Raw genomic sequence first — 287,639 nt, 5'->3', positions numbered from 1 at the left:
CATTTTATTACCTAGACTTGGGTATCACACATGGTTACCTCCGCCATATTTTTTTGGTAGCACGAGCCAGTCCTGATTCAGTGTAGAAAAGGATTATACAGGATGTGGATACCAGAGGTGGGGCTGCGGCAGGGGCCGGCTACCATGGAAGCTAACCCGCTGGGGATCATTTCTGGGGGTAGCCAGGGCCCTTTCCTGTCTCTCTGTCCCTCTGTCCCTCTGTCTCTCTGTCTCTCTCTGTCTCTCTGTCTCTGTGTCTCTCTGTCTGTCTCTCTCTGTCCCTCTGTCTCTCTCTGTCTTTCTCTCTCTATCTCTCTCTGTCTCTGTCTCTCTGTCTCTGTCTCTGTTTCTCTGTCTCTCTGTCTCTCTCTATCTCTCTGTCTCTCTCTGTGTCTCTGTCTGTCTCTCATTGTCCTTGCTCTCTTCTTCTTTATTTCTTCTTCAGTCAGTTGTGTCTCCTCCACTAGTTTTTAATCTGTCTACATATTTTCAGAACAGTAATACCCACAAACGGAACATAGTGAAGGCTATTAGCTCAAAATACCTCTGAGAAGGTATTTTGAGAAGAACAGACTCTGAATCTACCAAGTCCAGACACGTTTGTAGGGATCCTCTAGCAAAAACACCCCAGTGGTCACTATATAGCAGCTGTAATGACCAGGACAGGATGACAGAAAGTCCACCCCTGCTCCCCCAGAGACCCCAATAGCTCCACACTTTCTTGTTGAGAGCCTTCCCTTGCCAGACTGAAGCCTGGTATTGCTCACTTCTGATTCCAGGTCTCAGACAAGTTCATCTGACTCTCAGGACCTAGGTCCTCTGCTATTATCCTGGCTGTAAGCAAGCCTCAGGATGAAAACTTTTCTGGATTCTGCCTTGAGAAGGCAGGAGTCACAATGCGAAAAATAATTCAAAAACACAGAGGCTATTCAAAAGACACCAGAGAGCTGCAAATGACATATGTCAACTGCAGAGACGACAAGAGCACAAAGAATCTACGTTAACAAGGAGGGGAAGGAAAAGGGAAGGTGTTTTCTATCAAGGGCTGCCCACCCACGCCCTCCAGAAAAACACCAAGTCAGTTATTGGTATTGTTGACGACGCTGTTAATTGTTACAGGAAACATGAGTACACTTAGAGTTGTAACTATTGGAATCCATTATCTCATTTGATCTCACAAAATCCCAATGCAGTCAACCAGCTTGGGGTTGTGTGGCTCAGAGAGATGGAGAGAACAGACAAGGCAATTCACTGGCACTTCCGCTAAACAGCTAGGGATACAGAAGGTGAGTCTCCCCTGGGGCCTGCACCTGCCTCTCTGCAGGGGACTCCACGTTACGCGTCTTAGTAGAAAGTCTCATCTTTGTAGGCTGGAAGCATCCACAAACATCCTGTTATAATTTCTTTCACACGGAGTCCAGGAACATAGGTGTTTTTCTACATCAAAATACATGTGTCAGTTTGTGTTCCCACCTGCTTTCACCAAAGCCACCCCAAAACTACTGAGCAGAGCTCCAGGTAAGCGCGGCAGGACCAGAGGAACAGGTGCAGTGGCCCTTTGTCATTTTTTGGGCTACCCAGAACTCAAATTTCCTTCCTGTTTGGCAGAAATTCCCAAACTGTGATAGTCTCGGTGGGGGACAATGTCTGTGGAAACCTGACAAAGCCAAACAACTCCCCCCACCCCCCGGGCAACTGGGCAGTCACGTGGCCTCAGCTCATCCAGCTGGACCTCCCATCTTCCACACGGAATCGCACCTGTGTTCCCGAATGCCTTGGCTCCTGAGGGGCCCATCATTTTTCTCCAGTCTGGTTTCCAGCCTTTTTATACGTCCTTTATCTCTGGCTAGCGCCCTTTGCAAAGATTCCTTTCCTGCTAAAGTGACACAGAGTCAGTTATGCAGAGACATCGTTAATGCAATGCTAATTACTAAAGAAACAAAGGTTTTTGTTAGTCTGCCCAGCTCCATCAGGGCCAAAGAATAATTTTTGTTGGACTTTCTGAAAAGCCCTCATATTTCAACAAACATTCATTGCTGGCACTTCTGTAGCCCACACCCCTAGATGACGGAGACGCAAAGCTGAACAGGCAGCAATCTCTTCTAAGACTTTGCAACTAAAGGGAGTCCAGAGCGGTCCGAAAGCCCCCACTCCCCACCATGCCCGTCACTACCTTTTCAGACATTGAGAAATCAGCTTGGAAACCATCGATCTAACCAAAATTTCTTCTGTTGTATTTAAAAAAAAACAAAACTAAGAACCAGAAAGGTAAAAGATGTCTCCGAAGTCATAACAGCAATTTCCCAGCGCATCTAGGAGCAGAACTCAACTTCCCCGAATCCCAGGTCAGAGCTCATCCTGCTCCAGCATTTCACCCACAGGGGATTTAAACAGCAGACATCATCTGCTCGTTGGTTGATTTTTGCCAACTGGTCAACCCTGAGATGCGGGCAGACAGATGAGTGAATGCCCAGTTAAGCCCAGCCGGGGTCACCTGCCAAACAGAACCTGACCTGAGGAGGAAAGCAGTCTCCTGAGGCCCTGGGGAGACATGCTGGGGGATGGGTTTGGAACTAGCAAGCCCAAAAGAGAAGTGGGAACACGACACAGACGTTGGAGCACATCAATCTGCCTTTCCAGCCCACCAGCCCCAGGAGCATATGGTCCACAATTAGTCACCTGGGAGGATGGTTATTGAGCCACAAATGGAGAATTATGGCTTCAGGTGGGAATCAGCAGCAGGAAGCCAAGCCCTCGGAGAACGGAGAACGGAGAAAACCCCGTTTTCATGCAAAAGCCTTCAGTAGTCAGAAGCAGAAGGAGACAGACGGGGCCTCAGGATGATAAAGGCCAGGGCGGCTGCTGCATTTCTGGAAGGTCTCTGAGACCCAGCGGAATCTTCCGGGCATTCCTCATGGGCCCTGGGAGCCCCACCTGGTATGTTGCAGGACGGCAACCTGGGAGCAGCCCCTCAGGGGCACGGCTGACCTGGGGGTTCTAATGGCACGTTTCTCCCAGTTGGGAGATCCCCTTCCCACCTGAGAACTGGCCCAAGTCCCTCTGAACAGGACTCCTTTTGACTCTTTGCTTCCTAGACTCTCCGCTCCCTTCCAGAACACTCCAGAGGCAACAGAGCAGAACAGTCAAGAACACAGGCCTACGGGTTTGACCCCGGAGGCACCACGCCTGGCTGTATAGCCCTCGGCTCTTACTTTACCTCTCTGTAAAATGGGGGTAGTGTTGCATGGAAAACACAAGTTATTAGAATGAAAGCTCTTAGAAGCAGGTTTGGCACATTCTGCATGTTCAGTAAGGGGTAGAGGTCCCTATCAATGGTCCTGGCTCACAGCCCTCAGCCGTGTCTCAGTAATCATAAGAAACACTAAGGTAGGGCGGGGAGGCGCTAACACTGAGTGTCTAGCCCGTGCTGGGCTGTAAGCACTTCACATGTGCCGCAGACACAACTGCCCAAAGATTTAGAGGCTCAGGAAATGTCAGTCTCTTCTAGTCTTTGCAGTCGACCTAATTTCTACTTTGTGCCCCCATCCCATGTGGGCAGGCAGGCAACTCCCTCTTGATCGTGTGGTTGAGGCCCCTTCACTTTCCGAGGGGCAGCAATCCCAGGGGTCCCCCGTGGCTCCACTCAGTCCTGGTTGCTGACGTCATCCGCATCCTCCAAGAGCACGTGGCCCCTGATGGTCTGGGGGCTGCACCCACACAGCCTGGGCACTGGGGAGCCTCTGACAGCACCTGCACCCCGAGACCCAGGGCCCCTCTTCCTGCCCTCTTCCTTGGCGTTCTGCTCTACTCTGTCTGCAAGCCCTGCCATGGAACAGGGCCAGCGTTCAAAACTCCTGGACCCATAGGTCTCTCCTGTCCCCGCCCCACCCTGCCCAGGGGAATGCCCTTTGGGTTGGCAGACATCCCCTCCACACCGCCTACTGCTCCAAAACCTGTTATCCTCCCTCACGCCCCAGTCTCCCTCTTAGTTTTTCATGATGGATTTTGATCACGCGCTATACCTAGAGCCTAAACCTTTTACAGGAAAAGAAAAATTTTCTCCTTCCTAGAGGGTGAGGAGCACGTCATCTCCACCCCTGCTAGGAGGTGAGGGAACTCTGTGTGGCCCCGCTGTCCAGCACGTGGAGGAAGGGCAGGGGAGGACCACGTGCCGACCGTCTGAGAATGGAGCCCTGACGCTCAAGCACTCCACCCTGCCGTGCGCATGGTCCTCCCTCCATCCTTCAGAAGTGGGGCCGAGTTCAGATCACCAAGCCCTGGTGGGGCCAAGTGGAACCCTGCAGGTGTAGGGACAAAGCTTTCCCCAAACTCTCTTCACCTGGACTTAACACCTTCATCTCCAGCCTTTTCTCCTCCACCCCCTTGAAGAGTATAGTATAATGCCTGCTCCCTAACCCCATCACTCACCCGAATCAGACTCTTGGGCTGGACCTGCTCCAGTCTGGTGCTCCTGCTGGACCAAAGCACCTCTTCCAAACTGCCTCTTCCTCAACTCCTGCAATACATCCACCTGCAAGCTCCTCTCACCGCCCCCCTGCCTTGTTTCTTACCTCGAGCTGGCTGCTGAGTCCCCAGGCACCTGAATCCGGGCGTTCCCCATGCACTGAGCCCTGCTGGCAACCCCAAGCTGGCCCACCTGGGCTCCCTAATGCAGCTTCTCTGGGGGACGACCCTGCCCTGCACCATCAGCAGAGAAGGCCAAGCTCCCCAGGCCTGGCCCTGCTTCCCCAAGGCCAGACACCTTCCTCTCTGAATTCAGTGGCTCCCGGCAGGATACTGTACAGCAGGGGAAAGCAAAGTTTTCTGTAAAGACTCAGAGAGTAAACATCTTAGGCTTCATGGGCCACACACTCTCTGCCACGATGACTCAATATGGCCACTGGCATTTAAAAGCAGCTGCAGACAATAACGAAACAATAGACATGGGCGTGTTTCAATAAAACTTTATTTATAGACACTGAAATTTTAATTCATAAGAGTAATTTCCACATGTCACAAAATAGTATGCCTGTTTTGATTTTTTTCAACCATTTCAAATGTAAAAACATTTTTTTTAAAAAGAAGAAAGGAAGGAAGGAAAGAAGAAAAGGAAATTAAAAAACTGGGCTCACAGGCCATACAAAAAAAGACAGGCAGCCAGGTTTGGCCCTGGGGTGGGAGTTTGCCGACCCCTGGTGCTGAGGAACGAGCGCTGAGTTTGGGGCCACACAGCCACATTCCAGTCTGGCCTCTCCGCTTCTTGGCCCCAAGACCGTGACCAGCCATTCAAGGTCTCTGGGTTTGTTTCCTCCTCAAAAAACTGGAATAATCAAGAGTGTGCTTCCCATAGGACTGTTATAAGCCTTAACTAAGATATAAGACGGGTACAAATACCCTAAATGACAAATTCTAAGTTAGAACAGCAGTGTTTTCTGGAAATAGTCTGGAAAATCTGGAAGCTGGGGAGTGAAATAGTGGGGGAGAAGTCAGCTGTGGAATCAGAAAAGTCCTTTACTCCTGACTCAAACACAGAGCTGTGTGACCCCGATCAGGTCACTCAAGCTCTCTGAGCCTCTGTTTCCTCATCTATAAAAAATCGGTAATACACTCACCTCACGGGGTTATCTCAAGGGTCTAAAAAGTAAATAAAGTACCTGGCATAGAGCAGACCAAAAATAATGGTCGTGATTTTCTACCCCAATGCCATCTTGATCTTTTTTTCTATTCCAGATTTCTCTTTTCAGAAAAGAAGCCAACGTTCTTTCTCAAAGGCCTGCCTCCTCTCTGTCTCCAGAACATCTCTTTTGATCATTCCCCTGTGCTCCATCAACGCAGCAGGCTCCTACCTCCCCAGGGGAAACCTTGTTGCTGGAAACTGGGGCAGCCCTTTGAACCGGCGTTTTTTTTTTCTCTTCCCCCCAAGCTGAGAAACATCAGGAGGCATGCTGGGAGTTGTTTGTCTCCTCCTCCTCCTCCCTGGACTCGCCCTGTCTGGGTCTGAGGCCAACAAGGGACTGACACGGGGAGAGGCTGCCCACTGGTGCATGAGGCCCTGGGATGGGCATTCTCTGCCCAGGCCTGGGGTGCAGCCGCAGGGGCCCCGGGTCCCTGTCAGCTTTGCAGGTCAGGCTCGTGGTCTGTTCCCAGCCCGTGTGTCTCTTGTCTAACACAGACAGCCCTGACATGGGCCAGCTTGTCTTCTTGCTGAGAAAGTTTCCAGACATGTCATTTCAAGTGGGGGGCCTGTTCGAGACTGGAAGGCTGGCGTGGCTAAAGGATTCAAGGCGGCTTGAGGGGCAGGGCAGGAGGAAGGCGTTCCTTCTGTCCCTGTGGTCCTCCTGCCCCTTGCAGGAGATGGGTGGGCAGAGGTTTGTGGCCAAGAGACCAGGGCCAGGATGGAAGCCAGAAACAGGAAAAGCCAGGAACAGAAGCCCAGAGAAGGGGGTGGGGGACAGAAATCTGGGTTTAGTCACTGAGTCTGATGAGCGAGGACAGAGCCCGAAGTCAGGACAAAGTACAGAGTCACGGTTCCATGCCCTCAACCCTTACACGTCAAGTACCTTCCCTACAGCAGACACTGAGCCAGGCCCTCGGCCACGGGGCACATGTGACCCAGCCCCAGCCTCCTAAAGAACATGCTTTCCAGGCAAAGAGGTGTCCACACTCGGTTCTGCCACATGTCCCCAGACCCACTTACGTCATTCACAGCACAGAGCTGATCTGTTTCCTGGCTTCTTTGCAGTGTGAACTGGATGAGTGAGTTCTGGCCAGTGGATATTTGTGATGGGGGCCACTGCCAGGCCTGGCCACAAATGTTCCCCTAGCCTCATCCTGCGGTGCCAGCTGACTGCCATGTCCAACGGAGGGCTCGCGGGCCCTGGGGAAGGGCAGAGCCACAACACAGGAGGAGCCAGGGCCTCTGAGTGGCTCTGTAGAAGACCGATGGCCGGCCAAGAGCATCTGCGCCACACTCAGCGTGAGTGAGAAATAAACACTTAGCATGCTAAGACACTGAGATTCAGGGATTGGCTTGTTACAGCAGTCAACCTACCCTGACTACCATCTTCAAAAAATATATAAAAATCACAAAAGCTGTGACACTATAAAACAAGATGACTGAACAGAATGGAATCCAATCTCCCCTCCAGGCGGAGAGCTGTAATATCTGAGCATTCTCTGAGCCCTGATCAGATATGCTCCAAGGCAAAGCTGAACCATTGCCTGAGTTATCTCTGGGCCTCCCGATCAGCTCTGCCTTCCGTCCACTCCTCCCACATGCCTGCTGCCCCAGCAGCTCTTGGCTGTCCCTGGTCCGTTTCTCCGGGGTTTCTGAAAGCTTCCCTAGCGTGAGTTGGGCCTCCCTCACTGGGCTAGAGCTCCTTAGGGCAATGGGCATCTCTGCATTGACTGTGCTTGGCAGAGAGCAGAGAATAAAGCGAGGTCTGGATCTCTGCTTGATAAACAAAGAGACGCATGCTGCCCTGTCCTCTGCAGTTGACCAGATTGGTGGCTGTCACCTTGTCCTGCTCCCCACATCCTTCCAACTGCCCTGTCTATCCAGGCTACGGTAGATTGCGAAGTGGCCGCAGGTTCCCCGCACTGTGCACGTGCCCCTTTGCAGTGGACTTGGCCACTCTTCCTGGCAAACGCTGGGGTTCATATCTCCACCCTTGTAGCTGAGTATGGCCACGTGCCTCGCTTTGCCAGTAAGACGTTAGTAAATGTGATGCAAGCTGAGACTGAAAGACATGTGCGTTGGGACCTGCTCTTTCTTGACCCTGAGGAACCTTCTGCCAATCTAGTGAAGCAGGCCAGGCCAGGCTATTGGAGGATGAGACACGACCATCATGTGCCTGATTTCCGAGACCAGGACGTAGACAGGATGGCTCCCACCCGGCTCACTCACTCGGGATGCTATGATGTTCAAGGCTTGGTGAATGACTGGGATTAAGAGTTGAAAAGTGCTCCTACATTCCCGACCTAGGCAGCTCCCGACGCCATGCCCTGGAGGAGACCAGGCGGATAACCTGATGTGGGGCTGGGGCAGCTCACCCAGCGCTGGACTCCGGACCTTGGCCACGGACCCTGCTAGGCCCTGGCAAACAGGTCAGACAAGGCTTCTGTGCTCCCAGTGTACACTCTAAGAGCAGGGGGGCAGCAACAACAACAAAAAGAGCATGGCCAAAAATATCAAAATGACTTGATTGTGCGAAGTGCTACACAGGAAATAAAGCAGGTGACGAGATGGAGCTTCTCAATAGGAGGGTCAGGGGAGGTCTCTCAGGGACAAGGCCATTAATTAAGTTGAAACTTGAAGGGCTGGGGAAAAGCATTCCAGGCTGAGAGACCAGAGTTTGCAAAACCCAGAGCCACGGATGTGGATGGGGCCGTCCAGGGAGGGTACCTGGGATGAGAAGAGTGGAGGCTTATGGGGGACCTGGCAACCCCAAAGATGGCAACATCACAAGAGGACTGAGGAAGAGGAATCCAACAAAGACTGAGTTGAGCAGCCAGAGTGGCAGGATGGGAAGTTACACTGCAGAGTTACAGGCGTCAAGGGAAGAACGCATCTCGAGATAGACATGGGTGGCCGTGTCTGTTGGGTTTGTCCACAAGCAGGGCGTGGGGGACCTTGGTTGGGCCATCTCAGTGGAGTGGTAAAGAAAACAATGGACAGGAAGCTGGACTCTTGGTTCTATTCCTGGCCCTGCCCCTAAGGGGTCTCTTTTCCTCTCCTGGGGCCATTTGGGAGGTCCATCCTAACCGTGGCAGTCCAGGGTTCTCAAGAATTTGACTCCAGGTTTTTCACTTGCATTTCAAATCACTCACATAATGATTCTACTCATATGCTTGGAAACTTGCTGTGCACCTGGCACCACGATCAGTATTTTCACAGACGTGTTTTAGTGCTTGTGACAACACGGCGAGGCAGGCAGCATTATCCCCACTTTGCAAAAGTACTAGAGATAGAGCAGGAGGATTTACAGCCAGGTCCTCCCAACTGAAGAGTTCCTAAGTCTTTTCACTAGTAACTCCGCAGCTCTGAATCTCGGCTGGTTCTTTCTGTTTTCTGAAAACGCCCCAGTTATGTGGCCTGGTGGAATCAGCTCTAGGTTGGCTTGAAGGCCAGGGATTAAGACTCGGATCTGCCCTGAAGTGACCGTGACCCCCTGTGAGACAATTTAATCACCAGGAGGAGCCACAAGCCTGGCTCTGAAACCTTACAGAGTGGGAGGGGGGATCAGGTGTGTTTCCAGATATAAAAATGCTTTCAAGGGAGAAACTGTCCAACCAATATAAGGTGGTGCTTCTCCTGTGTGAGTCAGACCTCGCTGGGAGCAGAATTCTGAAAGCAGCTGATCCTCTAAGCATTCAGAACTTGTGGAGAAGAAATAGGTGTGCAATTTTTTGTTGTTGCTTCAGAAGCTCAAAGAGGGATTGGGAAATCGTGACTTGCAGAGCTCACAGTTTTGAGTTTCTGTGGACAGCTGGGCCTGGAGATGATGTCATCTGGCATGAGGGAGAAAGCCTCCTTTTAACAAAAAGTGATTTGCAGGAAGGGAATTTCTGTCCTCTGCGTGTGGGCAACAGACAACCAAATGTTCCCTGGCATTCATGCTTCATTACCGGTTAAAATGGGGTCCCATTCTCAACTGTCCACAGGGAAGAAAAAGAATATGAAACCCCACAAAACCATATCCACTCGAACCCCAAACTGAGATCCTCCATGGGAACAGCCTTTATAAAACAGAACACAAGGAAATAATTTGACATGTACACAAAGATGCGTAGACATGCTTATCACAACACTACTGACAGTATAAAAAGCAGACAGCCTAACACTTCACGAGAGTGAATTGGTTAAATCAAGTTGATGGCACCCATGTATTAGAATCCTGAGACGCTATTAAAAGAGATGTTTTCAAAGACTTCTGAACAAACTGAGGAAATGTCAATGCGTGAATGTAACGTCAGGGTACGAAGCTGTCCTTGCGCCATGGCTGATCTCCAGAGGGCACGGGGCGGCTGGTGACAACAGTGCTCGAAGGAAAGAAAGTGCGGGGCCAGCAGACAGGGTGAGGAAGGAGACTGACTTCTCATCATTTGTCGCCTCATAACTTTCGAATCTTCAGATGGAAAAGGGCCATGAATGCCCAGCACGGGAAAGGAAATAAGACCCACACGAAGACACTATTATGAGATCCTATCAACTTCCAGATAGAAAGGAAAAAAAAGAGACCCCATACAAAGAAATTGGAATGAGAACACCGTCAGGCCATCCAACCAAAGGCGCTAAATAAAGACGGTCACAGATGTTGGCAGAATAAGAAAGTTGCCGTGTGGGTGCCCTTTCTTGGGAGGGTTGTGCTTCGGCGATACAAGGAAGTAAGTCAAGAGGAAGATGGGAAATCTAACACAGGGCAAAGGGAAATCTAGACAGAGCAGCGTCCAGGCCCGAGGACGCCCACTCCAGGCTGGGAAGGGACCAGAGGGCACCTGGAGGGAGGTCTTCAGGAAAACAAAATAGACTGAGGACATGTGTGATGGTGGGTTCCTTGGGGAAAAGTAAGTCATAGCTCCTTATAAAGGTAAACAAATGAAATACATGAAATGGTTTTTTTATTATAGGAAAATACAGTGCATTACTTAATTCAAGGTTTTAAATTATCTACAAAGTCATCATGGTGTCTGTGTTAGTTCGGGTCCTCTGAGCAGGAAATGCTATAAGATGTTCCCATTACTTACTGGGGGAAGCACTTGTAAAGGGTAAAGGAAGGGAGAAAGAGACAGAAGGGAGAGCCACCATGCCACTCTGACACTTGAAAAGGAGAGAAAGTTAACTTAAGAAAATTGTGGCCAGGCTGATGGGGAGCCCTCCAGCCGAAATTCCCCGTTAAAGGAGGATCTAGTACACTCGGCTCCCTCCCACTGTTCCCCAGCTCAAGGTCCTGCTGCCTTGGCAACACCCTCACCCCTCTTCTTGGTGGCCCAGGAATTTCCCTCTTCCTTCTCTGGGGTTCTGCCCCTGTTCCTTTATGCTCTGGAATGTCAGCCTCCAGCTCCAGCCCCACCCTGAAGGGACTGTGCCTTCATCCACTGGTCAGTTCCTCCCTGGGGCAAGGGAGGTCCATCCTCTCAGACATGAAATCTTCCACTCTCTCTTAGGAAGGGGAAACTGCTTCACCACCACCATCACCCCCCGAAAGAGGTCCAGGGCCACCGGGAACTGTGTGCATGTTGTCCACTGTGTTAGTCTAAGAGGTGCTGTTCATCGCAATGGGCACCATAAATTTCAGTATTTATTGAGACCACTGCTGGGAGACTGAAATAAAATATCTTAAGGAAGGGGAGGACTTTCTCTTGGGCTAGAGGCAGGGCTGAGAGGAACCTGCCACAAAGCAAAGGGGGAAAAGTCAAAACACCATGAATGCCTCAATACCTCATCCTGGGAACACTGACTGAGCACCTACTATGTCCAGACACGTCTCTAAGTACTTCGTATTCATCATGTCACATAATTTCAAAACGATCCTATGAACTAGACAACATCATCATCCCCAAGATTTAGTTAAGTCATTTTTCCAAAATTACATGAGTTAAGTGGAAGAGCTGGGATTTGAAACTGTCCCTGCCTGACTGCCCAGCCCTGACTCTGAATCTCTGTGGATGATAAAAACACACCAGGACTCCGCCGTGGGCAAGGAGGGACTGGAAGTTGCCTACAGCCGCAAGGTGAACTCAGTTTTTGCATAAAAATCCCGCCAACGTCTCTTTTCACAGAGTTTCACGACAGCGATGTCAGACAGTGTGAGGGTGGGATCTGCACGTCCAGGAATCTGACTGGAGGTCAGTACCACCAGCTGGCGTGTGCATCTTTGGACAATTTGCTTAAGATATCAGAGCCTCAGATTCCCTCCCGTGCAAAACTAGGGCTGATGCTGACTGTTCTCCAGTGGGGAGGATTCAGCAGTGTCTCCTACACAAATAGGACTTTCCCTTCCCACCACCGACTGTCCTCGTTCCTAAATGCCCCACCACTGCGTCTCCAAGGAACCTCCCTTTTCAGTTAAGTTCCTGGAGTGATGTTGTAAAGAGAGACATGAGCTGGGTTTTATTATCCGGGGCAGATAACTTTTCTGATGTATATCAATCATTTTCATTTGTAAGGTGGGTGGATTTTATAGATCTGTATCTAGCTGCTGCGAGAAAAAAAAATCTTTAAAGCTTCAAGATGGGATTTTAAAACATCTTTATAGAAGAAAAAAAGCAAAAGTTTAACCTTCAAGGAAAATAAAAGAGAACATGACGTCTATACTTGAACACACACAATACAAAAAAAAAAAAGACTGAGCCTGGGATTGCAAATGTATGACCTTGACATCCTCTGTTCAGGCAGCGTAAAAAGGATTATTCTCATCTGTGTTCTTCAAAATCCATCCTCATCCAGGGAGCCTGAAACCTGTTATTAGAGACACAGGTCATTCATTTATTTGTTTATCCATTCTGTCTCCCATCCACTCTCTTCACTCATTCATTCATCTAAAAATCTCTTCTCAGGTGATTACCATGTGCCAAGCACTGCATCACCTGTTGAGAGTACGGAAATTATTGACCGCCCCACCACAGATACCTGCTTTACAGATACAGAGGTGAGCACGTGCGTATCATCACAAGACGAAGTAAGTTTTATCTGTACCATGCTATCAAAAGCAGTAAGAATAGGGTAAAAAATAAGACTCAATTCAAAGACATACACATGAACAATATAATTTGGGGGTTTTGAGGTCCGCTGTGCAAGAACAGCATCAGAAAGCCTTGACATCACCTGGGGATGTTAGAGACGGCTTCGGGGGCAGGGGAGTCATCTCTGAGCTGCAACAGTAACACCAGCAGACCAGGAAAAGAGAGTATTGGACATTTCCGTCCCCTGGTAAAAAGTGAATCACGCAAGAGGAATACACCAGGTCATCCTGATTGCCCATTCATGTATTTGCTTCCGTAACTCTTTATAATTTACCCGATCGCTTTCCAGGTCAAGGCTGTGACGGTGTAGAACACAGGATAGGTACATTTTATAAAAGATTGGAATAGAAAAGACTTTAAGCATCAGCTGTTCCAACCTTGTCTGTTGCAGATCAGTAATTTCAGGCCCAGAGAGATTTGCCCAGGACCACACAACAAATCAAGACCTGGAACCTGGCGTTTTCTAATTCTCTAAATGCCTCCCACTGAGAGAGCATATCCCAGTAAATGGAGATCCCTCACATACTCCGATAAAGCAGGTATTAACATCTTCATTTTGCAGACGAGGAAACAAGGCTGCACATAGGACAGGAAGCAACTTGCCCAGAATCACACAGCCGAAGTTCTAGGCAAAGCCAGCCCTGGCCAGAACCCCGCTGCCCTGACCCGGGCTCCAGGGCTTTGCGTTATGGGGTGCTGCCGCCTGGAGGCAAGAGCTTAGAGCAAGGGGGCCTGAGGAAGGCAGGAGGGCAGGACCACAGCAGGGAAGAAGGGATGCTGGGAGCAGCCTCCAACTTTCGTCTACTGCCCAGCCTAGCTGGGGGCTGCCACACTTCCTCCTCCCACTGCTGCCCACACGCTTAGAACTTCCAGCACATCCCTCGGGGTGGGAGCGGACTTCTGTAAGGTATACAGTTTAATGTCGCTAAACTAAAGTTGAGGCTGGAAATAGGTGCAGGCGAGAGTAGAGGAATCATTTCCCACCCTCCTCATGGAGCGAGGAAGGCACATCCCTTTGAAATAATTGGCAGCAACCTGTGGGTTTTCACAACGAAACCAGTGAACCTTTGAGCGTGTAGGCAAGGTGGTGTTGGTCCCGCAGGTACCATCCGCGCAAAAGCAGGTACCAGGGAGTCGGATGTAGCTAATCATCCGCCCCACCCCGTTCGTTATGGATCGCTTTTATGTGCCGTTACACACGGTAAGTCTAACAGTCGGTAGCAATCATCCTTTTGAATAATGCGTGGTCACCGCGCAGGCGGAGACAATGGAGAAACTCAAGGGCGGGCCAATAGCGCCGCCTAGTGGTAAATTAAAAGACGGCAACCTCATCTCCCCATAGTCACAGTCTGAACTCACAAAGAGACCCACCTCGTCTTAGGCGGGAAATCAAATTCCAGAGAAAGACCCATTGCTCCCCAGGCCTCACAGTTCCACTGACATCTTCATAGTCGTGCTGTGTGCCAGACACCAAGCCACTCTTCATAGACTCGGTGCTGAGTAGACCGTGTCTCTTGGGGAAGAGTCGTGAAGGATTCAGCAGGATCCGACAGAAGCTCACAGACAGAGCCGCGCTGCCCGAAGGTTCGGAATCCGGTTGATACCCCTTTACCAGTTCTGCCTCCCCTTTATGCCACGTCCTCAAAAGGACTTCCTCTCTCTGGCAGTTCTGAAGAGTAAGTCATATCCATCAGGATAATTCTTGATAGAGACCGTTTTAATTGCCTAAAGCAGTTGTTCTTAGCTTTTCGGAGTCCACATACTGAGAGTCTGGTTGAAATCAGTGGACTCTGCTCTCTGCACGCCACCCACCGCACAGGGTCCGTCTGGGGAGGGGACAACCACACTAACGACGATTTGTTTTTTAAGTGCAAATTCAGTACTAAAAAGAAAGACAATTAGCATTTTCTGGGACACTCGGGAGGAAACCTAGTTTGACATGGAGACACCAGAGGAACCGCCTGTCTTTGAACCAGGCTTTGCAGAACGTGTGGTCAAGGGAGGCGGTGCAGACAGTACAGAGTGGGCCTTACATGCCGGGCAGCTTGCTGCAGCTGACGCTTGAGAGCGACTGAATCTGAGGCCTCAGATGCAGAGTAAGGCCAGATCCCGGGGGGCTTGGGGACCGTCCCCAGAGCTTGAAGTTAGGTGGTGACCATGGAAGGCAGCTGCAACTTTTGAAGAGGAGCCGTACTTTCATTTGTTTTTGTTGTTTTTTTTCGAAGTCTTTTTAAATCTATGTATTTATTTTATGACCTCATAGTTGATGTACAGTATTACATGTTGCAGGCACACAATATAGTGATTCACGAAATTTTAAAGGTTATGCTCCATTTATAGTTATTATAAAATATGGGCTCCATTCCCCATGTTGTACAGCACATCCTTGTAGCTTATTTTATACCCGATAGTTTATAGCTCTTAATCCCCCACCTCCATCTTGCCCCTCCCCCTCCCCCCTCCCCACTGGTAAGCACTAGTTCCTTCTCTACATCTGTGAGTCTGTTTCTTTTCCGTGATATTCACTAGTTTGTTGTATTTTTTTAGATTCCACATGGAAATGACGTCTTACAGTGTTTGTCTTTCTCTGACTCATTGCACTTAGCATCATGCCCTCCAAGCCCAGCCACGCTGTGCACCAGAAACTAATGCAATATTTTAAATCAACTGTACTTCAATTAAAAAGCGAACAAACAACCCATTTAACGTATGAGCAGAAGAACTGAACAGACATATTTCCAAAAGAAGAAATGCAGATGGCCACAGGACGCTCTTTGTTTTAGAATGATCCCCTGGGGACCACAGGGAAGCCGGTTTGAGGGAAGAGAGATTAGAGAGGCAGGAGACCCATCTAGAGGATGTCCCCAGGGCCCAACGTGGACTGTGAGGAGGAAGAGAAACTCTAGGGAGGCATTTTGGAGAGAAAATGCAAGCCTTAGTGACTCGCTGGAGAAGAGAAAGGAAAGAGAGGGAAATGAATGTGCCTTGTTTCAAATCTCCTCGGTTCTGAAGCCAGTGGAGGAGAGCGGCTGGAAGGGAAGGGGAAAGCCCTGGGGGCTGGCAGCCCCTCCACACCCGGCCTGGTGGCTGGTCCTGGCACCGTGGGGCTCTGTCTCCTCTTACCTGGCATTCATCTTGCAGCCCAGCAGGAAAATATGTGAAAACCTAGACAATGCCCAGGAAGATCTGAGAGCAGACAGAGCCTGGTTAGCCTACGGCGCCTGGATATTGGGCAGCTGAGGTCGGATGTACAGGCACCGGCTGAGCCCCCGGTGAATGCCCTGGGCACCAGGGCTCAGATGAGCTTCTCTGATTTGCAACAGTTCCTGTGTGTTGTCACACATCACATGTTGTCCGGGGGAATGAAATGCTGACCATGGGACGCCCCGGGAAGAGGACCATTGGAAGCTTGTGCCTGGCATCTCCTGGACTCTGCCCTCCACCCCTTCCTGTGCTGATTCTTCCTTTCACTGTCGTAAACATAACTGCGACGCTAACAGCTTTTCTGAGTTTCATCAAACCCAAGGCTGGCCTCGGGAACCCCCAGCACACCCACTGCATTCTCTTAGCCCGCCTTCTGACTCCCGTAGCAAACAGCAGCACACAGGTGCGTCTGGACAGTGCATTGCCTCCACCGTACCATGTGACTCCCACCTCCTGTATCAGCACCGACGTGTGAATTTCTTGTCGGACACGTGTGAGGACTAACTCAGCCGTTCTGATGCAGGCGCACACCTGGAAGATGCACGTGGACATCCCCTGTGTCCACTCTCCGTGCACAGGAGTGAGAGCCAAGGAGGGAGACCCTCATTCTCATCTCTCAGGTGGAAAGTTCCAGAGTGCATTCAACACAGTTGTCTTGAGGGTCCTCAGCCAAACTGAGCTCTGATTACCTGCAGCATCGACCGGCTCGCTCCCTCCTTGCTTTGGTTTCCTCTCCTTCGCTGGTTTACTCTTCTCACTTCCACATTCCGCTTCCTCAAGACCACTTTCCTAAGTAAACTGCATGTACGCAAGGTCGGGCTCTGCACTGGGAGGAAGTCAAAGAGAACTTTCAGCTGACGATGAACACATGCTCCTGAATCTATGTAACAGCTTTTATTTCAGCAGAACGATCTTCTGGGGTAAATGTCATCATCCAGAGGCCTGATTATTGCTGGAGATTTCTATGCAGGATTCCAAGGTGCCTCTGTTTCCCCAGTACAGTCAGTCTGCAGAGGACCGCGAGCAGACACGTCCAATGAGAAGACACAGATGAAAAACAATGCATGTTAATTCTGCTCCCTCTGCACAGGCAGGTCTGCAAGCCCTGGCCTTTCCCTGCATGACTAGCCTGGGACAGCCCTCAGCCCCTGCCTGTGCCAAACCCATCCTCGTAATCAACACAGCAGCATCTCCTCAGCTAGCCTCTCTCCTGAGTCCCCTATGCAGTGTAGTGCTGTGTACTGTGCCAAACCTGGATGGGTCCAAGTGGAAAAGAATGTCATTTTATGTTGCCGTAATGGTACAAGCGAATCTGATCAAACCTCTAGACCTAAGTAACCCAGAAGTTCACACCACACAGGGCTGTGCCCACACCCAGAAAAGCCACAGGAAAGCCCTGAGCAGTCCCCTCGGGCCGCCTGTGTGGTCTGTGCAAGCAGGAAGAAGGGCCCAGGCAGAGCTGTGACCGTGTGAGCGGGGGTTGAAGGCAGGCGCCAACACACAGCCCTTTGGCGTCGTCTGGGCGACTCACTGGACCCGGCATTTCAGGAAATCTGTCGGATTGTCAGCACCGCACCAAGCGAACCGAGCGAGACTTCAGTGGCTGCAAATGACCAAGAACAGATCACGACAACATCCAGGCCAGGCCGGGCGCACCAGGCCAGCTCCCGGGCGTCACGGGCTGCTTTCCTCTCCCCCCGTGTCATCTCACAGCCAGTCTGCAGTCTGTTAACCCCAAACGTCTCCAAGTGCGTTTCGACCGTCGTTACGTCCAAGTCAGAGTCCAGGACCCCCATCCAGGCGGACGGACACCTCTCTTAGGTCTCTGACTCTGTAACTGCTCTCCCTCCCTCTCTCCCCCCAACACTGGCCTGGGCTGACTGTCCTCCTGACGTCAGGCCGGGTGCCAGGACTTCTCAGGCATTGTCAGACTTCATCTTCACAACAAACCAATATGGTGGCCACCATCCTGCGGCATGCCCACGAGCCGGTCTCTGTCAGAGCCGCTCGGCCCACAGTGTGCAGGGGCCTCAGGAGAGCTCAGAGCTAGCTGCCTCCCCAGAAACTGGAAATGAAAAGACCTTGCAGACCACCGGGCCCAGTAAAGAAAACCAAAACCAAAAGCAAGCTTCTTGCGTATCATATGCAGGAACTCAGCTAATGCTCACTGCGCTGTCTGCACGGTAAGCACCATCACCTCCACCGGACAGAGGATGGAATTGAGATGCAGAAAGATTAAGCATGCAGGTCTCCCATGCACTCGGTACCTGTTAGCTGGCTTTGCATCAGCAGCGGGGGCTCCACTCATGACGTTTTCTTCTTCGCTCACGAAGCTCAGCAAAGGAAACAGATGAATAGAAATGTATGTCCCTTTTTGTGTGAACTGTGTCCCACACACTCCTCTCGAAGGTACAAGTGGCCACCATCGGCTTTGTCCTAATTAATGCTCTTTCCCTCTGTTAAACCCAGAAGGGGATCAGTCTGATTCTCTGCCTTCTGGAAGCTTGTGGCGTGCCTGGGAAGACAGGGAAACACTCACAGATACCTCGAATGCAAGGCAGGTGTTGAAAAGCCCAGCAGATATAATAGCAGTTTCTCAAGAGATAAATGAAAAACACGTGGGTGAGGAATAACTACTAAGGAGGCAGAAGCTATTTGCGGATGGAAATACAGGGTGACGTTTGCCAGGTCTCTGAATGGTAGGTACACGGAGTGAAGCACAGTAAATACATTTATTTCCAAGTAAACACAGAGTGGAGAACAACGGAACGTTTGTTTGGGACTGGATGGAGTGTCATTTCACACTGAGCCACCAGATGGCGGTTTAACAGGCGTTGGGATTTAGGGGGAAGAAAGTAGGTTGTGGTTTTGGTGGTTTTGGTTTTGGTTTTGGTTTTTCTTTGCCAGGCCCAGTGGTCTGCAAGGTCTTGTGAGTTTCTAGCTTCTGGGGACTTGGCTAGTTCTGAGCTTTCCCAAGGCCCCTCCCTGCACGTGAAAGGATGTTGGCTGAAATGAGAAGCCACTGGAAGGAGAGATGACAAGGGTTTTCCCCCCCGAGTTTGACCTCGTGGCCCTTGTGCTCCCAGGAGGAGGATCTGGAACACGGGGGGCCAAGCAACCTGGTCCCTCTGCCGAGCATCCCCCCACCCTTTCTCCTGCTGACAAGCGCCTACGCCCCTGCAAGGACCACCCACTCCGTGAGTCGCCGTGACCAGACAAACGGTGTTTCCGTTAATATTTTATCCTATTGCTTTGTAAGTATTTGTGTTCTTTTAATTAAGACTTCTTAAGAGTCAGAAAATTACTCTTAGTTTCTCACTTGTCTCAGGTGCATCTTGCAAAGGACCAGAGGGCTGTTTCCTGAGTCCTGTCGCAGCTGGGAGGCTGACTCTGCCCCCACGCAGGAGATGCTGGAGGCCGGGCATACGCCCCAGGCCCCTCTGTATCCTCAGTGCCACGCAAAGCGCCGGGCCGTGGTCAGTGCCCAGGGAACGTCTGCCAGAGGAAGAACAAGTGTGCGTGTGAAATGGCGGCTCTCATCCCGAGGGCGTAGCTCTGACCGTCAGGCCACACTACTGGCCTCGGAGGCTTATTCGTGCTAAAATGACGAGCACCTGGCAGCAAAGTGACTGTGTCTCTTCCGATCATGTCCCTCCCCTGCTCACAGCCTCCAGGGCTTCCTAACACACCTCAATGAAATCCTAACCCCTCACCATGACCCGCGAGGCCCGCATCCCAGCCCCTCACCGTCCCCGACCCACCTCGCCCACACTGCCGGCCCAGCACACTCCAGCGACACAGCCTCTGCCCACGCGGCAGCCCCCCCCCCCCCGGCCCCTGCAGGTCCCTCCCCCTGGAATGCCCCTCCTTTTGTCCTCCTGTGGCAGCTCCACTTTGAGGTTAAAATCTCAGTTTCAATGTCATTTCTCCGAGAGGCCTCATCTGGTCATCTAGCTCAAAATAGACACTTCATCTCACGAGCTGGTTATAATGCTCTGCATGGCATTCACCCGGGTTTCTAGTGTCGATCTGTTAATGTCTGGTTCCCTGGGTAGACAGCAAGATCCCGAAGGCACAGCAGGCGCACCCCCGGTGCCCAGCACAGAGCAAGCTCACAGGTGCCAAGCAGAGGCTTCAGGGATGAAGACTGCAGCTCCCCGGGGCCCAGACCCTCTGCTTTCCCATCCTGCCCCCTGCAGGCTCCAGACTCTGCCCTTCAGCTGCAAGGAGGTGAGTCACACAAGAAGAAGCAGGAAGGCCAAGGTTCAAGAAGTGAATCTGGAGAAAAGCACACTGAGCTGACCAAATCGGGACCTGGGATTTAAGAGCCAGCAAACGCACCGCTTAAAACTCTCGGATTTGTCTGTATTTCCTGGGGTGGGCAAGAGACAGAAAGGAGGGGCGGTGAGGAGCGTGGGCGTGGGTTCTGGAGAGGCAAGATCTGAATCCCAGCTCCTCCCCTTATCAGACATGACCTTGGACCAGTCACCTCACTGCCCGGTGCCTCAGTTTTCTCATCTGGAAAGTGGAGATGATCATCATAACAGCTATATCACAAGGTTTGGGTGAACTTAAATTACTGGATGCTTCTGAAGCACCAGCAAACAGCAAGCACGTATCAGGAATGCTAGCGCTCTTGTATCAAGAGGGCTATTTTTGTGTGTGTCTCCCTGGCAGAGCTGTCAGCTCTGAGAGGGTGAGGATGCTGATTCGCCCCCCTCTTCCTGGGTACCCAGCACTTTCCACGCTGTGCGGCACGTCCTGTGACGATTAGCGCGCTCTCTCTGGTCTCCACTGAAAACCAAGGGTCCTTGGATCCAGTGGGTCGGTCTGTCGGTCCAGCCGGAGACGCTGGTTCTCCTCACACAGGCTTCTCTTTCCTCTCCTCTTCATTCCCTTACCTTTAACAAGCCGTTTGCCAGTCCCCTTGTTTTCCGAAAGGAGCTGCTTCTCAGGAGTGGGCTGGACCCACATGCAGGAGGCGCAGCTCTGCAAAAAATTTAAATAGATGCCTTTCCTTTTAGGTTATTTCTGCTTCCCCACCCCCTCGTGAAGAGCATCGCTCCATCGTGCCGCCCCCTGGAAAATCTCTCTCCGGGAGGAGAGTAACGGATGTCCCATGGAACTGCCAATACCGCAGCGATTTTCCAAGGAAAATTGCCTCTATCCATCAAAGCAGCCCTGAGCCAGACGTGCATTTGGGAGGAAGACCCCGAGCCAGCCTCTCCCAAGGGTCTTCTTGGAGGCAGCACAAAGAAAGCCATTGCTGGAGCAAAATAAGAGCAACAAGACAGGAAAAGAAGAGCCACCGAATCAACAGATAGCCCCTCGTGCGGGCCCCTTGCTACCTTCTCTGAACCCAGGACCAGACAGTGTCCTGGAGTCCAGGCAAATGAGTTTTCCAACCACCTCCTCCGGTGAGGGTGACGGGAGTCGTGAGCAGGGTAGGAGACTGGAAGGCTGTGTGGCCGCAGCTGCGTGGGTGGCTGTCCCCAGGGCCAGGCTCCTTCCTGCGGGGAGACCCATTGGGCCGGTCTGCCCTCCTCCTCTCATCCATCAGTCCCAAGCCTGCCAGGCAGGCAAGGCAGACATCCGTTGAGGGAGGCTAATAAGGAAGAACACAGCCTCTAAACCGATTCCTATGGGATCCACGCAGGCATTTCCTCTGGGGTGACAGGACCCGTGTACTCTTGAAATTAGGAGACAGCTGGAGAGAGCACCTGTGCTCTGCCCCCCCACCCTGGGGAGCACTGAGGATGCCAGCACTGAGACTGCGGTTCACACTGAGCCTCCTGGACTTTGCATTTACACGACCTTGCATTTACAGACGACCAAACAGAGGCTCAGAGAAGCTGGGGAAAGCCCCCAAGGTCACAGTAGTAGGAGGTGGCGGGACTGGTTGGAAACCAGGTCCTGGGGAACCTGCCACCTCCCGTGGTCTGGCCGCTGTCTGAGCCTCAATCTGTCTGCAGAGGGGTGAACAGCAAGGACGGTGTAGATAACAAGGGAGGCACCTGACCTGGGGCCCCAGTGTGAGTTCCTCCAGGACACATTTTCTTCTTCCCTTTGGGAACAAGAGCAGCAATTTAGGGTTTGGTTGGAATCAGGGGCTTCTCCACTTATGTGCTTGCTTGGAGGGAAAATTTGGAGCAAAGCTGCGAGACCCCTGCAGCCTACATCTTGAGCCAGTTGAGCAGGTAAGTGATTCACTTCCAGAGGTGAATATCCCCAGTCAGCAAATGATGGGATCAGGTGCTTCCTGCAACCACCCAGCAGAACCCCTGGAAGACAAAGAGAGGCCCCAGTTCGCTCTGTCGTGCACGACGTCAGCGTCATCCAGGAAGCACTCCAGGGCTCCTCGGACATGTGGCACCAGGCTGAGCGCGGCAGGGAGAGCAGAGGCTGAGATAAAGCCAGACCCGTGAGTGTCGGAGCCTGGAGTCTGGATGTGAATCCCAGCCCTGCCACCTGACAGTTGCACGACCTTGGGCAGGTCACCCCAACCGTCAGGGCCAGTTCTCTTTTTGACCCAGTGAATCAGGAGGACCCAGGGAGTGGTGGTCACATGTTCCAGGTCATATGGACCCACTGGAGCAGAGCGTGGTCAAATGACATCTGTTCTCAACTCTGCTCTGCAGACCAACCATATTCCTGGAGGCACGGGGGAAATCAGATGGATTTGCTGGTGCTGGTTTTATATCTCTGAGCTTTCCACCACGGGATTTATGTTAAAAAAGGAGGCCCTCAGCTGTACAGGACGTTGGGCTCCTTGTCGGTTCCTCTGACCGTCCGTCAGCTGCCTTCCCTGCGTGCAGGGCAGCCACTCCTGCTTCAGGTTGAACATTCCTGGCTGAGGTTAACTATGAGAGTGCTTTCACCCAGAAATACTTAAGACAGAAATAATAAGAATAATTCAGAGTAACAGAACACATAGTGAGATGAACCATATATAGTGGGTAAAACAGTTAACAAACAGGGAGGGTTCAGAAGTATACAGGCAACATTTTGCAAATAATTGAGAATGTGTATGGGTTGCACTCCAGCCCCTTCTCCCTACAGATTAGTAAAAGCTCCAGTTGAGCATCAAGGCAGGAACACTCGCTCTCCCGCTTCCATCCAGCTCCGGCTCTCACGGGGCGTGACCAGATGGACTGTTCTCCGTGAGATGGAGCTTCTGGGACAGCACTGCCGTGAGGCACAAGCACTGAGACACCCAGACGGGAGTTCGAGGTTTGCAGATACTAACTACAATATGTAAAACAGATAAACAACAAGTTCCTACTGTACAGCACAGGGAACTATGTTCAGTATCTTGTAGTACCCTACAATGAAAAAGAGTATGAAAAGGAATATATGTGTATACACGTATGACTGAAACATTATGCTGGACACCAGAAATTGATACATTACTACTGACTATACTTCAATAAAAAATTCATTCACTCATTCATTAAAATTTTAAAAATAAGCAGATAAATAAATTTCTTCTGTATAGCACAGGGAACTATATTCAGTATCTGTAGTAACCTATAATGAAAAAGAATATGAAAAGGCATATATGCATGTATATAGTATGACTGAAATACTGTGCTGTACACCAGAAATTGATGCAACATTGTAAACTGACTATACTCAATCAATCAATCAATCAATGACAGAGACACCCAGATGGGATGTAAATCCAGAAGAATCGGTTTGGTACAGCTTGGGCCACAGTCACCTCATCTACAAAATGGACATTAGCATACCTAGCTCACAGGGCTGGGGAGAGAATGCTAGGAAATGCACGTAAAGCACTCAACACAAGGACATTCTCAACATACGGAAATTCTTACTGACTGTTAGTGGAGACGCCTTCCAGGAGCAGAGTCGGCTTAGCTTTGCAGTCAGAAATCTGATTTTTGTCAGCCCATGGAGAGTTGAAACCACATACCCTGAAACGGAAACGTAAATCAAAATGCCAATTTGTTCATTTGCATTGAGAGATCACTGCCAGGCTGTATTAGTTTCCTGTGGCTGCTGTAACAAATCATCACAAACTTAGTGGCTTAAAACAACAGAAATTTATTATCCCATAGTTCAGTAGGCCAGAAGTCTGGCACCGGTCTCGCTGGGCTAACATCAAGCTGTCGGCAGGCCGGGCTCCCATGGTGGCTCTAAGAGAGAATCTGTTCCCTTGCCGTTTCCAGCTCCTAGCGGTGGCTGCATTCCTTGGCTCTCTGCCCTCTTCCTCCATCTGCAAAGCCAGCAGCATGGGTTGAATCCTCATAGCTCATCACTCTGACCTCACTCTGCTGCCGCCTGCCTCTTCCACGTTTAAGGACCCTTGTGATTACATGCAGCCCACCCAGATAATCCAGGATAATCTCCCTGTTTTAAGAGCAACTGATTAGCAACCTTAATACCATTTGCAACCTGAATTTGCCTTTGCCATGTAACATGACATAGTCACAGGTTCTAAGAATTAGGACATGGACATATTTGTGGGGTGGAGGATTATCCTGCCCCCCATACAGGAACAAGAATATCTGGGTCCCTATACCCAGCACATTATTTCCCTGTAGACAGGTCTATGCAGCACGCTCAGCGGGACCACAATGGCTTACACAGCCCAGCGTGCCCACCTCCACCGTGGACACGGCTTACCCAGTGCACCCAGGTATGACTCCTTCCCTGATGAGAGCTGGGCTGGTCCTGCTGATATTTGCCTCTGTGACTCCCTTTTCCATTCCTCCAAGGCTGCGTGACCACCGCCACCACCAGGCACCAAGGTCACCTTCTCATGGACATGAGACGGGAGGGAAAGGGGCAGGGTACAAGCATCAGAAGAATGGCACAGCAACTGAAGATCGGATATAAACTGGTTAAAATCTGACTAGGCCCAAGATGACGGGAGATTTGACCTCCAGGGGACCTGGAGCCTCGTTATGTACATATTATAATTAACATATTAGCATGTTAATTGGCACTCCCACAGGTGCCAGGACAGTTCTGAGGCTGACCATAAGACGTCGAAAAGTGGGCAACGGCCCAATTCTTGGGAATCCCAGCCCCTTCCCCAGAGTAGTTGGAATAATCCTTCCACTTGTTAGCACGTGAAGTTACCGAGCCCACAAAAACTAACAACGCTGAACCTCGCGATCCCTCCCTCTGGCCTTCTGAGCCAGCCCGCACTCTGTCTGTGGAATGTGTATCTCCCTGAATAAATCTGCTTTCACTCCACTATGGCTCACTCTTGAATTCTTTCCTGCATGAAACCAAGGACTCTCACTTGACAGGGCACGTCACAGGGACTCGCCTGGGACCTGGGACACAGCCATCCTCTCACACCCTATTTTCCTGCCATAGACACACTTTTTCTTTAGGGGATAATACTGAGTTCTTAGGTGGCCTGGGTGTCTTCATGCTTAAATTTTGCCTCTCTTTTGTGATCCATTATGTGCGAGCTTTCAAGTTGAACTTTCCAAGTGTAAATTTACCTCTAAGTTCTTAGGGAACATCAAACTATGTCCCTGAGTGCTCACAACAACATGGACCCAATCATCTGGGTGCTCAGAAAGGCCTTTTTTGTGTCAGCAGCACAGTGATGCACTGGAGGGTTAATCAGATGCAACCTCAACCCTCAAAGAGCCCACCAGTTTTGAGCTAGCAAGGCCTGAGACAGCACATACCAAGACCTTCAAGAGGGGCTCAGGGCCTCAGAGGGGAGAAGGGTCTGTAAGCTGGAGAGATCAGGGAAGGGAATCCAGTGCTGTGGCTAGGCCGTTTCAACACTAATTGAATCATTTGACTCTGAAAGCCTTTATACTGTGACCCATTTTCATCATGCCCAGACTTGATTGTGGGCAATTTTCCCTTAATTTTGAATACTAACCCAAAGGGAAAAGAACAAGTTTGTTCTTGGGATCACACAGTAGGTATGAAACCATACACTGTTTTTCAGTTGCCAAGATTTTTAATTATGTTCTTTATGTTCTGCATTGTGATGAGTGTCTATTGTGTTGTTGTTTTTTTTTTTTTCAGGATAACTGGGGTAGGTGTTATCTTTTATCAGGTACCAAAAACAGCTGCATTTACTGAGCGCTTCCTTCTTTCCAGGGACTGTGCTCAGCACCTTCCTTGTGTCCCATCACTCAATCCTCCCAGCAACGCTGGGGTCGAGGTACTATTATTATCTTGATTTTTGCAAGTGAGGTAACTGCCGATCGGGTGGTTAAGTAGCATCACCGAGATCATACCTCTGTGTCATACAGCTAGGGTCCAGACCTGAACCCAGCTAGCCTCCCATCAGAGCCCACGAGCTTAAGGACTTGGCGGCTTCCATGCATTGTTTACCCTTGACAGGAGGATCTGCACTGCAAGTAGATGACAGAGTCATCATAATCTTTTCTTAAATTTTGGTAAAATACACATAATGTAAAATTTACCATCTTAGCCATTTTAAGTGTACAATTCAGTGCTGCTAAGTACATTCACATTGTTGTGCAGCCATCACCACCTTCCATCTCCAGAACTCTCTTCATCTTCCAGAACTGAAACTCTGTCTCCATTAAACACTAACTCCCCATTTCCTTCTCTCCCCAGCCCCTGGCAGCCATCATTCTATCTTCTGTCTCTATGAATTTGACCCCTCTAGGGGTCATACAAGTGGAATCATACAGTATACATCCTTTTGTAACTGGCTTACTTGACCCAGCATAATGTCCTCAAGGTCCATCCAGGTCATAGCATGTGTCAGAATGCGCGAGTCTACATAAGCAGAATTTGGCATGTGTCAGAATGTCCCTCCATTTTAAGGCTGGATACCTATCATGTGTGTATATATATGTATATTTTTAATTTTGTTTATCTATTCATCCGTTGATGAGCACTTGTGTTGTTTTCACCTTTTCGCTCTTGTGAATATTGCTGCTGTGAACACGGGTGTGCAAATAGCTCTTTGAGACCCTGCTTTCAATTCTTTTTGGTACACACCCAGAAGTGGAATTGCTGGATCTTACGGTAATTCTATGTTTAATATTTTGAGGAATTGCCGCCCTGTTTTACATAACAGCTGCACCATTTTGTATTCCCACCAAGAGTGCACAAGGGTTCCAATTTCTTCCTATCCTTGCCAATATTTGTTATTTTCTGTTTGTTTGGGGTTTGTTTTAACAGTAGCCATCCTCTGGGGTGTGAGGTGGTATCTCAATGTATCCATATGCATTTCCCTAATGACTAGAGATGTTGAGCATCTTCTCATGTGCGTGTTGGCCATCAGTACTCATCATCTTGATATCCTCACCTACATCAATAATGAAAATACTGAATAGATCCAAATTCTCCTGCAGGGCTGTTTTGAGGCTTAAATGAGAAAACAGGCATGGAAAAACTAACACAGCATCTGGCAAGGAGTGGATATGCAGTAAATGGTGATTCTGTATCGGTTAGCCATTGATACAACAGGGCTGTGTAACAAATTGCCTGTGTTCAGCAGCTGAAACCACAACTGTTTATTATTGTTTATGAATTTATCAGCCAGCTGATGGTTCTGGTCTTAACTAGGCTCATTCATGCATCTACAGTCAGCTACAGTTTGACAGGCAACTCTACTGATTTTGGCTGGGATCTTGGAGTGGGACTGGTTCTAAATTGGTCTAAGCTCCAATTGGGATGTCTCAGCATTTCTTCACACATCTCTTCCTTCCAATAGATTAGCCAGGCATGAACTCAGAGTAATGCCAGGGGCCCAGCAGAAACATGCAAGCACATTTCCAAGCTTCTGCTTGTGTCAAGATTGCTACTGTCCCATTGGGCAAAACAATTGTGCTAGACAGAATTTTAGGATGAGCCCCAGTGAGTCATACCCTGTATAAGCCCCTGCTCCTGGATACAGACAGAACCAGTGACTTGCTTCTGGTCAATAGATTATGGCATAGGTACAATAGTCATACTCATGATTTTATTATGTGATACAAGATTACATGTTAGCCAGCTGGAATAAGAGTTTCTCCCTCTGACCTTGAAGAAGCGGGTTGTCATGTTGTAAGAGGACCACATGGCAGGGAACCATGAGCGACTTCTCAGAGCTGAGAGTAGCCCCCAGCTGATAGCCAGCAAGAGAACAGAGACTTCAGTCCTACAACCTCAAGGAACTGAATTCTGCCAATAGCCTTGGGAATGTGGAAGAGAATCTGAGCTACAGGAAGGAAGACAGCCCAGCCAATACCTTGATTGCAGACATTAAGTAAAGGGCACATCCAAGCCATGCCCCGATTCTTGGCCCACAGACACTGTGAGGTAATAAACGTATGTTGTTTGGGGCTGCTAAGGTTATGGCCACTTGTTATGCAACATGGGAATTGAATACAAGTCACAGAGCCAGCCCAGAGTCAGCAAGGCAGAGCGCTTCCAAAGGGTGGGGCACAGAGAGGCACGAACAGTCGGGATGATGAACACAGTCAGTCCGGCACCCTCCCCAGCACCGAGGGGTCTGGCCAACACTGGCAGCTCTGTGTCAAAGTAACATTACACCACCCTACTGCACACCCTACAAGCTTGGGTCAGCCTTTCTATTTTTTTTTTTTTTTTTTTTTTTGAGATCATATAACCTGCCTCTGCTGGCAACTAGAAATGTCAAAAAGAAAAAAGAAAAAAAGGAGTGAGCTCAGGAATAGGATCAGTGTCTTGGATTAGACCAAGAATTCTGGAACCAGATATCATGGGTTCAAGTCCCAGCTCTAATATCTGCCAGCTGTGTAGCCCTGGACAAGTTCCTTAACCTCCCTATGCCATAATGACATCAATGAAAAAGACAGAACAGTCCTGTCTTAGGGTTATTGTGGAAAGTATGTCAGTTAATATACAGAAAGCACTTAGAACAGCACCTGGGACCTTGTAAATACCACGTAAGTGTTTGCCACCTTATTCTGTTTTCAAATGGTCAGTCAAAGTAAGGATTATGGTCACTCCAACAGAATACCCCAGTAAGGGGAAACCCTAATCCCTGATACTATGGATAAACACACATTTTCTTCACATGCTCCAAAACTCCCATAAATACAAGACCCACAGAAAAACGTGCGACTAAAATGCTTGTGGTAAAACGTGCAGCCAGTATAATGTCACGGAGAGAAGAACGAGAACTAAGCAAGAACGTACGTCATTTTCACAGTATCTTCCTTTCAGAATGCATAAGCCTCATACAATAAGCCGATTTTATTGAGATGCCTTCTTCCTTCTGGAATTTATCATGGGCACTCACTAACAAGTCCTAGTTCCTGCCTCCTTATTTCCAAGGACTGTAGTCCCTAAAGCACAGGGTTTATAACGCTTGTAACAGAGTGCATAGTAACCTCAGCTTTAACAGCCAAGGTGGGGATCTTGGATTCTTCCCTCGTAACCAGAACAAGCAGCCAGGCTTTGGAAGGACGCGCATGCCCTTGGTGGCAGGGGGACCCGGAGTCGAGTTGGGCCCCACCACTTATGACTTGAGGGGCCTTGGAAGCGTGGCCTGAGCTACCCAGGCCTCAGTTTCCCTAATAACATGAATAAGCCCTGCTTCACAAGAAGGAAATGAGGGCCAGAGGAGAAAAAGGATGCGATGGAGCTTTTTAAATTATACTTGAAATGAAGGAGTAGTGCGTCAGTCAGGGTCCCATCAGGAGATAGAAACTCCGCCAGTCACTTGAACAGAGAAAAGCTAGTAAAAAAAAAAAAAAAAAACCATCTACCAGGTGGGCGAGAACTGGAAAGAAAAAAAAGTAGGGGGAGATGCTAGGAAATTACAGAGTAGCAACTGCAGAAGCAGCCCCCAGCCCAGGGAAACGGAAGGAGATGCTGGGATTACTGACGTTTAGAACCTCTGAGGAGGGGCCCCCAGGAAGTTGGAACACAGACGTCTAAGGAAGGGATTGAAGTTGTCTGGGAGGGGTCTTTCTTTGTTGGGGGCATAATAAGGCTGATCCTGGGGAGTGGAAACTGTCACCTGAACCCATAGGACTGCCGGGGTCCACTGTAGTGAACAGTGGGAGGAGCTGTGGGGTCATGCTCCGAAGCAGGAACAGAGTGAGCGCTCCCCCGTGTCTTCACAGACTCCCTCTGACACCTGCTGCTGGAGAAATCAATGCAGAGTTCGTTGGGGGAATGGAAATGTGGTTTCAGAGTATCAGTCCAAGCATCTCAGAGCAGGGTAGAAAAGGTGGGTTTAGGGCTGATGGACACAAGTTAGTGCCCAGCACTAGAAGGTGGAGAAAGGGCATTAAACCGATAGTCAGGGGCAGCCCCTTCTAGGGGGTGGTGAGCCCCGTCTGCTCCCTGCACCACAGTTTCACCTGTAAAATTGGATGCTAGACTGAGTTACTGGGTAATTCATCTCTGACACTGGAGTTTCTGAGTGTGTGACCCTTGTAAAGACTTCAGCAAGCTCCTAGTGTCCTCTTCTGGAAGGGGACCTCCCCTGGTTCATTTTCCTTTGAGAAAAAGAGAAAGGCAGACAGACAGGTGCCTGGGTTTCCAGGAGGCTGCACCGGAACTGAGGAATCCACAGGTTCCTGTATCTCAGGGTCAATAACAGACCCCACGATTTCCAATCGCTGGGATCACAGATAGACCCAGACAGCCCGGGGAGAATCCCTCAGCCTGGTGTGGACCTGCCAGGCCCTGCCAGGGGCTGGCATCTGAAGGCCTGTTGTTCTCACGGCCGGATGCCTGAGCACTTATCAAGGACCTACTGTATAGCACGGAGAACTATACTCAATTCCTTGAAATAACATATAATGGAAAAGAATCTGAAAAGAAAATACATGTATATGCATATGTGTAACTGAACACCTTGCTGTACACCTGAAACTAACACTGCAAATCAGCTACACCAACTGTGATCTCCTTGTGGGCACGGACTGTCTTATTCAACCCATAGAAGAAATGAAGGGCCGTCACTGATGAGAGGATTCGCTTATCCTTTCGCAGAGAGTAAAAATCGAAAGGGTGGTTGTTACTGGGGGAGATTCTAAGAAGGGCCATGTCCAGCAAGCCTCCTGTCCCAAGACCTGAGTGGTCTTTTCCCTCTTGGCCTTGCCTCAAAGGGACCCCTGGGGACAAGTGTCCAGTTTGGAGCCGTGAGGTGGGCGTGGCTCTGTTCTCAGCCAGAACCTACGGCCCTCCTTTCCTTCTCACTCCCTTCATCACATTGTTTATTTACACATCTCCTCTCCTAGATTGTGGGCCCTGTTCAGAGCTATTCAGATCACGTTATCCACCCTTGCAACTATGTGACACATAGAAATGAAACCAAAATCGGTACAAGAAATGAGTAAGTGTCGGTACCTAATTCAGTGTAAGGAAAAGCTTGCAAATTGCTAAGGCTTTCAGGAGAGTGAAGGGCTGCTGTGGGAGGCAGTGAGCCCCTCCTGGGAGGTTTGCAAACAGGAGCTGCAGCTGCGTTTCCCACAGTGATAGTTGAACTCGGCATTGGTAGGGGCTGCGTGGCTTCCCTGGGCTCTTCCAAGAAAAATGTCCTGGATACCACAGTGTCTAAATCCTGCACTGATACTTCCGTCCGTAACTGCACAGAGAGAGGGAGAGAGCCTGGGCAGAAGTCATCCCAAGTCAGAGGGTCCCCAGCCTGGCCACTCCGTGGTCACTGAACCTTGCCCTCCTTGAGCCTGGCTGACCCGTTCTCTGGACACACTCCCAAGGCCAGCTCCACAGAAATGCCAGGTATGCAATTCTTAATTGGATACTTGGCAAAGGACGAGGACAGTTCATTGGGTCCACTGCCCAAGCCTGCATGGACGCAGGCAGGGGAGAGAGAGTCCCCGGCCAGAGCAAAGGATGCCAATTTCTACTTGGCAAAGGGGCAGGCGTTTCAGAGAGGATTACCGGGCAGTTCTAACCAGCTGTCACAAGGGCCGAGTATTGTTCTAACCAGCTGCCCCTGTGTGAACCCTCCTCTCCAGCCAGGTCAGCCTGCCCTGTCCCCTGAACACGCAGTGCTGGCTCCTGACCCCACCCCGTGCGCACACTGTGCCCTCCCCGGGTGACTCCACCCTGCTGACTGCCCACCCGCCTCCTCCCTAGCCTGCAAGGCCCAGCGGAAGCCCATCTCTTTTCTGAACCCTCCTCCAGACCATGGGGATCTCAGCAACTCCAGAACAACCAATTGGCTATTAGAACAATAACAACCACAGTTGCATTAATTGAGCTCTTACTGTGTGCCACAAGTAAGCACTTTACATGCATCGTGTTAACCCTCAAAACAATTCTGCAAGGAAGAAGCTGTCCCTGTCTTAGAGGTGGTGAAACTGAGACTTTATTCTATTTGCTAAGCTAGTGGACAACAAAGCTGGGCTTCCTGGCTCCAAATACCATGTGCTTTCCAGGCAGAAATCACGCTATTATCTTTCTTATGGGCTCCCCTAGCCCTTGGGAAAGAGCCTGCATTCCTTCAGATCAAGGGCTGTTTTATAATCCCGTGTCCCCCAAAGTTCTTCCTGCGGGATATTAGCAAAACTCTTTCCAATAAATTTTCCCTGTGCCTGATCCATTTTAAATTGGCTTTCTGTCGCTTGTCACCAAAAGAATCCTAGACAATGCCGTTTGGACATGTACTTCTCACTGAGCAAGTATAGATGCTTGAGGGCAGGGCTCAAAAAGCCACGGCTACACCCTGGGCATCCCCCAGGGGGGAATGAGTAACTGTGACTAAGCGGGCAAATTTCCTGTACAGATTCCCCAAATTTGGATCATTTGGGGAAATAACTAAAATTTTCCCAAACTCTTTAAGGTATCAAGATGTGGATTTAAAAATCATTTTGAGGTGGGGCGGGTATACTCAGTGGTCGAGTTGCATGCCTAGCATGCACGAGGTCTCAGGTTCAAGCCCCAGTACTTCCATTAAATAAGCCGATGAATAAACATAATTACCTACCCCCCAAATGAATTAAAAAAAAATTTTAAATCATTTTGTGCAGGATTAACAGATACACATTACCGTATATAAAACAGATAAACAAGGGCCTACCGTATAGCATAGGGAACTATATTCAACTTCTCGTAATGAGCTTTAATGGAAAAGAATCTGAAAATATACGTATATGTATGTATATGTATAACTGAATCACTCTGCTGTATACCTGAAACTAACATTGTAAATCAACTACCCTTTAATTAAAAAATAAGAATTAAAAAAAATTTAAATAAAAATCACGTTATGTAAGAACTCCCAGAGCAGTCAGAAAATGAGAGAAAATTATTTCAGCGCTGTCCCAGCTGTGAGCCATCCAACTGGCCAGAGAAGGTCCGTCCCACTGCTTGCTCCCAATCCCGTGCCAGCCCCACCCCATGCTCCTCTATACCCAGCCTGCTCAACTTTTGTTTAGCATCTTGGAGTGTTGCCTCTGAGACGCACACAGACTGCCTCGCTCCTTGCCTGACGCGCAGTGGGGCCAGTCAGCAGGTGCACCGGCACGAGTGTAGAAAGACCTCAGGGGCATGTAGAGCAAGGATCATAACCTCCAAGGCCTGCAGACGCCTGGTGGGTAATGCAGAAGCACCGGCAACAGCCATGCAGGCTCAGTGCCGACTAGCGGCTGCCTGCAGCCTCTGTGTCGGGGAGACCCTGGAGGGAATGCGGGTCTAGGAGGGGGGAGCCCGAGAGCTTTGTCCAGAGGCAGCAGCTGCCCTGTCTACCCGGTAATGTCAGGCCCAGAGGAGTCAGCCCTTTGCAATGCTTCAGAGAAGCCATAGGTCCTTACTTTTCTGTGAAATCTATTCGGTTGTTTGTTTGTTTGGTATTTTGAGGAGATGGGTGGTAAATTCGGTTTTGGGTGTTTTTTAAATGGAGGTACTGGGGATTGAACCCAGGACCTTGCACATGCTAAGCATGTACTCTACCACTGATCTATACCCTCCCCCCACCCATTTTTTAACATTGGCAGTTTATTTAAACTGCTTTTTAAAAGTCACTTGCATCTGTAAAACCCATTGGAGCATGGATCCTGCCTATAGCTGGCCAGTTTATGACCAAACCATGGGAGCAAGACTTGAATCCAGAGAGGTGAGGCAACCCACCAAGGGCACACAGCTTGTTGGTCGCAGAGAGGCACAGAGACTGGACCTCCAGACGGCCAGGCTCCAGTCCAGCCCTTGCTCTGCAGGTCTCAGCAGGCATGGATCCTTGCCAAGGCTGCTCTGATGACATACATCTGCAAGGTCACAGCAAAGCCACGCCTTTACCCAGGTCCCTGCACGTCACTGCCACGTACACCTCCCTAACCCACAACCCTCCAGTGATTCCCCATTGCTTCATGGACTCATGTCCGATCTTCTGGGATGAGCACAATGTTCTTTCTCTGATCTTACTTCCTCCAAGGTCATTCTGGGAGTTTTCCTCTAAGGTCATTCATGCACCTATCCGTCCAGAGTGTACAGGGCACAGTGTTCAGCCCTGGGGAGACAGAGTCAGATGAGACCCAGGCTCTGCTTTGAAGAGCTGCGAAGATCAATTTCACATGTCAACTTGGCTGGGCCATAGTGCCCAGGTGTTTGGCGAAACATCAATCCAGATGTTGCTGTGAAGGTAGTTTTTTAGATGTGCTTACTATTCAGATCTGTCAACTTTGAATAAGGCAGATGACCCTCCATAAAGTGGGTGGGCTCCATCCAATCAGTTGAAGAGTTTGAGAGAAAAGACTGAGATCCCTGGAAGAAGAAAATATTCTCCCTCTAGACTGCCTTTGGACTCAAGCTACAATATCGACCCTTTCCTGGGTCTCTAGCCTGCCAGCCTGTCCCACAGACTTTGGACTTGTCAGCCTCCACAATCACAAATGCCAATTCATTAAAATAACTCTCTTCCCTCTAGATAGATAGATGATAGATAGATAGATAGATAGATGGATAGATAGATAGATGGATAGATAGATGGATAGACTGATAAACATACACACCTTATTGGTTCTGTTTCTCTCGAGAACCGTGACTAATACAAGAACTCATGGTCTAGTGTGAAATATACTATAGCTTCCTTTCTTCATACTAAATTCACATTTGATGTGAAGGCACAAGAAAATGAAGGAAACGGTCATTTTTTCCCCAGATTTTAACCAAGAGTTTGTGTATCTGTGCTAGTGCATTTTTTGGAGAAAAGTGTCAAAGAATTTTGGAACTCTCCCTCACCAAAACTCAAGGACCACTGCATTTCCTGGCTCTGGACAGCCCTTCCACTGAAATTCAGTGGGATATAAAGCATCTCTGTGGTTTGTTTTGCTCTCACTAACCAGGGACCTAGAAGTTTTTTGGTGCTGATTCCAAATGAAACCACTGAAGAATGATAGAAAGTGTCCTCAATCCAGAATCGGACGTTTGTGGATCCAAACTCTGTCTCTGCCATTACAGTGACCCAGGACATGTCACAACCTCTCTGAGCCTCAATCTCCTCATCTGTAAAATGGAACTAATACCATCTCATGGAGTTGCTGTGAGTTCTAACTGAGGTGCAAATGTGCCTGATCAGCACAGGGCCTCACCCCGGGGCGTGCTCAGTACATGTTCATTTATTAATTATGCACACGGTTACACTCATGCCGGAGGAGCCACCGTACTCAGCTTGCAGGATCCCAGCGTAAGCCAACCAAGGTCAAGTTGCTTTCCTTTTAGTCACAGACACTGTCTGGGTTTGGACCCAAACCATAAGGAAAAAATAAATAAATAAGGCACCTGTTCCTTTAAATCCCAGCTCCTAGGGTGAGACAAATACTTTTCTTTTGCAGAGGCAGCTTCGCTTTTCTCAGCTGCCAATCAGGGATAATTATATCTCCCTCAAAACCTGTCATAATGCCAGGACACAAACACTTTACACATGCCTGTCTCTCCTTCCTCAAACCCAGAAGGCAGCAGAGTGTGGAGGCCTGGAGCCTGGGGTCTGGAGTCAGAGAGTCCAGCCTTGCAACTCTGCCTGATGGCTTCCTGGTCTTTAAGCCTTGGTCTGCCCCCCGCCCCATCAGCATGTCAAACAAGGCTGGTAAAATGAGGCACCTCATAGTTTGCAAGGATTTAGTAAGTCATACAAGGCTTGGACTTCCTGTCCAGTCAGGATTGTAAGCAAGGCCTATTATTATTATGACCCTAACTTTGTCAGGGAAAGGTGATCGCTGCTGGCACCAAGCTCTTGCTGTAAATTTCCCTTTCCTAACCTCTGCCTAACCTCTTTCGGACTGGCGTTCTATCGCCTGCCAGCAAATGCCTTTTGGAAATGTACTCTCAATTTACCTCTTGGATCACTGAGCTGGGCGGGCAATTAGCGCTCATCCCCCTTTTCAGATGGGACATCTGAGGTCCGAGAGATGAAGCCACCAGCCCAGCGGAGCCCGGAGAGGAGGCAGTGGAGGAGCTGTCCACTCTCGATTGTCTTGGCTTCATCTCGCTGACTGCATGAGGGTCAGAAAGCGGATACAGCAGCCAAGAAATTTGGCAAGAGCTGCTTAGTCGGGGGGTCACAGAGCAAGAGAAAGCATGGGATTTTGTCCCTAATTATGTCCTGTTTAACTTGGCCTTCCCTGTGGCCAGCAAAGCCAAACTGCCCGCAGAGTTCTCGCCCTCGGGCGGACATCAGGAATTCTGACTTCTAATTTGGGCTGATCACTTTGGACAAGTTGCCCAGCCTTCCTATTCTCATCTTCCCATTTATAAGTCTGGGATAATAATAGCTTCTTCTCTTTGGAGAACATTTCAATGGCTTTTTTTAAACAGGGTTACATCATTTGTTCCCCTTAATTTGCTTTGTTTGGGTAGGCAGGAAATTATTTGCAGCCAGCAGCCAGTAATTACTAATCACACTGATAATTTGTAAAAAAAAAAAAAAAAAAGAAAAAGAAAGAACTGCAAAATGTATTTCAAGACTAGATCTCTATTTGCTAATGAAACATTCCCCTGGGAGTGGGTTTTAGGGGATGTTCAGCCATCACATGGATAGAAGTTGGCCTAGGATAGAAAGGGTACTGAACTGAGTGTTAGGGAGCCCCACGTGAGGCTAGGAGACCCTGGTGAGGTCATTTGACCTGTCTGAGTCTCCGATTGATTCTTCAACCATAAAAGGAGGGAGTTGAACTAAAAGACCTTTAAAGTCCTCTTCAGCAATGCTGCTCTGACTCCACTTTCAATAATCATTTAATGAAACTACTTCTCAAAAAATAAATAAATTTTAAAAATTAAAAAAGTAGGTCTATATTATTTTGAGGGGGTGAATATAGTTACATTGTACATGTTAACCAGATGAGTAACTGGTCCCTTTTGGTTGAACATCAAGACATCGATATATATAAATATTTTTGCATGTGGAAAAAAAAAACTACTTCTCAGTTACCCTGGTCCCTCTCAATCAATGCCCTTCCCCAGCTGCCCTCCAGAGAGCTACCAGCATAAATCTAATCATGTCGCTCCCTGTGTGAAACTCCTGGTAACAGAGGAAGGGACATGTACACACACACGTACAATAAGTGGTCATTTAAAATAAAACATAAAGAGAAGCTTTCAATAACATGAGGAAATGAACAGCTTAACTTACGTGAGAAAGGCAGGATGCAAAATTATGCAATAATATCTGAATAATTAAAAATGTAGGAGACGAGGAGGGGTGGGTACAGCTCAAGTGGCAGAGTGCATGCTTAGCATGCACAAGGTCCTGGGTTCAATCCCCAGTACCTCCTCTAAAAATAAATAAATAAATAAATCTAACTTCCTCCTCCCCTCGCCAAAAAAAAACTTAAAAAAAAAAGCAAAATGTATAAGACAAAGACTAGAAGGAACCATCGCAAGATGTTAACAGCGGTTAATTGACTCAGCCTACTAAGTGCCGGAGCTGGGACTCAAACGCAGGTCCCTGATGGAGAGAATGTGTGTGAGCTGTTATGGAAAGAGCAGGAATAGTAAATATCCAGAACTCTGAAGACCTCGAAGACAAAAGAGTATCAGAATTGTGACATGGACGGTATTTTCATCAGGCAGTATTTTCATGGAAACAGCATTGTGCTTGGACCTGGGAGGCCAGGATTCAAATCCCAAGCTCTTGTACTTCTTCCACGGGTTTTTTGTGACTTCCCAACCCTCCTTAAGCTTCATCATTGCCATCTGAAAACACAGGGCTAACAGATCCAGCACCCCAGAAAATGGCACTCTGGAAAATAAGTGAAATGTGAAATTAAACACAGATGGAAAAAAATCAATAGCTTTTATTAGATACAGATTTTTTTTTCACAAAAATAGGACTCTAAGAGCACCATGTTGTCTACCATTATAGATTGTTAGTGCTGAGAGGGACCTCAGGGCTCATTAGTCTGGACGTGTTCAACTTGGAGCAGTGCACCCCTAGGGTTCCACAGATATACAGCCTTCAAATGTGAGATGGTTGTATGTGGTCTGCCTTCCCAGACCACATCATCTCATGGTAACAATACCCTAATTTGTAGTGTAGGGGGTGGGGGAGACCACACCATTGCACTCCCTGCATGGTTCAAGTGGAGCCCGTCCACCCCATGTTACAGTGGTAGGCAAGTGGCTGATACAGCAGCCATCCGTTTATCCACGGGGAAGGCATCAGGCCTGGGCTGGACTTTTGACAGAACTATGAGAAAAAGATGTGCTCTTTATGTTGGCATGGCTCAACTGGTGGAACGTCAACCTGCGTTGCTGACAGACATAGTTGCTGTCACTTGGGGAGACCCTTCCTGAACAGAAAGCCAACAACTCAAAAAGTAGTGTGAAAACAAACTGATTAGCACAGTGTCTGGTACGTGGGAAGCAGCTGATAAATGTTACCAGAAAGTGATATGTGGAAGGCTGGTCACCAAAATGGTTATCTCTAGACAGTGGGGTTATTTCATTCTTTATATTCCTCTGTATTGCTCGACTTTTTTTACCTCAAGCATATGTAATTTTCATAAAAGTGATAATAAAGTCTTATTAAAATTTACCTTCTGAAAAAGAAAAGTAGTGCCAAATGATAGAGCCAACCCTCTAAGAGCACCTTTTGGGATCCTGGATCCAGCCATGCCTAACACTATAGCTTCTTCAAAACTTTTGAGGACTATAAACCATGACATTGCCTTTTGGAATATTCCATTTTCAGCTGGGTCCCTGTCACTTGTGACCAAAAGAACCCTGACAAATACAAGAGACTTCATGAATTCCTTGAAATAGTATGCAAACTTTCTGCAAATGTGCATAGGCATCTTAGAGACAGGATCAGTATTCATACTGAGTTCCTGAACTAAAAAGATTAAAACTTACCACTCTATTCCAATGCTCACATTTTACAGATAAGAAGGAAGACACAAGTCGAAAGAGTAAATTGCTTCAGGTTACACATCAAGTTGGAGACAGAACACAGACCAGAATTCAGTTCTGCTGACTCATTGTAACCTTACATCTTCCTCCTTCCAATGGAGCTCACCTATGGCCACTCAGAATCATTAGGGAGCTGATAACCATCACCACATGCAGGCTCTCCCTTAGAACAGGTAAGTCAGCACATCTAGAGATGCAGATTTGAGCACCAGTATTTTAGAAAGCTCCCTGGAAGATTCTAACGTGCAGTTAGGATGAGAACTCCTGCCTTGAAAACAGTGAAAACAGTGAAACTTACAGAACCCAATATGTCCAATACTTATTAATAAACTTAAATAAATACCTTACTAACATAAAGTTAAACATCTTACTCTACCCATGAATTTCACTTGGTGTTGATGCAAAATTGAAAGACATAGGTCTTGCCCTGAAAAACACTTCATCTCTTTGCAAAAGGAAGTAAATACATCCATCAAAAATTAGGAGGGGGGGGCTAATTTTATCTGCAACAGAATGGAATTCTTGGCAGCTCTGCCTTCAAACGCTCAGTCACCTAGTTCTCTCTTGGTCTCTCAAATTAAGTAAACAGTCCCTTTAGACATTATAATTAAGTGTTTGAATCTGTTTGAAACAGTCTCATGTAGGAAATGTAAAGCATTTGAGTATATGTACAAAAATTCCCTTTAAGTGTAGAGTTTTTGTGTGAACGAAGTTAAGTTGCTATCTGCATAAAATAGACTATTGTAACTGTTAGAAGTTTTATGTAAGCCTCAAGGTAACCACACAGCAAAAATCTACAGTAGATTCACAAAAGATAAAGAAAAGAATGAAAGCGTATCACTACAGAAAATCATCAATTCACAAAGGAAGGCAGCAAGAAGAACAAGCAAACTACAAAATAGCCAGAAAGCAATTAAAAAGGTAGCATTAATTAGTAAGTCCTTCCCTATAAATAATTACTCTAAATGTAAACAGATTGAATTATCCAATCAAAAGACATAGAGTGGATGGGTGTATTAAAAAAAAAAAAAAAAGACCTAACTATATGCTACCTACAAGAGATTTAATCAAAATTCTAATGGAATTTTTCACAGAAGAAGAAAAAAATCCTAAAATGTGTGTGGAACTGTAAAAGACCTCAAATAGCCAAAGCAATCCTGAGAAAGAAGACCAAAGCTGGAGGCATCACACGTCCTAATTTCAAACTATACTACAAAGCTATTGTAATCAAAACAGTATGGATCCTATCATATCAGGGCCCCACTCTATGACCTCATTTAACCTTTATTACTTCCCTAAGGGCTCCATCTTCAAATACAGCCCACTGGATGTTAGGGCTTCAACATGAATTCTGTGCATATCAAGCTCCATGGCCCAAGCTCTATGTGGGTGTTTAGGGATGGAAAGAATGAAGAAAGCTATCAGAAAGAAAAACTGACAACAGTTCAATGTCAAAACAAACAACCCAACTAAAAAATGGGCAGAAGATCTGAACAGACATTTTTCCAAAGAAGACATACAGATGGCCAACAGGCACATGAAAAGATGCTCAACATCACTAATCACCAGGGAAATGTAAATCAAAACCACAATGAGATATCGCCTCACCCCTGTCAGAATGACCAGCATCAAAATGACCACAAATAACAAGTACTTTGGTGGTGGGAATGTAAATTGTGCACTGAGTTGCAGTGCACACAGCCCCTCCTCGGGTAAGGCGTAAAGTAGATGGAGCACTTTGGAGGGCATGCAGGGGGCAATAACATCTTCTTAGTAAGAATGTGTTATCGGCAGGGACTTGGAACTCTACTCTGCTGTCATCATACACAGTTGATGGGGGTGTGAACTGATGGAAAAATTATATGGGGAAATTTGTCATTGCCTCTCACAATTAGTAAATGCACATGCCCTTTGATCCAGCAGTCCCACTGCTGAGGACGTGCTCTATGGCTACAACCTGAAAGGTACACAGATTATACCCATGTGTTTGTTATAGCAAAAAAAAAATTAAAAATAAAAATAAACAAAAGTGGAAAAGACAGAAAACAAATGGAGTATCCACCTCTAAAGGTCTGGTTATGTGAATTGTGATACAGCCCCATGGCGTGTGATAAAGCTATTAAAAAGAATAAGTGAAGTCTATACATGCTAATTCGTTTATTAAAAAATAAACTATTGTGTGTCTACCATGTGCCAAGTCCTGTTCTTGGCACTGGAAATGCAGCAGAAAATGAGTAGGATCTCTCTTCTCAAGGAGAAAGAGTAGTGGGGACAATTAACAAGCCAACAAATAACTAAGATAATCTCAGGAAGGGATAAATACTATGTGAAAATATAGTAGGATGATGTGCTCAAAGGGCGACTGGGAGAGGGACCACCTTTGATGGGTGTCTATGGAAGGCTTCTTTGAGCAAGCGACGTTTGAGCTGAGACCTGAAAGACCGGACGGAGACATCCCCTTCTTAAAGAACGGAAGATTAGGGGAAGAGCATTCTAGGGAGAGACAACAGCAAGGGTAAAGGCCCTGAGGTGGGAACGAGCTTGGTTTATTCAAAAAAAGGACCAAATGCCAATGTAATCGGAGCAGAGTGAGTGGGAAGAACAGTGGTACAGGATGAAGTTGGAGAAATGCTAGGAGACCCACGTTTCTTCTGTTCCATCTCTTGCATTTTTGTCCCCTGTTTTTCCATCTGTAAAATGGAGTTACTAATCACTGACAGCTTTTATGTCCTATGATCTCTGCAAGAAGTCTGTGTAACAGGCAGGACAGGCCTTAACACTCCCCACTTTACAGGGGAGGAAACTGAGATGCAAGAAGTGACTTTGCCTCAAATCACACGTTTTTATTCAGCAGAATCAGGACTCAGATTCAGCTCCCTAATTGCTATTACCACACTCTTCCCACTGCATCATAACCTCCTCCATCCCATTTGTGTATTTCAAAAACAGCAACCATACATTCCGAGGCAAGTCTTATAACCTCCAATTCTTTTAATTCTTATTTTTTTTTATTATAGTAGAGTTGATTTACAATGTTGTGTTAATTTCTGGTGTACCGCATATTGATTCAATTTTATATATGTGTGTGTGTGTATATATATAATATATATATATATATTGGAATATATATATATTCTTTCTAAGAGAGGTTCAGCCCCAGTGTTGTAGATAAATTGAGTTTTTCAGCTTGCAGCATAGAGCCATCCATGGGTCCAACAGTTTTATTTTCAATGTAATTCACTGTTTACATATTTTTCTCTCCTAGCAAAGTGTCAACACGCTGAAACTATGCATGCTGTAGACCTAGGGTAGGCAGAGAACCTGAGGGTGGAAGATATGGTGAGCGGCAAAAGCCATGCCCACGCTGCACCCCCAAGGTTACTCAGCTTGTACACTGTGAGACCAGAATTTGAACTCATAGCCATCCAAGTCAAAGGGTGTGCTCCTTCCAATAACTGGGACAGTGCGTGTGAAGGACCGAACAGAGTACCTGACACGTGGTAGTGGCTCAATTAACTGTCACTGCTGCTGTTGTCTTGCGCCCTGTGCTGGTAGAAGGGCCTCTCCCTAGTCGGCAGTCATCCTCTCTAATGGCAAACATCCACCCAAAGACGCAAGGGATTTAGAAGATCACGTTGTGAGGATTCCAGATGATTCCCGTGCCACGAATCCTCCCTCCATAATTCACACAGAAAGCCTGACAGTCTCGCTTCATTTCTCAGAACAGAGTCTTCTGGGGACTGAAAGATTAATCAGACTTCATTAATTCTGCAGAATAAACCCTGGCGTGTTTACCCGCGCACTCAGAGGCATTATCATAAATCACCAAAATTAAAGCTCACCTGTCTGAGCAGAGGCTCAGCCTGCGCTGGGGCCCTGGGAGCAGAAGGTCACGGTGTCACTGGCTTCCCAATGGCTTCATTTCTTTCTGAACCTTCATGTGACCAGCGGGACCAGCTGCCCGATGCTCCAGTTTGATCATTAACAGAATCATGACCATTAGCCCCATGGTTTTTTCGCTCAGAATAAGTAAAGACTAAGCTACACTGAGAGGAGATTAGAAGTTTGAGAGGCAGTGATTTGTTTTTTCAAGCTGTAGCTTCTTACAGCCAAAGCCTGAATAGGCCTTAGAGATTTGGAAAGGATTAGCAATGTGTCCAAGGTCACACAAGCCACGGGCAGCAGACCTGGGACCAGACCTCGGGACTCCTGATTCTCTGTCTCGTGCTCTTTCCACTCCAGTGCATCCGCCTATGGGCTTGGGCTAGATTAGAAAACATTCAAAAATATTTACTACCTCCTGGGACAAATATCTTGCTTACTTTTGTCTTGCTCATATGATTTTCTTTGGCCCTCAAACAGAAGCAGACCTACTGCAAGCCCGGGTTGAAATGTGCTTGAATGGTTGAGCATGAGAAGGCTATGGTCTCACAAACTCACAAGTCCAAGGAAGATAAGAGGCTGGTGGGGCAGACCCTGACCCAGCTTACAGGCACCCAGTCTTGCGCAGCCTAGATCAGCCGGTCCCCAGACGATGCACAGACACAGGAGTGAAATAGATGCTTATCCCTGAGATTTTTTTATTTGTAGCTGCGTATTACACACTAGTAGTTGGCTGAGTCAAGGCTCATCCTACAAACAGATGTATAGGATGTCTAATTCCTGTGATGCAGAATGATGCATTAGAAGGATCCTGAACTTTGACTTTCATTTGAATCTTAGTTTAGGCATTTGGTTACTTTGAGAACTCAGGAAAATCATTAAAACTCTCTGAGACTTGATTTCCTGAACTCTAAAATTAAAGTAATAATACTTACCCATAAGGGGATGCTATATGGATTGAATTGTGACCCCCTCCCCAAATTTACATACTGAAGCCCTAATCCCCACCATGTGACTATATTTGGATACGAGGCCTACAAGGAGGTAATCAAGGTTAAATGAAGTCGTAAGGGTGGGGCCCTGATCTGATAGGATTAGTGTCCTTGTAAGAAGAGAAACCAAAGCGTGCTCTATCTATCTTCTCTCTCTCTCTTCTCTCCTCTCTTCCTCCCCCCCACTCCCTCTCCCTACTCTCCCTCCATCTCTCTCCCTCTCTCTCCCTCTCTCCCCCTTCGTTCCCTCCCTCCCTCCCCCTCTCTTTATCTCTTTCTGCCATATGAGGACAGTGAAAAGCCAGGAACAGATTCTCACCTGGAACTGAATGCTGCTGCTTTTGGATTTTTAACCTCGGGAACTGTGAGAAATTAATTTCTATTGTTTAAGCCACCCAGTCTGTGGTGTTTTGTTATGCAGCCTAAGCAGACTAAAACAGTGGATGATCAGAACTAGAAATTCAGAATTTGATGTTAACTGCCTAGCACATAGTGGGGTTTAGATCACAAACCACTAGCTGGAGAGTTGGGAAGAGGTAGGCTGGGACTACATTGAAAATCAATAATGTCAGAAGTGCATTCTCCTCTAATATCATAAAACCCTGATTTTTAGCTGGGCACGTGACACCCAAAATAGAGCTGAGTTTCCCAGATTTTTTTTTTTTTTTGCCACCTAGTGTGATTTGGCTATATGACCAAGTTCTTCCCAAGAAGATATAAAGGGAAGTGCTACATACAACTTCTGAGACATGTTCTTTAAAAGAGGGACAGCCTACCCTCTTACTCATTCTTACTGGCTTGAATGTGGACATGATGGCTGGTGCTCAAGCAACCATTTTGGAATAGGAAATCACCTGCCATGTACAGCAGAAAGAAGGCAGAAGGAGCCTAGGTTCTGCTACCTTGGTACCAGCCGGGGACCACCTGCCATTGAATTTCTTTAACATAAGAGAAAATAAACTACTAACTTGATTAAGTCACTGTTTAGGGCAGCCCTATTCAGCACCATTTCTATGCAAATTCTCAGTCCCCACTACAGAGCTACTCTGGGGCCCAGGAATCTGTGTTTCAACAAGCTCTCTAGGTGATTCTTATACTCACTAAAGCTTGAGAGGCACTGATTTAGAGATTTCCACCACATACACCTAACCTGATAACTGAGAGAGTAGTCCTAAATTGCAGGCTTTGTCAAGGACTTGGTGAAAGCTTAAAAGGCAGCTGATACAAAGCCAGGAAAGATGGAAAAGGCAATAACTGACAGTGTCAAGATTTAAAGTGATTTTGACAGAGTAGAACCCTGGACCAAAGCCAAGTAGATGAATGTAATAGGGATATAAAAAAAGCAAACCAAAATGTTCTTTTTTATTGAAGGAAATATAAAATGTTCTATCTTTGACTCCCTAAATTAAAAAGAAGAAATGTAAAATTGCATATTTTAAAATACAGCAAATAATGTTATAAATCAATGCCACTTATGGCTAGTGAAAGAAACAGGGGAAGGAGAGAAGATCAGGAAAAGGAATAAGAACAAAACCCAAAGTAATGAAGATATGCCAAGTCAAGGACAGAGAGGGAGAGAAGTGAGGCTCCAGTTCAAGGTCACTCCGTAAATCCTTGGATGATCTTTGCATCTGGAGGTAATCTTGATAATGCATCAGATTATATTAAAACTTACTACGTGCCAGGCACTGTATTGTGTGTGTTATGCAAATATATCTCCTCAGGAACTCTGTGAGGTAAGAGCTATTATTATCATTGTTTCTCAGATGCAGAAATGGAAGCAAAGAGAGGCTGAGTAATTCTCCCAAGGCCACACAGCTAGCACAAGGTGGAAGCAGGGGAGGAACCCAGGTGACTAGACTCCAGGGCTGTGACCCTCAGCCTCCCTGGAATACTTGACCTTTTGGTGCTGCCCCATTGTCAGTACCAATCAGTTTCTATGGATGGATAGCCTGGCATGAAAATAGGGAAATCCATTACCTCCTATAACTGTAAGTCCAGAGGTTGAGTGGGGCTCAAGGCGCAGCATGATTATCAGCTCAAAGATGGCATCACAGCTACACACAGTTTCCCCTCCCATGTGCTACTGTCCTCAGCATCTGGATTCATCCTAAGGCGGGTTCCTCTCATAGTTCCAAGATGGCGGTCAACAGTCCTGAAGCTTGGTGCTTTCCTTTTCACGGCCAGCAAGAGAAAGAAATCTTCACCCCAAGCATGGAATATACTGGAATATATACACTTTAGCTCAGTTTTATTGTACCCACGTAGGCAAATGACCATCCTTAGACAACCAAGGTCATCAGACAACTAAGGTCATCAGTGAGAATGCTGTAAGTCGATTGGGATGGATTACTCCAGACCTAAGCTAACCCTGCAGTGAGAGGTGGGCTCAGCAAACCAGGCTGTGTTCCCCCCAGGACAAATGGGCTCCATGATTAGTTGTTGTGATTCTCTCTCCTTTTTCTTCTAAAGCAAATCAAGTTCCTTTATTTGTTTGGATCCTGGCAAAATAATAAATACTAAGAAAATCATAAAATATTCCTTAGAAAGCACCTTGGGTATAAACAATAAATCCCTCTTTCCAACTCTTCAATAGCCTTCTTGTTCTTCAGAGGCGTCACAGGGGAGGATGCTTTGGGGCAGTAACCCTCATGCTTTCCTTTGGCAGGTAAAATTATAATTTGTCAGGAAGGGTCAGCATGTGCTGGTGGTGGTAGCAGGTGCTTTAGAAGGAGAGAGGTAGCTAGCATTTATTTAATGTCTAGACACCAAAAATGATGCATCATGCTTTATTACTTATTTAATCACTACAAAGAGATAATAGTATCCCCATTTTATAGATGAGAGAACCAAGGCCCAGAATTTTTTTGTATGCAATTTGTTCAATGCCATTCAGCTGTCAAGTAGAAGAGGTGGATTTCAGACTCAACTCTATGAGATTCTACATGTCCACGTTCTTTTCATCACACCACACTGATCCAGTACAGGATCATTTCTACTTGCTAAAATTATTAGAATTAAAATTTTTAACTGAGATTTCTTGATTTTAACTGCTCTCTGGCCCATGTTGGTCGAAAGAACTACTCTCAGCTCATAAGACTTCATAATTTTTTCTATTTATTAGAACACTTACTATGTGCCAAGAACTTTTACTAAATGCTTTACATATACAATCTCAGTTTAGCTTGTCAATAACCCTGCGATGTAGTTTATTCTGGAGAATGTTCTAAGTTACAAGTGATAGAATCTCAAATCAAATGTCATGAGCCAATGGTCACATCCACAATTCTTTTCTAGTTATGATTCTCTCTAGACTTAATTGCAGATATTTTGAGGTTATTTTTCTTGAGTAGGAGAACCACACTTAATAATCTCTTTTCCCAGAGCCATTTCATCCAGTTGAAAAGATTTAACTGATGCCACCTTAATCAATTCAGAGTTTTTCATAGAAGGACCATACCTTCTATTGGTTCTTGGTACAAGGTTGAATTTTAATCAGCCTTTGTCACTTAAAGACCTCAATGCTATCCTTTATTGTTTGGAAATCAGAATCAATTACATCCTCTAGTCATGTGAGTCCTCAAATTTCTGGACGTTTCTACTCCCTTCAATCTCTCCAAAATGAACAATTCTTTCCTAAACTCAACATTTTCATATAGTACCTCATTATGTGTAGACCATAGCTTCTTAGGCATGTGAGTAACATTCTGTTTCATAACCTCTTTGTCTAAAGTCACAGGGTCATTCAGTACATCTGTCTTCCCACTGATCATAGGAGACAGTTTTACAAATATGTTGCTACTAGATAACATGAGTTGCTGTTTTTCCATCCTTCAATGCATATTTTTTGCTTCTCACTCCCAAGCCCCAGAGTTAATGCCCAACAATTTAGGTTCTGCTCTGGCAGCCTCAATGATAAGTCCCATCTGCTATATCAGTCAGCTTAACCTCAGTAATGCTAAAGTAACAAAAAGCTCCCAATTTTTATAACAGGAAAGATTTATTCCTTGCTTATGTCCACATCCTTTACAGGTTGGTTGTAATTTTTCTCCAAGTCCTCTTTATTCCAGGGCTCAGATCAAAGATGCAGGCACTATATGGGGCTTGCCAGCTTGTGGCAGAAGAAAAGAAAAAAATGGGCACATGTTTCTCTATTTAGAAATGGCACCTGTACTTCTGGTCACAGTCCATCAACCAAAGCAAGTCATATAGTCAAGCCTGACTTCAATGCGTGAAAAATATCATCCTCCCACAGGGAAGGGAAGCTTACAGACCCACAGAGAAGACGGTGGATATTTTTGAACAAATAATACAATCTACCCAATAGTGTGGTGGTAAATGTTTAACTGCCTCTTGGGGAATAAAAGCCCTGATTTGCAACATTTCCCATTTACATGGGGTAAATACTGCCACAATGGCTGATTTCAAGATACCAATGAGATGGTACTAAATGCAGAATTAGGAAGTGTTGAGTGCAGCCAGCTCTTGTGAGCGAGTAGGAGCAGGCTACAGCACAGCAATGGATCTACCCCGTTTTAATCAAATCAGTTACAGTTAGCCCTCCAGATCTCCATATCCACAGATTCCAAATCCATGGATTCAACCAACCACAGATTGAAAATATATTTTTTAATTCCAGAAAGTTCCAAAAGGCGAAAGTTGAATTTGCTGTGCACTGCACTATATACATAGCATTTACATTGTATTTGCAACTATTTACATAGCATTTACATTGTATTAGATATTATAAGTAATCTAGAGATGATTTAAAGTATGTGGGAGGATTGGTGTAGGTCATAAGCAAATGATACACCATTTTTTATAAGGGACTTGCGCATTCTCGGATCTTGGCATCCATGAAAGTCCTGTAATCAATCCCCTGGGGTAATGCAGGACCACTATATGAGACATAAATTAGCTAAACTTGTTCCACAGCATGAACATGAAATTTTGCTATGGACTAGAGCAAGGGAGATGCATATTACACAACTCAGCAAAAACCTGCCGTTAAGCCTAAACTAAAGATCTGCAGTACGGATGAGTAGGACCTAGACAACTCAGGCTTAAGTCTTCACATTATTTGCTATTCCTGTATTAACTGGCAAATTCAAGAGGAGAGTAAGAATGTGAGACTGAAATAAAAATAATCTTCTGCCTCTATATATAAGATTCAGCCCTAGGTCCCTCTTTTGCAGAAACTCTTTTTAAGAACTTGACTCTCCTCCAAGGAAAATAACATAGAGATCACTTAAAACCCTTTAATTCCAAATTATTCATGATAGGAGTTGCTTGATGAGTACATCTCTCTATTTTTAATATTTACCCTATTAACTTTTTTCCAGTAAAAAATTGTTTAAAGTGTCCCAGAGCTTGGAATTAGCTCTTTCATGCCTAAGTCTTAAGTTATTCTTTTTCAAAGAACACACTTTAATCACATTGACATCACCGTCATGGTGACATTGAGCAAGTTGCTCACATGCCCTGAATTTCTGTTTCCCCATCAATAAGATGAGATAACAACTCCTATTTCTTGCTGCTCCTCATAACCTTGCAAGGCTGTGATGAGACTTAAACATCTGGTGTACATAAAGCACCTAGAAGAGTACCTTGCAAGTGGTAGTCAATCAATCAGTACTCACTACCATGCATTGCTGAGGTACTGGTTGGAATCTTCATGATTATTGCAGAGGCATGGGACTAGCAGGTTTGAGTTACTACTAAAATAGCGCAGGGCTCTACTCAGTAGCCTCAGAGCATTTGGCTGGAATAATTTGGCTGTTGGTTTTGAGTACATCTAACAGGAATGACTTTTGCAGCTTCCCTGGAAGCGTGGGTGTTACTGTAATTTAACAAAACTCACCTCCCTCATTTTCAGTCCATTTTGTCTACCGGTCCCCAGCCTGGTTCAAATTGCCCGTCCAACAGAAAGACTGAACGGTTTGCCCCGGGGTAAAATTGTGGCCTGCAGGGGGTGGATCCTGAGCCCCATCCTCAGGGAGAATGCAGTGCTCACTCCACCGTGCCGCAGGCTTTCAGATGGATGGCCACATAAAACATCAGGAGGAAATTCTACCTCCAGCTCCACAGTGATTCCGGAGGAGCTGGTGGGCCATTCAGACACAGACGCCTGGCATAGTGCTGCGTGCCACACGAGGTCACAGGACAAACAGCACAGAGACTGTGATGATGACTCACACGTTCACTCATTCACTCTTCCTGAGCTGCTGAGAACATTCAAGATTATTATTTCAGACTTGAATCTCTTGATTAAAAAAATTATAATAATAAGGAAGATGCCGGTGCTAACAATGATAATAGTGAAAATGGTAAAAGTGGCCTGAAAGTCTGCACAGTACTGTCCTGTGTTGTGTGTGTGTGTGTTTGTGACTCTATGTATATATATATGTGTGCTGGTCCCTTCTAAGTGGCTTTTTTAAAACTAATTATCAGCTTCTGGAACTGCACATAATTTTCCAGCAGTGATGATCACACATAGCTAGGCCATCAAAACCTGGAAGCAATTTCATAAAGACTGAAGACAGAGCCACACTTAATTGGGTTCCAAAATTAAGAATGTAATGTTACTCATACGAGCAGCTCAACATATTTGGGGTGCAAATATGGCCATATTGTTTACTTTTCCAATTATGCCATTGAGTAAAGCTTGCTGCTTAAACAAATGAACCCCCCACCCCAAGTTTTCATTTATTTCTTGTTCATCTAAGAGTCCAAATGAAATGTATCTAGGTGGAGATCAGCATTCTTCCACAGAGTGATCCAGGCATCCAAGCCTGATTACACGCTCCTTCCCAGACAGTGGAGTCATGGACCTGCTCTACTAAAGGTGGTTTCCCTAACACTCCCAGGAGATCTTTACAGCAGCCAACTTGACTTTCTGGCACTTCTCTTGATAGAGCTAGGAGGAGAAAAAATTTATATAAAAGCTTTATATTCACTGGGGCATCCTTGTATATTGTACTGTTTGAAATGCAAGAACCAGCTGTCATCTCTAGGTTTTAGCGTATGAGTCTCTATGAAATAAAGGTGATTTGGAGACCACCTTCATATGTGAAGTGGCATAAATCTATTTTTCTAACCCAACCTTTTAAAGATTGCTTTTTAAATACCAAGATTCACTTAAGTTTTTCATGAACTGACAGTGTCACTAATCCAAAACCATTTTTTGCAGGGGTGGGTATAGCTTAGTGGTAGAGTGCATGCTTAGCATACATGAGGTCCTGGGTTCAATCCCCAGTACTTCCATTAAAAAAATAGTAATAATACATTTTTTAAGCTTTCAAGAAAGAATATGAAAACAAATATATGTATTATGTTGTACACCAGAAATGGACACATTATAAACTGACTACACTTCGGTTAAAAAAATATTTTTTTTTAAGTTTTCATTTTCTAGCCTCCACAAAGGCCTCAACTGAGCCCTTCATCCCAAAGGCCAATATTAAACATTTTACCCTTATTTTTGTATCCTCAAGCTAAGTAATCTTTATTTCAGTTATGGAAAAATAATTCTGAAAAAAAAAAGTAAAAGAAAAATGCGACCTCTCCATTTAGCCTGACTTGTGTGTGTTCACTGTATGCGAGGCAATCACATTCCTTCCTGTTGGAGCAAAGGAGCACTGATTTCTCTGATAAGAAGTAGGAACCCTTGGTTATGACAAAACAGGGAAGACAAGAGGAAATGTAAAAGTCAGCCTCACCAGCAGCACCCCTGCCATCACAATATGGTCCGTAATAGTATGCTTCCAATTTAGAGGAACTTGAAATCAAATCCCGGCTTGGTCAACAACTGTGTGACCTTGGCACACTCTTGTCCCCTCCTTAAGCTTCCATTTCCTTATCTGCAGACTGTAGATACCAATATCTACTGGATATGGTTATTGGGAGATTAACTGAGCTAGTGAATGGAAAGTATTAAGTTTAGTCCCTGAGATATAGTAGGTTTTGAATACTTCATTACTACCCTTTCATTCATTTGTTGTTATTTTAAGTAACTACTTACTACTTCCATAATACTGGGCACAGCTTTGTGAAGAATCCAAGACATGTAATAGCTGCTTTTCCTTCATGGAGCTTAATACATTCATTCATTCAATAAACAACTATTTGAGTGTTATTATGTGCTGTAGGTGTTAGAGTTACATACAGGAACAAAATATGCCAAGACCCCGGCCCTCAAGGAGCTCACATTCTAGTGAAGGAAAGATACGTAAACACACAGAGCATACTCGCAGCACAGAATATAAAGAGCTATGCCAGAGGTATAAAGTGTAGCTGTCCTCATAGAGCTGGAAAGCAGAGATGAACCTTACCTGGCAGAGGGGGCCTGAGCAGGGAATTCTCGGTAGGGGAAACTGTGTGCACAGAGAACATGATATGTACAAGAAGGTGCAAGTTTTCAACATCCACAGAGCGAGAGTTCTTACAAAAGGAGTGGGAGACATGACTGAAGAAGTTGGTTGAGGATGACGCATAAAAAAATCATTGAGGAAGTTTGGTCTTTTTCCAGGGGAGGCAAGGAGGAGCCACAGGAGACTTTTAAGCTGTTTGCAGACGTTCAATTTTCTGCCTTTCAGAAAGGTCCCTCTGGAGTCTGGGGTGTGGTGGAAGTTGGGTTGGGCCAGTCAAGATGGGATAAATGACTACTTAGGAGGGTTTCGTCCCGATGAGAGATGTGAGAGCTCATACGAAGGCAGTGGCTGAGGGCACGGGGAGCCGTCCGTGGCTGCCGCCATTTAATAGGGAGACTTTATGGGACTCAAAGACTGACCAAACGGAGATGGGGATAAACTGAGAACAACTCCTGCTGCTGGGTGTTCAGCCGTGCCATTAATGTGAGCAGGAATAAGAGGACTAGGTTTGGTAAGAATTAACTCACACACACACACAGGGCATTAAATGGCATATTAAAGGGAGAACAATACCACACACAAGGTCTAGATTATTGAGCCATTCGGGCAAAGGAACAAATGCTACCAGTTCAGAGTAAGCAAACACTGCTTGATCTGTTTTTCAAGACTCCTCTTTGCATAATTTTCCCCCTTTTCTGGGAGAAACATCACTGATACACCTTGGAGGAACCTGCCTGTTATCCTTAACAGCATCTGAAAATCTTTCATTCCAGGTCCACAGCAGTAGTTATTATGAAATCTCAACCTCTTCTCCACTGGATTTCCTACTTCTTGCTCTGATCAGTATCTTGTTCTACTGTCAAAGTCTTCTTTCATTGCATGAGTGTGACCATGTAATTTCTGGTGCATTTCAGAGTAGTCCAAGATTTATAACTTCCCAGAAAATCTTTGGCTCTGAGACATAAATACAAATAAGGTAAAGTCTGCCCCAGGAACTTTATGAAATAGGCAGGGAGCCTATTCAGTCATTCAGTAGCTAGTTGTTCAATATGTCGCGGTACTGAAGTTGATGCTGGAATGCATAGTGCAATTAAACATGTCTCCTGCCATTAGAGTTTTACATCTGATGGAGAAGGCAAATAAATCTAATCTTAAAGAAATGGGTAGTAAGTGATATATTAGATCATAAGATGCTATGGGAACAAGGAATAGGAACAGCCAACCCATACATGGATGCTTCAGAGAAGTTTCCTCTAGGTGATGTGCATAAATCACAGAACACAAAGTCTACTAGGAAGGTGTGTACCACGTGCTCAGGACAAATTCATTCTGAGTAGATCCAGCAAGACTTTTTGAAAGAGACTGTATTTTAGTTGGAATTTGAAAGGCTCAAGTGAATTTATTCCTGGAAACAAAGTGGGAACTATAAGGGCATGTTTGAGGAGCTGGGTGATGTCCTTTACCAACAACAGATTTAGGTATTCGGGGGCAGGGAGACCAAAATACAGGGAGGGAAACCGACATTTATTTTTTAAAAAGTTGACAGCAAATCTAGAGTTAAATACTACTACAGCATTCAAGAAATATCACAAGACAGTAAGTGATTAAGAGCTAAGTCAGAGGAAAGGACTAGAAGCACAAATTTGAAGAATGATGAGGTCATCGCTGTGTCTGAATCATAAGATGTCTGCACAGCCCTGAGGTCACAGGCCCCTTGTGCGCTGGAAAGGCATTCTTACCTACTCAGTGGACACTGGGTAAATGTTGGTTAACCGAGTTAATCTTTCCTCAGGTAGCTAGAAATTATGGAGGACGTGGAGCTCCCTGCTACTGGGTTTACACTTTAAACAAAACTTTGGGAGAAACTTAGGCTCCCCAAGGAAACTGAGGAAAGCTCCATTCTGTTGCTTGTTTAGGAGCAAATCAAGAGCCAAATAACTGTCCAGCCCTTCTGTCTCAAGTTCAAAACCTTTTGGGGGATGCGAAAAGGATGGGTGTAGATTAAGAAGGGACCCATAGATAACAAAGGAAACTCTTTACAAGTTTTTCGGCCGTGTTTTTCCCTCTCCCTGAGGTAAGGCCATGTAGGAGGGAGTACTGAATTGAAGCCCAAGTCTCTGCCACTACCTGACATTGAACACGTCCCCTAATCTCTCAATCTGCATCCGGTGTCCCCATTAGTAAAAGAAGGAGGTTGTGGGCTTCATACTAAATATTTAGGGTCTATGTTAGGTGAAGAGTTTTCCACGTTCTCTTTTAATCCTCACAACCACCATGATAGCTGTTACTAACCCCATTTTACTCAAGACACTCAGTTCAGAGTGTTTAAGTAACTCGTCCAAGGTCACACAGCAACAGCGGCGGGGCCAGACTGCAATACCGGGTTGCCCGATTCTAACGCTACACGGTCCCAATTCCATACCAGTTAACCTCCCCTATATTGGGACCCCGGGTTCCCTTCCTTTGACTACTGGACCGCCTCCCCCTCCTCCTCCCTAAACTCCCGGACAAAGCGCCCCTTTCAACACCGGGCATGCTCAGTCACGCAGGACGGCTTTTCGTCCTGCCTTGGGAAATTTTTCACGCTGTTCTGGCTGCCGAGCCCGCTCCGCCCACAGTTTCTCCCCACTGGATTGGTCGAACTCAGGGAGGCAACGAGCAGGCCCAGACGACCTCCCAACCCCGCAACGCTCTGGGCGCGCGCGCTCCGAGCGTGCGTGCGTGCGTGCGTGCGTGTGAGTGAGCACGTGAGGCCCCGGAACGTGCTCAGAGGCGGGGCAGGAAACGGGAGGAGAGGGGCGGGGCCGCCGTTGCCATGGCAGTGACGTCAGGCGTCGTGGAGCGAACCCGGCCCCTTCCCCACGCGCGCGCGCGCACACTCACAGAGACATGCACACGCGCGCGCACCGCCGCTCTCCCTCAGACACACTGGAGGGAAAGGTCAAACTAAAGGCGAGGGAGCCGGGAGGCCGGACGGAGCCGCCGCCGTCCCCGCCGCGCGCCATGACGGACGCGGCTGAGGCTGCTTTCTCTCCGCCGACGCCGCCGAGCCGCTGCTCTCGCCGCGCCCCCTGCCCCCGCCCCTCGCGCCCCCTCCCCCCGCCCCTCGCGCCCCCTCCCCCTGGCGCTCGCGCGTCCCCGCGCCCCCTCCCCACGGCGCTCCAGGCGCGCGCCGGGCCCGGGGCGCGCGCCGGCCGGAGCGGGCGCGGGAGGGTGGGGGCTGCGGCGGGCGGCCTCCTCAGCGACCCCCGACCCCCTGGCCCGGCCCGTCGGTGAGAGCCCGCCAGGTGAGTGCGGTGGTGGGGAGAGGGTGTCAGGAGAAGCCAGGGTACCCGGCGAGCTCATCCCCCTGGCTGACCCCTTCCGGGGGCGCTGACAGGCGCGCGGGACCCGGCCTCTGGGGGGCGTCGCGGGGTCAGCCTGTCGGGGGGCATTTTTTGGCGTCCCTGCCCCTCAGAGTCGACCCCCAGTGTGGTGGGGGGCTCGGGGCTCGGGACTCGGGTGGGTGCTGACGCCGGGCAGGAGTTGGCCGGACGACCCGGGCGTCGGACCGGCAACGGGAGGCAGGTGGGCCCCTCTCTGGGGCTTGGTAAAGTGCGGGGAGGGGGCGAGGGGCCGGGCCAGGTGCGCACGGGGGGCCCGCGGGAATCTCTCTGGAAGTGTTTATTGGGCAGTTGGGAGAAACTCTGCCCAGGGGATGAGGTGCCTTGCTTTTGCCCGGGCCAGTGAAAGTGGCGGATTTTACAGCAAAACTCGGGGCAATTCTGGCTGGACCGGACGGAAGGAGGAGAGACCGGGAGGACCCGCCTGGTGGGACCAGAGATGAACAGATCTGCCCGTGGGTAGCACTAGGGCATGATGTGTGGATGTTGCCATGCCAATGTTAGATGTTTGTTGCTTTTGGTTATTTTAGGACCAAATGATTGAAAAAAAAAAAGTTACTTGGGAGAGAGGGAACTGCTTGGATGGTCATGCGTTCTTCCCTGTGAATGCAGGAAATGGGTTAATCTTTACACTACCACCCCCAACTGAATCTATGCCCAGTGGACTTTAAAAATAATAAATACAAAACTCTAAAGCCCGGAATCTAGGGAATGTTTGTCTGCTGAGTTTCAGGTGGCAGGCTCCTGGTTCTGTGAGAAGCAGGGCACCGAAGTATTTGATATGCTCAAGCAGTCTTCTTTTTGCAGTAAGCTTTGGAGCCCATCAAAGTGAGTTTAGTTCTAACTGCCAGGGTTAAGTAATCACATTGACTCAGTGCCACCTACCAATCAGGAGCTTCCCGGAAAGTAACTTGGAAGACGGCTGTCAGCCTAGAACGCTGCTGATGTGAATAACCAGTGCTTCTGCTGATTTTTCCCCCTCTTTAATTTCTCACTGTTACAATACTTGCAACCTATTTATCAAACGTTAGAATGAATTTATCCACAGTTAAACTTCTTTTCACCAAGTCACTTTTAAGTTACCAGGTGCTAGCTCTGACTTACTAGTCTTTTTTCATATTTGAAAATTGGAAATTTCAAATATAGTCATTTCAAATGATAAGGATTTTTTGAGTATAAGTCTAGCTTAAACAGATTATACCAAGTGGGTAATGTGTTTTAAAGTTTAAATCTCATCCAAGAAAACTTCCCATTTGTGAAAGGTGCAGGGTTGTGACAGCTGAGGTATTGTCTGAAAGAGTCTTTGATAAAAGGAGAGAACAAACACTAGGACACCTGGTGAACTTCATGTTACCTGCCAGGCTCAGCATATACAAACTTACCACTTGCCTAAGCCTTTCTGAAAAGTGGGTGCTTCTTCAGTTGTTTACGGATCTTTGGTTATTTTCAAAAAGTTTTGTCAACAGAGAACTCCTCACTTTGAAAGTGAGTCATTGTAGCATGTAGCCAGGGTACCACAGGTTTTCAGTACAACATGTAAGGGAGAATTACTCAGTTTGGCGTCTTGCTAATTCTTTCTGTGCAGCAGTTTTGTACCTCGTTCTGTGCTCTGATGGCCCTTTTACATTTTGCTCCTATGGCTGTTACTGGCATGTGTCTATATATAATCCTGTAATGGGGTACTTGAATGTTACAACCTAAAACATCATTTCTTGTACTATAGAAATGCATTTTTTGTTTTTATTGTTTTTTCCTTCTCTCTTTTTAAAGGGAACTGTAGAACTGGGCAAATCAGCACTTACTCAGCGTATCCCCCTCCTGTATGTCTCGTTGACCTTGGTGCCATCATGGAGGTCATGTGTTCATGGAGATAAACAGTCTGAACAGTTTCCTCCAGCTGATAAAGGCTCATGGGAAAGTGATTTGAAATATGCATCTCTTGATTTTTTTTTTTTAACAAAATCATTTTTATTGGGCATTTATTGTAATCTTTGCCAAGAATAATTCATTGACCTGTTTTTGGAAGCACATGCATTTCTATTTTACAGTTTTAAGAAAGCACTTAATTTTTTTTCCCAACTTTTCTAGTATTGTATATTTTACTGCAGATGGACAGCTGGTTTTTCCGGTGATGCTTTTAAAACTTGAGAAATGGAAGGACAGTGATGTTGGCATGAATTTGGCCTGTGAAAGTAGTTGTGCTCTACTTCAAGAAATTTGATATTTACAAGTATAAGCTTACAAAACAAGTAGTGGTTGGTTATGTTATATGAGAATTCTGTATTTTACAAAAAGTATTCGCTGAAAGTACCTTCAAATAGTCCCTTTTATATACTTCTCAAATATGATTTGATATGTAAGAAGTCAGTTGTCATATGACAAGTTAGGAACAGATTTTTGGCATAATAAGATTTATCGGTGTGTTCCTTGAGTTATCTCTTTCCCCAAAGTGTTTGGGGGTAGAGTTAATATTTATGGGTTTCCTAAATTCAAAGTTGTGCCACTTATCTGCTACCTGTTAGTGTTTTAACTCAATGGAAAAATTGCCATCTGATTTGTGCTGTACCATTTACAGGGTTCATTGAAACCTAATTAAAATGCCAATTATGGTCAGGTTTGTCTGGATCCCCATCCAGGGTAGTTACTAAGGTATCAAAAGCAGCTTGTTCTAAGATGCTCTCACTAGGACAGAGGTCCTGCAGTGTAGGCCAACAAGTGGTTATACCTAGACTTCAGCAAAATTAGAATAAATGGATTTGGTATAAAGTCCACATGCAGTGAAAAGCATTACCTTGAATTCTTCTGTAGGTGCAAATTATTCTTCATAATTAAAGGCTTGATTTTCCTAAGCTATAATTCTATTTGGGTCACTTGTGAAAAATCTGTTTTGAGAAAAGAATATCTGCGTATTCTTTAAGCTTCCAAGGGAGATCTCTTCTCTTCTTGTTAGTGCAGTTGGGTTTATTTGGCATCACTGGAGATATTGAATGAAGGACTTGGGAAGTTTTCATTCTGATTTTGCTCTGATGATGTGAAAAAAAAAAAGAATTTGAGTTAGTATGAGTAGAACTTGCTTATGGCTTAGCTCAAACTTTATGTTGGGATAAGGGGGAAGGGAGGAATTGGGCACAAACTTAAGAATAAGTAATCAGATGTACTTTGTGTTATGCTGTTTATGCCTGGCTTTGTAAGGATGACACCCCTTCTCCCCACTTTTAAGGAAGGAATTTAAAGGAGAAAAACTAAGTGTGCACGTATTTGAGTGTTCAGAGTATCTTTTGAGGACTTTAATAGTTTTTTTGTTTTGTTCTCGTGCGTTAGAGAGAAAGCAAGAAAATATTTTCCTGCTTTATGTGGGTTGAGTGCCCAACTTTGGGATAATAGGCAGTTTTAGTCCTCTTAGCATAATTGAATATTATAAAAATTGAGGGAACAGCTTGAATGATGCCATTGATTTTTTTTAGTATAGGCTCTTACTCTATTGAACAAATGAGTAAAAATGAAGATTGAAGTTATGATATTAAAAGAAATGTTTTCAGTTTTCTTTTTTCTTTAATCTCAAGGAACTGTCTCAAAGGATTGCTAATTTGGAGCATGGTGAGGTGAAAAAAGTTCATTACTTGGATTTATCATTATTGAGGGCACATAATTTTAAAAAATTTAAATATATACAAAGAAAGTAGACTACTGCATTTAAAAAATACTCGTGCCAAGATCTGTGAGAATAAAGGAAATGATTAGAAATTTTAATTGGAACTTAAGGCTGATTTATGTTCTCAATTTCATTGTTTAACTCAATGACACTTTTAAAATGTCATTTAATTTTTCTTTTCTGTAAAATGCAATCAGTAGTGCAACATACTTTATGTAAAATTGGGTTTTTAAATAATGTTTGCTAGACTTCTTAAGCATAAAATATTATGAAATAGTTTCAGTATGTTTAAGTCCACTATATAGAATTTTTAAAAGTTTTTAGACCTTGTAATCTGCAGAAATTTGGGCAAAAACTTTAGAAATAAGAAAGGCTGAGTTCAGAATTTTAGTCATAGATGATCCTGTAGGTTGCATTTTCCTCATTCTCCTTAAAGGGTTTTCTTTCACTGTTACATGTTTATATTTTGCAGACTCTAGTCATGCTGGTTTTTAATGTTGGATCATCTTATCTATAGCATCAAACTTCATTTGTAAAAACTGCCCTCTTTATTTTCTCCCAGCTATTTAAGCTGGGAGATTGTTTGAATTTCAGTTATTGAATGTGGTTTAAACGGAAGTTATTCTAAATAGAAAGGTTATTGCAGTTTTCATAAACCAGGAAAAAAATATAAATTTATCTTAAGATAATTTATGAACTTTTTTGTATTACTGCAGAGCAGTTAAACACTATATAATTTAATATTTCTAATTAGCGTTCTAAGTTAACTTTATTTGATATATTGTTAAAAAAATCAATGTAGCAGCTATACAGTCTTTTTAAAAAATATCTATTTGTGGAATATTTTTCAAAAACCTTGCCCTTAAGTGGGAAAGAGATGGAAATTTTACTCTGAAACCTTCTAATTGAGTATTTAGCTAAATGTATTACAGTTAAATTTTTGATATTGGGTATCATTTTGATTGTTAGTTACATATGAGGTTTTTTTGTATGTTTTTGTAGGATTACATTTAAATACGTATTTATAAAAAGCTTTCGTTTTAAAAAAAGTCATTTTTTTCTTAATGATTATTTGGGAATCCTCAGACTTATATCTGAAGGAAATATAAATGAGTAATTTATTAAGCTATTTCTCTAAAATGCACTAATTTAGTTGGAGCATGTGATAAAGTTTGTTTTACTGTAATGAAGAGAGTTATCTATCCCTTGCAAGTTTATAGCAGAATACTTGGCTGTTTTGCAAATTTAGGGAGTGTAGTGTGTGCCCAGAAATGATCCATTGAATGCTAAGTGTTGGACTGAGTTTACAATATCATATGGAGAGGTTATTTTCCTTATAAGGACATTTATATTGTTTCTGTTTAAGGATGATTTCTTAAACATGCCTGTAATGAATATATTGTACATGTTGGTCAAATGATACATTGAAGGATTTAATTTATATCCTGTGCCTCTGTCCCCTCTTCCTCTTTTTAATAATTGTCCCTAGTTGACCTTGAGCCACATACTATGTGAGAACTTTTCATGCATGACAGAGTGGCCCAAGATGATTGTTGGTTTCTTCCCAGTGTCTTATTTGATAAAGTGAGATGGTTCTTTAACTTTTAATATGTGTTAAACACTCTTCTCAGCATTGTTTTTAGTCAGTCTTTTCATAAAGGGGGTGATAGTTTAAAATTCTTGAGACTACTGAAGTGGTTTTATTCCCCATAACAGGGAAAGGTTAGGGTAGAAAGAAGGATTGTAGGGATTAGATTAAATCATATAAGGTGAATGTAATGGTTTTGATATAAAGCATGTTAAATTAATCATATACCTTTTCGTAGAATCGTTATCTTGCTTTTTTATTAGCACTTCTCACTGTGAAGATTAAAGAGTAGTGATTTGGCAGGAGAGATAAATGCATATCTTTAATCAGTTTCACATGTTATTGCTGGGAACATATTAGTGGACTATGAGGAAGATAAACAGTTTCACACTGATGATCGTTTTCACAGAACTCATTTAGAGCTCCAAATTTTGTAAGGTGAGAGGAGATTCTCAAGTGATGGGGAAGCATTTTCAGATATGAAGTCATTGTTAAGAAAACAAGTATACCAATCTTTAAAAAATTACATTTTACCAATTATAATCATATATCCTAGATTTTCCAACACTACCAATTTTGAATATTCTGTGGCCATAAACATATTAGTATTTGTCCAACCATAATTCCTGACTTTTAGGTTAGAAAATGTAGTCTCCTAAATTATAGTTTAACTCATAAGTGAAAAAGCTGATAATCTTTTATCTTCTTTTTTCTTTTCTTTTTTTTTTAAATTATATTGCTTTTATCTTTTTTCCTTTTTTGGGGGGGGGTAATTAAGTTTGTTAATTTTTTTAAGAGCAAAACTGGGGATTGAACCCCGGACCTCGTGCATGCTAAGCATGTACTCTGCCACTGAGCTACACCCTCCCACCATCTTCCCTTTTCTTTATTACAACTTTTGTCATTAATTTTGAAGGCCTAGTACTATTTGCTTAGTTCTTTATATGCCTAGTTCTAGAACTTTGAGAATGAATCCCGGCACCTGAGAAGTTAGGATCAGGTTAAGAGAGGCATGAAGTAAATAACACAATTGTGTGACTATACTAATTCTTTCTAAAAGCAGTGGTTTTGAAACTATATTCTGTATTCTGGAGGAATTCAAGCACATTCATTCCAGTTTCAGGCAGTGCAGTTTTTCTTTGATCAGTTTTAAGTGTGGAAGTTTGCCCAAGATTTCATGAGAGCAGGATCCTATTGTTTAAAACAAAATGTGTGATAACCACTATTGTTAGCATATTTTAATCTTATCGGTGTCCTGCTTAAATCCTTGCTATGCTTGAGTCTTTTTTATTATGACTTCTAAGGCTTTTTAAATCTAGCTCCAGCCTCATCCTTCATCTCTTATCACTGTTTCCCTAGCTTTCCATGTAGACCTCACGTTCTAGTCCTACTCAGATTGCCTGACATTCCCTCAGAGGAAAGTGTTCTTTTACATCTCTATGCCTTTGCCCATGGGACTGCCGTCATTCTTGTCGTGCTTGGGGAACTCTGTTCCCCTGGAACCTTGGTCACAGCTTCATAAAAGCATTTATTTCATTGTTTTGTAACCATGCCCTCCCTTGAGAGGAGAAACTATCTGATTTATCTCCGCATCCGTACTACTTGGTGTTCATTAAGTATTCAAATGTCTGTTGAATAATTGCACTTAGAACTTGAGAAGTAGACGAATTACTTTAATGCACACTCATGTGAATAAAACATCACAGATCCAGTCTATGCAAAGTACTTTTAGTGACATATTGTCAGGCACTATGCTAAGTACACAAGAGACACCCTGCACTTACCAGGAAGTATAATAAAGCTGAAAGGTATATTATATGGAAAGTTAGATTAGGTGTTAGTGGTGTAAATGAAGTAATGTATTGGATTCCCTCATCTAATCCCAAAAGTTAGTTGTGGAACCATTTTAGTAATAATTCTATACAGTCTTGAGTGCCTGTGAAAAAATGTCTTCATATGTGATTAATGCCGATAGACTGAAAAAGACAGACAGACCTTCAGATGCCAAAGTATATAACACAGAGCTGCCTGCCTACCTGAGGTTAAAGAGAGAGCCCTGGAGCTGTCATGCCTAAATTCCAATCCCTTTCCTTCCTATCAATAGCTGTGTGATCTTGTGCAAGTTACTTAACCATTCTGTGCCTCCTTTTTCTTATCTGTAAAATGAGGATATTGATAATACTGTCTTACATGGCTGTGTTGAAGGGTAAACATGAGTTAACTTCTGTTGAGCAATTAGAAGAATTCCCAATGCACAGAAAACACTTAATACATGTTAGCTGTAATTAATTTCTAGTGATTTTTTCATTTAAACAGTTTTTTATTGTACATCATTTACATCTAAGAATACTTGCTTTAATACATGACTATCTAATTTAAAAGAAAATTAAAACTTGTAGTTAGTTACTATATCTTTAAACCAGCAACTGTTTTATCTCCTTACTGACTCATTCTCCCATCTCCCAGTGGAATATGGACTGTTTCTGTCAGTTGGATTGACATGGGAGATTTGAAACTATGTTCTCCTGATTTCTGCAGCAGGGCATTGTGTTCCCATGACCTGTGCGATTCTTGATAGTGCCCACAAGAGAGGAGGGAGAGAAATAACAAGAATAGGAATCCAGTGACATGTTCCCAGACAAGCCTTAACCTGTCCCAAGTAAGTGCTGAGCTTTCAGACTTCTTGGTAGAGGATAGGTGTTGAGCTTTTTTTCTTTACACTTTCCTTTACTTTTTTGGCTCAGAAGAGGTTTTTTAAAAATCTGAATTTACATTTACTCCAGAAAGGCACATACAAATTTACTTTAATAAGTCAGTGAACTTTTTTTTTAAGCTCATTTTCTACCCAGGTACCTGCAGTGAGGAAAGTAAGTAGGGCATTGTCAGCTTGTGTCAGTACTGTGAAAATCCTGTGTGCCATGAAGTCCTGCTCAGTGTGCCTGTTTAGGACGCCAACAAAAATTTAAGGGAAGAAGAAATTTGTATTCCAAGATACTTTGTAAAGAGTGGGTATTCACTTATAACAAATGTGTAATATCCAGTGTATTTTTACAGTCTACTTTGACTTTCTCATGTAACAATGAAAATGTAATGAAAAGCTCATTAGATTACTTTTTAAAAATATTCCATTAAAGGAAGGAATTTAGAAAACAGTTTTGACTGTTTACTATGCTGTGAGAGGTATGAAGATGAGGGCCAGGATATAAAGATACATCAGACATTTATCTTTTACTAGTTATGATCTGTTAGAGAGACCAGAGTATACAGAGAGTACTTGGGAATTGAAAGCTGGGAATGAGACTGGAAAAGTTCTGGATTTTGAATAGAATAAGGAAACAAGATATTAATGAGGGACCACTTAAACGCCAGTGGCATACTGCATAATAGTCTTTCATGGGAAGTTTGAATGCCTGTACAAGTTGATCCATAACACTGGTATTGTCTTGTAACTAGGACACAAGTTTAATTTTAGCAAGTTTTTACTTAAGTGCCACTGTAAGAACTTTTAAAAATCTTTTGCACCTCCCTGAAAAATTACAGGAGTTAGGTCATAGAAGGAAAACCAGCTTCTAGAATGAATACAATTTTGATTAAGCCTGTTTCCTCTGTACAGGCCTAGACACTGTGTCTATGTTTAATGTTATCTAGTCTTGAAATTTCATTTCCCTTCAACAGCATGCCTTTCTGTGCTTGTTAAGCCAACGACTTCTTGTTTTACTTCTGACCTCAGTTCTTATTCTTTGTTGTTGTTATTAATAGTATTCATAATATTATTTAATCAGAAGAGACAAATACAAATACTGTTTGGATGTTTTCAAATGCCTTAAAAATGTTTGGTTACATAGAGGAGTTAGATTTGTACAACTCACACCCCATTTGGTCTCCTTAATAGCGTCTCTTACCATGTTGTCATCCACCCTTCCTTGTTTTCATTGTTAAAAATAACTTCTCATTGAGCTGGATCTATTTCCCCTTTTAACTTTCACTTACTGGTCCTTGGCAGTCTAAGGCCAGGTATATGAAACTTACTCGTACACATAGTCACTCTTAAAGTATTTGAAAATGACTATTAAATCCTACTTGAGTCTTCTTTTTGCCACACTAAGGGGAAAAAAGCCCTAATTCTCAAACCATATGCACATGACGTGGTTTACAGACCTTTCTCCATGCATGTTGCTATACTTATGACAAAGTCTGTTTGTCAGTATACCTCTTAAAATACGGTGGCCAAAACTGACTGACTGCCTCAGATGTGGACTGCCCATGCCGAGTACAATGAAGCTATTGTCTGGATACTGTACCTCTATTAATGCAGCCTGAAATTTGCGTTACATTTTTTGGCAGCAGCATTACCCTTTGATCAGATTTAGCTTATGGTCCACTAAAACACTGTCTCTTTTTCATGTGAACTGCTTTAAGTCTAATCTTTCTCATTCTTTACTTGCTAGTTGATGCTTTGAAAAAAAATGCAGGGTATTATGTATTGCATTACTATAAAAGTTTAAATGAATTTATCTTTATCAAATTTCATCCCATTTGACTATCTGGAGATACTATATTTATATAAAAGAGCACAGTTTTCATGCCATTTTCTCATGTATTTGTTTTTAATCTTTACAACAGCCGTCCCAGAAGCAGAAGAGAAAAATGACTTTCCACAAAGTCAGGAATTGGCAGACGGGGCACTTTGTTGCAGGTTTTTTGATTCCAGATCCCATGCTCATCTTATCAGTGTTCACTGAGTAAGCATCTAGCATGTCCTTTAGCATGTGGCCGGCACCGTGTGGTCCTGGTGCGTCAGTAAGCAAGGCAGATGACAGTCTCTGCCCTGGGTATTTATGTCCTGGCACATGAATAATTACTGCCAGTTCCTGAGCTCTTTCTGTTAGGAAGGCACTGCAGTAGATTGTATTATTGTCCACAATATATGTTGCCTCTCTACCAGGATCCTCTCTGCAGGAAGATTGTGTATCCTACTCTGTTGACAACAGATTTGGACACTTGGCTTTCCTGCATCAATAAAATGTTAGAGGAGGTGACATGTCCCATGTTCGAGCAGATGTTTTAAATTCCATCTTGTGGTTCTGCCGATGACTGTTTTATTTGTGTCATGGAACCAGCATGCCTTAGCTGGGGCTGGTCCCAGAATGGAGCCTTCACACTGGGTCCCAGAATGATGGAGCAGAGCTGAAGCAAATCCACAGTTGACACTCAATGTAAGTAAGAAATAAACCTTTATGTTGTAGGCACCATGATTTTGGAGCCATTTGTTACCATAGCATAATATAGCCCAAACAGAGCAATACTGACATTATTCAAGGTGCTCTATGAAGATAAATAAGACTGGTTTTGTCCTCAAGGAGTGTGCATCTTGGTGGATGCATTAAATTTCCATCAGTTATTGGTAGTTGGGGAAGAGGAGAGTATATGTATGAAAAGATCCTTGCATTCTGAGCCTGTGGTCCTCCCTGTCACAACTTCTTATCATCCAAAATTTGATTAGCATGTTTTCTATGTACTCTTGTTCAAATTGCCTTTTTTAAATCAAATATTTAAGAGCATGGGCTTCTACAAAGTAGCTATTAGAAACTTCCTTCATAAGTTTTATTAAGTAGCATTCACTAGGTAACCTAACAATCTGCCTACTTGAACTGTTTCTCCAACATAGTCAGAAAAATATCATGTAATCCTAGGTCCTGTGTGAATTTTATTGTCAGTATTCAGATTTTCCATTGCCACAGTGTATGTGCACCTTGCTTTGCATGGAGTTTTTAGAGTCAAAGCCTAGGCTGGGATTCGGCAAGGAATTTTCTGTAGGGTAATAAAATTCCTGAGAAGCTAAGAAATGCATGGCCAGGATTCAGGGGAGCTCTTGAAATCTTTGAAATAATTACATGTAAAATTTTCTGTAAAGATAAATTGTTCTGAGCTGTAGCTTTCATCAAATTATCAAAGAGAATCATGACTCCCCTGGGAGGTTACAGACCCTGCGTGGAGTAAGAATAGAAGTAGAACGAGGACCTGGAGAGTACCAGTGTTTAAGGGACAGGTGGAACGAGAACCCAGAAAGAAATCCAAGAAGGAATAATTAGAGTTGAGGACCAGGAGCAGATACAATGTTGTAGAAGCCAGTTCCTTATTAGTTAGGTTTTTAAGAATACTAGAATTTTACATGGATTCAGTATCCATTCTCATGACACTTCATGATTCCTTGGAAATTAACCCAATTTTCGGATACGTTTAATGTTTTAGGATGTAATTTTTCTTAATCTATAAATATGAATTTAAAGCAATTCCTTCTTCTGTTGCTGTCTCCTTCCTATCTTGGGCTTCATTTTTCCCCCCTCTTAATCCTTATTTACCCTTCCCAGATTAAAGGTCATTCTTCTTGTTTAAAAAGGCTGAATCAAGATACTAGAGAAACAGTTCTTTAGGTTATCTGCTAACAATTGATCCCAAGTAAGGAGATGACCTTTGTTGTTCTTTTTGTTGAGAAGGCACTTTTAAGTTTTAAAATTTTTCCTTAACACTTCTGACAAATGACTACCTTTTTTTTAAACAACTGTATTGAGATACAATAGTAAACTGAACATATCAAAGGTGTATTATCTGATAAGCTTTGACATATGTGTATACCCATAAAACCATCTCTGTCAAGATACTGGGCTTATCTGTCACCCCCAAAAGTTTCTAGTCCCTTTTGGTGATCCCCCCCCCCTTTATTACCTGGGCAACCACTATTTATTCTTTTACTTTACATTAGTCAGCATGTCTTCGAATACAGTATGTACTCTTTTTTCGGTTTGGCTTCTTTCACTCAGCATGATTATTTTGAGATTTACCCATGTTGTAATGTGTATAAGTAGTTTGTTCCTTTTTATGGCTAAGTAGTATTCCATTGCATGGATATACTGTAATTTGTTTATCCATTCACCTCTTGATAGGGGTTTTTTCTTTTTACAAATAAAGCTGCCGTGATAATCCATGTACACGTTTTTGTATGGACATATGCCCTCATTTCTCTTGGGTAAATACCTAGGAGTGGAGTGACTGAATCATATGGTAGGGATGGGTGTGTATGAGAGAGAGAGAGACTGAGAGAAAAAGAAAGATTTATTCTGAGAAATCAGCTCACATGATTGTGGGGGCTGGCAGGTGCACAGCAGGCTGGATCAGGCAAGAAGACAGTTGCTGTTGGAGTCCTGAGACTGATGTCTGTAGGGCAGGCCAGCAGGCTGGAAACTCAGACAGGATTTCTGTTCCTGTCTTGAGGCAGAATTCCTTCTCCAGGAAACCTCAGACTTTTGCTCTGAAGGTCTTCAACTGATTGGATGTGGCCCATCCACACTGTGGCAAGTAATCTCCTTTACATAACATCAACTGATTATAAATGTTAACCACATCAATGAATTACTTTCACAGCAATATCTAGACTAGTGTTTAACCAAGCAACTGGGCACAAAACCTACCTAAGTTGATACATAAATTTAACCACCACAATCCCTAAATATTTCATATTTTTAATGCTATTATAAATGATATATATTGTTTTAAGTTCCATTTCTGATTATTGCTAGTTCACTTAGTTGTTGTTTCTTAACTGTGGCCACCTTTTTCACTGTTCTTAAACAGATGAATGGCAGTCTTTTCATTCTAGTGTAGGATTACCTGCCATCTTTTTAGACATAGCTTTTAAAAATGGGAATTGTTTTAGACACTTAATAATGTCATTACTTCTCACTTCTGTTTATTGGGATCATCTAACAGGAATGGCGATTTCACTTTAATATTGTCTTACCTCATTTGAGCCATCTTTTTTTTTTAATCATAGGGTTATAACAGTTCTTAAATATCTTAGAGATTAAAGATGTAGGTGGATTTAGAGACTAGAACCTAGATCATTTCAGAGCTGAGGTGCTGATACCCAAAAAGGAAGCAAAATTTGGAAGAAAAGATTCAAGTTCATATTTTAGGCATCACCTTTATGCCGTCCTTTTTCTTTGATCAACTTTTGTGAGCCTCAGTTCCTTGTCTGTAAAATGGAGCAGTAACATCCATTTCACAGAGCCATCCTGAAGTTAAGTGAGATGCTTTGTGTAGAGACCTGGAATAGTGCTTTTAACCATAGTTCCCATTACTATTATTTTATTCAAAAAATGTTCGCATTTTTAAATTATTTTTAGAAGAAGTTTGTCAAATTCTCCCAAAAAAGCCTACAGACATTGTTCCAAGCTCTAGAATTAGCAGAGTGAAAAAGATAGGCAAGGTTCCTGCTCGCATAAAGCTTCTGTCCTGGCAGGTTATGACAGGAGAGGCAGGCAGTAAACAAGTAAAGGAATAAGCAAAGTCCATAAGAACTGTGAAGAAAATCAAAGAGGGAGCTGTGATAAAGTGGGGAACCCCCTTCGGAGTGGGTAGGCAGGGAAGACCTCTTTGAGGACGTGATGTTTGAATGGAGACCCCAGAAGGATATGAAGGGGCCGGGCACGTGAAGATCTGTGTGAAATGGTCTGGCAGAGAGAAGAGAGAGTGCAAAGCCTCTGAAGTGGGAAAGACTTGGCAGAGTGGAGGCATTGAGAGAAGCCGGAATGTTGGGGAAGAAGGGTGGGAACGTCAGAGAGCACCACAGGAAGGAGACGGGATTCTACTCCAACTTTAAGAAAGAAAGTGACCTGGTCATAAGATGGCATTGTTGCTGTGGGCCTTTGGAAACCTGAGCCCAGCTCTGAGACATCAGCAAGCTACATGCTTTGGTGTGACTTGGATTTCTGGTTGCCCAAGAAACATTTAACTACTTATTTTCCCTGATGCAAAATCCTAGTCAGACTCTGTCAAAGCCAGGTCTGGGTTATCTAAAGCTAGTACTATCTCGTATCTTTTAAACTTTACTAAGACTTGTTATGCATTTGTATGTATTTTCAAAAATAGCGTTTGGTGGATTTTTTTTTCCTTTTATCATTATCTGTGACAGTTGACTAGCATAGCAGTAAAGGCACAACTTTGGTTTCAGATATGAGCATAATTATTGACCACATGGAAGCATTCAGTAATTATTAACAGATCTTTTTTATTAGAATGTGATTCCATCATAGAACCATGAAATTATTGAGGTGAATGGATCTTGAGAATTTGTTGGTCTTCATTTCTTCCTTTTATAGAAGAGGTAGCTCAGATCCAGAGGTTAAGTGGTTCACATTACATAAACATAAATAAAGCCTGGTGTTTATTATCCTCCCAGTTGCAAGATGAGAGAGATTGAGGCAAAATATGGAAGCAAGAAAAAGACAGTGACGTCAGTTTGCTTTATATTGGTTGCCTTCTTTTTTGCTCATTTATCTTACAACTATGCTATTTTTACACTTATCCCTGGACTGAGGATATCGGAATGAATCAGACAAGTCCCTCCCTTAGTGTGAAAACGGACAAGTAAACAAAGTTTCCATACAAGTTAAATGCCACAATAAAGGCAAGCTGAGCCTGTTGTGGGAGCTGAGCCTGTTACAGTGGGAGTGTCTTTTGAGTTCAGACTGTTTACCTGCAGAGTTGGATGTGCTTAGCCCCTTATTTTAGTGTCATATGTGTTATATTGCTCTAGCTGTTTGGCCTTCCTTGTGCTTTCTTGCCTCTCAGCCATAGCCCTGGGCTAGATGTAAATAAATGCAAAGGTCAGGCTATATCTGATCAGTCCGTATCTGACCAGAAAGACTTCTCTTGACAGCCCTGTCTGCTCCTGGTGCTTGAAAGCCCTGAGGCCTCAGTATGGACCCACTGCCAGTGATAAGCCACCAGTGACAGCATGTCTTATTTTAATAATAGAAACCCATTTAGAGACTAATTTAAGAATAGTTGAACTTGATGTAGTCCTCCTCTCAAGTGGTGCAGATTTTATTAATTTTTAATTTTGAAAATTCTTAGGAAACAGAAACAATGATTTTTTTTTTTTTTGGCTCATTTGCCTTTTTACTGTATTTTGTTTTGGAGGAGTGGCCATTCCTAAGAAAACTAGCACATGAAGTTCATTGTGATGTTACAACATGTCTTTGATCTTAAAATAAGGCACCCAAAATGCATTTCAAGAATAGGCAGATAAAGTAGCACTGCTATAATTATGGAGAAACAGTAGTTTCCTTTTAAGCCTTTCTCTTTCAAGAACTTACAATTTTCTAAATAACCCAAACATTATCCCTTGGGCAGGTATGTTCTATTCTTGCTCTGATTCTGTGTTATAAAGTTTGATTTAAAAGGGAAGATACTAACTTTTTGTCTGCCACACAAAAAATGTTTATATATGTATTTATTTTTCTTGTAAAACTCAATATCATACCCCTGAGCTTGCCTTTTTGAAGAGTAATATCAACATTTTTTATGTACAAGGAGAATCTTTTCCACTGTGTGTGTGTGTCTGTGTGTATGTGTATGTATGTATGTGTAAAATCAAAACCTGTAAATATGGCATACATTGTTGAGGATATTAGATAATAAATTCCTGGTGACTAGATCTGCACAGAGTGTCAGATGACAAGCAGTTTTGACAGTCTCATGTAGGTGATCTGACATTCTCCATCTTTTGGGTCATAATGGGGATAAAATGATCCATTTCCATTATCCATCTCCTGGGCCTCATGAGAGAAGGGAACTAGAATTTTAGAAGTATAAACTGAGAAAATTGGACTCAAGTTAGCAGCCTAAAAAAATGATAAAACCAAATTGTGTATGAATAACTTTCCCCCTTTATTTTGTGCAAATTGAAGAACTGAGATCTAGGGGTATTTTCAATGAAAGGTGAATAAGCTATCCATAGTGAATGATTTTAGCTTGTATGGAAAAATCTCCAGCTATACTAACTATAAAACTGTCAGCTCTCTGAAGGTCTCTGCAATAATTACTCACCCTTCTCAGTTGACAGCGACAGCGTGGAGCACAGGTGAGAGCAGTCTGGAGCCCGGCTGCGCGGTTCAGAGCCCAGCCCACATCTGCGGTGCTACTTTGGGCAGGCTGCTGTCTGTCTCACACTCCTCGTTTACAAAGAGGATAAGACTAGCACCTCCCTAACAGGGCTGCTGTGAGGACTAAATGACTTAATATACGTGAAGCACTTAGAACACTAGATAAGTGTTAACTATTTCTAATATTGATGCATATCTATAATACATTTTAAGTGGCTGGTTTTATTGGTGAAGTTTTCATTGAGAGTTTGGCATTTGAACTGGGCCTTGAAGGATAAATAGGATTTCTAAAAATGAAATATAAAGAACTGAAAATGGAGAAAGCTGTGTGAAAAAAGTTGCACAGAGGAATTAAGAAACTTTTTCCCCCTCTTTTCTCCTTCCATTAATTGCCTACTGGCTTTGTGCCCGCCACAGAGCTCAGCATTGATGAATGTTACATAATCTTATTCAGTCCTCACGATAACACCCCAAGATAGGCATTTTAAAGTCTCATTTTACAGATGGGAAAGTAGCCATAGAAAAGTAAAGTCACTTTCCCAGTCGCCAAGTTAAATGCTTGACCTAGTTCTGACTGTAAAGCTCAGGTTCTTAATTATTACCTAGTGCTTTGTTCCTAAGAGTAGACCATCGGAAAGTGATTCCAAAAAATATTTAACAGGATGACTGCTGTGTGGTTGGAGTTCTAAAGAGTAATAGAGTTATGATATCAGGGATTCATGTGATCCCTTTGTCACAGTGAGAGACTCTGGGTCCTGTGTATGCCAACATTTCCAAAGATTGAAGAGAAACGTGCATGCCAGCACTTGCTGAATACACCGTTGTTCCCCATCAACTGAGCAGCATGGAAATACTTTTTTTCAAACTGGGAATGGCAGCACTTGGTTGTTGAAGTTTTTTATTGTTTTTCTTATTAGAAGTTACACAGTTTCCCCAGTGGCATCCTGATTGACCCTTTGGGCTTCAGTGCTTTTCACACACTTCTGTTGCCTAGAATTGACTGCTGTTTGAGTACCCTTTCCAGTTCCCTACATCAAAGGAGTGTTCTACAGTTCTGCCTCACAGTTGTCAGCATTTATGGTTTCATGTGCGGAGGTCTGTTTGGAATGAGGGAGATTGTAATTCTATTGCTATGTAATCCTTCTGTCCTCTTAACTGCTTTGTCATACTGCCTTTTTTGTCTCAAATATCTCCCTGGCCTTGACTTGAATTTTAAGTTGTTCTGTCTTCGAGTTCTACTTCCTTCCATTAATTAGCTGATGGCTGTTTTTCCCCCTCTTTAATTTTAATGCCTTTTCTTTACTGTCTAAAACTCCTCTTTCCAGAAGATGCAGCCAACAACTCAGGTGCTAGTCTTTGAAAAACTAGAATTGGACTAAAAAGAACTAGAATCTTGGTAACTAGGATCTTTCCCTAGAATTTATACCTTTCTCTCTTCTTTTAGGGAAAAAAAAGGAAAAGAGCATTATATGGAAGCAAAAAAAATACCAGAGATTTAGCCAAAAATTTAAAAATCAAAAGCAAAAACATTCAGGATTTTTCAACAAACCATTACGCCTGCTATGTTGACTGTATGAAGATTTGAAACTATGAAGATTTTTACCTTTAAATCTCATGTCAGTACCTTTTCTGTCTTTCTCTCGTCACCCGGCATTGTGAGTCAGACCCCAGTGATCTGTCTGGACGGTTGCTGCGATCTTACAGCTCGTTGCTTATCCTTCCCACCTCCCCCTTTCAGATCATCATCTGTATCAGCAGCAATCTGATCTTTCTTAAACGGGGATCTGATCCTGTGTCTTAAAAATCTTTCGCTCTTCATTGCTGTAGTATTATCTAAATCCTGAACATGCTTCATTCAACCTTGTAGCCTCCTTTAGGTGGTAGGCTCCATGAGAACAGACATCTTATTCACCACTCCCCCCGCACCTAGATCAGTGCCTGAAACAGCTCTTCATTCCATAAATACTCTAGGCCTGTTCTTCCAGGAAACAGATCCTAGATTTGCCTCTAATAGATTACAGATTTGCAGATGGGTGCCGTCCACCTTTGGGGTGGCCAAATGGAGCCTGGCTCATCCAGGACTCCACTGAGAGGAATTGCATCTGAGGTTTCTGCATGATGACTGGTGATGTGCTGAGCACAGGCAGGAAGATGCTCTGCAGCTTGCACGCCTGCTTCAGCAGACACCTCAGTGCGCAGCTGCCCACCAGGGTGAGGCCCACCGGGCTGCTGGGGAGTTTGTGCTCCTCGTGCCTGAGGGGCTGGCACAGCCAAAGGTGTGCCACTCAGAAGTGGAGGTGGGACCCGGGAGGCCAGTCGGGGGCTGTCAGCTCCAGGTAGAAGGCCCCTATAAAGAAGGCTGTTGGATACGCGTGGTACTTTTGTGGCTGAAACTCCCATTTAGTGGCATTCAGGCTAGCTACAGGCTGACCAATCCGTGAACTGTGAAAAATATAATTAAAACCAAGTTTATCTTGTATAACTTTAGATTTTAAAGCTTTTCTTAACGTAAGAGTGAAGTGAAAACAAAGAATAGTGTTTCTAATATTATTGTCCTTATATCATTACTGATGGATGGGCCCAGTTAGCCTGTTTGGTGTGAAAGAGGGCAGTGTTGACAGTGCTTTGGGGGATTTTTCCCAGGTCAGTTAATGCCCCATCATCAGAGGGCATTCTGAAGAACTCTGTTGTGTTCACCAGACCATGACCCTCATGGTTGTCCGGACTTTCAGATGAACATGCTTACTTTCAGGGGGAAGATTTTCAAGAAAGTGTGGGTACAAACCTGTAAACACTGTAAACATTTATATAGCACTTTATGTTTCAAATATGCTTTTATACTTGCATACTTTTATTTATTTAAACTTCACAACCACTCTGTGAGGGATACTTTTAATTTCATGTTACAGAGTTTTCTTATTTTACAGATTGGGAACTGATTGTGTGTAGTTGAGTGACTTAAAGTCACAGCCAGTATGTATCAGTGGAAGTGCAAGGGTTTGTTTACACAGATGTGACTTCAAGGAAACAATGTAAGCAGACTTTATGGAAGATAAGTTAGTAGGAGAGTTGTTTATACCTCTTGCCTTTAGAAAAGGATTGTGTTTCTGTTTTTTTTTTTTAACTGAAGTATGGTCAGTTTACAATATTGTGTCAATTTCTGGTGCACAGCATAATGTTTCAGTCATACATACACATACATATATTCCTTTTCATGTTCTTTTTCATTATAGGTTACTACAGGATACTAAATACAGTTCCCTGTGCTATGAAGAAGAAACTTGTATATCTACTTTATATATAGTAGTTAGTATCTGCAAATCTCAAATTCTCAATTTATCCCTTCCCACCTCCTTCCTCCCAGGTAACCATAAGAAATTCTGTTTCTCATGTATAGCAATAAGTAGATTTCTTACTAGAAAAGCTTGAAAATGGTATTTAATACTGAGTAGATATAAGTGGATAATTTCTGAAGTTTAAAACATTTGAAATTAGAAAGTGCATAGTGAGAAACATGACATCCATTTGAGGTCTCCTATTAGAGATACATGTAATATATACACGTGTGCATGTATATTCTCTGTCACTCAGGTTCACAGTTAGGGTTTCTTAGATCGTTATTTGCTGAAATCTCCTTTTGCCTCTATATTGAGGCCAAAGTTGGCAATTTTCCTCGAGATGTGGATTTTGAAAATGAAGTACACTTGTTGCAGAGTGAGTTGCATTATCATGATGCATATCTGTGGTGCTACCCTTCAGGGTTATGGGGAATTTTCAGTGTTGTAGTTTGGCTTGTGGTGTATATGAATCATGGAAAGCACTCTGGGGCTATACGACTTAACCAGTTTTGTTTGGGGTGGAGTTCATGGTGTTTACTTAAGTCTATAAAGCAGAGTTTGGAGCCTCACACAACCTGTGGGCTAAAGAGACCCTGCCTTTCAGTTTCCTGAATGCTGTGGGACCACAGACCTGCCCATTTTATCCTGGTTTCAGTGGTCTTAACACTCAGAGTCAACTCTGTGTCTCACTGGTGACTGATTTTACCCCACTTAAGACGCAGGACTGTCAGTGGGCAGTATTTTAAGAATCTAAGAAGATTCTTAAAAATCTAAAAATCTGGCTATCATTCAGCTCTATCAGTTTTGATTATGGTCAGAGAATTTTATTTTTAAAAAATACAAATTTCTGATTGCCCTGTAGTTTAATAAAAAGTATTAAATCATTTGTCCAAAGTGCTGCCCTATCCCACTTCCCCTCCAGGTTTGAAGCATTCCTGTGCAATCTTTTTTTTTTGGTAAGTACATAACGAATCAGTGCTTATATATAAATATATCGTACCCATATCATATCATGGAAAGCTACACTTTCTTTGTTCAGAACAGTAATGGAGCCAATGCATAATTATACCGAAATGGTAAACTATCCATTAACACTTCCTGAGGTTTTAATGTAACCTCTCTCCGCCCAAAAGGCAGCAGGCATTTAGTCCATAATACCACTGCTCCATTTTAAGTGAATAGTTTTTTCAGCTTTGATCTGTAATGATGATTAGGGTGACCAGTCAGTTCTTGTTTTAAAACAAGGACTGTCCTGGTTTTAAAACTGAAAGTCCCTTTCAGTCTCAGACAAACCCTAACGCAGGGCTACGCTGTCAGTGGGCTTCTGGCATGTTACTGGCACTATGGGACGGCTAGATCAGTGGTTATAAGAATTTAGTGTACATCGGCATCACCTGGAAGGCTTGTAAAACACTGGTTTCTGGGTCTCATTTCCCCCTACTTCCTGATCCAGTAGGTTTGGGGCAGGAGACTGAGAATTACTTTTCTAACAGTTTTGTAGGAAGTGCTGCTGCTGCTAGTTTGGGGACCACACTTTGAGGACCACTGGCTTAGGTCAGGCCGTGTGTGGTGTGAGTGTATGATAATCTGTTCAGACTTGCAGAGAAAAGGAGCTGTCTCTGCCTCACAGGCCTCAGCACTAACTACCGCCGAGGGTCTTTGTGTGTCTGAGCGGTGGCTGTGCCGCCCAGAAACACCTGACCCTGTCAGAGGTGATGGAAGTGGGGAGGAGGTTAACAAAAATCAAATTGAAACAAGTCGTTTGTTTTATACACAGACACATACACACACACATTTTTTAAAAATAAAATAAGGTTAACTTTCATTTGGTAATCAGCTTGAATCTCACATAAAGTATCTGAAGTGGGTAGTTACTTTCAGGGAACACGTATTCATTGTCATAGCAGCACTGACTTAAGCTGGGTGTGGTAGGGATGATGGTGCCCACCTTGCTCTGCTTCTCGGAGTCATCACTACGAAAAGCCGTCTGAAAGGCGTGGACACGCTGTGCAGACGTAATCAGTGATGATTAGCCTGTACTTTACAGCTGGGCAGCACTTCTCAGCGCTTTCATCTTCATCATCTCATTGATTATTTTCAGGTATTCTGAGAATCCAGGTGAGTAGGTAGGGCTGCTTCATTATGTAATAATTATTATATCATAATTATTCCTTGTGACTTTTGTCACAGCCTCACACTTCAGTTTGCCGGGCTTATGTGTCCTCAGAGGAGTCGCCTTGTAGATTTCTAGGTAGTGGCTCATGGTCCTTTATGGCTGAGCTGTGTCAAATCTCCAGTTTGTGCCTTCCTCATCTATAAAGTGGAATTAACACCTGCTATACTGCTAATCTTAGAACTAGTTATAAGGCTAAGTTGAGAAGTTGTATGAAGACATCTTGAAGTCTTTATTACAAATGGCAGTTATAATGAGTAAATTGTAAATAAGCCTCAAAAGAACAGGAAGCTTGTAGTTTCCATCTTTCTGTCCTAAGCACCTCACTACTTTATAAATTTTTCAAATGGATTGAGTTTATTAATTTAGTTTATTAATTTAGATATAATTTTCTTTTCCTTTTTTTTGGATCTCTGCTTTTTTTACATGGAGTATATGGAAGATGGTAAGTATTATTGAATATGTTGAAAATGACAATAGAATATCTTTAGGGGTGTCCGTTTGTTTGTTTTCTTTTAATGTGGACGTTTTCTGCTCGTACTACCTTTTTTACTGGTCTGTGAATTCTTGCCTTTTAACAACTTTTTCTCCCAGTCACCACCTTGTTTCCCTTAAGACTTGGCATAGCCCCCCTGCTACTGCTCCTTCCAGCTTCCCTGCCTGCTTCAAGTTCAGGATCAGAATTGTGGCATACCGTTTGTAAGTGACTCCCCAGGCACCACTGAATTTCAGCAAATTAATAGGTTTCTCTTAGAAGATGCAAAATCTAGGCCAGTTGAGAATTTTACTTTATTTGGGTTTTTCCCCCAGCATGTTTATCTTATTAAGTTACAAAATGATATTTCTTGTTAGCTGTTTTCTTATTCTATGTATTCTAATAAAATTTCCTAAACCCAGTAACACTTCCTTATAATAATACAATTGTCCCTTGGTATCTGAGGGGGATTTGTTCCAGGACCCCCTCCAGACATCAAAATCCTCAGGTGTTCAGGTCTTCATAGTCAGTATCCGTGGTTCTGCATCTGCAGATTCAACCACGGATCCTGTAGTACTGTAGGTATGTATTTATTGGGAGAAAAATCCACATTTAAGTGGACCTGCACAGTTTGAACTCCTGTTGTTCAAGGGTCAGCTGTACTTTTGAAGAATAATGTCTTCATTATGGGTTGCAGGATTGAAAGAAATGTATTAGGTATCTAACTTGTTTTCATCGTTGTACTTGAGAGATCTGTGATACTGTGGAATCTGTGGCAAAATGTGGCATGGCATATGCAGTGTATGGATACTTATAAACTATCATTGACAGGTGACAAATGTTTCCAGTTTCTGCACAGTAGCACTGTTTAGCTACCAGTTCGGTAATAGCCATTTTTGTCTGGACAGTAGATTTTTGCTATGAATGTGATGTGTGTTTTGTCTGTTTTTATTAAAATTTGTAAATGAAAAAGTTGTGTTAACACTAGTAGTAAGAAGGATAACTCTCCCATTATGCGTAATACATTTGTGACAAATATGGAAATCACTGAGCATACCAAAAATGGTAAGTTTTTAGCCCTAGTTGTACCTTAATTCAATTTGACCTCTTACTCTGTCTTTGATTGTGAATAAAAGAACAAAAAGAACATTTATGAAATATAGATTATATGTTATAATTAAATATTGTGTCTAGAAGAGACCTTGTAATTATAGAAGGTATTTCTGATTGATTTTCTTATAGCATACTTAATTATTCAACTTTCTGTACATTTAATTTTCAGCTGTCTTCAGGAATACATCATATATAAATGTACAGCATTTGTCAGAATTCCCTGATAACTCTGAAGAAAAGAGTCTATGTGAATTAAATATAGTAGGTATGATAAAAATTTCTGTCTTTTGATCAACCTTTAAAAAAATTTAACTGAGAATAGAGGGGGAAATTGTTTGAAGGAGAGAGCTATGATAACTGGTTCATTGCAGCTTAATGTGCAGCATCCTAATTAGTCAAGTATCATGTGCCTACCTAAGCATGAAATAACTGTGTTTTCCTAATTTAAATCTGGAAATTTTCAGTTGTAAAACAGCTTGAATAGCCTTTGTTGGAAATAGCCACTGAGGTTTTTTTTTTGTTTTTTTTTTTTTTAAGTATTTGTCTTTAGAAACAATGAAGGTCATCTTGTATCCATAGAGACCACATGCACTTTCCTCATTATTTTCAGCATTATTTCTGTAGTGGGTAGAGTTATTTCTGATATTTAAGCAAAGCAAACAAAATTTCAGAAAGCAACTTTAAATATTATCACATGATAAATACTAGTGACTGAAATCACTTACTCCACAATTTCTCAAAAAAAATTAATTAATATTGGAAAATTAGTAGCCTTTCAAAAGGTGTTTATTGTGTATATTGGTGTTTTATTAGTTATCCTGTAGGCCGTATGTATGCTCATGTATGTATATATGTATGTTCATTTCTTAGAAGTCACTTAAACTTAATTGTAGACTAATTGTTTTAATAGTTTTTTTTTAATTTAAAGAAATAGTAATTTCATATGTTTTAGATTAAAGCAAATCTCCGTTTTGGTGGAGTGTAGATTTATATTTTTACCTAGTCTTCCTTCTCTCAGGAAAGTGGTATGGGAAACAAAATGATTTCAGTGTATTACTGCTTTATAAACAAAGCCAAGGTCATGAGTTTGTTCACTTATTATCTACTTTGCTTTGTTCATTTCATTGGACTGTACATTCGGGAAAAGAATATTAGACTCTTAGCACAGATCCACTACTGGTAAAACCCACTCACTGTATTAGCATTCTAAATTAGGACACTTTTGTTAATTAAGGGGGTCACTTTTAATGATAATAGCAGGACAACAGACATAAATTGGGACTGTTTTGGGCAGATGTATGGTCACTCTTATCATTAGGGTTGTCATCCTAGTGTGTTGTTTATTATTAATTCTGAAACTCTGGGTTTAGGAAGAGAAAACCTCATTTTTGCATATATCAAATAAAAAATACATCTTCATGTAGGATGACTGGGTAGTATCTTGAATGTTACACGTTTGCCAAGATACGTTTATAATGTGTATTTTCTTTTGTAATTAGTTTATTTAGGAAAGGTTGCTGTTGATGAATTGCTTATTCTCTTGTTAATGAATGGCATTAACTTTATCATTTTTGTCCCGAGATGTCACAGATAATTGCTCAGGACTAGAAAGCCTATCAATCCTTAGATAAAGATGGTGAGCGGCAACATTTGTGTTTATTCCTTCTGTTAATTTGTTCTCCAGAAAGTCTGTTGTTGTAAACATCCCCGACTGGAAGCTGTAAGACGTGGCTCAGCTTTCAGTCAGATGTTTGCTGCTACCGGCTGTTCACAGACATCGTTTCAGTATAATTATATCCAAGAAGGGGAATTGGGGAGGCTGTAAAATGTGGGGAGGAAGCACCGAAAATCTTTAGCTGTCTTCGTGTCCTGCTGTCTGTGCGAGGGCCTGCACCGTGGCAGGGCCAAGTGTGGGATGCTGTCCTGGTAACAGGATATCCTGCAGCAGATGCCATCCAAGCCTCCTAGACTTACGGCGCTGCTGTGGGCCTCAGAGAATTTAGCTGAAAAAAATTTTTTTCCACTATGAGTTCTTATTTCTGTTTTTGCCCTGTCAGTGAACTTTTGCTCTTTATTGCCTTTCCAAGTAGGCTAGAGTTTTAACTTCCCAACAGTTCAGAAGACTGATTTCCTCCTTTAGAAATTCTGTGGAAGTTCTGGAGAATAAATTTATCACTACCACCTCATCGCACCGCCCAGAAGTATACAACCCGGAATTTTCAGTTGACTCTGTAGTGAAGTGATGTGTGCATGAACCTTGTCTCTCGCCTCCCAACCCCACACCCCCCTCCGGCTTCCTGTTCTCCTCACCCTGAGTGACATCATGGCTCCTAATCAGAACTCTCCTCTAAGAAACTGCAGAACTGCAAACCGCGGGGCCTATTTACAACATTCACTCTTGGTTATATTTGTCTTAGTTTCTTGAATATATTTTCCTGAGTGTTTTTAGGTTATCACTTGCCTTTTCTCTTCCTCATTGGAATATTGACACGTTGTGAGCAGGTGCCCTGAATCTATATTTTGTGTAAGAAATAGAGGGCTTTTCTCCTAGGTGACATTCAGTGCAGACTATTGATAATGTATAATTTTGTAACAGCTTTTATTCTGAGTTTTGAAAATTTGTTTTCTTATTCCTGTTTGTCTTTCAGACACTGGGAGACATTTCTGTTTTATTGAAATCTTCCTCTTCAATAAAACATTGGTATTTTTATCGTTTATTAGTATTAAATTACTAAACATCATCCTTTTTTAAGTTCGGTGCATAATAAAACCGAAAGGCAAAGTTGTTGCTAATTTCTTACATACGTATTCCCTTGATTAGATCATAAGCTTTCTGAGAGTGAGGACTTCGTGTCTTTTTAATTCTGTGTGTTCCGCCGTCAGCGTCAAGTAGAGCACCTTGTGTATAGGACCCCACTAGCAATTTGTTTCACTGCGGCAGTGCTTACTGTTTCCTTTTATATTTTATGCAGGTGAGCAAATGGCAGTTGGGGTCATAATGTCACTACCCAAATACATTCATGCCGCAGTGTTGATTCTTAAATGCTCCTTTGTTAGAGTGCTGGTTTAAAAGACTTACATGGCCAGGAGTGGAGGAAGGGAAGGGTAGTTAGTTGCTTTACACACAGGTAGCTTTGCAACTTGAAGTATAATTTTCAAGCTTGATGATTGGCGTGCATCAAGCATCCCTTCCTACTGAACTCTTAATAAATCAGATTTATTGTACATTCTTTGACCTTCTGATTTAGCACATTGGAAGCCTTAGATTACAGATAGTAAGAAATGAGTAGAGCCATTTCTGAGAGCCCAAGAACTATTCCCTGGAAAGACAAAAAGTCCTCTGTTAACAAGATTATTTTGTTAGTCCAGATGATGTTTTCCTATGAAAAATTTTCTTATATAGCTTTGAAATTCGGTAGAATGGAGAGACTGCCTAGTTAAAAATTTTGCATAGCTGAATTTGAAAAACTTTTCAAAATGATAGCCTACATCTGCACTAAAAGAAGGGTGGGTGTTCTGCACAAAGCTGTTAGACTCTGCCCAGCCCATCCACGCATCCGTGGATGCTCAGGATTAATGTACAATCTGTGTTACGTAACGTTTGTTCCATATTGTTCTGCCCTAATGAGGTGAATCAGAGATCATGTCGGCTTTAATTCTGGATGCCCTTGCTTCAGTATACTTGAGTACAACCTTTTAGTTGTTTGCAGATGACTTCTTTATGTTTTCATTTGGAAGACCCACAGACTTCCCAATGGCATGCAAATTTAGCAATTGATTACAGAGCAAATGCTTTAAAATGTTAGAGCACTAGATTTTCCAGTAAACCTGTAACAGCTTGCTTCCCCATCCTTTAACTTAGTATTTAGGAAGAAAGGTGTGGTCTTTATTGACAGAAAGCTCAGAAATTCTTTACTATTTAAAGATTTTTTGATCTATTTAATATTAAAAGTAAAACATTTTTAGTTACTAAATACCATTCTGAAAATGACAGATTTTTTCCTTAGCATTTGCTTTGAGATTCTTAGGGGTTACAAAAGCATGTCTTCAGGTTCATTTCCAATTAGATGTGCTTCTGTACAAATATTTCTGGTTAAAATACATGTTGTTGGATGGGTCCTTACTGAGTCCCTTTTACGTAGAATCAAAGGCTTGGGGTGACACAGAAGTGGAGAATGAACTTTAAATCCCAGCATGCTTTTCTCATTACATGTAGTACGTTTTGACTGTGGCTCCCTTCCACTCCTCTGGTTGAAACTTCCCTTCATTCATTGTGCCTCTATTTGCTGTGTATATTCAGGAAAAAAATTTTTAAGTTTGGCTATCAGTCAGTTACTTTCCAAAATTATGCTGTTTCAGGTAGTCTGCCAGTTTCCCTAACCTGGTTAAATATTGGTAGACATATGATAGGTGATTTGAAATTGCTTTTTTTTTTTTTTTTTTTTGATCTGTAGCATATTAAAAACTTCATGACAATTTGACATTCATTGCTATCTTTGCTCTGGCTTTCTAGCATATTTGGTGAAGCAGTTAGTCCCCTGGTTTCACATATTAGCACGTATCAGAATTACTTGGAGGGATTATTCATTAAAATACAGATTGTTGGGCCTTGCAAGAATTTCTGATTCAGTAGCTCTGGAGTGGTGCTTGAGAATGGGCATTGTTTTTCCTAAATTCCCAAGTGCTGCTGATGCAGCTGTCTGGGGTCCCTGCTCTCGGAACCATGGAGCTCATCTTACGTTCTTCTCCCTGTTCGGTATTATGCCCAGTCAGTGACTGAAGAAAAATGCACGTAAAATCCCCACCTTAAAATGTGTAATCCGAAAGTTTGTTTTGAAAAGTTTTGTTGGAAAGCTGGGACCCATTTTTTTTTTTTTGTCCCAGAGAAAGCATTATATTAATTGTCTAGCCCACAGAACCCATTTGAATACATTTGCAAAGAAAAGCAGAAGGAAAAAATAATGTTTCAGTGGAGTACTTGAAACAGAAAAACACTATACTAGAGGAAAAAAAAAAGGTTGTGCGTGTTGAATCTTGAGAACTGGTGCTTCAGGAAGAGTAGCCTGAAGGGGACAAGAGGCCAGGTAGAGACTTAGGTTTCAGAAAGTCCTGGGATGCCTGTGAAATTCCAGAGATTTTTAGAGTTTGCTGGCAATGGTTCTTATATTTAATTTGACTTCCAAATTTGAGGATTCCTCTTCTTTGATGCCAGTGTGTTGGTCGGGCCACTTAATGCTTAGGAGAGGTGTCTGTGGTATTATTTTCTTAATCAGAGGAATGCAGAGAGAAGAGGGATTTCTGAGAAGCAACTTAGCAACACTTGGGACAGAAGATGGAAGGAGATCAGAGTGTGGGCAAATGTTCCTGAGGTGAAATTATCTGAATTAATGAGTGTAGGGGAGGAGATGGAGAGAGGCTCGAAGAGGAGAAGAGAAATAAGAAATGAGGAAAAGGAAGGCTATGGCTAAACTTTGAGGTCCTCAGAGGTGGTTTGTTAACTTTGTCTTTTACCCAAGACAGGAATCCTTTTCCTGGGGAAGAATGGGTGATTGATGCATCCTGCAGGCCATCAGCGGGTTCCTATAAATGCAAGTTCATTTGTTTTGAAGAGAGAGATCTAGGAAGAGGAGAGGCTGTAAAATCAGCCACATTTAGATCTGGAGCATTTACAAGATGTCTGTTTATATTGCCATAAATTATTTCAGTGAAAAGAACGTCACTACGTTTTTCTCTTGGATTCTAAGGTTTGTCTCAAAATACCTTCTGATTTTACTGTTGCCTCTTTTATGTCAATCACTGTACCTCTTATTCTTTTTTTCAACAGATTATAAACAGTTAACTTTAAAAAATAATAATAATGTTTCATCGTATGTACCATAATATACGTTTGAGTCTCAGGTAAAGGACCAATATAAGTACAACAAAGGATTTTGTAGTTCCTGCTTTAAACCAAGTTTTCAGTTCATGTAAACATCCTACACTCAGCTGTGATTCGTGAATTGGCTGGGAGGTGGATGTTTACTTCAGCTGACTTGGAATATCAACCATTAACACTGATACAGGGTTTGGCAAAAATAGTACATAGAAGCTTAATTTTTAATTGATTACTGTAAATTTAAATTACTGTCGTATCTTTTTAATTGTGTTATCATGTCTCTGACACGACATCAGACTCTGGGGTTGGGATAAAAGCATGCCCTTACGTGGTCGGCAGGTCAGATTGGCAGCATTTGCGGTGCTCTCCGGCAGGCCAGGGCTCTGACGCCTGACGTTTGTAGACATCTGGGCTCTACTAGACAGGTCAGTTTGGAGAAGAGAAAGGCACTGTTTCACACTCGGTGCTTTTCTTACCTACAAAATGGGTATGGTACCCACTTCACAGGACTGTTGTAAGGCGCGACCTCTGTGATGAATGTAGAGTGCTTGGCTAGTCAGTACCTGTCACGTGAAGTGCTCAGTGAATGCTGAAGCGCTTGCTGTTACTAATGCTAGCTGCAGTGTCCAGTAATAGTACATAGCATATTTTAGGTGTTCAACAAATGCTGCTATGTTTAAAGTAGACATAGCTCATTTTTATTTTAGCAATAAACATGATACCAACTTTCTGATTTAATGGAAATACTTTGAATCTTTGAAATTACTGCAATTTAATGGTAGAGTTTTGAAGCCCAGCTTCTTGAACTCATATCCTGGTTCTTCCACTTCTGGCTGTGTGCTTTGGGGAAGTTATTGCTTTCCCTGTGCCTCAGTTTCCTCAGTCTGCTAAATCAGGGTTATGAAAGTACCTACCCAATAGGATTGTTATGAAATTAAATGAGTTAACATATTATAAGTGAGTGAATATCAGTAAAGTGTTATAAAAATTCCTGGTACAAACTAAGCTCTTGACAAGTGGTAGATATGATTATTTTTTTAAAACATATTGTCATCTGTTATTTTTTTCAGAGTATAGTTGTGCCATACATTTGTAAATAATTTAAAGATAACCTAATACCTGATAGTTAGTTCTACATATATATTGTTTGGTTTAAATGACACTTTCATATTTTATGCTTTCATTGAAAATACTCTACTTAAAATTAATTTTCTGTGCCTCTGTTTTTCAGTTGCGTGAAATCAGCTTTACTTTTCATTTTATGGTGACACATCCACATTCTGTATAGATAAAAAAAAAAAAATCAAACAACAATTACAAAACCAAAGTTACTTAAGAAGTATGGCTCTTGCCACCATCTTTCCGTGCCGCCATAATGGTGCGCATGAACGTCCTGGCTGATGCCCTTAAGAGCATCAACAATGCCGAAAAGAGAGGCAAACGCCAGGTTCTTATTAGGACGTGCTCCAAAGTCATTGTCCGGTTTCTAACTGTGGTGATGAAGCATGGTTACATTGGCGAATTTGCAATCATCGATGATCACAGAGCTGGGAAAAGTGTCGTGAACCTCACAGGCAGGCTAAATAAGTGTGGAGAGATCAGCCCCAGATTTGATGTGCACCTCAAAGATCTAGAAAAATGGCAGAATAGCCTGCTCCCATCCCGTCAGTGTGGTTCATTGTACTGACAACCTCAGCTGGTGTCATGGACCGTGAAGAAGCAAGGCGAAAACACACAGGAGGGAAAGTCCTTGGATTCTTTTTCTAGGGATGTGATACATACGTGCAAATAAAATTCCTCAGTGGACTCTGGTGCTTCCCTCAGTCGTTTTGAACTTTGTGCAGCAGAGTAGCAGGAGCGTCTGCGGCAGCATATAAAGCCTTTGTGTTAATTGGTGAATGCTGTTTCCCTGAAGTAAACAGGAAAAATTGACTTGGGATAACTTACCCCATCACTCTCCTGGCTCACCAGAGGAGGGTGTCTGACCCTGGGTGGTTGACTCTGGCTTGAGGTCCAGGTGGTGAAGCTGTCCCTTTCTGGAGTCTTATTTAACCCTGGAAGTAGTTGTGCCTTTCCTGTTTTTAGCTTGACACAGTACACATGTCATGCCCTAAATACATGACACGGCTGCAGTTGACTATGTAAGTGCTCATAAGGCAAGGGAGCAGATAATGAGAGCCTTACCTCACTCAGACTTACCTCAAAGTAAATTTAGATGGCGTATCAGTGACTTTTTAGCAACATGTGATTATAAAATGTCATTTTAAAAGAATGAGACATCTTTTAAAAACTAGTTTTACTGTAAACCTGTTAAAAAAAAAAAAAAAGGAAGTATGCATTAGCCTAGCAGCTTGGCATACATCTATGAACTCTTATCTGTGCCTCAGTCCAGAGTGAATACATGTTTGATTCTTCTCTGGAAGATGTGTATGTGTTATGAGAAATTCACAATTAAATAAAAATATGAAATGATAGCAGGGGGACTTGTTCTTGAAAAGGTAAGTGCTGTCTTTCTAATTGTATTTTATTTTTTCTATGAACTGAAGTTTTTGTTTTATTTCTTTTCTTATTTTCTTTGTTACTAAGTGGGAGCTGTTCCGTTATGTACTTGGATGCAGAACATTTCAGTGAGTTTCACATGTTCATTTGAAACTTGTTAAATGCTTATGATGTTATTTTATAATTTATAATACTTCAAGAGACATATCACAATACATTATGGAAGCAGCATGTAACCCTAGGGTAGTTTTATGAAATGTATTTTTTCAGATTAAACATATTTGAGAGTTCCACATCAGTGTACCTTTGAACTTCAGTAAGCAAAATACAAAATTTTTCTTTCATATTCTCCAATAGGAAAAAGATATTTAGCATATTGTGTGGTTTAGGGTCCAAAATGACCTATAGATTAAATTCCTAACTATAGTGTTTTTTCATTTATTGCTCTTTTTCCTCTTGTTTAATGGTCCTGTGTTTTATATCTTTATATTACATACTTTCCTGATTATATAATGGAGTCTTTGATCATTTGGGCGATCAGCTTTGCCTTACTTTATCACTTAGAAAATGCTCCACGTGAAAGTTCAGTTGTAGGTAAGTGAAAAAATTTTTTTTCACTTTATCTTGTTTTAGTTAATATAGTAAAGCATTGTTATACTGAGCTGTCCCCCACCATTTAGGAAAATATATGCCTTGATTTCTTCAAAAGTTATATACTTACTAGAAATGTACGAGGAATTTTTTTTCTGATGAACGTGTGCTTATCAGTTTTAAATGTTACCGAATCTGGTTAAATGTTAAAATGTCCCCATTTCCCCCCCTTATTTTCTAGTTGTCATTTGTTATTTAATTGACTGATAGAGAACATACTATAAAGTTGGATTTTTTTGATAATATTTGAATATTTTCTGAAATTAACCTCCAACTATTTTCTATCAAATTTGAAGGTTTGATACCTCTCATAATTATTTGCTAAGCATTTGGCATAAGTTATTTAACTTTTCCTGTTTCATTTTATTTGTTTCATCTCATCAGTTCCCAGTAGTACAATTTTATGATTCCAAACAAATGTCTCTTATGGACTTCAGTGATCGAAAAATGTCAATTAAAATGGGGAATCTGACATATGAGAGTTTACCTGTTAGTTCTTTTCATCTCAGTTTTTTTAAAAAAAGAGGTTCTACTTTTTGATAATGGTCAAAGTGTTAACTCAGTACAAAAAATATGCAAAGTTATAATAAGCCATCATATGATGTTTTCATTGTTAATAGCTTGATGTTGAGGGGTTTTTTTAAACAAGAAATATGATAGTATCAAATTCTGGATTAAAATGAAAGGTGGGCTTTTGGGTTTGTTTGGTGGTTTTTTTGTTTGTTTTAAGCTTTTAATTCTTCACAAAGCTACCAGTATATTATGAAACCATTCTCACATTTAGGATTTTTATATGTATATAAATTATATTATATGTTACATTAGCCTTAACTTTCTTTAATTTTATGGAAAAGAACCAGTCCTGAGGGTATTTTTATAATTTAATACACATTATTCCTGTGAGGCTAAGTAAAATCGGTCCATGAATCAAAATCTTAGCAGTAGAACCTGTTCAGCTACTTAACTGTCTGTCTTGGGACTAACCAGATGCAATTATAACTGGCTTAAAAGTTCTGACCTTTTCCTTGCTTATTTCAAAATGATTCTTTAAAGACTATTAAGCTGTGTGTTCAATATTTGTCCTACTGTCTAAAAATATTTTAAAACAGGGTTTGGGCTGTTTGTTCTGTTTTGTTTTTAAGTAGTTTGAGAAAGTTTCTCTGCTACTTGTTCCTCCTGCAAATTTTATAGGAGTTCAAATTCTCCAGGAAAATAAGGGTTTTTGTAGGGTTTCTTTGATTGAAAAAGTATCAAAAAGGTCCCTAAAGGTATACAATTGCCTTAATTTTGATTTAAGTTTTCCTTATTGTATAAATTATCTGAAAATTTTTGTTTGGGTATCCTGTTTATATTTAATAATCATTGTTTAAAATTATCTTCTGTGTATAGTCAGTAGCACAAAAAGATTCCACATTACCCAGAATACTGAATTATTTTCAAATAAAGTTCTGAGTATGAATGAGAAACAGTTTTTGGGAATTGGGCACTGGTAAATCCATCATTTTCAGATAACTTTCTAAGTGGTCATTCATTCTGTGATATTTAGAGTAAAATGTGAAGAATATGTAAAAATATCCTGTTGCTCATTCATATACTGCAGCCTTTCTTTCTCTTACACTCTGAGTTACTGACAGCGGTGATCCTTCCAAGCTCTTGTTGTGTTTTTATACACATAAAGCCTACAGATAAGAGTGGGATTTATAGTATCATGAAATCATACCATATATATATACACCTTACACTTTCTTCATGCATTTCAGGGAACTTTCCATATCTCTGCATCACATTTGTTTTTTAGTTCCATATATAAATGTACCATAGTTTCAATATTGTAGGCGGTCCTGCAAAATACAAAATATTTTGATATATATATGGTGTGACGGTGTGACTCTTTCTGCAGGACCGTATGTAAGTTATAATTGCTGTGTCAGGGAACATGTCTATTTAAAGTACTTATACATACTGCTAAAATTATTCTCTGCAGAGTCTTTGCCAGCTCATACTTTCATTAGCAGTGTAGGAAAGTGCCTGTTTCCTCACATAATGGCCCCAGGGCATTACCATTCAGTTGCATTTTTGCTGATCTGATGGTTGCAAAGAAGTATCTTTTTTTAATTTTTATTCCCTTGTCTAAGAGTGAAAATATCTTTTCACATTTTCATTGCTTTTCTTTCTTTCACTTTTATTTTTTTGATTGCATGTTCGTATCATTTGCCTGTATTTCTTTTGGTTTGTTAATTTGTTCTTACTGTTTTCTAGGGACTTATATATATTTTGGATTTTTGTTCTTTCTACCTTATTATGTGTGTTGCAAATATTTCCTCCTATCTGTCATGTGTTTTTAAATTTTATTTAAAACCATTATGTAATCTTTTGTAACTTAGTGGGTTTGTTCTTTCTTAGGAAGGCCTATTCCAGCAGTGGGTTTGTTCTTTCTTAGGAAGGCCTATTCCAGCCTCAGTATTATAAATACATTATACTAAATACATTATCTTTTAATCTTTTAAAACTATATTTTATTGGGGGGAGGGTATAGCTCACTGGTAAAGCACATGCTTAGCATGCACGAGGCCCTGGATTCAATCCCCAATACCTCTGTTAAATAAAATCATAATAAATAAATAAACAAACCTAATTACCCCCCCAAAAAGATTTTTAAAAATGACAAAAAAAGCCTCTGAATTTTATCAAAGCTAAGAAATGCCACTGATTATACAACACCAGGATTTTATATACTAGAAGGAAGAAAAAAACCTTGAAAAATGCACAGAGTAACTACTCATCATTTCAAATTTTACTTGTAGTTACCTAAAGATCTCTTTTAAGACATTTATTCTGATCATTTTCTTTAATTCATAAAACTTATACAAAAAGGAAAGTCTGTTCTATCAGTTCTTTATCTTTATATTAACAATCAGATCTTGGGTGTTCCCCTGAATTTGTCACTCATTTTAATACATCTTTCATTATTACTGTCTGAGTATTCATAAATATCACAGTGTATATGGAACACCTGTTATGGTACGAGTACTTACCTAGATACTTTCATGTTCTCTCTCATCCTTGCAGCAACCCTTTAGAATAAGTGTTATTAGTGCATTTTACAATTGAAGAAACTGAGACTCAGAAAAGTTAAGTTGCTTATAATCACAGAGCAGTTAAAGTGATGGAGAGTCCTGACTTCAGAGCAGTTGCCCTGGGTACCTTAAGTTGTTCATAATATGCAGGATGAGGGGCTGAGACTTGTGGAGATTAAAAAAAATAAATACATGGGAGAGACCTACCTCAGATACACAGTCAATCTAGAGTGGAACATCTATAATTTTTTTAAAACATGATATTAAATGTGAGATTCTAATGTTCATCCTTTCGGAACCAGTGTGCGCTATGCTGCCAAGTAAATGTTCCTTTTTCCTTTTCTTATTGATAAATTTGCTGATATTCTTTGGCTCCTGTCAAGTTTCATATTGTTATAGTTTTAGAATCAATAGGATTTATAATTGGGCCTTCACTCTAAGGTGGGAAATAAATGCAGAGGTACTAAGAATTTTGCATAACCATTCTCTACATCTGTATGTTAAACCTAAACCACAGAGATTATAGTTGCACAGTAACCTTGGGCAGAGTCATCTACATTAGAATCCCAGTCAGTCTTAATAGCTGTCCACCTTGAACCTTCATGTTTTTTAAAACTGCACATATAATAAGAATGATAGAGTTTTGAAGAGTCTCAGGGCTGACATTAGACAGACTAGTCCAAGTGCTGAGAAGGCTTAATGTAGCCATACTGTACAGGGATGTGTAACTGTAAGGGCTGGAGGTAGAGCTCTGGGTAGACCAGAGTACAAGTCTTTTCTAAAGTTGTGTGGCTGTCCTGGTATTTGAATTCATGCCTTGTGTCTATTTTTAGATGTAATAGGTTGAGTATGTAAGAAGCAGTGTTCATAAAAGTTGGCAAACCTGTTTTACTTGTTTCTCAATCTTTTCAGATCATTGCTTATAAAACACTGATATTTACAGTAAATATCTCATTTTAAATACAGGCTAACCCTATCAGATCGTGTGTCCTTGTGCTGCGCTCATTTAATGACTTCGCCCTTTGGTAAGTTGACATATGATTCAAGGTAGCTTCCAGTGATGGAGAGTTTTAAGGAGCTAAAGGGAAAAGCAGGAAGAGAATAACATTTTCAGGGAAAAGTGCTCATACAACTGACAGGCCCTCAGGAGAATAAAGGATCTCTGTCTTGGTTATGTGACCTTTTGCTAATTCCTGAAGCATACTGACTTGATATTCCTTGCATGTGAATGAAAGTATTATAGTCTTATAAGCCCCTTTACCTCTGTGACTCCATCCAGTGATCTCTTTTATTGTGTGTTTGTGTGTGTCAGTAGCTCACAATATTTAGCAGATTAAGTTCTAGGTTAAACCACCTGGATTCATCTGTAAAATGGGATTACCTATCTCCTAATTTGTAAGATAATTTAATTAGATGATCCAGAGACTCAGTACACCACCTGGCACATACTAAGCCCTCAGGAAATAACTCGCTCCGCAAAACTCAGTTCATTTGTCGAGTCTTAATATTATCTGGATCTTGGGCCTCCTAGGTAAAATTGGTCTTCTCTTTGTGCCATAAATGTGTCTTCTACAAACTTCTAGTTCAGCACTATCACTAGTGCTAAAATTATCACTAATTTATCTTCATGTATAGTTCTCAGATTATAAGCTCCTTGAGGACGGAAACAGATTTATTTATCTTCATAAATTCAGTATCTGATATGATAAATTTTGTTGAAAGAATAAAATTTTATTCTTGTGTTTACATAGAGTCCCCTCCCTCTCTCAGTGGAAGATGATTCTGGAGCAAAGGTGAGCAGTAGAAATGTTCTCAAAAATCATGCTCGTGTTCTCAAATCACTTAAAAAAATAAAAAATTAAGCAGCTATTTAATTGCCACTGTACTCCCAAGGATTAGGTCAGTTTACTTCTTCACAGTGTTTTTCTTATAAAAAATTAAAGTAAGAAAGTGACTACCAGGTGGGGAAAACTGTCCACTAAATATGAATAACAGTGCTGTGATCAGAACTGTAGAATGGCGGTGTGAAAGAGTTGCTCTTGGAACTGAAGCAGGCTCTGCTGCTTTCTAGCCGTGTGACAGTGATCCAGTTCTTTTCTCTCCGACTCTCCAGAGTGGGCATGCTTCACGTCACGTGTTGTAACAGTAAGAAAAATAGACTACAGGGTGTGCAGGGTTGCGCTCAGGTCTTTTCTAAAGTTGTTAGAACGATTAATAGATAATATTCATATAGAACTAGCACTGCCTGCTTAATAGAAGACAGTTATTTCTTGAACGGAGTTAGTTTCAGTTGCTACTGTACCCTTTAAATTTGAGAAAAGTCAACTTGTTTTACCATATACACAATTATCTGCTGTTAGAAATGTTTAAATTAGTTGTACCCTTGTTTGTATGTGAAAAACAGAACTGAAATGTTAAGTAGTGACCAAGCCATTATACTTCCATCATGCTGGTGGTGTAGGGAAGAGTAAACAGGTCAAACAGCAAAGGCATACCCAAGAATTAAGCTGCATCATTAAAGGTTAATATCTTCTCAACATAGAAATGCAGGTCTCTACTTTGTCCTACTCTCTACAGTTAATTTTTGATAACTTGAGTCGCACTGAAAACATTAGAGCTGTCTAGGTCTTCATCGATTGCATTTTCCTTATAAAAGGTAGAAGTGTACAGAGAATTATTCTTAGCACTACTAGAATACAAATAAAATTGGCTGGATATTAGATGCCTTTCAATCTAGTGGTTATGGTATGTGGACCTTTGTTGCCTGTGAAAGCTTGTCCAAATCATTTCCGAGTTAGCATGTTTTAAAGGAACCCCTCAAAATCTCCCACTTACAATTTCTCCTTTTCCTACTACTGGCTTTCTACCTTCATATCTTTGTACTAAGTAAACATATTTTTCCAGCTCTCAGTTTGTATTTTCCTCACTTGTTCTACTTTTCATAGTGTATCAGTGATTGAGTTTTACTCTTAGAGTGTAATAAAAAACTGTAACAGTAGTTAAGATGGTGGGGTTTTTTTGTTTTTGTTAGTTTGTTTTTGTTTTTAACCTTCTCACACAGTTTGTTTCCAGGAATCTTGGTGGCATGGCAGGCTTAACTAACATAAATCTTGCTACCACCACCATCCCATAGCTCCAGACACATAAAGATGTCAAATAAAACAACAGATACACAGCTGACTGCAAACGAAAGAAAATCTCAACTGCCAGAAATGAAGAGAAAACAAAGTCAGGGTGGTAAACCTGTGGAATTGTCATTGACTAGGACCCTCACCAGTGAACTCTGAGACTTTTAACAGCAACAGACATGACGTGACAACTCAGGGAAGGTGGGACTGAGTCCTCTGCAGGGAGCGAGGACCCTAGGTGGTATTGCTGCCTCAAGAAGCAGGAGCAGAGCTCTGCATAGCAGCCTGGGGGCTCCAAAGGTGCTTTTGAACCTGTGACTGGGTGGAGGAAAAGAAAATGTCCCAAAAAAAAGAAAATGTCCCTAAGAAAGAGTTGAAATGTACATTACGGTCTTGCTCTCAGAGTATTCAAGGTTAGCTTGAAAATTGTGAGCACCTCCTTAATGTGCTGGGCACAGTAAGGTGCTGGTGGTAAAGCAATGCATAAAACAAATTTCTGCCCTCTTGGGGCCTCTTCTAATACTGAGAAAAAATTTACTAATGTGTATATCAGACACACTTAAAGATAATTTTTGAAATGACAAGGAATAAGCTAGAATACAGCATAAAAGATGGAAAAAATGAAAAATTAACACATGGAAGATCCAATATACATACATATATTTTAAGAGTTTTAAACAGGAGAAAACAGATTGGGGTGGGGGTAGGGGGCGGTGAGGCAGTTGTGAATTGACCTAAGCTAATATATTCATGTACAAACCTTTGTTAGTGTACCCACTGAACACCCATCCCCCGCCTCCTCCCAAAGTCTACACACTTCTTCCCCCAGATCACCCTCTAACAGCCAGGTTATACGGAAGCCAGTTTCACACCAACAACTTCTGTCACCAATACGTTTATAAACTAAGCACGAAAACAGTTCTTAACGCCTGTTCTGCAGGCTCAAGGAATTTGTTCTCTGCCCTTTGATATACGCTAGCCACCACCTTGCCTGAAAGTTTCCTTCATGAAGCGGAATTCTGTTACCCTAAATGAAACCTGTGCTCATGGCTGGACAGATGAGCTTTTAGGGAATTGTATTAGGGCATCTTCCCAAAGGGTAAAGGTACAGACCAAAATGGATTCTTTGACCTGTTCTTGCAAGGGTGGAGTGGGAAGTGCCATATAGTCTTGAAAACCTTTAATTTCATCATCAGGGACTAATTTTTGAAGTTCATCATTCTAGTTAACAGGCCATAGTTTTCACCAGTAAAAATTTCTGACATTTAGTATGTATATTAGCAAAGCATTATCTGTTGGTTAAGAGACAGACAACAGTACCTAGAAAAGCTTCCTTTGGATTATGACTCCTTTGATTAAGAGTGTGAGCTGATTGTCCTGGACTACTCTCTTCATCAGAATTCTAGCAGGACCGAAGGTGATGACTGTGTCATGTGCCACAAATGCTGGAGTATTTAAATGTAAATTACAGCCATCAACAGCTATATTGGAAGAGACAAGTGGCTAAGAAGTTTCTAGAATTGATAAAAGGCGTATCAGGAATGATATTTGTCTTGTAATGGAACCAAAGTAAGAATGGTGCTTAAACTGTTGAGGTTTACTTTTCTTTCAGGTGTAGGCTGTCCAGGTGTCCGGTACAGTAGCTCAACGAGGTCAGTGGGGCCCCGGCCTTTTCTGTTCTTTATGATCCACCGTCTTCAGCATCAAAAGATAGTTTCAGTGCTTCTGTCCTCATCGAAAGATGGTTTCAGTGCTTACATTCCAGACAAGAAAGTAGGGGCAAGAGCAAGGTATACTCCAAATATGATGGCAAAATGAAGACTTTCCAGGAAAAACTAGAATTTGTTACCAGTAGGCATTCACTGGAGAGTGTGGTAAAGGCTGTTCTTGAAGCATAAGCAAAATGATCCCAGATGAAATCCAGAAATAGATGAAAGACAATGGAAATGGTCAATATGTGTGTGGTTATTAATTAAATGTGGGATTTAAACTATCTGTAGAATTTAAATGCATCATATAATAAAGACAAGGAGAGTAAACGGAGTCAGTGCTCTAAGGTTCTAGCAATCAGTAAGTGGTAAAATTAATACTGTTACTAGACTACAGTCAAGGATGCAAGTTATAATCTCTGAGTTAAACACTGAAAGAAGAACAGTAGAATGTGTATCCATTTTACAGAGGGTAAAGTGTAAGAAGGCAAGAATAAAGGAACATAGAACAGGTGGGTCATATTTTTAATTGCAAAATATAAACACTAAGTGATTCATTACTTGAATTAAAGTTGAAAAAGTATTAGCTGAACCAAGAACACCCTAGGACACACTTCTTACAAGAGACCCAACTGTAAGACCACAGAAAGGTTGAAAATAAATGCATGGGAAAAGAGACATCAGGCAAACAGCCAGTGAAAACGGTGTGACTATAGTTTTATCAGACAAATTTAAGGCAAGAAGCATCACTTGAGATAAAGAAGGACATTTTATAATGATAAAGGAATTAATCCACACAAACCACATAATCCTAAATATGTTTGCGCCTAGAACAAATGTAAAATATATAAAGCAAGAATTACACAAGAGAGGAATTAAGTAAATCTGTAATCATAGTTGGAAACTTTTTCACAGCTTTTGCAATATAGAGATTTTGCAGCTAATAGAACATTCAGACCAAAAGCAAAAAGGAAAAAAAAAAAATCAGAATACAGACGAACTGAACAATACAATCACTAAACTTCAGCTGATTTACATATGTTGAACACTTTATCAAAAAGGGCTAATTCACGTTTTCTTCAAGTAAACATGAGTCGTTTACCAAAGCCTTCATTCTGGACTCTCTAACACTGGAATTAAGCCAGAAACTAGTAAAAGATGGCTAAAGAAACCCCCAACAGCTTGGAAATTATGTAATACATTTCTGAACAGTCCCTGGGTCAAAAAAAGTGAAATTTAAAATATCTTGAATAAGAATGACGATACCAAAACTTGTTTCAGCTAAAGCAGTGCATGTAGGGAAATTTATAGCATTAAGTGTGTATATGAGAAAAGAAGCAAGGCTGAAAGTCAGTGACTTAAACGCTTATTTTCAGGAAACTAGAAAAAGAAGAACAAGGGAAAATAAAAGTTTAAAAGTCAATGAAATATACAACAGTGAAAGTCAACAGCTAAATGGTCCATTCTTTGAAGTTTAATAACAGTGACCACTACTGTTTAACATTACATTTAAGATCCTAGCCAGTGAAATAATGCCTGAAACAAAAGCATAGGTTTTGAAAGCAGGAAATAATACTGTTTATAGATAACTAGTTAATGTGCGTAGAAAATTCAAAATCTGTGAACAAAATAATTTATCAAGGTCCCTGGAAACAAAGTCAGTATAGAAAAACCAATTTATGTTAGAAACAAATAGAAATTGTTAAAATGATAAAATTTACCCTAGCATAAAGCATCAAATACCTAAGAATAAATTTTTGAAAGAAAATTACAATATTGAGAGAAATTTGAAAAGATATAATTAAATGTATGGATATGTCATGTTCATAACTTGGAAGGCAATTTTATAAATTGTTACCTAGCTTCACTGTTACGCTGTCAAAATCCCAGCAGTATGTTGGGGAAATTAACCAGCTGACAGAAGCGCAGAAGACCAAGACTATCCAAGATAAATGAGCAACAACAAAACAAAATCTTTCACCAACATATACTAAGACCTGTTACAAAGCTGTAGTTACAATTATGACTGTAATTATATGGTTGACATAAGAATAGACAAATAGATCAGTGTAACAGAAAGCCTGGCACAAATCCACAAATACAAATCTTCTGATTTATGACCAAAGGACACCCTTGTGATGGGTGAAAGGAAAGGTTATTACTATCCTGACAAATTATTTTTTCAATAGAAAAGACATGTCGGAAAGAAAATATGAATAAGGACAGAGTTAAGTTTTTTTCAAGACAAATTTATGTGGATAATGTAAATTTATGTGGATAAATTTGAAATTTTGAATATTTTTTAAATGTGGGTCATTGTGTACATATAAAAATAGGTAAGTCTCAATCTGTTTTTTAAAATCTACTCCAATGATCCATCAGCTCTAGATGATTTATAGTGTGATGTGTTAAACCTTCAGGAAACAATCTAAAATACTGTAAATGTTAAAGAGAAATTAAGGAAGTAAGGGAAGAAGAAGGAAAAGGGAACAGCTAATTAAAATGTTAATCATTAATATTCATTGAACCCTAATGACAAGCCAGACATTCTGCTAAGTGCTTTATATGGACTGTATCATTTAGTACTACACAATTCCACAAGGAGGGTGGCACAAAATTATCTTTATTGCTTCGATGAGGAAACTGAAATGAAAGCTGAAGGTCTGTTTGAAGATTCCACTGTCAGGGAACTGCAGAGCTGCAACAGACACCCAGGTATGTGATCCAGAAGGAAGAAGATTGAGCTGGAGATGACGAAGAGAGGACAGACACTTTCTCTCACCCACTCCCAGTCATACCAGGCTGTGGGCAGTCCCCGCGCGTGGTTACTACACTCTTTTCTCTGTTCTCCAATTAGTGCTTTTAATGAAGGGAAAAAAGGAATAAAAATAACTTTACTATAAAAAGAAAGTGTAACTGTGAGGTTATATGTTAATTACCTTGATCAGAGTAATTATTTATGTATACGTATATCAAATAACCATGTTGTACGCCTTAAGTGTATACAGCTTTTATTTAAAAAGAAAACAGTTTTGCACAGTGGCAGTATCATAGCCAAGGACGTTTATCTGAGGTGTGATTATTGCTGACTGAAAATTTTCCCAATCCCCCGCCATGATGACTTGAAATACAGTCGGCATTGGGAATTTTTCACAGTCTCTACGGAGACTAGAAAGCAAACAAACAAAAACAGCACCAAGGCTGGAGACACAAGTCGGTGCCTAGGAGTTTCCAAAATCTGGAAAATCACATTGATGTTTTTACTATAAAACTAAGTTTTAGCTCTAGTTTTTTTTTTAATGTCTAATTAAAAAAAATTCAGCTATATTTGAAGATGTTAACAATACAGTTTATGAACTACCACTGCTCCTACATTGGGTCATACTTCGACTTTTCACAGTTACCTGACTTACGTCATAACTTTGACATTCATTCGCACAAAGGTTATATAGTTCAGATGAAGAAAAAGTGTGTATAATAAAATAATTTGACAGAAATTTCCTTTATATGTAATAGCAGAAAAACAACAGAGCAAGTTCCTTCTTGTGATAAAATACATATCCTCAAATTTAATCTCTTTAAGACCTTTGCTTTAATCTGTTAGTATCCAACACAGGTTTTATATTTAGTTTGCTAGATTGTAAATTCACTTTCCTTATTAAGAAAGGCTGAGGTTTTATAGTCCTGCTTTTAAATACATAATTTTTAAGTCTCAGTGGTTAGCATTATAGATTGATTTCCTTTTTAAAGAGAGTCACATATTTTACATATTTCTAATTACGTATTTTTATTTCTGAAAGAAGTTACCTATGTCATTGTCCCCCTTATGTATTGTGTATGTGTACAATAACATCGAAGGGATGCTTCCTTCAGCAGTGTTTGAAGTAACAGAGAAAAGTAATTTACACGAGCTTATCATGAGAGCCTCTAGGCGAACCCAGCCTACGGCCCAGGAACTAAGAGTGGTTTTCGGTGCATGCAGGCTTGACTTGGCAGCTCTGGCTTACTCAAGTCCTGCACATTCCAAAGATAAGTCTGTCCCTTGACCAGCTCCTGGGAGATAACCTTTCAGCCCTTGGAATATCCTGCCTCATGTGAGTGCCTGTGTTTACTTGGCGCCGTGAGTCACATCAGATGATTTATGCTAACGGGTTTCTGGTGTGGGCCTGGCACCCCGCAGGGGCGGTTTGATCTTTGGAGGAGCTGGAAACAGTAACCAAGGTCAGCCAGTGAGTGCTCCATACCTGTAGAGCTGACCTTCAGAGAAAGCCCTGGACATGAAGTCTCAGGTGAGTTTCCCTGGCTGACAGTACCCTATAAGTATTGCCCCACATCATTTCTGGGAGAATTAGAGGCTGCGCGTTCAACTTCCCTAGAGAAGACACCTGGAAGTTTGTACCTGGTCTCCTGGACCCTTTCCTAGGTGCCTTTCGCATTTGCTGATTTTACACTGTATCTTCTTGCTATAATAGATTATAACTGTCAGCATAGCCACTTTTTCAAGTTCTGTGAGTCATTGGACTAGAGTGGTCTTGGGGACCCTGACAACATTTAAAGGATTATTTTGGAAAAAAAAAAAAAAGAATATGCAATACAGACCATGTGTCCTGTGAAGCTTGAAGTATTTGCTGTCTGGTCCTTTGCAGAAAACTTTTGCCGTCTCATGCAGAAAGGTAGCAAATAACCTGTGTTATTTTCATACATTGGAATCTTAACAGTTAAAATGGATGAATAGCAATATAAATCTCAAACTGCTTTAAGTGAAAAGAGCAACAAGAATGAAACAGTATGATACTATTTATGTAACTTAACTATTACTATGAGTAACTGTGTGTAAATCATGAAAGAATTACTAAGGAGGACATCCACAAACTTCAGAATAGTCGTGAGCTCCGGGGAAAAAGTGGGATGGAAGCTAAGACTTTTGTCAGATTTTCATTCTTAAAAAGAGATTCAAGGAAAAAAATTGATCTCGTAAAACAAATGAAAAAAGGTTTTATTTTACTAATATTTTTAAATTATTTCCCTAAATCGGCTTAGCTTGGAATTATAGAATGATTGTGCTAAAGACCTCAACTGCTTCAAATTCCTCAAGTTCTCTGTTAAGAAACAGGTCTGGGTAGGTGAATTGCCCAAGGTCATGCTGAATTATTAACCAAGAGGTTGTTCTATAAGGAAGTGTGTTAGTGCTGGCAGGGTCAGTTATTTTGAAGTGTGGAAATTTGAAAGTTGATTCTTTAGAGAAGAAGGGCTATGCTATACAAAGTGTAGAGCACTGAGAGATTAGATGAGTAAGGAAGAAAGAAATGTTCTGACAGTTCATACAGCCAGCTCTTTTACTAACAGTAAAGCATTGCTGGGGGGTTAATTTTCTTTATGTTGAGGGCAGGCTGCTAAATCCACCTTAGCATTTTTTAAATGCTTTCTAAACTCTAAATTAGGGTAAAGGGTTACTAATACGAATCACACTGAATTCAGGTTTCTAGTATATAAAATTTAATGATACCTTCCCTGCCAACATTCAGGGATTACTGGGAGAATCGAATGAGATAATAAACATTTTTTTAAGAAGAAGAAACCTTTTATAAATGTTAAAATACTATGTAAATGAGACTTACAAAAAGTATTAACATCACCCTGACTGTGATGACACTCATGTGGGCTAATTATAATTGTGAAGGGAGAAAAAAAGATGCTTTCTTGGTTTCCTGAGACCAGAGGCAAGCTCTGTCAGCTATGAGGGCAAGTGATTAACATTCATTTAGCTTTTTCTTTGTAGCCTGTGCCAGGTTACAGGAGAGATAAGAGAAGAATAAGACATAGCTCCTGCCCTTTGTTTCCAATTCACATTTATTGAGCCTCTACTCTGTCTTAGGTGGAGAGGAGCTAAGAACTTAATATATTAAATGTCCTCATATTTGCCTGACAAGGTATTACCCTTTTTTCTCATATGGAAACAGGCCCAAAGATGTTAACAGAATCTAGTATCTCCAGAGCTTGCATTTGAACCCATTATTTCTGACTTCAAAACACCTGCTTCAAAAAACAATCTACGATACAAGAAGGCTAGGATGCAAATGCTATTAAATAGTCTGGTGAAGAGAAACAGTATTAGAGGAGACAAGTGAAAGCAGACACTAGGGTGGGCAGGAGCAGTTAGGGGAGGCTTCTCGAAACAGGTGGGACTTTTAGGAGGCCCTGGAGGATAGCTGGAATTGGATAGGTGAAGAAGAATGGATGCTGTCAACAAGGGAACGTGGTAACTATGGTTATCATTTACTGGGTTCCCTACCTTGTTGGGCCAGTGTGTGTCTTGGAGATGAGAATACTTGCTGGCTGTGCTGCCTCTGCAGTTGGTCCCAGGACAAGAAATCAGAGTGACTGAACCTCACTTGTTGGGGGTGGTTACGGAGACAGCAGCGAGAAATGATGGGAGATTCTTCTCACATCCAGAACCCGAGAACAAGGCCCAGCCTCAGGGTCAGCAAAGAGCCTATGCTGTAACACCCATAATTTTGTAAACATACCACGTCAAAGAACTATTGAAATGTTTTGTGAATGGCAACCGACTTTTTTAAGTCTGTCATTTTATAATTCTTTTTTATTTTGAGGGGGAGGTAATTAGACTTATTTCTTTTCTTTCTTTCTTTCTTCCTTTTTTTTTTAATGGAGGTACTGGGGATTGAACCCAGGACCTCGTGCATGCTAAGCATGCACTCTCCCACTTGAGCTATCCCCTCCTCCTTAAAATTTATTTTTTCTTCCATCTTTATTAAGGTATAATTGACATATGGCACTGTGTAAGTTTGAGACATGCAGCATAATGACAAATAATTACAGATACTGGGAAATGATAGCCACAGTAAGTTTAGTTAACATCCATCATATCATATAGATTTTAAAAATGTTTTTTCCTTGTGATGAGAACTTTTAGGATCTACAGTCTTAACAACTTTCAAGTATACCGCATAGCAGTGTTGACTGTAGTCAGTATGCTGTGCACACATCCCCAGGACTTACAACAGGAAGTATGTACCTTTAAAAAAATAAAAAGCCTTTATAAAGTAGCTATTGAGGTGGGGTGGACAGAGGTTGCTGGGATTCCGAAACACTTGGGTAAGAATCCAGGAGACCTGGATACTATTCCTTTTCCCTTAACACAATTCACTGATTATATGTATTTATACATGTGAGTATCTTGAACCTCAGTCACATTTGTCCTACCTTTTGTGTTGTAGGTATAAAATAATCGATACAAGAATCCTTTGAAAAAGATAAAGGTTGACATAGATGATAAGTTTCATGTTCCAACAGCACTGGCATCATTAATATTGCAGAAGTGATAATAAGGAGTTATTGTAACATGTGCTCTAATACGGTTTTAAAGGCTTTTCCCCTAACTTTAAAAGGCTTATAAAATAGGTATCTGTGTATTTTTCATTTCTTTCGGCAGTGATTTTTAAAGAGAACTAAGTCATGTCCTGGTAGCCCAACTTTCCAAATAAAAGTGGTCACCGGAGCCAAGGGAAACCTCATTCTGGAACTAAGGCACTGTGAGTGTTGTAACTGCTCATTCTTCATGGTTTTAATAAGAGTGTCGATGGTAACTTCCCCCGCCCTGTGTGTTTTCTGCTGGTTACCAGCGTCAGGAGGGGATGTGAGCTACCAAAGGAGCGGATCCCTGCACCTTCAGTGTATCCCACACTGCATTTACCTGTCCAGCAGTGCTTTGAACACTTTAACCCATATTCCACCAGCCAGTTTTGTCAGACTTCACTTCTTGTATTGTTAAAGCAGTACACAGGTTTTTGATGATCTAAAAGAAACTTTCACCAAAGTTCAAACATAAGGCACATGTGTGTGAACTCACCTGCTAAGCTGCTTCCCCGGCTGCCCTCTTAGTGTGGGAGGGGCACAACTAGACAGCTGCTAAAGTGAGCCCACCTTCCTGACTGTCCCCCTCTATCGCCACTAGCCTCAGCCAACTCTCCAGTCCAGCCATTCTTCACCACTTTTGGTTCTCCAGACAGTCCTTCTGTTTTGTCATCCTGTGCCTTTGCATATGCTGCTTTTCTGTTGGGAATGCTCCCCCACCCTCCTGAATCTTTACTGTGATGGCATTTAATTGTCCTTGATATGATCTTTTCCTAGATACCATCCCTGCTACCCTTGTCTGGGCATCCAGACCACAGAACTTAGTACACTATAATGGTTAATTTATTTGTCCAATTCTCCCAAGTTGCAGGTGTGTTCTTTTTGAGGGCAGGAACACATTCTTATTTGATTACATGGTTGGTAATCACTAATATTTACTAAATGGATAGATGGACAGACAGAAGGATGGACAGACAGCAGAAGGAATTTACCAACAGACCAAGTGAACAAAGTGTCTCAATACCTTGAACCGAGAAGAGGAGTAGAAGGAACTGACAGAAAAAGAGAATTCTCTTTGTATTGCCTGTAGGTTAAGAGTGAACCTGACACCACTTCCCAGAAAAGTCATCACTGGGTTAGTTAGCCCGAGGGAACAGTCCAGTGTGAGTCATGCCTTCTCCCCATATCTAGTGCCGTGTATTTATAGCTAATGCTGGTAGTTTGTCACTTGTTAAACAGCAAATGAAAGTGATTGCATAAAGGCCAAGCAAAAGACTAATGGAAATGGTTTTAATAATTAATTTTTAAAAGGCTTATGAATCACAGTTCAGCGAGGAAGCTATAGAAACATTTAAGCTGAAACTCAGCTAAAGGGTACTGCTCTTTGAGTTGTTCTTCTGGGGTTAAATGGGGGTAATTTGAAAGCTGGCAGGAAGAAGGCCAGTGATACATCGTTTTGCTTGCTTTTTTTTTTTCCTTTTAAACAGCAAACCATATCCTTGAAAGGAAAAGTGTTTTACATTTGAGTGCTGCAAGACAATGCGAGTCAATGAAACGTGCAATGCAATGAATTGGAAATCTGTGTTACTTAATATGTATTATTTTACTGTACAGCACAGTTTTCAAAGTCATTCAGATGATATTTAAGCTTCCCTTTCCTTTTAGCCTAATCGGCACATTACTTCTCCAGACAATTATCACAGAGAAAAAGTTCTATGGAGGTTTTCAACTTATGTTTTCCCCTTCCATATATGATTCCATCGGTGGGTCTCAATGAACTCTCAGTAAAAGGTTAACAACATTAAAGTCATCCATGCAGCAATTCCCCTCTGTGAAAGAGAGACGGGGAGTTGCATTTATTGACTGTCTACAATGTCCAAAAGACCATTAGGCGCTTTTTCATGAGGTGTCAGGAAATCTTCACAGTTACCCTGAAAGGCTCTCCTCATTTTATAGATACAGAGACAGTCTTGGAGAGAGAGGACAGGCAGTTTTCCCACTCACACAGCATGTGGCACAGATAGGGGTGGGGCCAGGTCCATCTGGCTTAAATCTCCCATTTTTTTCCCAGTGTTTTACTATGTTCCAATGACCACGCAGTCAGAAACCTTGTCATCAGATGTAAGTATGTTACAGGAAGCAGAAGAAGGGCCCTAAGATGTTAATTTCCTTTCTCCAGCTCTTTCTTTCCTTCCTTTGGAGAGGATGAGCACCCCGCAGCCCTGGCTCCCCTGTCACTGATCTATTCAGGGCACAGACTGATGCTATAAAAAGATGATAATTTACATTTCAATAGTAATTCAAGAGTTTACAAAGAATCTGCAACATCTCATTTCACCCTCATTTTACAATGGAGAAAATTAAAATCCAAATAGATTTGTGACTTAAAATCAATAGCTAATGAATAGCAGAGGACTTTTAACTCAGTCCAGAATTCCTGTTCCGGATACTCTTTCCACTACCTTCTCAAGTGAGAACGTGTGTTTTCTATAAGGGTGACGAGGACGTTACTCTCCAGAGCTGCATTTGTTTCTTCTCTTATCCTGCAAAAAGCTTATCCTTCCAAGTTGTGGAATTTATGAGCTTCATACTTGGCCTCACTCACAAATCTCCCGTAGCCTGCTGTAATTATCTGGGTGTGCAGATGCCATTCTCCGTCAAGAAACGTCAAAACGATTCTCCAAATGGGCGTAGTGGAACACGCGCAATGGTTAAATCATCCTTCTTTCTTCCAAATAATAGGAAGGTGGTCCTCAGCAGAGCAAAGAGGAGGCTTAGATTATTACACCCACAAAAAGAGAGCTTCCAGCCCACTTTTCGCCCTGTGACTTTTTACATCACTGCTGCCGAAGTCCATCAGCTCAGGAAGCCCAAGTCTTCTCCAGAAGGTGTCGGGAGAGGGGGCTGTAGCGGTTGTACGATCTCACCTTTACATTTTACTTTAAGAAAATGAAGAGGAGGGATGGCCTTGACATGGTTTGCCCAAAGTGAACAGCTAACGACAGAATGGGAAACACTGGATTTAAATCACAGGAGCTGGTGTTAGAGCAGCCTGCTTCTTTGGACCTCCTTTTCCATATCTATAAAATGAGCATTGTAATGCCACACAACGTTGGTGAGCATGTTAAGTCAGATGATATGCGGACAGAGTAACTTGTGTTTGTATATAAGTAGACTCAGGGGTAGCAATTTAAAAAAGAGCTGGAAACGTGTATAATAAATAAGATCCAGAAGTGTGATCTATCCACAGCCAAGAAGGTGGGTAGGTAGTGTTAATAAAGACCAGGGGTTGGTTTAAAGATTGCCATTTTTATTGGAAAATATTTGCTGAATATTTGGAACATTGGAATTTGGAACAAATATTGGAAAATATGTTTTAATCATAATGCTTTATTCAAGTTACAGCTTCTGCTACTTTGATGATAAAGAGGGTAACGCAAGGTAAGTCTAAAATCTCCCATCTCTTTGTACCTCTCAATATTGAAGATGCATACTTTGATGTATTATTAGAATAGAATAGACAACAGTTCTTTATTCTATCAAATAATTTTAACCATTAGGGGCTCTGGGAGGAAATAATAATAAGAGGAATTTTCTCCTTCTGGTATTGGAAGACTCAACCATTTTATATCCCAGGTAAACAACAAAAAATCTGGACCAAAATAAATTCTTAAAGAGAACTAAAAAGATGATGAGGAACTGTCAACTGAGATCGGGGGAAAAGTAGAAACTTCGGATGATAAACGCAAACATTTCGGTGCTCTTCTGCCACAACCATAATAACTGCCATCACTCATTTTGTACGTTAAGCCATTTAATCTTCCAACAGTCCTATGAGGTAGATACAGCCATTTAGCAGGTGAAGGAACTAAGGCACATCCCCCAGTGGGTTAAGCACCAGAACTGGGATTCAAACCCAGGCGGTCTGGTTGCAGAAGCTATGTCTTTAGCCACAACACCACAATGTATCGCACAGGAATTCACCTACGTCTCTGAATGACCTCAAGGAGCAGAGTTACCCTGCAGCTCGATTGGCAGACTATTACTGGAGAGAGAAATAAATATCCATTTTCTTAAAGATTCTGTACCTTTGTTATAACAACCCAGCCTTCACTTAACCCGTATGTGAGAGGAGTTTGAGTCCCAGATAGGAGAAATTTCTTCTTATTTCAGGGTCGCATAGTAAGGAAGCAACAGAGTCAGGACTTGAACCAGTGTCTTCTGATATTCTATGCATCATACACCTTCCCTTGCTTAATTCATGAACATGTAGTATCATCTCTGCCAGAGTAATCACTCAAGCTAGATGTTTCTACACGCATTTCTTTGGTACAAGGCCCAAGTTACCATTTCCATGGCCACAGAGACACAATACTGTCCTTACTTTCAGTTTATACTATGAAAATTAGTTATCCTCTGCTGTGGTCTGAATGTTTGTGCCTCCCCCACCAATTCATATGTTGAAATCCTAACCCTAAGGTGATAGTAATAGAAGGGGACTTTGGGAGGTGATCGGGTCATGAGAGCAGAGCCCTCATAAATGGGATTCGTGCCTTATAAAAGAGGCCCAGAGAGCTTGCTTGTCCCTCCCACCACGTGAAGACATACTGAGAAGTCTGCAGTCAGCCACCAGGAAGAGGGCCTTCACCAGAACCCAGCTATACCGGCACCTTGATCTTAGACTTCCCAACCTGCGGAACTGTGAGAAACACATTTCTGTTGTGTGTAAGCAGTCCGTGGTACCCAGTCTGGTATTTTGTTATAGCAACCCGGACAGATGAAGACGTTCCCCTAGACTTTATGTATATGCCTTTGCTGTGGGCCTTAATCAGAGACCCACATATAAAATGTACGTTCTAATCCTGGACTGTTAGCTTCTGAAACTCGGGGACATGTTTTATTGACTTGTTTCCCCTGTGTCTTGTATGTAATAGAGACTTTATAAATATTCACTGAGGGCTAGCTGAATGACTGAATGAGGGAGGAAAGAGCATGAGAACAAAAGGTGGCTCAATTTCAGGTCACTCTCCAAGGAAAATTTAGGAAGTGACTTCCATGTATGTAAACTCACACTGCACAGCCAGGGTCAAGGTCTCCGGTGTGCAGATCGTATTACTTAACAAATATTATAAAGTTAAACAGTAGCTAAAATAGCTTAGCTGTAGTGTGGAATGATTGGTTTCCGCAGCCTTGCAGCACAGGGCGTCTGTTTCCCACGTGAGCTGTGAGCAGTAGCACCTGCGTCTCAGGACAGCGCTCTCCCGTGCGCGGTTAATGACGCTCACTTGGTAAGCAGGTGTTTCTAAAAACTCTGTTTTTCTTGATCTCACACTGCATCCAGGTGCTGGCAGCCATTAGATTTCAAAAACAAAACAAAAAAAAGTGTACTGGTGGTGGTGAGGTAAGTTTTATAGTCTAAATGGTATAACTCCTCGTTTTCATCAGAGTACAAGGTCTGTGACAGACCTGGGTTTGAATCCAGTTTCTCCTGCTCAAAAGTCGTATGATTTGGGGCAAGTGTCATAACCTGGCTGAGCCTCATTTTCCTCGTCTGTAAAGGAGAGAGAACACCACAGTCTCCAGTGAGCTGGTAAATGTTTAACAATTGGTTCTCAGGGAGAAAAAACAATGATTTGTAGTGTTTGCTGATTTTCATGGTGTAACTTCCCACCATGGCCTGTTTCAGGCTGCCAGTGTGATGGCCCTGAACACAGAATGGGAAACAGATACACAGTGGAGTGCGCCATTAAATAATGTTTCCACCATAGTAGATGCAGTGACCTCTAGGGCCGAGATGACGGTAAAATATAGTGAAAAAATTAGGAAGTGATGAGTTTTAAGTAATTATTACTTTTGGTTTTAATATATATATATATTTAGATACCATATATATATATGTAATATAATGTATAGTTTGATTTTTAGTAATGGCTGAATGTAGAAACCAGTCACCAAATTCCTAACAGTTCAACAGTTGTCCCTCATGAGCTGCATACCAGTTGCCGGCACCCAGCTGCCCATCTCCAGCTCTTGGATTTCATAAACAGGACCGCAATGAACAGATTTCTCCGTGGTATCTACCCACATCATAGGATGTATGACTGGAATGTGACCAAGGATTGTGCCAGATGGTTTTCCAGAGTGGCCATACCAGCTTATTTTCCTTCCCACAAGCAGTGCCCATGGGTTTCCACATCCCCTTCACAAGAGGCATCGTTCCAGATGAGTGAGATGTGGGTGGACGCTGCAGTACTACGCAGCACTGGAAGCAACAGGTAGGCATCCATCCTGGAACGTGGACTCGTCATAAGCATAGTACTTAGTGATAAAAAGTAAAAGCAGAATGAGATTTATAACACAATACTATTCATTTAAATGCATACAAAGCAATAGGCTTTTTAAAAATACAAATAAAGAATGTGCATCAGATATATTTGGATGGTGGCCCACAGAGGACAGGGTTCATTGTCTCAGCGATATTCACCAAGCATTATAGGGGATAGTATGTCTGCAAGCATCCAACATGGTATTTGCCACTTGATCTTTTCCTTTGCCCTGGCCAGGCAAAAGCTATGCTGATTTTATTAGCCACATTCAAGGCTGTACTCTTAACTGCCTTCAATGATCTGTGCAAGTTTGCATATTTAAATGATTTATTTTCCGGAAAAAAATACATGGATCCTTTGTTTACTCTATCTCCATGGTTAAGCAGCATTTCTAATATAGGAGCTACACACAGCGGTCATCGAAGCTAAACCCGTCATGGCCAGTTGGCCTGTGTGTTGCCAGTATTCGCTGTAACAATTGCCAAGCAACAAGCAATTTCAGCTCTGTCTTATGTATATTATCCCACTTAATCTTCACAGAAAGGGTTTGAAGCTTAGAGAAGCCACATGTTTTGCCCACGATGAGAGAACTAGTAAGGTAGGGGCTGTAGCTGCCCAGCAAGTCCAGGAGTGGCCGGGTGCTCTGCCAGGGAGAGAAACTGAGGCTGACGGGGACTTAGCTGGTCAGTGTGAGGCCGCTGGGCTACACATCTGCATCTCAGTTACTCTCTCCTGCAGTCTTTGTTCCAAGGCAGGAAGCAAATATGACCACAGTGATTACCCTGTAAGTGTGAATTGTTTGGTATTTAAATAAAGGTAAAGCTGGTGAGGACCTTGGAGATTTCAGACACCCCCTTGCCTTTATTCACACGATTTGAATAACAAGTCATAGAAAATTCAGGTTTTCTAATTCGCCCAAGGTCATACAGAAGATTGTCCACAGAGCCAGGGCAGGAAGCCCAATTTCCTACCTCTTAGACTAGGTGTGGTTTAATAGATGCAGACAGACGGGAAATCCTAGAAACAGACAGGGTGATTAGCTAGCTGTAAAGCTTAGACAGGCCACTGGACATTCCCAGGACACTGTTTCCTCAGTCAGAAAAGGGCTACTACCTCGTAGGGCTCACATGGCCCCTACGGCTTTTGAAGAGGTCTTTTCGTCCACCCATTTATGTATTCATTGAACAAATGTTCATAGAGGCAGCTTCTGTGTTCCAAGCACTGTTCTAGACACAAGGATGCCGTAGTGAGTATCGCAAAAATCCCGACACGTGTGGAGCTTTCATCCTAGTAAATGTATATTCAAGTAGCTAAATAAATAAATGTGTCAATCAAGCAATTAATCAGTGACCACCATAAAAAAAAATAGTAAGTCGGAGTAAGGATATGGAGAGTGATGGAGAAGGTTAGGGAAGGCAAACATAGGATACGGGCAGAGATCTATGTGAAACGAGGGAGCAAACCATTCCAAAGTCAGGAGGAAGAACTCTTTAAGGAGAGAGACTAGTAAGAAAGAGGCTCTAAGATAGTAATAAACTTGGCCTGTTTCTAGCCTCCCATGCAACTGAGGGTGACAAACCAGGTAACCCAGTCCTGACCAGTGAGACTTGAGAACACATTTGCTAAAGAGTATCTGGAGAACAGTTGCCTCCAAGTTAGAGAGGAGCCTCTTTTCCACTGAGTCTCGTTCCTTTCTTCCTGTCTTAAACATGGTTATGTGAGAGCTGTGAAAAGCCATTTGTAAACATGAGACAATGAGCCTGGGGATGACAAGCAACTTTTCTGCTCTTCTCCAAACAGAACCAAAGATTGGAGCCAGGAGAACGAGATGCTTAGAGCTCACTCCTAAACCAAGCACAGAGAGGTTAAGTAACTTGCTCAACATCACACAGCTAGCATGATGTAGAGCAAGGACTTGAACCCAGGAATTTTATTCCCAAATGGCTGCCTTTTTTTTTCTTTCCTGCATCTTTTTCCTGAACCACAGTCCTCTTCTCAGACTTCTTCCCTTCCTATGCTCTTCCTAGGCAGTCGGACCCAGGACCATGCTTTCAACCATCATTTTTAGGAGGGAACTCAAAATCTACATTTTTAGTCCCAGGTTCTCTGATGGGAGCCAGTCATTCACCCTCAAATTTCCACTCGATGGTCTCATCAGCTGTCTTACTAGAACCTTGTGCCTAAAACTGAATACACTTCTCCCTCCAGCTCCTCCAACTATGTGTCCTTCCCTTGATTTAGTTCATTTAGGTAGTGAAAGCTCAGTCCTCCAAGTCACCACATGGTGTTGAGGACAGAACGTGGATTTTGAAATCAGACAGACTTGGGTTGGAATTGATAAGCAGCATCACTGTGGGGGCTGAAGAAATAGATCTGGGATGAGCTTCCAGGAAAAAACCCAAGTCACACTGCTGACCCGAGCTGCCACGGTTGCTGCTGGTTCTAGAGCGTCAGTGCCACTGTCCTGGGCGACGGGAACCAGCATAATCAGGAAGCAGCCACCGCAGCTCCAGCCCCGTGGTGTACCTGCTACGGTTCACCCCGCAGAATAGGAGCCCTGCTCCTTAACTCGCCCTGAGCCTGTTTTCTCTTTCCATCAGATCAGTGGTGCTCTGCCACAGCCATCAATTCCACTGTCTTTCCAGTTACCATTTTAGCGTTTCTAGCTAGCATTCACCCTTCTCTAGTGCCAGAAATGTTATACCAGGAGTATGTCCACGTCTCTGGTATCCCATCCCAACTTACTGCCTGTGACATGTTTACAGCTTCCTCCGCCCATTCCTGCCATCCTTACTTCCTTACAGGTGTCTCCTGAAAACCCTCCCCGACAAACTCTCAACATAACAACCCTCTATGTCAGAGTCTGCACGCACGGGTCTCAGTCTCAGGCAGTTGGCACTGGAAGTGGTCCTAGGAAGCTGACTCTAAAATGGGATTTTAATGGTTACCAGAGGGGAAAGGTGGGGAGGGATAAATTAGGAGTTTGGGATTAGCAGATACAAGCAACTATATATAAAACAGATAAACAACAAGGTCCTACTGTATAGCATAGGAAACTATATTCAAAACCTTGTAATAACTTATAATGAAAAAGAATATGAAAAAACATATATGTGTAACTGAATCACTGTGCTGTACACCTGAAACAAACACATTGTAAATCAACTATACTTTAATTATATTTTTTAAAATTTAAATATAAAAAAGTGGGATTTTAGAAATGGACCACTTGCTGGTCAGCTGGCAGTGAGGACCCCAATGAGGTGGTGCAGGGAATACTGACTGACCTTGGCATATGGTGGTGGAGTAGTCATTTGAGGGAAGGCGTGATTCAGGCGTACCCCGAAAGTGGCGGTTCTGGAGTTGGGTACTCGGTCCCTGTGGCTCTGAAGCCTGTGTTTCTACTTCAGTGCTGTATTCCAGCTGTGTGGCCTTGGCTGAACACCTACCCCTTTCCTAGCTCTAAAATTCTACAGCTCTGCCTTGAGGGGACATATTACCTGACAGGCTATAATGGCAAAACCCAGTAATGTCGTAACTATTGCCAAGTAGCTGGTTCTCTTTCTTTCCAGTGTTTGTTTCCCGGGAGGATAAGCACAGGTGTGCTCAGCCATCGTCATACTGTTCAGGCTCCCTTTGGCTTACTTATACACGAGAGCCCTGTTTCTCCTCCTGCACGTGGGAGATAATGGATGCTTTGGCCTGAAGCGTGTAGTTCACTTAACAGTTCAGAGCCTCTTCCTCCTCCACCCTGCTTCCCCCGGTTACCAGATTGCTCTGTGCCTCATTATAAAACACACACTTCTTTCCACTCTACTGACCCCAAATATTTCATCAATTCACTTGTGTCACTGAAGGCAAGTGTTTATTCAGGCTGGCGACAGACAAAGGCTACTTTGTGAGGCTGTGACTGCAGACAAGCTGACCAGATTACCTTTTATAAGACAGGATGGTTTTTATTTGCAAAAAGGCAGTATCTTTTGTAGACATGCTATGTCGGTGACACAGTTACACCAACCTAACATGCAGTCTGTTGTCATCTTTACCTGTATTTACTCCAGTTTTGTCCATCTGTTGTCACTGTATTTACAGAGTTGTACTATCGTGCAGTTATAATTTTGTATTTTGTTTATTTGACTTACTTCATAGATTTTTCCATTCTCTTCACTATTTTAATTGTCGCTTTATATTCAGCAAGCATTTGTTGCTTCACTCAACAAACACATACTTACTAACTACTCAAATATTCCTTTGTGGGTTTCTCCCAGTTTTTATTATTGTGAATAATGTAATAAATATCTCTGTGTACATACCTCTCTTAATCTTTTGGATTATTTTCTTAGGATAAATTCCCCAATGTGGGATCACTAGGATGAACATTTTTAATAGCTCTTAAAGCTAACAAACAGCCAACCATGTGTGACTGTATCATTGAATCTATTTTTTCATGACCCCAGTCATTCAGGAGATAAAACCCATAATTTCTCGTAAACGCAGGACCCTTCTGTGAACTGGCTTTTTCCTGTCTCTCCCCCTCATGTCTCAACACTCCCCATCTTTCCTTTTCCCTCATTCCCACCCGAACAAAGTGTAGATAGGTTTTTCTGTGCAGGATACCTTGTTTCAGAGATGACATTCCTGCTCCCACAGGCACTGTGCTGAAGGAGAATGCCAGACAGAGGCCAGTCATCATAAACCGTTAGCCTCTTTGCTCAGAGCTATGGGCTGAGCAATGTGATGGTATTTGGAGATGGGGCCTGTGGGAGGTGATTATTTTTGGATGAGGTCATGAGGATGGGGTCCTCATGACGGGATAGTGTCCTTATAAGGAGAGAACAAAGATCGATCTCTCTCTCTCTGTCATGTGAGGATGCGGCAAGAACATGGCCATCTGCAAGCCAGGGAGAAGTCCCTCACAGGAACCCAACTGACCGGCACCTTGAACTTGGACTTCCCAGCCTCCAAAACTGTGAGAAATCAATGTCTGTTGTGTAAGCCACCCAGTTCATGAGATTTTGTTATAGCAGCCCAAGCAGACCGATACACTCAGGATCCATCAATCTTACATGTGTAATGTTAACAGATAATTAAATAGCTGCCTAAATAGATCATTTAGAATTGATTATATTCCCACATCTCCTCATGACAGCCCTGTAAATATGCCCATTTTACATCAAATAAAGGGCAACAGGGCCATTTGGGGAACTTTAAGTAGTTCAAGATGGCTTAAGGGAGAGGGTGCCATGTGAGGGAAGTCACCAGGTGGGAGGACTCCAGCGGTGGAGAGGGGCCAGAGCATGAAGGGCCTTCTCTGCCAGGCTCAGGCATTTGGTGTTTGGCCAACAGAGGCTGGTATGTGGAAGGTTTCAGCAGAAGAGGAACATGGTCAGATTAACATGTCAGAGTGAGGTCTCAAGGCAGTGTGGGGGTGGACCAGGCTGGAAGCAGGGATTCCAGCCAGCAGACTTGCAAGAAGTAGGGGGTGGTGAAGGCCTTCCAGAAAACAAAGCACAAGGAATGAAGGATGGCAATGTTAGGGAGACCTCAAAGATAATTTAGTCTAACCCCCTCATTTTATAGATGAAGAAATGAAGGACAGAGGGAAAAACTTCTCCGGAGGACCCCAGCCAATTCAATAATGAATTCAACAAACATTGAGTCCACCAGGAGCCACGCGCCGTGTGAGGCAGAATGGACAGATTTGCTCAAATGCAGCAGACAGACTCTCAGTTCATTCACTGAGGGAGATGGATACTTACAAATTAAGCCGTTACAGCCGTGTAAGTGCTGCAGAGGAGAGGCGTGGCAGTCAAGGTGCTAGTAATTGGTGGCCCATGGCTCAGGAGTGGTGAGGGGTAGCCCTGACCCACAGACTAGTGCTCCCTGCGTCCAGCGGGGCTGCCTCAGGTGCCTCCCTTCGTGCGCATGTCAGTGATCATCTGTGTCTACTGATTTGCCTATCAGAGTGGAAACTCCCAAGTGGCCAGCTAGCCATCTGTAACTCTTCTGAACACAATCTGACAGTGTTAGGTGATAATATTAAGATAGCCGAATGACATACCAATAAATATTCACTTCCCTTGCAAAAGTCTTTTACCACCATAGCCAGCTTAATTAATTACAGTATTTCTGAAGGTATAAAGGTGAATTATTCTATCCCAGTGTATGTCTTCCTGGTGAGAATACAGGCTGAGCCGTGCATGCCGTAACTAGTTGTCTTTCCCTGCAGCCAAATTTTTTTCCTCCATCCTTTAGTTGAGGATCTTGGTTATTCCACATGGCCCCCATTTTGCTGTCTCTAGTCAAATTTCTAAAAAAAAGAAGAAGCATTTGTTGTGATCCTGCAGGGATCGTGCAGAACAACTGCATTCGTGTTATCTCATTTAATTTTTACTGAAACCTATGGGTGGGTGTTTTGGTTCCGGAAGAGAAAGCCACAGTCACATGGGTATCACAAGGTGGAGCTGAGATTTGAATTTGGGAGCCTAATTCTGGATAATCAGCATGGATCAGCGCCACTGATTGACCTGGTATTGTGTCACTGCAGAAGAGACACGAGGCCAACATCAAAGGAGAATCCAAAAGAGTTTAAATCAAAGGGGCATGGATTCCTAAGAGAGACCTTACTCCCAACCTTCTTTCCCCATTTCTATGTCATTTTTTAGCACAGTATGGCAGGTGCGCTTAAGATCCCTTTCTGTCTTATTTCTCCAAACTCCCCCAAACTCCCCTCTCAAATCCTTCCCATTGGCTCGGGCCTTTCTCCCTGGCTCAGTTCACCTTTTACTTCTGCTCACTTCTCTCTGGCAGCAATTTTCAGCCCCTACCAATGTAAGCAGGTCTAGGTTCCTGGACTTCTTCAGTTCTGCTGCTCTACCAGCCCAGCACAAGCCCAGGGTCCCAAGAAGCCACCAGTGAGTTCTCCCTAGAATAAGCAGAGAGTAGGATTGCGTATATGGTCATTTCCCACCCCCACCCCCACCTTGTAGTATCTGTTACCTTGTGTGTTCTCTCAAGAATGAGGGAGGGTGAACATGGCTGTCAACTACCCTTGCAAAACAATCGTCTATAACAGAAAATAGAGAGGACTGTCACTGGAGGGAAGCAGGAGGCTTTCTAAAAACTTAATGCTCAGCTTTGTACAGGCTGACACTGTAATAGGCACTTAATATATTTTAAGATTCCTTAATTAAAGAAAGCAGGAAAGGGTACAGTTATGTTATGTAAATGCCAGAAGGACGGCGACAAGGCCAAGTTTTATTACTGGATATGCTCATAAAACTAACCAGCCCGAGATTTCTGGATGTATCCCTCTGGGCCAATGTCCACTCTAGTGCCAGGCTTTAACTGACTGCAGCTTCTTCTGGAAGAAGTTGGCATAGACTGATGGGACCAAACTGAACCCGCTTCCCATGGCTTTTCCCCAAATATGAGCTCAAAACCATGCCCAGGTCTCTTCTAAGGATTTTAGGTTATCCAGGTTTAATTTGATAAAACATAGTAACATACAATCTACAGCAAACTTTATGACAAATAATAAGACATTAAAATATTTCCCTTGGAGGGTAGGAGCAAGCCTGTACTTCTAGGCAACATTGTACTAGAGGTCCTAGCCAGGGCAATAAGGAAAACAAAGAACTATAAGGACAAGGATTGGAAGAAAAAAAACTGTCATTTTTTTCAGATACCATTATGTATATATAAAAAATCCTAAAGAATCTATACTTATAACATTACTATTACTTACAACAAATAAGTCAATACATAAAAATCTCTGTTTCTCTATTCCAGCAAAAAAAACCAAAAAACAAAAAACAAAAAAACAGTTAAAATGGATTTTTAAAAGATGATAATTAGAGTATAATTTTAAAAGTATCAGTCACTAAGGACTAAATACACGAACGATGTGCAAGGCTTCTAAAGGTAAGAAATCTAAATTTACTGAGCAATATTAAGGGTATCTAAAGGACAGATATACCATGTTCATGGATAAGAAAAAATCAATATTTTTTAAATGTCAGTTCCTCCCAACGAATCTATAGGTTCAGTGCAATCCCAATCAAAATGTTAGTAAATTTATTTTGTAGAATTTGACAAGCTGCTTTTTGAAGAAAAGGAAAAATGTGGGAGGATTTAAAAATCAAATATCAAGACATTACAGTATTTTAGTTATCAAGACGGTGTGATACTTATGCAAAGATTAAAACATAATGAAACAGAATAGAGAGCTTAGAAACAGACCTCACATATATGGGCTTGATCTATAACAGCAGTAACAGTAAGTACAGGACAGCATTTTCAATAAATAGTGATGGGACAATAAGACATCCTTACTGAAAAAATTGTATGTAAAATCAGCTCCAGGTGGACTGGAGAACTAATATGCAAAGCCAAAACCTAAGTTTTAGCAGGTACTATAAGAGAATATCTTAATAATTTTGATGTCTTAAATAGGACAGAAAAAAACACTGGATGTAAAGGAAAAGTGATAAACTGGGTTATACCAAAAATGAAAAGTCCTGTTCATCAAAAGATACTATACAAAGAATTAAAATACAGATCACAGAGTGAAAGAACATATTTGTAACATACGTAATTTTTTAAAAGGGGTGGCTAGTATCCAGAATATATGAGAAATCATAAACATAAATAAGAAAAGGCAAATAATCTGATTAAGAAAAAGGTGGGCACAGTTGTGAACATGTACTCACGGGGAACCTCATCCCGATGGCTAACGTATAAAACATATAAAAACGCTTAACCTCACTGTTCATCAGGGAAATGCAAATTAAAACCGCAAGACACAGCTACCATCCATGTGATTGATAAAAATGAAAAAGCCTGTGATGTAGAGATTCAGAAACTTGGACTCCTGACGACAAGAATGTGGGCCGGCACACCTGCTTTGGAAAACAGTGTCTCATTACCTAGGAAATTTGAATATTCCATATCCCCTAGCGATAGGCAGCCTTATGTGCACTAAAATAAACATTTTTAAAAATCCATGCAACATTTTTCATAATCACCAAAACCCAAAAAAAACAAAATGCCTGCTATATGGTATATTCACACGGTGCGCCCCTTAGTACAGCAAGAAAAGGAATGTTTCAGATCTACGCAACAAAATAATGAATCTTGCAATGCTGAGCAAAAAAAAAAAAAAAAAAAAGCAAATCACAAAGAATAATACAATATACCTTCATTTTCAAACAGTTCAGAAACAGGTAAAACAAATATGTATCATTTAGGGGTGCATCCACAGGCAATAAACTACAAAGAAAAGCGAGGAGATTACTACTATCAAAGGACAGTGGTTACATCTGGAGAACAGGGAGGGGGGCTGTTGCTGGTGGATAATGTGGGGGAAGTCCTAGGGGTGTAGAAGGGTCTGCTTCTTGGCCCAGAGGTGATTGCATGGGTGTTCACTTTACAATAATTTGTTCAACTCTGTATGTACATTTTATGCATTTGTCTACATAATATATTTTAAATTTTAAAATGCTTTTTAAAAAACCACCCCAATTTCTAAGATGCAATGAATATTTGATATTATAGTAAAGTGAACAAATCTTACTATCCAAACACACTATGCATATTCAGAGCTTACAGAAATAAGCTTTGATCATTGTTACCCACCTCTCATTAATTCCGGACTTCATCAAGACTGAAGCCCAAGAGGCTTTCGACTGGCACCAAGAGACCAGAAATGCTTCAGACTAATTTACATCTCCTTTGGTCTACTCAGACCATAATATAACGATGATGCCTTCATCACAATAAAATAAAGGAGTAAGAAACACAAAATTCCAGGGCCTCAGAGAGTGAGGAAAAGATCATCTCAAAATAAGAACAGCAACAACAACAAAACATGGCCTAGATTCCACCCCTGCTGACCTGGAGGCCATGATTTGCCTGATGCAGTTCTTCACAGTTACAAGTTCCGTAAATGTATTTCACAAGCTTGCTATATTTAGCGGTCTTTTGGAGGTATTTGACTTATAAATAAATAACACTAATCGGAAACATTGCTAGGACTTTGCTGATTTGGTGTTTTGGAGAAGTGTTGAATTTTTTAGAAAATCTGTCAGGAAAAATACTCAATTAAGCCAATTATTTACGTAAATGAGATTTCAGAAGGGTTGCTTAAACAAGGCTTCCAAACAGTGTAAAGATCTTTAGAAAGTCAAGAAGGCAATTCCAGGAACAAGTTGTAACAGCATCAATCCCCGGAAACCAGTGGGCTGTGAGTTTTGGCAGGACGGCTTGCGATCACTGGTACTGACCGAGCACCAGCATGGTGTTTCTAGGGAAAGTGCATTTCTCATTAATCTCATTTCCATTTTTAAGGGAGTTACTAAGTTCATGATTAAAGAGCATGTCATGGACATACTGCATCTCAGGTTTCACAAGGTGTGGGTGCTGGTTCAATTAAGAAGTTAATAAGTTTTTTAAAAGCTTAGATTAGTAAAATTGTTGTGCCAACCTCAAAGAACTCAATTCTTCAGCCTGCCTCTTATAACACTTGATTAATATCTGGATTAAGAGGAGGAAAACATACTTAACAACTGCACAGGTGGCCCAGGGGTGGAAGAAGAGTTTATACATTTCATTACAGACTCACGTGTAGAAGGATTTAAATATGTTTATATATGCTCTTTAAATAAAAGAGCACTGAAACAAGATGAAAAACAGTAGGTCAAAAAAAGTTCAGCAGAAGTTGAAGATTGAGACGATCTGACCTGACATCAGTATCGTTGAAAAAAAAACAAAGTTTTAGCTAAGAGCAATCTAAATTTGAGCCAACAATGCGATGTGGCCATTTTAAAAGCTCATGTGACTTTAGGGCTCATTAATACAAGTGTGGGGCCCATATCAAGTGGGTGACGGTCTCATGGTGTTCTAGACTCACTGGACATAGCAGAAATGCTCTTCAGTTTGGGTGTCTCCTTTTGAGCAGGAAATGACAAACCGAAGAATGGCCAGAGGGCAAGCGGAATTGTGAATGAACTAGAAATCAAGCCACATGAGAAGACTTGGGAAGATTTCATCTTATAGGGAACGTGGGAACTGTCTTTAAATATTTGAATGGCTATCAGAAGGAAGAACTTTTCATTGATTGACTGGTTGGTTGGTTTTCCAATGTACTGTGAAGGGTAGAATTCAGATGAAATTTGTAGAATGGTAGATTTCAAATTAAGAAAGAATTTCTACAGTCTGGGTCAGTGCAACATGGAAGGGGCTGCCCTGTGAAACATTAGGCACAACCCACCCAGAAGAGCCCGTGCAAAGGGGCCGAGGTGAGAAGGAGGGAATAATACCTCATGGATAGTAACCAGCAAGGACTTGGGAGTCAGACAGACCTGCTATCAATCCTTTTTCTATACATAATAGCTCTGTGACTTTGAGCAAGTTGCTTAACCTCTCTGAGCTTTCCTTACTTATAAAATGGGAATGATAATGGTGACATACTCGTCGCAATGAGTATTTTGATGATTAAATAAAATAATGCTTTTATTGGTAACCCATGAAGAAATTCCTTCAGTGAAATCTTAGATCTCAAACCTGCAAGGCAGAAGGATTCTTATCCCCTGATAAAATCTCCTTTGCCTAGAAATTGCATGTGCCCATGTTGAATTTTTCTATAAAAATTGGGAAGATGTGGCCCTTTGACTGTCCAAATCAGGCAAAGGAAAGTTGTGATTTTATGTTGTCATCATTCCCCATTCTCACCATTTCTGTTATGGAGACAGTAATAAGGTTGAAAGCCATCTTTCAACCTACCTCTCTCCTCTCCTTGCTGCAATATTTGCCCAGCTGAAAACTCAGGGCAGAATATTTCTGCATCCATCTCCATTGCCAAGGAAGCTTGGCAGATTGCACAATCCCCCGCAGCAGAATGCAAGAGCAGGGCCGGTGACACCCGGCTGTGACAGGCATCATAAGGAATTAAAACAGGGAGATGGGGTAGGCCGAATTCCAAGGTGGCTCCCAAGACTCTTGACCCCTGGTGTATATCCTTGCATAGTCCCCTTCCCTTGAGTGTGGCTGGGACCACGAATATGATGGATTTCATTCTGGTAAGTAGGTAAAAGGAGGAAGAGATTTTGCAGACACAGTGAAGATCCCAAATCAGTTGACTTTTAGTTAATTCACAGGGAGTATATTCTGGGTGGGCCTGACCAAATCAGGTGAGCTGTAAAAGGGACGAGGCCCTTCCTAAAGGAAGAGATTTGAAGCACAAGAGATTCTTTTTCTGCTGGCTTTGAAGAAATAAGCTCCCACATGAACCAGCCTGGAGAACCGTAGGCCTCTGAGTCAGCCTTGGCAAACAGCCAGTGAGAAAATGGGTGTATCAGTTATATAATCACAAGAAAGTGAATTCTGCCAACCACCAGTGAGCTTAGCATAAGACCCCAAGCCTCAGATGAGAACCCAGCCTGGATAACACCTTGATTTTAGTCTGGTGACACCCTGACCAGAGGACCAAGTTAACCCATGCCCAGACTTCTGACCCATGGGAAGTGCGAGTTCATAAATGTGTACTGCTTTGAGTCACTAAGTTTGTGGCAATACGTTTTGCAATAACTACACATGACGGAAAACAAATGCAGGAGCCCATCTGACCCGTCTCTGTCACTTTCTCTTGGTAGCCTGCATTTTTCTATTGTGCTGCAACTAAAACCAAACAAAAGAAAACAAAAAACAATGTCCCTCTTTGCCCAGAAAGGAAAGGCCATTTAAATTTTGGCAGGCCCTGGTGGAGCCATACCTCCCCAGGGGCCTGGCGAGTAGAAAGACATGGATAAATGGGTTCCATTACCTTCTCCATCCTATGAAGGCCAAGAAAGAGAAGCAGGCTCTGAGGCCCCACACACCCCACCTACTAGTCTAGACCTGGCAGCTTCCAGACCAGGATACGGTTTTAGGAGCCGTTGCATATGGATGATAATTGAATCCATAGTAAATGTTTCCATCGCCCAGGAAGAGTGTGTACAGTGAGAGCAGAAGACGTGTGAGAGACTCCTGGAAAACAGCTGTATTTAAGAAACAGCCAGCTAAGAGCAGACTGGCAGAGCTGACTGAGATGGAGTGGCCCCTGGGCAGGAAGGAGTTGGGGAAGGTGTACTGTCATGGGAGTCAGAGGAGAGAAGGAAGGGTCAGTGGTACTAGACAAGGTGGAGAGGCAAGGAGCATGCAGAACAAGAAGGGCTCGTTCCATTTAATACGAAGGTTGTTGGAGAGCTTGGCCAGAGCGTTTCAGAGGATTATTGGGGCAGAAGCCAGAGTGAGGTGACCTCAGGGATAAACACAATACCCAGTAAGGATGGAGGATCATTCTTTCAAGAACGTTGTCTGTGAGAGGTGGGAAGAGACAGGAGGAGGAGGATAGTGAGTGTTTTGGGGGAGTGAGAACTTGGTTTGAATTCTGATGGGCAGAAGTCAACGTAGGTGGAGAGGCCCTGGGTTCAAAATAGAAATCGTAACATATTTTTCTCTTAGGCATTTAAAAGTGTTCTCGAGCACTTCCTATGTTGGTTACCGTAGAGGAGGAGGGGTGGGGAAAGGTTGCACGTTGCTTTTAATCACTTTCCAGCCTATTCTTAGGAGCATCTGAGAAGCTGTGCTAACAAGTTGTCTCTGGAAGATAAGGTGCATCACCCCTTGCCTCTGCTTTACCTGGTACTCAGTCTTCTAGGCATTGTTCCACTAATTGGCTTCCCGGAGCTGCTTGCTTGGCGGTGCCAAGGGTGATTAACAGGCTGTGCTGATGTGGCTCCCAGCCCTCCCGAGGGGCAGCGTGTGACCTAGAGGCCTTGGAAAGCTGGAGGTCTGAGAGGGTCCTTCCAAAGTCCAGAGCATCCCATGGTTCTGGAAGCCTGAGGCTAAATTCCCTGCGAGGGGCCCTTCTGCTTTATTTTTCCTTTGGGTTGACCTCTCCTGGGAAGGACTTGGGACAAAGCACCTTTGTTTAGCTTGTGGACACAAGAAACAGAAAAAAGACATGGTTAAGAAGGGAATGAGGCGTTCTAAACTTGGGCTTCTCAACCACCTGTAATAAAGGGTTGTTTTGTTTAATTTCTTGGTGTAGACTAATGCTTACTTGCACTTCCTGTCATTGGACCTGGAACGCGTTGTCCATAGACCTGCCCTGGTTCAAAACCATGCTTTGGTCAATTTCTTCTTTTAATAACGGTGCTAATTTGGACTCCTTGCTCGTGCCCAGGGGTCAGTGTTGGTCAGCCATGTTTACCTTCAGGGCCTCACTAGCTCAGGTCAGAGGCTTCTTTCCAGAGACCCTGTCTTACCCCTCTTCCTTGCAGGATGGGTGCCTACCCTCCTCTACCCAGAAGCAGGCCCCCAGTCTAGGATTTGAGTGCTAGGACATTATTAGGAAATGATCCCAGAAAGTATTGATAATTGGGGAAGTGAAATGAGGTGAGGAAAGAGTCATTAGTGGGAGTATGATAAGCAAGTCACCATGGGGTGACTGGCCTTGGTCCTGCTGGGGGAGGTTCTGAGAAATCCAGAGACACACTTCAAAGTCAGCCTGCTCAGGGTACAAGGGGGTTCAGCATCAATGCGCCGCTGCCACACATAGGTTGAAAGCTGCTGGGGAAGATGGTAATCCCATCTGCTCCAGTGGCAGGGAGGGCCTCCAGGCAAGGACCTACAGGGAGCTCTGGCTGGAACGGTTGGAACAGCTGGACAAGGGCAGGAAGTCAGCAGCCTCTGCTACACGTGCAGCCTCCGTGTACAGTCCCACGATGCCTGTGTTTTCCTTTTGCTCCATGCCCATCACACTGTTTACTATTATCTATTTCCTTGTTTCTCTCTCCTCCTAGAGTCTAGGACCTAGACTGTGAGCTCCCTAAAGGCAGAGGCTGTTCCCTTGATCTCTGAACCTCATTGTAGGGTGTGGTCTTTAGCACCCAGAAGATGAAGGCGGCGGGACTCTGACCCTCACAACACCCCTGGGTGGGATTGCTCTTGGCACAGCAGGACGCTGTGGGGTCGTCTTTGGCACAAACCTTTTCTGTGTCCCCTGTTTCTTACTTGTTACAAAATTGAATGGCTTTGGATATTCTGACTGCTCCCGGGGGGAGGGGGGGAACCTGTGCAGTAATTCACGCTCAGTGTTGTACTTTCATCTGGGATGTGGGTAACACCACATCATTCCTCCGAGATGAGAATTCAGATTCATACGGTAGCTGACTCTAGTGCCCACACTGCTGAGGTCATGTCGAGAGGCTCCAACTGGTTCTCCAGTCTTTCCTGGATTCCCCAGAGACTGAGATTTGTTTATCAGGGCTATTTTAGTTCCTTCTCTCCCCGTTGTTTATAATTATAGGAACTTATTTACTTTTTTTGAATTATACTTTGTTGTATTCCTCTACTCTGTAGAAGAGTCACTGAGACTCTTCTCAAACCCCCTAAGAATGATCATTTTCATTTCTTCCATCAAAAGAATCCTCGGGTGATACCCCAATTCAGCAAGAAGCAGCCAGAGGAGACTGGCATTCCCTTTTTTCATAGAAATGGAAGGAATGAACTAACAGTGGGGATTTGAAAGAGTAGAAAACTAACAAGATGGCTACTGAGTGGTTTGGGTCTCTACATCCAGCTGAGCTGAACTTATGACTGACACGCTCCCACACACGTAGAACAATTTATCCTTTTACCCAAGAGGTCTTAAAGAAAGTCATGGACTGAACCTCAAGAAAATGGGCAGACCCCCCTAAATTCCTCCATAACCATGGCAAGTTCTTATCAAGGTGAAAGGGATGTGTCCCTGCTCACACCCTGACCGTCATCGCCCTCCTGCTTCCATTTTTCTATAAAACCCCAGGACCCTTACCCCAAGGTGAGTGCCCGGTCTTCAGGGCGCTAGCCTGCTGTGACTCGCTTTGCCTGGCAAAGCAATAGAGCTGCTCTTCTCTAATTCTCCCAAAACTCTGCCTCCGACTCTCAATTTGGCTATGGGGTTCAGAGGCCGGTTTTTCGGCAACACTCTTGACCTCATTTTATAGATGAAGAAACCAAGGCTTTTGAGAGGATTGTGACCTGTGCTAGATTGTGTAGCTACCCAGTGGCAGACTCAGCTCTCCCAATTTCAAATCCTGGTTCTTCTTGTCTGACGACGGCTACCTAGAATTTTCATCTCTATTCCTCACCCACCCTGCTACCCTAACATGCACACACACACGCACACACATCTACACACACCACTGATGCCCAGTCTGTACATGCTGGATATCTTTCTTTTCTGACTGACGGCCAAGTGAGATGATGAAAAGGTGAGTGTGTAGGCAAATAGGGGAGAGGTCCCCAGAGAAGGAGAACCAGGCATGGCTTTCTTGACAGAAGAGGAGTCATTTTTGGCCTAAGCCGTTTTGTGCTCTAAGCCTGGCCACAATGCTTTTCCTTGAACAGGTCTCAGTAATTAACGATCTTGAGGAAACAAAAAAAATGCAGAAACGAACAACTATTCTCAGGCAAGGGAATTAACAATAGCAAAGACCATAGACCGGTTTTAAAGATTCCCAGTTCTGTCTCAGTGGTGAAGATTAGCCCTAAGTGCTCAACCACCAGATCAGCTGGACCTTTTCTGACCTTCCTGACTCAATCAACTAAAGCTTGAAATCTGTCAGCTGCCCAAGCCCCTTCATGAATATGCTTGTACCCTTAGCTTAAAGCTTCCTCAACTTTGCTATTCAGAGAGACACTGCTTTGGGAAAGATCTCTGGCGTTCTCCATATTTGCTGCAAATAATACATCCTTCTCCAGCTCTTCAGCTTGTGTCTTGGCTCAACACCAACCGAGAGGCGAACCTAGTTTTCAGGTAACAAGAGTATTCTTCTAATAAATATGTACAAGTTGCAAATCCAGCCATGTAGTTGTCTATCCTGAGGCCGTTCAGAATGGCCCCAGATGGGTTTCACAATATAAAAGGAAGGGAAGGAGAGTGGCTTCAGCTCTGTCCTCCTCAAGCTCACCATGAGCTCTGTCACTCAAAGTCGTACCCACCGTGCATTTCCTAAAGGTATTGCTAATTTTGGTGGCTCTTGGCAGGCTAGGCTGTGTCCCCTTGGCAGGTTTTGTGGAAGGACTTCTGAAGCTTCCAGGCCCTGTGTCTCATGCTACCACTGTTTCCATGACTGTCTGCTCTCCTGCTGCACTGAGCTTCTGGGAATTCCTCCACCAAGGTATTGCTGTCCCTACCTCGGGGCCTTTGCACAAGTTATTCCTTCTGCCTGGAAAGCAGTCCCCCTGCTTCTGACTAATTACCCACTCCTCCTCCTCATTCATCAGCTCTGGTGTCTCTTCCTGAGGGAAGACTTCTTTCTGCACCACTGCCTCTCCTAACCTCAACACCTGAGTCCTGGGAATATGCTACTTTCTTCTTGGCAATTATTCCAGCTTTAAGTGGACAGTATTTTTGGAGTCATTTGTGGGCAGGAAAACTTCCCCCTTTAGAATCTAAATTCCCTGAGAAGAAGGAACCATGTCTGGTTTTGCTCAGCATTTCATCTCCAGCACAGACTTGGTGCTCAAATATTTGGAATACATGAATGGATTAATGATCAAATTAAAAGCTAATCCTCACCAGCTCCTCCCAAGACAACCATTAGTAATCTTACTGTATAGATAAGGAGACCAAAATACAGAAGGCTCAGGCTTGCCCAAGGCCAAACAGCTCAGCATTCAGATTTAGAGCTGCCTGATTTCAACACCTTGCTCAGGGACCTTGGGGAAGAAGCTGAGCGGAGTCATTTAGGGAAATTTGAGTCCTACTTATCTGTTTTCTTTGTTGATGCTTGTAAAATGATTTAGTTCTCTCGGTTGATAGGAAACTGAGATAAAAGCAGCACTAGGCTGGAGGAATGAGATCATGATGATGCTCAGCCTTGGAATGTCCTGGGCATGAACGAAGCGGGCACCATGTGTCTACAGTAACAGATCAGCCAGGAAACTGGAACAGCAAGACAACGCAGAGCGATTTCCTTGCACAAAAATGGGGTTTGTGTGTGTGTGTGTGTGTGTGTGTGTGTGTCTTTATCTTGAGGGAACTGCATTCATTACTTGAATAATTGGTGGGATGGGAAACCCATGGATCTCGTAGACAGTTACTAGGATAGGAGCTGAGAGACGGAGAGGTTCTCACTGTAGCAGTGTCAGACCCTTCGTGTATCCACGACCCACCGCCCTGCCCCCGGCGTATCAGCGGCCCCATCCCAGACCCAGTCTGACTTGAAACTAAAATGAACTAAATCAGCCTTGGCCCCTTGCTCTCCTGCTCAGATTCACCCCCAGTTCAGCTGCTGCCCCAGCTGGACAGTCCCAACCTGCATATGCAAGAAGAAACTGAAGGCGAGTCCTAAGAATTAAAGAGGGGGCTGTTTCCTTACTTACTCATTATTTTGTAGACACAGTCTTCGAGACCCCTGCCCCTCCGTGTTTTGCATCTATTTACCTTCATTTATCCCCGTGACTGAACACACAGAGCCCCGGCTGAAGTCTGAAGAGTGTCCCTACTTGTCTGAACAAGCCGCTGCTTTTGACCAGCTCACTATGAGTGCCTCTGCATTCACTGCCCCACTCTGCTCATCTTTATGGAATAATAATTACGGGAATTACAGAAGACCTAGGTTTTTAAACTAAAAAAAGTTGTTCTAACAGCAAAGTATTAGAATCTTTTTTCAAGTGAAATCTTACAGGGCACCTCAATGTAGAGGTCAGATCATCTTGTATTGGGGGGTTTTAGGGGACCTGGAGGCCAGTGCGTGCCAGCCCATCTCCAGGGAGCCGTGGGGAAGCCATCCCTCTCAAGTAACCACTCAATTCCACATGCAGCAAGGTTTGTGTAACTCAAGTGTCGACTCTGTTGAGAGTGAGCTCTCAGAGGACTGGCAGGACCACCGTGTCCTCCTCTGAAGTGTTCGTTTGTGGTCCCCAAAACTCCTGATATGTGGACATGTCTACTTTTGCACATGGACAGAGATGGTGATGTTCAGTGTAGAACTCATGAGAAAGGACCCTTCAATGCTGGAAAGAATACACAAGCAAGTCCACCCGCCATCGGTGGCTGGAGTGTGGTCATTTTAAATCCTTTTTAACTCATATCACCTCTTCTCTCCCTCCCTACCATGTTCCCACTTTAATGACTGGGGTTCCATGACCATGGTCTTCACTCTCAGCCCCATGACCCTGTTAATGAACTTCAGTTCTAACATCTCGAGTCAGCAGAGCCTTGGTCCCTGCTCCCCAGCCTGCCTTTGACCCCAGCTTCCACCTGGAACTGGAGGCTGGGCCTTGTTCCCCCCCACTCCGCTCCCTGAAGCCGATGCCCTGCCTACTGAGATGGCTACACGGTGCGACCGTCAGGGGCGGGCTTACGCGGCCGGCGTTCAACAGCATTCGACATTCTGTTGTTATTTTCACTTTTTAAAAATTGTGACTCATGTTTGTTTTGCACAACCCTGGAACCAGTTTTAAAAAAAAGAAAACCATGTTTTAATCCTCTCAGGATTATGAGATCAGCTTTCCTTTCATGGCAATGGCATGATATGTCATAGTGAACTCTGAGTTCATCGAATGTGCTTAATCTCTATTACAGGCCTCATGAGGGATTTATTGATTTTATTTTATAGCAAACAAACAAACAAAAAGCCGCCCCCTCAGGTTGCACTGCTCCCTCAGTATTTCATCTGCAGATGAGGGTATCACAGGAAACCCCCTAATAAGTAAAAAGGTAACAAACTATGAAAACACACCCAAATACAAAAAAGCCAATTAGAACTGCTATTATAATGGTTACACTAAGTAGTCAAGTGTTGTCAAAGATCCCAGTGTTAGTTCCATCTTGAATTTTAGAACAGAGTGCTTTCTGAAGAACATACTCATCTGATTGGACATGGTTCAGCCACACCCACTGTCCAGCTACAGTGCTGGTCTCACTGCTGCTCCCCACTGCACGTAGGCTCTCGGGGAAGCGTGCATGGCTCTTAGGAGGTTTTGTTTGGTTGTTCCTCCGATGTAAAGGGCCTCAGAACCCTTTAAGGCTCTGATAAAAGCTTGAGAGCCTTTCCTGAGGAAAAATGCCCATGCTAACAAAATTCTGTGGGTCATTTCAGGATGCTCCTATATCCCCCTCAAGCCATGGACCCGGATAAAAAGTCCCACTCAAGCATTTCTCCAGACCCGAAATGGGACGATGACGATGAAGTTGATACATGAGGAAGCACAAATTGGACAGCCGATCCCGATAAATCATGGAGCAGGAACAGGTGAGAAGCACCCAGTTGCACCCATGTGACTTCACTTCTGCAGCTCGCTCTGCACAGGACACACAGCAGGTGTGGCTTGCCCGCCCCCAGGGGGAGCTGCAGCGGTGGGAGGGGAGGCAGGACTGGGCTAGGCTGATCTGATAAGAGGATTAAGTTTCGGCTTCCCTCCCCCCACCCCTGATGCCTTCGGACAAGCAGCTGCGCCAGCTCTGCTCTTTCTCAGATGGAAAATGTCTCTCTTTGCAGGCAGCAGCCGCGTGCGGCGCCCCAGAGCCACCCGTCTCCCCAAAGCCGCGCGGTGCTTACACCTTTGCCCAGGCGGTGCCCCCTGTCGGCGGTGCCCCGCCCCTCCGGGCCGGTACCCACTTGCTCTTCAAGACTGGCTGAGGTTTCACCTCTGAGCTGTGGCCCTAACTGGCGATGGGTTTAACTGCTCCCTCCTGTGCGCTCCTGGCCCCACGCCCACCCCTCTCTTCCTGTGCTCGCTACGCAGTAAGTGGGGAACCCTTACTGCAGTTATTTTGTCATTCCATTATCTTCTCCATCAAGAGAGCAAGCTTCTGGGGTGGGGTGGGGTGCGTATAGCTCAGTGGTAGAGCGCATGCTTAGCCTGCACGAGGTCCTGAGTTCAATCCCCAGTACCTCCGTTGAACAGAAAAAAAAAGACAAACTTCCTGAGGACAAAGACCAGCTTCCTATACGGTGTCTGGCATATAACGATTACTTTATAAATGTTTCTGGGAGGCTAGAACTGGATTATTTGTGTGTGTGTGTGTGTGTGTGTGTGTGTGTGTGTGTGTGTGTATATATATATAGTCAACCTATATAAAGATAGGGCACATGGAGGAGACAGACACCCTGAAGAGGCAACAAGTTCCTGAAAACTCCTTTCCTAAAAGTAAAGACTAGTCACAAGGGTACACGAGAGCAGCCTGAAGTGGAGGGGGCAGTGTGACACGGGGGCAGCTCGGAGCAGGGCACAGTTGGTGCACCTGGCAGGCCAGAGGCCCAGAACCTGGAGCCTGGACCCGGAGAGCAGCTTGGTGGCAGAGTCCTGGAGTGACTTCCTGGAGCAGGAAGGCGCTGTGGGGCTCCATCTGCCTTCCCCACATTCTGTAACAAGAGCTAGCACCTTGAAAGTTTAAGGTTTCCGTGCAGGGGTCTCATTTTCCAAATGCATCTCATAGACCTAATGTTTCTTAGGCTTTCGTTTTCTTTCCATTAAACCTCTGGGCCTTAACCCTGGATTGAGACAGTCTGAGAGGAGGGGTGTGACAGGAGGAGGAACTTGACCAACACACGAGGCAGTTCTGGACAGACGAGAAGGGGATGTTCCATCAGCAGGAAACAGTCCTCAAAATGACTTCATGTTGTTGGAACCATACAGTATGTACCCTTTTCAGACTGGCCGCTTTCCCTTTAGCCATATGCATTTAAGTTTCATCCACATAACTCCCGGTTTTTAACTGTTGAGAATGAATTGAAATTGTCACGAAGTACTGAAAGGTAGACCTTCATCCTACAGGTGTCTTAGTTGTATGGGGGCATAACTCTCTCTGGCTTTTGACAGACAGTATTGGAGGCAGGGGTTGGGGGAGAGGGAGAGATTCTTCTCAGAAGTGGACGCAAGCATGGGGGACAGATGGCTCCTGAAGGAGTCATGGCTTCCTGTTTCCAGTTTCCAGTTTCTGGTTCAAGCTCGTTCAAGCCCCTTCACCTTTAGTGTTCCTGCCTCACCCAGCATCCCACCTTGTTCTCACTCAGTCCTCTCTCCCCGACTCCCACCCACCCCACTTGCTTCAGAGAGAGAAAGCACAGTGAAAAATGCCCTGAATAGGCCCCATCTATGTCCTCCCTCTCGGCTGTGCCAGTGGCCAGTGTTTGTTTGCCCAGAAGCAGCCAGCGTAGCCATCCTGTAATAAGATTTAGCAGCCCTGGCTGCCGACAGCCCAAGCCAGTGATAACTGGATAGTATTTCTTAGCACGGGGCTTACAGTTTATTTTTATACTCATGCAGCGTTCCTGTAAGAAGTACCATGTTTGCATTTAACACCGTGGAGCAGCTTAAGAACATGGGGTCGGAATCAGACAGTCCAGGGCTCAGATGGCATTGCTGCTGCCACTAACCAGCAGCATGATCCCAGCTAAATCCGTGCCGTCTCTGGGCCCCGGTTTTCTCATCTGCAAAAATAAGGCACAGTAATTCCTTCTCTGAGAGTTATCATGAAGACTGAATGTTGTATGTGGCTTGCACGGAAGTGTTCACTAAGGATTGATTCCTTGTCCTCACGGGGAGCTGGAGGCTGGGGTTTCAGTCTCAGTTTTGTTACCATCCAACTTTGTGACCAGGGACTAGTCATAAATCAGAGACCACAAGCCAACAGCTCCTCTGCTCCTACTTGTTTTAAAAGTTTTTATTGAAAACCTCTTTTTTAATCGAAAATCTTTTTATATACACTCAGAAAGTACACATATCATAACTCTGTACCTTGATAAATTTTCAAAAACCAAACACACTACGTACTCAGGGCCCAGATGAGAGCTAACATCCCCCAAACCTCCTCATTTCCCCTTCCAGCCACCCACCCTGCAAGGGCACAGCTGTCATGCTGACTTCCAACACCCTCGACAGAGCTCTGCCTGTGTTTGTACCTTATATAAACGGAATCCTGAAGGATGCACTCGGGTCTGGCTTCTTTTGACCGACACTTTTTGAGATTCATCCATATTGTTGGATGTGGCTGTAGGTTGTCCATTTTTGTTACCATATGGTAGGGTTGGCATTCTAGAGCTGGCAAGCCAAATTCAACCTTCCAGCTCTTTTCAGAAATAAAGTTAAAAAAACCCCAAAACCCAGGACCATGCCGATTCTGTTCTGTACATGTTTAGGGCTGCATTGCACTACAGTGACAAAAGTTGAGAGGATCATAGGATCCACAAAGCTGAAAACACTATCTGGCCCTTTTCAGAAAAAGGTTTTGGATTCCTTCTGTGTAGTATTCCATTGTGTGAGTACACTGTAATGTATGTATTCATTCTACTGTTAATGAGCAGTTACGTAGTTTCCAAGTTGGGGCTGTGACGAGTCAACTGCTACGAACACCTCACATCCGTCTTTGGCTGAAGCATGTGTTTGCATTTCTGTTGAGTCTATTCCTGGGAGTGAATCTGTTAGATCATAGGGCAGAAGTAAGTTTAACCTTATTGAAAACCATCAACCAGTTTTCCAAAGTGGCTGTGCCGTTACGTCTCCCACAAGCAGTGTCGGAGAGATCCAGTTGCTCCTTGTGCCCTCAGCACTGGTATTTCCTGTCTTTATCACTGTAGCCGTTTCCCTGCCCCGATTCGGAGGCTTCTCTTCCCTCTGTAAGTCATTTCTAGGGTTATGGTTGGACATGTCCAGGGATAGAACAGCCACTGCATCTAGGGGCAACTGTTTCATCTTTGGACACTTTGTTTTCCTAAGAAGCTCTTCTCCATATAGTCCCCTTTGGGATATTTAAAGATCAACACACGTGTCCCCACTTAATGCTGTCTTCTCCAGGGAAAGAAAACTAGACATTTCCAGCTTTTAAAAAAATTTTTTTTGGAGGGAGTAATTAGGTTTATTCATTTATGTTTTAGAGGAGGTTCTGGGGATTGAACGACCTTGTGTGTGCTAAGCATGTGCTCTGCCACTTGAGCTTTACTTCCCCCTCGCTTCTTTAACGTCGCTTGAAAAACATGGATTTACATGCTCCCATCATATTGGTTGCCTGATGAAAATAAGTAGGCTTAGCATCTCTGGGATTCAGTTTCCCCATCCATAAAATAAGGAAGTTTGATTAAAAGATCTTTAAAGTCATTTTACCTCCAACATTCTGTTAAACCTGGGAACCTTTGCAGAGGTGCCCACATACATTTCTCAGCAGGGGACCCCCTCCCTCAAATGTTCCCATTAACATTTATCTGCTGACAGTAGAAACTAGAGATATTTATTCATTCAATTTCTCTTCCTTCCAACAAATAGCTTCTGAGTGCCAAGGATGGTCCCAGTGCAGCAGAAGGATTCAGAACAGCGAGACTGATCTAGGTTTCTCCTGTTAAACACCACAGCTCCGGCAGGAAGCCGGAGGGGAAAGTGGACTGTGTGCCTGGGGGACCCGTATCATCCACGGGAGGTTGTAACTGTGCCAAATGCATTTTAAAAAGGCTAGAGTCATGGGAAATGTCAACACTGATGAAGATCACCCGAGGCTGGAGGGTGACTGGGGGAGGGAGGAGGGGATGCTTGCCTAAGCCTGGTCACTGGGGGAGTGTGGCCGGAGGCATTAGTCCCTCTGAAAATGGGAGAATGCAGGTTTCACCCTCAGCCTTCTCAGGATTTATCTTGTTTGCAGCAAATGATTCCCAGGCCAGGCTGCTCTCTGCTTTTTCCCTGACCTAACTGTCAGTGGTGTGTAAGGACCAGAGAACAGGTCAGCAAGTCTGGGTCATAGGCCCCTCTGATATTTGAATTTTGCAGAGACCAGCCCTAATTTAAATGACCCGAAAGCTGTCAAAATGTGAAGGCAGAAGAGAGGAAATGAAAATACTAATTAGATTGGCAAGATATCAAATTCCACAGGGTCTAATAGGAACACTGCTTTGAATTTTTTTAAAGAAAACCTATCTGTTGTGTGTTCATTCATCTAAGCCTCATAATTTAAGCCCATGACGTAGAGATGATCACCTTTGTTTTACGAATGGGGCAACTGAGACACTGAAAGTTTTAGAACTTGACTGGGGCCCCAGTTTCTAAGTGGGGAGCCAGGATTACGAGCTCAGGCTGCCTGGCTTTACAGGCATTGCTCTTAATCACGATGCTTCTACGAACACAGTCACAGGGCTTCATGTTTGCAAGGAAACCTTCACCTGCAGGTCAGAACTGGAGGCCTGGCAGCTTGGCTGACTCTGGTGTTGCAGTGTGAGCTGTATGAAATCCCAGGGGGAGCTTCCTCACCTAACTCTCCCCAGTTTTGCTAAAGGGCCAAAGAATGGTGCCTCAGGGTCACAGGGCTCGCTAGTGTCAATTACACTGTCAATGATAGTGACGTAAAAAGATCACCCCATGGAGGCAAGGAAGTTCCCAGAGGAGACGCCGGATGCTGTCATAAGAAGGGGTCCAGAGGAGTGGACATTCTCCACGGAGTCAGCATGACTTGCCCAAGGTCGCACAGCCAACAAATGGCAGAATCAAACTTGAACTTAAATCTGTCTTATATCAAAGCTCAAGATAAAAAAAAAATGACCTTTTTATGCCACACCTGAAATGACAGGATCTTCTGTCTTTTCTCTTCAGCTAAGCACGCAGTCGGCTAGTTGTTTAGAAAGTGAATTCTTGAGTACACTTTTCCAGAGTTTTTCTGTGGCTTCACGATGGAATGAGTGGTAGATTGTATTAATGGTCCTGATTCTTCACTCTCCCCTGTGGGAACACCTTTGTCCTGGGAATGGACCGTCTCTCACCAGAAAGCTGAGTGTATTTCCCTTCCTGTTGGTCCTGAGCTTGGCTGTGTAGTACTTGCTTTGGTCAGTGAAATGGGAGGAGAGACTTGAAAAGGCACTTGACATTTCTCCTTCTCTTTTTGGCTTTTGCCATCATCATGAGAAGGACATACCTAGGCTAACTCATGTCCCAGCCATGCTCAGCAGGGTCCCCATCCAACCTGCACAAAATAAAAAATGATCGTTGCATTATGCCTCCAGCCGTGGGGCTGTTTGTACGCAGCCAAGTCTAACTGGCGCGCTTGTTCTTTGATGCATCTTTCCCCGAGTGCTATAAATACACGTCCAGTTAGATAAATTAATGTCACTGTCTTGACTGTTTCTTTTGCTAAAAGTAAGTTGTCCACCCACCAGTTTGTGAGCCAGCCCGCACAAATCCTTCCCCCAAACTGTCAATGAACGTTGCGTTTGCATGCAAACAAGCTCTGAAACATGACAAACTTTTCCTTTTCTTTTTCTTGTTGTTCACGTGGCCTGCGTGCTAGTTAAGCGCATGTCCTGATTTTGCTGTAATAGGAAGGCTGTGCGAGGTCAGCTCATCTGCATCTCTATTTGTAAATGTCTGTAAATGACTGACCATCATTTTTTTTAATGTATTTTCTTTCATTTATTTTTTTTTTTTTTGATGTGGGGAGGTAATTAGGTTTAATTATTTTTAGAGGAGGTACTGGGGATTGAACCCAGGACCTCGGGCATGCTAAACTTGCCCTCTACTGCTTGAGCTATACCCTCCCCTGGCCATCACTCTTTATTTATAAAGGAATTAGTTGAGATGGAGTAGTTCAATGGAATAGATGTGTGTTCTTTCCTTACAACACAATTTTCCTGAGAAGAATGTTTAAGGATTGTTTTCAGCTTGTAAATATGATAATTGGTGTATGAAAATTTAGGAATTGCCACAATTTCAAAACTGAAAATTAAAGTCATATATCTTATTTGACCTCCCACTTAAAAAAAAATCCAAAGCAAGTCACTTGGGGAAAATACAGAATTAATTTTTAAAAATCACAAATTCAATAAAAAGAGAAAGGATGTGATATTACATGTAATTTATTTTCAGATATTTCAGCATAAACACTGTGATATGTCTGTGTGCAAGCAGATTTTAATATAGCCTCTAAAAGTTTCCTTTTGAAAGCCTTGCTCAGGAATGCAGATGTCAGGAGTGCTGCTACGAGCTGTGGAAACCTTCAGGTAGATCACTGGCTCCGCTTTTACAGGTAAGAGGGGCGGCTCCAGATCTTGTTTGGGCAGGTCTCCTGCGCAGGCGTACCTGTGTGGCATGGGTGGGGTGTGCACCCTGTCCAGGGTGCTGCTCCGGACTAGAATGTGTCCTGCTTCAGAGCTGGGGGTCTCACTTCCAGTCTACCAGAATGTTTACTGAACCTTGCCTCTTGATTATTGGTGTACCTACTTCACATGACTCTTCTAAGATCTGTCAGAGGCTGTGGGGCAGAGTGGGACCTCACAGACTTTTAGGAAGCGTTTACCTGCCTGCTTCTGGGTCTGCTTGCTTATAAGCGTTTGCCCCGTGCTTCTAAATGCTTTGCACAATTGCGTTTGAGACTTGCTTTCAATGTACAGGCCACATGGCAGTGATTTCCAGAGAGCCTCACAGACAGACCACCCCCTTCCTACCTATGATTGCAGGAGGCTGCCCGTATCTACCAAAGAGAACCAAGTAGTTTCAAAAGGCCATTAGCCTTAGGGAAAATATTTAAAAATTAAAGAACATTTTAATACTGGAAATCTCAAAAAATGTTAACAGAATTGTGCACTAATAGTATATACAGATGAGGTACATTTCAGATGCCCCCATGTTCAGGACTCATTGCCGCACCGGGTACAGCCTGTCTTCTCAGTCCCAGGAGACGGGAGTACCCAAAAGCCTGCTCATAGTAAAGCTAAAAGAACAAAAATGTATTTTTGATAATGATACTTATCATCATGAAGTAGATTGGGGGAGCAAACTGCAGCCCCGGGACCACATCCCACCTGCAGCCTGTTTTTGTAAACAGTCTTATTGGACCGTGAAGCAGTTACTTGTGCTATAAAGAAGCAAATGGACTAGAACATTCATTCCCTCCATTCTAGGTCCTCCTCCTCCACCAGGTTTGATTTGGGCTGGAAAGGTATGTATGATTTTTTTTTTTTAATGGAGGTACTAGGGATTGAACCCAAGACCTTGTGCACATCTCCGAGGGGGCCGTGACTCCCAGAAGGATGCTCACAGGATGCTCAGAGGAACCCCCAGGGACACACGGAATGCCCTGGGCTCAAACACAAGCCAGCAGTCAGTGGAAGATGGCATCTCCCAGCAAAGACCTGGGCCAGGCGGCTCAGCACATAACCTTTTCCAACAGGCTCTCCTGCACGCCACACTTCAGGCTAAACACACACCACAGGGCTGTGCTTCGCCCCGCCCCGCTGCCTCTCTGCACGCTCCCCAGGGACTCAAGTGAGAAACGGCTTCTCCCCACCGTACAGCCCTTGGCACTTATTCCGGGGACAATTCTTTAGAGCCTGAGGTGGATGACAGAGGGGTCGTGCAGAGAGAGGCCTGGGCTAATTGCCATGAGGCCCTGTTTCCAGTCCCGAGGGGCCTGTTGTCTGTGTGCCATCAGGAAAGTCACCCCTTCTGTTTGCTGTGCTGCCTCTGCACGCCCTCCCTGCCCTCCAGGACGGTGGTGACGGTTATGTGAAATGAATGAGCGTGGAAGGGCTGGGAAGACTCTAGAAGTCTGCGCCTGTGTTGTCAAGCAGCAGGGAAATGCCTGCTCACTTGCCACCTCCAGGGCTTCCTGCACGCCGCCGCCTGCGGCCAGGCCCTCCCTGGGCGCGCCTTCTCGGAGCTGCTTGCTCCCCAGCACCTGCAGCCTCCTTTCTTCTTCAGCATACCTCCTGTGATTGGAGGACAGCTTGGAGTCCACCCAGAGGTCTGTTTATCTCAGTCCCTGGTTGCTTCTGGGGAAACCAGCTAACGACGCTGCCTTCCTCCAAACTGACACAAAATCCTCCCTGAAACTTAAGTTCCAGCTTCTCACAGGTGATGTACCATGTTGGAGATCTATTCCTGCCACACTTAGTGTGTTAAATCAGCAACATTTTATATATAATTTCTCACAACTCTGTGGGTTGATTAGGCTCAGCTGGGTAGTGCCACGTGGAGTAGCCAGTGTCACTCATGTGGCTGCGTCGTCTGGGGAGAAGCTGGGACTCGAGTGGCCGGGGGAGAGTCCCTTATTCTCTGGGTTCTCTTGTCACGTGGCCTCGGTGTTTGATAGTCTAGCATGAACTTCCCTCCAGCTTGATGGCTGGCTTCCAAGGGTAGCGTTCCAAGAGGCCCAGACCCAAAGTGCCAGTGCTGGTCCGGCGTCTGCTTGTGTCCCATTGGCCAAAGAAAGTCACATGGCCAACCCCAAAGTCAGCGCGGGAGGGGCTCCTGAAGGCTGTGATGGCAGGGAGGCATGGTTATCGGAGTCACTGGGGGCTGCCATTGTAGGACTGCCCGCAGACACCTCTCCTTTCTGTCTGCCTTTACCAGAGCAATGAAGACCCTGTGTGGTGCAGGGTCTACTTGGCTCAGGTGAAGACATGTCCAGCTGCTCTACAATTTCCTCTTCCCTTCTCCCTCCAAAACAAGACCCTGCACAAACCACCAGCCTCTCTCTGAAGATTTCTTGCACATTCGCATCCTGCTGGGTTCACTCCAGTGTTCGTCCCTCGATCCAGCCTCCAGCTCTCCAGCCCTCTCCCTTCCGTCCATGACTGTGCCTGGGCCCCTGCGATGGCACTCCGCTGGGCTCTGGCAGGGCTCCGTTTTATCCTCCTTGGTGCTGATCTAAGGCCACCCTCCCCCTTTTTTCACATGGCCCAGTTACTACTGCTTGTGGTCGGTTTACACAACATTTATTATACTTATAAATCTGTTAACTTTTTAAAGGGTAAACTATTTAAACACAATTGATAAACTTAAAACCTCACAGAACAAATTTCCTTAAACATTTACACACTTAGTCCAATTACCCTGTTTCAACACAACTATGAGTCTAATATAACTTCTCCTGAATGCTTCAAATGCCTTCACAACACAGACGTTTTTACTGCACCCATATTAAGCTTCTTTGTAAAAATCATAACTACTGATTTGACCAGCTTCTTTGTTCGCGATGTAAAACTTTATTTTTGTACTTTTCCAGGATTGTCATATCAGACCCAAAAGAGAAACAGTATCTCCTTCCCTGGGCACATGGAAATCACAGCCTCTGGATCACTGATTGATGGATTCTTAGTGGGAATACTGAATCCTTCAAGGTGACTCAAATGGCAGGAGACAATTGCTGGTCTCGGATCAGGTTAAACTTGCTAAGTCAAAAGGACTTATAAACAAGTTCTTGCAATCTTTACTTCCATGTCCATTTAATTTTGGGTACATGATATTTTGCCTCAGTTTACAATTAACTTCAGTATGCCTTATTAGCATTCATTATAATTAGCCGGGCCATAGAGCAGTTTAATCTGTCAGCCATTCTCCTAGGACATCTGGCGAATCCATTAACTGGCAACATCAATTATTGAACCCTCTTCTACCTGGTTACTTATGAGACCACTGGTTTTGACCTGCCCTTTCTGATTTTGGTACAGTTCCTACCCTTTCTGGAAATCTTTGACTTACAGTAAGTTTATCTGCTCTTCTCAAGTTGTACAAATATACCATTTCATAAACAGGTATACAGAACTTCAAGTAAGAAACACAATCCTCTAGATTCCAAAGTTACCTACCTCATAAAATATCCTGTTTTCATCCTTTCTTTAGGAATTATTATAACTAGCTTTGTCATTGCCCATAATATTAATTTTTCCTTTGTGATCATTAAAGACTCATGGCTATTCACAGATTCAACTTGTTCTTGTAAATCAACAACTGCACAGCTAGTTACTCTTTGTGACATCCAAGTTGTCACAACCTGACCACAGGAGCCCTCTTTTCTTTTCAGCTGCCTCCTTTGTCCTTTCAGCAACAGCCCAGGGTTTTAGGCAGCAGCCTAGTTTTCTAGCAACAGCAAGATGTCTCGGGCCACCCTGATTTCCCCTTGCTCCCAGACGTGGACTCAGCTTCTTTGAAGGAGCCCTAGACACCACTAGCGAAAAGTGCTACTGTGAGATCAATGTGTGGGTGCTGAGGGCACAGGCGGGCTGGTGACGGGAGGGCACTCAGCAGCCACAGAAAAGAAAGAGCTGGAAAAGACGTTGCTTCCTAAGGTCATAATTATGTTCTCAAACTGCTCTAACATTACAACACCCCTTTCTTTTATACAATTTTAAATGGATTTTCTCTACTACGTGCCTGTTCAGCTTTGATGACGTTTCACTCAGACTGTGAGCATCCCAGCCTCTGATTGTATCGTTGCGGTGTGCAAGGCCCATTATTTTGAGGTCCCTCATATGTATCCTTTACCAAAATCTGCTTTCAAGAAAGCATCTTATAAAATTATTGCATATATATTGTTTTCATGTAAATGCATATTTTTCATATACCTATTAGACATAATTATACAATTATTTACACAAATGTATTCAATTATGTAAATATATTATTATATAACCAAATACCATTTCATGTTGATACATTTATTGGCACAAATTCACTCCCGTGCTAGCCTTGAGAGGCTGATGGCCACCAGAGGGCCATCTGGGAAGCTGACTGCCTCTAGGAACTGTTGCTGAAGCAGGATACCATTAATTACACAATTTTGAACAATTTATATTTAATTCTACAAACCCACCTTCATTAATTGAAGGCAGTTTGAAATAGTACACAAATGGAAAGAGTAAAGGTGTCTGCCAACTGAAATGTGCAAATTAGTCAGCAAGCCAGGGACGCTCTCATCCCAGCATTTGCAAATCTGGTTTCCATAGACAGGGACTCTTCCTCTTTTCTGAATGCCTGTGGCCAGGACAGTTTTCCGTAACAAGAGATGCTCAGTGACTCTTCTCTGAGAAGGAAGAAAACGCCGTGGGAATAATGGAGAAAACCATAGCCATCTGAATAATTAATCCAGGGCTGCCATTCATAATCCACAATTTCTTTTTTAATTTGACTCTATTAACATTCTGAGGCAATTGGGTTTTGAGATAAACTTTAACTGCTTCATTTCCAAAATTCATTTTGTTCACAACATCCAGGAGCAATCCATCTGCTAATCAATAACTAACACTCAAATGCTGCTGCCAGAAAAGCAAGCCAGCACAAAACCAATACTGTCGGCAACTCAGAACAACTAATTTCCTGACAGAAATCGATTCACAGCAAAATAGTGGTTATTGCAAATATTTATTGTTCTAAAAGGGAAAGCTTATCAATGAAGCTTTTTGAGCAGTTCATTTCCAAATGAAAGGTGGTGATGGGCTTCACCCAGCCATCCAACTTTGGGACATAGGATGTGATGGATGTGCAGCAATCACCCTACCATTGCCTTGGAATCGGCTCTTTCTGGGGTGTGGTGGGTAGTGTGGGTACATCCCAGGTGGCCCTGTGGTAAAGTGGGGAGAATTCTGGCCATGGAGATACCAGTTCCACACCTGGGTCTTCATCGGCTTGCTGTGTGATCTCAGAAAGCCACATAACCTCTCTGAACATTCCTTTTCTTTTAGGAAAGAAGGATAATCCTATCTGTCCAATTTCACTTCCCCTCCTCAGTTGTTGTGAGGATTAAATGAAGGTGTCAGGGGAGGAGCTATCTCTGAACATATATCTGATGGACTGGGTAAAACTGGGGTCTTAACAATGACTCATTTCCCAAGAACAGGATTAAGGCGCAAGACAGAAGTCTGACAGACTATCCTAAAGCTCAGTGTTCAAGGGAGTTTTACTAACTGGAAAACAAGTGACAACAGGAACAGAAGGGATGACTGAGTAGCACAAGTGTGCAGAAAGGAGCTGGGAACAGGATGGAAGAGACCTGCACGGCTTCTCTGCTCAAGAAGCACACGGTCCAGCTCACGGGGTGAGGGCTGCGCAAACGGATAAACACAACGGGCGCGGGGACGATGTGCAGGAAGGACTAATGGGGACGTGGGAACGCACAGACATGCGCTGAAGGAGGATTTCTCAAGTTGGGCAGCAAAGTAGGGAGGTTACTCCAGGAAAAGACAACAGGCAGATTAGCATTTCAGGAGAACCGTAAAAGTAAATCAGAATTTCCCAGGTTTCTCACTTGAAGTTCACGTTTACATTTTTTTGCCTTGTCTCTGTACCACATCGCATGTACCATTTTAAGTTGACGAATTTTTAAAGTAAATAAACTGGGTTTAAAAAGAAAACTCTATACAATTACTACCATAAATGAAAACCTGTATCATTTGTTACAAACTAATTGTGACAGCTAAACTTAAAAATAGAAGCAACACCAACTCATTAATTAGTCCAACAGATAACTGTCAGGTTCTTCCAGTTTCTGAGGCCAAGGAGGTGACCAAGACGAGATCGAGATAAATTAATGTTACACAGTAATAGATACGATGCAGAAAATAGAAAGTGATTTAGGAGGGTTACTTTGGATGGGGTGGTCCAGGAGGGCCGGCTAGATGTCATTTGAGCAGAGATCTGAAGGAAGTGGTAGACTAACCACCTTAACACCAAAAAGGAAAATGAGGTCATTACGTCTCAACCAGATACTGTTGCCTGCAGAAGGAAGGCTGTGAGCCAGGTTCAGGGAGATGAGCAAGTGCTAGGGACGCGTGCTCACACCCAAATGAGACTTTCTGCAAGACGATCAGGAGGACGGAGCGCAGGCAGTTGCTCTGTCAAGGTGGTTCCAGGTTGTCTAATTCTGTCTATGGCTAAATCAAGTCGGGTACTCCCAGCGGAAAGCATCCCAGTTCAGGAAAAACTGCAACATTTGAGAAGGGGGCAGGCTGTGACCATTCCAACCGACAAGTTAGTAAACCGAGGTCAAGACAAGTTAAAGCGCTGACAACTGGAACGCGAACGCTGAACTCCTTCCACGTCCAGCCCAGTGGCTCCACATCGGGTGGGTCCAAGGATGGGCCGGCAGGTAGCTGCAGGTTCGGGGTAGAACTGGGAAGACTCCCAAACCTGCAACCCGTTTCCAGGCATCCCGTTAGCTCCTTCTCAGGAGAGGCTCAAAACGCGGAGCGACGGAATCGGCGGAACGGGGCGCAAAGCACAGCCGCGGATCTGAGCATGCGCAGTAGCCCGGCCCAGCCTGGCCGCGCTCGGCGCTGGGGGAGGGTCATCGAGGCTGACGTCCGCGACGCCGGCGTCAGCGCCCCTGAAGAGGAGGGCAAAGACTCCATCCGCCATGTTGGATGCCGCAGATTCGCCATAACCGCGCCGGCTCTTTTCTTAAAAAAATAAAAATAAAAAGCGAAGCATCAGCGAGTCGCCCCGCCTTCTCGGTCGGCGCGGGAGGGGGCCCGGAAGGGCCCGAGGCTTTTTTTTCCTCCGCGGTGGGGGCGTTGCCATGGAGACGCGGGCGGCAGGTGAGCGGGGCTGGGGGTTGGGGTGGGGATAAGGTGGGGGAGGGGCGCAGCGCGGCGCGCGGGAAGTCGTTGCGAGCTTGCTGTCGGGAAGAAGCGCGCGGGCCGCCGGGCGGCGGAGGGATCTGCGGCCCAGGACGGAGAGCGGACGTAGCGGCGTGCTTCGACAGCACGTTCAGTCGCTGGCAGTATCCCGCCGCCTTAGGTTTTTATTTAAAAAAGAACGAGGGTGCTCTCTGAAGAACAAGCAAGGGGAAGCAGTACGCGCGTGCGGCTCCGTTTCCAAGGCAACGGACAGGGCCGTGCGACCAGCGCAGGCGTCCTGGCGGGCGGGAGGTTCGAATCCCAGGGCTGCCAACTCTCAGGCCAAGTGGTCCCTGGCTGGGCCTCCTTCTTGCTTGGTCTCAGTTTCCTCCTCTGTGAAATGGGTAGCTCCTTTAGGCCCACGTACTTGGCCAGGATGTTTTGAAGGGACCAGATTCATCCGAGCTACTGAAGGAAAGCTGCTTTGTATCCTATAGAGGGAGACATGAACGCCAAGGGTTAGTTGTTGCTACTCGTAACGCTGTAATACCCTGTGATAATTTATCCTATACTTGCCACCTAGCTCAGTGGGCCCTCAACCTTTATTGTGAAGCTGAAATGTCACCTCCTCCAGGCAGCCGTCTCTGGCTTCTCGGCGGAAGCAGCCTTTCTCCCAGTTGGACGCGAGAGCACAACGGACTGTCCACTGAACACCTGGTCCAAGCCCCTTAACGTTGAGCTTGGGGCTCCTTCATCTGTAATTAACAATAAGTGTGCACACTGCGGCACTGACCTCACGCTTTTTGCTGCTCAGTTCTCCTGACAGCTCTAATTTGTGTGTAGTTTACTGATGAGGAACAAAAGTTCAGGGAGGTCAACTTCATTCAGTTTAGAAATGGCAGAGCTGAGGCTTTAAAAATCAACTTCCTCCGACTTGGGCGAAATCCAAGTGATTTCTGGGTGGCTTGTACTTCCATCTCCTGGGTTAGTGCCTGGCCCCCAGTGGGCACTCAGGGTGTATTTATTAAATGGAAGAATAAATGACCTAACTGACCACCTTTTGCCCCTTCCAGTCTGGTTCCCTTGCAGAGCCAGTGACCTTCCGGAAATACAAGCTTGGTGTACAGAGTTTAACCTCCACAGGTGCCCCTCCAGCTTCGTCTCTGAGACTCCCAGTTCGTACTGAAGCAGCTACAGTGAGTGGCCACCTTGCCAAGGGCTGCTAGGAGACACTTGGAGCTGATGTTTGCTGGCTGTTTGGTGCCACTGCCCTAACCCCCAGGGGCACTTTTCTTGGCTTCTTCACTTCAGGGCAACGGCTTTGCGTGGCACACCTCTGTCCATGCCAGGCAGGGATGGGTAAAGAGCCCTTTGACCCTTGGTCTTGCCATCATCCCATTGTTGTGTCAGGTTTGGGCAGGTGTGTGCCTGTGTGTGTCTGGGTGCATGCATATGTGTGTGTGTAGTGACGGAGCAGGGCCAGAGCCGGAGCAGTGGGCCAGGAGCCCTGCATTACGCCGGGCGTGCTTTCTGACAATGATGCTGCTGCCGAGTCCAAGCTTGTACTGTTTGCCGTGCTGCAGGCCATTAAATCAAGAGAGGAGTTGTTGGGACAAGGAATAGCGACTTTATTTGGAAAACCAGGAGACCGAGAAGATGGACTAGTGTCCCAAAGAATACCCAAGTTAGGATTCAGGCTTCTTTTATACTAAAAGGGGAGGGTGTATGGTTGGTTGTTGCAAACTTCTTGGAGTTGAAATCCTTTGTTCTTGCAGCTGTCCATGTAGATCTGGTCACAGTGTTCCCATAAACCTCCAAGACAAATATTATTCTGTTCAGGAACTTTTAATCTCTATATAAATGGAAAATTGTGGTATCTTTAAAGATCAGAACCTTGAGAATGGGTTATCCTGTATATTTCAGGCTATAGGCAACGTTCTTTTAGTGATTAACTTGTAGGAAAAACAACAGAATACAATGGTTAAAGTAAAAGATCAGATCCAATATGGAGTCAGATTTGTTCTTCCCTATTACGATGCCTTTTCTCTTTGGTGCCTGCCCTCTCCCAAGTCCCTGGGTTACTCCCGATACATGGCACAGACTGCCCACCTCTCCTTTTCTGGAGTTTACTTAACAGTTTTTAAAAAAGAAACCTGGGCATTTGTTGTAGTTTCCTTCAATTTTCAGCTGTAATAAATGAGCAAAAGTCACGTTTTAAAATATATTACTGTCAACTTGTGGTCAGCTAATTTCTGAAAAGAGTTTCCTGTTTTGCTTGGTTGTTGGGTTAACTTAGGTGAGCCGGTACAATAAATGGAAAGATGGGGTGGCATATGGTCTATAAGGTCCAGCTTTTAGGTGGTAAACCGGCTGCGATGGTCACCCCTGTAAATGGGAGATCTGTAACCAGCCCGCTCCCATTTACTTTGTACAGTGGTCCCTGTGGCTTTTCTCCCCTTCCCTTACAATTCACGTAACAACTTTTCAAAGATAGCTGTCCTGAAGTAGAATTAAGTTTCTGCCTAGGGCAAGGGCAGTCAAGAATTAGATATATTAAAAGGACTCTCCTTAATTGTATCTCCTTTTATCCATAGTTTTATGCATGCTGTTTCTGAAAACCTCCCCACCAGGAGGGGCTGATTTAATTATGTAGAAGAGATTTAGCCTAGAGTTAAATTTTCTCTTTGTTCTCAGCTGTTTATCCTGTTAAAAGTTCTCTGTCTTTGAAATTTCTCAAGGGCAGGTGTCAACTTTAAGGGCTGAAACAATTTGGCAGGGGAGGGGAAGGGAGGGGAGTGGAGTGTGGAATGACCACGAGCTCTGAGTCCAAAGATCTGCTACTCACCAGATTCCTGACCTGAGGGAAGTCATGTACCTCCTGTAACCCGTTCCTTCATCTGCAGAAGGAGACAGTCCTGCCTCCCCCCCGGGCATGGTGCACTGTGGATGCTGGTGGCACTGCTTTTTACCCCTCTCACCCTGACCCAGTCTCTCCGCTGCACAGCCTAGTGCATTTTCATCTACTTACTTCTTGAAAACATTGTGATTGGAAAGGTGTGATAGCCTTTGATTGATTTTTTTAAAGAAAAAAAAAGTAATCTGAGAATGAAGCAAATAGTCATATTAAACAGTTATTACAGGTTTGAAGTTACATCCTTTTGTTTCAAGGAACATAAAATATATAGAGAATTGTCTGCTTGTAAACAGATTATGCTTGGCATATCGACATAAAAAGGATTTTAAAGTGGGTAGCAGATTCTTCTTTTAAGTCATGTAACAAATGGAGTTGCAAATTATTGCACTCCGGAATCTGGTAACTTCGTGCCCCAAACTGGGTCTGGGCTGAGGCAGGATGGGCAGGGTAGGGACCTGGCTTCAGAGGCAGCCAATGGCCTGGCCAGGGGTGTAGGTGATTTGAGGACCAGGTCAGCCACGGCACCTGGAACCAAAGAGTAGGAGGCTTTGGGAGGCGCATACTGGAAAATGAGAGTCTTGGATAACCTGGCATCCTGGAGGGTCTTGTAAGTCAGCCCCAAGGGCCCTCGCTGGCTTCCTTCTTGCTGTTAAATACTCTCTACACACGTCTTTCTTCAGGGGCCACCACCACTTCTCTGTCCCCTAGGAGGTTTCCTTCCTTCCTTGCTTCCTTCCTTCTTCCCTCCCCCTCTTCCTCCTCACCCCCTCCTCTCTTTCTCTTTCACTTCGAAGCAGATTCTATGGTTCACCCAAATGTTTGTGCAAAATCTTGTGCCGGGAACTGGGAATGCAAAGTCAGGAATGACTTGCTGTTTCCTCTTGAGGACCTCATGCAGTCCTAGCAGTGGAAAACCTATCCTTCAGGAGATGGTGCCAGATGCTCTGATGGAAATAAGCTCTGAGAATTGAAGGCTTCGGAGGCGGGGGTGCACCCAGCCCAGCCAGGGGATTCTGGGAGGGCTTCCTGAAAGAGGAGGTGCCTGAGCCAGAACTTGCCGAGCAAGCAGAGGTACTCTGCAGAGGGGTCGGTGGTGCAGAGGCGCAGGTGTGACACACCCATAGTTGTGTTCTGTGTGATTTGGGGAGTGCTGAAGCCGGGGCAGCAGTCGAGGTGTGGAGGAGGGCTGTGGCAAAGGGTCTTTGGAACAATGGGAAGCTGTTGGGACTTTATTATGAAAACTTTCAAGAATGGGAAGCTAACAAGGCCTGCTGTTCAGAAGCTGCTTGAAGACAAGTTTTTTTGAGGTGTAATTTATGTATAGTGAAATGCACAGACCTTAAATTTAAGGTTTGACCACCCCTGTAACCCTCACCCCTAATAATAGGTAAAACTTTATCCCAGTGAGCTCTCTCTTGCCCCTTCCCACCCAGCCCCTGTCCTTCACCCTCGCTAGTCTGAGCTCTGTCACTGTAGATTGTGCCTTTGGTAGGGCATGATATAGTTCTTTCGTATCTGGCTTCTTTCACTTACTATAACAATTTTGAGACTTGGTATTTTGTTTCTTTTTATTGCCTAGTAGTATTCCATTGTATGCACATGCCACAGTTTGTTTACATGGTAACCACCTAGGCTTGTTTCCAATTTTTGGTTATTGTAAATAAAGCGGCGATGAACATTCTTATACAAGGCTTTTGTAGACAAGTGTTTACATTTCTCCTGGGTAATGGAATGGCTGGGTTGTAGGTTAGAGGTAGATTCAACTTTTTAACAAACTTCCAGGTAGCTTTCCAGAGGGGTTGTACCATTTTACACCCCATGAGCAGTGTAAGAGAGTTCCACTTGTTGCATATCTTCACCAACATTCGGTGTAGTCAGTCTTTTTCCTTTGATCTATTGTAGACCATCTGCAATGGTCTCATCTAGTTTGCATTTCCCTGATGACCGGAGATGTTGAGTACCTCTTCTTAAGCTTTTTCGCCATTTGTATATAATCTTTGGAGAAATGTCTAAGTCGTTTGCCTTATTTAAACACTTGTCTTTTTAATTGTTGGGTTGTAGAGATCTATATAGTCTGGATACAACACCTTTGTGTTGTATGTACGTATGTGTTGTGAATATTGCCTCCCAGCCTCTGTGTGCTTATTTATTTTCTTAATTTTGCCTTTTGATCAGCAGAAGTTTGTAATTTTAACGAAGTCTGATTTACCATTATTTTGCTTCTGTAAGTAGTGCTTTTTATATTCTGAGAAATGGTTTTCTACTGTAAGGTCACAAAGATATTCTTCTAGGATTGTTTATTTTTCTAGAGCTTTATACTTCTTGCTTTTATGTTTAGGTCTATCATCCATCTCACATTAGTTTGTGTATGGTGTGAGGTAGGGACTGAGATGTTATTTTCCTTGTGGATGTTCAGTTTTTCCAGCAAAGAGACTCTCCTTTCTCCACTTAATTACTTTGGTCCTTTTGTTGAAAATTATGTGTGGGTCCATTTCTGAGCTCTCTGGTCTATTCCCTTGATCTGTTTGTTTATCCTCCATCAGTACCACACTGTCTGAATTGCTGTGGCTTTGTAGTACTTTGAAACTTAAAGAATAAATCAGACATCTTTCAGAGGGGTAGAATGCAGGCAGGAGTGAGCCCCATCATTAGGTGCTGTCTTGGTGCATCTGAGGGTTGACGACACTAAGCCCAAGCAGTGGCTGTGGGAATGGGGCTCAGGGTAGGTTTAGAGAAACAGTTCAGAGGAAGAACCTATGGGACTGGTGACTGATCGAATTTCACCTTAGGCCCTTTGTCTGGGTCTGGTTTCTTGTCCTTACAGCCACCATTCCCGATGCTGCATTTATTCTCATTTTATAGACGGGAATTGGAGGATCAGAGAGGTTACGAGTTTCCCCCTGTGGGGTGTGGGCTGGTGGCGTCCCACCCTGAGCCCCTCTTCTTCCCCATACCTTGGTCTTACTTATTTTGCTGAGAAGCATGAGTTGAATGACTTGGTTAACATCATTCTCAGGGTTTATTAGGTGAACATTCTGGAAATGTTCTAGTCCGCACCGCAAAGGCAATGCAGCATTTCTCTGTTTAGAGGTAAATGTTTGTTAACCTTAAACATTGATCTTTTTAAGCTTTTAACTGTATTGGGTATTACATGATATTGATGTTTTTGGAGTTTACAATCTTTTAAGGGAGGCATAGTTTAAACAAATAAACAAACACAGCATTTAATACATGATTACAAATTGTGGTAATTGCTTCTAAGTGGAGGGAGGTGGTGGGCAAGAGAAAGTAATGGAGACCTGGTTCATATCGAAGAGGATCTAAGAAAAGTCTCTGAGAAAGTGAGGTTGGAGCGGAGATTTGAAGAATGAGGTTCTGAATTTTATAAAACGTTTGATATTCTTCTGCCCATGTTTTAAATGGGTTGGTTGGTTGCTTGCTTTTTAATTAAAGTACAGTTGATTTTAAAATGTTTTATTAATTTCTTGTGCACAGCATGGATGGACTTGAAGGGCATGATGCTAAGTGCAATGAGTCAGATAGAGAAAGACAAATACTGTAAGATGTCAGTTACACGTGGAGTCTAAAAATACACAACAAACTCGTGAATATCACCGAAAAGAAACGGACTCACAGACGTTGAGAAGAAATTAGTGCTTACCAGTGGGGAGAGGGAAGCGGGAGGGGCAAGATGGAGGTGGGGGATTAAGAGGTACAAACTATCGGGTATAAAATAAGCTAAAGGATGTGCTGTACAACATGGGGAATGGAGCTAATATTTTATAATAACTATAAATGGAGTATAACCTTTAAAATTTCGTGAATCACTATATTGGTACCTGTAACATATAATATTGTACATAAACTATACTTCAATTTTAAAAATATGATATTGTAAAATAAATACATTAAAAAAAAAACTTTTATAAGCAGAGAGCAGGTACTCACCGGCTCTCTCCACTTGGCAGAATTTCAGGTGCACAGCTCAGAACTGCTCCCAGTGGCCAGAGTTCTCCTTTGCCCTTTATCGCCCCCTAGGGGACAAGCATGTTAAAGGACCTGCTGACCTAGCTTAGGGGACACCTGGGTCTGCGGAGGTGGAGGCTGCTGGCCAGGGAATGGCCTGGCCACGGGGTGGGCACCTTCTGAGCAGCGCAACCTGTCAGGCCTGGCTGAAGGACCAGGAGGCTGGCCCTGCAGGAGAGGAGACCTGGGGGCCACCGGAGAGCCTGGTCAGATGCAGCGGGAGGTGCTGGCCTTGCCAGGGTCACCCTGAGGCTGCACTAGCTGGAGCCGAGTCGGGGGAAGGACGGAGGCCTGATCTGAAGTTCCCTGCTCTGTGAGCAGAGCGGTGGCTGCTCTTACCTGGTGAGGGGCAGGTGGGGCTGACTGCCCCCCCCCAGGCACTGGCTGGGGGGCTGGATGCCCCATCCCTTTCAAGGCAAGAGTCTTGGGCCACATATAAAATCACAGTCACTTTAAATTGTTTTCATGAACAAAAGAGTTATTTGTTTACGTTTCTGGAGGAAGGATCTGTATCAACTATTTGTAAACGTGCTTAGCATACATAGTATATGGAATGTATTAGGCATTCGTTGTGTTGAATTGTGAGAGTAAAATTTTAAAATTACCGTACCTTTTTCCCTAGTGAAAACTGAATAGCTGTGGTATTTGGAGCCTACATCTAATACTTCCTTCGTATTTTCGTTACCAGGGAGAATGGCCCAGGTCGCTCTGGTCCTCCGGAGCTGGATGTCCGGTGGGACTTGGAAAATTCTTCTTTTCTCTGTAGCTCTTCCTGCTTAAATTTAAAGCTCTGTTCTGGAATCTGAACAGACCTTGGACACGTCTGAATATTAGAGGGCAGTTCTTCGAGAATTAATTTTCACGTTCAGAATACCTTATAAGTGCGACCAATTGCAGGCTTTCCTGATAAGTAAGGCAGGTATTTGAAATTTGAGATTGAACTTGCGTTCAGATTCCCACATCTGTCTTCTGTTCCTGTCCAGGCTGTTACTTTATCTTCTCTGATTATGACCTCAGGAGCCTGGAACAGATGGCTTCTAAAGCATGTGACAGTAATAAATGAAAATGCCCCTGTCTTCTGCCTCTTTCTTAACAGTGTGGACAGGAACTCAGGTTGGCAAGGTCCAAGCCTCCTAACTCCTTGTCTCCATTTTCCTAACTCTGCGGGTCCCCATGATTTTGCGGTGGTGGAGTCCCTCTCCCATCCCACTGGCTGTCGGAGAGCGGGACCGCACACCACATTTCTCTTGAGTTGCAGTGAAAAAGCGTGAATAATGTGAATACTGAGTTTGTGTCCAGTCCATACTAATGTGATGTGCTCTAAGTGGAAAATACACACTAGATTTTGAGGACTGAGTACAACAACAAAAAAATGTGAAATTTCTTATCAATCTTTTAAAAATGGATTACAAGTGAAATGATAATATTTTGGATATACTGGGTTAAGGAGACATACTATTAAAATTAATTACACTTGTTTCTTTTCTATTTAATGCAGCTGCTAGAAAAATTGAAATAACACCAGTGGTGCTATTTCTGTGGGGTGGCGCTGGCCTGGATGGGGCACCAGGCCTCGTGGGCCGCAGGGGCCCTCCTAGAGCTGCTGCAGGACCACAGCCCTGTGTGTCTGTCCACTCTGGGAAGTGTCCTGCAGGCGGGCAGCACTCGCAGGGTCCGTGTGTGCTGAGCCGTTTCCACCTGCCTGATAGGTTGTGTTTACAAGCACGTTTTCCCTGCGCTTCCTGGTTCTGCGCTGCACCTGCGCCCCATTCAGCAGTCCACACCGCCCTTTTCCTGCTGTTCCCTCCATGTGAGGACCCCCTGTCCTGCACCGTCCTAATGAAGTCAGCAGGGCGGCTGCAAGGATCTCTGCAGGCTTTTGAGCTGAGTACCTGTGGGTTTGAGAAGGGAAAGATTCCTCCAGTCATACAGAAGTGGCCCACGTGGGGCTTGAACCCAGAGCCTCTGTCCCGAGACCCAGTGCTGAAGCCGGTTTGAGGCTGCCCTTTCCTTTCAGGAGTAAGGCTTATGGTGCGTTGGCCACACAAAAGCCACCAAAATAACCTAAAACAACAAAATCCCAAAACTGGGACCTCGGAGGTCTGGCAGTGGCGGTGGCGGCTGTGGGCATGACAGTCCCTTTCAAATGCACTGTAGAACGGGAGTGAATTCCGCAAATTTCGTTTTTCCCATGGAGACAAGCCCAGAGACTGGTCACTTTGGAGGTGAGATGTGAGAGTTCTGGAGCCACCTTGGTGATTGGCACAAGGAGCTATGATGTCAGGAGTCTACACTGGGGCTCCCCATATCCCCAGAGCTTCCCGCACCCCTGCTGGGGCATGACTGGCGCTGCCACTTAGAGAAAGAGAACTGGGTGATGGGGGCGCGGTTCCTGTTTACAAGCAGTTCTTTGTGGTGCTTTCTGAAGGAAAGGGGCCTGGGGCTGCTCTTCAGCAATGATTATGTTAAATGTGAGTATACTCAATTGCCTAGGGCTCTTATTTTGAGAGTGCTTAAAAATAACTTAAAAAAATTATGCCAAGTTTCAACATGGAAGAAATGTGTATGCATAAAATTATGCAACTGTTGGCCCAGCCTTAATTATAGCTGATACTGAGCATTTCTCATTTTATTTTGTTAATCCGATTTCAACAAAGGAACACTCATGGGACTTCTCCTTTGCATTTAATAGAAATGTTAACTTTGTGAGCTGTAGAAGTTGGCGTGCTCATTAGCATTTCATGAGATGGATGATAATAATACCACAAATTCGGGTGTGCATTTATTGGAACTTCAGCCCACCAAACCTCAGAGCTGGGAGGGCACCTTGGAGGTTATTTGTGGGTGGGGGGTGGCAGGTGGAAGGGCAGGTGCAAAGCAGGCAGGCCCCTCCAGGCTGTGGAGGAGCAGCGCTGGCTGGGGCTGTCCCCACACCCTGGCCTCGATCCAGGTGGCTCTGCCTGTCTCTCTGTAAATAGCCTCTGGGTGAGGCTGGGCGGGTAAGGTTCCACTTTAAGACATTCAAAGGCCACTTCTAATTGGTGCCTAGAGAGGTTCAGAGATATGCAGACTCTGTCACACGTGCGGTGGGAAGCTGGGGCTGGTTAGGGGCTGGGGGACCCAGGCTCTGACTCAGGCTGGCTCCCATCCTACCGCGTCACGTGGGATGGTGCCTCCGAGGTGTCAGTCATCAAGCTGGGAATGTCACACTCAGGGTGCCCTGCCGTCCTGCAGCCCCAGCAGTTGCCCCAGGCAGACACAGAAACAGAAAAGGCCACTCAGGAGGCCAAGTGCCCACGCCGGGGCCGCACGGCTGCTGGGCAGAGGTGGGTTCACGTCCAGATCTGGGCTTCCCACCTCACTCTGTCAGTGTAAGAGATTCACTTGTGAATAGGATCCACTTTCCCCCTATATATTTTCCTTTAAAATCTGCTGTTTAAAGTTTTTAGAAATTGATGTGTAATGTACATGTAGAAAAGTTTGAAGAGAGGAACAGCTCTGTGAATGTTCACAAACTCAATTCACTGTATAACCAAACGGAACCCCAGCACATGCAGAAGCCTCTGGCCGCAGCCTCAAGGGTAACCCGTCCTGACTCAGATGGTGCAGGGAAGTTGGGTCCCTCTTGTGCTTTGTGTGAAGGGAGCGCACCCTGGCCTCTGAGTCAGACCCCTTTGGCTCAGCACCCTTTCGGGTGCACAGAAATGTGGCTGTGAGTGGGAAAGCACCGTAAGATTTGAGGATAACTCTTACGTGGACTGAGAACTGGCCAAGGAGTAGCTGGTTGTGATAAGGACAGAGAATCCGCGGTTGCCTTGGGTCTGATTCACCTGCCAGGTTGGTGGCCAGGACTTGCTGCCAGGACGGATCCACCCCTGCCTTGGAAGCAGCAGCGTCAAGTGGTGGCTCCTCGTTTAGGACGGCACTGGGCTGGGCCGTGCTCCAGTTTGCTTGCCTGCTGTGCCCTCTCTGGGCTCAGCTTACTCGTCTTAAAAACGGGGAGAGCAGCCCCTCCCTCACTGGATTAATGTGAAGATTAAGTGGGTGGCGGGCAAAGCATGGTGTCTGGCAGAGGTAGCGATCAGGGAATGTGAGGTGTGTTTTCATTACGGTCTGTCTGGGGAACGGCTTCATCCCTTGAGCGGAGGGTGTAGTGCTCATACTGGCCACCAGAGGGTGCTGCTAGCGCGTGTATGGTGCCCACTCTCAGCCAAGTAAGCTGAAGATTTACCCTGTGTTGGTAACCTTTTTTTTTTTTTCCAGAAAAAGCTGATGCCCTGAATGTGGTGGTTCTCTGTTTCCTAGCTCTAGACCTGTTGCCAAGCCATGCAGGGGGCATGCTTATTAAGTGTGTGGTGGGGTGGTTGGTGGCCCTGCATCTGGTGCTGTCATTTTCCAGCCTGCTGCTCCGTGAAGTGAGTTGCTGTCATAAATTAGAACAAACACATAGAGAGCGAGGTTCCCTTTTTGGTGTAGCTGCTTTTAGTTGTAATTCATCGTTTGAAATGTCTCTCTAGTCATGATGCTGGGTAAGGGTTGGGACCAAAGGCTTGTATTCCTCCTGGGGCCTTATTGTCTTCTTAGGGGAGATAATGCTGCCGCAGGGGTTGGGCAGGTACGGTGGTCGGCTTGGAGGGTCTTGGTCAAATTTTGACTTTATGTTTTGTCTGGCTGGGGCTCTTTGGGCCTTCCGTGCCCCTGGGCCCTCTGCACACCTGGGCGCGTGCTCACCTGGCCCCCACGTCCGTCGCTCTAGAGTCGGGCCCTTTGAGGCTTGGCCGTCCACCCCTCCAGGTGTCTTGTTGCAGCGTGGATAGCTCTCGTGTCAAGAACGCCTTTTCCTTGTCGATTCTAAGCTAAATCTGTCTTGCTACCGGTGAAACCACTTTATTCTTTTCTTTCTTTTTTTTTTTTGTCACCTGCACACGGTGCACTTTAGTGTCATGAGAGAATGACGGAGAGAGGATGAGGCGTGAGGTCCCCACCCATCCTCCCCCACCAGTCAGACGTCTCATCAGCTTCAGAGAGAAACACCACATCACTGTCCACCATGACAAACGCTGTGTCCCTCGGTTGGGGCTTGCGTCTCCGCTGAGGCTGGGCAGCCGTGGCCCCGTTCGCACTCTCAGCTAGCATTTGCCCCTAGTGCGGTGGCTGGGGGCCCAGGCTGTCTGGGGACCCATGTCTTCCTCCCCCAAGAGGGGGCCTCCTTTTGTCACTTACGGTGCCTTTATTTCTAATATCAGTGTACATTTTTTTAAATTTAGTTTTTCTTGGATCACACAGGTAAGCAACACTGTGGAAGGTCTGGAGAACTCAGAGAGTCTATGAAACAGAAAATAATTGGTATTGAGAATCGGCCTCCACAAAGCCAGGCACTTTGCTGGGTGTTGGGAGCCAGAGGGGTGGAGGTAGGGCCTGGAATGCTCTCTCTGTCTCTGTCTCTCTTTCTCTGTTTCTTCAGATCAGTTGCCCTGGCTTTCCCCTGCCACTCAACAGGGGTCCTAGTCACTCAGGTGGAAAGTGTTTTCTCAGAGTTGCGCATTGGCAGCTCTGGACAGATGTAACCTGCAGATTTGATTTGTTTGGCCTGCATAGTTTTTTTTTTTTTTTTTTTTTTTTTTTTGGCAGGAAAGTCTCATTTAGTTGCCAGCACTTAAAAATCCAGAGATTCCAAATACAGCCCCCATGAGCGGGCCCGGGACTTTCTAATGGGCAGGCTTCCCATCCCCTTGCCAGCTTGCCTCCTCCCCTGCAGGCCCGGTGCAATTGCCTTTCTCCTGGGCAGGCTTCCGTGGTGGGTTTTCCGAGGACCAGGAGGGGCTGCCTGCCTCCTGGAGGCACGCCAGTGCTGAATTGGTTCTCCCTCCTCTACACTCAAGGCTCCTCGGGGGCTAAGGCCCCCTCCTCTGTTCTGCCCCCAGCCTGCTCTCTTACCTCTGGGATCCCTTCAGCTTCCCTCCCCTGAGAAGCCTTCCCTGGGTGCCTCAGCTGTGGGATTTCTGCGTCCTCCCCACGCTCTCCGGTGGCACATGGCCAGCATGTTCTTGTACAGACACGCATCCCTACAGACACATGCATACAACCTGTGTTTCTACCTGATTTTTAAGTTCCTCATGAGCTGTCCAAGTAGCTTTAGGACCATATAGGCCTGGATTTAATCCTCATAGACAAGTGATAACTTCTTCATCTGTGACATGAGATAATGAGATCTTCGCAGCTGACTTACTAGGGCCACCATGTACAGCTGTGCGGGTTGCACACTGCCCAAGGGCACCACATCTAAGAGAATCATTTTGCACCATAGATTTGTATATTATTGTGACAGTTTTCTGCAAATGGTAGTAAAGTACCTTGTTCCCATAAAATCAGTACATTTTGACCACTTTCTGACAGGGGGAGCTAGTGTCTCAAGGAAAGGGTGAATTTTCCCCTTTCTTGCAGAGGTGCCTTGTGGGCTGGCAGTGGCCCTGCTTGTCAGGATTAGATGTGGTAGGGAGTGTGACAAGGCCTGGTCCTCAGGAAGGGTCTGTCTCCTTCACTCTCTCGAAAGCAGGGCTTGAAGTACCACTGTGGAGGTAGGCCCTGCTGTGGGGCCCCCACCCCAAGTGTGTCTGGTGAGGGTGCCGAGTGGGGAAGCGGGGTCTTAGCAGGATGGGGCTGGGTAGGGAGTCCAGCCTCCTGTGCCTTAGCCCATGCTGCTCCGGAAATGTTCCAGAGGCTCACATTTTAGCATCCCTAAAGTCAGGCGGTGTCTTACAGTTGGCGTTGTCAGAAATCAGCGTGTCTTAGTTTGGTAGTGTCTTTATCTTTCTTAGTGGTATCTTTCTGGAGATGTCTTAGGGGGAGGCTGTAGCTCAGTGGTAGAACGTGTGTTTAGCATGAACGAGGTCCTGGATGCAATCCCTCGTACCTCCGTTAAAAATAAACCAACCAACCAACCAACAAACCTGATTACCCCCCTGCTCCCAAACAAACAAACAAACAAAAAGAAGATGTCTTAGATTTGAGGAAACCTGATAATGAGAGCTATTCCACAGGACAGTTGTGAAGATTAAATACGCCCAGCGCGAGCCTTGCGTGGTGCCCGCTTGTGGTGATGGCTTAACTGCTTTAAGCCTCCTTTTCTTCCTCTTCCTCTTAGAATCGCTTTGTTTTGGTCAGCAAGTTCTCAGTAATTGTGATGATGGTGGTGGTAATGATGCTAAATGGCATATCCACAGCTGGTTAAAAGTTCTGCAAAATAAACTTAATGGAAGGAAAGTGTTTTGTCCAGGCCCAGGCCTCTTTTCCCGAAGATAAAGGAAAAAAGTATTTCCACTTGCACTGAGCTGCGCACTATAAGAGTTTATTCATTGCCTTGGATGTGACAGCAATCTGGCTTTATGGTGCTAAAATATTCCTGCTCCTGTTGGGAAGCTGCCAGCTCTGATGAATTTAATAACTTAAGGGCAAGTGAAAAACAGGAAAACAAAAATATAACTCTGAAAGAATTTGCCATCCTTCTCTTCTCATAAGGTAGGCAATGTAATAGGGTCTTAGTTTTGGCTGTTGAACTCTCTTTAAAGTTAATCATTCCACATAAAAGACAGTTACAAAGCAGAGAAGGGTGATTTATACTAATCAAGGTGAGGAAGAAAGAGATTTTTTTTTATGCGATAGCTTTTAAATAGAGAAATTTAATAGTCTAGTACTGAGCATTTTGTTGTCTTGTGGTTATCAATAGATGTTTAAGCGTGTTTGTAATCATCGGTTCATCTAACATTTATTGAGTGCCTACTGTTTCCCTGGCAGCATCATCACTGAGAGGAAGATGGATGAGTGGGTCTCTGGCTACAGGTACTGAGCACAGGGGGTACGGACAGAGATGTGGGGTGAAGAGCCCGCACAGCCCTGCCATCTCACAGAGGTGGGCACAGGGACCTGGACTGTCCCCCTGCAGCTGTCCGCCTGCGAGCTGCCTTGCTCCACGTCTGTGAGACTTAGGGACCTGGAGTGGTTGGGATCAGATGGGTTATGGACACACCAAGCAGTATACCTTCCTCTTCTCAAATGTAACGTCCTTCCAGAGGGTCCAGACTGGCAGCCATTGGTGTGTGTTCCTTGCTGGAGTACTTTTTTTAACTTTGTATTTTGAAATAATAAGAGATTCACAGGAAGTTCCACAGGTAGGGCAGAGAGGTCTTATATACCCTTTACCTGGTTTACTCAAATGGTTACATTTGGGGGGGGCAGTAATTATATATATATACATATTTCAGCATCCCAACTCAGTGGTTATATCTTGTGTAACTATTGTGCAATATCAAAACCAAGAAATTAATGTTGGTACAATGGGCATATATGATTCTAATCCATTTTTTAGATTTGTGTGACCACCCCTGCAGTCAAGATGCAGAACTGTTTGTTCACATTTTGCCCATTTGAATGAAGTGTATAAACCCTCTATCCTTTTGCCTTCCCCATTTACAATATCATTGTCATAAAAATTTCTTCTACAGACACTGAGAACCATATCAGACAAAGTTACACTTTTTGCTTCATGGTCAAACATAATTTAAGAAATTAATAGGAAGAGGGAAATCTGATGTATTTGCCCGTATTTTTACACTCCCCTTTGTTCATTTTCCCTTTCTTGATGTCCCCAGGAGTCATCGTTTTCACATTTCCCTTCTATTTAGGGAACGTCCTCTGGCCGTTCTTTTACGCTGGGTCTGCTGGCAATAACTTCTCTAGCTTTTCGTTCATCTGGGAATGTCTTGGTTTTCCCGTCATTCCTGAAGGAGAGTTTTACTGGGTGTAGAATTATGGGTGGACAGTTCTTTCCTTTCTGTCCTTGAAAAATGTTGTGCCACTTCCTCCCGACCTCCATGTGTCTGATGAGCAGTCTGCCGTCTCTCAAACAGTTCTTCCATTCAGGAAATTGTATCCTTGCTAATTTCAGATTTTCTCTCTGTTCTTAGTTTTCAGAAGTTTGAGAATAATGTGTCATGGCACAGATCTCTTTGGGTTCACCTGCTTGACTGTGCGGGCTTACATCTTTTGCCAAACTTGGGAAATTTTCAGCCATTATGTCTTTGAATACTTTTCCACCCCCAGTCTTTTCTCCTCTCCTGTGACTCTACCGACCTGAAAGTTAGATTTTTTTGTTACAGTCCCACAGGTTCCTGAGGCTCCGTTGTTCTTTTTCAGTCTATTTTCTCTGTTATTCAGATTGTGTGTTTTTAATTGTCCCATTTTTAAGGTCACTGGTTCTTCTGGCAGGGAGGGTGGTGGGCTGCAGTGCTGTCTGTTGGTGTTTCTGCATCTGGGTTCTAGGAGGTGACCAGGAAACCCGGGCCCTTTCCGTCTTGTTCCTCAGGTTGCAAGGTGGTTTTGCTGCCTTCTCTCCGCCCGCCACAGCTTTATGTTTATTTTATCTAAAATATGCAGGTTTTAGTTGTGCTTAGTGAGAAGAAGAGGGAAAAGCACATCTACTCCATCTTTCTGGAACTTTTTTGCCACGATGTCTATTTTTAAAGCTTTCTTTTTTAGAGAAGTTTTCGGTTTTCAACAGAATTGAGAGGAAGTTACAGCGATTGCCCAGATACCCTCTGCCCCACGTGCAGCCTCCCCCATTATCAACATGTACCCCAGATGGTGCATTTGTTACAGTTGGAGAACCTACATTGACACGTCACTGTCATCGTCACCCGAAGTCGGTGTTTACATGAAGCCTCACTCTTGCTGCTCTACGGTCTGTGGGTTTGGACAAATATGTATGTCGTGAATCCATTGTATGGTATCATCCTGAATGTTTCCACCACCCTCAAAACCCTGTGTGCTCTGCCTGTTCATCCTCTGCCTCCCACCCTACCCACCTCTAAGCTTGGCCACCTTTTTACTGTCTTTAAACTTTTTATTGGAGATCTTGTTACTGTCTCCATAGTTGTGCCTTTTCCAGAATGTCATATATCTGGAATCATACAGTGTGTAGCCTTTTCAGACTAGCTTCTTCCACTTAGTAATATGCACTTAAGTTTCCTCCATGTCTTTCCATGGCTTGACAGCAAATTTTAAGAGTCTTATGCTCTACCGACTGAGCTAGCCAGGCACCACAAATCTCTTTTTAGTGATGAATAATATTCCATTGTCTGGATGAACCACAGTTTATTTATCCATTCACCTACTGAAGGGCATCTTGGTTGCTTCCAAGTCTTGACAATCCTGAACAAAGCTGCTATAAACCTTTTTTTTTTTGCAGGTTTTTGTGTGGACATAAGTTTTCAACTCCTCTGAACAGATACCAAGGAGCATGATTGCAGGTTTATATGGTGAGAGTATGTTTAGTTCTGTAAGAAACCAGCAAACTGTCCTCCAGAGTGGCTGTGCCGCTGTGTGTCCGCACAAGCAGCCTGTGAGAGAAGCCACAGCACTTGAACGCGCCCGTGTGTGCTGGGATGCTTAGGCCGCGCGGGGACTGCCGCGTCCCGACAGCCCTGTATCCAGCGCCTGCCGGCTTCTGCCGCGCCTGCCCGTCACCTCCCCACCTGGAGGGCCTTGGCGCCTTCCTGCCTCTTCCTTGCTTACCTCCAGCCTGCCCTGTTTGGTTTTCCGCAGCTTTCAATGGGATGCAGCCCATTTCGGGGTGTGGCTGGGAGTCCGTGTCTCCGAGCAGGTCCCGACAGCTCCCCTTCGGCATCCTGGTCTCCGATCTCGGGCGGGCTGGGTGGGCAGGCGGGCTCTAATGTAGGAGAACAGCGCGCTTTCGTTGCTTTGAAGGAGGAAGCGTGGGGTGTAGGAACCGGGTGGCCCGCGCCTTCTCCCTCTTCCCCCGGGGCCTACAGCACCTGTCTGTTCTCAGTGACTCTGAGCTGCTGTGTGTGTGTGTGTGACTCCTGCATCCTTAAGCCCAGCCTGGAAGGCACCGGAGGGCGGGCCTTTTGCCCAGGGCTGCCCGCTCCAGCCCTGCCTGCTGTGAGTGAAGGAGTCAGTGGCTTGCCCTTCGGTGCGCAGCCAGTCAGGGGTTGGGGTCCCGGACTCGTGCCACCCAGTCCCGGCTGTCCCCGTGAGACCTCTCAGATGTTGAGGCCATTTCTGACATCGCTTCTGTTAGAAAACGTATCTTGAGTTTTTGCTCAGGGTCCCTGAGACCCTTCATGTCAGTGACATCAGATACCTCCTCTCCTGCCTTCTGTGCAGGGGGCTCTGGGGGCGGCAGTGGGGGTGTGTGCGTTCCTCCCTCCCTGTGATGCACAGTGAGAGCTCTGTGCTCATGGATGCTCTCCATCTCAGAAGGATGGTGGGCGATGTCTCCACTCCGCGTGCTCCTGGCCTTCTCTGTCCATTTACTCGAGGGCCTGAGCTTTTGACGGGGGTACCTCAGGAGCTGGCCAGCTCCAGCTGACATGAGGGCTGCCCGTTGCCAAAGGAAGGGGCAGGAGGCCCAGCCACCCCACAGCTGTGATCTTTTGGCTCCCAGTGACCCTCCCCAGAGTTGAAGGGGCCCAGCCACCCTCCAGGACCTGTAAGCCCATCGAGTTCATGACCTTCTGGGAACAGTGGCCCTCCTTCCTCTCTGGTCCCCAGGCAGGGGTAAGCAGGTGGGAGGTCAGGTCACAGACAGGACCTGGCTGCTCCTGGCCAGGAGTGTTTGCAAATCAGAGCTCAGAAATTAGGACTTGTTTATGCAGTTATTTTAAGATTTTCCTTTTTAACAATGTGGCGTAGCTGGTTAAAAGCTGGCAAAAAAATTCATAGAAATTGAATGCTCAAACCCCAAACTTCTGTGGTTTTCCTTATGCTGAACACGTCATTTTCCCTTTGAATCCTTTTGATAAGGACGAGTGCACAGTAATTGAACCTAAAAATGCATCCAAATTATAGCATCTTCATCAGAATTAGCTGACAACATAATTATGATTGTATTTCAGGGTACAAGATGCATTTTTTCACGTTAGTCCATGACAGAAAATGAAAAGAGCCGCTCTGTTGTTATTTTGGTAGATCAACAGCTCGTGGTATTTAGGGGATGCAGCCGGGGCGGGCACTTTGTCTGCATGTCTTGGCACTTGGCTGTTTGTACACTGCTGGATGAGCATCTTTAAAGAGCGCATGGTTTCTCGCGTTGTTAGAGGCCTAGGGGGCATTCACGGATCATGTCCCGGAGGGAGCACTGCCGGGGCTTCCGAACAGCCTGCTCTTAAACACAAGATTGCACTGTTGGTAGCAAAACAGAGCCCAGCCACTGGCACCGCTCGGGGTCCTGCCGGCTGTTGTGTAGCTGTGTTCTCTGCCTGACCCGGGAAGGTCCACCAGGCACAGTGGAGACCCTGGGCCTGGGGTCAGGTAAAGCTGGGTCCCGCCTTGACCCTGCACTTCCTGGCGGTGTGGCCGAGGGGCAGGCAGCCTCTCTGAACCCCTGTCCCACACCCGTAGGACGGGGAGGATGGGCCCTGGCTAGCAGGTGGGCGGGGGGCATGAGGTCATGTTGTGGCCGGTGGCCTGGAGCCCATGCGTGGTGCACACTGGAGTCTGGGTACCTTTCCCAGAGCCGCTAGTCCAGCCCCTGGTTGCCTTTTAAGGTCCATTCATGCCTCCTCCTGGAAGCCTTCCGAGCACTTGAGCCAAGGGTTGCTGCCTTCCCTCTGCCCACGTGTCTGTGATCTGCAGCACGCGTCTTGGCTCGCCCACTCCTTGAAGGCCCCCCGTGCCAGGCTGGGGGCCTCAGCCTCTGACCAGAGGCCTCCATCTGGAGCCGCCGGCCCTCGTCACTCAGAACCAGGTCCTCGCCGCTGTGTTTTCCCTTACCTTGCTTCTCAGGAGGGCCAGCGGTCTTTCTGGTGTTCAGAATTCATCTAGGCTCATTGTGGGAAATCTGTAAGTGACAACAACAACAAAAAAGAGTCCCGCAGTCAGGATTTTGGTGTTTCCTTCAGCCTGGCCGTCTGTTTGTCCATCCACCCACTCGTAAATAACGTCTCTCCCTTAGTCATGAAGTCACGTGCGTGCCAAGCAGTGGTGCGTCCCACCCTACAGAACTGAGTGTTTGTTATGGGCATTTTCTGTGCCATTCAGGGTTCTGTGAAAATGCGATTTTCATTGGCTCCATGGAGTTTCTCCGGGGTGTTGGGCTGTGATCTGCCGGCTGCAGAGCATGCAGTAGGTTTTTGGAACGTGCCATCATAACTAACCTCGGTGTCAAGCATCTTTGTGCACCGTCCTCGGTGGCATTTTGGGTGACTCTGAAGGCAGGATCTCGACATGTAGAACCACTGATGGGAAGTCTTGAGCGAGCGTCTCCGAGGGCGACCTCTGGCTCACCCGTGTTGCAGGAACGGTGCTGAGAGCCAGGCTCCCCGGAACCTGGTTTCTGTGATGGCAGCCCAGATCCTGGCCCCGTATCAGTCTCCACCGCATACTGAGCACTCCATTAATGTGACATTCATCCTCAGTCACGTGTGCTTGTCTCCGCCTGCACCCTGGGGACTCCAGACCTGGAGCGGGACACACAGTGGTCATTTGGGAAATGTGCTGATTGACAGCAGGTGGCCAAAGCCAGGCGCCACCCTGGGTCCCTCAGGCCTTCGGGCAGTGTCGGGTAGCGGGATGGTGGGTCAGTTACTGCTGTCTCCAACGCTTTGTGATATGTAGATGCAAAAGCAGTTTTATTTATTTGGTCTCCAAACAATGCTTGGTGTGCCTGTGAACTAGAAGGCCCTTCGCAATAACCCTCCGGTCCCCAGGAGTTCTGCTCTGTTACGTGTCACAGAGTTCCCCTTCTCCTGGAAGCGTAACGGAGTCAGGAATACTTCCAGGTCCGCTGGGGGGTAGTTTCAGTAAGACCCCTAAGATGCAGTTGTTTTGTGGTGTGTCTGTCTCCTCGGTGGGGTGGTGGCCTCCTCTGTAGCGGGACCTGACTCACCTCTGCATCCCCAGTGCCTGTGGGGAGGCCACCCCATGGCCGCTGCTCTGTGGACGCGGAAACGACCGAGAAGGACACTGACACACGATCTGGGGCTTGTGCTCTCCTCTGTAATGATTCTCGTGTCAGGCGTGGTCGGCTACAGTGATCAGCATTTTAGCTCTAACTGGGAGGCACTCAGCTCTCGGTCTAGCCAGACGTGGCCCATGTCAAAGGCAGGGGGCAGAGGGTCTGGGCTTTGACTTGGGCAGATTGCTCTCCCTCTCAGCCTCAGTTTCCTCACCTGTGGAATGGGGATTACAAACCCCTTTAGCCTAAATTGTAGGGTCGTTGTAGGGTCAGCAGGAAGCATGTTGAAAATGACACGGCCTCTTATAAAGGAAACAGTACCCCTGCACTCTCCTCTTGTTCTGGACGCATTTTGGGCTCCTTAGGAATAAAGCATTTCTTGAAAAGAAATAAAATATCGATCGACAGTATTCATGAGAAATTTTCATTGATGAAACAATGTTCTGCTTTGTTAAATTTCTGTTTCTTGTCTTATCTGGTAGGAAAGAATTCTCTTAGGTCATTACTCCGCCTGCTTGTTCCTGGAGAAACCCTTTCTTTCAACACAGAGAGGGTCTCGTTTCTGTGACTCTGGTGCCCTGGGGGGCTCTGTCCTCACTGGGGCAACGTCGTGCTGGCCTCCTGCCTTCCTTTCTCGTCTCGTTTCTGGCCTTGCTGTGAAGAGGAGAAAAGTGGGGTCGGGGAGAGTGAGGGAGTGGAGATCGAGAGAGATTTTTGTTGAGTTTCGTTCTGAGATGGGAGTAATAGCACGCAGGCAGAGACCAGGAGGGAGGGAAGAATCGATGATCTGAGGAGAGAAGCAAAAGTTGCTGGATTGACATCACCGAGAAGGTGGGAGAGGTAGGGGTTCAGAGCACACAGGCCATTGCATTGCCCTTTGTGCAGTGTATTCCGGGGTGAGGCCGTGGGAGCAGTGTTCCCAGGTGCAGGCACTAAGGGTGCACTGTCTTTAGAAAATGTAGAAGCAGTAACAGTGTTAAAATGTTGGTTTGCTTTTTATTATCACCATGAGCTGCCAGTTCTAAACAATGTCCCTGCCCGCACCGGGGCGGACCACTCCCGCTGCTCCCCACGCCACATGCACACAGCCTCAGTGCCACACTGGGCCCACTCGCCTCCAACAGGAGCTGCCAGGGGGAGGTGAGGCTGCAGGTGGAAGGACAGGTGAGGCGGAGGGAGCTCGTGGAGCTGTCTTCTGGCTGCTTCAGGTGAAACAGGGAGCAAGGTCGTCGGCTGACAGTGAGGGCAGGGGTGAGGAGAGGGGAAGAGGGCTGTATCTGTTCACACTGACAGACGGTCAGTGGCCTAGAGCCCTTGTCTGATTCCTGGGCCGAGTTCAGAGTCCCTGTGAGGCTGGTGATGGCGGGGGTCAGGGAGCTGGGCTGCGCGGGCGCAGATTTTCAGCTGCTGCAGCTGCAAGGTCAGAGCACGTGGTGGGTGGAGGGTTGGATTGAATCAGGGTGTGGTTTACCAAGTGCCTGCTGTGTTCCCCTGCAGAGTAGGCACGTTACCTGCCCTTCGATTCAGCTCTGCAACCTGGAGATCATCACCACTGCTCCCAGGTCAGCCAGCTTTGCCGCATTTAGGGGCTGGAGTTGAAGTTTGCCCTTCAACACCATCATACCCATTCTTCCCTTCAGTGTAAATGTGAAAAAAAAATCTAGCTTTTGTTATTGGATCCTAAATTTAATATTCCTATATGTGCCTATAATTATTTTATCAGACTCAAAAATTAGGTGTCCCCCCCCCCCATATGTCTTCTTGCCTAGCATAACGGGATGAACATAATGGACTGTTAGTGAATGTGAACGAGGATAATACTTTAAATAGGAACAAAGTGACTTGAAGAAGCAACAGATTCCCATGCCAGCCAGCGAAGGGTGTGCTGGCTCCTGAGAAATGCAGTTTTGGTCATTTCCTCCTTGCACCTAATTTGAATGAGTCTCACTAGGCTAATTCACATTGTCAACGCCATTCATTCACTTGAAGGTTGGATGAATTTTCAGGTTCCGTATTCATTTTTTACTTTGCCATGTTGGTACTGAATCTTGGCTCTTGAGTAGATCCTGGTAACAGGGAGGCCCATCTTAGACACTACCCAGGAGGACTGAGGATCTGGAATCCTGAAGGAAGAGTTTCCTGGCAGCCAGGACCACCTGGAGTTAGCGGAGAGCTGCGCGGCCGCGTGGCGTCTGCGAGAGGGACACCGTTGGGTGGAGTCTGGCGACCCAGAAGAAGAGCAGCTTTAGTAGTTTCCTTTGGCAATTAGATGTAATCACTGTTTTTGTGAAATAACATATTCTGCTTTTTTCTTTTCTTTGCAGAAAACACAGCCATCTTCATGTGTAAATGTTGTAACCTTTTCTCACCAAGTCAGTCGGAGCTCCTCTCCCACGTTTCTGAGAAGCACGCCGAAGAAGGGATTAATGTGGATGAGATCGTCATTCCCCTTAGGCCTCTGAGCACCCCTGAACCCACCAACCCAGGCAGAAGCGGAGATGGTAAGGGGGCTGGGGGGCGGGGTGTGAGGTGCGGGCACCACGCCCGTGGGTGTGCCTGTCAGCGATGAAGGTGCTGATTCGCTCTCAGATGCTTTGACTCTGATTTTCTGTCTGGTTGGCCTAGAGACCCAGAAGATCCGAGTTTCCAACCAGAAGTCACGAGAACTTCTAGTTAAGATCTGCTTAAATAAGACTGTGTCTTTGACTTCCCTGCGCCCGGTCCCCGTAGGTGCTTCTCCAGTGCCTGATTGTCGGATGGATGGATGGGTGAATGAATGAGACGACGTGGCACCACCTAGCGGGGTAAAGAGCATGAGCTTGTGGTCAGACAGGCGTGGGTTTAATCGGCTCCAGCACCTACTAGCTGTGTTACCTGAGTAAATGACTTGACTTCTCTGAGCCTCACTTTGCTTCTCTGAAAAATGAAGATCGATCTGCTTGTCTCCAGGGGGCTGTAAGGATTACGTCAAAGCATATAGTGACTGCACCAAGGATGACGCCTGGTACAGAGGAGACAGTAAGGGAAGCTGTTACGATCACACACATCATGAATGAATGCGTGTAGTCTTAGGGGCAGCATTGCTGGACCGATCACGTATCCCTGAAACAAGGAGTTGACGTCGCCAAGCTTTGGTTCGCAGCATCCCTCAGGTTCACAGTCAGTGTTGGGAGTGAGGTCGGTCTCGTCTGCAGGGTCCAGACGTCTCCCACGGCATGCTGTCAGATGCCCCAGGTGGAGGATTAGGGAAACCATCCAGGCTCTGTGATTAGGTCCCCGCAGACAGAGAAGACACACGGTACAGGAGGAACAGCTGCAAACAAGAGACTGAAAAATCCCCCCACCCTCCCAACCAAAAAAAAAAAAAGCCCCAAAAAACAAAAAGCAAAGCTGTTTCTGTAAGATGAGAGGTAACGGCCAGTCTCCTGTGCAGAAGGTCTGTGGCTGTGAACGTCCTGCCGCAGGATTCATTCGTCACACTCATAATCCAATGGCTCTTTCCCGGGAATACTTAGAGTGGCGTTTCTAAACAGGCTGGCTTATTGATCATCTGGCTGACACCGTTAACAAGGAGAGGCTCCAGATGAAGAGCAGTTTGGTTCGTGAGCCCCTCCAGCTGTGCCCAGGGTGCCCAGAGAAATGTGCCTGACGGAGGACTGAGTCTTTGGCAAGTTAGGAGCCCTTCGCCCCGTTACTGTTAGTGGCCTAAAGTGAAAACTAAGAGAATCCAGCCACTGAAAGTAGCAACAGCCAGAGAAGGGCAGGTCGTGTTTGCCCCGTCACCGCTGACGCGGGTGGGCTGCCCGCGGCGCTCCTCTGCCCCAGCCCAGCCCTGGGCCGGTCTGTCCTCTCCCCTGAGAGGGAGCAGGGGAGGTGGCAGGTCGCACACGGTCACATCTCAGCCTTTGCTCTCTGCTTTGGGGAGGAGGCGGGGGGCGAGGGCAGATGTTTGTCAGGCACTGAGAATCTGTCAAATAACCCCATTAGAAAATGGGCAAAAGGCCTGAATAGACCTTTTCCCACAGAAGACACATAAATGGCCAACAGGTATGTAGAAGGTGCTTGACATCACTAATCCTCAGGGAGACACAAGTCAGTGCCCCTGTGAGCTGTCAGCCCACACCTGTCAGAATGGCTGTGGCGGAAAAGACAAGCGGTAGGAAGTGCTGGCGAGGGGACCAGAGGGAACCCCGTGCACTGTTGGTGGGGACGTAAATTGGTACAGCCACTGTGGAAAGCGGGAGAGAGGTTCCTTAAAAAATGAAAAATGAAACGACCACATGAGCCAGCGGCTCCCCTTCTGGGCACATATTCAAAGGAAATGATAACAGGATCTCAGAGATACCCACACGCTATGCCCACTGCAGCATTCAATCCCCCCTCATCTGTGGTTTTTCTTTCCATGGTTTCAGTTACCCTTGGTCAACTGTAGTCTAAAAATATTAAATAGAAAATTCCAGAAATAAGCAATTCATAAATTTTAAATAGAGGGCTGTTCTCATTCCGTCCCACCCCAGATCCTCACCCATCAATATCCAGCCATAGACACTGTCCTGGCTCTGTGACTCAGGATCACCTGGGGTAGGTGGTCCTCCTTCTGATGTCTCGTCGGCGAGTCAGTAGTAGCTGAACACGCATCACAGTGCCTGCCATGCACCTCACTCCATCTCATCACGCAGGCGTTTTATCATCTCATGTCATCACAAGAAGTAGGGTGAGTCAGTGCAGTAAGATATTTTGAGAGAGAGCAAGAGAGGAAAAACTACATTTGCATAACCTTTATTATAGTCTATTGTTATAATTATTTTCTTGTATTCCTAGTGATTGTGGTTAATCCCTTACTGTGCCTAATTAATAAACTTTATCATAGACATATATGCATCAGTGAAAACATAAGATAAAGGGTTCAGTACTCTCTGCTGTTTTGGGCATCCACAGGGGCTCTTGGAAAACACCACTCCGTTCACAATGGGCAAGATACGGAGGCAACCTGTGTTCATCAACGGATGAATGGGTGCAGAAAATGTGATACGCGCACATAGAGGAATATTATTCAGCTATAAAAAATAAGGATATCCTGCCATTTGCGACATGGGTGGACCTGGAGGACATATGCTAAGTGAAATAAGCTAGACGCAGAAAGACAAATGCTGTGTGTTCTCACTTACGTATGGAATCTAAAGCAGCCAAATTCACAGAACCAGAGAGCATGACAGTGGTTTCCAGGGGGTGGGGGGGATTGGGAGAAGGTGCTCAAAGCGCACGATGTTTCGGGTTAGGTCCAGGCAGCTGATGTACAGCATGGGGATCGTAGTTAGCAATACTGCACTGTATACTTCACGTCTGCCGAGAGAGTAGATCTTAAGTGTTCTCACCACACACACACACAAACGGTTATTACGTGAGGTGGTAGATGTGTTTATTAGCTTGACTGTGGTAAACATTTCAGTGTATACATATGTTAAACCATCCTGCACACCTTAAAAAATGACGTAAACCTAAATATGCAGTTTTTATGCATCACTGATGCCTCAGTAAAAGGTGAGGGAAGAAAAGAATCTGCTTAGTGCCAGGGGCTTAGAGCTCAGCCACCCCTCCCTGTGCTGCCCAGTCTGGGAGTGAGGAAGCCTCGTCCATCCTGTCCCCGTCAGGAGGCTCGAATTCACCACCACCACCTTCCTGCCGAGCGATTAAGGGGCCTTGGCTTTCCAAAGAGAGTAGCTTAGCAGACAGATGGAACCAAAGCTTTGGTCAAGAACTCTGAATGTTTGTATACCCGCCTCTGGGATCGAACATCTATAAACTCCATAAAGCCGATAATCTCTCTTGCAAAATTCACATGGTGGATGGATGCCATATGGATTAACACGCAGAGAACTCAGAGAGGCTGTTACCAAGCTCTTCATTCTATTTTTATTCATCCTTGCTTATTAAGATTTTTCTTCCTCCTAAAATGAAATGTGAATAAAGGACAAAATAATCTGAATTTTTCATTTCATGTATCAATAATAAATGAATCAGTAATAATAAAGCAGATAGAATTTCACATGGAATTATGTGCATCAGTGTTGTTTAGGGTACAACGTGTTCTGGCTTCTACCCTCTCCCTCCTCACCAATGTTAGTGGAAGATACTGCCTTTGCTCAGGGGGCCGCCCTGAGCTCCTCCCTCTCCCCAGGATCTCACCTCCTGGCCCAGGTTGGGGTGGGAGGCCCTATCACCCCACAGACACGTCCCTGTCTGTGTGCTCCTCTGTCCCTGTCTCCTGCTTGCCAGGGCACGCCCAAGGAAGGGATTTAGGCTGTCTGAGGTCCTGCCCGGGCCCTGGCACAGGGTCCATCCCCTTCCTCGTGTGTTGGTGGAAACAGTCACCTCTGTTGTCACTAGTTTTCTTACCACTGGCCTTGCTGCCCCTCTGTCTTCCGGAGAGTGTGTTCTGTTCCTCCAGTCACCCCTCACTTGGAAAGCTTCAGTGTCTCCCTTCATCCAACTAAAGTTCCTCAAACTTACCCGACCTGGAAACCCTTCTGACCAGCACGAGCCCTCTCACCTTCTCTGCAGTGTCCCTGGCAGCGTGAATCCACCACTGGGGGCTGTTCCTCCTCCTCTGGTACCGCGGGCCCTGTGACAGTGCGCAGACCCTGTGGACCCCAGACCTCTCTCCTCCAGGCTGTGGCATGTGAACCCATTCCTGTAAAGCTCCCTTCGCTCCTCCAGATGCGCATCGGTGCTTCTCCTGGGCCAAGCACTGTGTGGGTAAACCCACCAGAGAAGTGACTTCACTCCTTTGTACTTTATTTCTTTTTTTCAGTTACAAAGGTAATAATGCCTTGCCATGAAAATGTTAAAACAGCATAAAATGAGGAAGGTACATTTCCCTAACTATCCCTCCTAGTTCCTAGAAATAACATTGCCAACAGCCAAGTAAGCGTGCTCCTAGGCGTTTCTGTATGCGTATGTAAACCTATGAACTCTGTTGTTGCTTTGTTATTTAATAACAAAAATAAGATCATGATATATGTTGTGCATCCTTTTTTTTTTAATGTCAGTAATATATACTGGATAGCCTTCCACTTTCATAATACCAGTGTGTCTTCTAATTCTTTTTACTGCCTACATTTCCTTCTATGGGTAACTCACAGTTTACTTAACCTTTTCTTTCTTGATGACATATAGCTTCTCTGCACCTTTGTGTCATTCTAAACAAGGTCACGGTGAATATTGTTGGAAACACCATTGCACGTTGTGTGTTTATGCTGACTCTGTCCTAGAAGAACTGCTTGTGCAGCGGGTGCGCTCATTTAAAAGTCTGCTAGGTTCTATCACAATGCTCTCGGAAGAAGTTGTACCAACTTACATTCTTACCAGGATCTAAGATCTTCTGTTTTTTTCAGAACTACATCAACCGAGGATATTAGATTTTAAAGAGTATTTTGCTGATCTGATAGATTAGAAAGTGGTATATCTTTTTAATTTGCATTTTACTGGTCAGTGGTGAGTTTTACCATGCTTCCTGTTTAATGGACATTTCATCTTTTGTGAATTGACATTCAGATCAACTGTCCATTTTTCTATCTTTTTTATTGATTTTTAGAATCTCACTATATAGAGGATGTTAACACTTTTCCTAAAAAAACTATAGAAACTTTAAACCTCACAGTGTTTTATAATCATTATCTTATGCGGTAAGTGCCCATTTAGATTTACCCACATGCTTCCCCCTCTCCAGCTCCTCAGTCGCCGGCTCTCCATCCATTCAGCAGGGTTCTTTTCTCTGCTTGTAGAACACTCTTCACGGTTCTTTCGGGGTGGGGCTGCAGGTCAGGGGCTCCCCTGGTTATTGTTTGGCTGTTTTTATTTCATGTTTATTATTGAAATATATTTTTACTGAGTTTGCTCGTATTTTGATGGAGATATTTTTTTTATATTCACAGATGCTGGTCTGGGGTTTTTTTCATGGATGTCTTTGTGTCTGGTTTTGGAATCAGGGTTTTCGTGGCCTCATTGAATCATTTGGGAAGTATTCCCTCCTCTCCTGATTTTTGGAAGATACTTGACGTGTTGGTAGTAATTCTTCTTAGATGTTTGATGGATTCACCCGTGAAGCTGTTTAGTCCTGGGCCTTTTATTTTGGTGGGGAGATTTCTGATGACTCACTCAGTTTAGTTGCTTGGTACAGGTGTGTTAATATCTTCTGTTTCTTTCTGAATTTCTTTCAGTGGTTTATATCTTTCCAGGAAATCAGTTTCATCAGTTATCTAACTTGTTGGCATGCAGTTGTTCATAGTAGCCCCTTAGAATTGTTTTGATTTTTAAAAAATAAGGTCAGTGGTAATGTTCCCTCTTTCTTTCTTGATTTTAGCTATTTGAGCTTTTTCTCTTTTTTTCTGGGTGAGTGTAGCTGAATGTTTGTCAGTTTGTTGATTTTCTCTTTTGTGTTTCTGTATTCTATTTTCTCCCTTTCCACTCTAATCTTTATTATTTCTGTTCTCTGCTTGCTTTGCATTTAGTTTGCTTCTGGTTTTTCTAGCTTCTTAGGTTGGAAAGTAGGCTATCGACTTGAAATATTTTTCCTTTATTTAACTTAGGCATTTATAGCTTTAAATTGCCCCCTCTGCACTGCTTTCACTGCATCCTGTACGTTTTTGGTTGTGTTTTTTTTTCTTCTTCTCTTTTTTTCCATCTCAATGTATTTTCTGATTTCCCTGAGGAGTTCTTCCTTGACTCATTCATTATTTAGGAGTGCCATTTAATTCCCATATATTTATGAATTTCCCAAATTTATTTCTGTGGTTTATTTCTCATTTCGGTCCTTATAAATGTATTGAGACTTGATTTATGGCCTGTCATGTGGTCTAAGGTAGAGAATGTTCCATGTGCACTTGAGAAGAATTTCTGTTCTGCTGCTGTTGAGTGACATGTTCTATATTCACGTGTTAGGTTTTGTTGGTCTTAGTGTCGTTCATGTCTTCTATTTCCTTGCTGATGCCCAGATTTTATAACTGAGGAATAAGTGGCTCAGAGACCAGAGAAGTTAGAACAACATGCTCAAGATGATCTAGTTGGTCAGTTGGAGAGTGAGCTTTGGGCCCAGCGTGCTTGCATGTTCTTGTGCAACTCTGGGTGTAATCAGATTCTTACTATTAAACTTTTTTTTAAAAAGTTATTTCCCTTTATTAACTAATTTACTTTTGATGTAAGTTCTTCTTGAATACATTTTCTCTGTGTGTGTGTGTCTGTGTGTACTGGAAGATTAGTTGCCTGTGTAATTTAATTTTAAAGAATATTTCTTAAGACTTTAATTAAACTTATACTGTTAATATGAGGAAATTTCTTCAAAAGTCTTTCATTAAGAACTCAAAGTCCTTCCTTTCCTCTTTGTGCAAGTCCATAAAATTTGAGACTTCTAGAAGCTTAGTTTCTCTCTAATGATTTCCATTCAAGTTTAACCTTCACAATTCATTTTAAGTCGAGAGATACTTGAAATGGTTTAATTAAACCTTTAACTGAGTAGTAATTGATTTATTATTTCAGTCTCCCTTTATAACGTGAAGGTTCCTAAATCCCTTGGTTTATTTTATAGCCTTTTAATCTCTTTCGCTCATGTAGAAAGTGGTCTGCCAAGGAACCTTTCATTTTTCTCCCTTCTTCCTAATCAAATCTCTGGCTCTGGTCCCAAGAAAAAATTTCCTAATGGAGCAGGTTCATTCTCCCTTTTTTATGTACATGAGCGCATAAAACCATGTGTGCATGTGAGTGTGTGATTGTGCCTGTGTGTGTGGCTGTGTGTGGTGGGTAAGTGGGGGAGTTTGTGTGTGTGATGGGTGAGTGTGTGTGGTGGGTGAGTGTGTGTGACGGGTGAGTGTGTGTGGTGGGTGAGTGTGTGTGGTGGGTGAGTGTGTGTGGTGGGTGAGTGTGTGTGCACAGTTGTTCATCCTGATGGAGGCAGGGACATTGGACTTACTTGAGGAGTGATTTACATGGGCCTCCTGAGAGCTGTGTTTGGTTTTTCCATCGTCTTCCTTTCAGACCTTCAGTAGGAACACTTCTCTTCTTTTTATGTTTTCCTTCTTGTCCCATCCCTCCTTGATTTATTCCATAACTGCACCTGCTACGTGCCTGGGTGCTGTGTGGGTGCTGAGAGGACGGGGCGAGTCCAGGCACCGTTCCTGCTGACTCTGCCTCCTGGCTGGCGGATGGCCTTTGGACGAAGAGGTCTTTTCGGTGCAGCAGGAAGGTGCTTCTCTGGGATTAAGTTTGGGCTGCTGACGAGGGGGCGCAGAGAGTAGTTTGAGGGTAAAAGGAGGTTGGCATCTAAATTTAACTCTCTGTGTGGTCTCTTCTGGGCACTCACCACGAGTCAAGGCCTTCTGAGCGTGTGCAGGCATCTGTACGCTGTCCCAGTCGCCGCTGAACCCCGAGCTTTCTAATCTGCCCTGGGAAGCAGCGAGGGGGCTGTGGAGGGAGTACCGTCTTGGGCTCATCCTGGGGCTTCCCTGTCATCACTGTTCTGGCACGTAAGGTGCTTCTGTGTGGATGACAAAAGATGCCTTCGTTGTGGGCCGAGGCGTTATTACAGGCTTGCTCTGAGTGGACGAGCCAGAATGCGCCCAGGGCTGATGCGGGCAGGTCCAGAGTGCAGGGCCCCCACCGCGCCCTGTGTGCCTGCGTGGGGCTCAGCCTGCACCCCGGCCACGGAGGCCCCACTGGGGGCTTAGGCAAGAGGCTTTGTTATCTGTTAAAGGGAGATAAGAAAAACAGCTTCTGAGACGCATACATGGCGATACCTAACACCCTAGCCCATGGCGTGTGCGCGCTGCCCTTATAGCCCTCCCGCCTCCCTGTGTGTCCATCTGCTGTTCAGTTTGGGAGTCGGGTCACACTGGGGCTTGTGGCTGGTGACACTGTCATCCCCTTCCTGCAGAACTCAGAGCACAAGTCAAAGTTTGCTACTTCTGTGCTCTGATGTTAACTGAAATGACATGGAGGGGAGGTTCACTCACTAAGGCAAATAGATTTGGGTTCAAATAGCAGGTCTGCCACTTGTGTCTTGGGGTGAATTGATTAATTTTCTTAAGCCTCAGTGTCCTCTGTAGAGCGGGAATTCTCTCAGGGATCTGCTGAGGAGATTCACGTGGGGCTCAGCTGCTGCCTGAGATGCACGTGCCAAGCAGTTAATTGTGGCTCCTGTCTATGTGGCGTTTCCACATTACTGCTGGTAAAACCACTGGGAGCAGGATTGGGGTGCTCTGGGCCTCCCTGGTGCCTGGCATGACGGGGCCGGCTGCAGCCTGTCCCGCAAAGGGTGCTGCGTCCCCGTAAACCTGAATGTCCCCCAATCCCACAGCCCCTCATTTCTGATGTCATTCACTGTCTCTTGCCACCTGGGCTCCAAGGACATACATGTCAGGGAGATTGACTGTCAGGGCCTGGCAGTGTTAGGGTTTCAGGATCTTCCTAAATTCTCGACTTGATTTGGCTGGAGATTGAGCTGCAGGGAGAGAGCTAGGCGGCTGGCTTCATCTGCTGTCTTGGGCAGAACGGAATTTGTATGCCCCTAATTCTGTCTTGCTTTTTTCGGTATGTGAAGTTTCAAAATGAAGAGATCAAGCGAAAAGTGCCTTAATGAACAAGAATGTGTGTACGTAGAGGAATCACACACTCTGACAGTGGATGGGCTGGGAAGGTAATAGTGTCTTCAGAGAGATGTCCAAGTCAGAACACCAGTGACTGCAGCCGTCGTAGTAACACTTGCCGTCCGGAGACCCTCCCCTAAGGGCTGTGCTCAGCGTTTTGATGGACTACTTTCATTAACAGTGACTCTGTGAAAGAGAGGCAGTTTGGGGTTTATTTTTCATGTTAGATTCTGAAGCTGGCAGGGCTTCAAACTCAGGTCGGTGTGGCTCCCAGCTGGCATTCCCGTGCAGTGCACACCCTCGCTCCGTTACTGTTACCGTGTCTAGAACTGACCCGAGGGCCACGTGCCTCAGCAGAGGGACCCTGGTGGGGACGGAGGAGCCCAGACTCCAGCTCTGCCAGCTCGGCTGCAAGTTCTGGAAAATGTGCCAAGTCCCTGGAACTTTGGGCCCTTCACTTCTTTTCCTGTTGAGGAGTTATATTTGTTACATCCATCTCTTATGGTTTTTATGAGGATAAAGTGAGATAATAGCTAGGAAGGTGCCTCACACACTTGAGTGATGTACAAATAAAGGGCTTGTGTTATTAGATTTTTGATAATATTGAGGTATTTTTTTCATGATGCTCACACTGTCTTTTGATTAAATTAAAAAACATTTGGCTGATTCTTTCTGTCCCTTCCTAGTTTGGGCCTTGGCTCAGCAGGGATACTTTCCTGACTGCGAGGAAGTTGTCCCCAGACTGTGGACTTAGGACGAGGTTGAGATGCCCTGTGACTCGTCCCTTTCTTCCTGTTGGAAACGTGGGACATAGAACATGACTTGTTTTTGAAATGCTTCTTTTCCTATTATTAAATGACTGATCCGTGTGTATTTCTTTATTAAGTGTTGACTATGTTGCAGCTCTGTCCGAGATCTCATGGGACCTAAGACTTAAAAGGCCAGTTTAGACCTCAGGGCGTATGCTCTAAGGTGAGGGAAGGGAAACGCAGCCAGGAAGCCGTGTGGGTGACTCGTGCATGTGGTGCTCACGCTGTAACTGCGAGCCGGGCTGGGGACGGCCTCCCTGCTGGAACGGCCTCGTGGAGGAGATGCTGAGACTTGAACTGGGTCTGGAACTTTAGAGTTTGAGCTGGGGTTTGGGTTCTGATAGGGGTGCTGGAGGTAGTCACAGGCAGGGGGACTGAGAACAGTACAGAGAGGTAGAAAGAGACAGGTGTTACCCCTGCATATTTAGGGAGGTCTGGAACATCGCCCTGAGCAGTGGGGGGGGGGCATGCGTACACGCTGCTCTGTGTGTGTGTGTGTGTGTGTGTGTGTGTGTGTGTCTGTGTGTCTGTGTGTGTCTGTGTGTCTGTGTGTGTAGGGTTGAATCATGGGATAACGGGCCTAGACAGCCAGGTCTGAGAGTTGTGGGGCAAAGTCATCAAGAATGATGGAAAGTTCTAGAGCCAGGAAGTGGCAGTGAGATGAGGGACAGAGGCTGAGCAAGACCAGAGCAGAGGGCTAGACTCCGAGGTCCTGCACAGGGTGACAGAGGGGCCGGGTGAACGGAGAGGGGGTTTACTGCACTGAGGTCTTCAGGACAAAACCCGCAGAGCTCAGTGACTACTGAGTAAAGGAACTCAGGGAGGAGGAAGAGGAGTTGCAGAGTCCTCTGTTCAGACTTAGAAGTTACAGGATGTTCTTCGCCCAGTTCTAGGGTTCTTCACTCTGCAGCACCGCGTGGGTAGTTGACAGCAGCAGCTCATTTTCAGTGTGTAAATTATTCCAAATTCATTTATGAATATTTCATTTTTTGCTAACTAATTGGTCTTGAGGATCTGCATTATGGATGCAGCAAGATGTAAGATTAGTTTTGTCACGGTCGTGTCAGAGGTTTTCCAAAGCTTTCAGGGCTTGATTTTAAGTTTCTTCCTTGACAGCAGGTGAATCGGGTTAATTCACCAAGATTCACAGGGTGTCTGCTGGGTGAGGGCACAGGCTCAGGTGCTGGGGGACAAAAATAATCCGGGCAGGACCCTGCCTTCACAGAGTCCTGTCTGTGGGGAGAGACACACAGACAGTGCTGGTGTCTGGCTGACCTGCTGTGTGCCTACTGTGCGGCGAGTGGAGTCACCTGTCACCTGCCCTGGATGTCTCCGGGGAGAGACCGCTGGGCACCCTGTCACGCTGTTTGTGAACCTGAGGTGAAGCGCACACTTTCTGCATAGCTGACACACCTGCCCAAGACTGCTGACACCAGCTGGACATGTGGGGTCCCAGGGACCACTCACACTTCTACAGCCAGGTGCAAACTTGGGGGGCCCAAGGACTACCTCACGTTCGAGAATTTGTTTAAACAACTCCCAGAACTCAGGAAGCACTATACTCATGATGACAGTCTTTTACAGAAAGGGCCCAGGTCAGAACCAGCCAAAGGGGGAGGTGAATGGGCGAGGCTGGGGACCAGGGGTCCCAGACACGGGGCTGTCGGCCCCCCTGTGTCCCCCGTGGAGTCCTGGATGTCGTTGCCTTCTAGGCTACGTTACACGACAGGGCTCAAGTATTTCCATCCAGGGCCGCTCACCCGAGCCATTATGTCCAGAGTTTCTGGGGGTCTTGGTGACATACTGCCCGCATGGCTGGTGGCCCTCAGTCTCCAGCTCCCCGTGGAGGTCAGACTAGGACCTCCACTCTCCAGTTCGTGCAGAGCTCGGAAATGATCTGACCTGCTGCCGAGCAGCTGAAATACATCATAGGCCCTCCTGTCAGGCAGGACGTTCCCAGGGCCTGGAGAGGTCACCCCCAGGAGCTGAGGGCGGAGGCCTGGCCTCTCTTTGGGTAAAGTCACTTCACCTTCACACGGCACTTCAGTGGAGGGCCTCTGTCTGCACGGGCAGGGTGTGGGCTCTGTCGCTGGGGGTGGGCCCAGGCCACCGCCTTCCGCAAACTGTTATGCAACACGTGTCTGCAGCTCAGTGGGTGTGACATGCAGTGGGTGTTAGTCAGCCCCTCCACTGATTCTGCTTCTCTGACTAGCAATTGCTGCTTCAGTAGGCTGCACAAGTGCATAATGCTGTCAAGGATAATAAAGAGAAAAGTTCTCATGGCTTTGAGGTGAACGATTTGTCCTCACTCCGCACGTTCCTTCCTCACCTCCCTTGCCAGCCCCCCATACACGTCAGCCAGGCCTCCTGTCTACACAGCTTTCTTTCCCCTTGGAGACGCCTCAGTGCCGGCAAGGGGAGCCGAGGGTCTTGTGCCCTTGTTTGTTCTGTCTGTCTCCTGGTTGGCTTTCCTGTGGTTCAGTCTTTTTTTCTCCCCTGTCGCTGATCCCCACCTCCATCTCCGACATGCCCAGTGACACAGAGGGAAGGCACTGATTATGCCAGCATCGTGCTGGCCGCCCTGGCCCAGGGCGACCCTGGTCTGCATCTCTCAGTCAAGGTGACCCACCCTTGGCACTGCAGCTCTGCAGAAACTCTGCTCCTGCAGGATCTCCCCACCTCTCAGCGTCTTCCGGTTCTGGCACACGATCCCTTCAGTTCCTGGGGCCCCGCGTCAGAGCCGGCTCCTGCATCCAGAGCCCACATTGTCCTGCTGCTCTTTTCCCGGAGACTTTGCTCCAGAACCTCCCTGGCCTCCTCCACTGCCCCTGTGGCTCTCCTTGCTGTCTGATTTGGGGGCACAAGTGACCCACTGAAAGGGTCCTCACAGTGGTAGCAGTGGGCAATGTGGCTGCTGCTTTCCTGTGGAGAGCCAGAGCCTTGGAGAGGGCAGCAGGGACCTTGAACACGTCCTGATTCCACAGGTGCCCAGGCCCCCAACGTGGTGCTAGAACCTAGGAGCCTGCCTTCCTCTGCCCTGATGTTCAGATTCAGAGGGCTGCTGACATGCCCTGCTGTGGCTCGACAGATGGCGCTCCAAAGATGGCCCGGTGCCCCCTGCTTGTCTCCTCCCGGTACCTCTCAAGTCACATCACCTAGCCACCCCACCCCACACTCACGCAACAGCACGATGCTCCCTGACCCTGCTCACCCACCTCAACTCCCACCTTCATGCTGGCGATGAATGCCTTAACAATGAATGCTAATGAAGAAATACAAGTTGAAAAGTGGCTTGGAACTTGCTCTGAAGCAGCTCTGATTGTGACATTTAAATCAGCAGGTCTCTAGGAAACTTGAAAAATATTGTTGCTGTCTTTAGTCCTATAATTTGTGGCTTTAGGTTGAAATTATTTTTTCTCTTTTTCATCAGAGCATTTTGGCTCTAATAATTATGATGCCTTGAGATGGTCTGGATAGTAGTGTAGCTCATTAAGAGCGTGAAAAGCTAAGTATCCTTGGAGAACCCTTTGCAGAGAAGAAGTCCTTAACTAGTTTCTGAGAACTGGACTTAAAAGGAAATGAGGGCTCATAAGGAGCCTGATTTGTGAACTGGGGCCTGAGGGTCACAACTTAAAATCCTCCCTGCTCTACAGGAGAAGCCTGTGCAAAGGTTCTGATAAAATGATGTTCTTAAATCGCGTTATTACGGAGCTGATCATATAATAGGGTGGAGATGCAAAGATATGAGCACTAAAGATTGTTTGCAGCTGTTAATTCTAGAACGGTGGTTCCAGACTTTTCTTTTTTAAAAAACAAAAACAAACAAACAAAAAACCCTGTGAAACCAAAGATATTTCCACACTTGGGGAACTGAGGGCCTGCCCTGCGCTGTCTCCTCGTGTGACTCCCTGGTGCCCTCTTGTTTCCTTTACAGAGTTTTCGGTCATGAAGAGGAAGAGAGGCAGGCCTAAGGGGTCCACGAAGAAGCCCAGCCCCGAAGAGGAACTGGCGGAGAACATCGTCATGCCGAGCGAGGGCAGTCCGCGGGGCCCGGAGGAAGGCAGAAGCCTGACGCCGAGCAGCCTGGAGTGCGGCAAGTGCGGCCGCAAGTTCTCCAACACGCGCCAGCTGAGGAAGCACGTCTGCATCGTGGTGCTGAGCTTGGGCGAGGAGGAAGGGGAGGCAGGTAAGTGCTGTCCGAGGGCCGGCCGCGCGGTTTCTTAGGAAGAGATGGAACCACTCACGGTCATTTTTACCGCCTCAGTTGTTACTTGGAAATAGCACACGTGTACTCGAGTCTCACCCATCCGGAAAGTGCTCATTTTTGTAACGATCACTGAACTTTTTTTTTTTGAAGTACAGTCAGTTTACAATGTCGTGTCAATTTCTGGTGTACCGGGTAATGTTTCAGTCATACATGTACACACATACGTTCCTTTTCGTGTTCTTTTCCTTATAGTTTACTATAACACGTTGAGTATAGTGCCCTGTGCTCTGCAGTAGAAGCTTGTTTATCTGTTTCTTATGTAGTCATCTTTGAACTGAGCGTGTCATCTGGTAGCTGACACCCCGAGTGCAGGTCACAGGGCTACTCGAGCAGATGTTTTGGGGGCAGCAGAGACGGAAAAACAGCCCCTGTGCTCGTGAGCTTATATTCTGGGCCAGACGATGGGGTTTTAAAATGCAAAATGTTGAAGGGTGGCAAATCATCAGTTAAGAAAGCGTTCCGATGGGAGGTCAGGGGTGAGCTTAGTGTCAGCATTCGGGCGGCATTTGGATTAAAGGAGGGAGGATGTCTTAGTGGGTGATGGGCTCATGTGAGCAGAAGAGGGGGCATGAGGATGCGTGAGGCCCTGTGGTGGCCTTGATGGCCGGGCCTAGACTGTGGCAGGCGTTCTTGCAGAAAATGAAGGGTGTCGGTGCTTCCTCCAGGTGAGTTCCTGACTCGGCTTCTGCTCTGAGAGGCTGAAGGCAGTGCGAGCGTGAGCAGGGAGTGTCTCCTAGACAAATGAAACAGCAGGATTGTACCAGGCAGCGAGGGCTGCTGCCGTGGGTTCTGCTGTTGTTGTTTGGTCTTGCATCGTTTTTTAAGTTTTCAAACTATGTCTATGAACTTAGGAAGTTCTTGCTGTGTTTTGTGCCGTGCTAAGCACATTACGTGGGAGGCGGTTCTGGTTAAGGATGTGGGCTTTGGATTGTGGCTGCCTGGGTTTGAATCCCAGCTCCAGTCCCTACTGACTTCCCTGTGTTTTACTTTCCTCAACTGTGAAATGGGAATAAAAATATGGGTGCTTTGAGGATTAAATGAGGCAGGCCTTTGTGCAGTGCTTAGAACCGTGCCTGCCCTATCAGAGCACTCAGTGCCTGTTGACTGTTACTGTTACTCATGGCCCTGTGGACACAGTGCTACTGCCAGCCTTCCTGTTTCATAGATGGGGCATTCAGACACTGAGAAATAAGCATTTGCCTAAGGTCCTTTAGTTAACAAGGGAATCTGGCCTTTAAACCCAGGCTGTCTGATTCTGACTCCCAGTTCTTAAGTCCTAGAAACATCTCCCAGCAGTGAAGCAAGACCCTTGGTGTCTAAAACCCTAGCACGGACAGGGAGAGCTGTTGAGTCATGCATTGCCTAATGTTCATCAGACGTCTAGGTTGGTGGCCAAGGCCCACTGCCAACCTCTGTGCCAGTTATAGAAAGTGTAGAATGTTGTTGTTGGTTTTTAAAAACTGCTCTCAAGGTGACCACGTGCACTCTCACTAGGCCACGGCAGGGGCTGATGTGAATAATAGACGAGGCTTCAGACAAGACGAGGCAGCTGGTGGCAGCTGTCCCAGGACAGAGCGTGAGTAATCGCTGTGTGAGAAGCGTCGGCAGGGCGTTCTGTGATTCAGAGGAACCAGCATCTCGTTTCAGAGCCTCAAGTCCTTTTGCCAAATGAACATAATTTTAGCAATGAGATGGTCAAGGGAGGAGGGATTAAGATGCAGCGGCCCTGTGCCAGGGAGCTGGTTCCCGGTGGACTTGCAGACCCCCGGGCCTGGGCTGTGGACTTGCTCTCCCTGGCTCTCCCCCCCACCCGCCCTTCCCTGTCTCACGTGCACACACGTGTGCTCCCCACTGCCCCCACTCTCTTCTTCTTGCACAGATGGTTCATGGTTGTCGCTTTTTAATCAGAGGGGCCAGCCCTGCTCATCCTGGCCCCAGTCCTGCTCGTCCGGGCCCCAGTCCTTCTGAGAATCCAAGTGTCTCTGATCCTTCAGGGCCATCTTTTTTGAGAATCTGTTTTGTTTTTGTGCCTTCACACAGTTGGTTTTTTCCATCAGGCCCTTTCTGCACAATTAGGGCTAGGAGTCAGGGATTTCACTCTTTTACCTTGCCCAACATTCCGGCTTCCTCTCCCTCCAGACCTCAGGCCTCTGTCTAACTTGGAGGCAGCCTGAGGTCAGTCAGGTCCATGAATGTACCCCAGTCTGTGCTGCCCTCAGGGTTTTCTTCCTGAAACACAGTCCTTCAGTGTCTCCCCTTCACCATAGGGTGCAGACTCCTCACTGGGGTATTCAGGGCCCTCACCAAGAGGATCGTTCTGTGGAGCATCTTTTTTCCTTGCTATGTAGTATTCCATTATTCATGCCAACCACAGTACAACTGATGACATTTAGGTTTTTTCCAATTTTTTTTCTTTTATAAATAATACTTTAATAAATATGCCTGTATGTATATATATGTGTGTGTATATATGTGTATGTGGATTATTATTTGTTATTTTTATAGGATAAATTCCTAGAAGTGGAACTCCTAGGTCAGAAAGTGTATTACGTATCGCCCAATTTCCCCCTAGAAAACTGACACCAATTTAGATTCCAAAAGTGTCCAAGGGTACCAGCTGGATATTATCACTTTTGTTTGTTTATTTTATTTTGTAATACTTGTAATGATACAAAAAATACCAAGAAGAAAGTAAAAATAATCCAAAACTTTACTGCCTACATATAATGTATTATATTGTATATATTAGTATTATATTAGTGTAATAGTATACCTCTATTATACTGTATAAAAAAGTAAAGAAAAGATCTTTCTCACTTCTGTGTACACTCAACATATGTTTTCCAGAAATGAGGTCATATATAATGTTCTGTGATCTTTTTTCACTCATAATGTAGCAGATATGAATTTTTCATGTCAATATTTTTTATTTAACAAGCAGTTTTGTAGCACTTTCTGTGTTGCAGATCCTGTTCTCAGTATTTTACAACTATTATAGCTCATTTCATTGCCATGGCAACACAGTGTCCCTATCATCATTCCCATTTTGTAGACGAGGAAACTGAGGCACAGAGAGATTCAAGAATTTGCTTATATCACACAGCCCGTAAGTGTTGGAGCTGGACTCTGAAGGCACATGGTCTGGCTGCAGGATCTGTGCTTTTGTCTGCCAGGCTCTGCTTTCTGACCCAAAGTAGTCAGTAAACGTAGATTTTTGTCATTTTTAAAGGCCACACAGCATTTCATTGTATGCATGAACCGTAAGTTTTCCTTCTTTGGTTTCCAGTTGACTGACATTGAATATTGTTTCTAATTTTTTCTCCCTGCTTAAAAAAAAAAGCAACAAAACTATTCAGATGAACTCTGTATCTTTGATCCATCTGGAAATTGCATTTTTGTGAAAGTTGTGAAGTAGAGCAGTTACGTATATACGATCAATAAATATGGGGACAGGAATGATCTCCGTAAGTGCAATTTGGTAGATAAACTATTTCCAATTGTAGGTTACACAGAGAAAATAATAAGGGTCTGGTTCCAAGTCTAAGAAACTTTAAAAAGTAAAACTTTACATTTTGAAAGTAATTATGGAATAACAGGAAGCTGTAAATAGCGTACAGAGTGGTGTCGTGTGCCCTTTACCCTGATTCCCCCAGTGGTGACGTCTTACATAACTGTAGCACAATATCAAGTTCGGGGCCTTGGCAGTGAGACAGTGTGTGCACAGAGCGGCATCCATCACACATGCAGGTCTGTGTAGCTACCACCATGAATATCTCCCTCGTGTTCCCACTTCACAATCACCCCACCGCTACCCGCTACCACTGATCCCCAACTCTGATTTTATCGTTTCGAGAATGTTACATCAGCTGAATCACACAATATATGATCTTTTAAGATTGGCTTAGAAGCCCCCCTTTTCAAACCCAACTTCATAATTTTATAATTGAGGAAGCTGAGGCTCAGAAGGGATGATTACCCAGAGTCCCACAGCTCATTTAAGGTAGAGCTGGGTACCATCCCATGTCTCCACACTCCTGCCCCGTGGCCGGCCCTGCTCTGCTGCATTTGTGGCTTAAAACCAATCTCTCTTCCACTCTGTGGATGTGGGTTTTGCTCATTTCAGTGTACCTCTCTCAGTTCTTTCTCTAACCTTATGAGAAATGGAAGTCCCACCCCGTGTGGTCCCGATGTGTTATTTTCTGCTCTGTAATTAATTCGGCAGTCTCTTCAGCAGGGGCAGACAGCCCGTCCTATCTAATAAGATTAGCAGCTTCCACCAGTAATACACTGTACAGAGAATGGCCTCGTAGTCCATTGATTTGCATGACCTAAGTGGACTTTAATTTAACAAATACCGAACGGAGAGGTAGGAGCTCTGGGTACTTCCCCCTTTCTGGCTACGGCTGAGGCCTCTAAAATATGCAGAAATGACTTTATGCCCAGCTGCCTGGTGGCCGATGTCCCTGTATTTGCTCCACGTTCCCGAGTTTGCCAAGCACAATATTACAATTTGGAAAATTCTCACATCATTGTTTTAATACATGCAGTTTAGTGACATTTCAGAGAATTGACCTTGACTCCTTAGTTTGCTAAAACAATTAGAAGAAAACAAAGTAAGCTTTTTCCCTATACTGAACCACAGCAAGTTAAAATAACATTTTTGATGTGTATTCAACATTTATTTATTTTATTCTGCATTTGAATAGTAAAAGAAACCAGGAAAAGAGAGTTGTGTTTTTTTCCCCTAATGCCATCATGTGTTTTTGAACAGCTGGTGTTTTTGAAAAACATTTTGGAGCCTACAGAAATCAATATGTCAAATTTATAAAAGTGACTTCTGAACCTTTCTAAGCTTGTTATTTCTGGGGTCATTTTATGCAAGGAGAGTTGCAAAATTTTCTCTTATTCTTGTTAAATCCTCCCTGAAGAAGACAAGGCATTTATTTTAAGATCTTACCTAAGATGCACCTATAATCTTCACAAGGGTTTTTTACAGTATTTCAAATGTCTTCTGCTGTATTTGTGTTAGCAGAACAGCTGACTTGGTAAATGGCTGCTTGGATTGAAAATGGTTCTGAGTGAGTCATGTTTGAAAATTTGCAGGTGGAAAGGTGTACGGCCTCTGAGTTTCTCTGTGCAAGGATGTGGAACGGTCTTGTCCGTTTGTCCGTTCCTTCTGGCTGCCTCGCGAGCCCTCATTGTAGCTCGGCACTAATCTGGGGGATGGAGAGTGTGGTGACCTCCACCCGCGCGCGTCATCAGCGTGGTCGGACATGTGGGAAGTAGTGATGGGCTACCTCTGTGACCCCCTCTCGCCCCACTTCCTCCTCTCTCTCCAGTGGCTCCTGTGAGCCTGCTCTGTGAGCCTGAGCGGCTTCTGTTGGTGCGGGCCAGGCTGTGCCCTGGTGACCAGCCACCCCAGCACGGTGGCCTCACAGGACCGAGCTTTCCTTCTGCTGCTGCTGCACGTCCTCAGGAGGCTCTGTTCCCCCAGGGACCCAGGCAGAGAGCAGGCTCCAGAGACGGGCACCGGATGAGCCAGCTCTGGGTACGGACCAGGCAGCTAGGTTTGGCAGAAGTTTGTTTACACGCTTCCAGAATTCCCTGGGGCAATTCCCATTAGGTCTGCAGAATCCCAGACCCAGGTCAGCAGGACCGTGATGCTTCCTGACCACAGCTGGGTCCCACGGCGGTGATGAGGCCTTCCCGGACAGTGCGCCCCGCTGCGGTCGGGGCGCCGAGCATCTGTTCTCATCCACCTGCTGGGTGCTAAGGAAGGGCTGCCTTCTCATCGCTTAGATGAAGAAACAGGCTCTGCTAGATGAAGGAGGTTGCCTGAGGCCACCCAATAACTACACAAGTCCTGGTCCCCTTGACTGCCGAGCGCAGGCTTTTGTTGCAGGGATCCAGCCGTCTTCTGGGGTGCTGGCTCTCTGACTCGCCACCCTGCCCTCGCCTGGAGTCGCCTGAATTTCACCTTCAGTCCCTTTGGTAGTTAAGTCTCCACGTGTGACACTAGTCAGACACAGCTGGCACCATGCACAGTGCTCTCTGCTGCTGACTTGCTGTGACTCTGAGGTAACCAGACTGTGCTCAGTGCCTTTTTCCGTGGGAGTGGGAGCTGCGGAGAAGAGGAACTAAATCCCACCCCAGCAGGACTTGATGTTTGGGCTCCTGCAGGACAACTCTCTTGTTCCGCATCTCGGAGGCCGGCCTGTGCTGGCAGCCCCGTTGCCCTGTGCCATCTGAGTTCAGGGTGTGTCCCACCTGGAGGGACTTGATAGCAGTGATGGAGCTCGTGACACGGTGGTCCTCTGCTCCAGGTAATGGCTCTTCCCAGATGAGTAGCCACTCTTCATTATGACCCCGTTCTGAAAAGGAGCCTCTCTCTCACCATGACACTCCGATTGCTGAGAAGCCCTGGAACGAGTGGCCCGTGGCCCGTGGCCCGTGGTCCAGGGCCCAGCAGCCTTTAAGGCGGACTTGCTGCTGTGCCAGGGGGGTGTGGCTGCTGCCCAGGAGCTGGCTGAAGCTGAGGGCTAGGTGAGAGCCCTGCAGCGGGCTGGTTGTCTCCTCGCTTTTCTCCTCCTTACCGAGCTTGTGTTGTCATCGTTGGGCACTAAGCCAGGCTTAAGGGACCAAAGGGAGTAAGATGAGGCTCTTCCTTGCGCAGCTGAGCCTGGGGAGGAGGACGGAGGGGTGAAAAGATAAAAGATGGTGGAGGCCCCCCCCTCAAGATGCTGAGGGGGCAGAGCAGGACCACACGCCTGTGGGGTGCATCCTGGAGGGCTCCCTGGGGAGAGGGGCCATGAACACTAAGTCTGAGGCTGACGTAGGGGGCAGAGGCAGCGATGGGTAGACACTTCCCTCCTGATGGTTCCTGCAACAGCCAGCAGGTGCGGGGCTGCGGGTGAGCCTGAGGAACGTGGGGGAGGTACTGCAGTCAGTGCAGTGAGAACAGGGTCACGAGGAAGATGCCGGCTCCGTGCCCGCAGGTACTGACACTCCTGGCTGCCTCTCCATGGGGACGCTGTGCTGGGAGCAGGTGCCCGCCCGGCCTTCCCTCGGAGCAGGAGAGCCAGGCGGATGTGAGAAGGCCCGAGGGGAAGGTGGGGGCGAGAGTGACGCACATCCAGCAGGTTGGGGAGGATTGTCGTGGGCTAATAAGCCCCTTAAACTGGTGTGCTGGCAGTTGGATGAGCCGGCGGCAGAGTCCCAGAATATAATCCCTCATCCGTCTGCCGTTCTGACAACTGCTCGGGGCTTTTTATTAATGTGGCTGATAACACTTGACTCTCTGGGGTGTTCTGAGATTTAATTAGTTCTTGGGCAATTTGGAATAGGTACTTTAGAATATTAGCGCGGTGTTAATTATAAATGAATGCATACAAACCAATTTCTACAAATGCATGATTGCTGGAATTAACTCTTCCCCTGTCTGTTACCAAGTCAGCCTCCTTTGCTTGGATGTTCTTACATGGGGGGGTCTCTGTGAAGTCCCATGGGGGACGCGGACACAGATCCCACCCGTAGAGCTGGAAAATGGAGCAGTATCCCTTCCAAAGGCACCCCTCCTCCGGGACAGGAGGGGATGCAGAGCGATGAGCGGGAGGTTTTGAGATGAAAGGGACTTCACTGAGAGCTTTTGTTTCAGGTGAACTTCGTTTTTCTTAGCGAAGTCAGAGAAGCTCATCAGTGTTAAGGGAGCGTGTGTGTGTGCGTGTGTGCATGTGGTGCGTGTGTGTGTGTGGTTAGGAGCTGAGGGAAATAGGAGTATTTTTGAACCCCTGCTGTAGATCTCTCATTGATTCACCAGAAGAGTCCACACTTTCTGTGTACCAGGTGCGTGGTGGTTGCCGGCTGTGCGATGTCAAGTGATGGGACGTGTGTGTAGTAAAGGGGTTCAGACTTTGGTGGGCTGGGCAAAAAGATGACAGCGACGCTTTGGGATAAGTGTGATGCGCACCTGCTGAGGTCACATAGGGTCTCAAGGGAGCTCAGACAAGGTGTTTCAGAGGCAGCCTGGGAGAGCAGGGGCAATCAGGAGGGGCTTGGGCAGACTTTGAAGGCCGCGTGGGCCTGGTGCTCTGCAGTGGGGTGGGGGGTGGAAGTGAGGGCAGGGAGAAGAGGGGAGGAGGGGTGGAATGCAGCGTGGTGGGGGAGTCGTACTCCTTAAGGCCCAGAGGAGCCTGCTGGCTGCACGTGGTCAGTGGGAGAGGGCGTCGGAGGCTGGCGCAGGGCCGGGTGGAGGATCTGCAGGACTGGGACTCAGCAGTGGCGGTGGGAGCGAAGGAGGGGGTGTATTCCAGAGCTGCAGGGCAAGTGTGATCCCGGCCCGTGGGCAGGCAGCAGGGAGTGAGTGGGAGGGGCGCCTAGGTTTTGGCTTGGGTGCCGGGTGGAGGATGGCCCGCCAGTCTAGAGAACCCAAGGGAGGAGCAGGTTTGGGGAGGGAGAATGAGTTAGTTCTGGTCACTCATTGAGTTGTATGGACCGTGGGTATCCACGGGGCTGTTATCCACCTTGGGGTGGGGTCAGCAGGAGGGCCCTTACACGGGTGAGGTCACGAGTGGGTGGTAATCGGGGGACTGGATGGAACAGAAGAAGCAAACAGCAAGGGCGGCTTCCTGAGCATCTGGAGGGGTGAGAGGAAGGAAGGCTGCCCTTACTGGCCAGCAGTGGTCAGAGATGCAGGGAGATTGAATGAGATGGGGCTGGGATGGGAGTCTGGGACAAGAGTCTTGGAAATGGGCTTCATGCCGACCTGAGCAGGAGCCGTGTCTGTAGGGGGTGCTTGAAAAGGGAGGGAGTGAAGATAAGGCTGGGGATGGAAAGAGGGGTCATCTGGAGATGAGCAAAAGGGTCGCCCCATGGGCGGGCAGAATGCTAGCAGGAAGCAGGTGGCACACTCGGACGGGCACCTTGAGTGTTTAACAGAGGGATTATGTGTGAAGGCGTGGGCAGCTGTGGTCCTGAGGGAAGCTGGGAGCGGTGGGGTGTCGTTACCACCCCCGAAGAGAGGCAGGAGGGGGCGCGGTCACCCGCACTCCAAGGGAGAGAGCTGAAGCCTTTGCAGAGGATTGAGTCAACTTGCGGTGACCCGGTAGGGAGGGAGCCTGGAGAGCACCCCCTACCCCTGCTCCCCTCTTTCCTTCGCATCTTCTGCTGGTGACTCCATTGGCCAAACCCAGTGGGGAGCCAGCAGCCGTGGAGCCTGTGTGAACCCTTGCAGGTCGGCCTCTAGGAGCCAGGTGGAGAAGGATGGAGGGTGGGCCTGGAGGGGCAAGGGGAACCTTCTAGTACACTGGGGACACTGGATCTTTGCTCATTATCCTTTGCTCATTACCAAGCACATATGTGGTCTCCACTCCTTAAGCAACGTGGCCTCTGGCTTTGTAGTCAGGACACCTCCCCATGTGTGAGGGCGCCGGGCCCTGGGGCCCTGTTGTTGGAGGGGGGGTCTCAGCACTGAGGGCCATGTGCACCCAGCCATGAACTTCTGCTTCCACGTTGCACAGTGTTATCGCTTTATAAACCCTGTCTTTTCAGAAGGAAATGAAATGTGAAGAATTCTGTTCACGTGCTGCGTCGAGGAGCAATGGTGCACAGATGGCAAGAGATTAAACGCTGTAGCTCCCAGAACATCAGCGACTCGGCAGAACGCTGCAGGCTTGGGGAGGGGGAGGTCTTCCACTGAACCTCGCTTATTAGCACAAGCCAGACAGAACCACAGGGATGCGGGGACCCCAGCCTGGCCCTGAGCTGCGTGAGCCCTTCGAGCATGAAGTCATTAGCTCCAGATGGGTCCTGAGGGCAACTGCATGCTTCGCTGCCTGAGGGGCTCTGCCACTGCCCTGTCCTGTCCCTCACGTGAACCTCACAGTGACACATTTTGCAGATTCGGACCATAGATCTAGCGAGTCCCAAATTGGTCCAGCTAGAAGACAGAGGCTGGAGCACAGGAGCTCACACACCCTGGCCCTCCCGGGGCTGCCCAGGGCAGTGGCTGTGGTGAAAGTGTTGTTTGACGGCTCCTCGCCTGTCCTCCTGCGCTGGGTTTTAAGCTGTATCCAGGGCTCTCCTGAGGCCCTGGCTGGGAGGGTGGGGTGCGGGGTGGGGATGGGGAGTCTGGCCTGGACCTCACCTCTCTAACCAGAGGAGCCACGCCCTTTTATTGATTGTTTTTGTTGAAATTGCTTAAAGAATTCACTCAGAATGTCCTGCCACTAAAAAAAAAAGTCTGAAAACCACTATCCTAATGCAGTGACGATCACAGTCGGATTCAGTGACGCCACGCAGTGGGGAGTTCGATGGACGAGGGCACTTGAGCCAAGCACCTCCTCTTCCAGAAAAGCACGTTTATTAGAGCTTTGAGAGAAAAGTGACATGAAAAGACTAATTAAAAAAGCGCACCGTGCATATGATAGCAGAGTTACCGGTCCTCCTTAATGCTCATGAAAGTACTTTGCAAACTGTAATGTTCCACTTGGAGGATAAGGTCGTATTATTAGAGGAGTAGAGTTTATTGTGATTATTGACTAAAGGAAAAATACCAGACAGGCATGGACCACTGTCAGATATTTCCGTCTGAAACCCAGCATAGCCGATGGGATTAATTCTGCCCCTCCTTCCCGAGCCCTGGCTAGCTCGCCCACAGCAGGGCCATCATTGGGGCTGATGGCATCCCATCTCTTTTGCCTTTTAAGCATCTCAGACAGATTTCAACTATTGATCGCACGTAAAATCCCATCCTGTCTTCTTTTGGATAGAGTCTTCTCTAGAGCTCAGTGAAGATCTTACAAACCTTTCATACAATTTGAAGATAATGTACTGCCTTAAAATTCACTGTGGCATTAGCACCTCTACAGGAAGCAGCATATTTAGGAGGTGCTTCATCTTGACAACACTACTGAGAAGAGGCAGCCTTAGAGTGTGACCCGGCCGCCCCTACCCCAGCTCTCTCTGGGGTCTTTATTTCCTCCTCTGTGTATTTATTGAAAGGGGTTGACTTGCTGCCCATTCCTCATCAGGCGTTCTGAGCCAACCCAGGGGGTCAACCGGGCATTCTCTGGAACAAGAGTCAGTAAATTAGCCCCAATTACCCATCGGCGTCAGTCTAGGAGCCTGATAGGCTTCTCTGACCGACTGTGTCCTGTGTCAGAAGGGCCGCCTTTAGCCAGCCTTGCTGGTTGCCGGAGGGTAGGGTCTGTCCCAGTGCAGGGAAGAGAGACAGTTACCAGTCTGATCAGATGGAATCTCTAGTTTTCTTCACTTTCCAAGATTTGTCTCTTCGTAGCAAGGAGCGAGGTGCAGAGTGGAGGAACTGGCCGCCGTGGACAGGCAGGATGGGGCTGTAAGTGCCTGGCTGGGTCTGTTGGGCCAGGGTCACCAGCTGTGCGGTGGGTGACCTTAGTGCGGGCATGCCTGTGGGACGCTCAGCTGCGCCAAGTGAGCAGGAGCCCACGGCCCCTTGCTGCTGCTGGGGGCTCGGCAGAGGGCGCACCGAGCAGGGGCCAGCTTTTACTTCCTCGCCCAGTCTTCAGCACAGATGGCTGGGGCCCTATCAGAGGGGGTGGGTGGGAGGAGAGGGGTATTTTAGAAACAAGTCCAAGCATTGTGCTGCACGAACCGCCTTCCAGCCAAGCACCCTTTCCCAGGGAGGAAGCAGAGGGATAGTGGTGGACCTTCTCGGCCCACCAGCCAGGCCCACCCGTCCTCTGGCCCCTGTAAGACTATGTTAGGCTTTGCTGCTTGACCACGGTGTCTCACCAAAGGGCCTGCTGTTCAGGTGGTTCCTCCCTGGGTCCTCTGTCTGACCTTCTCCTCCTGCACCCATCAGAATCATGAGAGGACAGCGGGGAGCCCGCGCTGTGCAGAGGGACACGGGCAGTGATGCCGGGCCTTTGTTAGGGGCTTAGGAACAGTCCCACTTCTTTAGGGCCTGAGGACCACAGGAGAAGGTGATGTGTGGGGCGTGCCAATGGGTGGGGCAACGATCCCTGTTCACACGTCTCCCCGAGGGCAGGGACAGGCCTGGCTCTTCTCTGGGTCCCCAGAGCCCAGCACAGGGCCAGGCGTCGGAGGGACCTTCGCTGGTGGTCTCTTTAATGAAGGGGTGACTCTCCACTCTGTGCAGCCCTGCAGTGTATCAGCCTGGTGGCGGGCGTCCAGCAAACTTGGCAAAATCCTGCCAGGCCTCTTGGCAGGTACATCCCCCAGGGGCACAGATGGGAAACAAAGGCAACAAGTACGTAAACAAGCCGTCCCGGCAGCCTTCCTCCCCAGTAGGAGCTGGTAGCGCCGTGTGTCTGTCAGCCGAGTAGGAGCTGGTAGCGCCGTGCGTCTATCAGCCGCTAGGCCAGGCTCCTTAAACCTCAAACCTCTCGGCTTCCAGGGGCCTGTGCTCTTTCGCCCTCGGGTAGAATGCCGTCGTGCACTTACTTGTTTCGATTTAACGGTGCTGTTTGTCTTTCCCCACCAGCACGTAGCTCCGGAAGGCAGGGGTCACTCTGCTTGGTGCCCCGCAGTGTCACAAATGCTTAGAACAGGGCTCGGCCCCCTGTGGCTGGTAAGGAACAAATAAATACCTTCTGTGGTGCTGGGGGAATTTCCAAATAAATATTTCTTCCTTTTGTGTAGAAATGATGTTTTATTTGAAGTTGGACCTTGAGAAAATTTGGAAGTAGGAGAACAAGAATAAAAAGCTTATTTACAAAGAGAATGTTTTATCAAGTAGCAGGGGATCACTGTTGAACTTGGTATTAGAGATGGAAATTCTGTCTTCAGGAAAGCAGTACTTGACATGAATACTTGACCAGGTTGAGGAGAGGGTAGTAACTAGCAAACAGGCAGAGAAACTGAAGAGGCAGACCTGCGGTCAGACCTGAAGTCGGCTTGGCCTTTCTGAGTCGCAGCCAGGAGAGGCCCACGAGCTAAAGTGCGTGTGTCCACAGAGCCTGGTGGCTGAATTTGTCTCGGGTTCCAGGAGCATCAGGTCTGGAGTGAGAGAGGGTTTCCATGGCATGTCGGAAAAGTGGACCCGTCCTGAGGTGGTCTGGGTGGGGACTGTGGGTGGAGAGCCAGGGCTTGGAGGTCCTTATGAGGTCCTGGGACTTTCCCTTCTCCCAGCTCCCGGAGGACTAGCGATGCTGGCAGGGGGACCTGTGCTGATTAAGTCAAGTTACCCCCAGAGGCTGGAAACCAGAGGTGGGACTCCCTCCTGTATCCTGCAGCAAACGCCACGTATATCACTGCCAAACGTCAGGGTAGATTGGAGTGGAGGGACAGACCTGGGAAGGGGACGCCTGGCTGGGGAGTGAGGGGAGAGTCCCACGTGCCGAGCATGCCCCTTCTCTTCTGTGCCATCCTGGCACCGGCTGGAGAGAGCCCGGTCCGGGCTCCCAGGAGCGTGGCTCCCTCCAAAGTGCTCTTCTCTCTATGTTTTCTGTAAAAAACGGCAGTGGATTTGCTCACGACAGCCGTGATGGAGACCGTCTGTGATTTGTTCAGTCAAGCCCACGAATGAGCCCGAACCCGGGAGCCGTTGCGTGTGGATGTCCAGGGCGGGTTGGGCGCAGCTGCCCTCTCCCGGCGGGTCCCGAGCGGATGCGTGCTCTCTGCTGAAGGGCCGTGCGGACTGCTCGTCAGAACGCTCGGAAGAGGGGATGCTCGGGCAGGTTCTTTCAGGTCTGTGGCTGTGATTCTAAGAAAGAGACAACCCCTGTCCTTTGCTCCCTGTATTTCCTTCTGACTTAGGGGGTGGGAATCGCAGACACTCCTCATTTCCTCCCCCTCAGGCTGATGCCGGGTGGCCGTGCGCGGGGAGCCGCGTTCTGTCTGTGCCTGGCTCCCCCGATCTCCGGAGTATTTGAAAGTCTCTTGAGCCTGTTCGGTTCACCCTCCCTGGGGGTGGCGCAGATTTAAAGCACAGATCTCCTCCAGCCTTTCCCCCACTTAAAAGGCTTCCGTGGCCCTGCCCCGTCCTCCAGAGTGAAGGCTGCGTGTCAGAAGCGGCCCCAGACGCGTTTGGCTGAATTTCCTTATTATTTTAAGAAATTTTAGATTAGAGTCACCCTTGAAAAATCAGAAGATTTTCTGTAAAAAATCTGGATTTCCAGTCTTCCCGCCAACAGCCAGAAGGTTTGGTGACTCTGTCCCCTGCCTCGGCAGCGTGGGGTCACTGCTGTGCCGCCCCCGCCCCGCGGCCAGACCAGTCACTCACGCTCCTGCGTGGTCTCCGGGAGCACTGGAGGTTCCCGCCTGGCACTCACCGAGGGAAGGTTCCAGACTTCTCATGGCACTCGAGGCCCTTCAGGACCTGGCTTGCACTCCTTCCACTGGTTTTTATTTCTACCTGCTGCTTCCTCATGAATTTCGCCACATAGGACACTCGGCTAGTGATTACTCTTTGTTGTCACTCCCCTTAGAATGGAACCTGCCACACTGGTCCCCCCACCATCCGTCCCCTGTGCCCCCTACACCTTTTTGTGACCCATTCCGTGTGGCCCCCAACCATAGCTTCACAAGTGTTGCTTTCTGTATGTATCTGAAGGGGTTGCCTGCCCAGAAAGTCTCTTCTGACCCCTCAGGTAGAATCTTCCCTCCCTCCCTGCAGCCATCCCGGACCCCTTCTCATTTCAGGTGGCACACAGCAGCCTGTCCTTGCCCATGTGGCTGTCTCCCACCAGAGAGCAGGGTCTGGGGCTGCGCCCTCTCCGTCTATATGTTCTCCATGCCTAGCATGAGGAAGGTACCTGATAACTGTGAGTTGAGTAAGTGAAAGACATCTTAGGCTGTGAATCTTTGAGACCACGTGTTCTCCGCAGTGTTACTTACTACTGACTCTGAGGTCTGGTGGGCTTCGTGCAGATGAGATGAGGGGTGTGCCTGCTCTGCCAGCAGTGTCTCCCAGTGCCCAGATGGTGGCCTGTGGCACGGGCGCAGTGAATATTTACTGAATCAAATGAAAGACCGAAGAAGCCATGATGATGCCCGAAGCGGTACAGCGGCCTGCGCACAGCGGCGGGCCTGTGTCTCTGTCACTCGGACATCTTTCCTTTACTGTCCTCCTGTAAAAGGGCTGGGTGCACTCTGTGACTGATATACAGTGGTATTTGATACACCTTGGCACTTGCTCCTTAGGTAACGAATCTGACCTGGAACTGGAGAAGAAGTGTAAGGAAGATGATCGAGAAAAGGCCCCGAAGAGACCACGGACCCAGAGAGCAGAGAAAGTCCAGAAGGTCTCCTCTGGAAAGGAGGCTGCGCAGATCTCCGGGGCCAAGAAACCCATCATCAGCGTGGTTTTAACTGCACACGAAGCTATTCCAGGTGACCACAGCAAGCGGGAGGTGACAACACGGGACTCCCTTGGCACGGCTGTGCCGCGGGCAGCTTGGCAGCTGGGGCGGTGGTCCTGAACAGCTTGATCCCTGGGGGGCTCCTCAGTGGATCACCCATTCACCTGGGACAGCTGTGCGCAGAGGGAAGGGCTGACGGCTGCTCCTGCCGCCGTCGGGACCCCTGTGGCCGCGACCTGCCCTTATCATTCGTGTAGCCATTCAGAGGAGCAGTGGCCAAGGAGAGGGGTTCTTTTCTGTGCCCCCCTCAGCCAGCCCCCCCGGATGTGCCCGTCCTCCCTGACCTAAGTGTAAGACCACTCAGACCAGGCGGCTGCTCGCTGCTTCTCCAGAACCCTCCACCTGACTTCTTTCTTTGCATTTTTTAGTGGTTCCATCATATATTTTACAACACTGGAAGTTTCTGACACCTTTTCCTTTCGCATAAAATAGCCAGTGGAGATACTAAACTACCTTTTTTTTTAAAAGGTCTCTTCCAGGAAAGGATACTTTAGACAAAAAGCAGTTTATGATAGTAGATTCCAAAGTATAATAATGGATTCTTTCCTACCCATTTGGGGTGATAGCTATCAAATCAAATCAAATAAAAAAAAATAAGTTTAGGATTTTGAGGATTGCTAGAGCCTTTTAAAGTATCTGTTTTCAATGCTAATAATAATTCATTATTTAAAATGAAAACACTGAATAAATAAATACCTCTTTATAATTCAGTGCAGAGTAAGGTGATCAGTAGAGAATAAGGCACATAGAATTTTAAAAACATTTTTTAAGTTTTAATTTTTAAATTAATTTTTTTGGGTAATTAGTTTATTTATCTGTTTATTTAATGGAGGTACGGGGGATTGAAGTCAGGATCTTGTGCATGCTAAGCACATGCTCTACCACTGAGCTGTACCCTCCCTACCAAGTCACATAAAATTATGTGACTAGAAGAAGTTTCTGGAAAGTCACTTTGTCTGCCCCACCGTACTTCAGAGCAGTATTATTCTGGGAGATGAAAATATCAGGAGAGGGGTTCCTGTTCTCAGCCATCTTTAGAGAAAGTTTCTATAATAATTCCTTAAAAATTGATGGTAGTATTTTGAGATTTCTGTAAGGGGGAGTAAAAAGTATAATCAATTTCCTTTGCTAATCCAGAAACAAGGGGGTAGACTAGAGCCTTTTCTTTAGTGCACTTGATATACAAGAGTGCATGTGCACACACCCTTAGGTGCACATACGCTGCTGTGGAAGGTCTTTGACCATCTCGTGCCATAGCTCTGCACAAGGAAAGGTGACCTTTGAGTTTTTCCTTTCCAAAACCGTTCATTTCATAGGGCGGATACAGAGGCCCAGAGACGGTGAGGTAATGTCACATTTGGGACTGGATCCCAGGCAGCTTAAATTCTTGTTCCCAGTTGATTCTGCTGCTCTATACTAACTTGATGCAGTTTTACACTTACTTGAAGTTTAACACATGTGGCTCTGTATGAAATTTTGCAGGTAAACATCTATCTATCTATCAATCTATCTATCTATCTAGTTTATTGTTGATTGTTCTTTTGCTTTTTTTTTGTTTTTGTTTTTTTTTTTTGTATTTTTTAATTGAAGTATATTCAGTTTTTACAATGTTCTGTCAATTTCTGGTGTGCAGCACAGTGCTTCAGTCATACATGAGTATATATGTATTCAATTTCATATTCTTTTTCACCATAAGCTACTATAAGATATCAAATATAGTTCCCTGTGCTGTAGAGTATAAACTTGTTTATCTATTTTATATATACCAGTCAGTATCTGCAAATCTCGAACTCCCAATTTATCCCTTCCCATACCCTTCCTCCCTGGTAACCATAAGTTTATTTTCTATGTCTATGGGTCTGTTTCTGTTTTGTATATAAGTTTGTTTGTCTTTTTTTTTTTTTTTTTAGATTCCACATGTGAGTGATATCATATGGTATTTTTCTTTCTCTTTCTGGCTTACTTTACTTAGAATGACAATCTTCAGGTCCATCCATGTTGCTGCAAATGGCATCATTTTATTCTTTTTTTGGCTGAATAATATTCCATTGTATAAATATACCACAACTTCTATATCTAATCATCTGTTGATGGACATTTAGGTTGTTTCCATGTCTTGGCTATTGTAAATAGTGCTGCTGTGAACATTGGGGTGCATGTATCTTTTTGAATTAAGGTTCCCTCTGGATATATGCCCAGGAGTGAGATTGCTGGATCATATGGTAAGTCTATTTTTAGTCTTTTAAGGAATCTCCATACTGTTTTCCATAATGGCTGCACCAAACTACATTCCTACCAACAATGTAGGAGGGTTCCCTTTTCTCCACACCCTCTCCAGCATTTATTGTTTGTGGACTTTTGAATGCTGGCCATTCTGACTGCTATGATGTGATAGCTCATCATAGCTTTGATTTGCATTTCTCTGGTAATTGGCAATATTGAGCATTTTTTCATGTGCCTATTGGCTATTCATACGTCTTCATTGGAGAATTGCTTGCTTAGGTCTTCTGCCCATTTTTGGATTGGGTTGTTTGTTTTTTTCTTATTAAGTTGTACGAGCTGCTTATATATTCCAGGAATTAAGCCCTTGTCACTCTCATCTTTTGTAAATATTTTCTCTTATTCTGTAGGTTGTCTTTTTGTTTTGCTTATGGTTTCCTTTGCTGTGCAAAAGCTTCCAAGTTTAATTAGATCCCATTTGTTTATTTTTGCTTTTATTTCTATTGCCTGGGTAGGCTGCCCTAGGAGAACATTGCTAAGATTTATGTCAGAGAATGTTTGCCTATATTTTCTTCTAAGAGGTAATAGTGTCTTGGCTTGTGTTTAAGTCTTTGATCCATTTTGAATTTACTTTTATGTATGGTGTGAGGGAGTGTTCAAATTTCATTTATTTACATTCAGCTGTCCAGTTATCCCAACACCATTTGCTGAAGAGACTGTCTATACTTCACTGTGTGTTCTTGCCTCCTTTGTCAAAGATTAATTGACCAAAGGTTTGTGAGCTTATTTCTGGGCTCTCTGTTCTGTTTCAGTGACCCATATGGTATTGTGTCCCAATACCATGCTGTTTTGATGACTGTAGCTCTGCAGTATTGTCTGAAGTCTGGTTGGGTTATTCCTCCAGGTTCATTCTTTTTCTTCAGTGTTGCTTTGGGAATTCTGGGTCTTTTGTGATTCCATATAAGTTTTAGGACTATTTCTGCTAGTTCTGTGAAAAGTGTCCTGGGTAATTTGATAGGGATCACATTGAATCTGTAGATTTCTTTGGGTAGTATGGCCATTTTAACAGTATTAATTCTTCCAGTCTAAATCTATATGTTTTTGTTTTTAATAAATAGATCAAGTGAAAATGTACCTCAGAAGGAGGTTTTGATAGATTATTGGAAAACTTGCCCCTTCCCTGCAAACACACACACAAGTTAAACGTGGTGCTTTACAGTTAAGTTACGTACTTCTCCGGCTGACTCCCTGCACTGGGGGAGTGGGGTCAGGGCCCTTGTGGTGCCTTCTTAATACCAGTGTGTTATGCCTCCATCCAGGTGCTACCAAGATTGTTCCAGTGGAGGCCGGGCCCCCAGAAACTGGAGCCACAGACCCCGAGGCCACGGCGGCCGACCTCGCGCCTCGCAGAGGGTACCAAGAGTACGCCATCCAGCAGACACCCTACGAGCAGCCCATGAAGTCCAGCAGGTAAAGCGTCTGTTCTGTGTGACTCTGGCCACCGCCACAGAGGGTGAGAGGACCAGTATGTTAGTTCATCAGGACTCGGTCCACAAACTCGTTTGTAAAGGGTTTTGGTTTCCTGGCTGAACCTAAGGACCAACCCGTCCATCATGTCCCCAGTGCACCAGCCGAGCCAGAGTGGCCTCTGTGGGATTCACACAGAGTGGCATGCCTGGAGGCTGAGCACCTGCTGGCTTAATGTGGGTGGGGTGTTTTACTTAAGGCAAACCTCTGTTTAGCCTGAATAAAAAGAGGTGTCAACATGGCCTTCCCCAGTAAGTTTTCTGGTTTTTATAGCTGCACAATTAGTAATGAAAAAAGGAAATCCTTATTTCCCCCTTATTTTCAAAAGTGACACAAACATCTTGTAGAAAGTTCCAGCATCCTATATGATGTGCAGTTACTGTAATCCATGGTTCCTCTTCCCACGGAGGTCACTCCTGTTGACAGTGTGGTTCACATGCCACCATCATCTTTTTATGAGACCCTAAAATATAGTGCTTTGATTTTGTTATTTTTCTCCCTAACACAAAATACCAAAGGCACTCTTAAAAATTTTTACCACACCTTGATTTTTCCTTTTCAGCAAGTACATTTTTAAAAGCGTTTTGCTGTTGTATGGGTGCACTATTGTTTCTAGGGCTCTTTTTTGCTTGACGGACAACATTGTGCTCAAGGTTTTGGTCCCTCCCTCTTTCAATACTTCTTCAAAGACTTCCTGTGGGGTAAATTGCTAGAAATGAAATTGCTGTCTTACAGGATGTGAGTGCTTAAAACTCTAACTGACACTGAAAACTGCCCTCCAAATCAGGTGCGTTGATGTCCTGCAGTGAACTGGCGTGTCCCCCAGCCCCTCCCTGGCACCTGGTCACTGTGTCGTCTGTGATCTGTACCTCCAGAGGTCGGTTAGCAAACTCATCACCAGAGCTCTGCACACATTTTCCCAGATGGGAGGAAAGACAGAGAAGGCGCCAGTGCCAATGGGTTCCCTCTGTTTCAGAAAGAGGGGAAACGAGGTGTTCTTGAAGAGAGTGTAAGTTTTAGCGCCAGACAGAGCTGGGCTGGCTCTATCTAGACCCTTCTACCAGAGGGCACACAGCAGATTAAACAGCCATTGTGTGCCAGGCACTGGGGATGTGGGAGAGGACAGGACCGTCACGGCCGCTGCCCAGGTGAGGCCTCCGCTCTGCTGTGACCGGACACAGTGATTCTGCCTCCGAGCCTCTCTCATACCAGCCGTGATTATGCAACAGAATCTGACTTAGTTTAGTGGTCAGAGTAAATGATAACATATATGGAAAGTGCTCTTGTTAAATTAGGACGTAATGCCATCTGGGAGGCTTCATTAATTTGTAGCCTCGTCCTCTACTCTTGCAAACGTGAGCAACTGACTTTATTTGACAAAGTTGTAAAAATAGGCATTGCTTTGGCATAACTGAGATGGAATTAAATTTGAAGATCACTCTTGTCTCACCACAGGCTGATTTGTAGACCTTAGTTAATTATCTTCAGTATATTTCAAGGTCTCTTGGGGAGGGTTTCAACTAAATGCTACCCTAGTTGCAGGTAGATATGCTCAATATTTAATCAACAGATTTAAGCTGTATTCCCATTGCCAAGCGTTCTTTTAATATTTTATAGTATAAATTATAAAATAGTTATGAAAGAGACTTTTTGCATGACGATTTTGCTTTTTAAAATATAGACACAAACTTTTGGGTTATGTTATTATAACAGTTAGATTCCCACACAAATATGATACAGCCTTATTACATAGAAAATTTTAGAAGTCTGGAAAACTGTAAGGAAAAAACAATCATTTGTGATCTCACCACCCTAAGATAACCACTGTTAATATTTTGAATGTTATTTCCTTCCAGCCTCATTCAGCCTGTATATCTCAAAAAAATTGAGCTTATATTTTATATGCAATTTCGTATCTTGCTTTTAATAACTGAACATGTGATACTTATTTCCCTTTGTTACTCAAATTATTCACGAACTCTGTTTTGTAGTGGCATGCTGTGATATCATGAAGATATCCTGTGACCTGCTCAGCTCTCCGCGTTACAGCCAATGAGATCTTTGTAAAATGTCCATTTGATTGTACCCTTTAAGGCCTCACACTGCTTTTGGAGGACTTGGCCTCCAGGGTCTTCCAGGCTGCCGCCTCTGCAGCGGGGTCCCGTCCTGTGCTCCCGCTGCTTCTCTGGGCTCCAGCCTCTGCTTCGGCCATCTGGGTCCTTTTGATTTCCTTGATCTCTCCTTGCAGGTGCCTCTTCCTCTTCCTGGATGCCTCTCCTCCCCTGGCTTGGTTCCTGTTCCTTCTTCAGCTACCTGCTCAAATGTCCAGTCTTCAGGGCGGCCTGCCCTGCCCCCTAGACAGATGAGTCTGCCCTGACCTGGGCTCTTAGAGCATCCTGCCTTGTTCCATCACAGCAGGGGCTGGTGGGCATATCTGCCCATTTATTTGTTTATTAGGCTGGCCCACCACTAGAAGGTGAGCTCTGGGAGAGCATGAGTTGTATTTGTTTTTGTCCCCATTGTGTCCCCAGTGCCTGGAATACTTTTTCATATGAATGAATCAATGAGTGAAAAAAAAATTGTGCAAACAAACTAGTTCCCTGTGTTGGAACCTTCAAGCGGCTTTCCAGTCTTAACTATTGTGAAAAGTTGGGGCTTGAGCACCTCCATTCGAACTTTGTATTCTTTCTTTTGATGGATTCCCAGCAGTGGAACAACTGGACCAAAGGGTCTGATCTTTTAAAGCTCTGCCCAAATGCTTTCTATAATGCAGCGGGTGAGAGCACCTCTCTCACTGAGTAGGGGACGTTCGCAGTGAAATAACGGAATAGGAACCACAGGACGTCGCGGCTCTCCCGCAGCTCCCAGGCACAGGCCGGCAACTGAGGTTCAGATGCATCACCTGTGGCAGGAAGTGGCACTGAGGGCTTTGCTAGGTATTTGTGTAATAATACAAAAAAGTCAGAGGGAAGGATTCTCCTAAGACCATTCAGAACTTGCATTAGAGGAGGAAACGCTGTGGTGAGTGGTTTATTTAATTAACATTCTGAATCTAGAGTTGCTTCCTCCAGTGAAATGTATCACCTTCTAGATTTGTCATCTGAGGAAGATCCAGATTAGTTTCCTTAAATTAGCCTTGGGTTTAGCATGCAGGCAGGGTACCGACTTTCAGATTTGAATATTTTAATTACATCATGAGAATTGTACCCTCTGGTGTTTATGGCCCTCAATTCATTTAAATATTTTAAATTTAAACACAAGGCAACCTGTGTTGATCAAACATTGCTGAATGGATGGTTCCATAAATACAGACTTCACAGTTACAGTCGGTCCAGGTTCATGGTGTCTGATTAACGGTCCTAAATGATGATTAGTGTTTCTGAGGACCTACCTGGATAACCTGGGCAGAGTCCAGAGGGAGTGGTTATGGACAGAGGAAGCCTCACCTGCCAATTCCTGTCCCCAGTGCAAGTTGCAGTACTTTGGTGACTGTCATTTGTTGATTCCACAAACAAGGCACACCTGTTCCAACAGCACTGGGAGCTCCACTCAGAAGGCCTGATTCACTTGTACACGAGGGGTGGTGTTCACGGTCATGCCAGGCAGTGTGAGCTTGCAGAAGAATGTGCGGGCTCTAGAGAAAGGCAGTCTGTTTGGATTCAAATTCTGGCTTTATCACTTACGGTGTGACCTTGGGTAAATACTCAGTTTTCTCATCTGTAGAATGGGCATAATGATAGGGCTGAGATTAAACACCTAGCAAAGAGTTTCACATGTCATAAGTTCTCAGTAAGTGTACCTGTTATTACAGTTACCATCTTATTCAGCACACACGCTGCTGGACTGAGAGTGAAAGGATCCGTGAGGCAGACCACTCTTTTCTTCTCCATCACGTGCACAACAGCTCACACAGTGCCTGAGACATACAGGCGAGTGTTAGTAAAATGAGAGTCATTTATTAATTAGTGATGTAGGAGTTTAATAAATGACAATTGAACAACCACCTTACTTTCCCTGTCTGAATTCTAAACCAACCATGATGGAGGAGGAGGCAGGTGGAGGCTCAGACAGCAGGTGCGTGACTGGTGGAGCTGTGGGAGGGAGAGCCCAGGGCAGGTGGACACTGAGCTCCTGCTGACTGTACTGCAGGGCTTGGTGGCCTGGCCCGCTCCCCGTCCTGCAGTCCCTGACCGCAGCTGGCCAGACTCATGGGGGCCACCGGGCTAGGTGTCTGCTGTATCACATGTTGTCCACAGGGAGGCATGTCCTCACCAGGAGGGGAGAGGCGAGCTCAGCTTTGAAGGCTAGGTCCTGCTCCAAACTCGCTGGTCAGATACACTCACTCACTTTTCCTGGGGAGAAGTGAGGGCAAGGACAGAGGCCAGGGGTCTTTTGATAATAAGTGGACCTCACATGGAAACTTGCAGAGAAAGAGTGTTACCCCAACATGTGATTGAATGAATAGGCAAGGCTGGATTATCAAAACTTATTGAATAAACCCAAATGGATTGTCTCTAGTCTCATGGAGCAGACTGAGTTCATTCCAGTAAGACTGGTCCTGTTAAAATACCCTGGAATACATCCAGGTCAGCTTTGGGACACCACTGGTGACCGTGTACCTTGTGAATGACACAGCCCTCTTCCCTCTCTTGCCTCCCTCTTCTTGGTGCTGCATCTCTCAGCCCAGACTCTTCTCTTCCCAGCTACTTTCATCCAGGTTAGAGGTCCCTTTCTCTTTTCACCTGCACATACTCCTGTCACCACTTATGCACTGTCATGTGGCCAGGTGCTGGCCTGTCTCCTCCCCCACCCCCCAAGGCTGTGAGCTGCTGAGGAACAGGGACCCACCCACTCTTCCATCCTCGTGTGTGCCTGGACCACACAAGGTCCTCGGGCCCTACTTGTTGATGAATGAATGCATCCATCCATCCTCAGCCCTGTTTAGCTCCCTTTTCAGCCTTTGCCGTTTGCACGGGGAAGGTTTAGAGTCTGCAGCGGTAACCGTGCTGTCGTCTGTTTCCAGGCTAGGGCCCACCCAGCTCAAGATCTTCACTTGTGAGTACTGCAACAAGGTCTTCAAGTTCAAGCACTCGCTGCAGGCGCACCTGAGGATCCACACCAACGAGAAGCCCTACAAGTGCTCCCAGTGCAGCTATGCCAGCGCCATCAAGGCCAACCTCAACGTGCACCTGCGCAAGCACACGGGCGAGAAGTTCGCCTGCGACTACTGCTCCTTCACCTGCCTGAGCAAAGGCCACCTCAAGGTGCACATCGAGCGCGTGCACAAGAAAATCAAGCAGCACTGCCGCTTCTGCAAGAAGAAGTACTCGGACGTCAAGAACCTCATCAAGCACATCCGCGGCGCGCACGACCCACAGGACGGGAAGGTCAAGGAGGCCCTGGACGAGCTGTGCCTGATGACCAGGGAGGGCAAGCGGCAGCTGCTCTACGACTGCCACGTCTGCGAGCGCAAGTTCAAGAACGAGCTGGACCGCGACCGCCACATGCTGGTCCACGGTGACAAGTGGCCCTTTGCCTGCGAGCTCTGTGGCCACGGGGCCACCAAGTACCAGGCGCTGGAGCTGCACGTCAGGAAACACCCGTTCGTCTACGTGTGCGCCATCTGCCTCAAGAAGTTCGTCAGCTCCATCCGGCTGCGCTCGCACATCAAGGAGGCGCACGGGGCAGCCCAGGAGACCTTGGTCTTCACCAGCTCCATCAACCAGAGCTTCTGCCTCCTGGAGCCTGGCGGGGACATCCAGCAGGAGGCCCTGGGGGGGCAGCTGCAGCTGGCAGAAGAGGAGTTTGTGTTCCAGGGGGTGAACGCATCTAAGGAGGCGGCCGGCCCTGGGGATGCTCGGCCCGGGCAGGGGCGGGGGACGCCGGAGACCCCCGTGGAAGTGCCTGCCCCACCGGTGCGCTCGGCCGCCGCCCAGCTACCCTGTGAGCTGGCCGCCTCCGAGGGGGCCTCGGACCTTCATCCGCACTCGGTGGTTTCGGATGAGTTCTTGTTGAAAAACGATGCCTCTTCCGCGGAGGCTCCGGCGGCTCCGGCGAAGACCTTGGACACCCAGCAGGGAGGCTCCGCCCAGCCCCAGGGCGAGGACGTCACACCACTGCTGCCCAAGGCCAAAGGTGAAGCAGACCCAGAGGTCCAGGGTGCTGAGAGCCCCCCGGCCGAAGGACAGAAAGTGGCTGCCCTCCCATCCGATGGCCCAGATCCCAGCAGGTGTCTCAGGTCGAACCCAGCGGAGGCCTCAGACCTTCCGCCGGGAGCTGGTGGGCGGGACGCGGCCCTGTGCCAGCCTGACTCCTGCACGCCTGCCCCTGAGCACCGGGCCGGCATCACTGCGTTCATGAGGATCCTGGACAGTTTACAGAAGCGGCGCATGAACCCCGGCCTGTGCGAGAGGATCCGGAAGGTGTATGGAGACCTGGAGTGTGAATACTGTGGTAAGGGGCGGCGGCTCGGGGCTGCAGCCGGGCGGAGCTCTCCTTCCCGGCGGCCCCACCCATCCCCGCCTGGCTGGGGGTCACCGCGTGTTTGATTTGAGCGCGTGTCTCTTGGCAAAAACACCTTCTAAGTGAGCTAGCCCTCATTTGTAGATAGCAACGGGTGGCCACCGTGGTGCAGTTTAGTGCGTGAAGGCTTTTGAGAAGGCAGCCGGGATGGCGGGGCAGCCCACCGTGCCGGCTTGGTCAGGCATGCATGCGGAGGTTTACCCCACGGCCTCGGCCAGAACGCTGTTAACCAAGAGGAAGCTTCCTTCTGGCACGTGACAAGTTTGAAGTAGAGCTGTACGTTGTGGCCATGTTCTAGATGAGCAGAGAAGAGGTCACAAAAGGGGCTGCAGCTCTTTGTAGGGAGACCCTGAATCCAGCCCTTCCAGCTCCCGGTGAGAGCACGGCCTCTGGGTCTCCTGGTGAGCTGGCAGGACCGGAAGTAGCTGTCCCAGGTGTCAGCAGAATTTAGCACCTCTTTGATTTTACGCAGATGCATAATAGCATTTGGCACCATAATTGGTCCCCAGTAAACGTTTCTTTCCTCCTCTCTTAGTTCTGACGTCATGCAAAAGTAGTAGCACCCTTAATATTTACAGCCTCCCACCTTGGAAAAGTAATTTCCAGACAGAGATGTGGTGGAAAGTGTGCAGGGTGACCCGGACGAGCAGGAGAGGGAGATAAATATAGTAGTTGAAAAAAAAATCAAATTCAGGATAAAAGAAACTTCCTTGTTCTCATGTGAAAATATTTTTTTAGGCAAACTTTTTTGGTACCAAGTGCATTTTGACATGCATGTCCGCACCCACACCCGGGAACATCTGTATTATTGCTCCCAGTGTCATTATTCCTCCATCACCAAAAACTGCCTTAAACGCCATGTAATTCAGAAACACAGTAACATCTTGCTGAAGTGTCCCACTGACGGCTGTGACTACTCGACTCCAGATAAATATAAGCTGCAGGCACATCTTAAAGTTCACACAGAGCTGGTAAGTAGCAAGCCCGAGCGGCAGCCCCGTCTCCCCTGGGTGCTCCTTGCTTTCTCGCATTGATGCCTATGGAGGTGTCCCTGCTTCCTGTGAACACAGTGTGTGAGCGTCCAACCCGGAAGACGGAGAGGTCCTTCTCACAAAGCAGGCCCTTCACCTAACGAGTGCCTTCATCCCAGGGTTCCCTTCGCAGGGAGAGTCTCAAATATGGTGGAAAAAAGATTAAGGTTGAATAAATTTGCTTTCTGGGCGAATTTTTCAGCATGGGAGAAGGTCTCCATAAGAAAGATCTACAGAATGGAAATAAAGCAAGGGTTTCTTAAACGACATTTTATTTTATTTTATTTTACTTTTTTCATGGAGGGACTGGGGATTAAACCCAGGACCTTGTGCATGCTAAGCACGTGCTCTGCCACTGAGCTACACCCTTCCCCCTTAAATGACATTTTAAAAAACTATTAATAACAGGGATGACAATAATAGTAGCTGCCACTAAAAGTTGTTGAGAGATTAAGCTAGGTAATGCCTGTGGAGAGCTCGGCACGGCGTCTGGGTCACAGTGAGAGCACTGTAAATGTTGATGGTCACTGTTGTCATATTATTGTGTTATCTGTTGGAAACTCAGAGAGAATTCTGCAGGGCCCTTTTATTAGAAAAGAAGTGATATGTTAATTCAAGGTTCTGTTAATATTCATGGTGATAAAATTTGTTTAATTCTTTTGTGGGTGATCATGTAACATAATGGATGAAAGTTATTTTAGCACATTCTCCTCTAACTTGAGAGGCTGACACCTGAGAGTGATTTGAGACTCTCAGAGTTATAAAGGTGGCACACCTGGCCCCAGGTGCGGTTCTAGTTTAATTGAATTCCATTTTATGCCACAGACAGCACAAAATGCAGCTTCAGAAACTTGACGTGCTCCCTCCGTTTTCTGGCCTACAAATCGCTAACGCTCCAGCAGTTTGTTACCAAGGGCGAAGGCAGGGTGTTTTGGGTTTAGTGGGTAGGTAAGAGCACATGCACTGTGGGGTTAGATACCTGCATTCAAATCCTGTCCCCAGCATTTACACATCTTGTGTGATGTCGGACAAGTCACTTGTCCTTTCTGAGACTTGCTAGCCTTCTGTAAAAATATATATATTAAAAATGTGTATCTTTTTTATACACACTCCCATACACATGTATATATACACATATATGCACAGATACATCCACATATATCCACACATGCATTATAAACACCCACAGGTGTACACACAGGTACCACACGCACCTCTAGACACATAATACACGTGTACATGCGTGTGTCTGTGGATCTCAGAGTGGAGTGTTCCAGGTAAAGAGCTTGGCTCAGTGCCTGTACAGCTGACTGGAGCAGCCGCTGTCGGTCACCAGGTACCTCCTAGTACGTGTTCCATCCCTTCCCTGTCTGTGTGTGGGGGGCGTGAAGGCGTGTCATTCCTGTTTACTTTGGAATTGCAGTTAAGTTGATATGGCTTTCAGTATTCTCATGGGCAGGGAACACTGAGGTGGCAGAAACCATTACCGTGACTTCGCCAGAAACTCTTACGAAATCCAGAGGGGGTGAAGCCAACCTGGGAACAGGGCTCTCGGGGCCAGTGTTGGAGCGTAGCAGTTGAGACCAGGTTTCAACCATGGTTCTCCCGTTTACCACGTGTTTGGCCTCAAGAGGAGTCACAGAACTGCTGCTGTGTGCCTCAGTTTCCCCATCCTCAGGTGAGGACAAGGTGAGGGAGCGTAAGTTAGTGTCTCAGAACAGGGCCTGACACGGAGCAAGCGCTTTATGCCTTTGACTGCGAGAATTACTATTATTTATCCCTTATCATTTTGGACCTTGTTGCTCTGGGTTTAGAGGTTATGAAATGTGAGCTAAAGCCTGGCGTGGACGAGGAAGCTGTGAAAGAGCTTTACAATCGGGGGTCACACTCAGCTCCTTCGTGCCCACTGTGGGTGTCAGAGATGCACGGTCCAGCTCAGGTACCGTCTGGCCCTTGGGTGCTGAAGCTCGCCTTCCTGGCTGCATCCCTGGGCCTCACAGTCAACAGGGGAGCGTCGGGAATGTGTACTGAGATCTTTGACCCCAGTTTCACATGCTTTCATTTTTCTTGATACACTGGCATTTAAAGAAGCTTCTCTTTTCAACCTTGCTTGGTTTTGATCTTCCTTTGAAGAGGCTTCTCTCTTCAGCACTGACACTCAAGAAGGCACCTGGAGGAGTATCAGTTGCTGTTTGCATCCTGTGGTCCAGGCCGCGTGTGACCTTACTGAATTCTCATACTACCTCCAGGAGGTGGGGACTGTGTTGCCCACTGGGGAGTCTGGGAGCCTGCTGTCCCAGAGTCATTTGTAACTTGCCCACATTCCCACTGTTGGAAGGGTCACAGATGGGATTCAAGCCCCGTGCCCATCATAATTCCCTGACTCTCAGCAACCATTTCTTGGCTAAAGATACACCTAATGATGGGGAGGCGTGTGCATCTAACACAGCGCCCCCCACCCCGCTCCCAGTAGTAACCAGATGGTGTGACTACAGTCAGGGATGTACTGGCATCAAGGAAATGTGCGGACCGAGTCAAGGGAGTTAGTCAGTGACATTTCTGGAGCAAACCTACTTTTTATAGCACTGTGCAAACTTTGTGAAAGGGAGACTTGAGAAGCCACGGTTTTGTACAACAAAAGGGGCCTTCAGGTTCTTACATGTTAGAGTTCAGACCCCTTATCCGCCTGTGTGATCTTGGGCAAATTGCCTAGCCTCCCTGAACCTCAGTTTTTCTCATCTGTAAAATGGAGATATGGTACTTTCTCCTCCCTCTCAGGACTGTAAGGATTAAATTAGCAAATAAGTAGAGCACACCCAGGTCAGTGTTTTCTCAGTCCCCAGGTCATGGTCCATGGTTTGTGAAATTAGTTTAGTGGATTACAACTAGGATATCTCAAAAATGGAGTGGAATAGAATGAAATAGAAATTTTCAGCACTGTTTACCCATAACAAGGTAGTAAGTATTGTCTTCTGAGTCCTTTGTTTCCGTGTTTCAATGTGTTTGTATGTCAGTGTGTGTTCATGTATGTTCTGGGTGGCGAAGTCAAGTGGGTGGCCTCCGCGGGGCCCATAAAATAAGTTTGTAAGTCACTGACCCTGATGATGTAATTTATGACATCTTGACTCAGAATTACTTGGGGGTAATTGTTATGAATGCAATTCCCCACTCAGACCTCCACCATACTTTGTCGGGGGTGGGGGGACCTGGGAACCTGTTATTTAAATAAGTTTGTCCTGATGTAGACACTTGAAATAGCAGGAAGTTGAGCTCATGGTGGAGGTACAGGGTATGTCCGTCTGTTCCCTTTATCTCCTGCTTGTGTTCCTTCTCAGAAGACTCCTGGGTGCCCGAGGCCGAGGGCACTGCAGCAGCTACGAGCCTGCAGCTGGGAGGAGTGGGCACATTTTGGTGTCGCATTCTACGTCTGCCACTTGGAAGCGGTGTGGCTTCACTGCCTTCCTCTCTGACCTCTGGTCTGCAAAGTGGGATAACAGTCCCTGCCTCCAGGGTTGCTGTGGGAATTCAGTGAGATGACGTTTGTGAGGGACACGGCACAGGTCCAGGCTTGCCGGGGAGGCCCGTCTACCCTAGCGCATCCTTGTTTTCAGTAGTGGTGGCAGGAGGAGGAGGAGTGGCTGCGTGGTGGTGGTGGCGCTTCCATCCAGGGTGTGGTGCCTATCTTTGAGAAGTGCTTTGTCTACTGTAAAGTTACACAGATTTACAAAATCTTACATGTGCTTGCTAGAAGTAAACTCAAATAATATATCGCCAGCACTGCACAGAGAAGGAGAGGGAGCTAGCTCCAGTATCTTTCTGGAACGCAATGGGTCCGTCTTTGCTTTTTTTTTTTAGACACTGTCAACAAAGTCTTTTTATTTTTTAAATTTTTAAATTGAAGTATAGTTGATTTATAATGTTACATTACTTTCAGGTAGTACTTTTTTTTTTTTTATAAATAGAGTAAAATGTTATTGAACTAAAGCAATTGGACTCCGGGTTTTCCCTTTGCAGCAAGCGTATGGTCTTTTCTTACACCATCACAGACCAGTTTGTTTCTGGGCTGCCCTCTTTGGGCGTTTATCCACAGTGCTGGAGACCTCGGGCTACTGGAGCTTTCTGTGCATAAAACAGCTGCCCGTTAGCAAGCCCGAGGTCCGGAAGCGAGGGCACATTCTGGCAGAACAGAACCACTTTCAGTGGCCAGGATGATCCTTGAGTTGAAATTCCAAATGGAGGACATTTCTGGCTCTTTTCTAACTTGTTCAAATTAGCCACAATTTAAGTGTCACCTTTCCTGTCTTTGCCACACTTTCTGCGTGTCCCATGATGATGACCGGCCTCTGTGTGCTGGCACTTCTCACTAGGTCATGAGCCCTTGAGGGCAGGGCCAGTGTCTCCCACCCTGTCCTCAGTGCAATGCCCAGCACGAGACAAGGTCCCTGGAAGGTTTGAGGAATGAATGAGTGAGTCCATAGGGGTCATCAGATTCTGGAACCACGGCCTTTTTATTCCTGAGAAATTGTTCAGAGTGGAATCCCTCGCCATACTTCTGTAACTTGGTCACCTGTTTCATAGGGGTACTTACATGATATCTTCACCCACCGCTAGTTGCAGACTTGAGAACCATCCTGTTGCTTTGGGGGCCAAGGCATCTGCCACAGAGACGTAGACCAAGGCCAGGTTCACCCAGAGCTGTGAGCTGGGCTCTGAGCATCAGCCCCAGGGCTGCTCCTTCCCCCAATACCATGACCCCAGCCTCCTGCTGCCACCTCTCTTCTTTCAAAGAGTCTTGTGTTGCTTTGAAGGCCGTTTCCATCAGAGCAAACAAACCTGAGGGCTGGGCTTTTACCATCATTGCGTCGTGGGTCTCTCCCTCTCCTCCTCTGCCAAGGACTCTTTTAACCACCATTCTTTTTAAGTTTGCCGTGTCAGTTTGGGTTTTCATCTCCAACTAGGGAACTGAGGTTTTGAAAAAGAAATAAATGAGTCCTTGGAGTGCACCCTTCTCCCAGCACCCTTTCCCACTGCCTGCATCCTTCCGACAATCTTCAAAGGCATCGAGAAATGAAGGGCCCTGATAAACTCTAAGATAAAATTGCTTCCAGACTATCAGAGATTAAAAGGAAAAAAATCAAACAGCAAGGGCTCACGAGAGATCACTGTAAACTCCTTCCAAGTCCCTCTGAATGCCTCCATCAGCTCCGATGATGAGGACGTTGGGGGCAGCCGACGGGGCGGCAGGCCTCCTACACAATGCATGCTGGGCCCAGGGCATCTCTCCAAGTGGCATGTGAACACGCGTGTGCAGGTGCTGCGAGTGATGGAGTGACCAGGAAGGTCAAGGGCATAGGAGGACGGTGACGGGAGTACACTGAGAAGCCTGGAGCCCGAGATGTATCCTGGGCAGAAGCTGGTAGCATTGTCTGGGCAGAAAGCTCGGGAGAGTTGCACAAGAGCTGCCTGGACCCCTTGGGCATCTGAGCTTAGCAGGCCTTGCATGGAACCCAAATGCTTGGTGGGAAGTGCGTCTAGACTGTTCGGTTGTCCAGAGGGATTATGGTTTTGTTTCATTTTTGTTTTTAAATATAAAGTACGCAGCCTCAGGAGACATTCTGTACTGGCAGGAACTAATCCACAAAGGAATTTGGAAGAATGCTCACTCAGATCCACCTTTTGGAGATTCCAGAGTGCGTTAACCCACCAGGAGGTCTGGTACCTGAGGCTGAGCTGCATTAATAACAATGCTGAAACCACGAAAGCAACGTCACTCAGATTTATTGAGCTCTCACTGTAGTCTGGCCTCTTTTTAAGCATGTGATGTGTGTGTTTTCCTTTAATAAACATTATTTTTTAGAGCAGTTTTACATTCACTGCAAAATTGAGCAGAAAGTACAGAGATTTCCCCACGTGTCCCCTGTCCCCATCCATGCACAAGCTCCCCAACCACCGATACTCCCAGACCTTAGTGCTACCTTTCCTACGGTTGACAAGCCTGCGCTGACACATGAGTAACACTCACAAGCCCATGGTTTACATCAGGGTCCACTCCTAGTGCTGCCCGTGTTTGGGCTTTGGACAAATGGCTAATGGTGCATAGCCATCATCATAGCATCATACAGAGAAGTTTCACTGCCCTACAAATCCTCCACCTATTCATCCCTCTCTCCCCTCACCCTCTGGCGACCACAGATCTTTTTATGGTCTCCATCATTCTGCCACTTTTCAGAATGTCTTATAGTTGGAATCATAAATACGTAGCCTTTACAGATTGGCTTTTTTCTCTTAGTGATATGCATTTAATCTTCCTCCACATCTTTTCATGGCTTGAGAGCTCATTTCTTTTTAGCACTGGATAACATTCCATTGCTTGGAGGTATCACAGTTTATCCCTTCACATCCTGAAGGACATCTTGGTTTCTTCTAAGTTTTGCCAGTTATGAATAAAGCTGCTTCATCTGTGTGCTGGTTTTTGTGTGGACATAAGTTTTTAGTTCATTTGGGCAAATGCTGAGGAGTGTGATTGCTGGATCATATAGTATGAGTATTTTCGTTTTGAGAGAAACTGCCAAACTGTCTTATAGAATGTCTGTACTGTTTTCATTCCCACCAGGCAGTGAGAGTTCCCATTGCTCCACATCCTCACCAGCATTTGGTGTTGTCAGTGTTTTGGATTTAGGCCATTCTGGTAGGTGTCTGGTGGCATCTCGTTGTTTTGATTTGCATTTCTCTGGTGGCATATGACATGGAACATCTTCATATGCTTTCTTGCCATTTGTATATCCTCTTTGGTGGGATGTCTCTTCAGGTCTTTGGCCTATTTTTTTATTGACGTATAGTCAGTTACAGCGTGTCAGTTTCTGGTGCACAGCATAACGTTTCAGTCGTACGCACACATACATATATTTGCTTTCATATTCTTTTTCTTTATAGGTTACTACAAGATATTGGCTGTAGTTCTCTGTGCTACAGAGGAAATTTATTTTTTATTTATTTTATATATAGTAGTTAATATTTGCAAATCTCAAACTCCTAATTTATCCCTTCCCACTTCCTCTCCCCCTGGTGACCACAAGTTTGTTAACTATGTCTGTGAGTCTGTTTCTTTTTCGTGGCTTATTTTTTGATGGAGTTGTTTTCTAATTGCCAGTTTTAAAGAGATTTGTGTGTGTGTGTTTGTGGGTGTGTATTTTGAAAACAATTCTTTATCAGACATCTCTTTTTCGGATTTTTTTTTTTCAGTCTGTGGCTTATTTTTCATTCTCTTGACAGTGTATTGTGTAGAGCAGAAATTTTTAATTTTAGTGGAGTCCAGTTTATCAATTTTTTTCCTCAGATAATGCCTTCAGTGTTACATGTAAAAAATCATTACCGTACCCTAGGTCATCCAGGTTTTTTCCTTATGTTCTAGGAGTTTTATAGGTTTGTATTTTGCATTTACATCAATGATCCATTATGAGTTAATATTTGTGAAAGGGTGTAAGGTCTTTGTCTACATTCTTTTTTTTTTTTTTTTTGCATGTGGCTGTCCCGTTGCTTCAGCATCATTTATTGAGATGACTATCTTTGAGCCATTGTGTAGCATTTGCTCCTGTGTCAAGGATCAATGGACCGTATTTAAGAGAGTCTATTTCTGGACTGTATTCTGTTCCATTTGGTCTGTTTTTTCTGTTACTTCACCAGTACCACACTGTCTTCATCACTGTAGCTTTACAGTAAGTCTAGAAGTTGAGTAGTGTCAGTCCTCCAACCTTGTTCTCCTCTGATATTTTGTGATGGTTTCTGGGTCTTTTGCCTCTCCATATAAACTTTATAATCAATTTTTCAATACCCACAAAATAGCTTGCTGAGATTTTGATTGGGATTGTAGGTCAAGTCGTGAAGCACTGACGTCTTGACAATACTGAGTCTTCTTACCCATGAACGTGGGATAGCTCCGCATTGATTTAGTTCTTTGATTCTGTTCATCGATTTTGAAGTTTTCCTCATATAGGTTTTGTACATGTTTTGTTAGATTTATACCTAAGCATTTCATTTTTTATGTGCGGCTGTAAATAGTATTGTGTTTTAAATTTCAAATTCCACTTATTCATATGCTAGAATATTGGAAAGCAGTTGACTTTTGTATATTAACCTTATTATCCTGTAACTTGCCATAATCACTTATTAGTTTTGCAAGGATTTTTGTCTATTCTTTCAGAATTTCTACATAGATAATCATGTCATCTGCAAACAAAGACAGTTTTAATCTCTTCCTTCCCAATCTCTGTGTCTTGTGTTTTCTTTTCTTGCCTACTGCATTAGCTCGGACTTCTAGTATGATGTTAAAAAGGAGTGCTAAGAGTGGACATCCTTGCTTTGTGTTTAATCTTAGTGGGAAAGTTACTGATTTCTCATCATTGTGATGTAAGCTGTAGGTTGTTTTTAGATATTCCTTATCAACTTGAGGAATTTCCCCTCTAGTGCTAGTTTAATGAGCATGTTTATCATGAATAGATATTAGATGTTGCCAAATTCTTTTTCTGCCTATATTGATATTATCCTGTGATTCTTATTTCTTAGCTTGTTGATGTGATGGATATATTAACTGATTTTGGAATATTGAATCAGCCTCGTGTACCTGGGATACATGCCACTTGGTTTGTGGTGTATAGTTATTTTTAAACATTATTGGGTTTTCTGTGCCAGTATTTTGTTGAGGATTTTTGCATCTATGTTCACAAGAGATATAGACCTATAATTTTCTTTCCTTGTAATGTCTTTGTTTTTGGTATTAGGGTAATGCTGGCCAAACAGAATGAGTTAGGAGGTATTTTCTCTGCTTCTGTGTTCTAAAAGAGACTGCAGAGAATCATGTGATTTCTTCCTTCAATATTTGGTAGATTTTGCTGGTGAAGCCATCTGGGGCTGGGGCTTTTTATTTTTTTGAAGGTTGCTAATTGTTGATTCAATTTTTTCTAATAGAGATAGCCTATTCTGCCTATTCTTGTATGAGTTTTGGCAGATTGTGTCTCTTAAGCAATTGGCCTGTTTCACCTGGGTTGTCAAATGTGGGGGCATAGAGTTGTTCATAGTACTCCTTTTACTATCCTTTTGATGTCCATGGGATCTGTACTATGTCCCCTCTTTCATTTTTTTTTTTCCCCTCTTTCATTTCTGATATTAGTAATCTGTATCCTCTTTTTTTCTTGGTTAGCCTGGCTACAGGCTTAATGATTTTATTGATCTTTTCAAAGGACCAGCTTTTGGTTTTATTGATTTTTCTCTATTGATCTGCTTTCAACTTCCTTGATTTCTGCTCTGATTTGTATTTATTTTCCTATGCTTATTTTAGATTTAATTTACACTTTCGGCTTTCCTAGGGGGAAGCTTAAATAATTGATTTTAGATCTCTTTTCTAATACACACAGTGGATGCTATAAATTTCCCTCTAAGCGTAGCTTTCATTGCTTCCTACAGATTTCAATAAGTTGTATTTTCATTTTTATTTAGTTCAAAACATTTTAAAAGTTTCCTTGAGGATTCTTTTCTGAATCATACGTTACTTGAAGCGTGGTGTTTAATCTGCACATATTTTGGGGCATGCCAGCTATCTATGACTGATTTCTAGTTTAATCCATTGTGGTCTGCAAGCAGACTTTGTATGATTTCTAATGATTTCTATTCTTTTCAATTTGTTAAGGGGTATTTTATGGCCCAGAATGTGATCTGTTCTGGTGAAGATTCTGTGTGAACTTGAGAAGGATGCGTATTCTGCTGCCGCTGGATGAAGCAGTCTGTAGATGTCAGTTGTACGCAGCTGATTGGTGGTGTTGTTGAATTCAGCTATGTCCTTACTGACTTTTTTACCTACTGGATCTGTCCATTTCTGAACGAGGGGTGTAAGAGTCTCCAGCTATAATAGTGGATTCATCTGTTTCTCCTTGGAGTTCTATGACCTTCTGCCTCATGCATTTTGACCCTCTGTTGTCAGACGCATACGTGTGCAGGGTTATTACATCTTCTTGGAGATTTGATGCCTTCATCATGTTATGCTCCTTTTCAACACTGATGATTATCTTTGTCTTGAAGTCTGTTCTGTTTGAAATTACTAAGCTACTCCTGCTTTTTAAAATTAATATCAGCGTAGTATATCTTTCTTCATCCATTTCCTTTCAATCTGTATGTCTTTATGTTTAAAGCGAGATTCTTGTAGCCAACATATAGTTGAATCTTGTTTCTTGATCCATTCTGACAATTTCTGTCATTTAGATCATTGCCGTCCAAAGCGACTATTGGTAGAGCTGGACTAATATTTACCACATTCGTTACTGTTTTCTATTTGTTGCCCTTGTTCTTTGTTACTTTTTTCCGTCTTCTGCTCTTTTTCTGCCTTTTGTAGGTTTAATTGAGCATCTTACATAATTCCATTTTCTCTCTTTTCTTCGCAGATTACTTATACTTATTATTGTTGTTATTATTACTATTTTTTTACTTTTTTAAATGGTTACCCTGGAATTTGCAATGTACATCTACAAGTAATCCAAGTCCACTTTCACATAGCACTATTCTGCTCTATGGATAGTGTGAGTACCCTAAAAAAATTAAAATTCTAATTTTTTCTTGGTACCTTTTGTATCATTGCTGATAATCATTGCACACATACAGAAGCATGCATGTGTATGTGTAAACATACAGTATTGAATACATTGTTGCTATAGTTAATTTTGACAAACTTTAGTGAGATCAAATAGGATTTAGAAAAATACCTTCACTTATTCCTTCTCCAATGCTCTTTCTTTATATAGATTGAGTTTCTGACTTTATCACTTTCCTTCTCTCTAAACAACTTGTTTTAACATTTCTTGTAAACCAAGTCTACTGACAACAACTTTATTTGATTTTTGTCTGAGAAGATCTTTATTTCTCCTTTACTTTGGAAAGATAATTTTGTAGGGTACAGAATCCTAGGTTTGGTGGTTTTTTTTTTCTACACTTTAAATATTTCACTCCACTCTCTCTGCTTGTGTGGATCTGAGACATTGGATATAATTCTTGTCTTTTCCCTTCTGTCAGTAAGGTGTTTTTCCCTCTGGCATCTTTCTGTATTTTTTCTTTACCCTTGGTCTTCTGTAGTTTGAAATTAATAGGTGGAGTTTACTTGGTATTTATCCTGCTTGGTATTCTCTGAGCTTTCTGGATTTGTGCTTTGGTGTCTGATATTAATTTAGGGAAATTCTTGGTCATAATTGTTTAAAGTATTTCTTCTGTTCCTTTGTCTTTTTTTTCTCTTTCTGATATTCCTGTTATGCATATGTTACACATTTGTGGTTGTCTCATATTCTTTGTTTTTATCAGTTTTTTTTTTTCTATTTGCTTTTCAGTTTTGGAGGTTTCCACTGAGGTACCTCAAACTCAGAGATTCTTTCCCTCAGCTGGGTCCAGACTACTAATAAGTCCATCAAAGGCATTTTTCTATTTATGTATTTTTGATCTCTAGAATTTATTTGTTGATTGTTTCTGAAAATGTTCATCTCTTTGCTTTGCTTACATTGTCCAGCTCTTCTTGTATGTGTCTACTTTACCCATTAGAGCCCTTTGCATATTCATCATAGCTGTTTTAAATTTCTGCCCTGATAATCACGACATCCCTGCCGTGTCTGAGTCCTGTCCTGATGCTTTCTCTGTCTTCAGACTATGTTTTTTGCCTTTTGTTATGCCTTGTAATTTTTTCTTGATAGCTGGAGAGATGTCCTGGGTAAAGGAGCTGCTGTACATAGGCCCACTGTGGTGTGTCGGTAAGGTGTTGGGAGGGGAAGCGCAAGGTCATCCTGAGGTTAGGTCTCAGGCTTTGGTGAGCCTGTGCCCCGGACATGAACTTCACCAGTGCATTTGTCCTCCCCATTTAGGTGGGAAAAGATGACTGAAGTGGGCTGGGTTTGGGTACTTCCTTTCTTCCGTGAAGATGTGGCCTTCTCCCACTTGCAGGTCTCTGTCCAAGTCTCCCCTTTTCATAAGGACACTAATCATGTTGGATTAGGGCCTGTGACCTCATCTCAACTGGTTACATCTGTAATGGCCATATTTCCAGATAAAGTCACATTCTGTGGACTTCAGCATATGAATTTGTGGGGAACAGACTAACCCATCACACCCACCCTCTGAAAAATCATCACGTGACATACATAGCCTTGATGCAGGCTCGGGGAGGAAAGTGGGTGGGCGATGGCTTGGCATCCAAGGAAGCTTCTCGCCAGTGCGAGCATCGCACCGCAGGGAGTGGGGCTGCTGAGGCCAGCAGCGGCGCAGGGGGACCTCTTACCTGCAGCCTGGGTGGGACGGGGCCTTGGCGTGGCCGGAGGAGCCGGGGTGGGCATCCACACTCGGGTTCTGACGCTGGCTCTTCCTCGCAGACCTGGGGTTCATTGCCCTTGGCCTTGGTTTCTTAATCTGTAACAGCATAATAATAAGAGTGAGTCTCAGTAAAGTAACTTATACGCACACCATGCACCGAGCACTGGAGGGCAGAAGACACGGTGGGTCTGCACTGGTCTGTGCGCTGGACCTCGAGGCCGAGCCCTGCCCTCTCCTGGCTGGGCCACCTCCACAGGACCGTCATCTCTATGCCCCGTACCTCCCTCCTGAAAGGGAGGTGAGGCCATTGCCCTGCTGCCCTCGAGTTCCCTGGGCTGTGCGGGGCCAGGTGCAGGTTGCAGGCCAGGTGCTGGGACAGGTGCGGTGCGCATCTGGCTTTGACGGTGGTGGTGGTGGTGGTGGTGATGGTGATTTTTCCACAGAGCCTGAGTTTAAACAGGACAGTCCATTGATTATACTCTCTTTTTGTTAAGGACAAAAGGAGTTATTCTTGTCCTGTGTGTGAAAAGTCTTTTTCAGAAGATCGACTGATAAAGTCACATATCAAGACCAACCATCCCGGTAAGGGTATGCACTTTAGAGCGGGAGACTGATTTTCAAATGCTTATGTTTTTTAAAAAATGCAACATTATATTATCAACCGTATTAAATGAAAGTAAAAGAGGGATGAAGATATGAGTAAATTCAAGGGAAACAATCGTCTTTATTTAAAGCCTGGGAGGCTATGTAAGTTTTTGTTCATTTTATCCTCTTATCTGGTCTTCGGGTACGTCTCCCCCCATCTCACAGTTCCCCTCCCCCTTTTAGTATTAGCAGTGACAGCCTCTGGACGGGTCCTTATCCAGTGCGGACCCGACCGACTCCACTTCCCAGGCCGCCCCCAGCCCTCTCGTAGGTCCCTGAACTGAGGGGTGTGGGCTCCCTCCCAGGCCAAGGAGCCCGGTCAGTGGGAGTGACCGTCACTTTCATTGTCCTCGGCCCCTGAGCCCCCTGGGCGTCACCCCTGTCACTTTCATTCTCACCCCAGTGACACTGTTTCTTGGTTCTGCCCGGTTAATTTCTGTGTATCCTCTACATATTCCCTCAGAGCCTGCCCTGGGGGCCTTTGATGGCTCCCCCGACCCCCCGCCACCCATCCCAGTGCACTTCCCCCGTATTCTAGTCCCTGGTACTTTCCACCCACCTGGGAGCCTCGGGGCAGGGCTGCCACCGTTAACACCTCATCCCCAGAGCCCCGTGCCACGTGGCGCAGGGCCCGCGAGCACAGACACACGCTGCTTGTGGACGAGTGAGAAGCAGAGCAGCTAAGGCACTTCTCCTTTCGCCCGTGCCCCTCTTCTCTTCCTCTTTGTTTTCTCTCTGCTTCTCCTGTGAGGGAACTGACCCACTGATTAATCATGATTGTGGAGAAAAGTAAAGAAATGATGGAAGGACGCTAACACTCGTATTTTACTTGGAGTCGGACGGAGCCTTGAGGCCTTCACCTTCATGGGGATGTGTGGGTTACGTAATGCTCTGAACTGCTCAGTTCTGTCCTCCCCGTGTGACCCGTGTCCAGTGTGACTCGTGTCCAAGTGTGAGCCAAGGATGCTCATTTAGCTCCATCAACTTTTGCTCATTATTTTAAACTTTTTATTATAGAAAATTTCAAATGTATGCAAAATACATAACATGAGGAACAGCCATGTATCCATAACTCAGCTCCCACTCTTACCTACATGTGGTCAAACTTGTTTCATGAATTGACCCCCCGATGGTTTTTTTTTTTCTAAAATACTCTGAAGTATGTCCTGACATAATTTCCCCATAAAGAATCTTTAGAATGCATCTCCAACTAGTAAGGAATTTTTTAAACGTAACTACCACATCACCCTTAAGACAGTGTTAACAGTAGGTTCGGCTCGTATACGTCCTTTTAAAATGTCCCCATTGACACAAGATTTTCTCTTTTACAGTTGGATTGTTTGGATCGGGTTGTTATGTCACCGCAGTTTCTCGTGTTACATGGGACAGCCCACCCCCCGCTCTCTTCCCCAGGAGGCTGATCTGTTGGGAAGTTGGGGCTCTTCCTGCAGGTGGTCATGTTTTGCCTTTTTCTGAACGTTGCCTCGTTGACACTGTTTCTCCATCCCTCACATTTTATGTCAACGGACATTTAGATCTGAGACTGGATTAGACCCTGGTTTAACACTTTAGGCAGAAGTCCTGTCCCATGACGCACGAGGCGCATCTTAACCATTGTCTCAGACCTGCTAGGACTGGCCAGAGGGTCTGGGTTCTGTCATGAGGCTCCTTTGCATCTAACCTGAACCAAGGTTCTTTGGCTGCTTCCGGTTATCACCCTGCTTTTCTTCTAGAGGTTTCCATGAGCACCATTTCCGAGGTTCTCGGGCGGAGGGTCCAGCTGAAGGGGCTGATTGGGAAGCGAGCCATGAAGTGCCCGTATTGTGATTTCTATTTCATGAAGAATGGCTCAGACCTTCAGCGTCACATCTGGGCTCATGAAGGTGAGTGCTCCTCCGTCAAAATGGAGCGCTTTCTGGGATCTGGTGCTTCCTCTGGGGGTCCTGCAGGAGGAAGTGTGTCTCCTTGGCCCCTGCAGTTAGAATTTCCTTAGCACACTGAGAGAAGTGTCTGTCCGCCAGCTGAAATCAGTGATTTAAGTCATTACTCATTTAGTTGCAATTGCAGTGAGCAGAGGTGTGCAGCCGTTCGTGGCTCTTGCCGGAGTTGTAGTTTAATAAATCACCATGACACCTGTGCGGGGAGCCAGCTGCAGGAGGACAGGACCTCGCTGGCACCTCCCAGGCGGTCACTCTGGTGGCCTCCCCGGTGCTTTGTGGGATTCTGTTGTTCAGGTTGTGGAGAAAGAATTCAGAAGGTGAAGAGTTACGTGGAGACGGAGCAGGGGGAGGAGGGATGTAAGTTGTGCCTTTGGGGTGCTCGCCTGTGAAGGGAGGTGTGGGGCACACTCCGGGACTTTGGGAAGTTGGAGGTCAGGATGCTACTGGGGACAGCGGGCCACCGACTGTGTTTCTCCCCCCGGGGAAGGACGTGGCTCTCCTGGTGATCAGGCTCGGAGCCGTGACCCAGGGAGATCCCCTCCAGAGGTCCGAGTGGGTCCCTTCCTGTGAATTAGGAGTCCAGGTGCCGCAGGCAGGAAGACAAGCTGGCTCCCATGGGGGAAGGAGTATGTATTTTCTACAACATGGGATCAAACTAGCAGTTCGGGAGCTGACGGAGTAGGAACGTGGACCGGCAGAAGGAGCCGAGACTAAAGGCAAGGCTGGGGATACTGTTTCCTTGACCAGCATGTCTGTGCCTCGGCTCTGTGCCCTGGGTGCACCCTGCAGCCTTGTTAAAGCCTCGGCTTCCTCAGCTGCAAGGCCTCGGGTGGTGGGGATCAGGGCGGAAACGCTAGGCTCACTAGATCATGTCTGTTATGCCCCGCGTTCAGACACCGCTCCCCTCCCCCAGCAGCATGTCACACTGCGGGGACAGCCCTTTATATTGGACAGTGCAGCCGGGCCAGGGCGGCTCAGCTTCAAACCAGCCCTCGGTGTTTACTGCAAAGTAGGTCCTCGGGAGATGTCTGTGGAGCGAAGGAGCAGCCACGTGGTAGGATGCCCCGCCGTGAGCCGTTAGCCCAACAGCAGTGACGAGCGTTGTCAAGCTCTGCTTGTTTTATCAACTAAAACCTGCTCTCACCTCTGGTCCTGCACGCCTGACCCTGGGGACTTTTGTCATGGCCCTCGGTCACTTTAATTTCGGTCCGTTTAACTCAGTTCAGTTGAACTTAATGAACGTCTGCTGCTCCAACTGCTCAGGGGTCTGTGCCCTCAGATTCCAGACTGCAGGGAGGGGAGGGGTAAGCTGCTCACTGTTAAGTGCTGTGAACAGTGCAGTGGTAGAGGCAGGCAGGGTTTGGGTGCACTGAGAGGGACGCAGAGAATTTCACTGGAGGCCCAGGAGTAGAGGGCGTCCTAGTTGGACGGAAGAGCGCAGGTAGGTGCGTGGCGTGGGGACCAGCAGGTGCGCTGCTTTATTCAGATGGACGTGGAGGGGTGTGTGTGTGTGTGCACATGTGTACGTATATATTCCTTCAGATACACACACGTGCACACACACACATAACTGAATATATACGTGTATCTATCTTTTTCTCCCTCAATAGGGGTGAAGCCCTTCAAATGTTCTTTGTGTGAGTATGCAACTCGTAGCAAGAGTAACCTCAAGGCTCATATGAATCGTCACAGCACCGAGAAAACCCACCTATGTGACATGTGTGGCAAGAAATTCAAATCAAAAGGGACGCTGAAAAGTCACAAGCTCCTTCACACTGCTGACGGTGAGTGAGTGGCTCTGCAGTGAAGTTTTTTCCTCTAAAAGTGTGGTTTGCTGCTGACATCCCAAGTCCAGCAGAAATGGTGGCTGTGCCTGTAGGCAGGAAAGGACACATGGCTTTTGGAATTTCCATTCTGGAGGAGAGCAGAGGGGCCTCGCCTGCTCCCTCACTGCCCCGCGCTCAGTGCTGGAGCCCTGCCTGACCTCTGACCCCCGACCCCCACCAGGGCTCGCTAAACACTTGCTGCGCGCGTGCGGATATGTGTGTGCGCTTGTGGGACGCTGCTTCAGGGAATAAGGCAGCCTCGGGCTCCAGAGGCCTTGACCTGGGAGTCCCGGCCCTGTTCAGCCGCCCACCCCAACCCGAGCCTGACGGCCTTGCAGGGCGGCTGCGCTCACAGCTGGCCCGATGTTTCAGGTGGACGCCCTTCTTATCCAAGCTACCTCCAGGTTGTTCCACATTTAGTCCAAAATGGGACTCAGTCGAAAACGCAAACAGCTTTTGGGCAGGTGCGCCCCTGATCAAGCACACTGAGGTGGATTTCCAGCTTGGTTCCTTCGTGAGAACCATTGATGGAGTTCTTACCACCAGCTGTGCCTGGGGGTACGGGGTCAGTAGGAGCAGTTCCTGCCTTCACGGGGTTTCCAGTCCCGTGGGGAGCAGGCCGGAGTGGGCAGGTGGGTGCTGTGGTGGGAGGTGCTGGGAGCTCTGGGCAGGAGCGGGGTGGTCACTGGGAAAGTCACCCCCAGAAGGGCTGGATAGAGGACAGAAAGGCAGAACTGCACAATGGTTTTACGAAGACAGGCAGCTAAACCATAAAAGACCTTTAACATTTAAGATTTTCCTTTAAAACTCCAGTTGTGTGAGGGTCTTGTCAGTGTTCCATGTAATGCGATTAATAAACTATACTTACTGATACTGTTATTTCAGCACAGTTATGTATGAAAACTGGAGTTCACTATAAAAATTGAAGTGATCTCAACAAAGATGTTTGAGTTCAGAACGTGGAGGGCAGTCTAGCCATCTGCCTTTGTTTCGAGGTTGTTCTGGGGGACCCCATTGTATGTGCGGTCAGTTGAGCTTGAGAGGCTCAGTGGAGAAGCCAAATGCTTAGCTGGGATTCGTCCCAATTAAGAACCAGGACTTGTCTACAGCTGAGCAAAAGCCAGAGCCATGCTGTTCACACTTACGCAGTGTCCTGTAAGTTAAAAAATCCGTAATCAAAATAATTAAAAACACAGTGACAGTGAAGCAGTCCTGTCCTGAATAATGAAAGCAGTAAGTTGTGTAATTATTCATGAATTCTCCCATCTCCGCGAGCAACAAGCCTCACTGATATTTCTTGACTGGGTAGCACATTATTCACTGAAATCCCTAATAATACAGTGCTGGTTACAAAAAGCGGCTGTCCCCAGAGCCAGGGAGGTCTTGAGTGTCCCCTGGGCCGTATGGGCAGGGTCTGGAGGGCCTGGGAAGGGCGCTGTGGCCTCAGGCCGGCTCTGAGGTCTGGGCTCGGCCCTGAAAGGCTTTGAGAAGGTGGGACGTGCGTCTAGTGAGGGACGGTGGACAGGCCGTGGTGGGTGGTGGAGCGGTGGGTCGGGGTGAGTGCCAGTATAACCGCGGGCGTCACAGTGACACTCAGCCTGTCCTGCCCTGTCACTCCACTTGCTTCCCTGAGCTCTTCAGCAGGAAAAGGAAATTCAGGTGGACAAAAATGCGTGGTAGTCAAAGCAGTAACACAGCCTTCCCAGAAAAGGAAGGGCCCCGCAGGCATGTGAAATATTTTCTAACACAGCAGGAAATTTGCATCTCTTCTCTTCATTTTTTTTTTCCTGGCACTTTTGGGAGGATGAGGTGTTTGTAAAGTCACGTCTTGTTTTCAGGCACCCACCAGTCTGGGAAGAGGGGCATTGGGCATCAGGGTGACGAGGAGAGCAGTGGGAAGGGGCTGCCTCGGTGGGCTGGCTCTCCTTCTTCCCTTCTTGAGCCGTGGTTTTGTTATCCTGCAAAATAAGGACCTGAGACCTGAACATTTCTTGGTCTCTGTAGTCCTGATGCTCTGTGATTCTAGGAGGCAAGTGCCATGCGGACCACAGACCTGGAAACAGGAGATGCAGTATCGTTGGATGTGGTCCAGCTCTGAGGTGCCAGCTTCTTCCGTGGGGCCACCAGCGCTCCTTGCGTGTCTCTTTTGACACTTGCCGTGTCTCGTGTTTTCTCAAGAGCCAGCTTGGTACGTGGAGTCCCGGCTAGCAGACCGGCTGTTCTGACTCCACTGGTGACCTGTTCTGTAACTTTAATCAAACTACGGGCAGTTCTTTTCCTTTTTAATTTTAAAAAAGCTTTGAAAAAAGGTTAGCTACATCTCCTGCCCTGTTTTTGTAGTCCTCCTATTTTATTTTGCTGATTTCTGAGAGCTCTTTTTATCTCAGTGGTGTGTCATGTCGTGCAAATATTTCTCTCCAAATTATCCCCAGCTTTTCCGTTTTAAGGTATCTTTTTATATAGGTTTTATATAAAAGTTAAATAACTTAGCGTATTCAAACATATCAGCTGTTTTCTTTATGTTTTTTCCTCCGTAGTTTCTCTGCGTTAAAAGAAACCTTTCCCACCTTAAGGGAAAGTTCTTTTGTATTTTCTTCAAGTTCTGTTTCAGGGGTTTATGACATTTATGAACTGCAACGTCCTTGACGTTTATTTTGGTGTGAGGCCTGTGGCAGGGATCTTTGTTTCTAAACAGTTACCAGTTGACTCAGCATATTTATCGAAAAATCAGTCCTTTCCGTTTTGTTTTGAAATGCCAGAATTTCTCAGGATGTTGGGTATATTCTGAGATTTTGGTTTGTTACAGTGATATTTGTTCTCGTACATGGTTTTGTAAGATACTGTTTTAATAACTCTAATATTGTATGTTCAGATACTCCTTTTTCTTCTTTTTCCTTTTTATGGACATCTAGTTTCTTCTCATTTAATGACTATTTCACTGGATAAACTGGATGGCTGCGTGAGCCGTCTGACAGCACCTGAAACATGCTTTAAATTCCTCGGGGAGGTGTGTGCACCTCGATGAGGCTCTCAGCCTGTAACCATAGAGTTCGCTCTTTGCTTAGAAGCAAGCGTGGCTTTCAAGCCTGCCTGAAATTCTTGGGTTTTCAGCGCAGCTGCTGCATCGGCAGTAACTCAGTAGGTTGTGTGTGTCACAGAGAAGCTACGTGGAAGAGGTGGCGCTCGGGAGGCTTGAGTCACCGCCTGGTAGGATGACCTCAGTTAAATGGCTTCTCCGAGCCTCAGTTTCCCCCTCAGTAGAATGCTTGGATCTAGAATGAGTGGCTGCTTCATTCATGGCCTTCAGGTCTTTGCTCAGGAGAGCCTTCCCTGGCCCCTGTATGTGTATAAAATCTCAACACCCCACCAAACCATCCACACTCCCTGGTGTTTCTTATGCTTTTCTTCTTGGCTCATCTTTCCCTCGTGCACCGCGTAGTTTCCGTCTCTGCCACTGCGACGCTTCCAGCAACTGCTTCTCATCTTTTCCACATCTCTTACTATTTCTTCTTAGACCTGTCTTTCTCTAATAATATATATATATATATATATATTTTTTTTCCATGATATTCTATGTCTTCCACTAGACTGTAAGCTCCAAGCAAGGAATTTTTACTTACTGTATTGGTTTTGTTTTGTATCCCCACCACCTAAAACAGTGCCGGACTGGTAGTAGGTGCTCAGTAAATTTTTGTTGATTGAATGAGTGGGGGGGAGAAAAGGTACAGTGCCTTACACAAAGTGGATGGCATACAGTAGCACTTACAAGGACTAGTTATTTCCCAATATCATCTCCCTGATGGTTCTGTTAAATCAGATGCTTGTGAATTAGGTTATTTTAAATACGGTAAAGGAACTCACTATTAAATGAGTCTTCTTGGGTATCTTCTAATGAAGTAGAAAGGAACTGAGTAATTACTCTCTCCTCTACCTGCTTGCGAATCTGATTTTTCACATGCTTTGGCTTGCATAAAGTGATCTGTCCCTGTTTATTCATTCCTATTTCCCAAAGGAGCTCATTACTGTGCCTTGGATAAGACAGACCAGAATGGGCGAAGGTTTCTGTTAAAGAGGTTTGCCAGTCAATATGTACAAAGGGAGATACTGACCTATAAGGGGCCCGATTAAACCTTTCACATATGTGAGCCAACAGATGCAAGAACTTAATGCAAAAGTTACGCTGGTAACACATTTCTCCCCTTTTGATATTAAAGAGGGCCTAGACATGATGTTTGGTCTAGAGGTTTATCCTTGATTCTGCCCACCCAGAGCAGATGGGGAAGGCTAAATAGTGCCGTGTTTTTATGTTATGTAATCAAACAAGAATTCTCTACTCTTGAAGTAACAAGCTCTTTGAAGGCCGGTGCTAATTCCTTTGGGTCCCTCCCCCCGCAATTCCAGCCTGCCCTCCTACACTTGAGGTATGAAGTTTGCTGGTAAAATTTACAAAGAGGGATCATCCAAGCTTCAAGAACTCTTGTGTGTGTAACAGTTGGACAAGTGCAGAGCTGAATATGGAAATTAGGTCTGGCTGGAGGAAGTACCCCTCGTTCCCTTGCTTCTTCAATTTATAGTAAGAGATCCCAGGGCTCCACACTGAAGTATTCCAGGAGATCCAAGTAAGGAGTTTTTTTTTATCTCCTCTTTCTTCTGAAAAATACAGTCACTCTAGGATGAAGTAGCCCCACGTGTCCATAGTCTCTTTGCTTCCAAACACATACGTTCTAGAACCAGGAAGTTAAAAGACGATGGTACCTGAGCAACCAGATGGTTGATCTTACCAACTTCATTTCCCAGGCTTCTGGGAGACCGGTCTCTCCGAAGCATCCTTGTCCCTCATATCCTTCCTCCAACTTACTCCTGGAGAAAAGGGAGAGGGACCAGGGTGGGAGGGAGGCAGCTGCGTGAACACAGTAGGTGTCTGTGGCTTATCTTTAGGGCTGGTGTCTGGGTGATGGTTGGGAGAGGGAATGGCTGACTTCAGGACCCAGGAGCCCCATTTTTTATGTGCACCCAGTCTGGGGCCACCGAAGGCTCTTTCTCTAAGGCTTTTATAAACCATAAAACTAACTGAGCTCATACTATAAGGTCAACAGCTAGTTACTGAACAGTTAGTTCAGGCTGATACACAGACGTAAGTATTGGATGAGGCTTGGTTACCTAAAACTTCACCTGGGTGGAAGGGTCTCAGCTGCTCACATCTGGCACAGTGTCTGTGACTGTAACCCAGTTCTGGTCCCCTGCTCTTTCCTGGTCTCTTATCTGGCTCTGCCTTCTGTTCCTTTCCGTGTCTAACGCTGATCCACTCCTCCGTGGCTCAGAACTGATGTACTAATTACAGAGACTCATCGGTCTCTAAGCTGTAGTTGCTTCAAGTTCAGCTGTTGTAGTACAGAGGCATCTTAAACTATATTTTTATTGCTGTAGCTATTTCTGTTCTGAGCTGCCATTGCACAAATTACTGCAGATGCCAGGACTGTGACGATGTGTGCTTTGCAAAACGCCTGCTGCAAAATGCCCGCCGTGCCTCCTGCGGGGTGTTTTTCCCACTTCAGGTGGCAAACCCGCAAGTGCCGGGCCGTGTGGAGAGGCCGTAGTGCGGAGCGGGTGAAACCCTGGGCTCGCGAGGGCAGACCCAGCCCAGGGTGGAACCACCTCCTGCGTGAATGACCCTGAACGAGTGCTTCGTCGTTCCCTATCTGTAACCTGAGGGTGATGAAGTTTCCTGTGTATTTCCTCTGTATGGGGATGTATTCGTTTCCCATGGCTGCTATAACTACCACAAAACAACGTAAATTTATTACGTGACAGCTCAGGAGGTCAGATGTCTAAAATCGAGGTGTCGGCAGGGCTGTCTTCCTTCCGGAGGCTCAAGGGGAGAATCTGTTTCTTTAACCTACCTAGCTTCCAGAGGCTGCCTGTATCCTCCGGCTTATGAGCCCCCTTCCTCTCAAACCCTGCAGCATTGCTCTTCCCATCTGTCTCTCTGTCCCTCTGCATCTGTCCTCGCATCTGCTCTCTGAGTCTCACCCTCCCACCTCTCTTTTATAAGGACCTTTGCAATTTCATCAAGCCCACCTGGAAAATCCAGCCTAATTTCCTGTCTCAAGATCTTTAACTTGATCACATCTGCAAAATCCCTTTTGCATATAAGGTAACACTTACAGGTTCTGGGGATTAGGACCTGGATATTTTGGGGGGAGGGTGACCCCCAAATCAGCTGACCACAGTGGGGCTGCGGGAAGACGAACTGGGTTCCTATTGCGTGTGTCAGTACATTCTAAGTGTTAGTACGTGTCCCTGTTCCACCGGCGGTCAGGCTCCTCGTGCTCCCAGCCACCCTCGGCACAGTGTACAAAATGGGTGTTTGTAGCGATTCATCTACGTCATCTGTGTCCTTTAGGAAAGATCAAATTACTCTTCCCTCAAATATTCTTTCATTAGGAAGGGACAGTGCAATAGTTAATATTTAAAGAGTGTCAGTGTTGAAAAGGGTAAAGTCAGTTTTCTGAAAACTTTGCTTATGCAAAATATCACCTTTTCCCGTAAGACTGGATAAATAGTCATAAGAAGGCATTTTCACTTTTATGCCTCCAGATAGTGTTACTAGTAACAGTTTATATTTACGCAGATTTCTTTCTCTGAGTGTTTTAGTGCTCCTCCAAGTTTGAGGTACACAGAAAGGCTGATTTGGCAGGAATGATTTAATTTAGCAGGTATTTCAAACGCGTTGCCTTAGAGCAGAAGGAATTTTCCATCTCTGTCTTTCTTTGTGTGCTGATGGAATCCAAATGCCAGAAGACAAGGGGACAGTGTTATTTTCTTCTGATCGTTTAAGATTTGTCTGCCATCCCATTCCTCCCTGGTTTTATATAGAACTCTATTTAAAGGAACTAAACAGCTGGAACCATCCTCAGGGAAACTCATCAAGCAGACAAGGGTGTAGTAAGAAACAAAGGAAACCAGCAGGTGCTGTGTGTTTCCTTTTTTTTTGAAGTATTTTTTCCAGTTTGATTGAAATATAGTTCACATATAATGTTACATTAGCTTAAGATGTGCAGCATAATGATTTGATATATGTATATATCAAATGTGAAATGATTTCCGTAGTAAGTTTAGTTACCACCAATTACCTTACATGGTTAAACATTTTTTCTTGTGATGATTAAGTACTTTTTATTTTACTGAATATTTTTGACATATAGCATTGTATAAATGTAACGTGCATAGCATGTTATTTTGATGCATTTACATATTATAATATGATTGTCATAGTAGTGATATTAATCTCACTACGTAGTTACAGTGCAGTGTTAGTGTCTGTATTGATCATACTGTGGGTCAGATCACTTTGGCGTAAGAACTACTTAGTGTAAGTTTGTACCTTAAACAACAGCAATTTTCATCTGCTCCACTGTCCCCATTAACCACTATTTTTTTCCTGAGTTTGATTTTTAAGAGTCCACGTATAAGCGATACCAGACAAGACTTGTTTTTCTCTGCCTGACTTGTCTCCCTTCGCATCGTTTGCTCAGGGTCCATCCATGCTGTCAGAAACGGAGGATATCATCCTTCCTCGTGGCCTAATAATCTTCCCGTGTGTGTGTGTGTGTGTGTGTGTGTGTGTGTGTGTGTGTGTGTGTGTGTGTGTGTGTGTGTCTGGCCGTGGATGGGCACATACGTCGTTTCCGTGTCCTGGCTGTTGTGAACAGTGCTGCAGCAAACATAGGAACGTGCACATCTCACTGAAATCCTACTTTTATTTCCTCTGGGTATGTGCCTAGTAGTGGAATTGCTGGCTCAGGTGGTAGATCAGTTTCTAATTTTTTGAGGAACCTCATGGTTTTTCCCATGGCGATTGGACCAATTTACATTCCCACCAACAGTGCATAAGGGTTCCGTTCTCACCACATCCTCGCCAAGGTGCTGAGCGGGTCACAGGGCCAGGGCCCTTGTGTATCCCGGAGTGAGCCCCCCAGGCCGCCAGCAAGGCAAGTGAGGGCGACTGTCTTTATTGTGAGTAGCAGGGCCCCTCTCCTCTAATCTGGAGACTCTCCCGCCTGAGCACCGGGGCCTCAGCAAGGCAGGTGTCCGCCGGCCCCTGGCCCCGCCTTCTTGCGCACTCACCTTTCCTTCCAGAGCAGAAGGAAATTCAGTCCTGACCCTCCTGGGCTTGGGGTACCTCTCTTTGTCTAACTTGAGGCAGAATAATGGATTTCTGTTCTTTTTCTCCCATCTCCTACTTCCAAATCCTGTCCCCTCTACCTGACAGGACAGGCTGAGTACCTTTCTGCCTGAGTAAGACCTGAGTTGAGGGCCGAGCTCAGGATTGCCGGCCTCCAGACTGGGGCATCCCCCTATGTCTGGTGGTACCCGGTTCAGCCAGCATCCTGTCTCCAGGCGCAGCGAGTGCTCCACAGGTCAGAGGGCTTGTCCTGCAGCCAGCTGGCCATGAAATACTGGTGGAAGAGCTCAAGTTAGAGAAACAGACTCCTCCCAGAAGAAACCTGAAAACAGAGAAAGAGTCTGCAAAGGTGGTACCTCACCCTGTGAGGGATGAGCAGAAGTAATAGAGGTTTCCACCCCCCCAGCTTCCCGTCTTTGAAGGGAGGTTGTACCAGGTCACACACTTTGAGGGAGACAGGAGCTGGCGGTGAAACACTGAGCTTCCAGAACGAGCTGCAGTATCTGCAGTGGAAATCTCCAGTGAGCCTGGCACTCAGAGATGCCTGACTGAAAATCACCAGGACGGAGAATGCTGAGCGTGGCTTTTTCCTTACCACCTGCGGCAGCGGTCAGCATCAGCCACAAACTGCCACGCAGTCTGCAGACTTTATCTTGAACTGCCTGACACATCTTTTCTTTCTTGAACTAATTTGATGCCAGTTCCTGAGTCCCTTCTGGGGAAGGTAACCTGACTGTTTTGTTCTTGCATTGTTGTTTTTTCACCTTTTTAAAATTAATGTATCACACACCTACAAACAAGTGCAGGCCAATGGCTTATCAGCCATGTAGCCATGCCCAGGGCAAGACGCGGCGTGTCACCATCCCCTCGGAAGGCCTCCTCACCCGCCCCCCGAGCTGCTGTCGCTGAATGACTGCTGCCCGGACTTCTCACCCTGTGACGTGATTTCTCCCGTCTTTGAACTTCATGTAAATTGATTCCTGTAAACATGCTCTTCTGTCTCTGGCTTCTTCCTTTTCACATTAAATCTGTAGGGTTCATCTAGGTTGCTGTGATTTTGACGTTTAACATCTGGGCCTCTGGATGAACTTAGAAGTTTCATAAGTAACTGAGATTCTAAATTCTGTAGTTTGTAACCGGGAAGACGTTGTTCCTGCAATTAGCGCTTTTCGCTGTGCCAGTGTTTTTGCAGTAAGCGTGGAGCGCTTTCCCCCGAGGAGTGTTTCTCCAGAAGGTAGGATGACTCAGCTTTCTTTTTCCCTCCTTACTGGCAAGAATTGGCTCAGAATGACTTTCAAGTGTTCAGAAAGGTTAAATCCTGACTCAGAAGATGAGAAATGACCACGCCTGAGATAATTCTTAAAATTTGGCCACAGTCTTGTCTTTGTAAAGAAGAGGGGCACAGATGCCTGGTGGAAAATCACCCCCAAATCAGTGTACAGACATCAAGGTGAGCGATGTTTTAAAAGACAGTGAGCTCTTTTGAACTTCAAGTTTGGGAACCACTGATACCACTTTGTGATTCCCTGTTGAAAGACCTGTCTTCCAGACTGTGTGCAGGAGCGAATGGGGTGAAACCTCCCCGCCTTCCAGGGATGGATGCTAATTCATCTGAAATGCTCTTCTGTTGTGCAGAAAACACTGGAACCACACTCACAAATATCTACCCCCTTCCTACAAGTGTGTCCACAATTCTATCACCCAACAAGTGTTATTCTTTTTAAAATTCTTTTTCAATCTTTAGTCATGTTCATATGGAATGATTGCATAGTTGTGGTTACAGGATAAATATTACTCTCCAGCTTTAAAATGAATAGTGTAATTATTTTTGTTGCTGCAGAGGCCGTGAATAGCACATGTAAGAGTTGCACGGCGCTCCGTTGAGGCGGTGCCCCCTGAGGTACACAACCACTCCCTGACTTGGGGACAGTGCATTGCTTTCTTTTTTCCTCCATTATGACAGCTTCTGTTTCAGGGAACCTCTTCTTGCATATAAACTTCTCCTTCTTTTGAATTAGTTCCTTAGGACACATTTCCAGAAGCAGGATGGCTGTTTCATTTTGATGGTTTTAATCGTACGGTGTGCTGCCAACTTACCTCTCAAAAAATTGTACCAGAAACATGAAAGCATTCTAGCCAGGCTCTTTCATTTTTAGCGTCACGTGCTTTTTTTAAAAGAAGTTCAATTTCTTTGTTTAATGAGTATCAAATCTTACCGCTTTATTATACTTTTTAGTTATTTGGTAACTCATAAAATCAAACAGGCAAATTAGAGGATTAGATGGATTAGATGAGTCGCGTGCATAAGGGATCTGTAACGCTGACTGGTTCAGTGCGCTGTGTATAATTACTTGCAGTCATTGGACTTCTTGTGATTAATTTAATCAGATTTAATCTTCTCTTGAGTGAATTGTTTGTTCATGTCCTTTTTTATGTGTTTGCTTTTAGGGGTCTTGGCATTTTATATTCACGCATTCCCTGATTCATTCAACAGCTCTATCTGTTGGACTCTTGGTTGCAGTTGACAGGAACTCATTTGAGGTCACTGAAGCAGCAAAGGGACATTGATTGAATCTTATGGAGACTCGGGATCCTGGTGTTTTGGGTTACTCCTTCACAGACCTCACCTCCTCTTTTTGTGGCTGGGTCCCCATCATCCTTTTATCTCAGCTTGACTGTAGCTTCCACACAAGAGGCCTTCTCTGACTGCCCAGCCCCACGGCCCCCCATCCTGTGCCACGTCGCCCCGTCCATTTCCTTGGTAGCAAGTTCTAATTTGTAGTGATTTATGTGTGTGTTTGCTTCTCGTCCACACAGGCCACGGGCTCCAGGAGGGCAGGGGCTCTGTTGTCTGTCTGCCGCCGTGCTCTGGGGTCAGGCCTGGTCCCCGCCTGAACATCTTCATCGCTCACCTTTGCTCCTCTCTGCCTCCTTCCTTCTGATGTTGTCTGTCTCTCTTTGCAGGCTGGTTCCTTTACTGGTTTCATCCGCAGGGCGGAAGTCTAATGACCAGTAGCTCCTGAGTAATGTGCTTCTGTCCCGATTCCTGGCTCAGATTCCTGGCTCAGCTTGGGTCCCTCATCCCCCAAGGTCCAGTCCCTGCAACTGGGTGTGGAGGGATGGTGGGCAGGGCCACCTCCGCGGCTTCTGTTTGCCCTGTGTAGTCCTGGTGACTGCGGGGAGGGAAAGGGGGCTGGGCTGTGCAGACATCCTGTTGGGACGCTCCTATAACTTGCTGTTAGCCTCACAGCCAGCATGCGCTCACTGCCAAGCACAAGGACATGGAATGAGAAGTGTCCTCTCCCTGTCCCCAAAGTACCCGCAACCCAGCGAGGGCACCAGGCGGACCAACCAGAGAGGCAGCAGTGAGCCACGTGGGTGATTAGATGCCTTGGGCAATACAAACAACAACCAAAGCAAGGCCCCCAAAGCTCTCCCTGTCGTGAAGCTAAACAATTAGCAAGAAAAATCAATAAAATGTAGGCTGCACTACAACTGAGATATGAAAATCTCTCAAATATTGAGAAAACTGACATATGAAAATATGAATCTGACGCGGTTCGATTCCAATAGGAAATTGTTATCAGATGAGGAATGTCAAAAATGAATCATTAAAGGAGGATGGGGACAGTGACCCTAATGGGACGGTCATGGAAGGGAAACGAGCCCCCGGAGCATAGAAGGGCACCCCAGCCCTGGGAACAGCAAGTGCAAAGGCCGAGAGGTGGCCTGGGTGTACTGCGTCCCCCGGGCTGGGGAGAGAGGGGGTGAGGGTGGTGCCTGAACGCAGGGAGGTGACGGGGAGCCACGCCTTGGAGGCGCCTGCCGGCCGTTGTAAGGTGGTGGAGGTGTGCGCTGGGTGGCGACAAGGCCGGAGCGGCTGCCGGGGGGCAGGGTGATGAGGTTGGCCTTCTACAGCCTCTTTGATATTGTAAGTTACTTACATGTTAGCATTTCCCCTTCTTTTTGTGTTCTTTCTATTTAAGGAGTATTATCTCAGGCTCGCTTAATTAGACCTATTCCTTGGATTGTCCCCGAGAATGTCAGGGAGGTCACAGTGATAGGATCTGAGGGGGGCTGCTGCCATGGCTGTGGTGAAGGGTCCACTGCCAGGTCACCTGCACGTACCCCAGCCTCCTCTCTTGGGGGCTACTTTTCGGATGCTTGTCACCTAGTGTCTGAGACCATCCTTGCCGCAGGCGGAGGCTACCTCCCCATTTTTCTAGCGGGGCCGCTGAGCAGTGGAGAAGAGCCGCAGGCCCCACAGGGTGGGCTGGACAGAGCCTGAGGGAGAACGCCCCTCCCCCGCCTCCTGTGCTTCTTGGGGCCGCCGTTCTGTGCGACAGACAAGCCTCCGTGTGTGTGTGGCTCAGATGCGCCCTTGCTGTTGTAAATTCTTTGTTCCCTTTAGGGAAACTGTGTCATGCCCTCACTAGCTGGGAGGACTCTCATGTAGTGGCTGTGAACAGGGGCTTTGGGTCTGCATCCAGGCTCTGCCACCGGCCACTTCATAACCTGGCAAGACGCTCGGCTTCCTGTCCCTCGTTCCTCATGCTTAAGGGGGTACCACTGCCCCTCCCCAGGCTCTGGGCGTCATGGGCATCCCGGATCCTAGCACAGCTGCTGACGGCCAGCGGCTCAGGAAGGAGAGCTAGCGGGCATTTGTGTGAAAATGAAGTAAGTTATTTAAAAAATCCACCTCTTTTTTCCTTTGTCCTCATTCCTTTCTTTTCCTGGGCTGCTCTGGAGCTCACACCTATACCGCCTTTTGATGTTCCGTCCCAGCCCTTTGAGGTCACTGTAACCTTGGGTAAATTCTGCGTTTTCTAGCCAAGCCTCCCTGTAATTCTCAGGAGTATCTTGATAGAAAACAGTCTGATGGTCTCAAATCGCTGCTTTTTTATGATGAGTCATGCATCTCTCTTGCATTATTTTAATTAGGCAGCGAAAGATTATGACAAGCGCTCTCCCAGGCCTGTGTGGCGGGGGCTGTGAGTGGCTGCTGAAAACACTTGTAATATTTATTGCCCGGGCACTGACCCCGCGTCAGGGAGGGCTGTTAGGAGCTGCCTTCTTTCCCTGTCTCCGGCAGAGCCCTGGGATCATATCCATAAAAGGCTGACTCTGGATCTCAAACGAGAGGATTCCATTTATTCATTTCAGGCGCTAATCATTTTCAGCACTTAACCTCTAACTCTTTGATCCAAGTGTGTTGGTAGTGAGTGAAAATATTTATCAAGCTGGAGAGTGGTTTTATCATCTTTCCTTCCCTGCACTGTGGCGGCGGGGAACCCAGACAGTGTGTTGCTCAGACTGCCTGGCCCAGTAGTGATTTATTTGGGCGAGTCACAAACCAGTGGAGAAGTCGGGGTGGCCAAGATGACTTAGAAGATGTGTAGATACATGGCCTTCTGTTTGTAAGATGATACTGTGGTTGAGAGAAGGTGTTAACTGCTCTCTAATTATGACTTAGCTGCCTTACACATGGAAGAGTTTTCCCCATACTTCGGATGCAGACTTAGTAGCATCTAGAATTTGGGGGTCATTCACCTGGCGTGAGAGATGCCATCGCAGTATTAACATGTCTGTATTATTGTTTCCCTTCTGCTGCTGCTGTTGAAAGTGTTATTCACATAAGCTGTGCAAAATTTCCTTTTTGTTTCTTGCCCAGTTCAGTTTCGTCAGATGCACAGCATATGTTCAGCATGTGCCGTGCACTCGGGCACTAGGAGTGTCAAGACGAGTAAGCCCTGGTTCCTGCCCGTGGGCAGCCAGGGCCCAGACAGAGGGCCTGGAGAGGGTGTGTAGGGGCCGCAGGGGGCTGGCTCTGAGCCCGGTTATGCCAGAGATGTTGTTCAACTTGAGTTTTGAGTTAAAGTGAAGAATGACCAGATGCCAAGAGATGGTGCATCCCAGTCATGGAAAATATTAGCAGAGGCTCAAGGCTCTAAGGCTGCAAAGTCAAAACTGGAAGTCAGAGAGAGGAGTCGGAAGGGGAGAGTTAGTTCTGCTTCTGGGCTCTTCTGTGCCATGCTCTGGAACTTCAGCTTTGCTCTGTGGCTGGAGTCGCTGGTGGGTTATGCAGGGAGGGCTGTGGGCAGGTTTATGTGTTAGACTGTGGATGGAGGTTGGGGCATCAGGATGGACGGATGGATGACGGATAGGGTGGGTGACAGATGGATGGGAAGGTTACTTGAAGGCAAGGAAATCAGTTCAAATGGCTTTTGCCATTCTCCAGAAAAGAGATGAGAAAGGCCTAAACCAGTGTGGAGGCTCTAGTATCAGAGAAATAGAGAAATATTAGGGGTTGAAATCAGGTGCTGAAAAAATGAGGTGAGTGAAGTTAGGGTCATGGAGATGTTGAGGGAGGCTGCTAGGTCTCGGAATTGGGCGATCAGGTGGGTGATGAACTAGGAAGGCTGGAGGCGGAACCCATTTGATGGGTAAGATAATGAGTCCAAATTAGGACATTTGTGACAGCTGAGCAACAGTCCAAGCAGATCGTTGAACACTCGAATCTCAGGTCCAGAGAAGGGTAGAAAATGTAAAGGTCTGAGTAGAAGATGTAGACTTTGACATCAAAGGTTTACAGAAGCCCAAGGGGACCACTACCTGCAAGGATGCCTGTCGAGGGATGAGGATGGGAGCGTGGGCTGGACCACCATGGGACATCAGTGAATAAAAATGCAGATGGGAGAGAACGTCTCAAGGGTACTCGGAACAAACAGAGAGGCCAGAGAGGCAGCCGTGGTGTGGGTTTTGAGGAGCAGAGGACTTCCCAAGCATGGCCTGTTAGCAGAGCCACGGGGAGTGGAGTCCCGTAAAATGAGGACTGAAATCCCCCATTGGCTGGGCATCGTGGAGGTCACTGGTTACCTTGGTGAGAGAGGTTCTGGGTGTGCCGGTGTCTTCAGCTAGTTTTCGGTGGGCTCAGGAGTGAATAGGAAGGGGTCTTGGGGGCTGGAAGGGACGTGGGTCATGAAAACATGTAAACAAGTTGTCACCTGGATGTCTGAGAAAGGAAGGGGGGAGAGGTCCCCGGGAAGGAGCGGTGCTTCTGTGGTGCCACATGCAGGGACTGTGGTCCTCGTTCCCAGAGGAGGCTTGGAAGCCATCAGAAGTTACAGGTGAACATGACTGCTGTAAGAAGTAGGTCATAGTATATTTGGTTGCACATTTGTATTATTGCAAATTGAGGTTTTAGTCATGCTAATCAGGGTTCTTCTTTTAAATGTAGCCTGACCCTTACCTCCATTGATTTAACGCGTGGGCTTGTTTAATCACATTACTGAATGTTTACAAATTGCTAAAACATTAATCCTTTCAAAAGGGCAACGTTTTACATTTCTCTGTCATTTTCTGTTTTAGCATCCTCTCAAATCTGCCTTTTGTGCTCCTCCCAGAGTTGGGGGTTCCAAAACACAGACCTGTTCTCTTGCTGAATGGCATTCTGCAGGTTCTCTTGGCTCTTGGGGTAGCGTGTACATTCCTAGGGAGATGCTGCGGGCCCTTGGTGTCCAGCCCCCCAGCCTCTCCCGGGTCAGCTCTTGAGTCCCCAGACATCACACCTTAGGTCCGGGAAGGAGGACCCAGCTGCTCCCCTTTCCTGCCCACGCTGGCTGGGGTCTGTACCCCTGTGCTCTCACCCCCGTGCACCCCTCTCCGTGGTGCCTTTCCTCTCAGCTGGCACAGCCTGATTCTCTCTTTAGGAGCCGGCTCGGGTGTCACTGCTCATGGGACGCCCCCGGCTGCCCTGTGTCTGTGTGCTTCCTGGGCTCCAGACGGCACGGTGCGGCTTTGTGCCTCATTCACACTCCACTCACACGCGGGGACTGTCAGCTCACTTCCTTCTCCCTTCTTTGCAGGGAAGCAGTTTAAATGCACCGTGTGTGACTACACGGCAGCCCAGAAGCCACAGCTGCTGCGGCACATGGAGCAGCACGCCTCCTTCAAGGTAAGGGGCTCGGCGTGCGAGCGGCCTCCCCGTGGGCGGCACACCGCTTTCAACAGGCAGCCGGGAGAGGCCTTCTGTTGTTCGGGGTCTTCCCTCCCCTCCCGGGCCCTCCGAGCCGGTACCCGTGGAGTCCGGGGCACAGCTCGGCGGACTGCGAGCTCTCTCCCTGTGCAAGTGTAGCGCTTCTCAGTCCTTTGGGAACCGAGTCTGGGAACAGCGTGTAAGATGCAGGCTAGAGAAAAGGCACGCTCTTGCCGTGAAAAACGAGTGATTTAGAGCAAAGAGTCCGTGTGTTAAGGCCGAGTGTGCGCGCTGTCCGCTGGGGACTGCCTCAGGCAAATCCGCGACACGGCAGGCCTGGGGATGCCCGGCTGGCGGGCGGTGCCCGCGGAGCGCCCGCCGCGGCGCCACGTGCAGCAGGGACTCCAGGACCGCGACTCGCCTCATCCTTGTAATAGCGCCAGTTGATGTTCGTTTAATGTGATATCCCCTCGGCCACTGCTCCTGGTGCAGTTATCGACAACAAGAACTCTGGTCCAGTGATTTTGTTTAGTAAAAAATTTTCTGCTCGGCATTTGGCAACTTGACCCTTAAAATCGCTAAGTCCCAGAGCGCGGTAGGACGTGGAAGGGACTGTGGGTCACCACACTCAGAGGGGCATTTATTGAACGTCTGCTGTGTGCCCGCCTTGTGCCAGGAACTTCACAGCCCTCAACTCTGATCTTTGCGTGTAGATATCATTGCCCGGATTTGCCTCGGGGAAGTTAAGTGACCCCAATGAGTCCTTCCTCGACGCCCTTATCCACAGGCTTCTGCTGTCATTATAATAGCGGCCAGCCTGTGCTGTCACCCCTTCTGAGGTGACGAGGACCCTCCCCATTGACAAGCTCATCTGACGCTCAGAGCAGCCTTGGGATGAGGTCACATGATCTCCTCTTGTGGTTAAGAAACCGTGTGGCTCGGAAGGATACGGGCAGATGTGCTTTAGTGGTCCAGGAAGTGAGGGAGCGAGAATCCCAGGCCTGAGCGCCTCTCCCTGCATCTTCTCAGTCACCCGTCGTGGGAGGAAGGGGGCCCCGGGACACTGAGGCTGCTGCACCTGTTGCTTCTGTCGCTGCCTGAACGTCTGCACTAAACATGAGTTCCTTAGGTGAGACCCACGTGTCCCCTCGTGGGAGTGTGAAATGTCTCAGTTGGGGTGTTCCGTGTTTGCACACTTTGTGCATAATTAAAATTAAGAGCTTTATTTCATATTTCATGCCTCAGAGATGCGTTTCTTTGGGGGACTCTCAGTTTTCTTAGACTAGTGCAATTACAGTGCCAGAGGACGCAGAGTCAGGGCAGCTGTCACCACAGGGACGAGAAACATAGACCGGGGAGGTTAATTCTGTCCTTGCTGTTCCAGAACTCCAGCTAGACCTCTCGTTCATTCCTCGTTTTCAGGGTGGATCATTTTCCCTTCCTAACCAGACACAGCAGCACAGTCAGTCTCTCTGTCCTGAAATCCTCACTGACTTGTTCCTAAGATTTTTGGAATCTTTGGTTTGCATGCAGAAGGGTGTTTGGGTGGCAGGGGGCGTTGATGGAGGATGTCCCTCTCACGTGTGGTTCTTGGTTTTCTCCTGCCCTCTACGGTTGCTGTGCACTGCGGGGCCTCAGGAGCCCGAGCTCCGCTGAACCCTGGGTCATGGCGGGTTTCCCACGGGCTCCGTGTGGATTTAGGCATCCCCACTGCTGAGTGGTACCCCAGCTGGGGATGAGATTCAGGCCTGAGTGAGAACCACTGAGTCAGCCCTCGGCTCCTCCCTTCCTCCAGGCTGGGGTGCTTCTCTAGTACACGTGGGCAGAAGTCGTGTTTCTCAGCTGCTGGGGCTGAGGAGACCATGTGAAATTGATTCCTGCCGACCGCCCCCATCCTAACAGTAACTGCCCTCTCCCTTTCCTCCTGTCCACCCCTGCATTAGCTTCCCATTGCTGCTGTAACAAATTATTCCCAGCTTTGTAGCTTAAAACAACACGTTTATTATGTTGTAGTTCTGTGGTTAAGAGTTCCAACACGGGTCACACTGAGCTAGCGCCCAGGTGATGGCAGGGCTGTGTTCTTTCTGGAGGCACTAAGAGAAGACCCACTTCCTTGCTCTTCTGGCTCCTATGCGCTGCCGGCATTTCTCGGCTCAGGGCCCTTTCCTCTGTCTCCAGGGCCGGGCGAGCATCCCTTCTCTCTGTTCTTCCCTGACTCTCTTCTTCCAGCTGGCGAGGACCCTAGTGACTACAGTGCACCTTTGGATAACCCAGGATAATGTCCTTGTCTTAAAGTCAGAGGATTAACAACCTTAATTCCTCTTGCAGTCGTAATTCCTTTTTGCCGCATAAGGTTCCGGGGACTGGGACGTGGGCATCTCTGAGGACGGCAGTTTCCCACCCTCTGCATCCCCCCACTCTTTTTCCTTCCTCTCACATCTGCGCTGCGGTAGAAGATGTTCATCCATATCACAGAGCGCATCTCCTGTACTCCCTTTCCACGCGAACATTGTCAGGAAATCTAGCCTCACCGTTTTATTGATTCGAGATGAGGCCTCAAGATCTTTGGGCAGCAGACACTACTAATCTTTTGCAATTGGCTTGCTAGAGGAAACCAATTTGTCTTTCTAGATCTAGATATGTAATTTTAATATATAATTTGTGTCAGACAACATGGTAATAAGGGCAAACTCCTGTATTGCCTTTTAAAATTACATGGTGTTATTTATATATTATTTTAAAAATGAAATTAAAATGTGTTCACTGAGTAAGATTTGAAAATGCTTTTTGGTCTTTTTCCTTGGAGAATTTTTGGATATATTTTTAGACATGATTGAGGTCACACTGTAAATGAGCTTTTTTTTGGATAGAGATTAAAATTTCAGCTTTATCAGTGATAAAGCTCTCTTGGAGAATGGGGCTTAGATGAGTGGCCAGATGTTCTTCTAAGAATACTGCACTTCTGAGTTAGAGTAACCTTGCGGTCAAAGGCCGGGCAGGGGCACTTACGTACTTTAGGCATTATAAATATTGCCTTTTTTATTTATCATCATTTCATGGGCCTTTTCCCATTTCATGAAACTACATTTATTAACTGCTTTTCATGGATGCTTAAGGAGGAACATCATAGTTTAATGAACTGTCCCCCCCATGACTGGACAGTTTGGTTGTTCCCAGTTCTCGCTGTTGCAAATAACCCTACAGTGGACATCTGCACACCAAAAGCATTTCCATGTCGTCCTGAAACCTCAGGTCTGTAAAACACTGGGTGAAGCCCATCAAACCACCGAGGAGTCACAAGTGTTGAAGGTGTTAATGTGTACTCTGAGCAGCTGTAAATCAAGTGTGTTCCCTGGGGTGGAGCTGACACAGTTGACCTTGAAGAAGTGCCAGAGAAGATGCTCAGACAAGAGGAGCTGGGCCGGGGGTCGCTCAGCAGAAGCGGGCTTGTTCCCTGAGCCCAGCTGTTCAGCTCTTTCCTTTCTTACACATAAACCAGCCCCATGCCGCTCTGTTAGGCACGGTGATCAACACGCAGGACTTGCCCGTGGAGTTTTCTCCATCAGCCTCAAAGGAGCCCATGGCTCTGCTGCTGGAAATGTTCTCCATCACGGGGCTGGTGGGTTCAGTGCCAGTCTCCTCGCATGTTAATAATAAAATGTGGCATTATTTAATTAAAACATATATTGAAATAATGTTAGACTCACAGAAAGTCTCAGAGTCTGGAGGACACGGGCTCTGACTCTGGGGGTGATCAGGAGCCCTTGGAGGGGCACAGACACGTGGGGCTCATTATACTATTTTTTTCCCACTTTTTGATTCTCTGATAACAAGCAGTTCTCAAGTTGTTTTGCAAAAATCTAAGTGCTAGGAGGAACACTGGGGATTAAAAAAAGGGAGATAGGGATTCTGTGGCCAGGTATGTTTGAGAATCTCTGCATGCTATGTCCCTCCACACAAGGCCAGCTGACCTCCCCTGGAACTAAGGAACACATTCTGGAAAACTGCCTGATGCCACCCTCCATCCCCCAGCAGGATCTGACTCGTCTCCGCCAGGTAGACCATGACCTCTGAGCTATGTACCTTACACTGCTGTTGGGTGGACCACTGCAGCTGACAGTACTGGGTACCAGAGGCTCACCAAACAAGTTATGCAAAACAAAACCCCCAACTGATTGGCCACTGGCTTCATCTCCCTACTCAGCAGTAAATGCGCCCCTGAGAAACTTTTTTTCCACTCAAAGAAATTCCATCACATCGGATCTCTGAACAACCAAGTCCCATTACCTACACAGGGTCATCCAGCAAGGCTGGTGACCCTTTAGGAATGTTCTGAATGATGCCATGGCCTGGGAGACTGAAATGTTCCATAGATTTACAGATAGCATCCCTGCAGCCTGCTCTGGGAGTCATTTCAGCAGAGCCATGTGCAGGCCCTTCCCCCTGTAGCAGGAGAAACACACACTGGTCACGTCAATCGCTGAAGACCCCGTCTGCAGCCCTGGACCAGGAAGTGAGCCATTCAAAAAGAAACATTTGCATATTCATAAGAAAAAGGATGGAGATTATAAAGTATAAGACACATGGTGATGCTGATAAAGGAAACTCCCAAAGAGCATTTGCGTCTGGAACACTGGCCCCCGCCTCCTCCCAGCCTGAGCTCAGAGGTAGATATGAACTCTGCACGTGGAGAGCCAAGGAGGGGCCTGGTAAACTAACCCCCAAAGTGACACACACACACACACACACACACACACACACACACAGAGCCTACGGGTGCACACACAGTCACAGAGCACAGACAAGGAAAAACGGGGACACAGGGGCAGAAGAGACACCAGAAAGGAGAGGGCCTGCATCCCAAGGGGGTGGGGGCAGGTGGACCTCCCCTGACTCATGTGCCTGAGCTCAGCTTTTAAAGAGATTTGTACCCAAGATTTCAAAGCGATGCTGTCTGTGTGAACGAGAGTATCACCCTTTCTCCTTGTATCACCAGCCACACACGCCCCAGCCGATTCCGCACTGCGTACCGTGCTCTGCCACCTGGGCCTTCAGTCAAAGCCACCCGGCACCTTCTGTGCAGGAGAGAAGAGTCTCGTGATTTTTTGACCCTGTCTCAGGATGAGAAGCCTGACAGCATGGGGCTGGGACTTCCTCCTGGGTGGGCCACCACAGGGACCAAACCAAGCCTGGGGCCACAGATCCAGGGAGCATAAAGCCGGATCTCCGTGTCATGCACCAAGCACAAAGCCACGTCTGTTGTAAAACACGGCCGGAGACAAATTAAACAATTTAAAGGAATAAATGTTTTAAAACCATGGGGTACCACAAGTTCAGAACAGCTTATTTGAGGCAATTACCTCATCAGAATAAATAACAGTAAATCAATCTATACTAATTGCTTTTCATGCAAGAGCTTAGAAGACTCTTCAGTGTTCTCCAATTATTGATTTTTTTTGTAATCGCTTATGTTGTCAAAATGCAGTATTTCCAGAGATAATACTGCACATTATTAGACAGACAGGATTTTAACTTAACATAAGACAATCCAATTCCTCTTTTTTTTTCCCCCAAAGTGCTTTAAAAATCTAAAATACAAGGGAGCTGAAGATGATGTAACAGGTTTTCAGCAGAGACATTTCAGTTCAAAACAATTCCATAAACGACCTCTCTCAGACCCCCTGCCCTCCCCACGGCCCTTCCCCCTCCTCACACACATACACGTGCTTGAAGGAAAGATGAAAAACGTCTAATCTCAGACTCTTCACTTTCCTGGAAATGAAGAGCTGAAAAGCAGCACACACACCACCACCAGCAGCCCTCCACTTGACCTCTTACACTCTGCTCCACGGTTCGGTCATTGCCACTGAACTTGGGGAGTGTTCCGGCTACAAGGTTTACACTCAGTCAGCATTTTGCTTAAAGGTTTTGCCTGAGTTTTGATAGCTAAACATCTAGCTGTAGGCTTGTCCAAGCAAAGCAGTGAGGGGAAAAAAGGACAAGGGGGCCAAGATTAATCCACCTACAATTTAGAGCTGCCTGCTGTATGGGAGCCATCAGTAAACGTGAGCGAGAATAGTAACAGTTATGCTAGATCCCATCACTTAACCAATACAGTGCAACACCCAGTTGTCAGCATAACAACGGGTCCCCGCCCTGTTTCTGATCCAGTTTCTTTTTTGGTGTCTTGTTTCGCATGCATCCAGGACTATATAGCCTGCCTGTATTTTCCTCGTAACTGTTGGCCGGACTCTGGCCTGAAAGCTCTCGGCAGACAGCTTCCCTTTGAGATGCAGCGCCATCTGCTGTCTGCAAGGATCCGCCTCAGGAAGCCCTCGTGCGGCCTAGTCCGCGCTTCATCTTTGCACTTGACACCGGAGTCGCGACTCAGGGGTCACGACTCTCTCGGTCGTCGCTGTGCCCCCGGGGTGAGGGGACGATGTCTGACTCACAGCGGGAGGTCAGTGATACGTGCTCCGTAAACGGCATCCCAAGGTGTGCGTCTGGCAGTGGGTGTAGGGACGTCACCCACGCTCTCCTCTGCCTCCGTCTCCCGCCCTGCGGCAACAGCCCCGGCAGAACTCCCTGCTACAACTCGGCGCCGTCTCACAAATTCAAACTTGTTTCACTCAAAGGGCCCAGATGCGGCTCAGCGACACCGTTTTAGGAGAGAGGGTCCCAAGTAGAAGTTAGGTGACTGATTTCATGTAAAAGGTGATGCCGAGTACAAGGGAATTTATCTTCCTAAACCCCCGGAGCTGTTCGGCAGTGCAAGGGCTGGAGCTTTGACCTCCCTGCATCTAATGGAGGCTGAGACCACAGGCTTTCGGAGGCGCAGAAGACCGGCTTGTCAGGGAGGGAAGGTCAGTCCAAGTCAGTCTTTGAAAGCATCCCTTCCAACTTTAAGAGTGGAAGGTTTTCACAGACATCAGTAGCTTGGAAACTGATTTCTCACTTGGGCTCCCCTGTACATTTTTTGGCCTCTCCACTTAGATTTTGACAATTTTTCTTCTCATTAGCAATTCTACCAAGGAGCAGGTGAGGGGAATAAAAAGTATTGAAACTCTCATGAGGCAATTTATCTGCTTTGCTACAAGGATGAAATTGGCTCTCGAGCCCGAAGTTAGGTCTGTAGGACCATTTCTCATTTTAATTGCCCGTTGCTGCGTCTGTGCCCGCCGACCTCCCCGCCCTGGCAGTGGAGCAGTTTTGGTTCTTTTTGATTTCTGTGCCAGCACTAACGGTCCAAAAATAGTGTCATAGTATGTGCTTCTTTAGGGAGGAAAGCACTTAAAAATGTTTTAATTTTTATTTTAACTTTGCAGATACTCATATATTGGCATTTTAGACCTCTTGTTCTCTCTCAGTAGATTGGTGAGAAGCCTGGGTAATTTTTGCCTTTGTTTTGGGTCCTTTTATTTAACAAACCCTCTCAGGCCAAACCGCGGGGTTCTGTCACACGCAGGACCGAAAGTGGCACATGCAGTATAGCCCGGGGCATCTGGTGACCACAGTGTGGCCACGACGGAGAGGGCGTCCCTGGGGAAGGGTTCAGAGCAGGTTGGCTCGCCAATTAGCTCCCAGATCCCTGAGACCTGCCCCCCTGGGAGTAACAGCACTTCCGTCACGGGCCAGGTCAGCACTTTCTGTGCGCTGGAGTCACAGGCGGAGAGGAGCAGGGGTGAGCTCTGGACACATGTCCGGGAATGCTGGGGCAGCCCAGTCACCGGCTGAGCAGTGAGAAAGGAGAAGTCTAGGGCGATGCTCAGGCTCCTGTCTGCGAGTGACTGGCTGATTCTGCAGAAAGAGGGTGAGCCTGAAATTGTGTGTATTTTGAGGTACTTACAGAGCATCCTTGTAGAGACACCTGGAAGATGGTGGAAAATTCCTGTCTGTGGTTTGGGAGCCATCCCAACGGCCTGTGTATGTATCAACATGAAAAATGATCGTTGGGACCACGCGGAAGAACAAAAGAGGCCCAAGGGCAGGACCTTGGAGAAAGCTGGCCTTTCACACCAGGCCTGGCAAATAGGTGGAGTCAAGAAACCAAGGAAGTTCACAGCAATGTCACCATGTTGCAGATGTCACAAGGGAGGTGGCGCCAGCTAAAGGGGGCGGAGAAGAGTGGGGGTGAGGTCTGCGAAGAGGTGCTGGCTGCGCCTGCAGGAGGGGTTCACCTGGGAGACCCAGGAGGCCTAAGGAAGGGGGTGACGTTGAGGGGGCAGTGAGAGGGTGGGGTGGGCAGGGGCTATGAGCCAAGAGTGTAGTGACTTGGACAAGGACCAAGTAGATGGCATTTCTCTTCATTTTCTTCCCTCACTCCATTCCCTGCTGCACTCTGCAATGGGGAGACTTCGACACATCTGCAGACTTGGAGAAACCATTGAAAGAGAGGCTGATTAAGGTGTCACAGGACAGAGGAAGTCCCCCAGGTGGTGCGTTCACCTTCAGAGATGCTCTGTCTGGCCCGGCTCTTCTGGGTGATAGTGGAGGAAGATTGATGGGCTGGACAGCTGAGGAGGCCAGGTGGCTCTGAGGTCTTACTAGACACAGTGGTGCCTTAGCTCCCACAGACATGGAAGAGTTGTGTAGAGCTGCTGATAAAGACAGTGAATGCTTTCTATGGCATTTTAGATATCAGTTTATGTTACAGCACTGAATGCTCACAGCAGCCTTCTGAGGTAGAGGTTTTACCCACTTTGTATCGAGAAGTTCAGTGCTTAGGAGTTTCCCCGCTTGTCTGAGGTTCATTGCCCTCGGCTGAACTTGCCCAGTCTGAACGCCCTGTGCCATTATGAAGGCTGCTGCCTTGTAGGCGGCTCCATGCTCTTCGATCTCGCTTGTGTTACCCGAATTCAGGATGGAGATTTCTGTAGCACTGTGCCCTCCAGCTGTGTAGCACGCAGCTCAGAGGGACACTTTGCTATTGACCTGCCCAGGAGTGGGGGCACAGGTATGATGGCGACCCAGGTGTCCATCCATCACCTGGCCGATGGACAGGTCTCACTAGGCTCCCCAGGAGGCCCGGGGAGGCCCCCTTCCCCTCACTGCTCTTTGGGCATCCCCCGAAGCAGTGACAAGGTGGCAGACAAGGCTGCAGACGTTGGTGCCCTTATCCTGAAAGTGCCTGTCTAGCCCGGGCGGGGGTCGGACACAGCTTCATCAGGCAGGTGTCCCTGACGGTGGGCGGCGATGGGGGTGTGCAGGTGCAGGTGAAGACTGTGGAGGAAACCGTTTAGTTAAGGAAGCAAATACATCAGGGAATTAATGGTGAGGGGGACTTGCTTGAATGACATTCATTTAAAAAAAGAAAAGAAGAGTTGTGTTGCCTTTTTGTTATTTTCTTCTTGAACAAGAACTGTAAATTCTAGGGTGGACCAAAAAGGAAAAGAACTGAAAGCAGCTTCATTTAGCAGAGCCCTCTCCTGCTCTGGAGACACCTTGCCCGGTCACATGGGTGGTCCCTGCAGAGGCAGGACTCAGCCTCCCCAGGTTGGCTTGTTTTCTTGGAACATATCCCAAGGGAACGGCCTGCTTCTCACGGGCGTTCCAGGGACCAGACACTCACAGGGGGCAGAGTCGTGGAGGAGGACACCGGGGGGGCGGGCCCCTTCCTTTCTCTGGGGCTTGATCGCATCAGGGCTGGCCCTCCCTGACCCTCCTCCTTGTCCCTACAGCCCTTCCGCTGCGCCCACTGCCACTACTCCTGCAACATCTCAGGCTCCCTGAAGCGGCACTACAACCGGAAGCACCCCAGTGAGGAGTACACCAACGTGGGCACCGGGGAGCTGGCGGCCGACGCGCTCATCCAGCAAGGTAGGTGCCCGAGTGCCCAGGGCCCTCTCCTGCCACCAGCCCCGCAGAGAGGAACTGGGACGTCCTGCAGAGCAACCCTCATCCCTGATGGTTCAGTTTTGTTAATCCTTCACCCTCATTACTGTCCTCCTCCTTCTCATTATTGGTACCCACGAGGGTCTAGGGAACTGATCCCCCACAGATACTGAGGGGGATCAGTTCCCTAGACCCTCGTGGGTACCGAAACCCGAGAATGCTCAAGTCCCTGATGTAGAATGGCAGCGCACAGTGGGCCTCCGTGTTTACGGGCCCACATCAGATGCAGAGCCTGGGGATGTGAAGGGCCGACGTTATCTGCTCTTGGTCCAGGCATACATTTTGTGTAAATGAAAGTTCACGGCTTGCTTTCCTTACTTAACACGATTAACGTGAATGTTTGTCTTCCACTGGTACCCTGTCTTCCTGGTTGTCCTAAGGGCTTTCCGCAACACAGCACCTAGTGGAAGCCCCTGACTTTATTTAGCCGTGTTTCTGCACTGGGCCGTTGTAGGGTTTCCAGATTTTTCTTTCATTGCAGTTTTAAATAATGCTATGCTAAACACACTTAGGGGTGGAATTCTTTAGATCATCCAAAAATATTTATTGAGTGTTCAGATTACGTATTCATCCTGAAAAGGAAAAGCTATTTAGAACATTTAATCTAAAGAGAATGGATGGAAACCTCTAATAGTATTGAAGAGTTTGGGGTTTTTTCTTGCTTCTTTTTTCAATAAATAATCACATATTCCCAGTTGAGAGGGTTTAGCTCATGTGCTGTTACCACACAGAGGAGCGCTGCTGTATTTATATCTGTGCTGCAGTAATTCAGCTGAAAAACGACCGCAGCTTGCAGTGTGTCAGTTGCTGCTCTTTCCTGAGTCCTGTGACTCTTTGAAGCTGAGGACCGTTTTAGAAATCTGCACCCAGTAAACAGAGACGTAGGGCTGTAAACTCGGCTGCAGCCGGGGACGCTCGGAGTTCTCCGTTGCAGCGTGACGCTCTGCTTGCTGTTATCGCCAGGAAGTGCATTTTCGTGTAAAGCAAGTGAAGGGACTGTATCCTTCAGCACTTTCCGTGACAGACATGCTGCTGCGCGGAGACAGATGAGCAGCACGAGACTCGGGGTACTTACGAGCCATCCGTCCGGGGTAGTGGAGCGTGTGCCTGGTGTTTGCTTAGTGGTGATTCCCCGGAGCTGGGGCAGGATGGTGCGTTGAGGGGCCCTGGCTCTTCAGCGCTGCCATTCAGGTGAGTTCCCGAACCTGTCCACCTGAGCCCCTTCACCTGGAACGGCCGTCACGTGATAGCGGAGGGGTTAACTGAGAACACAGGAGTGTCTGGCTCCCAGGACAGCTTCATTCCTTTCTTTTTGTTTTTGTTTCTTGTTTTTTGTTTTCTGAAAATATGTTAAGACTTCTAGAGCCATGGCATCATTTCTGACCACCCGCCTGTCCGGGAATCCCAGAGGAGAGAACTGGTTGCTTAGAGTCTCAGTAAACAGTTGGAGTAGCGGGCTAGAGATTCAACATCCTTCACGCTCTTGGGTTGGATTGGCAGGAAAGAGACATTTACTGTGGCTGTTGGGACAGGCGTGGGGATCTGATTGATGACACTGTCATAGCTCTGAGCTTCCAAACTTTCATCACTGCCCGGCAGAAAATGCTGAGGCCAAGTGACCGCATGCCGTAAGTTTTTGCTTAACTTTCTGACTGTGTAACCAGTTGGCACTCCCTGACGGTCTGGGTTTTATTTCTAATCTTTGCAGGTATATTTTTGACCTTCTTTCATATATGTATGTGTGTATGTGTGTATGTACTTTTTTCCTATGCCCCCTTCAAGAGACATATTGTGGAAGGAAACAGCTAAATGTCTCTTGGTTCTTAGACACTGTGCCACGGTTTTGGCAGGAGAACAGGCTCTGAAACCAGAGAGCTGGCTGAGTGTGAGTGCAGCTCAGAGACCTCAGGAGCACACAGCTCACGCTGTTCTGATGTCTGGGCAGGAAGGAGATGGGGAGAAAGTGGGGCTGGATAAAATGACTGTGTTTGGAAAGGCTGTCATTTGGTACCACTGGAAGTTTTCACTTTCTTTTAATTTCAAGTAATTCTCTTCATCCCCTCTTGCTTTTTTTTTTTTTTTTCCTCCCCTCTTTTGCTCACTCTTCAGAAAGTATCTTCATGGGACTTTATAATTTCTTGTTTCAAGATAGAGGAATATGTGTTAAAATGACAATAAAAAACCATAAATAAAATGTAGTTTTCTCAAAGTGCGAATGTCAACCAAGTCCAGGCCGTATTTCACTTGATACAATCAAGTTACTCTGCATCTACTTTCTTCTGATAATTAAGCTGCCTTTGGTCCAGTTATCCTTTAGTGCCTTCGTTCATTTTTCATTGCCACTGTAATAAGTGACCATGAACTTGGTAGTGGTTTAGAACAGCACAGATTGAAACACAGATTGATTTTCGTACTGTTCTGAAGGTCGGGAGTCCAAGATGGGCTAAAGTCAAGTTTGCTAACATATCTGTCTTCCTTCTGGAGCCTCCAGGGGAAGAGAACCCATTTGGGGTTTTTGGGGGTTTTTTTTGTTTGTTTGTTTGTTTTTGGCATTTTCCAGCTTCTGGAGGCACCTACGATCCTTGGCTCGTGCCCCTGCTCCTTCAAAGCCAGCAGTCTGTGTCAGGTCACATCACTGTCATCTGCTCTCCTGCCCTCTTCTCATAAGGACCCGTGTTATGATATTAGACCCATCCAGACAGTCCAGAATGATCTCTCCACCTCCAGATTCTCAGCTGAATCATAACCTGTGACGTCCCTTTTGCCACACGAGGTCACAGACTCATATGTTCCAGGGGTCAGGATGTAAATCTCTTTGGGGGGCCCATTATTCTGCTGTCCACACTGCCTTTTATCAGGTTATAAGCTTTAGCATTTTCACTTTAGCAGAAGAGAAAACCAGGACCCCCGAGTTTAAGGAAGTGGTTCTGAGTCACGTGAGCAAGTGTTAAATTCAGGTCTCCTGACTGTCCAACCCAGGGTCCCGTGCCATTCTGGGAGGTATGTTATTGAAAATGAAATTGAATTTTCAATAGTGTCAGCTACAACAAAGGCATGCAAATAGTTTAATGCTCGGAATTCCTCCAGAATATATTGCATTCTAAGAAGAACAAAGGGTGCCATGATGGAGTTTTAAACTTGCTCCTGAAATTCTGTCCCTTTGCCTGGTTCATCATTCCTTATGAGGAAATTGCGACTTTGCAGGGAGGGGTACGGTTTTTATGGTGTGCACTTAATATCAATGCTGCAAGTAAATTCACCAAGTCTTCCTGTGACCTTTACTGAATGTTGCCTAAGAATTTAATGAATTGAAATGGAAATTAATTTTTCTCGGCTTTGATGTCAATTAACTGGTGCAGTTACACGTTTGGTCTAGATTACATATTTCCATTTGTTGTTCTTTAATTAAAGTCACCGTGGCAAAGGTTGTAGTTTTAATTAATGTGGGGGAACTTTCATATTAATTTTAATTTAAACATAGTATAAGGATGTTTTTCTCCCTAAATCAGTTTCCATTAAAGGATACCCCAGAAGGAATCTTTAATTTCATTTTAAGGCCTAAATTTAACCTTAGGTAGTTTGCTTGTGTTCATTGCCTCATTTTAAGTCTTTATAGAATCAGCGTCAGCTTAACCAAAAGAAAAGGTGGTGGTTCTCATGCCTTGGAGGATTTTAATATACGTCATCCTAGATGCTTAATAAGTGATAACAAAGAAGGTTAGAAACTAAGTTTAATTGTCCTCTGGGCAAGAAGGAACAAGCTCGTTTGATTTTGCATAAAAAAAGTGTAGTGTGTTTGAGTTTCAGAAAGCAAGCATCTGTTTGAGTTGTTTTCTCTGTAGAATATTCTGGAAGTTCGGGATTTGGTGTCTGTTGCCAGTCTTTGTGCTGACTCCACGCCCACGTCCGCCGGACCCGCTTGCTCTCCTGTGCCCTCCTGGCCTAGGGGCTGCAGGCTCGAGGGGTTGCGTTGTCAGCTGTCTTGAGTTGGCTTCCCTTTCTGCTCGTGGCAGGTTGGGGAATCACTCCCCACCTCAGGTGACAGACAAACCCCAGTCATGGAGCGTGCTCTCTAAGGTCCGCTGGAGTGGAATTGGTTCGGGAGACCTAGCACGTCCTAACTGCATCTAGGAGATGCTTAAATTATGTATCCCCATGAGATGTGTCTAGTTCGTATATAGTGTATTAAGACAAGCTGTCGTCAAGACAGAATTCCTCTGCTCCCTCCTTAGTGCCCCAGGGAGCAAGAAAATTAATGTCTGCCACTGGGAGGACACAGGAGGTCACGGCAGGTCCAGCAGGGACAGGGGCAGAGTTAACAGAAAGACTGGCAACAGGCCCCACAGCAGCAGGTGTCCTGAGAAGGGCAGGAGCTTGGTGAGTGCAGAAGACAGAGGAGGAGAGGAGAGGGAGAAGGGAGGAGACCAGGCAGAGAAGGAGGCGGGGACGCGGTCACATCGGAGACACAGGCCACAGCAAGGAGCTGGGATTTTATTCCGGGTGTGACAAAAGGCCATGGGAGGGTTTTACACCTGAGAGAAATGTGATTCCGTTTATGCTTTGAAGACCAGTCTGCATGCTGGGCGGAGAGACGACCAATGGCGGCTGCAGGCAGGCCAGCTGGGGGCCTGGCGGTCCCACCGCACCGCCCGGCCGGCTCGGGGTGGAGGCCTGATGGTGCCGGCACGTGGCCTGACTGCGGCTGCTCCGCGTCCCGGGGGCCTGGGGGCCTGATGCCAGGGCCCAGCCAGCCTCCGGCGCAGCCCGAGCTCGCTTCTGAAAGCACGGCTGTTAAGGCACGCTGCTGTAGGCCTGACATGAGCACAGCACTGTGAATCACCTATACTGCAATAAAAACATAAATAAATAGGTGATTTTTGTCCGATTTCTAATTTAGTTGCTGCTTCTGCTGTAAGTTTAGAAAGATAGTCTTTGTGTGACTCTCGGTTGGTGTTTTGGTTTTTTGGCTTTTTTTTATCCTGAAGTTCTATATTCTCTTAATTAAAGCATCCAAACGCTTCCTGGAACATGTGTAAAATTTAATCAGTTAAACAAATAGTGACATTTCAGAATACGACCAGCTTCTTCTTCTGTCCTTTGCTGGGATTTCCACATGGGGGTTTGTACCCCTGGCTCGGCTTCTGATGTGAAGGAGCCTGGGAATCTGGCCCTTGGTCATAGTGTTCTGGGACAGAGGAGACTGAGAAAAGCACCCATTGCCCTTCAGTTATGTTTTTGCTTTCTAAATTATTTGTTATTTTTGAATGAAAAGATGATTTAAGCTGCTTATGCACTCGGCTGAGGGACTTCTGTTACCCATCTTACTTTTCTCTGGCACCTAGAATATTAAGTGCATATTAGGTTCTCTGCAAATTCTCATTCAAAAAGGGAAAAAGGAAAAGAAACACATTGGTTTTAAAATCTCTACCCTGCAAAACACAGACTGTTGCTATTCTGTCGAATATGAAGGTAAGCTTGGCGTGGAAGTAAGTACTGGAGACAAAAACACACGCTCCTTAGATCTGAGGCACTTGGCTGGGAGCGGAGCTGTTGCGTGTCTGGGTGCTGTGAACCCTTCTCTTCACCTCTGTCTGTGCTTCCAGGTGGTTTGAAGTGTCCCGTGTGCAGCTTCGTATACGGCACCAAGTGGGAGTTCAACAGGCACTTGAAGAACAAGCATGGCCTGAAGCTGGTGGAGAACGAAGGAGATCCCAAGTGGGAGGTACTTTTTAAAGCACGCCTTGATCATGCCTTTCCTGAACACAGCGACAAAGTGGGCAAGCTCCGGGCTGGGCACAGTCATCCAGTCCTCAGAGCAGTGGGTTTTCCTGTGGGGAAACTTAGAAATCTTTTCAAGCCTGTCTCTTTCCTGAGGGGTGCCTCGGGGCGAGATCCGGGCCACTCAGGTGCCTTCTCAGCCTGGGTTGTGTTTAGGCTGGTCTGTGAATGTCTGTGAGACTCTCATGGACATTTTCACTTCTGTCCTCATAAATCCGGAGTTCCAGATGCTGCATCTGAAGGAAGAACGCACAACAGGGTATACATGGCCGGTCCTCACCTGGAGAGCCGGGAAGGGCCCACTGCCTGATTCTGGGCTGCCTCCCCCTCTGCCGAATGCACCTGCTCCTACCTGTCACCTTTGTTTTCCCCATCAGTTTTGGAACCAGTCTCCTGGCTGAATTACATAAAAACTAGTAGCTGTGTTTTCAAAGCCAGTAGCTGTTTCTCTTTTCAAGTACTGGCGGTCACACCGCGGACTAACTGCAGGTTACCTTAGGTAGAGCCGCGCAGGCGCGGTCCTGCTGAACTCGCATTGGGGACGGCTCAGCACTGTAGGGGCGGTCTGGGCACCCTAGGGTGCTCAGGAGCATCACTGACCTCTACCCGCCAGCTTCCAAGAGCATCCCCAGCTGTGAAAACCAGAAACATCACAGACATTGCCAGTGTTCCCCAGGAGTCAAAATCACCTCCAGCTGAGAACCACTTTCTAAGGACTTTCTGGAGCCCCAGTGGTTAAGTGTAAGGGCTGTGAAACAAATCCAGCAACGCGTGAGAAAAATAATACATGGCAACGCGGGACTTACTCCAGAATGCGAAGGAAGGGTGGTCTGGTGGGAAGAAACACGTTAATATAATCCATCATCATACTAGAACTAGGGAGGAAAATGAACTGACCATCTTCACAGATGCAGAAAAGGCATTTGACAAAGTTCAGCATCCACTGATTAAAAACAGGCAGTAAAGTAGAATTCAACGAATACGTCTTAAAGACGAAAAGCGAAATATATGCGTTTCAGCCCAAAAGCCGGCATCTTAGGTGAGGGGGCTTCTCGTCAAAGGTGGGAACAGGAGGAGGACGCCCTGGGCGCCCTGCTCCTTCACATCCCGTGGGCGGCATCAGCTGGTGCGTCAGCGGAAGCAGAGTAAACAGAGACATAGGAATCGGACGGGAAGAAATGAAGTGTCTTTTTCTGTAGATGACAGGAGTATGGTTTTGAAAAATCTAAAAGAATAAATGAAGTCTGCTATACACAGTAAGCAGCAGATTAAAGGATCAGAGATTTAAACGTAAAGAAACAGGTCTTTTGCAAAGACCAGAAGAAAACAGAAGTGAATTCGTTTATAAGTTGGGAGTATGGAGACCTTTTGTAGCTATCCTCAAAATCCAGATTCAATTAGGGAAAAGACTGAAAAAATTGACTACGTGCAAAAAAAATTTTAAACTGATGTTAAAAAAAACCAATAAAGTTTATATATAAAGTAGATAAACAAGTTCATACTGTAGAGCACAGGGAACTAAATTCAGTATCTTGTAGTAACTTATGAAAAAGAATATGAAAGCGATTGTATGTATGTTCATGTATGACTGAAGCCCTGTGCTGCACACCAGAAACTGACACAGTATTGTAAAGTGACTGTCCTTCAATAAAAATATACATATACTACTGAAAAAAAGCACTCACAGAGGCAAATGGCCAAAAAGTACTTTCAGTCATATCACAGAGAAAAGGATGAATATCTTTATATTATAAAAGGCTTCTAGAAATACTGATGAAAAAGATCAACAACCCAATGGGAAAATGGGCTTGAAATAAGAAAGGATCATAGGGAAAGAAATGCAGATGACCTTGAATATCTGAAAACATGATCAGCCTCACACATAATAAATGTCCTGTTCATCACCGGCTCAGCCGACCCCTGGATCCGGTCAGTGCTGACCAATATGTTGCTTACTGGTCCTTAAAAGGAAATATTCTTACTTCTTGTTCATTTCTGCATTCATCACTGTTTATTGGGTGTCTACAGTATGTCAGGCTGGAAACACCTAAATGAACTTGACCACTTGGCTGTAAAAGAATAGTCACATTCTATTCTGAACCTGTGTGAGTAGCTGATAAGTGCTTATAGAGCATGGTAACTTCGATGCCTATAAATATTACGTAAAACCTCCTTTTTGCTCTTCTTTGTTGGTCACATCCATTCTTCCTGCCCTAGGATTTCAGAAGGAAGTGATTATTAACATCTGGTGCTTGTGAAAATCCCACCCCACCTCTTCTTGCCATGGGTGTGAGACACTGTGAGTGTCGCTCAGGCTCCTCCTGTGCTCAGGAATCCTGAGTTTGCATACACACATTTCCTGTGGGCAGTTTCACGCATCAGTCCTTCATATAAAAATAAGAAGGGCACGGATAGCTAAGACTTGCTGAGATCTTACTATGTGCCGGGCCCTGTGCTGGAAACTCGACGTATGTGAGTGATGAACCGCCCTCTCCGCCCTCCCGGTGCCCCCACCGCTGGGCCTGTCCTCTGTGGGCCTCAGGGCGGGAGGCCCCTGGCACAGGGAAGACGGGGGCAGTGTTGGTGGCAGAGGGAGAAGGCAGAGGGGACGCTAGAAGAGCACATTCAGGGATCTCTGCGCCTGTCTGATCTCTAATTATGAACAGCATACTCTGTTCCCTAAGGCAAGAATGTGTTTTCCACCAAAGCTGGTTTTAAAAAGTGTTGGCACTTGCGAAGAGCAGTTTTCTCTTTGGAAAGTATGTTTTTATCAGAGCACTAATTTCTCAGGGGCGCCAGGTGAGTGAGATGTTGCAAGGCGTTGCTTGTGTACATTTGTTTTGTCTTAAGACATTATCCTGGGACTTCTGGGGAAGAGGTGACCCTCTAGAAGAGCACACAGATGATGCCATGTTTTTATTTAGCCAGCAACCGAGACTCCCGAGGAGCCCTCCACGCAGTACCTGCACATCACAGAGGCGGAGGAGGACGTTCAGGGCACGCAGGCGGCCGTGGCGGCGCTCCAGGACCTGAGATACACCTCAGAGAGCGGTGAGACGGCGCTCCCTGCCTCCCGTTGTCACCCTAGAACCGGGCCCTGATGGAGGATGAATGGATGTGTGAGTGAATGGTGTCTGTCCGTTCATCTCCTTCGGCTGCGTCGGACCACAGGAGCGGTCCCATGTCAAGCCTGGAGGTAGCGATCTCTTGATTCTAGAATTGAGCCACAAGGGAGGCAGTGCTGCGTAACGGCGGTGCTGGCGTCCACACGTCTTGTCACATCCCAGGACAGTCTACGAGGGCAGCAGTTCTGACTGTCCTCACTTCACGGATTCAGGAGATTGCTTCCTTGTCAATGGTTGGCTGGGGGGTCACCCACTCTTTGGGTGTTGGAGCTGGTCTTGGAATGTGGGGCCCCTGACTTCTCTCTGGGGCATCACCTCCATTCTAGTCTCCCTCCTTCCTTCATGTTCCGTGACTTCAATGACCACTCAAGCCCTGCAAGGACAGCCTGTCTGTCTTCATCCCCCGTGGACAAACCCTCACCCTCTCCCTCCTTCTAAAGGCTCTCTGTGTCTCCGCCCAGCTCAGGAGACAGCTCAGCTCCAGGCCCGCCGGCTCTGGTCCTGGCCACCCTGCATGTGTCTCTGCCCTCTCTGGGCTGTGCTCTCCAGGCCAGGCCCTTCTCTTTTCCTCACATGCTCCAGGGCTCTCCGGGCCCAGTCTGGGCCCCTCCCACTCAGCACTTTTTAAGGCAAATGCATCTTCATCTCCCAGGAGCCCACCCGAATTTCTGACAGTGCTCTCTGTTTGCCCCTTCTGATGGGGAACCGACCAGGTGCTGCAAGGATTTGCTTACAGGCTGTCTCAGTCACCCTGAGCCCCTTCGGAGGAGGGAGAGGCAGGGTTAGATCTTCGTCCCCACTGGGAACCATGTTCCTGGCTGACAGCATGGGCTCGACAGTCATTGAGGGAGTAGCTGGATGAGGAATTAAACTCTTATGTCAGTATGTTTTTTAAGGTAAATATTTTATTTAGTTTTTGGGTATTCAGAGTGGTTGGCTGCCAGGCACAGATGAAACACTCCCCTTAAGGAGTGTGTGTGTGTGTGTGTGTGTAGGTGTGTGCGTAGGGGGATGCTGGGCTGGCGTACAGCACACAGGTGCAGGGCGCTGGAACACAGGCTCACACTGGAACGTGGCCTGCAGAGAGCCGCCAGGAGGGTGCAGACGTGGGGGGAGATGTCATAATATTATGCTAACCTGGCGATCAGGCAGTAATTTCCCTCTTAGTGAATTAATGATCAGGGTCAGAGTGCCGTGTTCGGGAGCCTCACAGATGGCCAAGCAGATGGTGAGAGCAGGCAGGGCACACTCAGCAGCCGCCCTGATGATGTGGATTCCAGTCTTTTGAGATGATTAAAGAGAAGCCCAAGCTTGAATGGGGTTAGGGTGCTAAAGCCCACGGGCTGGGTAATAGAGACATCCTTCAGTGCCATGCCTGTATGTGAGGCCGCTCATCTGGCGCACGGGCCCTGACCATCTCCTGTGGCCGTGCTCCAGGGAGCCGGCTCTGCAGCTTAACGCCCTAGCTGGAGCATCTCAGGAGTTCTGTTCTGAGAGGCAGTCCCGTATCAACAAGTTTGGACTTAGAATATCTGGGCTTGAGCCCTGGCTTCATGACATAACTGACCCAATGGCCCAAGGCAAGTCTTTTCGGTCTTTTGCAGTGAAGTGACGTAAAATGAGGATAATATCGTCACAGGGTCCTCTCCTCACAGGTGGCCTAGAGTCTTGAGATGTTTTATAGAAAGTGCATTGTAAGCTATGAGGTACCACCCACAGTGTTTCTGTTGTCAACATGAGCGCCTGCTCAGGCCCCGTGCATCCCCGGAGAGGGCGCCGCCCAAGAATGGCCTCTCGTAAGAGCTCCTTTTGCCTTCAGTGACCTTCTCTGCCCGTGGCCTTAACGGTCCCCTGTGTGCTTCTTCCCGGTAAGGTGACCGGCTTGACCCCACAGCCGTGAACTTCCTCCAGCAGATCATCGAGCTGGGCACCGAGACCCACGATGCCACCGCCGTTGCCTCGGTGGTTGCCATGGCGCCAGGGACGGTGACCGTCGTGAAACAGGTAGGACCGTGCCCTCTCCTCACACTGCACACACCCTCTCTCCTGCCCCCGGAAGCTTTCAGGGCTCTAACTTAGCTGGGGTAGAATTTGGAACAAAATTGGTCTAGTCTCAGGCATTTTCTTATTCCGCCTCCGGTTATTATGGGATTGTGTCTGCAGTAGCTCTGCGTGGCGGGTGTGTTGTGGGGGAAGGTGTAGTGTATTTCAAAAAGTTCTGGAAACTTTACTCATTCCTTCTGAATGAAAGCAATCCCAGAGTGAAATGAGCGTGATGTGGGCACATCTGGACACACCTATGGGCAAAAGCAGCCTCGGTGCCTAAGGCATGAGTCAGTGGAACAGGTGGGGGCCTTGGGGCCAGAGAAGCCAGGAGGGTCTCCCAGCAGACTGGCCTTTTAAATATGAAACATCACCTGATCCAGTCAACCCAGGGTGACTGACCGGAAGAAGATGACCAGTTTTTGAATAAAGGTTACTCTACTTGGTTGTTATACTGTTTGGCTCTAACCTCAGGACAGACCTCACCACCTGCTAGAATGCAGTGTGTGCAGTAATCTGTAATCAGATCATCCTTTTATCTGTCCATACCTCTCTCTCTACTGTCTCCCTCGTTGTACAAAAGGTTTAAGCTGGCTTACACAAATACTTAAAAAAAAAAAAAAAAAAAAACAAGAGTAAGCACATCAGAAGCAGGGCAAACCCAGGGTGTATAATTTAGAATCAAAGTTCAAGTTCATGGAGAAGGTTGAATCTCAGGCCATAGAGTTCTACACGGTTTTTCCATTCTTCTAGTGATTCACTCAGTGTTAGGAAGTGCCTGCAGTGTTCTCCTTGCTAGGGTTCCAGTGTTTCCCATCAACGTGGTTACTCTAGTGAGAAAAAGATAAAATACTTAAGTGAGACCTAAAGGATGTCAAATGGTGAACGGCGGGGGAAGGGTGTGGGCCAAGGGGTGTGGGCTGGGGGCTGCTTCGTAAAAGGTTACTGGGGCAGATCCCTGACGTTTGAGTGGAGATGTGGGAGAGGTGTATGTTACTAGAATTATCCAAGTTCTGCTGTACAATTGATACAGAATTTTATAATAAAAGACAAGGAGGAAACTTGAAACAGTTAACGGTGGAAGCGGTAAGGTTTTCTTGGCAAATAACAAAGAAAGTTGTTTCTTAATGCAGCTCTCACATCCCTGGGTGATGTATCCCCAGTGACTGGCCTTTGATAAATCAGTAGACTTCCCAATGCTGTCTCCATGACTGTCCCCTCAAGTGTGCCCAGGCCACAGTGCAAAGTATGAACTTCAGGCTAAGGAATTCTCCGGGGAATTAGGCATTCTGGTTTAACTCTGGGTTTCTGGATCCACAGACAAGACTTAGCACGTCTAGATGAGTGTTTGGACTGCATGTTCTGGAAACCCTCCTCCATTCATCTGCTTTCTCTCAACAAGACCCCGGAGAGAAGTCGGGCAGTGGGAGTTTGATGTTTCTGTCTGCAGGGGCCTGGTGTTCTTCACTGGTTGGGAACAGATTCATACGCCTCTTGGCCAAACAGCCTTTCAGCTTTTCTTTGTATTTGTTAGATTGCAGTCTTCACATTGTCTTAAAAATCTCTTCTGAGACTCGTGTGCATCGTGGCACGTGGGGTCCTGAGCTGGACCTGGCACTTCAGGAAGGGTCTTCGTGTGATGGTATCAGGAGAACGCTGGATGTTTCACACATGCCAAATCCCTTTGAGAACTGCAGGAAGGCGCCACTGACTGTGACTTGCACCTTCCTTCTAGGAACTGAACTGGCTTGCTGCTCCTTGGAGACATGATTCATGGCACATCGCAGGCGAGGCAGTGATACATGAGGGTGCAGGTTTAGCATACAGCTTGGATGTGCTTCGAGGCATTAGACTGACAGCATGAGGAGGGATAAGGCAGATAAGCATCCGGTACAGCCAGTGTAAACAGGTGCAATGTGTTCGCGGCAGCAGAAAACAGGGGCACCTTCCCGTCTTCGGGGCTTATTGAAAACACGGCGCTCAGAGGAGTGCCACTGCTTAACACAGTCTTGAATAACTGCGTTTGGAGATATTCCAAAGGACCGAAACAAGTTCTGGATTGTACGTGAATTGGTTCCAGTTGCTTAAAACTTTCAAGATTTCTTTCCCATATTAAAAAAAAAATAATTATATGCTCTGTTGATAATTTTTTCATGATGTATTAGTGTAAACTGAAAAGACTCCTACGTATCTTAAGTTTTTCAGTGATGATTGAAATGTATCTATTAATCTCCGGTTTTTAAGAGTTTTTGGTTTCTAGGGTGAACATACTAACAGGACTGGGAGTTAGGCTGAGGGGTTTGGAAAGCTAAGAGCTGAGAAAAACATTTCTTAAGTTGTTTTCTTCTCATTTTTTAATGAGACATGGGAAAGATTTGGCTCATAATTCAGACCAGTTAAATTTTCAGTTGGACACAGAAGTAAGTCCTCAGTGATTTCCTGTCACTTCTCTCTTTCATCAAGTGTCAGCATTAAAAATAGATTCGTGGGGAGGGAGCATTTGGAAATGTTCAGAAAGAGGAATCCTTGCACGTGCCTCACCCGCAGGAGTCACGTGACGACTTTAAGTGCAGTTACTTTTGCATTTAAGACCAGTTTTTATTAAATAAACTGGTTTCTTTTTTTTTTTTTTTTAATCTTGCTTTAGGGTTTTATGAGGGGGAAACGTACATTTGATTAATAAAACTGCCTAAGTAGGTTAAATGTAAGACCTACCAGCATAGGGGAAATATTGTCATAAGCATCTCTGAGTCAAAATTAGTCACTTAAAGGAAAAGAAAGACCTACAAAAATAACAACCATCACCAAGTTTGGCTCTTGGCTTCACTCACTCTTTGCTGTTTTTATGGATTAACATTTATTTTCGAGACTGAAAGCGACATCGTACTAGAAATTTCCGGCGTGCGTTTCGCGGACGTTCCCTGCGCGACCGCTTCACCTTCGGTCCCCAGTGCGTTCGTTTCTTTCACAGCTGCAACAAATCACCACGAACTCAGAGCCTTAAAACAACACAGATTTATGATCTTATGGTTCAGGGGGTCAGAAGTCTGAAATGGGTCTCACTGGGTAAAATCAAGGCGCGGACAGCTGCCCTCCTTCTGGGAAGGACTCCCGTCTTGCCTCTTCTGGCCGGGGGGTCCCGGCACTCCTTGACCCGGGGCTCCCTTCCTCCATCTCCAGAGCTCGGTCTTCCCACGTCCCCTCACTCTGACCCCTGCTTCCCTCGTCCCACTGGCCTCTCTGGGCCTGACCCCATCCTCTCTCCTAAGCGACCTTGTACCTACACTGGGCCTGTCCGGATAATCCAGGATGATCTCCCCGTCTCAGGGTCATCAGCCCAGGCACGTCAGCTCACGCCCACGTGAGAACCGCTCTCAGGTCTGGGGACGAGGACGCTCACTCTTTGGCGGGGGGTGGGGTGGGGGGCATTATTCTGCCTGCCTCTCTGGGCTGCAGGGCTAAGACAGCTCCTGCTCTCAAGGGGCAAATTGTCTAGTGAGGGAAGTGGTTTATTCTTTCATCCAACAAACAGCCCCCAAGCTTCCCACCCTCCAGGTGCTGTTCCCAGCACGGGGGGCATTGCAGGGGACAGAACGGATGAGCGGTACGGTCGAGGAGGTTACAGTCTACCTTTGGGCAAGAGCTAGTCCACACACGTGTAATAAATACGTTAGTAAGTAGTACGTTAGAGGTGAGATGGAAAAAGATAAGCAGGACTGGTCAAGGGGTCTGGAGAACACAGACCTTAAACAGGCAGTTTCAGCGGAGAGTAATGACTGCTTCGGGGAGGTCAGGCGAGAGTGCTGGGGGCTCACTGGGGACGGGGAGTGGCCCAGCTTGAACCTGGGTCTGTGGTGGGAGCAGGTGCTGGGCAGGGAGGGCTTTGTGGACGCCCTGGTGTCTGAACAGAGTCTTGAGGGTAGCTGGGAGGTGGGTGGGGCAGGGTTCCAGGCTGAGGTGGGAGCGGGAGCTGGTGGTCAGTGCTGGTGACCGGAGACAGGGTGAGGTGGCAGATGAGGCTCCGCTTAGGTTAAATGACATGTTCTGTTGTCACCACGGGGTGGTAAGTGCCCCAGCCTGGCCTCTCTCTTTAGCTCAAAGGCCAGTAGAAAAAGGATGAGACCAGGCAGCCCACGGCTTCACGTCGCTTCTCTGAGCCTCACGTCCTTTTGCTGTGGGCTCTCTGACCTGTGCTGCCCTCTTGAAGGCACGTTGGCATTTTTAACAGATCACAATTTCTAGGTTCTTCCATTTAGTCACAGAACCCAAGCAGTGCGTCTGCACTGAGCATTCTGGCCTTTTGGCGTTCAGCAGAGCAACTTGAAGCTCTCCCAGACCCCTGCACACTGGTCGTGGCCTCCATGTCTGGGTCCACCAGGTCAGCAGCTGCACCGTGCCCCCCTCCTCTTCCCTGGGGTGTCTGTCTGTGGAGAGTGAGGAAAGCTTATAATTGCACAGCGTCTTCCTCTTAAGGTCGGGCTGACTCAACAGGGTGCCTTTATGATAATCTAGGGCCTTTTTGAGTTAAATTTGAGTACTCCTTGTAACTGCTGAGCGTTTACCCCTGAACAGCAGTGGTTGGTGGGGCTGGTGCATCGTGGGGTGCCACCCTCTGCGGGTGGAGGGGGCCCTGGCTGGGAGAAGGGTTCCTGAGCCACAGGTAAAGTGACTCAGATCATTCATCCGTGTTGCTTTTTAAAAAAAAATAGTCTTTCAGTCCACGTGCCCTGTGTGAACAGGCCAGGACACCCCCTCACTGTCCAGGGGCTCGCACTTTGTCGAGCCTGCTTCTCTGGGACTTAGTTATCATGCCTACCCTGCTGAGCCCCTGTGAGGAAACACAGCATGTTAGTCAGAGAAACAGAACCAGCAGAATCAATGGGGCCTGTGTGTGTGTGTGTGTGTGTGTGTGTAGATATATATGTGTGTGTGTTTGTATGTTTATACATGTGTGTGTCTCTCTCTATGTATGATATATATATAAAATTAGGATATATATTTTTTACATTGCATATTTATGTATGTATTTTATATTATATATATTTATTATATATGTATGTGTGTGTATATATGTATAAAATAAGGACTTGGCTCACTGATGAAGCTTGACAAGCTGACAAGTCTCAAGACCTGCAGGTAGCAAGTCAGAGACCCAAGAGCAGTTGGTGTAGGTTCCAGCCCAAGTCTGAAGGCCTGAGAGCCAGGAGAGCTGATGGTGTGATGATGTGAATTCCAGTCTGAAAGCCAGCAGGCTTGAGATGCGGGAAGAGCTGAAGTTTCCACAGGAATCCAAGAGCAGGAAAAATCCAGTGTCCACCTCGGAGGCAGTCAGGCAGGAGGCATTCCATTTTATTTGAGGGAGAGTCAGCCCTTTCGATCTAGTCAGCCTTCGACTGGTTGGACGAGGTCCACATTAGGAGGGGCAACCTGCTTTACTTGGTCTGTTCCTTTAAATGTTAATCTCATCTGTAAACACCCAGAGTCATGTTTGACCAAATATCTGGGCACCCCGTGGCCCAGGCAAGGTGACACATAACATTAACCATCACACATGTCCACATAGTGCATCTCAGAGTATGACAGCGTCTGTCGGTGGAAGGTTCCTGTTAGACCAGGTTGCTGTTTACTGAGATACTCAGTCGTCATAGAGATGATTTTGAGTTGCAGATTCCAGGGCGATGGGGCAGCTTCTCAGGAGCACACGTACTTGGGGAGAGCCTCATTTCTATCATAGTTGACATTTCCCTTCAGGGCTCAGGAATGAGTCTCACCTTGCAGGTCCTGTAAAGAGTCACAGTTTGAGGAGAGGCAAACAGAGCCATGCAGGCCCTCGGGGGTCCTCCCCTGAGTACCGATGCTCCGCTCTCATCCCTGGTCAAGAGCAACCACGTGGTCCTCACTGTTCTGCCTCCCGTGGAGGAGCTGGAACGCAGGACTGTGATGAGCACACACTCTGCTAGTGAGCCTGCGCCTCTGTCCTGGTCCTGCTGCTCTACGGAGCCTCCCGGGACTGCCTCCCCTGCTCGTTGTTTGCCCTCCATGTGCTGGATGCTTCCAGGCCAGCAGCCCGCGCCAGTGGAGGGAACCCCAGGGAGGAGCAATGAAGTCCACCTGAGACCTGCAGGCACCCCGTCCCCTTCCCCACTCCCCATACCCTCAGCCGGGTGGGCGTGGTGCAGAATTAAGGCTGCCATCATCTTGTTCAAAATCCCAAGTGTTCTTCCCACATGCTTTAACTGCTAGTTTAAAACAAAACAAAAACCCCTCTCCTGGCTGCTTCCCCGAGCCCTTTGTCATCTTCCCGCAGATCCCCTGGGGTGGTTGGCGCTGGAGGGTGAGGTCCGGACGTGTTGGTCTGGAGGAGAGGAGTTCAGAGCCTCCCTGAACACCAGCCTGCAGCACATAGTCTGAGGCAGTTTCGGGGGCAGTTCTCTGGAAGACGTGTGTTGGTTGGCAGCCAACCCTGGAATTTCTGTCTGTTATTTGCAGTTCATTATTTTTGTAAGGAAATGCAATCCACTTATATGGCCAACCACGTACATCAGTTGCCTGTTTGCAGGGAAACATGGGTCCAGCCTGTCCTGTTTTTAACTTAAGGCCCTGAGTAAGGGGGTCCCCGGAAAGCCTGTCACTTTCCATCTGCACAGGGGCGTCTGGTGGGGAGAAGCTGTTCTGCGGAAGGGACTTCTCAGGGGCAGGTCTGGCCTGAGAGGGGCCTCGCTCTTCATAGTCCACCTGGAAGGGGAGCCCGGAGCAGGCCTCTTGCCCCTCGGGGGTAGGGATTGACCGTCTCGTAGGACTTGTGGCAAATAATGGGGAGATGGATCTGAAGGTGACTTATGGGAGGGAACAAAACCTTATTTTTGTTATCATTTAAAATTAGTCACTCCATTCCATTAATTTGGTCATTTAACAACACAGCAACACAGAAGAATCATTTTCACACCAGATTCCCTTGTAATCCTCTAAAGATTATAGAAGATTTTGGCCACCTGCATTGCAATAAAGTGGGGCTGAATTGAGGTCTCTGTCCTTATCCTGCCCACGGAAAGGACTGGGTGAAGCCTTCCCATTTTATTATCCTTTTAAGCTCAAAGAACCGGTGAGTTAATGGAATGCCCTTCTCTTGTTCCCACCGAGGCACCGTGGGACTCACACTGTCAACACCCCTCTCCCTGACTTCACTGAAGGCATGGAAGTAACAGGAAAGCCACCAGCCCTTTTCTCTCTGTCCCCCCATCTCCCTCAGAACCTCGCTTGTCTTCAGACCACTTGCTGGGGGCGTGAGAGGCCCTGTAACAGCAGATTTGTATTCTTTTCCGCCGTGAGGAAGCCCTAGCGCTGGATTATTTGCTCCACCTTCCCTTTATCATGGTTTTGCCGCTGTTGTGGTTCATCTAAGGAATCTTCCCAGAAGGTTACGAGTACATGTGGTTTTGAAAGCACTCGTGGTAACTGCCGTTTGTGTCATCCGTGACTGTTCGTGTTTTCTCTCCGTCCTCGTTGTGTGATGAGAATGTCACACCCCGTCCATGCTCCCTGACTCCGTGATCCAAGTACAGTCACAGTGGACCCAGATGCCTTTGCAGGCCCGTGCGAGGGAATCGCGCGTCTTTCGTAGGCGATCACATTTGCTGCACTTTGCAGGGCTGAGAGCAGAGGCGTCCCCCGTGCTCCCTGACCCTCACATGATCTAATTCTGGAGTCCCTGTTGGGGTAGAGCAGATGTCTGCAATCCAGATGGACGTCTTTTATTGTTTAATTCCCCGTCCTTTTGATCATTATGTAAATACTGAAGCCTCACTGACTCCTTTCTCTGCTTTTCCCTCTCATCCCAACCCTTCCAACGAGAACCTGTTTTAACCAGACGTTTTGGTTGGTGAGGTTTGGCTTCGGCCTAAAGGACTTTGCAGTACAATTGATTTGATCCTGGGGCCCTGCCAGCTGTAATTACATCAAGCTCCTAATCACACACACAGGTAGCCTCATCCAGTATCTGCATGCTTCACATTCTTCTCGGTCACTGGACGGTGACCTCCAGCACTTAGATCGAGACAGTTCATTCGGGGTCTTGGCAGTGGGTTATTCTCCCTGTCATTTAATGCCAACTCTTGTCCCTTGTGAGCCTTCCTGAGCTCTCCCTTGGCTGCTGGAATCTTCTCTTTGTCTTTGTCTTAAATAAAACTTCCTTCAGAGATTTCTGTTTCTGGTGTAACTTCTGATGGCTGATATTCAAAACTCCTTCCTTTCGTGGCTCTTCTAAGACTTGCTGAGCCCTCTTATGCCATAGCAGTGACTGAAAATGTCATTTCATTCCTTTGTGAAATGTTAAAAGTGAAAGTTCCATAACATATCTGTGGCCATTATGGGAAATTGTCTGAAAAAATAGAGAATAAAGGCTTTTTTTCCTAATCCATTCTCACACTCTTTTTCATATGAAACATCTTCACCCGACCTGAAGATGTCCATCTCTTGAAGCTCACTTCTCTTTTCCTTTCCTTAAGACCCAGTTTTCCTGTTGGGCCCCAAGAAGCTGCAGCTTGGTTGATGCGATTTGCCAGATTCCACGGTATTTGAGTTTTAACACTGTTGTGTTTATTTCTGTTTGCTCGAGTGCCTGTTTCCTAATCTGTGTCTTCAGCCAAGGCAGGAGTTCCCTCTCCTCTCTGCAGCCTCACCTTGCTGGCTGAGATCACTGTCTGCTTCAGGTTTGGGGCAAAGGCTGGGCTATGACAACCTGATGGGAGGAGCGAGCTGTGAGCCCCAGCTGAAGGGGTCTGGTCCCGGCCTCCCCTGGGTTCGGCCCAGGGCGGTGCTGCTGCAGGCTGGTTCTTGTCTCCGTTCCTGCTGGGGCAGCAGGCTCCCTCCTGGCCAGAGGAGTTCCCCTAAACAGGAGCTGTGGACTCCACATCTTCCCCCGCCCGCTCTCCATCCAGGTTCCCTGTCCAGTAGATGCACCCTCGCCACTCCAGCTGCAGGGCAGCTGTCTTCCCGCCGCCATCTCTCTCAGCCCCAGACCTGCTCTGTCAGCAGGTTCTCTCCTTGCTGTGGGCTCTCCCTTCACAGCACACCTGAAATAGTCCCCTGTCGCCACCTCCATCAAGCCCTTGCTACGCAAAGTGCTGTCCCAGGCCAGCAGCATCTGCATCAGGGGGCTTGTTAGGGACTCAGAATGTCTGGCTCCCCTGCTGAATTAGACAGTGTCGTCCCTGGTCCCCGGGTGACTGGCGTGTGTAGTGGATGCTCGCTCTGGGCTGTCAGCCTTCCTCCCTGGTCACAGACCTTGCTCTTCACCTGTCTCTTTACTTTCCCTCCTGCTGCTCTAAGATCCAGTTTTCAGACAGAGCCATCTTTTCAAAATGTGAATCAGATCCTAGCGTACCTCACTTAAAGCCCTCCGGTAACTTGCAAGTCTCTGACAGACTGAGAGTAGGACCTCACCCTGGCCTCCTGGTCCCCCCAGCGGCCTGGCCTCTCCCTGCATCTTCACCAGCCCACTGGGCTGCTTGCTGCTCCCACCTGTGGGCGTCCGCCTAGGCGGTGGGGAGAATGGGGGCTGAGGGCAGGCGTCTGTTCCTGGAGGCTGTACCACCAGCCATATCTTAGGAAGCCTGTTTGCTCACATGCCTTTCCTTCCCATCAGGCTGGAGGCTTGGTAAGAGCAGAGGCCGGTCTCATTCGTCTCTGGGGTCTGCAGCACTTGGCTCAGGGCCTGGCGCATCGTAAAGACTTCACCGGCCTTCGGAAGCCCCAGTGGGGGTCAGACCTGGGAAGCTGACCTGGGTGGGCTGGGGGGGGAGGTGGCCCTGCGTGGGACTTAGCTGAGCAGCCTTGTGATCTCTGGCCATGTGGGTGCCCTGCCAGGGGAGCTGCAGCCTCTGAGATGGAGACCTTGCCTGGATGAAAAGCACTTGGGGGCTCATTCTGTGGGTCACCCAGGCCAGGTCACAGGGGCCGGAGAAGGAGTTCTCAGCACAGCCAGTGGCACAGCGAGTGGCCCAAAGGGAGCCAGGCTGCCTGGGTTTGACCCTGCGTCCTCACTTAACAGTGTGTGACCTGGGACAAAGCTCTTCTCCTCTTTGAACTCCTCTTTTTTCATCTGTGAAATGGGGAACCTACCCCGAGGGGCTAATGTGTGGGTTATATGCAATTATGCAAACGAAGCAGGTGGCAGAGTGCCTGGCCCTGGTTAAGTCTTCATTAAATCTTAGCTCCTCTCATAGGAGTGATGTAGCTCCTTAACCCCAGTCTGGGCTCGTAGAATTCAACCATAACTCTTTTTGCTTCTGGAAGCTTCTGTTCAGCAGGCAGGCATCGATGCGGCCATCTAGGCCCTGTGTGCAGCAGTGGGAGTCCCAGGGTGGGTGAAACACCGTGTACTTTGTAGAAGAGCCTGTGACTTGGTCCAGGTAGGTTAATGTGTCGCTGCATTATGTAGACCGACGTGTTTGTGGCTGGAGACACCCCGACCCTGTGCTGTGTGCAGCTGGTGGACATTCTGGGTCACCCCCCGGAGGAGGCTGAGGAGCATCGCACACACGGCCACTTGCCCAGAGGAGTGGGGAGTTGGGTGAGGGGCTCTGAGCCGGAAGGGGCACAGGCCGAGACCAGGCAGAGGGAAGACGACCAGAGGGTCAGGGTTGGCAGACCCTCCTCCTCTGAGAGGGGAGGACAGGTAACAAGGAGATGGTGCAGGTGATGAGCAGGACGTGGTGTCCACGCTGAGCTTCAGCGGATCTTAGCCAGCTCAGCGCACAGGGTGGACGTCAGCACGGCATTGGTGCTCAGAGTAACATGAGTGACAGGTCCGTGTTCTGTTCTTGGACCCACTTTGCCATAAATGAACTTACCTTGATGCGTTGGAGGAGTAACTGAAGTGGTTTATGATTTATTATGATAAACATTCTCTAAACAGAACTCAGAAATGCTCTGTCCCTGGGAGTTTAGTCTGTCTCTCTCCCTCAGGCGAGGCTGCAGCTCTGGAGGGCAGGAGGACCAGCTGCCAGCTCCAGGCCCTTGTCCCCTGTGCCCTGCGGCGGCTGCGCGTCATCTGTGTGAAAGGACGGAGAGAAACTGCTCGAGGAAACAGATTGTTGGGTGGGAGTGTGGGGTGTCTGCATCAGCTGAGGAGAGGAGCCACACACCACCCCAGCACACAGAGGGCCCCTGGGGGTGGCAGAGGCAGGCGGGGCCCATCACACCCCTCGTCCCTGTCCAGCACCTGCCTGTCGGGCTGGGGGATCTGGTGACCATCAGGAGGGTGGAGGCCTCGGCTCCTGGGCCACGTGTGGAGGGAGGTGCTCTCCAACTGCAGTGGCGGGGGCTCCCGTGAGAGCAGCACAGGGAGCCCTGCTGACCCAGGGAGGTGCACGGGCTACCTGGCAGCAGCGAGGCTCTAAGGAGAAGCACGTCCCCCTGTGCGCGGTGCCTAACAGGGGTGCCGAGCCCCCGACTGATGCCTGCCTGGCGCTGAATAGAAATTCAATTAATGTGCTTAGAGGTCCCCCAAGCAAAGCAGTAGGCACAATAAACTTGTCTAAATATCGGAAGATATTCAGAGGCGGTCAGAGGCTCTGCCTGCCTCCTTCCCTTCCCTGCGAAAGTGCTTGTTTCTGTTCAGCTGTAAAACATCTCCCGGGACACACACTAGATAATGCAAGTCAGGCGTGTATGGAGCGCCTACTGTAAGCCAGGGGCTGTGTGAACATTGTTTGGAGGGGGTGTGCTAGTTAAGCTCCCAGGGGCAGTGGGGAGTGGGGACGGTGGGGATACCCGCCCCTGGAGGGGGTGACACGCATAGCAATCGTGAGTGCCACCTGCTACTCCTGCCCCACCTTCACTCTCACACGTGCTAAGGGAGACCACGTTGCCCTCCCGTGCCATTACAGCGTACAAGGAAGGATTCTTTTTCCCTCAGTCACACGATTATCGAGACCACTCTAACCTGTGCTTAGACTCCTGAGAAACACAAGGTGTCCTCGCCACGTGCACCCCCTTCTTGCTGCCCGGGCATCTGCTTCTAACCCCGGCTGCCTGCTAAGTCGGTGTGGCCAGTGTGCGCGCCCGTTCATCCTCATCCTGGGACCGGCTGGGGGCCAGTGGGAGGCACCTCTCTTCCTGTTTCCAAGCTCCTCTGTCACTGCAGAGAGAGCTGGACCTGCCTGTCTCCCACAGGCGGGGACCCTGCGCACAGGGCCACTCTGTGCCGGAGGGCTCCCCAGTGGTCTGGGGCCTCAGCAGGGCGGCCGAACGCCGGCTGGCTGGACCCCGCGGCGTCTCCTAGAGCCAGGACGCACACACAGGGCCTGCTGGTGACTGTTTTTAGCCAACAGTCTTTACAGCCCGGGCTTTGGACTGTTTATGGGGACTCTATTTCCAGAAAAGAAAGGAATCTGCTATCTCCTTATAACCAAGAGAAAGACAGAGTAGAGGGAGGCATTTTGCCGTCTTCTCATGAAAGATGCCTGCCTCGCCTGAGGCCCCCTCATTTCCCACGCAGCCTTTCTTTTTTAAAAGGCTTTAAATCTTCATTGATGTATGGAATGGTTTCTTCCTGCCTGTGAGTATCTTTTGACATTTCTGCAAGTTTCTTGCACATAATATTTATCCCCCATTTTTTTGCCCCATATATATGTACATACATTTAGAGTTGGGAATTTATGATGCTTTTTTTTTCACAAACCACATTCACTTAGACCTTTTCTTTCCTCTATAAACTGAGGATAGTACAGACACTTGCCTTTGTTTCCAACGAATACAACGGCACACCTCCCCCAGGGTCATGAAAATAACTGCGCTCACTTATTAACCTTGTGAAGTGGGTCTGCGGTCCCCTTAAGAATGCGGGAGGAAGCTCTCACCTAGTTATAATTAAAGCAGTGGGTGAAACTCTAGTTGCTGGAAAAAATAAAGCTCGCTCCCCAGAGCTTACGCACACACGGGGAGCTTTTCACCTGGAAGAGTGGACTGCGGGGCCCTTTTTCACCCCTGTTGTCTGGGGAGTGTTTGGATTCTGGTCTGCACCTCTAACTCTCACCATATGGTGCAGCCTGAGAGCTTCTGCAGTGGAAGGGACCTTCGGAGATGTTCACATTCTTCCCACATTCCTGGGAGTCCTACAGTGTTTAAGACCAGCGTCACTCCTTCAGGAAACCTCGGCCTGCTCCCCACCCACCCCGCCCCGGGGGGTCCAGAATAAGTGCCCTGTCCGCCCCTCCACTGGACCGCAAGTCCTTTCAGGACCAGGAGTGTGGGCGGCCCAGGGTCCTGTTCCCAGCCTCCAGCAGAGTGTCTGACATACTAAATTCTCAGTGGAACAGGAAAGTGCCGAGAGGGCATCTGAAGTGTATGGGAACTCAGCATCGGACAGGCGAGAGCAGGTAGGTGGCCTGTCAGGTGGCTTATTCAGTAAAAGGCTCCCCATTCAGAGGTGTCCACACACAGAGGCCACTGTCTGTCTGTCGGTCTTGCAGAGCCAGTGCTAATGGCTTGTAACCGCAGACGCCTGCTCCAACGGAGGCAGCACCTTTCCCGCGCAGCAGCCCAGAGCAAGCACCAGCCCCCCAGACCTGTTCCTCATCTCAAAGCTTGTTCAGTGTCCATCTCTTGGCCTTGTCTGCCCATCACTTTTGGCCGCGGGAACCTTCGCCGGCCTGCCTGTTTGCCGTCGTCATCAGGTGATGCTCCCAGGAGCCTGACTGCGTGTGAGGACCCTATCAAGCAGCAGTTTACGCTGTGCGGTCCCTCTGAAACCAGACCTCGATCCAGTGTCTGCAGCCCCTCCTGCGGGGACGCTGCCCACAGCGACGCGCTCTCATTCCTGCTGGTGCCAAACACAGAGGAAAATCCTGGCTTAGAACCTCCTCCCTCATTTCCTGCTGGTGTAGGCTGAGTGCCCGCCCTCCTCTCCCCTCCCCACCAAAGGGCTGCTCTGGAAAGTTCTTTTTTTTTTTTTTTTTTTTTTTTTTTTAATTTTTCATGATTTAGACATTTTCAATCTTTTTTAATTTTTTAAATTTATTTTTTAATGGCAGTACTGGGGATTGAACCCAGAACCTCATGCATGCTAAGCATGCGCTCTACCACTGAGTCATGCTCCCCACTTCCCCCAGAGAGTTCAGTTTTTCTGCAGTTTTTTAAAGCGCCCCCTCCGTGCCCAGCACAGGGCTGGTGGCCTTCCTGTGCTTTTGGGAGAAAATGTTTTCTCAGCCGGAACACCTCGTGGCATTTGGAAGAAGCAACTCTGCCTTTTTCTTCTTCCCTTTTCTTTTTTCCTATCTTACTTTTTGCTTCATTTCCCCCAAATATTAAAGGATTATATTATGTGAAAACTTAGGCAACAGAAAAAGTTTAGAAAGAAGAGAAAAACGGCCTGTGGTCGCGCAGCACACAGACGCCCACGGAGAGTGCCAATGCCCCCTTCGTGCTGGTGAGCGTGGTACCAGACGCGCCATCTGTCGGGGGGGACTTGCTGGACACTCTCCTTGTGCCAGGCCATATCATAGGTGCTGGAAATAAAGTGGCATAAACACGGCCCGGGTCCCTGCCTTCATGTAGCTCACAATGATGAGCAGATCGATAAACAGGTGATACAACTTCAAGGGGCAACAGTGCAGCGGGCAGGAGAGACCAGCGGGTGCCCAAGGCGGCTGCTTCTGCTCGGGGCTCAGGGAGGTCCCGTTGGATGTAGTGACTCTGGAGCAGGAGCCTGAAGGGAGTGAGGGAGGAGCAGAGGGACAATCCAACCCGGGATGGGCTCTGAGCGGGGCAGGTCACAGGAGGAGCCCCGCGGCAGGACAGGCTCTCTGGGGAGAGGACCACGGAGGCCGGGAGGGCGCTGAGCCCAGGCGGCGGCTCCAGGCATGCGGGGTCTGGCCGGGCGCGGACACCGGAGGGGCTGGTGCCAAGTGTGGGATACACAGTAGGGCCTTTGCAGTTATGTGCTGCCTTTTCACCACCAAGTTTTTAGGGCACGTGGTAGGCGCTCAGCTTCTGTGTCTGGGATGACGTGACCCTCTGTGTATTTGCGAGGTGGTGTCATGGAGCAGAGGCGCACAGGCTGGGATTCAGGCCGACCCCATTCACGTCCCAACTGCCCCTTAGCCGCCTTGGTCAGGGGGGGCACTGTGACACCTGGCGGCGCCTGTAGCCACGGGCATGGCGGTACCTGAACCAGGACAAGGGCCCCGGCCCTGGTTCTGTACCGAGAACAGAACCTTTAGTGCCATGGAGGGTGCACGGAGGCTGTGGTGGCTGCCCTCAGTGACCTCACGTGTCTGAGAGACACGGGCTTCTGGGGGGTCACTGCCCGTGGCTTCTCCCAGTGACCAGTACCGTCTAACTGGCACCTGTGCGTCCAGCCAGCTTTATTTGTGGTTTTGGGTAAGGTTAGCATGTTTCTTAGGAGACTTCAGTCTGCACTCTCTACCCTGGGGACTCATCCAGGAAGCGGGGGTTCACTGTGGGCTGCCTGCTGTCTCCAGGCTCTGAGTGGGGTCTCTGGGCTGGGTAGCTCAGGGCGCATAGGGCTCCCTGGACGAGAGGGCTCGGCCCGTGTTCTCCAGGGAAAGGTGATGGGTGGGGGCTTCAGGCAGGTGGAGCAGCAAGGGCAGAAATTCAGGGGCAAGAGAGAGCACGTGTGCCCTCAGAAACCGAAGATGAGAGCAGAGGGAGGGGGCGGGCGGGGCCAGGGCAGAGAGATCTCGTCCCTCACACCAGGGGGGTGTGGGCCCGTCATCTTGGCGGTTACAGGAGACCACCGACTATTAAACAGAGGGAGTGAGAAAAACTGGAGGCCTCGGAGGGTCTTACCTGGCTTCAGATTCCAGAATCACCTGCTATTAGCAGTAGGGTCTCATGAACTCTCTGAACCACCACTTCTCAAAAAGATGGGTTGCAGTCCGCCCCACCTGGCCTTCCTCACGGGGCTGCTGGAGAATTAAATGAGCTAAGGGACCTGAGAACACTCTGCTAACTGCCGAGGGCCCACCTGTTACAGTCACTGTGGGATGTGACAGTAACACAAGGGAGCAGGAGTGTCACAAGACGCAAATGGAAGGAGTGTGAAGGAAGCATGAGGAGGGGAGAGAGGGATACAGGCGCAGGTTAGGTGGCCTGAAGCCGTGCCCTGGGGAGTTCTCAGACCAAAAGTCAGAAGGTCCGGCCTCTGGATTCTTTCCTGTCTGAGCGCCGCGCCTCTCCTGTATAATATGAGGATGGACCTTTAGGACTTTTGGAGCCAAAGGGGCCTCTCTGTGGACAGCTTGCCTCCTCCCTGCCTCCACGTCAGCTGGATGGGTTTGTCTGAGACTGAAACAAGGACGCAGCAGCCAGGCTGGAGCGGGGGAGGCTGCCCAGTGTTCTGTCAGCACTTCCAGGCTCTACCGGGGAATAGTGCGAGGGGTACACCAGTGCCCCTGGCGGGCCTGCGGAGACCAGGCGCTGCGCTGGGACGGAGGGGCTCGTCCTCGCTCTCCAGAGGTGGTCGGTTTAGCAGGGAGACCGGGGCAGAGACGGGCTGTAACACAGGACCGGGCAGAGGGCCCTGCAGGGGCTCTGGGTACCCTGCGTGAGCACGGGGAACCCCTCTTCCTTAAGGGGGGCTCCCCCAGCTGGGGCGCTTCTGGGGAGTTTCTTGAATCTTGGGAGGGAGAAAGCACAACCTGCTAGGAACAGTTTTTACCCAGAAAGTGGTGGGGGGACCTGGAGAAGGGGGAGAAAGCTGGACGGGGGCGGGGGGAGAGCACGGAAAAGGCGGGACCAGTGAGGCCGGTGCACTGGCCCACAGCCCAGGGCCCGTCGGCGTTTGCCTGGCGAGTGGTGCGGGAGGGCTCGCGGAGCCCGTGGAGGGGCTGGGGTCTTGCTGGGAAGCTGCCCTTCAGCGTGAAGAGAGACCACAGCGTGCCTGGGTCCGACAAGCCTTCCAGTCAGGGTTCTGGAACGCTTGAGGTGGGCAGGACCGCAGAACTCAGAGCCTGATTTAGAGAATAATTTGCAGAGTCCTGTGGGTTAAGGTTTCCCATTAAGCTCTCTGTGCTGCTGATAATTTATCTGGAAGATGTGTTAGAGCATTTGGGGAAAGCAGAGTACCCATCTCAGGGGATGATGACGCCGTGAAGCCATATTATTTCCACTGTGAGGACAATTTTAAGCCTGTGCTAATAGATTAAACTACTAGAGTGATCATTTTGAACAAAGAAAACGGTTGAGAGCTGCACAGCCAGCCATAAGCTGATTGGGGTGCGTAAAGAGTAATAATTTAGCCCTTTTGATCTGTGGCACGTAATCTCTTCAGTCTCTGCCACATGACACCAGCTGAGGACAGTCCCTGGACTTGAGTTCACCCCGACCAACGCTCACGTTCCACCTCGCCACTCAGACCCCCTTGGAAAGGCCTGTCTCTCTGACATCCCTCCCCACGTCCGAGGGCTCTCTCGTCCCCCAGCTCAGCAATTCCAGGCCCCTTTGCCTTCCCCCTGGGCTGGCTTTCTGACCCTTCAGTCATCTTCACAGATCTTAGGGTCTCAGCTCTTTCTAAATCTTCCCCACCTTACTTCTGTGATTTCTCCTCTCGAGATCCAAGGCAGTTGTAAAACAGAACAGAACCCAGAGTCAGGGACCTGGGGCTCTGGTGCCAGCTGGAGTGTGGCCTTGTCTGGAATCTGCCTTGGAGCTGCAGAGAAAGGCCAGCCCAGCAGGCTCCCTCCGCTGACAGATGCTCTGAGACTCTCCCGCCCAGCCCTGGGGCAGCGAGTTTCTATCAGCAGGCGCCCCTCTGAAAGTCTGAGGCAGCAGTGTTGACGGAGAACCCCTGGGGAAAAGCAGTCTTACAAGGGCATCCGTTCCTGCCTAGTGTGGTGCCGACCTTCACACGGAGAGCTGAGCTCCCAGCGGGTGTGGGGAGACAGGTAACCCCACGTAAAGTAGTCCCCACTCACCACCCAGTGCGCCGGCTGTGGGTTTCCAGGAGCACCCCCTTTCTCCCCTCAACCCACAACACGGTTGTGGGGAGGCAGCTTGGTGTCAGGAGAAGAGCCTGGGCTTTGGGGGTAAACTTGAGCCCCGTTAGCCACCGCGGGGGCCCCTGGCCTTGCAGCTTTGCAGTCGTGAGCTTCACTCCCCTCCTCCACGAGCCGGGGTGAGAGCAGCCGGAGCGCGGCTGAGATGCCTGTGCAGCGAGGACAGGCTCCTGGATCGGATGAGGCGCTTTGTAGGCAGTAGCTGTGACTCTGCTGTCGCGGTCGGGCCTGGAGGTGGGGCCCGTGTGACCTCTCTCTCGCCCTCCCACAGGTCACCGACGAGGAGCCCAGCTCCAACCACACGGTCATGATCCAGGAGACCCTCCAGCAGGCCTCTGTGGGGCTGGCCGAGCAGCATCACCTGGTGGTGTCCTCCGACGACGTGGAGGGCATCGAGACGGTAACTGTCTACACGCAGGGCGGGGAGGCCTCGGAGTTCATCGTCTACGTGCAAGAGGCCGTGCAGCCCGTGGGGGAGCCGGCCGTGGGGCCGCCAGTCCAGGAGCCGTAGAGGACACATAGCGGCAGACGAAGGCACAGGTGGGGCTGCCAGGCTCCTCAGGGCAGCCGGGACACCCAGGGCGGGGAGGCCACCGAGCGGTGCTCTCCGTTGTGCTCTCCTCTGCGCGCACTACCCCGGCGGCCAGATGGGGCTCTCCTTGTCCTGCTTTGGGTGGGCAAGGCCATCAGCATCACCAGCAATACAGGATCCCCACCCCCACCAGACACACACCCCCTTCCCCCGTATCATCTGCTTCCAGGAAGACTTCTGCATCAGCTCCCCAGACATGGCCCACACTGTGTAGCCCTTTTGCCTCACATTCGAACGGAGGCCCCCAAGTCCCCAACAGCATCATCCCTGAATCACGGCCCCAGCTCCCTGACCCCCATCTAGGTGCCGAACCTTCGTCTGGGACTGCCCTGCAGCCTGGTGCACGGGAGACAGCCATCAGAGAAAGTGACCTTATGGTTCTGAATCACCGATGAGAGAAAAGAGGGGAGGGGTTAGCTACAGAGGTCTCCCCCTCAGGCATCAGAGGCACTTGTCCAGGATCATGTGAAGTAACCACGACTTGATGATCTGCCCACTCCCATCACAGGTGGGGGCTCGGCTTACTGTCTTGGAATTCTTTTGCTTTTTAAATAAATGCACTTTTTACTGTTCACCTCCCACTCTAAGGAGGTGAGGTGGGTAGAATAAAAACACTCTCTGCCTGAGTACTTCCGCTCCTCCGTTAGCTTTCCTGAATCGAAATCTTGGATTTGGGCTCCACCCCGAACCACCCTCCCTGAGACCGCGGCCCTTAAAATGCAGTGATGATGCTCGTTCTCCCTCTAGAGCGTGAGCCTTGCTTTGGGCCACTGTTTGAGGTGAGTGGTCTTACCCTCTGTCTCCCTGCACCTGGCATTTGATTTGCTGCATCTGAGACGTGGCGGCAGCCCCTACCACCTTAGGAGGAGCAGGGAACTGGCAGTCAGAAGCCTTCCAGATGCTCTCCTGTCTGACTGAGGTTTCAGTCCAGGTGCTCGTGATAAATCCCATACCTCTTTGCACCTCTGCTCCCTGACAGCTCTATGGGGGCGTCGAGGCGAGTCCTGCTGCGCCCTGTCCAGCCCCGGGATCTCTCAACATCATCACCTACCATCCCACTCGAGGTCAAGATTTTTTTCTATCAAATGAAATTTTATTTAATTTATAGTGATTCTAACCAATTGTTTGAATAAACCATCATTTTAAGGTGTAAAATACCAAACGATTGCCCCATGGTTTTAGAATTTCACATTTCTAGACTAGACAATGAAATAACCTATATTACCTGGGGTGGCTCACAAAACTGTTCATCTAAAACAAATTTCTTGATGCTATTCGGGCATTGGAACACTGGCAAAACTTTTTATTCAGAAACCGATGAAGAAAAAGCTTGAGAATTACTTTTAATCCTACAATGGTTTGCTGTCTTTTGTTTGCAAGGAAGACATTATTGACCTGTTTTTAGTAAAGCATGAAGTCTGAGTTATTTTTCTAGTAAAGGTGATGGATTGTTACCAATCTTGGTAAGGGTAAATAGTACAACAAAGTGATGGATTTTTTTTCTCTTAGTGTTAAAAAGCCTGTATGTCATGAGTTTGTTTTTTAATGTGTAATTGACCTGTGACCCTTCATTAGTTCCACGTGCACAGCGTAGTGATTGAATATTTTTATACATTACAAAGTGATCACCACAGTAAGTCTAATTATTACCTGTCATCATACAGTTACGCCATAGTTGTTGACTACATCCCATCCTGTACATTTCATCCCCGACTCAGGTATTTTGCTGCTGGAAGTTTGTACCTCTTAATCTCCCTCACTTGTTTCACTCATCCCCCTACCCCACTCCCCTTTGGCAACCACTGGTTTGTTTTCTGTATCTGTGACTCTGTTTCTGTTTTGTTATGATTGTTCATTTGTTTTGTTTTTTAGATTCTGCATACAAGTGAAATCATATGTTATTTGTCTTTCTCTGTCTGACTTATTGCACTTAGCATAATACCCTCTGTGTCCATCTATGTTGTCACAAATGGAAAGATTTCATTCCTTTTTATGGCTGAGTAATGTTCTATTGTGTATGTGTGTATATATGTGTACACACATATATATAATCACATCTTCTTTATCCAGTCATCTATAGATGGGCAGCACTTAGGTTGCTGCCATATGTTGGCATATGCTGGCATATTGTCATATATGAATAATGCTGCTATGAACATCAGGGTGCATGTATCTTTTTGAATTAGTGTTTTTATTTTTGCTTTGTTTTTCTGAAAAATACCTAGAAGGGGAATTGCTGGATTATATGGTGGTTCTATTTTTAATTTGGGGGGAACCAGGATACAGTTTTCCATATTGGCTGCACCAATTTACATTCCCACCAACAGTGCACAAGGGGTCCCTTTTCTCCACATCCTCACCAATACTTGTTATTTTTTGGCTTTTTGATAATAGCCATTCTGACAGGTTTGAGACAATATCCCAGTGGTTTTTGTTTGCATTTCTCTGATAATTAGTGATGTTGAGCATCTTCCCACATATCTGTTGGCCATCTGTATGTCTTTTTTGGAAAAATGCCTATTCAGATCCTCAGCCCATTTTTTAATTGCATTGTTTATTTTTTTGATGTTGAGTTGTATGAGTTCTTTGTATATTTTGGATATTAACTCCTTATCTGGTATATTGTTTGCAAATATTTTCTCCCATACAGTAGCTGGCATTTTCATTTTGTTGATGATTTCCTTTGCTGTGCAAAAGCTTTTTAGTTTGATGTATTCCCATGTGTTTATTTTTTAATTTGTTTCCCTTGTCTGAGAAGACGTATCAAAAAAAATATTGCTATGACTGATGTCAAAGAGTGTACTGCTTATATTTTCTTCTGGGGATTTTATGTTTTCAGGTCTTACATTTAAGTTTTTAATCCACTTTGATTTTATTTTTGTGTATGGTGTGAGCAAATGTTCCAATTTTATTCTTTTACATATAACTGTACAGTTTTTCCAGCACCATTTATTGAAGAGATTTCTTTTCCCCATTGTATATTCTTGCCTCCTTTGTCACAGATTAATTGACCATGCATGTTAGGTTTATTTCTGGGTTCTCTATTCTGTTCCATTGATCTACATGCCTAGTTTTGTGCCAGTATCTTACTGGTTTGATTACTGAAGCTTTGTAGTATAGTTTGCAATCAGGAAGTGTGATACCTCCAGCTTTGTTGTTCTTTCTCAAGAATATTTTGGCTATTTGGAGCCTTTTGTATTTCCACACAAATTTTAGAATTGTTTGTTCTAGACTGTGAAAATGCCATTGGTATTTCAATGGGGATTGCATTGAATCTGTATATTGCCTTGGGTTGTATGGTCATTTTAACAATATTAATTGTTCCAATCCATGAACATGGTATATCTTTCCATCTGTTTGTATTGTCTTCAGATTCTTTCATCATCATCTTATAGTTTTTCAACTACAGGACTTTTACCTCCTTGATTAGATTTATTCCTACATATTTTATTCTTTTTAGTGTAGTTGTAAGTAGAATTGTTTTCTTTATTTCTCTTTTCCCATAGTTCATTGTTAGTGTATAGAAATGCAACAGATTTCTACATATTAATTTTGTATCCTGCAACTTTACTGAATTCACTTATTAGTTCTATTAGATTTTTGGTTGCATCTTTAGGGTTTTCTGTATATAGTATCATGTCATTTGCTAACAGTGACAGTTTTACTTCTTTCTTTCCAATTTGGATTCTTTTTCTTTTTCTTATTGGATTGCTGTTGCTAGAGCTTCTAATACTATGTTGACTAAAAGTGATGAGAGTGTGTATCCTTATCTTGTTCCTGATCTTAGAGGAAATGCTTTCTTTCAGCCTTTCACCATTGAGTATGATGTTGGCTGTCAGATTTTCACATGTGGCCTTTATTTATATTAAGGTATGATCCTTCTATACCCACTTTGTTGAGAGTCTTCATCATGAACAGATACTGAATTTTGTCAAAAGCTTCTCCTGTATCTGTTGAGACAATCATGATTTTTACTTTTCAGTTTGTTAATGTGATATATCACATTGATTGATTTGCAGATATTGAAATATCTTTGCACCCCTGGAAAAAAATCCCACCTGATCATAGTGTATGATCCTTTTAATGTATTGTTGAATTTGGTTTGCTAATACTTAGTTGAGGACTTTTGCATCTATGCTCATCAGTGATATCATCCTGTAATTTTCTTTTTTTTTATGGTGCTTTTGTCTGGTTTTGGTATCAAGGTGATGTTGGCCTTGCAGAATGAATTCAGAAATACTCCTTTCTGTTCAGTTTTTGGAATAGTTTCAGAAGGATAGGTGTTAACTCTTTTCCAGACATTTGGTAGAATTCACCTGTGAAGCCATCTGGTCCTGGATTTCTGTTTGTTGGGAGATTATTATTACTGATTCGATTTCATTACTGGTAATTGGCCTATTCATATCTTTTATTTCTTTCTGATTCAGCCTCAGGAGATTGTACATTTCTAGGAATTTATCCATTTCTTCTAGGTTGTACCTTTTTTGGTGTGTCATTGTTCATAGTAATTTCTTGTGATCCTTTGTATTTCTCTGTTGTTGGTTATAGCTTCTCATTGAGGTCAAGATTTGTTTCACCCAGAACCCTTTCTTCAAATGAAGTCTCATGCAGGTATGTAAGCACGTGTACAGACAGGCAAAGTGGTGGTTGCTCTGGATGAAGAGGGTGGAGTCCATAGCTCCATGCACTGTCACCACCCTCTAACCCCAGCCAAGTCTGATGGAACCTCTTGGAAAAAGCCGAGAAGCTGCTGCTCTAATACAAGGAGGAAAGTGCTTTTCCTAAACCAGGATGGCAAGAAGTGCAGCAGGAGTTCAGAGGAAGCAAGGATACTTCTCACTTGGGATGAGTTAGGGAAAGCTTCATGGTGGAGGTGGCCTGTGACCAGCAACCTGGTGAGTTTTATTGATGGAGAATATTAGCACAGAGACATTAAGAAACCTGCTGAGTTCATACAGGAAGTAGTGGAGCCAGAATTTGAGCCCAAGGAAGATCTGCATTCACAACTAAAGTGCACTCTGCCAACTCCTCTCTGAGAAAACGGAGGATTGATAAGCAACCTTTCTTGGGTGACACTTGAAACCAGAGAGTGATGTGTCTGGGACTAGAATCCAGTCTGAGGGGCCGGTCTCATCCCCTGCTTTTTGTCTCCCTGGGCCATGATGCCTCCCTATTATCTTTCCACCCTGACACCAGAGAGCAGGGCAAGCGTGGAGGTAGGGGGCAAGGTCCACTTTCAGGGGCAGGAACAGGTTAGAGCCAGGATGCCAAGATCCGCCACGTGGAGTGAAAGCCCTGGAACCCTGTGGCTGTGAACCCACAACAAGTGTGAGCAGGAGACCCAGAGCCAAGCAGGGAATGGGGACCAGCCAGGACGGGCCTGCGATGCTCGGGCCTGGGGAGGAGTCCGAGGGCGGCGCTGGGTGGCCTGGCCTTTGAAGACCCCCGGCTCTGTTCCCCAGGTGCCCCTTCAGCCCGTGTTATGTGCCAGCAGCCCTAATACCAGCCCTGCATCTGGGCGGCCTTTCCCGCTGCCGTGTGGACTCGCTTCCCGGGCTGTGGTCTGTTAAAGCAGGGGGTGAAGGCAGATTCAGAACAAGGAGCCGAAGCTCAGGCTGGACAGCCCTGGGGCTGACTCCACCTCTTGGCATCCATGTAACTGGAACATGGGGTTGTGCCACCTCACCGCCGCACTAGTGCAGATGATAAGATCATCACTGCAAGGTATTAACGACTTACTGAGTCGGGGCTCCACATCCACCCTCAGGACAGCACGGCGGGTGTGGCTGTTCTTGTCCCATCATACAGATGAAGATAAAGTGGCCCCTGGCGTGATAAGGTTCACCGAGATAACATCTGTGAGGTGCTTAGCACAGGGTCCGGGGGAGACAATGGCTCTGGCCCCTGGAGGCGGTGCCCCCCCCCCCCCCCCCGGTAAGGAGGCCGTGACCTTCTGGCGTGGCCAGGGCCGGGTGGCCCTAAGTCTGAGATGCACTAGTCGCTCTGAGTTCGGCATTTTTTGAGGTGACATGACTTACTTTCTAACCTGTATCTACAGGGCCAATTTGGCAAATTAATTTTTCTTGTAATAAGTATTTAAAGTTCATTAGCTGTGGTCAGTGATGATTTTCCCCTTGTTCTTTGGTTCCTTCTTTCAAGACTGGAGAAGAAAATGCAGTTTGATTCCAAATCCATCACCCCACTCCCCCCACCCCTTTTAAAATTTCAAAATGAACTGTCAGTCTTGCCCTTGGCTGAAATCCCGGTCTGCGTCAGTTTTCCCCCGGGGGTAGTAAGAGTTTTAAGTCGAAGCAGGAAGTCTTTGGGAAGCAGTTAAGTGGCCTAATACTTTGGAAGAGGGGGAAAAACGTTCTGAAAGGGGGACTTAATTTACCACACATCACAAAATTTTCTCAGTAAATTATTTTCAAGTCAACTTAGCCCTTCCCTTAGCCATGATGGGGACACATTTGGGTTTGATTTTAAAAATTCTAATCTATCACTGTCACCATTCCTGCTGCAATTTAAGGCTTCAGTGGTTCGTAGTAGATAACAGTTGTTACCCTTACTGCAGGCTAAGAAGGCAGTGACGGTTCGGTATATTAACTGTCACAAAGCAGACAAAAGGGAAAGGCAGGTCGGTGTAGACAAAACAAGGGATGTCAAGCCAGCGTCGCCTGTGGTGTTTGCTGCCTTCCTGTGCCCAGCCTTGGTCCTGCCATCCTGTACCTCTTTTCTGACCATCCCTGAACCAGACCTGTGGGTGACTGACATCCCAGACAGGAGCCCCGCCCCCAGGGGGCTCACTGTGGATCTGGAGAAACTGACAAGGGAACCATTTGTGGCACAACT

The 287,639-nt window shown here is 46.1% G+C and overlaps 2 protein-coding genes, 2 long non-coding RNA genes, 1 other non-coding gene and 1 pseudogene across 19 annotated transcripts; 4 read left to right on the top strand and 2 right to left on the bottom strand.

Annotated features, from left to right (window-relative positions):
* Positions 1 to 11,708: 11,708 nt before the first annotated feature.
* On the bottom strand, positions 11,709 to 43,753 carry LOC123613546 (uncharacterized). Of its 11 annotated transcripts, none has more exons than XM_074353119.1 (11): positions 43,113 to 43,751; positions 42,761 to 43,010; positions 24,595 to 24,724; positions 23,788 to 23,882; positions 22,126 to 22,229; positions 21,968 to 22,012; positions 21,297 to 21,553; positions 20,850 to 20,937; positions 19,268 to 19,443; positions 18,216 to 18,463; positions 15,215 to 17,551 (listed from the first exon to the last, which is right to left on the bottom strand). In XM_074353119.1, the coding sequence occupies exons 3-9, from the start codon at positions 24,675 to 24,677 to the stop codon at positions 19,426 to 19,428; spliced, it is 690 nt and encodes a 229-aa protein (XP_074209220.1). In that variant the 5' UTR covers positions 24,678 to 24,724; positions 42,761 to 43,010; positions 43,113 to 43,751; the 3' UTR covers positions 15,215 to 17,551; positions 18,216 to 18,463; positions 19,268 to 19,425. The 11 variants fall into 11 exon arrangements, 2 of the variants coding, with proteins under 2 accessions (XP_074209220.1, XP_074209221.1); XM_074353120.1 differs by having other exon boundaries at positions 21,297 to 21,458; XR_012502295.1 differs by adding an exon at positions 11,709 to 12,460 and having other exon boundaries at positions 16,638 to 17,551; positions 19,710 to 21,553; positions 21,968 to 22,229; positions 43,113 to 43,749.
* Positions 18,500 to 25,170, top strand: LOC141575047 (uncharacterized). Its single transcript, XR_012502302.1, has 2 exons — positions 18,500 to 19,202; positions 20,973 to 25,170. It is a non-coding gene; the product is annotated as an uncharacterized LOC141575047 (long non-coding RNA).
* A 41,446-nt stretch (positions 43,754 to 85,199) lies between the features above and the next one.
* LOC141575046 (small ribosomal subunit protein uS8-like) lies at positions 85,200 to 114,133 on the top strand (annotated as a pseudogene).
* Positions 99,149 to 99,288, top strand: LOC123613575 (U4 spliceosomal RNA). The gene has a single exon (XR_006720944.1). It is a non-coding gene; the product is annotated as a U4 spliceosomal RNA (small nuclear RNA).
* Positions 114,134 to 141,946: 27,813 nt separating the features above from the next.
* On the bottom strand, positions 141,947 to 145,201 carry LOC123613521 (uncharacterized). The gene is made up of 2 exons (XR_006720877.2): positions 144,783 to 145,201; positions 141,947 to 144,648 (listed from the first exon to the last, which is right to left on the bottom strand). It is a non-coding gene; the product is annotated as an uncharacterized LOC123613521 (long non-coding RNA).
* On the top strand, positions 143,899 to 283,582 carry ZFAT (zinc finger and AT-hook domain containing). Of its 5 annotated transcripts, none has more exons than XM_074353116.1 (18): positions 143,899 to 144,136; positions 161,341 to 161,410; positions 167,394 to 167,570; positions 181,449 to 181,700; positions 196,920 to 197,108; positions 200,677 to 200,827; positions 205,908 to 207,337; positions 208,145 to 208,377; positions 221,265 to 221,352; positions 222,747 to 222,866; positions 223,149 to 223,298; positions 224,966 to 225,139; positions 241,232 to 241,320; positions 251,019 to 251,157; positions 256,836 to 256,954; positions 259,935 to 260,061; positions 262,009 to 262,139; positions 280,467 to 283,582. In XM_074353116.1, exons 2-18 carry the CDS (start codon positions 161,392 to 161,394, stop codon positions 280,704 to 280,706), a joined length of 3,828 nt encoding a protein of 1,275 aa, XP_074209217.1. In that variant the 5' UTR covers positions 143,899 to 144,136; positions 161,341 to 161,391; the 3' UTR covers positions 280,707 to 283,582. The 5 variants fall into 5 exon arrangements, with proteins under 5 accessions (XP_074209217.1, XP_074209218.1, XP_074209216.1 ...); XM_074353117.1 differs by lacking the exon at positions 161,341 to 161,410 and adding an exon at positions 145,231 to 145,353; XM_074353115.1 differs by lacking the exon at positions 161,341 to 161,410.
* The last annotated feature ends 4,057 nt before the right edge of the window (positions 283,583 to 287,639 follow it).

This window comes from Camelus bactrianus, chromosome 25 (assembly GCF_048773025.1).
Source record: "Camelus bactrianus isolate YW-2024 breed Bactrian camel chromosome 25, ASM4877302v1, whole genome shotgun sequence".
In the NCBI taxonomy this organism is placed as follows: domain Eukaryota; kingdom Metazoa; phylum Chordata; class Mammalia; order Artiodactyla; family Camelidae; genus Camelus; species Camelus bactrianus.
This window is presented reverse-complemented; position numbering and strand designations above follow the sequence as displayed.

Excerpts from the sequence above, each read along its gene's own strand:
- LOC123613546 (XM_074353119.1), bottom strand. The coding sequence starts at position 24,677 with ATGGAAAAGGGAGTCACAGAGGCAAATATCAGCAGGACCAGCCCAGCT. Across the intron at positions 23,883-24,594 it reads GTCATACCTGGGTGCACTGG|GGTATGTGGTTTCAACTCTC; the intron begins GTAAGCCGTGTC and ends TTTCCGTTTCAG. Across the intron at positions 21,554-21,967 it reads AACTCACACTGGGGCCCCAG|CCTCCCTCAACGGATGTCTG; the intron begins GTCAGGTGCCTC and ends CTTCCTTATTAG.
- ZFAT (XM_074353115.1), top strand. Across the intron at positions 200,828-205,907 it reads CAGCCCATGAAGTCCAGCAG|GCTAGGGCCCACCCAGCTCA; the intron begins GTAAAGCGTCTG and ends GTCTGTTTCCAG. Across the intron at positions 208,378-221,264 it reads TTAAAGTTCACACAGAGCTG|GACAAAAGGAGTTATTCTTG; the intron begins GTAAGTAGCAAG and ends CTTTTTGTTAAG.